General features: G+C 42.7%; 3 protein-coding genes across 5 annotated transcripts; all 3 read left to right on the forward strand.

Moving 5' to 3' along the window:
• Positions 1-9,422: 9,422 nt before the first annotated feature.
• On the forward strand, positions 9,423-34,457 carry BCL7B (BAF chromatin remodeling complex subunit BCL7B). Of its 3 annotated transcripts, none has more exons than XM_089657392.1 (6): positions 9,423-9,658; positions 12,595-12,679; positions 14,631-14,706; positions 20,802-20,885; positions 31,888-31,967; positions 33,186-34,457. In XM_089657392.1, the coding sequence occupies exons 1-6, from the start codon at positions 9,567-9,569 to the stop codon at positions 33,273-33,275; spliced, it is 507 nt and encodes a 168-aa protein (XP_089513518.1). In that variant the 5' UTR covers positions 9,423-9,566; the 3' UTR covers positions 33,276-34,457. The 3 variants fall into 3 exon arrangements, with proteins under 3 accessions (XP_089513518.1, XP_089513507.1, XP_089513511.1); XM_089657381.1 differs by having other exon boundaries at positions 9,430-9,658; positions 20,802-20,954; XM_089657385.1 differs by having other exon boundaries at positions 9,433-9,658; positions 12,595-12,670; positions 20,802-20,954.
• A 19,294-nt stretch (positions 34,458-53,751) lies between these two features.
• On the forward strand, positions 53,752-105,602 carry MKS1 (MKS transition zone complex subunit 1). The gene is made up of 18 exons (XM_089657398.1): positions 53,752-53,882; positions 53,955-54,070; positions 57,433-57,497; positions 59,584-59,739; positions 62,645-62,742; positions 62,853-62,981; positions 63,948-64,052; positions 64,320-64,428; positions 66,821-66,877; positions 68,444-68,486; positions 69,869-69,931; positions 80,011-80,081; positions 84,067-84,136; positions 84,216-84,320; positions 84,720-84,853; positions 87,257-87,339; positions 93,679-93,776; positions 105,413-105,602. The coding sequence occupies exons 1-18, from the start codon at positions 53,806-53,808 to the stop codon at positions 105,514-105,516; spliced, it is 1,683 nt and encodes a 560-aa protein (XP_089513524.1). The 5' UTR covers positions 53,752-53,805; the 3' UTR covers positions 105,517-105,602.
• Positions 105,603-140,590: 34,988 nt separating this feature from the next.
• On the forward strand, positions 140,591-234,456 carry BAZ1B (bromodomain adjacent to zinc finger domain 1B). Its single transcript, XM_089657409.1, has 19 exons — positions 140,591-141,296; positions 163,031-163,147; positions 164,164-164,308; positions 177,672-177,867; positions 183,693-183,814; positions 196,077-196,274; positions 197,707-199,360; positions 201,489-201,627; positions 211,617-211,738; positions 212,344-212,446; positions 212,658-212,756; positions 215,325-215,502; positions 215,587-215,772; positions 223,518-223,665; positions 223,858-224,005; positions 224,099-224,217; positions 230,095-230,237; positions 231,890-231,993; positions 233,170-234,456. Exons 1-19 carry the CDS (start codon positions 141,178-141,180, stop codon positions 233,498-233,500), a joined length of 4,371 nt encoding a protein of 1,456 aa, XP_089513535.1. The 5' UTR covers positions 140,591-141,177; the 3' UTR covers positions 233,501-234,456.
• The last annotated feature ends 53,902 nt before the right edge of the window (positions 234,457-288,358 follow it).

Below are 288,358 nucleotides of genomic sequence, written 5' to 3' on the forward strand. Positions count from 1 at the left end.
GTGATTAACTACTACTGTAGCTGGCGGGACCTTAGAAGGGTGTGTAATTACTAAGCTGGTCCTCAACTCTAATCAGTGCATCAGATTGTATATAAGATTTGTATCTGCCATTGTGTAGTCGACCAGCTGGATTGGAGTGGAGTAACCGTCTGGTGGTGGCCAAAGGTAGTGCGGTCTGTGAAAGTGTGTCACGGCAGATCTTATATACGATTTATATATATTCAAAGTTAAGTCCTCTTTATTCCCTCTTTACCCCCTGTCACGGCCGCACCTGCGCGCCTCGGTTAGCTAGTCACTGTGGGCGTGGCGTGTGGGGGAACCGTGACACTTGGGCGTTCCATTTCTTTCACTTTTTTTTTCAAAGAAAAAACTGATTCGTTTTTCATCAGTTTTTACAACAGCTTTTATATTCACTACCAATGCAAAAACGGATACAAAAATGGACGGTTTGTCAATTTACATACTTTTTTTAATGGAAAAAAATAGGGTTTTGATCTGTTCCAAAAAAGGATGTTGGTGGATGAGGTTGTAAATGAATGATCATCTGTTTTTCCCTAGAGGTGCATTAATGTCCGTTTTTCATCCAACAGATGGATGACAAATGGACAAATAGAATGCCCATGTGAATGGGGCCTCATGCTTATACCGGCACAATAACTGGTTTTGCTTAGTTTCAGAAATGATCTTTCTGACTTTTTTTTAACCACTTGTCCTCAGGGAGGTTTTACCCCCTTTGTGACTAGGCCTTTTTTTAACTGGCAATTGCTCAGTCATGCAACACTGTGCCCAAATGAAAGTAGTATTTTCTTTTGGTAGTATTTAACCACTTCAATCTCAGATACTTACACCCCATCCCTTTCCCAGGACAATTTTCACCTTTCAGTGCTGTCAAATTTTGAATGACAATTACTCAGTCATGCAACACTGTACCCAAATTAAATTTTTTAAATTTTTTTTATAAATAGAGCTTTCGCTTGGTGGTATTTAATCTCCACTACTTAGATTTTCCACATTATGGTAGTGTTGAGATGTCCTTATATTACATTTGCTCCTACCATAAAATATATCCTCTAAATGGGATCTACTTAAAACTAATAATGATATTCCCTCCTAGATTGTAAACTCGAAAGAGCAGGGCCCTCAATCCCCTCATGTTTTGCATTGTATTGGTATTGTTCTGTCACATGTTCTGTCCCCCTCTTTAATGTACAGCGCTGAGCGAACTATTGGCGCTTTATAAATACTGTATAATAATAATAATAATAATATTAGAGATGTAATCTTTCTTCATAAATTTAGGCCAAAATGTATACTGCTACATTTATTTGGTTAAAAAAAAAACACATATCAGTGTATATTATTTAGTCTGTGTGAAAGGTATAGAGTCCACAAACTATGGTATATATATTTGAAAATGATCACACTAGATGTTGGGACAGTACAAATACTCCCCAAATGACACCATTTTGGAAAGTAGACAGTCCAAGGTATTTAGTAAGAGGTGTGGTGAGTTTTCGAAGTTGTATTTTTTTCTGGAAAATAAAGAAATTAAATAATTTGACCAGTGTACTACAACATCACAATTTGACTGGTGTGGTGGTGATCAGGAATACTGACTGGTGACAGCATGTGAAAAAGAAAAATTTATAATTTTTTATTCAACTTTTAAAACCTTTTTTTTTGTGATTACTTGTTAGTGATGATCACTGTAACAGCAATTGTTTGAACTGACATGAATGGCTTCCATTTATGACTCATTGCTTATTGTTTTGATGCTGTGATTGGCCCACAGCTATCACATGGTACAGAGTGCTGTGATTTGCCCAGGTACCATGTAATCGCTGGTGACCAAACACAGAGCACATACAGTAGTAAACAATTATGTAATGAATGGATTCCATTCATGACTATTGTTTCCTATGTGAAATGTGATCACACAGCGGTCATGTGGTATCTGAGCCGCTCACAGCAGCCAATACCGAATACCGCAATCCACTGTGTCCAGTGGACTCAGCAGTTGCAGAGTGTGCCAATGCGTGCCTCAGGGAAACGTGCATTATGCATATCTATGGGTACATTGCAGTGCCTAGGGCGGGTGTCGACAACCCGCAGCTCCAGAGCCGCATGCAGCTCTTTTTCATCTTTGCTGCGGCTCCGGAGCACACTGCCCACCAGGTGACAGGCAATAGGGTTTCAGTGGTTGGCAAGCCGCGGATTGCAAGCCACATGCGGCTCTTCTGTGTGCCGGGCGCCCGCTCCCCTCCCTCCTCTCGGGCGGCCGCCTCAAAAGTCAGGACTCTTTTAATCCGGCCCGCGGAGCGTGGAACATTGGCTGTCAGGATGTAGGCGGGGCAGTCAGGATGTAGGCGGGGCAGCGTGACGAACTCCTCTCACAGTCCGCCCTGAAGACCGGAACACAGCGCGGGAACACAGCGAGAGGAACGCGCGGAGCAAAGGTAAGTGAATTGAGACAATATGGGGAATTAATTACTATAGGGGGGATGAATTACTATGGGGGATGAATTATTATATGGAGGATTAATTACTATGGGGGATGAATTACTATATGGGGGATGAATTACTATGGGGGATGAATTACTATGGAGGATGAATTACTAATTGGGGGATGAATTACTATAGGGGGGATGAATTACTATATGGGGGATGAATTACTATGGGGGATGAATTACTATATGGGGGATGAATTACTATGGGGGATGAATTACTATGTGGGGGATGAATTACTATATGGGGGATGAATTACTATATGGGGGATGAATTACTATATGGGGGATGAATTACTATGGGGGATGAATTACTATGGGGGATGAATTACTATATGGGGGATGAATTACTATGGGGGATGAATTACTATATGGGGGATGAATTACTATGGGGGATGAATTACTATAGGGGGGATGAATTACTATAGGGGGGATGAATTACTATGGGGGATGAATTACTATAGGGGGGATGAATTACTATATGGGGGATGAATTACTATGTGGGATGAATTACTATATGGGGGATGAATTACTATAGGGGGGATGAATTACTATATGGGGGATGAATTACTATGGGGAATGAATTACTATATGGGGGATGAATTACTATGGGGGATGAATTACTATGTGGGGGATGAATTACTATGTGGGGGATGAATTACTATATGGGGGATGAATTACTATATGGGGGATGAATTACTATGGGGGATGAATTACTATGGGGGATGAATTACTATGTGGGGGATGAATTACTATAGGGGGGATGAATTACTATAGGGGGGATGAATTACTATATGGGTGATGAATTACTATATTAGGGATGAATTACTATATGGGGGATGAATTACTATGGGGGATGAATTACTATATAGGGGATGAATTACTATGGGGGATGAATTACTATATGGGGGATGAATTACTATGGGGGATGAATTACTATATGGGGGATGAATTACTATGGGGGATGAATTACTATAGGGGGGATGAATTACTATAGGGGGGATGAATTACTATGGGGGATGAATTACTTTAGAGGGGATGAATTACTATATGGGGGATGAATTACTATGGGGGATGAATTACTATATGGGGGATGAAGCTAACTGCACGATCCTGTATATAGCATTAAGGTAAGAAACAATATATGCAGTGTCGGATTTGTTTTAAATGTTGCAATGGTTTTGCGGCTCCCAGTCTTTTTTTTCCCTTCGGAAACGGGTCCAAGTGGCTCTTTATGTCTTAAAAGTTGCAGACCCCTGGAATAGGGGAAAAGTAAATGTATTGCTGGCTGTCAACAAGCAGTTAAAGGTTACAAAGTTCTGCCACTTAACCATGCATCTCTTCTTCCTGATAGTGGGATTCTGAGTTACAGGACACTATGCAGACACACTGTATGGCTGTACTGCATAGTCTGTTCAGCCTGAGTCAAGCGGTGCTTGAGCAGTGGGCGTTTTCAAGAGGCAGGACTGTGATTGGTCAGGGGGGGTGTGGCTGAACACACTACCTATTACAGGCATGCTGTGTGTCTGCAAAGTGTCCTGTACTTCTGAACTGCCAGCCAAAGGATGTAAATTTACCGCATTAACATAGATCAGCATTGAAAGAAAGGTGACTGGCAGGATCAGCCGGGTACTTCAGATGGTACAAGATGAAAATGACAGAGACTCTCTTTTATAAAATGTAAATACGCACATAGAGAAAAATATTTAGGGCAGCATATACTTTAAAGTGCTTGTAAAGGCTCAAGGTTTTTTTACATTCATGCATTCCATGCATGAAGGTAAAAAAAGTTTCTCTGTGAAGCATCCCCCCAAATACTCAGCTAAGCCCCTCTCGATCCAGCGAATACAAATACTGTATCTGTGGACTTTTAATATTAGTGCACTTACCTGTCCAGGCATCCAGAGCTGTCCTCTCCTGAGCTGATTCTTCATTCAGCTATCGAGTGCTGGCACTGCCACCTTGACTAAGGGAAACCAGTAGTGAAGGCTTGCACCTTCACAGCCGGTTTCCAACGCTGCTCTTTGTGAATAGGCCACAGTCTTCTGGGACCTACGAAGTGTCCTAGAAAGCTGGGGGGGAGGGGAGAGGGGCAAACTTCTGGGTCAGTTTGCACGGCAAACTGAGCCAGAAGTGGGAGCGTAAGATACCAGTCAAAACCAGGTAATTGCTTTCCCCCAAAGGTGCCAAATGTGGCAGCGGAGGGGGGAGAAGGCAGACAAGTAGAGCGTTCCCTTTTGGGTGGAATTCCACTTTAACCGGTTGCCGACCAGTCACAGTACTTTTACTATGGCAGAACGGCACGGCTGTGCAAAATCACGTATATATATGTGATTCGCGCACCCGCACCAACCCGTGGGTGTCATGATATTATCCAAGAAGTATCAATCATTCGACTTCAGCCAGTGATGTCTGGGCGAAGTCAGATCATCGGTCCCTGTCCTGTGTTGACAGTTACACAGGACAGGATATAATGTCAATCTTCTCTGCCTGGGCACATTCCGTCCCAGAGAGAGAAGACGACACAGAAAAAGTGAGTACAAAGCACTACACTTACAGTTAGACACACCTAGGTCACATTTAACCCCTTGATCGCCCCCCCCCGTTTACTCCTTCACTGCCCTGTCACCAGTGTCATTATTTACAGTGTACAGATTTTTTACTGATCACTGTATTACAGTAGTGTCGCTGGCGACTTCAAATAGCATTAGTGTCAGTTAGCGCCCCTCCCAGATAGCGTCAGATTGCCTGCTAGTACACCAGTAATCACATTTAACCCCTTGATTGCCAGGAACACGCTCACTTACACACTAAACTTCCATTGCTAGTATAGTGTCTGAACGGATCAATATCTCTGATAAGCTCCGAGGAGCAGGGCCCTCCCATCCCTCTTGTATTGAACTGTATTGTTGCTGCATTGTCTCCCTTTATATTGTAAAGCGCTGAGTAAACTGTTGGCGCTATATAAATCCTGTATAATAATAATAATCAGATCAGCACTATACCAGCGTTCACATTAGTATAGCATCCCCAAAAACGCAGCGTTACCTGCCAACACCTGCATTTAGCCCCTACGCTCCCCCCCCCCCAGCAAGTGCAGTGTCAGTAGATAACTGACACTTGATACATTGCACACAAAACCACAGTGTTCACAGAATCAGGCCTGATCTCTGTTAGCACTTGTCGGTAAACTTTTTGTAGCGGTTCAGTCTCTGACAGCCAGACGCTCTTTTTCCCATGAGTCGCACTAGGTACCTATAAATTTAGTGGCCAAAATGTCCAACCAAAGGTACAATAGTGAAGAGGCCTACAGGATTCTGAACATGTCAGGTGAGAGCGAAGGAGAAGACTCATTGACAGAATCTGCCTCAGAATACGAACCTGTAGACAGCAGTGGCACCCTGACAGTTAGCTCAGACGACGGAGAAGAGATCCCTGCTAAGATCAGGCGTACCCGAGCCCATTTCCAGGTTGCTGAGGTGGTACAAACGCATGATGACTCTCAAATGCAGCAGAGTGCCAGTACTAGTGCCGTACTACCTTTTGGTGAACTGGCAAGCACCAGCGGCCTAGTATGTCCTGGTCTTATACATACCAGCACTGCAGTATCACTTGGTGATGTGGCGAGTCCCATAAATGCAGTACAAGCCGGTGGCGAGCACAAGTAGTGTCCTGTGGCCACCAAGAATTCGCAAACAGGCCCATAGAGCCCCTAGTTTCCTTCTGGATGTGCTTGCAAATCCCGATTGGCAGCCCACAAATTCTGCAGCACCGTACTTCCCCCCTTCACTGCCCAACCTGAAATTCAGGTGGAAACAGCAAGTTTAAATACTCCCCTTGATTTTTTTGGAGCTGTTTTTCACAGATGATTTGTATGCATTGATTGTAGATCAAAGCAATTTATATATACGACAATTTATCACCGCCAACCCAAATTCAAACCTTGCCAGACCATTCATATAGAAACCCATTACGGTTTCCGAATTTAAATTTTTTTTGGGCCTAACCCTCAACATGGGCATTACTAAAACAATGAATTGCGGTTGTATTGGTCCACAGACCCGATTCATTATATGCCAATGTTCTCTGCTACCATGGCCAGGCATAGATATGAGACGATATTGCGTTTTATGCACTTCAACAACAACACACTCAGTCGTCCTCGGGGTGACCCTGAATTTGACTGGCTCCACAAAATTTGGCCCCTAGTAAATCACTTTAACCAAAACTTTGCAGATGTGTATAATCCCCAACAAAACATCTGCATTGATGAGTCCCTCATTAATTTTTCTAGCCACCTTGCATTCAAACAATTTATCCCCAGCAAGCGTGCCAGATATTTCGGATTTACGAGGGAAAAGATAGTCATGCGGAGCCCCCACAATGCCCAGACTACATGGGGAGCAGTAGCAAGATAGTTTGGGACTTGGCGTCATCCTTTTTCCATATGGGGTACCACTTATATGTGGAAAATTTTTATTCAAGCGTGCCACTATTTAGACATTTGTACAATCTTGGAATTGGCACACGTGGCACTGTGTGACCTAATCACCGGGGCTTCCCCCAACGGCTTGTAAATACCCATCTTAGAAAGGGGGAAAAAGCCTGTTTGAGAAACGAAGAATTGCCTGCAGTGAAGTGGAAGGCCAAACGGGATGTTTTCGTCCTGTCTTCCATTCACGCAGATACGACCATCCAAATTACCAAAGCAGCTGGTGTTGTTGAGAAGCCCCTCTGTGTTCACAATTATAACCTTAACATGGGAGGGGTGGACTTCAACGCCTAACAGGATGAAGCCATACTTAGTTTCCCGAAAAGCCAGACTCTGGTACAAAAAAGTGTTTATTTCAATTGGCTTTATATAATGCTTTTGTTGTTTACAAAGCAACTGGACATAGTGGATCCTTCCTAAAATTCCAGGAAGAGATCATCACGGTCCTTTTGTATCCAGAAGGTGCTGTGACCCCAACCCAGATGCAGTTAGCAGGCTGCATGAGAGGCATTTTTACGATGCCATTCCTGGTACCCCAACCCAAAGGAACCCCCAAAAAAGATGTAGTGTCTGTAGAAGACATCAAATTAGGCGTGACAGACGCTTTTATTGTCCCTCCTATCCTGACCAACCTGGACTCTGCATCAAGGACTGCTTCTGTCGCTACCATACACTAGTGGAGTATTAGTATAGGGTACAGCACGGCACAGTTCAGGGCACATTTACACAGGGTTTCGAAAGATGTTAGGTAGTCAGGAAACTGGCTATCGCATTTGGAGAGACCCTACAATCTGTTTATAAAATGTTAAAGTTTGAAAAAAAAAAGTAAAAATAAAAAAGCACAAATCCCCCCCAAAAATTTAAATTTTAAAACCCAAAATAGTTTTTTTTTGTTGTCATTTTTGTTATTGTTCTACTTTTACTGTTTTATTGTTACTGTTTTATTGTTAACCATTGCTGTTTTCTTTGCGGGAATGCTTTCAGCTGCAGCACTTACCTGTTTATTCTGACAGCAACAGGAACTTGCTCTTAGAATATACATAAATCAGTGTGGGCAACGCTGTTGGGTTAGATTTTTCATCCACAGTTTAAAAAAGAGCATATATGTCGAAGCATGGGGGCCTTGGGTGGCCAGTGGGTGGATGGCCCCTATGCTTCCGCATATACAGGTGAAACTCAAAAAATTAGAATATCGTGCAAAAGTTCATTTACTTCAGTAATGCAACTTAAAAGGTGAAACTAATATATGAGATAGACTCATTACATGCAAAGCAAGATAGTTCAGGCCGTGATTTGTCAAACTGCTGTATCAAAGCACAGTTATGTGGAAGGGAAAAGTGTGGAAGAAAAAGGTTAACAAGCAGCAGGGATGACTGCAGCCTGGAGAGGATTGTCAGGAAAAGGCCATTCAAAAGTGTTGGGGACTTTCACAAGGAGTGGACAGGCGCTGGAGTCAGTGCATCAAGAGCCACCACACACAGACGGATCCTGGACATGGGCTTCAAATGTCGTATTCCTCTTGTACAGATCTCTCCCCTTTTGGTTTGTAAACAATACAGATCTCTCCCGTATTTATGTAAACAATACAGATCTCTCCCCTGTCTGTAAACAATGCAGATCTCTCCCCTGACTGTATCTGTAAACAATGCAGATCTCTGCCCTGTCTGTAAACAATACAGATCTCTCCCCTGTCTTTATGTAAACAATCTAGATCTCTCCTGTCTGTAAACAATATAGATCTCTCCCCTGTTGGTATGTAAACAATACAGATCTCTCCCCTGTCTGTCTGTAAACAATATAGATCTCTCCCGTCTGTATGTAAACAATACAGATCTCTCCCGTCAGCACCAGCGCGCAGCTATTGCTCTGCATAACAGAATACAAAACAGCGTGCTTACACAGTAAAGCACACACAGACAAAATATTATAACAACACAGAGATAACCTTTTGATCACCCCACGTTAACCCCTTCCTGCCCAGTGCCATTAGTACAGTGTCAGTGCTTTTTATTACCACTGATCACTGTATTGGTGTCACTGGGGATGTCAGTGACAGTTCCCCCAGTGTCATATTGCCCACCGAAGTCATTGATCACAGCCATTACTAAATTTTTTTTTTTAATTTCCAGTATATATACCGCAATTTGTAGATGCTTTAACTTTTGTTGCATGATCGCGCAATTGTCAAAGTAACGCAGCACCGTATCGCTAAATATGGCCTGGCCAGGAAGGGGGCAAATCCTCTGAAGGGCAAGTGGTTAATAAAACCTGTAACTATTAAAAGATTGAAAATGGCAGTAACATGATTAATGCTTATATGAGAATTTAGTGAAGTCGCTTTATGTCCCCTTTGACGTCACTCCTGTCTTTTCACAGAACTATGGCTCACGAGAACATTATGTACTGCGCATGCTCGGACACAGTTCCACTTAGCAGGAAGAGCGGACAACTTTGTGAGACTTCCCGCCCAGTCCTATCTCCAGAGGCGTGCGCCTCGTCTAGAGACGTCACTGGCGGAATGCTCTAAAGCCACGCCTATCCAGGCGTCAAGCCGCGGCGCCGAGAAGAAAATGTCAGGCCGCTCAGTTAGAGCAGAAACCCGCAGCCGGGCCAAAGATGACATCAAAAAAGTCATGGCGGCCATCGAGAAGGTCCGCAGATGGTGAGCGTTCCTCGGGACTCAGGAGAAGTGCCCTCCAACACACTCCTGGAGGGGAAGAGTCGCTCATGTAAATTGGGACTCCCCGAGCCGGCAAATAACTTAGAGAGAGGGAGGTGCTGATTGGAGGAGCAGCTGAGTGACGCGTCTAACAGCCTGTCATGAGGCTCCTCTACAAGGCTGAGCTGTCAACGTCTCATTTCAATAGGACAAAGGCGTGTCTAGGGGCAAGGATGGGATTGGTGGAACTGAGCAGCAGGAGGGGCTCAGTGATTGGACGAAGAGAGCCTTGAGAGATTGCCAAGCCTGTGAAAGGGGTCTAGTGTGGGTTACCATGGGGATGGGCGAGCGATGCAGTTGGAAGGGAAAGTTGGCTGATACTGCTGGGATGTTTACTGGTGACGTCGTGACTTGGGTGTAATACGTCACCCACCATGCCAGATAGATGAAGTATAAGACTGATTGTGTGTGGGGGTCACGTGTAGAGCCACAATGTACCAAGTAGAATGTGGTAATTTATTAGATGTAAAAGTATTTATCAGATCAATAGACCAGCCATCAGTCTTTGGAAAGGGCAGAGCAGCTCAAACTGGATACAGGTTTCCTAAAGTGGAACTCTAGCCAGTTTCTTTTTTTTTTTTTTATTGCTATGTCCCCATATGATAGATTTCCTTTTGGTTCTGGTTCCTGTTGTCATCATTGTAGAATGCTAAACTTTTATGCCTGGTTCACACTACATGTGTTTCGGTTGCATTTTTTTCTGCATCCAAAAGCACAGAAAGTAGGTAATATGGTTGTCAATGTCATAGTTCACATCAGTGCTTGCAGTTCTGGGTGCAGAATAAAAAAGTAGAATATGCTGCATTTTTTTCTTCACAGAACTGTACTGGAATGCAGTAAAACGCACCAAAAATGCACTGGAGTGCACGTTCCTATTTAAATTGAGGAAAATGAACTGGAATGCGTAAAAAATGCATCCGGAATGCATCTAGACTGCGTTTCTATAGTGTGAACCGGCTCTTAGTGCTCATCCACATCAGCTCGCACACTAAAATGCCTGTATGATGAGTAGGGGAGGTGTTGTCACAATGTACCATACGGTTTATTTTTTAGCTGGAGTGTCACAAAATGACAGTTCTTTCACATCTGTGAGCTGCAGTGTAATCCGTGCGGTGCCATGCTCTTTGATACATAAAACTCTAAATTTACTCCTTTTTTTGCAACATACTACAACGCCCATAAACATGAAACATGAGATGTAAGGTGAAGTACTCCCCTCCTCATTCCAGTGATGCGGCAGTTAATCCCTCGCTGGATGCTGTCCTCCTCTCCCTGGTTACTTCCATGTGCTGGGTTTTCAATCTTTTAATTGGCCAGTTAGGAAATAACATCATTCCACGCATGCTCAGCACAGTGTGCATTCAATAGAAGACTGCAAGTGTTTGTTATTGTAGGGACATAGCCTGTCTCTTCAGCAATACAGAGCTGCCTGTTCTCGTTTTTTTTTTTTATGAGGTTTCGTTCCACCCTGGGTTCACACTGATGCGGTGTGGAATTTGCACCGGTTTCTGTGCGGTTTCTGCACATCATAATCGCACCCCGTTCATACGAACTGCTGCAGGTGTGTATTTTAACGACACCCCAAAATCCGTTTGTAAAATGCTGTGCGATGTGCAGAATCCTATCGCATGGGTGTGCACACCTATGCAAACTGATTCTGGGGCGGACAAATAAAGGATCCTGCACTTTTTGGTGCGGATGTGCTACGATATGAGCCTTACAAAATGTATGGCTCAAATTTCACCGCACAGAAATCGCATGTGATTTGCACAGGAATGCAGTGCAGTTTCTGTGTGAATCCCATGCGATGTGCCGCACTGCACCAGTGTGAACCCGGGCTAAAAGCAGAGCTAAACTCTCCCTTTGCTAAAAACAAATCTTGACCTCAGTTTAATCTTCAACTGCCATGGTGCTGCACATGTGATCAGTTATGACTCCAGCCATTTGATTGCTTGACAGTTGGCTGACAGCACAAGCAAATGTGACAGTATTCCTGGCATGCCAGGAATGTAAATGTTCTTTGAAACCGGTAAATTGATGGGTTTAGTTCCGCTTTAAGCAATGAACCTGTTAGACATTAGTCATATGTTAAATAAAAGAAGGGACTTGTTCTGGGTTGGGATTCAGCCTGGTTGCCCTATTCAGTAGCCTGTGACTAGTACATGGAGCTGAAGTGTTTTTTGTTTTTTTTGTTTTTTTTTTAAAGATGATTTTAATTAATATTTTCATTGTAACAAGAAAAATACACCAGTAGCAGAAATTTGATTTATTTTTTTCTATGGCCCACAAATGACTTTGTGCCAGTCCGTGACCAAGTTAGAGTTCGTTGTCCCTTCCACAGTCACACATTTTGTTTGGATGATTAACTTTAAAGTGGGCCCAAGACACTCTTTAGTTATCTATAGAGTAGGGAAGGGTTAGCCCTCTCTTTACACTCACTTTTGCAGACGCCATTTTTTTGTTTTCTGTTATTTTGAAAGTGTAAATGATGGAAATAAAATCTAACTTTTGTTGACATATTATAAGAATGTCTAATCTGTAATTTGAGGCCTTTTGGAGATTTTTCCATCTTTCCATGGCTTCTTTATGCACATTAATACAAATTTTTAGCTGGGGTGCCCAAACTTTCGATCCCCACTGTATATATATAGGGAAATGTGGGGTTTTATGGGTGGCATTTCTCTACAGGCAGGCTCTTCTGATCTGCAGGTATGTAGGAAACGCTCAATAATTATATCCTCCTGAGCACATTACAAAAGTAGAGCGACATACTTTCTTGTGTGTACTTTACATGCTCCTTTAGTATACTAGAACTGATCAATAAAAGTTTTATAGTTTAAGTTTTGTACATATGACTATACTGTTTGCTCTTCCTGCAGGGAGAAGAAATGGGTGACAGTTGGGGACACCTCTCTGCGGATTTTTAAGTGGGTTCCTGTTATTGATGGAAGAGATGTACGTATGGTAAAGGCATTATAAATCTTCCTACCTGCACCTTGCGTTTTTCACCTGTATAAGATGTACATTGATCAAGTAGTTTCATGGTGTCATTTGTAGGCCTGTACACACAGTCTATAGTACAGTAAATCTTAACATTCCAGTATTCGCAATCTGTTTGTGTTCAAACATGAGGTATGTGATATAGCACGGCACGGGTTAATACATGACCTCTGTCTGTAGTCGGAGATCTGAAACTATGAAGAAACTGGGTCTCAGTCTAGTGCTGGTGAGAACTAATTAAATCTGACAGACACACGTAGGCAGAACATTCACAGACATGCAGAGAGCTGGAAGATGTTTTTATATTACATTAGCACTCCCACTTTTGTGACCTGACACAGCAGATGGCAATGCATGCACTGGATGCTGTGACCCGGAACAGGAAGTTTTCTTGTCCTTATGGCAATTGGGGACAGTCATTACAAGGTAAGACAAACAAACAACACAGGGATTATAACTATACTAATCTATATTATTATTAATATAATTATATTTGAATGCTTGGTTAGATTTGGTTTTATGCCACAATCACTCCAGTGCATGGTTTTGTCTCTTAAGATTTCTTGTGTCGTCAGTCTGCCATGGTTGTAAAGGTCGGGGCCTGATACTTCATGTAGTTAGAGGAGCAAGTGAGTTTAGTGTGGATGAAAGAGAACTGTTGTAGACAGCAGTGGCCAGGTCCGGGCAGGACAGGGGAGAGATACTGTCATAGAGGCGATCAGTTGTAGAGTGGAAAAGAGAAGGGTTAAGTTGTGAAAGTTTCTGCGGATAATTGTTTGCTGCTTGGAGGGATATGTGTTTGAAGAAGAGGACACTGTGAAGGGGATGAGATTGTGATCAGAGAGAGGAAAGAGGGTGTTTGTGAGGTTGTTATAACTACACTAATCTATAGTTAAAGTGTTACTAAGCCCAGGATCCTGCATTTACTATATCCACAGTACACAGAACATGGAAATGCAATTCTAGTAATATACTGCTAAATACCTTTTCTTTTCAGCAGTTAGAGCAGTCTTGTGACTTCTGTTAGTGTTCAGCAGAGCACTGGTTACAGCTTGTAGGAGGAGTTTACATTCTGCTCTAGGAAGATGCAAAACCCCTGACCTCTGTCTGGATAGTGCTGGTTGGCCCTGTGCTGATCACATGCACTCTCCCATAAAAAAAAAAAAAAAACCCACTCTAGCAATGCACACTAAACTGAGCTTGTGCAGAGTGAATCCACACATATATCTTATCAGGAGATAAGAGGGGGACACTGAAAGAAGGGGAGGATCAGAGAAGTCAGGATCAAACTGCATTTTTACACAATGCAGAGGATTAACCCCTTAGGTTCCACAGTGCGTGGTTTACTGCATATACAGACTGATTTTGCTGTTGTGGGTTTAGTAACACTTTAAAACAACAAAAATGTGTAAAAGTGCCTTTTAACTTCTTTCAGGGGAAGCTATCGTGAGAAAATAATACTGACTTTATTGAATGACTGTAGGTCATGTACAGAAGAGTCTCTTATCTACTGTCCTGTCACAGATAATAAAGGGACAATAATCAATCTGTGCTGTTTGATGATGCATTGTATATACCTTGTTATTTACATAAGGCTGGCTGTAGACAAGTAGATATCTCACTTGTCTGATTTTCTGGGTTTTGGGTGGACCCTCTGTGTCCTTTTGTACAGGACAGGGCCGGTTCTGCATTGTACAGGATAACAGCAGAGCTGCAACAGGTCGAGCAGCAAAAGAGATTGGGCTTGGGGGGGGGGGGACGATCAATGAGAAATATACTGGAGTGCCATTTCTTAGCTTCTTCTAAAGAAAATACTGGTTGCCTTGGCTGTTATGCTGACCCTCTGGTTTCAGTATTTCTAAGTCATGTTTGCTTTTCATATTCACAAATCAATTTAAACCTTTCTCTTCTGCAGAAAGAGAAGGTGAAAGGAAGCACAACTCTGGGCAGCTCGTCCACTGCCAACTCCTCTCTCCTGCTGGAATTTCAGGGTAAGGTTCATTTTCATGTACTTAAGACCCACAAAGGATTTCTTTAATTGCCTTGGTAATGTATTGTATATTACTTCACATCTGACTAGTCATAATGTTTGTATGACTGTAGTACAGTGGGGATCGAAAGTTTGGGCACCCCAGCTAAAAATTTGTATTAATGTGCATAAAGAAGCCAAGGAAAGATGGAAAAATCTCCAAAAGGCATCAAATTACAGATTAGACATTTTTATAATATGTCAACAAAAGTTAATTTTATTTCCATCATTTACACTTTCAAAATAACAGAAAACAAAAAAATGGCGTCTGCAAAAGTTTGGGCACCCTGCAGAGTTAATATCTTGTACTGCCCCCTTTGGCAAGTATCACAGCTTGTAAACGCTTTTTATAGCCAGCCAAGGGTCTTTCAATTCTTGTTTGAGGTATCTTTGCCCATTCTTCCTTACAAAAGTCTTCCAGTTCTTTGAGATTTCTGGGCTGTCTGTCACGCACGGCTCTTTTAAGGTCTATCCATAGATTTTCAATTATGTTGAGGTCAGGAGATTGTGAAGGCCATGGCAAAACCTTCAGTTTACGCCTCTTGATGTAATCCCCCGTGGATTTCGAGGTGTGTTTAGGATCATTATCCATTTGTAGAAGCCATCCTCTCTTTAACTTCAGCTTTTTCACAGATGGCATCAAGTTACCATCCAAAATTTGCTGAAATTTTACTGAATCCATTTTTCCTTCTACTCGTGAGATGTTCCCTGTGCCACTGGCTGCAACACAATCCCAAAGCATGATTGATCCAACCCCATGCTTAACAGTTGGACAGAGGTTCTTTTCATTAAATTCTGTGCCCCTTCTTCTCCAAACGTACCTTTGCTCATTCCGGCCAAAAAGTTCAATTTTAACCTCATGGGTCCACAGAACTTGTTTCCAAAATGCATCAGGCTTGTCTATATGTTCATTTGCAAAGTTCAAACGATGATTTTTGTGGTGAGGATGTAGAAGAGGTTTTCTTCTGATGACTCTTCCATGAAGACCATATTTGTACAAGTATCTCTTTATAATGGAATAGTGTACCACAACTCCAGTGTCTGCCAGATCTTTCTGGAGGGATCGTGCAGTCAAACGTGGGTTTTGAATTGTTTTTCTCACAATCCTGCGAGCTGTTCTGTCTGATATTTTTCTTGGTCTTCCAGATCTTACTTTAACTTGCACTGTTCCTGATGACTGCCATTTCTTAATTACATTCTGAACAGAGGATATTGACATCTGAAAACGCTTTGCTATCTTCTTATAGCCTTCTCCAGCTTTGTGAGCGTCAACTATTTTCAGTTTCAGTTTTCTAGACAACTGCTTAGAAGAACCCATGGTGCTGATTGTTGGGGCAAGGTCAGATGAGTCTGGGCATTTAAAACCTTTGAGATTGACATAACCTGGTCTTCCCAGACGATGATTGAGAACAATCCATGACACTGGCAGGTCTCAGCTTGGCAAAGGGGGCAGTGCATGCTATAAATTCTGCAGGGTGCCCAAACTTTTGCAGACGCCATTTTTTTGTTTTCTGTTATGTTGAAAGTGTAAATGATGGAAATAAAATCTAACTTTTGTTGACATATTATAAGAATGTCTAATCTGTAATTTGATGCCTTTTTGGAGATTTTTCCATCTTTCCTCGGCTTCTTTATGCACATTAATACAAATTTTTAGCTGGGGTGCCCAAACTTTCGATCCCCACTGTAGAAATGTGAGATGGCAAGCTTCCATTGAGGCAGGAACTTTTGCTGTGGTTAGCAATGGCAGTGTAGTCTGAGCCCTGACTCGTGAGTTTCTTCATTGGTGCATCATATGATGGGTGTCCTCACTGGCCAATTGGAAGGTTCCGTTTGAACTGCGCAGTTTTATTTTTTGTCAGCGTAACATTAAAAGGAACCTGTAAATTGCCTGTACTGGGCTCAGAAAACTCACTCTAAGGCTTGGTTCACATATATGCATTTTTCGTTTGATGCTTTCTCTAGTGCTTTTTGCAGTTTTTGTGTTTTTTCTACACGCGTTTTTGACACGTTTTTACTGCATGTTGCGTTTTGTTCAGCTCCTTTTTTTTGTTGTTAGTGGAATTTTTTTTTTTTTTGCTGGGCAGAATAAAAATGCAAACTGCATCAAAAAAAACACACTACCATGCATTTCAGCAGCTTTTCCATTTTAGCAAAAACTCTGCTTTTTTGCTTTCAAAAAAGTACCTGGTCCTTTCCAAAAACACAGCAGCTCAAAAAAAAAACCATAGATGTGAGCATGTTCCATAGGAAACCCTGTTAAATGGACTGTAGTGCATTTTTGCAAAAAGCACTAAAAAACGTATTGGTGTGATCGGAGCCTAAAAGAGGATTTTATACCACATTTGTGGTAGAGCGTAGTGTTTTAGGGATCATATAGTGTAAAAGTTAGAGCAGCTCTGGTCCTGTCAGTAATGTAGAAGGAAGGGATGTCCTAACCAGAAACACGAAAATAATTTTTGGGCTACAGCTCACAGAACGTTAGTGTGGTCAACAGGTTGTACATACAAGAATAATTTAAAAAAAGGATAAGAAATCATGGGAAATTTTGACTTTTTCTTTTGGTTGATCAAATAATCAATTCTGGGTTCAAATTGGAGATCGCACAAAAAAGCATGCACTGTCAACTGCGTTAGTTCAGTGGCAAGAATAAATCTGCATTGTTGTTCAGTAGAAAAATGAAATCTGCATTAGCATTCATTTTCAAGAATAAACTTGCATTGGTGTTCAGCTACAGGGTTAAATTAGTTTTGGTGTTTGCTTGGCATGTTAAAATGATTGTAAATGTTCTTTAAAAAAAAATTAAATAAAACATCTTATACTTACCTGCTCTGTGTAATAGATTTACACAGAGCAGACCCGATCCCCCCCCTCTTCTGGGGTCACACGCTGGCACTCTGGGCTCCTCCTCTCCTGTGTGTGCCACCATGTAAAGTTATGTACTTGCATGCATCATACATACAGTCATGGCCGAAATTGTTGGCACCCTTGATATTTTTCCTGAAAATCAAGTATTTCACACAAAAAAGGTATTGCATTAACACATGTTTTGCTATACACATGTTTATTCCCTTTGTATGTATTGGAACAAATATAAAACAGAGGCAGAAAAGCAAATATGACATAATGTCACACAAAACCCCAAAAATGGGCTGGACAAAAGTATTGGCACCCTTAACTTAATATTTGGTTGCACACCCTTTGGAAAACATAACTGAAATCAGTCGCTTCCTATAACCATCAATAAGCTTCTGACACCTCTCACCCGGAATTTTGGACCACTCTTCCTTTGCAAACAGCTCCAGGTCTCTCTTATTGGAAGGACACCTTTTCCCAACAGCAATTTTAAGATCTCTCCACAGGTGTTCAATGGGATTTAGATCTGGGCTCATTGCTGGCCACTTCAGAACTCTCCAGCGCTTCTTTGCCATCCATTTCTGAGTGCTTTTTGACGTATGTTTGGGGTCATTGTCCTGCTGGAAGACCCAGGATCTTGGACGCAAACCCAGCTTTCTGACACTGGGCCCTACAGTGCGACCCAAAATCCTTTGGTAATCCTCAGATTTCATGATGCCTTGCACACAGTCAAGGCACCCAGTGCCAGAGGCAGCAAAACAACCCCAAAACATCATTGAACCTCCACCATATTTTACCGTAGGTACTGTGTTTTGTTCTTTGTAGGCCTCATTCCGTTTTCGGTAAACAGTAGAATGATGTGCTTTACCGAAAAGCTCTATCTTGGTCTCATCTGTCCACAAGACGTTTTCCCAGAAGGCTTTTGGCTTACTCAAGTACATTTTGGCAAACTGTAGTCTTGCTTTTTTATGTCTCTGTGTCAGCAGTGGGGTCCTCCTGGGTCTCCTGCCATAGCGTTTCATTTCATTTAAATGTCGACGGATAGTTCGCGCTGACACTGATGCTCCCTGAGCCTGCAGGACAGCTTGAATGTCTTTGGAACATGTTTGGGGCTGCTTATCCACCATCCGGACTATTCTGCGTTGCAATCTTTCATCAATTTTCCTCATCCGTCCACGACCAGGGAGATTAGCTACAGTGCCATGGGTTGCAAACTTCTTGATAATGTTGCGCACTGTGGACAAAGGCAAATCTAGTTCTCTGGAGATGGACTTGTAACCTTGAGATTGTTGATATTTTGCCACAATTTTGGTTCTCAGGTCCTCAGACAGTTCTCGTCTCCTCTTTCTGTTGTCCATGCTTAGTGTGGCACAGACAGACACACAATGCAAAGGTTAAGTGAACGTCTCTCCTTTTTATCTGCTTTCAGGTGTGATTTCTATATTGCCCACACCTGTTACTTGCCCCAGGTGAGTTTACAGGAGCATCACATGCTTGTAACATTCTTATTTATCCGCAGTTGTGAAAGGGTGCCAATACTTTTGTCCAGCCCATTTTTGGAGGTTTGTGTGACATTATGTCGAATTTGCTTTCTTTCCTCCCTTTTTTTGTTTTGTCCCAATACACACAAAGGGAATAAACATGTGTATAGCAAAACATGTGTTAATGCAATACGTTTCGTGAGAAATACATGATTTCCTGGATAAATATCAAGGGTGCCAACAATTTCGGCCATGACTGTACTAGGGGGGGTACAACTGGGGGAATCAATGGTGGAGAAGGATCTGGGCGTTCTGGTAGATCACAAGCTTAATAATGGCATGCAATGCCAAGCTGCAGCTGAAGAGGAGATTAAGGGGGGATATGATCAACATGTATAAATACATAAGTGGTTCATATAGTGAACTGGGTGTAGAGTTATTCACCCTGAGATCAGAGGACAAGAGGGCACTCTTTATGACTGGAGGAAAAGATTTAATTTCCCAATTACGGAAAGGTTTCTTCACAGTGAGAGCTGTGAAAATGTGGAATAGACTCCTTTTAAGAGTTGGTTCTGGCCAGCTCAGTGGATTGCTTTTAAAATGGCCTGCATTGTTTCCTAGATACACAGAATATAACTAGATACTAACATTTATAGGTAAAGTTGATCCAGCGAAGATCCGATTGCCTCTCGGGAGATCAGGAAGGAATTTGTTTTCCCCTGCAGGAGCAAATTGGATTATGCTTTGCTAGGGTTTTTTTTTTTTTTTTGCCTTCTTCTGGACCAACTGTGGGTATAGGATTATAACTTTTTGGTTGAACTGGATAAACTTTGGTCTTTTTTTTTCAGCCAGACTAACTATGTAACCATAGGGTACTAGCATGCAAGCTTGATTCCCAGCCTCGCTGTGTGTGTCCATTGACACACACAGTGTCGTTCAGACCTGCCCCCTGCTCCCTTGTCACTGGATTAGCAGCAGGAGTCAATGGCTCCCACTACTCACTGAGTCCAGTGAGGTGGGAGAGAGAGCAGTGCCATTAATACTGGACACTGTGCTAGGTCGAGATCAGGCTCAGGTAAGTATTTGGGGGGGGGGGGGAGTTGCATGGAAGCTACCTTCTTAATAGGTTTTTTTGCAAGAATTCATTTAAGGTAAAAAAACTTAAAGCCCTTACAACCACTTAAACTTGCACTGGTGTTCAGTGGCTAAATTAAACCTGCACTGGTGTGCAGTGGTCAGATTAATCTTTAATTGGTTTTAAGTGACAAGGGTAAACCTGCACTGGTGCTCATTGGTAATACTGCTGCAAGTCTATGTTATGCCCCAACTCTTCATTCTTTCCTGAGAGACTAGAGCTGCTCCTCTCATTCTTCACTGCTGTCTCTTCATAGTACGAGCAGACAATGACTGACAGTGTTAAAATCATAGCAATAAACTAAACAAAAAGGAAAAATCAAAACTGTACATACAAACAAGCCACTGTCTCTTATCTCTCTCCAATTGAGAGTAATCACAACAGTGCAGGTAACACATTGAATGGTACAACTAGCACACATCTAACTTCCAACAATATCAGACATATTTAACCAGATGTGAATACAGCCTTAACAAAATAGGAAAATATAAAGTATTTGTATTCTGCAGATCTTGGATTTTTTCTGTAAGGGATAAATATACTGTATACTTTCTTTTTTACTAATGAAGTGTCATTGTATTACAGATGAGACCAGTAACCAAAGTTCCTTTTCTGATGTATACCAGCCAAAGGTAGAAAGCAGCAACTCCAGCCCAAGTCCCCCACATAGTGAGTCTCCCAGTCCAGTGCACACATCTGATTCTCAGCCCCCAACCCTGGGACAGGAGAGCTTGGCTGGTAAGAATATGTGATCCTGAGACCTTGTGTGAAGAGGCAACGTGGGGCGGCACCTGGATCACACTACTGTACTGTCATTGTGTCAGAGAGTTGGGCAGCTGTCATACACACATTAATGAACCAATTGTATACATTAACACAGAAAATCTGATTGCTGATTGGTATGTTTGATAACTGCAAAATCGTGTAATAAACTGAACCTGTAGTTGGGATAAATATGTGAACTTAGTAAAGTTGGTGCCAAATAGCAGGTGCCATAAGGTGCAAGAACATACTGTTCTACTTTTGGAGCTCCTCCTCTCTACTATGTTATGGGGAAGAATAAGCACTCTATCTCTTGCATTACACAATCCAGGGCTCTGTGCCTGACCAGTCTATGAAAATACTCAAACTTTGCCATGTTGGGGGCATACTGTATATAAACACCAGCATTAAGATGGTCTGTTTTGTATATTCACTGAAATAATCTATTGGTGCTCTAAGGTTTGCAAACTGAATAGCGTAAATATGATCTTGCACATTATGGTACATGCTTTTTTTTTTTTTTTGCCTGTAAATTTTAGTTCAAACATTTTACCTTCATTATAGGGATTTACTTGCATTGTATTATATTTTTATATATATATATATATATATATATATATATATATATATATATATAATAGGAATTTGGCAATCTATTAATAAGCGTGATTAGAACACAGAGGTGTTCTTGCATACAACACAAACACCCAGTCATAAGTTCTGCTTCACTGCTGTGCCCAGGATGAAACATGAAACACATTCCATCATGTAAAAACTGGAACTAAACCCTCATCCTTTACAGCCAAGGAAGCACCATCTTAGCTTGTTTAATCTGCAACTGCCATGGCATTGCACAGGTGATCAGCTATGATACCAGCAATTTGATGACTTGACAGTTCAGTTGAGAGATGACATAAACCCACTAGTACTGTTTAGGGAAACCCCTAAATCGATGGGTTTGTTTCTGCTTTAACATTTACAGCTACATACTGTACACTAAAGTTGCTACAGCTGAATTAGAATTTAGATATTTATCATACTGCTTTTACTTTGCTGTGCAGACTGTCATTTTATGGTAGCAACTATTGGATACGAAAGTAACAGGAAGCTAGTTTCAGTTAACAAATCTGTTTACAAGAACAAATTTAGTATTGTTAAACACTATTTACATAAAGTAGTTTATGCAAAAGTAAGTTCAATAGCCGTTTAGAAGAGAACTCCATACAAATACATTGATGTTGAGGGGGCTAAATATTACAGCCAGGGCTGCAGATGGGGGGCAGCACTGGTCCTCCTGTAGGGGGCTCAGGCACAACAGCCGAAGATGTTGGCTCGGTCATGTGATCAGCTGTGTCCAATCACAGCAGATCACATGTAAACACGGAAATGCTGGTTATCGGCATTTCTCTCCTCTCGAGCTGTCACGCTGACAGTGCTATCAGTGCCCATCACTGCAGCCTCATTAGCACACATCAGTGAAGGACAAAAATCACTTATTTACAAAATTGTATAACAAAAACTAAGAAAAATATATTTTGTTTTCAAAATTTTCAGTGGTTTTTGGTTTAAGAAAAAATAAAAATCCCAGAGGTGATTAAATACCACCAAAAGAAAGCTCTATCTGTCTTAAAAAAAAATGATAAAAATTTAATATGGGTACAATGTTGCATGACCACGCAATTGTCATTCAAAGCGTGACAGCGCTGGAAATTGGCCTGGGCAGGAAGGGGGTATAAGTGCCCTGTAGGCTAGTGGTTAAAGTGGTTGTAAACCCTTACATATATCCAGTGAAGTGACTGGCTTCAGGTGATGCACCTAATAAAACAAATCCTCCTACATAAGTTGTACCTGTCTATTTGTAGTATTATCTTCTCTACATTCTTTCAAAGTGCTGCGTTTATAAAGCTTGTCTGAGCTGTCAGAAATCTGGGGATAGAGATGAAATCACACACTGTGGGGAAAGCGGATTGGAGGGAAGGGAGACACCTCCGGCTTCACACAGGAACAGAGCTGAGGCTGTCAATCACAGGCTGGATTCCTCTCCGCTACCTTTTTTCTCATAATGTCAGGAAAACTTGTCGGAGGAATGGGGCAGCAGACAGAAATAACACTTGGTGCTCTGGATTGAGACAAGTACATAATTTTTTTTTTTTTTTAAGTCCGCAAACGTGCAACTATAACGAAAAATCCCGTAAGTGTTCACAAAAAAAGTGCAAGTGCAAAACACCACACGAAAAAGTGCACTTAGGGGTGTGCTGTGTCCTACCCCTAAAGGGGCTTGGACCGCTTACCCTGATCCCCCGGGGCACGAAGCTCCTGACGGGGACAAGGCTCCCAATTGGTCCTCCTGGCCAAAAGGCCTGGTGGACCACCGTTCCCTATGCCCAGCCAAAGCCGGACATCCAGTACTAGGCAAGGGGACTCTCCCGAAGAAGAGTCCCCTAGGGATCAGGGGAGGAAGGAACCGTATGGCCACACATCCTCCCCCTAGACTTCAGGGTAGGCCCGAGGACCCACACCCTCCATCCGTGAAAAAACACACACATAAGAGCAAAAAAGTGACAAACGTGGGAAGTGCATAATAAATAAAGAACAAGACAAGTACATAATATAGAGAGATATGCTTTGTTCATATTTTATGTCTGAGGCTTACAACCACTTCAAATCCTATCCTTTGCAGCGAAGTAAATGGTCACCTTAGTGTCTGTTTGAATTGCAATTGCCATGGTGCTAACCATGTGATCAGCTATGACACTAGCCATTTGATGGATTGACAGTTTGGTTAAACACTAAAATAAGCACACTAGTAATGGTAAAGTCAGCCATAGATGTATCAAATCTCATTCGATCCATCTATGGGCAGGCTGGTTTCACTGAAGTCAATCCACCGATCTTCTTTAGTACAACCAGCCTGTTGACTTTGTAGCATGCAATCACAGCCGGTGGCTATAGCTGCTAGCAGTGATCATTGTGGTCTGCCGGCAGAACACAATAGCACCACGGGAGGGATTCCCTCATCAACACAGTCAGCAATCAAGCAATTTTCTTTCCTTCTATCTGTGATGGAAGAAAAGAAAATTTGTATAATTTATTGCTTGATTAGCAGTTACCATTCAAGTTATGCCCTAAATGTAACTGTTTTGGGAAACTGTTCAGTTCTACTTTAAAGCTGAAATAAACAGCTTTAAAGATTTAAGGCAAAACATTTTTTTTTTACATTTTGGGGTGAGGTACAGTTATAACCCTTGTTAGGTTTTTTTGACATCTGTGTCCTATTGAGGACATTTCCTTCACTTCCTGTCCTATAGCTACAACAGGATGTGAGGGGAAATCATTCCAAAATGGGGAAAATCTGTGGTAGTCACCAGTATTGCCAGAACTAGTATCCCCATTGGTAGATTTTTCATCTATTTCTGTTCTGCCACCCACAAATGTGGGATTTTCTTTTCCAATTTTGGTGATAATGGACATCAGGACGAAATCTAACAGGTGATGTTATCACTCTCCACATCTAAAACAAAACTAAAAAAAAGTTTTGCCTTCAGTTATACTTTAATGTGACATCTGCCCCCCCCCCCCCCCCCCTTCCTTAACATGTCAAAATGTTGCAAATAAAAGCACCTGTGAGTGAAAAAAAGTCAGTAAATATACTTCCCCCACCTCTCTCATGCCCATGATGCTTAGGTAAGGGTAACATAACTATCCTAGTGAGACTTGGAATGCTACGACACTCCTGCACTGTGCTGTAGCCTCGTAGGGAAATTTGGAGTAGTTGTAATTCCCGGCATCTCTTAGGTCTACTTCTAGAGGCATCAGGCTTTTTCCTTTTTTTTTTTTTTTTATTTATTTATTTATTTTTACTGGAGCAGCAGCATTTTGGCAGAAAAAAACAATTCATGTACTTAAACATGCCTAAACGCTAGGCGCTAATTTATTTCAATGGCCAGAATAAATTTATTCTTGCCAGTGAAATTAATCAACGCTCAAACGCTTGATATGGGTAAACACGGTACACACTTTTACAAGCATCAGGCAGTTTTTTTGGGCTAAAATGCTACTGCCAGGAGACTTCTAGGGGAGATAAAAAAAAAAAAAAACAAAACAAAAAAACTGTCAGTGTGCATGAGGCCTCAGGAAAGATAGTGACGTCCACTCCTGCAGTACAAAAGTTAAGGGAAAGGTAAATAAATTAAATTTTGTTTGCAGTGGTTTAAAGTGGGGAATGAGATCTGGAAAGTTAGCTTTTATCCTGTCAGAATATTAATACCACATGGCAGCTCTTCTGGCATTATTTTTCCATTGAAACTGGTTCAGATAGTAAGTGCAGCATCAAATTCACACAAAAACCCTGCAACAACAAAGGACTTGTTAATGAGAACATATTCTTTGATTTATGGTGCACAGAGACCCTATAACAGATACAACATTAAAGGTCCTCTAGAAATAAATACATTGTACAAAGTGCTAAAAGTAACACAACCAATAAAAAAAAAAAAGACACAATGTTTATTGAATAAAATCAATATATTCAATATGAACTATACTGTATATTCTAGTCCATACAACACATATACCGTGGATATAACGTTTTCACACCCCTGTTAAAATGTCAGGTTCAGTGATGTAAAAAATGTGACAAAGATAAATCATTTCACTTTTTCCACCTTTAATGTAACTTATAAACTGTACAACTCAGTTAAACAACAAACTGAAATCTTTTAGGTGGAGGGAAGTAAAAATAAAAAACTAAAATATGGTTGCATAAGTGTTCACACCCTTAAACTAATACTTTGTTGAAGCACCTTTCAGCATGGCACATCTTGACTTGGCAATATTTGCCCACTCTTCTTTGCAAAAACGTTCCAAATCAGTCAGATTGCGAGGCCATCTCCTGTGCACAGACCGATCACCCCACATATGTTCGATTGGATTCAGGTCTGGGCTCTGGCTGGGCCATTCCAAACCTTTAATCTTCTTCTGGTGAAGCCATTCCTTTGTCGATTTGGAAGTATGCTTTGGGTCGTTGTCATGCTGAAAGATGAAGTTCCTCTTCATGTTCAGCTTTCTAGCAGAAACATGACTGTTTTGTGCCAGTATTGACTGGTATTTAGAACTGTTCATAATTCCCTCTACCTTGACTAAGGCCCCAGTTCCAGCTGAAGAAAAACAGCCCCAAAAATTATGCTGTCACCACCATGCTTCACTGTGGGTATGGTGTTCTTTTGGTGATGTGCAGTGTTGTTTTTGCGCCAAACATATCTTTTGGAATTATGGCCAAAAAGTTCAACCTTGGTTTCATCAGACCATAACACATTTTCCCACATGCTTTTGGGAGACGTCAGATGTGTTTTTACAAAATTTAACTAGGCTTGGATGGTTTTCTTCATAAGAAAAGGCTTCTGTTTTGCCACTCTACCCCATAGCACAGACATATGAAGAATACAGGAGATTGTTGTCAGGTGTACCACACAGCCAGTACTTGCCAGATATTCCTGCAGCTCCTTTAATGTTGCTCTAGGCCTCTTGGCAGACTCCCAGACCAGTTTTCTTCTCGTCTTTTCATCAATTTTGGAGGGACGTCCAGTTCTTAGTATTGTCACTGTTGCGTCATATTTTCTCCACTTGATGATGACTGTCTTCACTGTGTTCCATGGTATATGCTTTGGAAATTCTTTTGTACCCTTCTCCTGACTGATGCCTTTTAACAATGAGATCCCTCTGATGCTTTGGAATCTCTCTGCAGACCATGGCTCTTGCTGTAGGATGCAACTAAGAAAATGTCAGGAAAGACCAACCAGAACACCTGAATTTTATTAAGGGTTAATCAGAAGCACTTTAAATGATAGCAGGTGTATACTGACTCCTATTTAACATGATTTTGAATGTGATTGCTTAATTCTGAACACAGCTACATCCCCAGTTATAAGTGGGTGTGCACACTTATGCAACCACATTATTTTAGTTTTTTATGTTTACTTCCCGCCTCTAAATGATTACAGTTTGTTTTTAAATTGAGGTGTACAGTTTATAGGTCACATTAAAAGGTGGAAAAAGTTCTGAAATGATTTATCTTTGTCTAATTTTTTTACATCAACTATGGAACTAAGCCCTAATTGTAAACCATCATCTTTGGCAAATAACAAATCTATGCTGAACAATCTGGCCAATTGATGAATCTAAAATATAACCTTTATTCAGATATATATAAAATGTATGCTCAACTGTAATTAATGCCTATTGGAATGGAATGTACTGCGCACAACAATATGACTGGATACCATTGCAATTATTTACCTTACATCCAAATGGTTAATAACAACACCAAACCAAATACTATACCGGTTTAGATGAAATGACGGCATAAAAAGAGACACTGTTTGATCATAAGCCTATCAGCTTGAATATATAATTTAAAATATATCATTTTATATTAATAAGGAAATGGAGTTACCCCATGGACAAAACTAATTAGATAGTATAATCTGTTTTGCTACAGATACAGTATGTAATACGGGTACACTTATCCACTAAATGTCAGACTCTCATGAACTAGCCCCATACATCACCATATCCAATCAAAAATACCTCACTGTCTTGAGGAATGCAAATAATGCACTGTTAAACGCAGTACAGACCTCTCCAAAAAAGGGTCGAGAGGAGTAAATACCATGTGCATTCAGAAAGTGCTCATTCTGACAGCCCGCGTGCTAAAATGCTGTTTTATCATGCAGATTGCTGTCTCTTTTGTTGTGTAGTGAGGGTGCATTGCAATGTGCTGTTATAATGCATCACACTCTGCTTACATACATTTTTAACTCTATTGGAAGTGTACAAAGTATACACCCTGTTCAGGTCTCCGCAAAGTAGCGCCATATAGTGCGCTGCAAAAAATGCAGTACGTCTGCATTTTTCTGTACCACACCACATATCACACCAGTGTTAGGCCAGGGTCACAGCCATCTATTTCTGGTTTTGTCTGTTTTTAGCGTGTTCTTTAATGTTCATTGTAGTGTATTTACATGCATTTTCATTATTCTGTTGGGCATCACAGCACATGATGCTCAGAAAACCAGTCATACCTAATTTTTTAAACCACACCAAACCTCACAGATCTGAATAGTCTTATTGAATAACATTGCTTCTTATGACACATCCATTGTTTCTCTTTACAAAACACACAATATAATCCAAAGGTGTGAACAGGGCCTTGTACTGTGAATGGTGAATATAGAAAACAATTTTTTATGTGCACTAAGGGACCTTCATTTACATGTTTTCTAAAGTAAGGGCTTATTTACACGTGTTGCTCATATTGTTACCTTTTTAACAGCCTAATGGGATGGGAATGGGAATACTGCACCACAATTGCAAGTTGAGCATGTTGCTAGTGGTTGCAGTGCAGCCCTATTCACTTGGATATGTCATGTTTGGTGGTACTGCCTGGTGAAACACAAGGGGGGATAATGTTTGCTTGTGTACACACCCCCATCCAGCTGCCTTTGCAGCTTAAGGGAAGGGGTAGTAAAAGTGAGGCGCAATTGCCTATTTTTACTACCCTGCCAACCACAAGTGTAAACTTAAGCCAACCATAGATTTTTATTTATTTATTTTTATGTTCAGCGAGTAGGCTACACAAAAAAACTCCTCAAAGTTTCTTCCATCCATGCAAACTAGGGGATGAATTATTGAATTCCTCCCACCCTTTCCCCTAGCTGTGGCATTGTGTTCCAAAAGCAAAACTATCCGCTGTAGCCGCTGATCGACAAACGTTTTCCAACATTTCCATTCAACAGAAGTCAATCTAACTACTGACTTAACAAACAGGGACGGCCACATATGAATTGAAATTCAGACTGTCCTTCTATGGCCAGCTCAAGCCTGCGAGTTTGCCCACACACCGTGTGGAACATCACTGGTTATTAACACCTAACAACCAATAGTTTTAGGAACATCACTGCACTTGCAAATAAGATACTTTTAATGCTGTGCCTGTTATAGTGTCTTCGTGCACTGAGAATTGATGAACAGCCCTATTGATCTATAGTTTTTCTGTGTTAATATAGCACTGCACTTAGTCATTGATAGATCAATAAATGATTAGTGCAAGCTTAATCTGTGTGCAGTAGAATTTAACAGATTTCTAAAACGTGGGGTCTTGTGAGCTATTATGGTGAAAAAGTGTTCTTAATGTGTTAAATCAATATTGTGAATATTGCCAACAAAGTAAAATTAAAACAATTGAAATATAAGTGAAATAAAATTAAAATTAGTGGGTCGCCTACACTCTACACACTCATACCAATGTGTCATTGTGAAACCAAAAAATCATAAACAGTGTCGTGCTCCACTGACAATTGCAATAAAGAGTGAAGAAAAATTATTAAATAAATTAAATACAGTTCAACAACAAGTTATATGTAATAATTCAATCGTGTTTCGGCTGCAGAAATGTCCTTAATCAATCCGTGACTTTGACATTCCTTCTAGTGATGTGATAAGAAATGATTTGCGTGCAATCCACCAATCATAAAAATGTGTACCTTCACCAGCTGTGCTCTCACGTGGCATATATGACCAAACCGTTAAGTGAGGTCATATAAGGCTTGTGTCCCTGTAATTGGACTTACAGATGAATAGAATTATCCCTCTTCACAGTTGGGGTCTCCTCACTTCCTTAGAACTCCTCCTCCATAGGTAAAAATGCCATAAAGAGTAATAAAGAATATAGTGCTTATCTTCTTTTTAAAACATTTATTAAAGTAGTGCACTCACATGTAATACAGGTTAAAATTGCTTTAACACGTTGTAAAATGAATCCACAGTGTGCTTTTGAAAGCTACAGTATACTGTGTGTTGCCTTTGAGCGTTGTGACGTCAGCGCCCCTCCCCTACACGTTACGCCACCGGGTCACGGGGCTTCATCAGAGGGAAAAATCTTCACTATTGCAATTGTCAGTGGAGTGTGACACTGTTTGATTTTTTGGTTTCAGAATTTAACAGATTGACCATTCCACTGCAGTCCAGACTTTAAAATATACCTAAACACAAGAACAAAAACATTCCTAGTAGGGAACTTCAGACTGCCAGCCAGAAGTAAATAATGTCTAGAGCAATTTAGATGCTTCAAAAAAGTGTGGCAGAGCCATTTCCAGTTTTCCACGAGAAATTCAACTTTACAACGAAAATTCTTTCCTATAGCTGAAATGCTCAAAACATACAGTATATTAGACTAAAGATGCTTTTCCATTGAAATAAGTATAATGGTAAAGGCTTTGTTTATCATGGTAAAAAGATTAATATGAAATTAAATGAATATCCACTTAAAGGACTTGTTCACACCATGGTGCCGAGGCATGCATTTTTTTTATCTATGTGCCCTGTTCACACCACCACAGTAGTATCGCGTGCAGATTTTTTCTGCACAAGAATCTGCAACACGTATAAAACTCAATGAAACGTGCATGAAAACTGATGTGAAATTTGTATGTTTTCTCCTCAGTTTTTCTGCTCATGTGGTGGGAATGAGGCCTAAAGCAGAAATAAACCCTAAGATCCTTTACAGCCAAGGAAGCTGCCATCTTAGCCTCTGATCCACAGTTGCTATGGTGCTGCCCATGTAATCAGCTTTGACACTGGCCATTTGATGGCTTGACAGTCCAGTAGAGATCTAACATAAGAACACTAGTAACTAACAGCTAGCATTTAAAGCATGCTTTAAATTGGAACTAAACCCTTCTATCCTTTTCAGCCAAGGAAACTGGCATCTTAGCTTCAGTTTGATCTGCAATTGCCACGGTGCTGCACATATGGTTAGTTATGACTTCAGCCCTTTGATGGTTTGACAGTTTGATTGAGAGCACAAGCAGCTAGCATTCTCAGCATGTTGGGAATATAACAGTTTTTTAAAACTGTTAAATCAGTGGGTTTAGTTCCACGTTAAGGTATTAATTCAAAGGGAGATGTGGAAAATTAAAAAACAAAACAAAACAGAAATTGATACTCACCTGGTATTGCAGACATTTTCAACAATAACAGCAATTCTGCTCTTTGGTCTAGCATTCCAGGCTCCCCCAATATCAGTGTGCTTGTCTGCGATCAACTTCCAGGTTGTAGGTGCTAACCCACCACCTCCCACTCCTCACACTGTCCATTACTTTCATGGGAGTCCTCATGATAAGAGGGTGGGCCAGAGCCATCAATCAGGAAGCTGGTTATTTTTTGCAGGGGAAATGTTCACTGATCCTGGGCATTGGATAGAAGGGGACATATGGTATGCAAGTACCCGAAGATGCCAAAAGGGTGTCAATTGTTTAATTGGTCAAAGATTCATTTTATAACATTTTTTATCCAGGCTTACAAGGATAAATATTGAGCAACAACCAGCAACAGAAAGGGTGGCATACTTGACCCCTGTTCAGAAAATGCTGTTCCATATTCCCTCTGTTGCTGCTTGCATAACCCTAATCATAGCATTTTATTAAATGATCCTTGCTGAGGAAGCGGATATGCCAATCTGAATTCCAATCTTCCTCTGCAGTTGAAAGGAACACATACCTAGGCTCTTGGTTTTGTGAGCATCATCATAGCTGCATTTTATGGCCTGCATCTAATAATTCTTTATTCATCCTGCAATTGGAGTATAGGAATAGTATTTCCTCTGTGCTACAATCTTTTTGTGCCTCTTTCTGAAAGTTGGTTCAAACAATCAGTTGTCGGAGCCTTTGTGGGGATACAAATTTGTATATATAGAGTTCTATATAGTCTTTCTTCAACTTTAATGCTTTTAATCTTGTTTAAAGACAGCATAGGGATAATTTATTGGAATCTGTAGTATGGTGGAGTGGATAGGAGTGACAGTTCATGAATAATATTTGATGCACGATTTGATTCCTTGTGTATACTTTTTCAGAGCCTGCTGTTGCTGTTTCTGAGGGAGCTGATGAACCACCTACACTGACCAAGGAGGAACCTGCTCTGTCTTCAGCTCAGGTACACTTTGATGCCAGATGTTACAATAGCACATCCAATCCTACTAGTACCAGAAACATTGCAGTAAATATTTATTTCCTAACAAGGCCACTCATGTGGATCAGTCTTAATACCAATATCAGATAATTTCTAAAAAGAAGTTCTTCAGTCATCTTTTGAAAAATGAAAAGTCAGCAGCTACAAAAACTGTAGCTGCTGACTTTTAAAAATAGGACACTCACCTGTCACAGGATCCAGCACTGTGCTTACCCGGCTGATTTCTTCACCAGGCTTTGGTCCTCGGAGCTGGCACATTAACTTGGGCAGCTGGCTGTGATTGCTTGCTGCTGAGATATCCAAATGGCCCCACAGCTTTTTGTCACATGTCACAGACCTGTGTCATGTCCCAGAAGGCTGTGAGGTAGAGGAGGGGGGGGGCTGAACTTCCATTCAGATCAAACTGGAATTGGGGGAGCAGGAAACTGTCAAAACCATGTACTAGCTTCTGCTTCCCCAAAAAATAAAGTGCCGAAGGGGGGAGGAGGAGCGGAACTTCCCTTTTTGGGTGGTGTGTGTGTGTGTGCGTGTGCGTGTGCGTACACATATATACTGTACCTCACCTTCCACTTGCACCACTGATCGTTGCCTCATTAAAGATGAACCTCTTGATGACATTTCTTCTGAAACTGACACTTCCTGGAGTTTTGATCTCTTATGCTGTGTGCAGCACTCAGTGGTTCCTCCCACCGACCTTTATGTCCCTTCTGTGTTCTGCGGAGGCATATCCTATCTAATCATAAAGTCGATGCCACATCATACAGTATGTTAAGCCAAAAGCTGGCCACAGATGTTTTTTTTTCCTATTCAGCCAGCAGGCCAAATGAAAAAAAACAAAAACAAAAAAAAAACACGAATGGACTCCTCCATGCACACAAATGAAGTGGACGTAGGAATCTCCCTGCTAAGACATTGTATTCCGACAGCAGAACCATCTGAATACACTGATTAGTGGCTGCAGCTGCTAATCGACAAAAGTTTGTCAACTTGTTCATTCAACAGAACAGGGACAACCATACACTGACTGAAATTCAGGTGATCATTTTGTGGCCACCTTAAGTATGACGGTACAGATTTGTTTTTGCATCCTGCCAATTGCATGTTTTAATAAGAAGGATGTGGTTACAATGTATCTAGCAGTGTTGAATGATACTTAACTGCAAACCTTTTTTTTCCTCTTAGATAGAAGATCTGGATGAGTCTGGTGCACCACCATTGAAGAAAGCATGTCCAGATGTGCCTTCCCATCCAACAACAGCTCTAAAAAGCTAGTGCCAGTCTCAGCATGCATAAAGCAGAACTAAACCCTCTTAAGTCCTATCCTTGAGGAAGGTGCCATCCTAGCCTCTATTTAAATCTGCAGTTGTCATGGTGCTGCTCATGAGATCAGCATTTGCTCCAGCCATTTCAGGGCTTAAAGGTTTGGTTGAAAGCTGACATACGCACACTGGCAACTGTAACAGTTATCACTAGAGACATGCCTTGAATGTAACTGTTTGTGAAACAGTTAAATCAATGGGTTTAGTTCTGCTTTAATTGTCTTGCTGTAATTGTCTTTGAAAGCCTTAGCTGACAATGTTTGCACTTAAAGGGAACATGTTGGAATGGCTGTTACCTCGCACAACCAAGGCTCCTATTCAGAGCTGGAGCCTCCACTTCTGTAGGAGACCCAGGGCTGTGAACGCTAACAGCTGTCCTGACAGGTTTCATTAAAGGCTGGATGTTGTGCAATTACTGACCATATAGCTTTCAAAGGGAGGAACTTATAACCTACCTGACTGAGATGCAGTTTGGACTGCAAAGTGTGACAGTAATGTTTTGCTTTATTGTCACATATTTAAAGGCACTTTTAAAATAATGATTCATTAGTCCCCTGAAATCTGCAGATGCCAGCCATGTATGCGGTTTCCATGCAATGTCCACGTCTAGCTTCATTGCCCTAATTTATGGAGTTTATGAAGAATTATATCAAAAAGTTGATATAGTGGGTTCTTCCCTGTTTGACAGGCCTGATCATCACCTGGCCAGGAAATATGTGAACTAAACAGAATAGATTAATAGAACTGACACAATTGCACTTTGTCAGATACCTTCCAGAAGATAATGAGACTGACTTATGAGAAATGGAGCTAAAGTACATCTTTTATCCATAATAAACAGTTACATTCTTTTATTTGAAAGAGAAAATGTAATTGGTAACAACTCCCATGTAAGCTCCCTTTCTTTGCTCTACTCTTCATATTTGAGTCCCAATGTCTCATGCCTACCACTGAGAATAGTAATTTTTCCACGCATTATTAAACTATTTCATTCCTTAAATCTACAGAGATCCTATATATTGTGTTAAGCTTATTTCATAAGAGCTATAGTATTATCTGTTCTATAACATTTAGAAGTTTATGGATGTGTTTCAGCACAGCAAAAGATATTTTTAATAAATTAAGCTATTTGAAATTGGGTTCCTTGTTTATTTCTCATGCTATATATTAAAAAATATCTAACACAGATAAATAGCACACAAAGAAAAAAACTTTTTTTAAAAAAAAGTTGTAGAATGAGTGGTAAAGGATTGGAACTTCTCTCTGTGACCCTGTTGAGTGAGATTTGATCTCACTTCCTAATATGCCTCTGGGACAGAATGAGAAAAATTTTTTCCAATAAGGACACAAGACAGGAAAAAAAACAAAAAAAAAAAACCAGGAGGTACGGAGACTAGAAGGCTGCACTTCAAGACTTCCCATTTTTCATATGCCAGACGCATAGCTACAATTATAGCCCTCTTGCTTTAATACATTGAGTCATTAGGAACAAATATGAGAAAAGGACCTCTGACTGTAGTCTCACTTTTTCTTACATGTAACCTTGTTTGAGGTCAGTGACTCAGGCACTGAAACCAGTGGATCACTCTAATAGCCAAGCAACAAGCATTTTTCTAAGAAAGCCAGCAATGACAGCTCTCACATTAAGATACATTTACTTCAACCTTTTAAAGACCACAGAGGCCTGCCTTCTTGGCAACTTGACAAGATGGGCCAAATAGAACATTCATTTGCGGATTCTTTTACCACAGAGGCCATAAGCACGCTGCTACACCTTCCCCTACCAGAAACTTAGATCTGACTTGCCTCTGAGCCCTCTGCCTTCCAGACCCTGTCTGATGCTGTGTCTCTTAAGAGCTTAAAGACTTAAGGAGAGTAGAAATTGTCTACCTTCACTCCAAAGTTAAAGTGGAACTTCACACTCTCAAACAGCATTGACTATTTTTAATCCTTATGCTGCTAGGATTAGTAAATAGATAGGAAAATATATTATATTTACTTTTTTAGACTTTTTTTTTTACATTTCTTCAATTACTTCCTGGTTTCCAGGCCTAGGAAAATGATGTCATACATTTCCCCAGTAGTCTTCAGGAGGAAAGGAAGAGTTTTTTCAGCTAAGCACACCCTTATGCCTGAGCTAAGGGTGGATGGATTCCATGAAGTAAATACTACATAAATCATCTGCCCTTATTCAAGATGGCCACAGCCAGAAATGCTAGGTGTTTTTCAAAGTAATTTCTCAGCAAAATAGATCAGAGACACATCGATGGGGGTGTTTGCTTTGAGTATTAAAAATGAATGAAATAGTATTTTTGGTTTGTAATAGTATTATTGATGTTGTGTGCAGCACTTTAAAACTTGAGTCAGCCTGTAGCTTCACAAGACAGCCAGCCCAAGGCAGGCAATAGTTTGGGCTATTTACATGCCCTGAGGCATGCATGAGGAATGACGTGTCTTTGTAGCTGCCCTGTATACCCTCACCAAAGATGTCACTAGCAGTAAGAGTACTCTGATACATTTTCAGCATGAGGTGGCCACCACTTTCCAAACTGGGGGGATACCAGTTAGCCTTTCTGGACATTTGGAGACACTGCATTTCAGATGGGTGGGCGCAGGAGGTGGTTTCCAGGGGCTACAAGCTAGAATTTTGTTCTCGGATCCCTCCCCAGTTTATTACTTCCAAGCCACCTGTGTCACAGCACAGATTAGCAGATCTCCATGCTGCCCTAGGGGGTCTTCTGGACCAGGGCATCATTTTCCCAGTCCCTGTAGTGAAACAGTACCAGGGGTTTTACTCGACACTTTTCACAGTTCTTAGACTCATAGGAAGGCCCTTTTTGGATCTAAAAGTTCTAACTATCTTCATTCAAGCTCAGAAATTCTACATGAAATCCACAAAGTCTGTCATAATCTACCTCTATTATGGAGACTTTTTGGCTCCTGTGAGCATCAAGTACATGTACCTACATGACTCCATTTTTCCAGTGCATCGGCAATTCCTTCATTTTTTTTTTATACAATCTTTATTTAAGAAAAATACAAGACAGTACGAGAAAAAGAAACATGTACATCTTAATATAAAGAAATAGAAAACAATGGAATCACAGGGCAAACTCAAGTATTCCAGTGTTGCTGACACATAAACATAAAAAATGCATACGTCTCTATTACAAACTGAAGATTAGCGACAAATCAAACCAACCTGAGGCCAGCGATACAAACAAATAATAACATCCAGGATCAGCAACTTAAAACCTAAGAAACAGGGCAACCACTTCTAGGTCATTGGCTACAGGATTAGAGGAAAAACCGGGAAGTAACAATGTACAGAGAGGTCAGCAAACCCCCACAGCCGCCCAGTAAAAATTATGGCAGCATGAAGGGGAAATCAGGATTGCTGGTGCACCTAGACAAGGTGTTTGAAGGAGGGGTCCACGAGGATCAGCAGGGCCACATATAAGCTGGAGGAGAGTGCAGGCATCCTGGAAATGCATTGCCTTCAGAGAGCCCAAGTAGCATTAAAACGGTCCAGGGTACCTCTGTAGGTAGCGATCCATTCTTCAGCCTCCAATATCTCTATCACCTTCCCAATCCAATCAACCTGACTGGGAACACGAGAGCTCTTCCAATGGATGGGAACAAGGCGTTTCAATGCATTGAGGAGGTGAGGGAGAATGCTGAGCTTGTAGTGGGAGAAGGGGATGGTGGGGGTGTGAGGCAGGAAATGTTGAGGGGAACGGGGGAGGTATATATCTTGGATCTCCGCTATGCGGTCCTGGATTTCTACCCAAAAATGTAAGAGCACTGGGCATTCCCACCAGAAATGGAGGAGGGTACCCCTCTGTCTACAGCCTCTCCAACAATAGTCAAAATCAGATGGGTAGATCCAGGCAAGTGTGGTGGGCACCTGATACCATCCTGACAACAATTTATAGTCTCTTGGGTCTTGCTGTTAATAGAGCTAGAGTGTGTCAATCTGTAGAGATGTTGCAGTTGTTCATCGGTAAACTCACACTGGAGATCACGTTCCCATTCCCTAATATGTGTTGGCTTAGGAGTGGGGGCCGCCAAGGCCAGAAATTTATAAAGGACTGAAATCATATGCAGGGCAGGGTCATTGGCACCCCCTACGTTCTCAAAGTTAGTAAGGGTTCGATTTGATCTGGGTCAGGTGGGCTTGTGTAAAGAATAAGTGGCAGAGCTGACAATATCTCCAGAAATAAAAGGGGAAGCCTCCAAACCATTCCCAAAGAGAGGTTAGAGTGGCCAGGGTACTTTCCTCTAAGAAATGGAATAGACTAACATTCTCATCACTCACCCACTGTCCAAGATAGGAAAGCTGTTCCCCAGGGGGAAAACCATGGGAATCCCTCAACTGGTGCCAATGGTGAGATGTGGGGGGCTAGCAACAGCAACCTATTCAGTCATCCTAGACTGCGAGGATATGGATGGTCAATGGGGAGACCCAGTCTGAGAGGCCCCTAGCGCCCGATAGAACCCAATGTGCGTAGGACAGATTATGACCCGCCATAGTCTTTTCAAGAGATACCCATAGCTTCGTGAAAATGTGAAATCTCCAGTTGAGGATCCGCTGAAGGGCAACTGCCCTATAACAGACATGTATATCAGGTATGCCCAGACTGCCCGTCCGCTTAGAACGCTTCAGGATATGCCAGGCCAGGCGTGGTCTCTTGCCGCCCCAGACAAACAAGGCAAAAAGACGATCAAGCTCACGAAAGAAGCATTTAGGCAAGGAGACAGACACCACCTGCAGGAAAAAAGTATGCGGGGTAATACGGTCTTTTGAGGATGTTACTGTGACCGATCCACGTTAAAGTTGCCCTATCCCATGTCTTGGCGAATTTTAACTAGCAAGGAGGCATAATTAGAAGCATAAAGAGAGTCCAAGCGGTCAGTGAGGTGGATACCTAAGTACAGTAAAGAGCTGAATGGGAACGCACCCTTCCTGGCAGAAGCAAGAGAGCAAGGTATGGTGATTGGCAAAATTGCGAACTTTGTGTAATTTATCCTAAAATTGGATACTTGGCCATAGATATGTAGTTCCTCCAGCTGGTTTGTCAGTGAGACTGATGGGTCCAGAACATGAAAGAGAATATCATCCACGTAGGCCAAGAGTTTATGCTTCGTTGAGCCTACCTGGATTCCCTTGATATTCGTGTTAGCATGGATTTTCCGGAGCAAAGGTTCTAAGACCAGAGCAAACAGGAGAGGAGGTAGTGGGCACCCCTGTCTTGTGCCAGTCCTGATGGGAAATACTGTAGAAAGGAATCCACTGACTTTACTTTGCGCGGATGGAGAGGTATAAAGCGCGGAAATCCAGCTTAACATATGGGGGCCCAGGCCCAACCTCTCCAAAACACCCCTAAGAAAGCTCCAGTCTACCCTATCGAACGCCTTCTCAGCGTCAGTAGAATCAGGGAGGGAGATGATCGTGCATACGTGCTCAGTGAACAAGCTGGATTGCCCTTATGGAGTTGTCTCTGGCCTCACAGCCCACTATGAACCCAGTTGGTCTGGATGGATAATGGAAGGAAGGAGGTGTTTAAACCCGTTGCCAAGGATTTTAGTAAAAATCTTTAAATCGGTATTTAACAGGGAAATTGGGTGATAGTTCTGAGGAAGAGTGTGGTCCTTCCCCTCTTTCAGGAGGACAGTGATATGTGCCAGTACAGCACCAGAAGGGAAGTGACCCTGGGAGTCCAGGAAGTTAAAGAATTTGCACAAATAGAGTTGAAGCAAGGGTAAGACACTTCATATAGTAAGCCTTTGTAAAATCGTCTGTCCCCGGGCTTTTCCCATTGGGTAGGGACTTCAGGGTCACTAACAACTCAGCAGGGGAGATGGGCCATTCTAATTTCTCCCATTGATCAGAAGTTTGTGAACAAGCGTGGCAGCATGGCTTTTTTGTAGAGCCCTCACGAGCAGCCTACCACACTTGTTACCGTGTTCATAATATTGATGTGCAATATAGCAAAGGCGTCGACAAATATGGCAGTTCGAGAGCTTAGAGAAAAGCTCATGGAGTTCCCATAGGCGTCGCTGAGCGTCAGGGTCAGTTTTTGTAGCACAGTAAGCACACGATGAAAATCTGCCTGCCTCTCTCTTTTAAGCCTGGAGCCCTGAGAAATGAGAGCACGTCGAACAACTGCCTTATTACTTTCCCAGAGAACACCATCGCTGACCTCCCCAGTGTTATTCATTGCAAAGTAATGTGTCAGAGTATCCGTGGCTTCCGCCACATCATCATCCAGAAGGTTTTCTTTCAGCCGCCATGTCCAGGCCCTGGCCGCAGAGTGGGGTAATTGAAAAGAGGCCTTGATCGGGGCATGCTCAGAGATGGTGATCTGTTCTATGGTAGAGTCAGTTAAAAAATCCAAAGTGGTAAGATCTACATACATCAGGTCAATTCTAGTGTATGTATCGTGCACCTTGGAGTAATAGCTATAGTCCCGTTCAGATGCATGTAGGGCTCTCCAGCTATCCACCAAAGCACAGTTTTGAAGGGATTTGCAAAAGTGCTTCAAAAAAGCATAGGAATAGATTGGGCACATGGAGGAAGAATCCAAAGAGGGATCTGGGCTAATGTTGAAATCCCCACCCAGGATCATTTTTCCCTCCCTAAAATTGGCCAAAAGTTCCAGGACCGAGTCAAGGAAGGTAAGCTGCCTTTCAAAAAAACATAGCGACCCTGACGATCCGAATAGTGACCCTTCGGTTGAAAGGGGCAGCGTTTATGGATAGCAATTGCAGTACCCTGAGACTTAGCTATTGGAGAATTGCTAAGATACCAGTGGGAGAAAATATGGGTCGGAAGTTTGGGTAAGGAAGTGTGGGTGAAATGTGTCTTTTGCAAAAAATAGTACCTGTGCCCTCAACCGCAGCTGCAGCCATAACCTATTACGCTTGTTAGGTAAGCAGAGACCACGTTGTAAGATAATACCCTGAACTGTAACCATGGCGGACAAAAAAGAATGTTGTCCAGGCAACCAGACATAACGAGCCGGCCCAGACATGATTGATAACAACTGTACATCCTGGAAATACAAAAAGAAAATGAATAATAGAAACATAAAAGAACATAAAAAAACATGTGAGCTGGACCACAGGGCATACGAGCATCTTCCTGCTTGCCCGACCTGGGAGGCAGGGCCAAGAGGAACAAGCCACCAAGGTGGGAGAAGGCACTCTCTAAAGGGCAATCACCCAGAAGGGGTGTCCCTATGTGCGAACCGTGTACAGACATACAGGGTGCAAGTGCATTCACACTCCCCACAGACTATCAGGTAGAAGTCATGAGAGAAAATGCCTGATGGGGGGGTGGGGGGGGGGTACAAGCATAAAGAACCCTCCATCAGTCCCCTACCCATCTGGCACCACAACATATGCTAGCCCTACACAAGCATATTAGAAACCAAGCAGGGTGGCAGCAGAAAGGTGACACATGGGAGCCAAGAGAACCCAGGGAGGGAGAGGGATGGGGAGAGTCCCCCCACCACCCTGACAGGCAACCTCGGGAGAGACCAAGAACAGCATCCTATAGGATTGTCAGTCCAGGAGTCAGTGATGAGTAGGCAAGAGGAGGTGAAGGCACTGTTCACATATAGCAGCCCCTCAGACACTCCTGGGTGGAGCTGGAGGTGGAGTTCCAGCCGAAGGGCATTTGCAACCTCTGGATCGGCCCATGGAACTTGCAGATAGCCAGGGTGGAAGAGCCAAGGGCACAGTGATGTCGGTGGAGTAGCGCCAATCAGTAAAGTCCATATGGGCAAGGTCCAACAGAGAAAGAAAGTGTGGGAGATTGTCCTTTGTCCGTAATAATGCAGATTTGCCATCTCTTTTCACATGAAGGCTAAAGGGGAACCCCCATCTGTATGTGGCTGCACGTAGGGCATCCAGGAGAAGGGGGTGTATAGCCCTGCGTTGCATTAAGGTGCGGTGGGACAGGTCCTGATAGAAAAAGAGGCAGGCTCCGTCAAAATCAAAATAGGGTTTCTTCCTCATATGTTGCATGATGCGTTCTTTGACCATGTATTTATGCAGTTTACAGATGATGTCCCTGGGGTTTTACTCATCCTGCGATGGAGGACAGAGAGCTCTATGGGCCCTGTAAATTTCAGTAGGGAGGAGAGGCCTAAGATATCCCTGAACATGCCCTGTAGCGTGGGTATAATGTTCTGCGCCGCTGTGGCCTCTTGCAGCCCGCGAATGCGGATATTGAAACGGTGGCTGCGGTTCTCATAATCATCCAACTGGCAAAGGAGGGCCTCTATCCTCTGGTTCTGTGCCGCACATTTATCTCTAAGTGCAGGCACTGTTTACTCATATTTTTGCTCGTTTCCTGTCTTTTGCTGAGATGAGTAGTATATGACTGTAACTGTGCAATATCTTGTTTAAGGGTCTTCTGCACTCTGCAGGCAAAGCCCTCCAGATCCTCTCTGGTGGTAAGAGACCAAATGTGCTGGTTCAGGTCTCTATCCCCAGTAATGTCACAAATATCAGAGCCCTGATCCTCAGAGGTGACACCGCTGGAAGCTGTGAAGGCTGGGATGTGGACGCGGCGTCCAGCCTCTGCTCTGGTCCTGGCACCACCATGAAGGCCTCTCCCTTCGGTTGCTCGCCCTCACCGAAGAAAGAATTTATAGAGCCCCGGCTAGAAGTGGCAGTACCCCGAGGCTGGGAAGAAGCTCTGCAGTGTTGGGACATCGCAGGGTAAGATAATTTAGCCGCGGGAACCCTCATAGCAGTCTGAAAAAGCGGCAGTCTGTGAGGAGCTCAGGTACCATGCTTCTTCACTCCTCCATTTCCAAACCAAGCCCCCTACAATTTTGTTAGAATTTCATACTTGTGAGAAAATAAAAAATCTCTCCTGCTCCTTTGAATTTTCCTATCATTATGGTTCTGAAAACAAAAACTTTAGAATTAAATTCTACTAGTGTATGACCAGCTTTAGCCTTGTAGCTCTCCTAGGGCAACCCCCATTGTGGGATATGTAGAGAACCACCTGCTAAGGTGGACAATGCAGCACAGATGGTACGGACTCTGCAGAGGTTTGGCAGTGCCCTGAATCTTCAAATGTCAGTGCTGGAACCAACTCAATATTTGGAATATCTTATTTTAGGCACATACACCTTCATACTGTCCTCTTCCCATACACCTCCATACTGTCCGGTGCCCGTACACCTCCATACTGTCCCCTGGCCATCCACCTCCATACTGTCCTGTGCTCATAAACCTCCATACTGTCCCCTTCCCATACACTTCCATACTCTCCCGTGCCCACACACCTCCATATTGTCCCGTGCCCACACACCTCCATACTGTCCCCTGCCCACACACCTCCATACTGTCCCGTGCCCACACACCTCCATACTGTCCCCTGCCCACACACCTCCATACTGTCCCCTGCCCACACACCTCCATACTGTCCTTTGCCCATACACCTCCATACTGTCCTTTGCCCATACACCTCCATACTGTCCTGGGCCCATACAGCTCCATACTGTCCCCTGGTCATTCACCTCCACACTGTCCCCTGCCCACACACCTCCATACTGTCCTTTGCCCATACACCTCCATACTGTCCTGGGCCCATTCACCTCCATACTGTCCCCTAGCCATACACCTCCATACTGTCCCCTGCCCATACACCTCCATACTGCCCTCTGCCTATACACCTCCATACTGTCCTGTGTCCATACACCTCCATATTTTCTTGTGCCCACACATCTCCATACTGTCCTCTGACCATACACCCTTATACTGTCCTCTGCCCATATACCTCCGTACTGACCTTCATGTAAATGGAGAAATATCTTTTTGCCTTTTGCTGTACCTTAAACACATTGCTAATAGCACTTACTTAAATATTGATATTTGCACTGGTGTTCACTGAAAACGGTCATTTTATGTGCTTTCTTGAAGTGTCAGTAAAAAAATTCTCAGTAAATTTCATATGTTGTGTCAGTAAAAACAAATTGGTGCTGTCTGCAAATTTCGGGTATCCTGTCAGTAAATTTCACTTCGGGAGGTTGGCAACACTGCTGCATGGACACATCTGCTCCCCATCTGTTATCTGTGCAGGTGCTGATGCACGGCCCTGAAAGCAGACAGTGTGAATTCAGGGACATGCACCCGCACTCACACAGATGTCATATTGGGAGAAGTGGCTACTGTTTATGCTGCCACTGTGTCCCAATTAACATCAATATGACTGCCTTCATGGGGAAGCAAGGAACACCTGTGCATCCCCATGAAGGTATGCACAGACTAGCATGGCAGTACGCTGTAGTATGCCCTGTGTGAATGAGGCCTTACAATGTTTTTTTTTTCATTATTGTTATTTTACAATGTTATTTTTAATATTTTTTATTTTTATTTTTTTTTGGGGGGGGGGCATCAGGGATCTAAGCAGTGATGAATGAAAACAGGAGAGATCAGTACAGATTGCTCACTGTGCTCAGTCAGAAAGGGGCTGGCAAACATGACATGTTCACCAGCCCCTCCCCATTCTCTCTGATCCTGACACTGATCTTCAGCAGAAGTAGCTGTAGCTGGCAGGAAGGGGAGAAGGGGAAGCAAGCTAGCAGAGAGGGGGCACCGGGTGATCATTGGGGGGGGGGAAGTTTGAGGGGTGCAGCTTGGGGGATCTACTTGCATAGTTAAATCCCCCTGTGGCTCCCCTGGAGAGGAGGACAAACCAGCAGCTGCAGGGGAGCCACAGGGAATCAGGGCAATCAGCGGTGCTGTGGAGGTCAGGTGGATTACTCCCAGTGTGCAGTGTATGGCAGGGCACAATGGGTCCCTCTTCCCTAGGGATACGCCACTGAGGGGACTTTGATGTAGAGAATCTGAGTCATAGCACTAAAATGGGATTTGGACCTCTGTTGGAAGAAAATTGTACTGACTGCACCTTAGTGAATTTTAATTCAATACCCCTGATTTGAAGCGTATGTAAACCCTAACAATGAATTACTCTTTTTTTGCTCCTGTTTGGCCTCTTTAAGTCCAGGTTTACATTTGCGGGGGTGGTTAGAGGACAGCCTGTAAATCACACCTCTCCTTGCACCTACCTTGCAGCTAAATAGTGCTGCTCTTTTGCAGATGCACAGGACTACCATTCTTTTATGTCATTTAATACAGCACTTAGCTTTTCATTAATAGATGTACCTTGTACCCGATTCTTTACTGTTTCGAAGGTAAGTGTCAGTGTTTTCCATGACCTCGCTATCGTTTGGTGGCCATAAATATATGCGTTATCAAGGTTCATTCTCATTGTTTAATATTCTGTTCAGGCAAGTGTAGGAGAACTTCCCATGGGTTTTTCCGCAAGTTAACATGAAGAATCGTATTGACCATCACACATTCCTGAATCCATAGCCTCTTAAAAACCCTTTGAGGACTAAGAGACGTATTTGTCCCATGTTTTTAATTGCCTGTATCATCTGATTAAGAAGTTAAAATACTTTTTTTTTTTTTTATTTGAGTCAAAATATTAGGTGTTATCAGCAAATTGACAGTTATTTCATGAAATGGCTTAGTTACAGCAACTGAAGTGTATGAACTTTAAAAAAAAAAAAATTGCTTCTTTTAGCGTTCCAATTGATGACGGTAATCTTAGGGTCCTCAAAGGGTTAACCTTTTGACAGGTCCACCAAATATGTTTCATGTCACCAAGGTCTGGGCAGCCCCGAAAGCAAGTAGATGGGGAAGATCTCTTGCAATTTGTTGTGTTTTTGGTTCTATAAACTTCAATGGGAACGATGCAGAAAAGCATGTAGTGCGGTTTTGCTGCGTCTTTGATGTGTTTTGCGTTTACAATCTGCTTAGCAACAAAAAAGTTTAAAAAAAAAAGAAAATTAAAAAATGCAAAACGCATTAAAAAGTGGCAAAAACACAACGCAATGTATTGTGGAAACGCCTCAAACGCAACCTGCATAGGTGTGAACCTAGGGTGCTTTATCTGCATTAAATTTCCTCTGAACCTGTGTAACTAACCGCTTCCCCGCTGCCCTATTCTAGAACTACTGCTACAGGGCTGCACAAAATCACGTATATATATATATATATATATATATATATATATATACATGATTTGCATTTCCGGGTAGGGGGCACGCATGTGCCGCCATTGGTGGCTACAGATGTCAGTCACCGGGCCCCAGCCAGAGATTCCCTGCCAGCACCCAGCGATCCCCGAGTATCACTGACAGGGAAGAGACCAGAGTGTTAACAACACAGGTCTCTCTGCTGCCAGCCACAAAATGCTGCTGTGTATTTCTCTGCACAGCAGAGAAATACACAGCAGCATGTTTCCCATGTAAAACACAGCACATCATGTAAAACAGCACACAGTTAACCCTTTGATCGCCCCAGATAGTAACCCCTTCCTGCCCAGTGTCATTAGTACAGTGTCAGTGCTTTTAATTAGCACTGATCACTTTATTAGTGTCAGTGGAGATGTCAGTGACAGTTACAGTCCCCCCCCCCCCCGTGTCAGAATACCCACACAATAAGTTGCTGATTGCCGCCATAACTAGTAAAAATAAATAAAAATTCCAGTATATATACCACCATTTGTAGACACTATAACTTTCACATAAACCAATTAATTTACACATATTAGGATTTTTTTTTAGCAGATATGTAGCTGAATACATTTTGGCCTACATTTATGATGAAATTTGATTTTTTTAACCACTTTAAGACCAGCCACTGCAATAAAACGTTTGCAGGGTGCCACGGCTGCGCAAAAGCACGTTTTAAAAAGTGCTATTGCAAAACAGGTAGGGGACGCGCGTGAGGTGCGCGTCCGCCCTACCTGTGTTGCCAATCGTGACCACGGATGTCAGTCATTACCGGCCGTTTCCCGGCGATTAGCAGCAAACACTGACAGAGAGCAGGGCTGCATTGTTTACACACAGCTCTGCTCTTTGTCAGTTCCGTCAGCTCCCGACAAGCTGATTGGGACAGAAAAGTTTATCTGTCCCGATCAGCCTGTCTCCCTGCAGTACACACCCCCGCCCCCTAGTAAAACACTCCCCTCACACAGTTAACCCTGTCATTGAATAAAAATGTTAACCCCTTCCTCCCCAGTGCCATTAGTACAGTGTCAGTATTTTTTTTTGCACTGATCACTGTATTGGTGTCACTGGGGATGTCAGTGACCCCAAGTCAGTTCCCCCCCAGTGTCAGAATGTCCGCCGCAGTCCTGCCATAAGTCGCTGATCGCCGCCATAAGTCACTGATCACCGCCATTATTAGTATAAATAAAAATTAAAAATCCCAGTATCTTTCCCACCATTTGTACACGCTATAACTTTCCCGGAAACCAATTAATTTACACGTATTGTTTTTTTTTTTAGCAAAGACATGTCGCAGAATGCATTTTGGCCAAAATTTATGACGAAATTTTATTTTTAAATTTTTTTACTGGACATGTTTTATAGCAAAAAGTCCAAAATATTGTTTGTTTTTTTTTCAAAATTGTCAGCCTTTTTTTTTATAGCGCAAAAAATAAAAAACGCACAGGCGATCAAATACCACCAAAAGAAAGCTCAATTTGTGGGAAAAAAGGCCGTAAATTTAATTTGGGTGCAGTGTTGCATGACCGCGCAATTGTCAGTTAAAGTAACGCAGCGCCGTAACACAAACCTCTTCTGTAACCGCTTCCTGACCACCCTATAGCAGAAATACTGCTACAGGGCGGCATGGGTGCGCAAAATCACATATATATATACATGATTTGCGCTCCCATGGTTTTCACTCCCCTCCCAGATAGTGTCAGATTGCCCGTCAGTACACCAGTCATCACATTTAACCCCTTGATTGCCAGGAGCATGCTCATGTACAATAAACCTCCATTGCTAGTATAGTGTCTGAATGGGTCAATATCTTTGATCAGGTCAGCACTATACCAGCGTTCACATTAGTATAGCGTCCCCAAGAACGCAGCGTTAGCGGGATCAGCCCCGGCACCTGCCAGCACCTGTGTTTAGCCCCTATGCCTACCCCCCCTTCTCCCCCAGCAAGTGCAGTGTCAGTAGGTCACTGTCACTTGATACATTGCACACAAAACCGCAGTGTTCGCAGAATTAGGCCTGATCTCTGTTAGCACTTGCCGGTAAATTTTGATGACTCTCATATGCAGCAGAGTGCCAGTACTAGTGCCGCTCTACCTTTTGGAGAACTGGCGAGTACCAGCGGTCTAGTACATCTTGGTCTTTCACATACCTCCTTGATTTTTGGCGTTGTTTTTCACGGAATATCTGTATGCGTTGATTGTGGATCAAAGCAATTTATATGCACAACAATTTATCGCCGCCAACCCAAATTGAAACCTTGCCAGACCATTCGCATGTTAACTTATTACGGTTTTCAAATTTACATTTTTTTTGGGCCTAACCCTCAACATGGGCATGACTAAAAGATATGAATTGCGGTTGTATTGGTCTGCAGACCCGATTCATCATATGCCCGTGTTCTCTGCTGCCATGGCCAGGCATAGTATGAGAGTATAATGTGTTTTATACATTTCAGCGACAATACACTCTGTCATCCTCGGGGTAACCCTGAATTTGACCGGCTCCACAAAATTCAGCCCCTCTCAAATCACCTTAACCAAAAATTTGCAGATGTCTATACTCCCCAGCAAAACATCTGCTTGATGAGTCCCTCATTCATTTTTCTGGCTGCCTTGCATTCAAACAATATCTCTCCTGCAAGCGTGCCAGATATGGGGTCAAGATGTAGAAGACCTGTGAGAGGACAACAGGCTATACCTATAAGTTTTGGATTTATGAGGGAAAAGATAGTCACGTGGAGCCCCCTGGATGCCCAGACTACATGGGGAGCAGTGGCAAGATAGTTTGGGACTTAGTGTCATCATTTCTCCATATGGGGTACCACTTATACGTGGACAACTTTTATTCAAGCATGCCACTATTTAGACATTTGTTCAATCTTGGAACTGGCACTTGTGGCAAATTGTGACCTAATGTGTGCCCACCATTAGAAGTGGGTGGACACAGGGCGGTATATTCTAATGGTGGGCATGCCACACACTTTTTCTGGCAGAGATTTCTTCTCATTTTTGTCATTCAGTCCACAGGCTGCATACAAAAAAAAAAAAAAGAACATAGTATATATATCCAACAAGGACCAGCGATGTACTGGTACATCACTGGACTTTGAATGGTTATACCAGGATGATGCCTACAGCTGCAGGCATCATCCTGGTATCGTTTTTTTCAGCCGGCGATCGGCTTTCATGTAAGTGCAATCCTAGTGGCTAATTAGCTGCAGGATTGCTTTTACAAGCAGTGGGAGGTGATGCCCCGCTGCCTTCCACGGCCTTCTCGGGCAGTCTTGTGCCATCGGGGGAACCTGAGAATGCAGCCGGTGTTTCTGCCAGCTGACCATAGAGCTGATTGGAGACCAGAATGGTGCCAATCATCTCTATAGCCTAAGAATTCGGAAGCTACAAGCATTTCATCACTTCAGTTTCGCAGGATATAAACAGCGCCATTTGTAAATTGGGAAAGCATCTGATCACACCGATTTTGGTTTGATTAGATAATGTAAGGGCAGAGGAGATATCTAGAGTCTGATAGACCCCAGATTTCTCAAAAAAGAATATATGACAATACCCATTGAAGTTATAGGGGATATTTGCATTCCCTGTTATAGCATTAGACGTGATCAAACCAAAAAAAAAAAAATGAAAAGGTACAAATGTAAAAATAATAATAAAAAAAAAAAATTGCCCCTGCCATGCGCTTACCTGTGTGCACAAGCCTTGACCCTGTGCCGGTATGTTAACAGCGCTTGCACCATGCATGTGAGATCAGATCAAGGGCAATAATTCTAACACTAGACCTCCTCTGTAAATCTAAAATGGTAGCTTATAAAGCGTTGCCTATGAATATTTAAAATGTTTGCAGATTGTCGCCATTGCATGGGGCATGCGCAGTTTTAAAGCATGTCATGTTTGGTATCTATTTACTCGGCATACCATTATCTTTTATATTTTATGAAATAATTGACCAATATATTGTGTTTTTGTGCATTAAAAGTAAAAAAAGTGTTTGTTTTTTTTATTTGCATTTGAAAAATCGCTGCACGAGTACTATGTGCCATAAAAAATTGTAGTACCCACCATTGTATTCACTAGAGTGTCTGCTTTAAAAAAATATATAATGTTTGGGGGTTTAAATTAATTTCCTAGCAAAAAATACAGATTTGTTTCATGTGAACAAAAAGTGTCAGAAAAGGCTTGGTCTTCAGGTGGTTAGAAGAGTGAGTAATGTGTGGCGTAAACTTCTAATGCTGGGCATAAAACACCCCCACCCCCCAAAACGACCCCTTTTTGGAAAGTAGACACCCCAAACTATTTGCTGAGAGGCATGTTGAATCAATAGAAGAATTTATTTTTTTACCACAAGTTTCTGGAAAATGACAAATTGTCACTTAAATGATTTACTGCTCACACATGCTATGGTTATATGTGGAATTACTCCCCAAAATACATTCTGCTACTTCTCCTGAGTATGGGGGTACCACACGTGAGAGACATTTTGGTAGTCTAGCCAAGCACAGGACCCCAAAATCCAATAAGCAACTTCAGGCTTTTAAAGGGCTTTATCTCTTCATTACACTTCCTGACTACCTATCACAGTTTTGGAGGCCCTGAAATGCCATGATAGCACCTAACCCCCACAAATGACCCCTTTTTGGAAAGTAGACACCCCAAGGAATTTGTTAAAAAGCACGGTAAGTATTTTGAAGATCTCATTTGTTGCCACAAGTTTTTGGAAAATGAAGAAAAAAAACAAAAACATTTTTTCTATTTTTTTTTATATTTCAAAACCTTGTGAGAAAAAATGAGATCTGCAAAATACTCACTATGCCTCTTTTTACATTTCTTGGGGTGTCTACTTTCCAGAAAGGGGTCATTTGGGGGGGGGGGGGGGGGGGTTGGTGCTATCCTGGCATGTTTGGGCCTTTGAAACTGTGAGGAAGTGTAATGAGGAAGTTACGCACCTTCAGGCTTTCAAAGTGGTCATTGGATTTCAGGCTCCTGTATGTGGCTAGGCTCCCAAAAAGTCTCACACACATGGTATCCCCATACTCAGTAGAAGTAGCAGAATGTATTTTGGGCTGTAATTCCACATATACCCATGGCTTGTGCGAGAAATAAATGACAACTTTGTGTAAACAAAAAAAAAAAAAGTTTTGTCATTTTCCAGAAACTTGTAGAAAAAAAATAAATCTTCCATGTACTCAATATGCCTCTCAGCAGATAGCTTAGGGTGTCTACTTTCTGAAAAGGGGTCATTTGAGGGTGTTTGTACTATCCTGGTATTTTTGCACCTCAAGAAATGTGATGAGCAGTCAGAAAGTAAAAGCTGTGTAAATTCCATTATCTATACCATATTTTGTAGATGCTTTCACACAAAGCAATCAATTTACACCTATTGGGAATTTTTAAATCAAAAACATGTAGCAGAATACATTTTGGCCTAAATTTATGATGAAATTTTAGTTTTTTGGGATATTTTTTATGACCGAAATGAGAAAATATAGTTTTTTTCAAAAAACATTTTTTTCTTCAAAGGTTTTCTGGTTATAGCACCAAAAATAAAAAGTGCACAGGTGATCAAATACCACCAAAAGAAAGCTCTATTTATGTTAAAAAAAGGACATAAATTTCATTTATGTACCGTATTGCATGACCGCGCAATTGTCCGCTAAACTAGCACAGCGCTGTATAGCAAAAAAAAGGAGTAAATTGCAGTATCTATACCATAGTTTGTAGACGCTATAACTTTCACACAAAGCAATCAATATACACTTATTGGGATTTTTTTTACCAAAAACATGTAGCAGAATACATTTTGGCCTAAATTTATAAATAACTTTGAGTTTACTATATATTTTTTTATAGCTGAAAGTAAAAAATATTGTTTTTGTACCAAATTTTTGGTCCTTTCTTGTTTATAGCGTGAAAAATAAAAAGCGCACAGGTGATCAAATACCACCGAAAGAAAGCTCTATTTGTGTGAAAAAAAGGACGTAAATTTTGTTTGGGTGCAGCATTGCATGACCGCGCAATTATCATTTGAATTAGTGCAGCGCCAAGTAGACACAAGAGGCCTGGTCATTAAGTGGGGTAAATCCTCAGGAGCTCAAGTGGTTAATATTTTTTTTGCTGGATGTGTTTTATAGCAAAGAGTCAAAAATATATATTTTTTTTCAAAATTGTTTTTTTTTTGTTTATGGGGCAAAAAATAAAAACGCACAGGTGAGCAAATACCACTGAACGAAAGCTCTATTTGCGGGGGAAAAAGGACATAAATTTAATTTGGGTGCAGTGTTGCATGACCGTGCAATCGTCATTTAAAGTAATGCAGCACCGTATCGCAAAAAAAGGCCTGGCCAGGAAGGGGGGTACATCCTCTGGAGGGCAAGTGGTTAATATGTGTTTGGTTTTAAAAAGGATGAGGTGGCAATCCTACCAGTCACAGAAACATGCGGTGTGAATGAGCCCTTTCGTTATTTATTTATTACAGGCATTTATATAGTGCCATCAATTTACACAGCTCTCTCTCTCTCTCTATATATATATATTGTACATTCACATCAGTCCCTATTGCAGGCCATAGACGAGTCGAAAACTGGCCTTTTTTTTTAAAAAAAAACTAAAAATCGGTCGTTCAATAGGCTGACGTTACCACCAATGCTAAAAAAAAAAAAAGAAAAAAAAAATCATCAGATTTTCGTCCCGTCTACGGCCGGCATTTAATTACTTCTGTCCCTTGCAGAGAGCTCCGCTACTATATTTGACATGAAAAAGTATTGCAGTTGCAACATTGTATCCATTTCGGATACAGATGTTTTTATTCGGATACAAATAGATACATTTGTTGCAACCACAATACTTTTTCATGTCAAATATAATAGCGGACTGGAATTCTTATTTTTCTTCTTCTTGCAGGTCACGGCTCATGCGCAGATTTTTTATCGGTAAAACGATTGGCCAATTTGCCCATCATTGACAGGAATATTGACCGATCGGCAAAATCGGCCTGATTTTTTTCCAACTTTATCGATAACAAAAATGTACCAAAAGCCCGAAAACCAGCCGACCAATTAACCCACTAATGGTGCGTTTTTTTTTTTTCCGACGAAAAATCGACCAATTTTCAACCTGTCTATGGCCTGCATAATGCAGGCCATAGACGGTTCGTTTATCGGCCGAATTTTCGCTCGAAAGAATAATCGGTCGATATTTGCTCCGTTAGTGGGGCAATGTCATTGGCCGAATTTCACGGTTCCTCCTCATTTCTTTTATCGGTCATGCTGGAGAAAAACGGACGATTTTCATAATCATTGGTGGCAACAGAATTAACGATTTTTTGTTTTTCGCCCGATAAATGAACCGTCTATGGCCTGCATAATGCCAGCCATAGACAGTTTGAAAATCTGCCGATTTTTCTTTAAAAAAACGAAAAATCGGTCGTTCAAGCGGCCGATGTTACCAGCAACGGTAAAAAAAAAAAAATCGCCCGATTTTCATCTCGTTCACAGCCGGCAAAAAGTGTCCCTGCAGAGAGCTCCACTATTTCTTTGACAGTTCCTTGACATTTATAGCGGTTGCAACAATGTATTTGTATCCATTTCGGATACAGATGTTTTTATTCGGAAACAAATAGATACATTGTTGCAACCGCTATAAATGTCAAAGCACTGTCAAAGAAATAGCGGAGCTCTCTGCAGGGACACTTTTTGCCGGACTGGAATTCTTCTTCTTCATCCTCTTCTTCTCCATCCTCTTCTTCTTCTCCATCCTCTTCTTCATCTTCTTCTTCTCCATCCTCTTCTTCTTCTTCATCCCCTTCTTCCTCATCCTCTTCCTCCTCTTCTTCTTTTTTCTTCTTTTTGTCTTCCTCTTGCAGGTCACTGCTCATGTGCAGATTTTTTTATCGGTAAAAGATCGGCCGATTTGCCCATCATTGCCGTGAAAATCGGCTGATTTTTTTCCAACTTTACCGATAAAAAAAATCTGCCAAAATACCGAAAAACAGCCGAACATTTAGCCCATTAACGATCCGAAAATCGGCCGATTTTCGACCCATCTATGGTCTGCATAACTTACATTCACACATACTAGGACCAATTTAGACAGGAGCCAATTCACCTACCAGCATGAGGGATAACATGGGGAAATGTGTCTGTATGGCAGACATGTACTGTATTGTGTGTTTTGTTTTCGTTTTTACCTTGGCAAACACTTTGATGTATTCCTGGAAAACAGTCAACATGACAGGCTGCTCTCTGCTTTCTCCCTGTACAGTGCCTGCTGCCTCACAAATTCTAATTCCCGCGCTCTACTCTCAGTATGCGCACGCCTTCTCGTGAGCGCGCACGTAAAGGTTACCGTGGAGACCGGGACGCGCGGCCTGGTAATGGCGGAAGAGTGGAATCAGGACACCGGGGAGGTGGTGTACAGGTCCCGGGATCCAGTGAAGAACCTGAAGATCAGGTAACATTTGTGTTGAGCCGGAAGAACGGAGTTTATCGTTCAGCTCTCTGACTAACGTGTGTCCGTCCGCAGGGTGCTGCTGCAGCGGGTGACCCCAGTCAGTGCCCTGGTCCAGCGGGTGCAGGAAGAGGAGGAAGGGGGCAGAGGGGACATCGCACTCCGGACGCTGAGCTCCAGCATCGGCCCTGGTAATTCCTAGTCCTCCAGTCACCATCCCTCCTGTTCATGTGATATCGGGTCCCCCCATCCATTTCCCTTCTGTAGATGGGGAGGGTCTGGTTTACTAGAGTGAAGTGATCCTGAGCAAGACTGTGTGAAGCGGACCTGTCCTTTATCTTTACAGAAGAAATGTAAAGGTGAACCAAGGCCCCGGTCACATGTCGCGTAGTGGCAGCAAATGTTCCCACTTTCGATATTCGTTGTGCGATTTTCACACAATTTCAAGTGTTGGGCATAAGGCAGCCACATCTAAGGGCTGCCCTATGCACATTTGTTGCCAAAATAATCTTCTGCTCCTTTTTGGGCGAGATGCGATTTTAAAGCTCGATTTTTGCTGCATGACTCTGTTGTGCGACAATCGCTGCAGAATCGCATTCGGACACCCCCACCACGATCCTCACTGTACTTACTTCTGGGGTTGCCGAGCTGTCAGTGGTCAAGGGATTTTAAAAGATAAGTTCACCTTTCATAACATGTCACACCTACATTCAAGGTGTAACATGTTACGAAAAGGACTGGCCCCCCTCCCCCCTGATCCCCTGTTTTGAAAGCTATCGGGGGATCTCCTCCCCCCCCTCTAGCCTTCACAATTTTAAAAAAATACGGCCATGCAGGGCGGGGTCTGGGACTACAAGTCCCAACCAGCCTTTGCAGCTGTCGGCTTGTAGCTTCCATTGAGCTGCCAGGGTGCTGTGGTAGTTCATTGATTATTTTTGTCAGAGTGTATCTGCTTGCCTGTACAAGGTACGAACACACAGATACACTGACAGGTCTGCATGGCACCAGCCATCTGCTGATCGCTGGTGCAATGCTTTACAGGCTCCCAAAACAAAAACCTTTTACCTGCAAAAAAAAGTTTTATTTTTTCTTATAAGGAGAACTTATCCTTTAAAGTGTTACTAAGCCCAGGACTCTGCATTCACTATATCTGGTCTCCCACAGTACACAGAACATGGAAATGCAATTATTGTAGTAAATATAAACTGCTAAATACCTTTTCCCATCAGCAGTTAGAGCAATCTTTTGATGTCTATCAGTGTCCAGCAGAGCACTGGTTAAAGCTTGTAGGAGGAGTTTTCTGTCTGCTCTAAGAGGATGCAGAACTCCTGACCTCTGTCTGGACAGTGCTGATTGGCCCTGTGCTGATCACATGCACTCTTCCAAAAAAAAAAACCCCTCTCTAGCAATATGCACCAAACTGAGCATGTGCCCAGTGACTCTACACAGTATGTCTTATCAGGAGGTAAGAGGGGGACACTGGAAGTAGAAGGGGAGGATCAGAGAAGTCTGAATCAAACAGCATTTATGCACAATGCAGAGGATTAACTCCTTAGGTTCCACAGTGAGTATAGCAAGCATGCTTTACTGCATATATGTACTGATTTTACTGTTGTGGATTTAGTAACACTTTAAATCCCCACTCTTCTCTCTGTTCTCCATCAGTATGTCTGGGACAGACCAGATGGATTCTGATTGGTCCACACTGTCAATGTGATGGCAGTGACCTATCAGAGTCGATCTGGACCATGGTGGGAGGGTGATTGATGTGTACACAAGTTCACGTCACCTTGCTACTTTAGTAAATCTGACTACAACAAACAGCACAGTTTATGTTATCAGACAGGGCTGGATTTCATCATTAGACAAAATAAACACCAAGGGAAGGGGGGCACCACAGGGTTTTTTTGTCCCTAGTAGAACTGAGTTCAGATGTGTTCGGACTGCCATTCGTCGGTGGCAGAGGCATGCTCCACCCTGCAGATGCATGTATACAAGGTGCCTATGATTGGCTGTCCACTGACAGCTTTCTGGCAGGTTTGGACTCTTGTCGTGCCTAAGCTCATCCCTGGTCCCTAGCTGTTATACTCTTACATTTTAAAACAAGGCACACTTATCTTTTTTTCCCCTCAGCTGACTGATCCCCTTCTCCCCCTCCACAAATGTATATTTATCAAGATATGAGTGCTGCGGTCTCTGGTGTTTATATACATCCCATGCCTCTCTCTTGGCATGACCTCACAGGTGCCCCCTGGGAATGCTACATCACCATTTCCTTTGGGAACTCTCGCCTGGTCTGGTGCATATGGCAAAGGTGATCTGAGACATCTTTTTTTGTTTAATAACAAGCCATCTCTAATTTATGTACGGGACATGTTTTAGATCTCATAATGTACATACACATCTGACACAGACTGTTATTCTTCAATAATAGGCTGTCCCAGATCTCATATGGCACATATGCCAGATCAAGCGAGAAATCCTGGCAAAGGAATTAGGAACAAGAAGCTGGCTACAGATGATGTAATGTTTGTGGTAAGGTAGAATATAAAAAAAGAATGTGTGTGTACACACACACCAGCCATAATAATATGATGACCCCATATTGAGTAGGTCTCCGTTTTGCTGCAAAAAAGCTCCTACCTGTCACAGCATGGACGACACTAGACTTCTGAAGGTATACTGTGGTATGCACAGGTGCCCCTGTGCTCTATTATCCAGAGTGGTGGCACTCTAATACAGGAGGTGTGTTACTGGCTGGATCATCAGCTGAACACTGAGGGAAAAAAAAATGTAAACACCAGGTCAGTGTTGGGCAATTTATCTAAGCTTTACTGATGCACTAAAATGGGAAGTGAACCTGTTCCATCATCAAACATCCAATCATGTACAGGAAGAACTGAAAGAAAAATACAGATTCTGCTTCATATGATTGGATGTTTGTAATGGACATAGGTTCTCTACACATCCCTCAATTAAGGCCCTTCCTTCCTGTCAAAGGGGTCCCAATGACTCTTAATGTCATTCACATGTAGAAGAATTAATATAAAATTTAGAGTCACCTAGTGTCCTTCATGCATTATAACTGTCAGTGATTAGGAAAAGCACTGTTACACCTTACCTCCTACTAATGTCCGAAGAACTTAATGTGTATATAAAGTCACATAAGTATGTAAAGCTCCTCTGGTATTGCACAACCAAGTTCTGTTCTTGTTTCCTATTGAGCTCCAAATTTTGACCAGCTCTAGTGTTTGAGAACTTGTGGCTGCCTCTCATGCCTATTGCACTTCACTACTGGCACATCACAAGCCCTTGGTAAGCTGCGGCAGGGGGTGGCCAGGCTGTCCGACATAGTAGCTGGTGCTTGCCACTGAGCTGTAGGTTTCATGCCCTCTGGGATTTTCCACATACATAACCACATGGAAGAGCCTGCTATGGCATACTAGATCAATTGTTTTTAACTTGTATGTGACTTTAGCATTCATATTATATCTTTTCAACACTTATAATTTTGCTACATAAGCATGTGTTTTCATTTCCTTTAAAACAAAAGGTGGACATCAACATGGAGATGAGGAAGAAATTGTGGTTTCCTGGCAAGAGAAACTTTTTAGTGAGGTAATCTTTAAGATTCAAAAAAAAACAAAACAATAAAGTCAGTTGATATGTTAACATTTATGATGCAGAGGTGACAGTTTTTTTGCACGCATTCTGCAAGGGCACAGTGATATCAGTTGTTTTCTATGTGCCCTTTTCACACCACACTAGTATCACATACAGATTTTTTCAGGAATCTGCAACAAATATAAAACTCATTGAGGCACACATGAAAACTGATATAAACTGATGTCTCCGCAAGTGAAATCTGCACGTCAGTTTCCATCAGTTTTTCTGCATGTGTGGTGTGAACAAGCCCTAAAGTGGAAGTCCAGGCTATAACTATCCAAACTTAAAGTGGAAACAAACCTATTGATTTAAGTTTCAAAAACCGTTACATTCCTGGCATGCCGGGAATGCCAACTGTCACATTTGCTTGTGCTGTCAACCAAACTGTCAAACCATCAATTTGCTGGAGTCATAACTTATCACATGTGCAGCACTATGGCAGTTGTAGATTAAACAAAGGCTTATGCTAGCCATACACTCGTTGAAAAATTGTTCAAACAATTTTTCGAAAAATGAACACGCAGCCATGAGAGTAAGCAATATTGCCATCATGTAATGTCCAATTTTCTAACAATAAATCATTCAGTGGGCATAAATGAATCCATTTTGTTTTGTCACATGTGCGCAGTACGAACAGTTCGATTTTTAACGGGCGAGAAACACAGTAAGCTTTCAATTTATCACCCATTCGGCAGAAGTTTTCCAAACTTTTCTTTTGATTATTTTTGGCTCAAAAATGTCACTACCAACTTTCAATTTGTGCCCATTAACTGGATGAAAATCGAATGAATGACAGATCTTCAAATGATTTTTCACTAAGTGTATGGTCACCATAATAGGGCAGCTTCCTTGGCTGAACAGGATAAGAGGGTTTAGTTCCATTTTAAATCTGCTCCCACACTTCTAACTCCTATTCTAACTACTCTGTAGAAAGAAGATGCTTATTTTTACCTATACTTAGGGTGCTCCGGTCTGGTCACGTGATTGGCTCCCCGCAGCTGGTTTCACGGAAGAGGAGGGACTGCAGTCTGCGAGCTGCTAGCCTGCCAACTGACTGAGGTCAAACACTGTTACCTGCCTGCTGAGTGTTCAAGGCTGTTGGCAAGGGGGGGGGGATAAATGGGGTTAAGCTGGGCTACCAGACCTCTGCAGAGAGACCACTGGTCTTGTAGAGAATATATCAGCTTTCGTCTGCAGACTATTGCCAGGCACAGACTTTTTTGCTAGGGCTGGGTATACTTTACCAAGAAACCAAAGGGTCCATTCACACCTATACGTTCTGGTCCTTTGTGTTAATTCATGTTTGTTAACGTGTTATGTTTGATGTTAACATGCAATGCAATAGGATAGCCTACCATTACACCAGAACACACAGAAATACAGACATGCACCATTTTTCTCAGGCTTAGTGCACTGCAGAGCACAATAAGGTGTTACTGTACCTTCTGGTACATTGGGATGCCAAATGAAAGTGAATAAACTGAATGGACTGCAACACGCTAATGTGTGTATGATGCGTTGCAGTGTCATGTGCAGTAACTGATAGGTGTCATTGAACTGTAAGATAGTGAATAGTTACTATTTTGCTGCACCTTGATTTTATTTTTATAATTTGAACTAATGCTTCAATTTTGGATTTTGCTGACAGTTTGATTGGGCTGTCATGTTCTCTGACCTGATTGCAATATACCCTTCCAATGGTTGTATTAATATCCAGGGTGGGGGCATAGTTTTTAAAATAGGATTGCTTTGATTGATCTGTGTGTGCCTATTTAAGAGGACTTCATTTAGGTTCAATGGTTTAGGCTTTCAGTGGTTCATAACATATCTCTTTCTATTACTGCCGGATTAAACAATATTTTAAGCTGATTCTGTCAGGTATACTATCTCATTTGAACTGATCGAGGTAGAAGCATAAAAAGATCTGTTTGACTACAAAAAAAAGTTGGCTGTAGATTTAAAGAAGGATGAAAACAAATCCGTATTGGTTTTGGATGGGTTTACAGGTAATTTATGCATATTTTGCATGTTTTTCCAGTTCGAATATGAGCTGTACAAAAATGAAGCTGCTTGCCGGACTCCTCTGGATCGTCAGTATCACCAGGACATTCTTGCTATGGAACGCAGTGGCGGACGAAAGAACAGACGTATCTTTACCTATACAGACTATGATCGATACACCAACCTAGAAGAGGTATCGCTGGAACCCCCCGAAAAAACCCCCCTGCTAATTATGCAGTAGGAAACAGTTAATCAAAATTCTGTGCAAAAAAACCTAAAAAACTAAACATACATGATTAGTAAACGTGACCTCCACCTTCCCCTGTGAGCATGCTCTTGTCTTGATAGATGGACCTTTAAATTATACAGGCCTGCTTTCCTCATTAAGCTGGGAGCAGCTATTGGCAGACACACACCTTTGGATTCTTGCATGGAAAATTTAAAAAAAGCAGATAAACGCCATAGTAAAATAAAATAAACAAATACAAACATATATTGCATGTACATATTAAATGTTCAGACAGACTCTAAACTGGGGTACTCTGTCCAAAAGTTGCTGTGGAAAATTATCAGCACAGATCAGAGCACAACTTCAAAGGGCTTAACAAATTAACAACAGTACTACCCTGCTCTCACACAAATCCACAGCAACTTTCAGCCAATGCAGAAATCCCTCTTGCAACAGTGTTACTCCTTCCGGACTGTTGTGATCGGAATCTCTGCATTGGTTGAAACCCGATGCAAAATATGGGGATTGTCATTGCTGGTCTCAAACAAATGAGTTAACATGCCAGTCTGGTGTATGGCATTCTCAAAAGAAGAGTTTAGTAAGGGCAGCCTACATAATTCTCTGTAGAGCAGCAAACCTTAGCTAACTGGCTCCTGCACAGCCTCTTGTGCTTAGGGTTTCAAATGACAGGTCAATTGTAGGAGTATAAAGGGGAGTAGAGCAGTGTTGTCAGGTTAGGCTGCTCACCTGATTTACACTACAAACACCTCCACTCTTCTCATCCCAATTACAAAGCGTGGAGCTATTTTGTCTTCAACACAAGATAGTTGTGAAATCTTGTCTGAGCTTTCCATTCAGCATATAGGATGTTGCCAAGGACACTTGATTTATGATAGAATCATCAGGTATTTTTCTGTACTTGCACAGATCGACATAGCCTAACATAGAAAACTAATACAGCCACCACATCCAAGGACTGGTCATCTGTAATATATTACATTTCTGTTCTCGGGTTTAGATATACACTGCTCAAAAGATTGAAAGGAACACTTTGAAAACACATCAGATCTCAATGGAGAAAAATATCATGCTGGATATCTATGCTGATATTATTGTTATTATATAGGATTTATATAGCGCCAACAGTTTGCTCAGCGCTATACATTATAACAGGAGACAATACAGCAACAATACAGTTCAATACAAGAGGGTTAGGGGGGCCCTGCTCCTTGGAGCTTACAATCTAAGAGATAGACTGGGTAATGTGTAAGAAACATAAGGATGCTACAAAAAAAAACCCCAATAAAAGGATAAAGCACCTCAATAGCTTATGAGCAGAATATATTTATTATAGGACGTAACATTATAAACATAATCAGTGAATGTTACCCATCCATCCTTTCCCAAGTCCCCCCCACCTCCTCGTATAATGTTACGTCCTATAATAAATATATTCTGCTCATAAGCTATTGAGGTGCTTTATCCTTTTATTGGGGTTTTTTTGTAGTGACTTTTTGTTGGATGCGCCTCCCCCTTGATTTGATGGTGGGGGTTTAAACGTGAGAGGACGGGCTCTTGAGCCATTGGGGGTCTCTATAGAACTTAAGGATGCCCCATGATTTGATGGAAATGAAAATTATCAACCTACGGGGCTGAATTCGAAGACTCCACAAAAATCAAAGTGAAAAAATTATGCAGCAGGCTAGTCCATTTTGCAGCAACTCAAAATGGTACTCAACGAATGCTGTCCTGGGGTATTTCCTGCCAGATCTGGACCAGGGCATCACTGAGCTCCTGGACAGTCGGAGGTACAACCTGACTGCGTCCGATGGACAGAAACATGTTATCCCAGAGGTGTTCTATTGGATTTAGGTCAGAGTGCCATTGTCTAGCCTGTAGAGGTGTGTGCGTCCCTCCATGGATATGCTTCCCCAGACAATCACTGACCCACCACCAAAACGGTCATGCTGAATGATGTTATAGGCAGCATAACATTCTCCATGTTTTCTCCAGACCCTTTCATGTGTGTCACATGTGCTCAGAGTGAACCTGCTGTCATCTGTGAAAAGCACAGGGTGCCAATGGTGGACCTGCCAATTCTGGTGTTCAATGGCAAATGCCAATTGAGCTCTATGGTGCCAAGCAGTGAGCACAGGGCCCACTAGAGGATGTTGGGCCCTCAGTCCACCCCCATGAAGTCTGTTTCTGATTGTTTGGTCAGAGACATTCACAGCAGTGGCCTGCTGGAGTTCATTTTTGTAGGGCTCTGGCAGTGCTCATCCTGTTCCTCCTTGCACAAAGGAGTAGATACTGGTCCTGCTGATGGGTTGAGGACCTTCTCTGGCCCTGTCCAGCTCTCCTAGAGTAACTTCCTATCTCCTGGAATCTCCTCCATGCTCTTGAGGCTGTGCTGGGAGACACAGTAAACCTTCTGGCAATGGAATGTATTGATGTGCCATCCTGGAGGAGTTGGACTGCCTGTGCAACCTCTGTAGTGTCCAGGTATCCCCTCATGCTTCCAGTATTTACACTGACCCTAGCCAAATGCAAAACGAGTGAAAAACAGTCAGAAAAGATGAGTAGAAAAAAATATGTCAGTGGCCTCCACCTGTAAAATCATTCCTGTTTTGGGGATCATCTCATTGTTGCTCATCTAGTGCATCCGTTGTTAATTTCATTAACACAAAAGCAGCTGAAACTGATTAACAATCCCTCTGCTAATTCACTGACCAGATCAATATCCCAGGAATTTAATTGATGCTGTACTCTGATTAAAAAGTGTTCCTTTAATATTTTTGAGCAGTGTATTTTAGGCTAATTTTCTTGCCTTAACTTTATCACTTTAAAACATACCATTTTCTATATATAGCATGCTCAGTCAGTAACCACCTCTGAAAAAGAGACCCCCACATTCTTAGCAGAACGAATGGCAAATGTCCGGAGACGTCGGCAAGACAAAAGATCATTGTAAGTGATTAGAACTACAGTATATTTATACCTTAGATCTATGATAATAATTGAAATTACCTGTTTAGATTGAAATAATACCTGTAATTACCCCTTTCTTTACTTCTCAGGGATGGAGCTGGTATGCGTAATCGGCTTGTTATTTTGGATCCCTCAGAAGAGTTTGTCAAAACTAACCACATAATAAATACTCCAGTACAGACTATGTACATCATGGCAGATCTCGGTCCCCGAGGAAAGTGAGTGTCCCCAGTCATGTGTCCTTGGGACTCCCTCTCTCAGGAGTGTCCCCAGGCTCACCTGCATAGTTCAAAGGGAACAGGTGGTTAAGGGAAGAAAAGCAGCACCTAACCTGCCTGGCGAGTAAGGGCCCATTCACACTTCCCATACACAAAAAAAGCTCAATTTAAGCATGCAGGCACCTGTCAGTTTTGGGCTGCATTGAGGTGTAGCAGGGGGTGGTGTGATGCACATTTTAGCACATCACACAGTTCCTTTTTTTTTGCATTCTGATATGCGGTGCCTTCCTATGCGCTGAGATACTTGCAGCATGTCTGCATTTTATCACACCTCTCTGTACCGCGTGGGCTAACAAGGCCCATAGAAAACAAATGTTTTTTTGTGTATCCCAATGGTGATTAGTGTTCATCCAATGTGGAAAAATGTCAGGTACCGCCCTAATTTGAATGAGCCCTAAGAGACCAGGGAGGAGTGTTTAATTGGGGAGGGAAAAATAATGGATTGGGTCACATTGCTGCTTAAAACAGCTTTCAAGAGGGAAATCTAGCATTGTAGCTGCAGGATAGTGCATATGAAGTGCTGGATAAACCACTAACTTATTATATTTCTTGTGGACTCTGCTGACAGGATATGTTTTTTATGGTTCTTAACTCCAGCCTACCACTGAGCCCAATACAATGGTACCACGCTTATTTAGCTAAATTCCTTGCGTTCCTTTTTGTACAGAATACAAAATTCTTCAGTGGTAGTGCAGTAGTCACTGACTATATAATGATCACAACGTGGAGGTGGAGCTACGGACCAGCATTGTTTTCTTGAGACTTGTTTTTTTCAAGGAAAACTCAATGATAGGAATGAAGGATCACCATACTGACAGCCACACTACTAAAAATATCAGTTTTGGGTGGTTCACTTATAAAAGCTGCATTGCCATACTTACATTTGTTTTCTGCACTCATTTCCAGACTGGGATTCAAGGAAAATGAACATGTCCTTTGTACAATACGTGTAGATGGTAATGGAGTTATTACACTGAAGCCTGATGTCACTGGAACAAAAGGGCCCTACAGGTATTTGCACCCATATTGTAGTAGCTTAGGATAGGACTTGACACATCCTACTTGCCAGGTAGTTAGTGCTCCTCCAAATTGCATGTTTCACTTTTTTTTTATTGTCATTAGTTTCCTGGCTTCTTAAAATTATGTGCTGGTTTCAATAATGCATTTGCTTGCGTTTTGTATGAATTTTTGTATGCTTGGTGCAGAGGTGTTTTCTAAGGTCATTTTCATTTCATGAGATCACATTTAAGCCATTAACATTGTTTGCATTCCTCTTAGGTTGGAAGTAGAGAATCAGAAGCGTGAGCTATGGAGATATTCTCTGCACCATGTTTCAGAGTCAGTCCAGAGGGAGGAGCAAGAGCGGGAAGAAGCATTATACAAAGATGTAAGGGGCAATGGATAAAGAGTGCTTAGGGATGTATGAGCAACACAAACAATATAATAAATTGTATGAGTATGATTATATTAAGCACTCTGTGGCATGTACTGTCGTATTAATTAGGATTTGAAAGTCAAAAGTAGTTTAACCTCCCTGGTGGTATGATTATTTCAGATTTTTGGTGCTGAAAGCGGTACCATTATTTTGCATGGAAATATGTAGTTTTTTTATTGTAGGCTGTAATTTTTAGGAATAACTCACTGAAATCTGTCCGAACAAGAGTCTATTAAACATCCCGGGTATGATAAAATTTGAAACACGAAATCATAAATGATAATTTAATAAATAATCATAAAAAATAATAATATAATAATAATACATTTAATTCAATAATATAATCAAACCGAAAACACTGAAATTTGAAATAGAGCGCCAAGTTCGTACATTGCTGAGCAAAGTCGCAAAATCGTTTTCAGTGTCTGGTGAGGAATTTCCCCACAAATCATTATCACTCAATTCTGCAAGTGGTTCTGATTTACTATCGCTGTTCTCTAGCTGGTCTAAACCCGCTTTTGACCTAAAGGGACACTTTTTGGACGCCATGGATTTTTCTAAGTTTCCAGGCAGAAAGACAGACAAAATGTAGGCAGGGCACAGGACAAAGCACTAGGGACAATATGTATGTGAAATAGGTTGAAACAGCAATGTTTTACTGTGAAAAATGTGTTTTGAAAAAAATGACATTTTTTAAAATTTTCAAATTTCCCGCCGCCGCCACCGCCCGTACGTCCCGACGTCACGGGGACCGGAACACAGAAGCCGGATGCCGGCATCAGCCGGAGGAGATGGCCGGGGACGCTTCAGGGGACACATCGTGGGAGCGAAGGACAAGGTAAGTGCTGCAGGGACTCCCTATGCAGCGCCGCATGGTAAGCCCGAGTGTAGCTCGGGGTTACCGCTTTTGGTACTAAAACTCTACCCCGAGCTACACTCGGGAATACCGCCAGGGAGGTTAAAGAATAATTGCAGACTTAGACCTCATTCACTTAGGGCGTATCAATGCATGACCCATGTGAGGGCTGTGTTTACCTGCATGGGGGTGTACAGATGTTCCATGTATCCCTGTTCAGGTAGTCCCATTGATGCCATTTGAGTCGCAGCAGCTGGAGAGACACAGACGCTGCTCAGCCCTGAACGAAACCAGTGTGCGTTTGGGGCCATGCACCCACACGGAGGTCATATTGGGAGCAGCTGCTGCGTCCCAATTGACATCAATGGGACAGTATGCTGGGGATGCATGAAACACCTTTGCAGGTAAACACGGCTCTCATATGGGGAACACACTGATATGCCCATGTGAATGAGGCCATAGCAGTGTATTTCTTTAACCATGTTGCAGATATTGTGTTGAAATTGTTGGTACCTAAAGTAAAGTCCCCATGTCCTGAATATACAAATCAGCTCTTCTGCAAATATAGTAAATAGTGAAGTTGTCAAAATGTGTGGGAAGGAAAGGGCATTGTGCAAATTTCTGCATACCTAGCATCTGTTACATAGTCTTTTTTTTTTTTGATGCTACAGATCCTAACCTTGCTACATGCTCCAACACCATTTAGTGGACAAAGGTGAAAAGCAAGGTTTATTTACATTGGAAGAGAAGTAGGGTTTTTTGAATTTGTGTTTAACTCCAACCAACCAGTTCAATAATGGGTAGAGGAGAAGGGTTAGCTGTGCAGGAATGGAGGATTTTTTACTATCTTGGTGACTTTTTTCACACAGATAACATTGATTTTGCTCTGAAATGAGAATACATAGAGCTTCCAGCAGTGATCTATCCTCAGTTGTTTACATTGTTCCTCCATTTCCCTGTTATTTAGAGACCTACACTAGGAAAACGTATTGAATAATCCAAGACTTTTACCCAATTTCCACATATCAGAACTTGCAGGGTTAGGCTGTTGTTGAGAAAAAGTTAAATAAAAAAAAAAATACTAGATAAGAAAAAATATTCCCTTAACACAAATATATTGAGCATTTTAGTGAGAGCCACAGATCATTGTCTGCTTAGGAGACTGACCTGAAAGTATCTGGATTTTACTGTTTTACAAGTATTGTGTCAGATGCTGGTATCAATCCAACCATTACGATTTGAAACAAAGCTACAGTGTTGTCTATCTACAGCTCTGGTTGTGTCATATTATTTGGATTGTAGGTCACAGGATTAGGATGTGTAGGTTAGATTAAAATTCTGTAGAACAGGAGTTTTCTTCACCTAGTTAGGCAGCCATATTGCATGGGGGGATGTGTTGGTCATTTTTACTTCTTGAAAGCATTTTCTTTTTTGATTGGACGTCTGTGTTATTATTATGATTTTAATCCCCCAATGCTTCCTTTTCAGCTTTATGGCAGGCATAAAGAATATCTGAACAGTCTTGTGGGCTCAGATTTTGAAATGGTGAGATAACCGTTTTTTTTTTAACTCAGTAATTCTATGTAGTTTAAATGGATTACATCAGTATTACAGCAAATGCTATGCTTCACATGTGCAAATTACAGCTTTTTCCTGTAAAAGTCAAACTTGGTGTTACCTCAAGCCTCCATATTGCACATGTGACAGTCCATCACAAAGACCATTAATGAGTCTTGAAGGTGGGCTCAAACCTGATTTTAACAGGAAAAAAAAAAGGTCAATATTTGCACATTAGCTGCCTATATCTATGGCTTAATTGATTTTCTCTTTGAAAGATAACTTTTTTTTCTTCATAAAATGTTTATTCTGACCTGCTTATTTTGTGACATATCTACTGTTAATTTGTGTAGTTACTTTGAGTTTCATCTTAGCTATGCTTTTTATTACTTTAAAGAAAAGATGCCGTTTTGGAGCGCTCTCAGCTCCTGTATCTTTTTAGTGGCATTCCAAGAATTAAAAATATTTTAAAAGACAGATTTTTACCATCTTGCATTCTAACTGTACAAGGGTCTCCCAAAACTTTACCATTCCTTGACACACTGCAAATCACCTCACCAGTGGCCCCCTGCTGCCCTCTCCTCACTTGCAGCTGGCAACAGTATCCGTTGTTTTCATTAATAGGGGAGCATATCACCACTTTCAATGTAATTTTGACAAAGCCTGAGCTTTGTCTCATGATTGCCACCCCTCTTTGCCAATCTCTCCACTGGCTTCCCGTTGCCCAACGGATAAAATTCAAAACAATAACGTATAAAGCCATTTATAACTCTGCCCCAAATTACATCAACGATCTTGTCTCTAAATATCACCCAAACCGTACTCTCCGCTCCTCGCAAGACCTCCTACTCTCTAGGTCCCTTGTCTCCTCCTACCATGCTCGTCTCCAGGACTTCTCCAGAGCTTCCCCCATCCTCTGGAATTCTCTACCCCAATTTATCAGACTATCGCCTACTCTGATCACTTTTAGGCGATCTCTGAAAACCTATCTCTTCAGGGAAGGCTATCCTGCCCTCAGCTAATACTGGAATCTTCTACTCTTCCAACCAGTCCACCCCCCACAGTTACTACCTTTTGTACCACTAGCCCCTCCCTCCTAGATTGTAAGCTCCAAGGAGCAGGGCCATCAAATCCCTCTTGTATTTAACTGTATTGTTACTGTATTGTCTCCCGTTATATTGTAAAGCGCTGAGCAAACTGTTGGCGCTATATAAATCCTGTATTCTAATAATAGTAATGATTACGGTTGTTGTGTTACCACACTCCCTAGCCACTGACACCAGCTGACACTGGAAATTTTAGTGCTGGCTGTGGCAGAGAAAGAAGTGGTGGTGGAACACTGGCAAGATAAGTTGGGTAGTTCCCCTTTGCAAAGACAATGTCACTTTGCCCTTAGTGGGCAGGGTGAGAGTGTCTCCTAAAGCTTACGTTGTTAAAGCACATTTTACTCTTAGTACATTGTTGTATTAGTTACATTGCATTTAAATAAATCATTCTAGATCTCTGCTTTGCCATCCAGACTTTCCTGACTGGGTAGTGTTATTTATTTTCTAGCCGCCAGCTGGTACTCTGAGAGTTTTTATAAATGGGGAGATTGGTAAGTGATTTAAATTGTTTGTACATGCATGAATAATACAGGTGTACCTCGGTTTACGAATTTAATGCGTTCTCCAGGACGTTTCGTATTGTGAAAAGTTCGTAAAACAAAATGCGGTTTCCTATAGGAATGCACTGAAAATCAATTAATCCGTTCTGGAGGTCAGAAAAAAGTAAAAAAGTCACTGTCACTTTAGATCAGTGCCAGTTTTTAAATGCAATTACCAGCTTTTTTTTCTTCACTATAGCTCAGAGAATCAGCTGTCACTTTCCCTCTAGCTAAAAGAAAGAGAGTTTCCTTTTAGTTTATTTCATTGTTAAAAGAAACAATGTTTCCTTTTAATTTGTTTCCCGAGATAAGTATCCTTTAGCTCCTGGGAAAGTGACAGCTATAGTGAAGAAAAAGCTTGAAATTGCATTTAAAAATCGTGACCGACATACACTTTGTATTGTGAAAAAAATTCGTAAACCGAGGCATTATTTTCAATTAGTTTTCATAAACTGAAAATTACATTAACTGAGGCGTTCATAAACCGAGGTACACCTGTATACTGTACCTGATTCTTGTTGTTTACTGTATGATGTCATTTGGTCAACTATGCTGGTCAACTATGCTGTTAAAACAGACATTCTACCTGTGCTTGCTATGCTATTGACAGAAACAATTGCCTGGACTTTGAAGAAGGGGACATACCCCGAAAGCTCGTCCTCAAATTTGTATGTTTGTGCAAATAAAAAAGTATCACGGACAGTACTCAATTGTTTCTGTCACAAGTGCACTAATACGGCTACAATCACCTTATGCTACTGACAAAACAGACTACAGTAGAAATTAATTCATTAAGCCAAGAATGTATGATCCTAAGAAATAATTTGTACTGAAATGATAGTCTATAGAGGTGATGGAGTAATAAATGGAGAAAAGACAGAGATACGGGTTCTCTTGTCCTATTTATAGTAAAATTGTAGTCTGAAGTGTCATATTTTGTTATACATACAGGGTTAGGAGAACACAAGCTACTCTTGTGATGTGGTGGACTTGAATCTCTTTTAAAGTAATACGTTCCCATTCCCCAGTAATGTCTGCAGCGCTTGGCAACCTGAAGTGCGATGATAAAATAAGAGTGTACGGTAGTAATTTTTTCATAATTTTTCTATGGCTTGTTTGAACTCCAGTACCAAATTTTGCCAGTAGGTGGTGGCTCTTCTCTCTTCCTATCAGGTTTTATAGAACCAATGAGAGACGGAGCTAATGTCCTTACATCCTGTTACCTTAGCATGTTGTATACCTGAAACTGTTCTCACAGACAAGAGTTTGAACATTCTTTCAGTTGAAACACTGCTGCTTTTGTAAACATATGTGGGTTATTTTTTTTTATTTAGTGTCTGCCCAGGAGTATGAATGTGACAATCTTTATGTACATTTCTTCTTAGAGCTGCCTAAACGTAAGTATTTAGTACAAAACATGAGTTTGTACTTTGAAATGTGTTTCTAAATAATAAAGTGGACTTAATACTCCAAAAGTGAAGATTTGCTGTCTTATAGGAAATATTTGGTAAAGGTAATTGTGGTTAAGCAACACCTAGAAAAATCTACCTTTTTGCTCTGAGGCATAGCAGTGCATTTCCTGACGTGTGATATTGCCTAGGTTCCCCTGTTTGTGATGCCTTATAGCTGCATATCAGTAATGTGAGATCATCTAAGCCAGGGGTCTTGAATTAATATTTACAGAGGTCCGGTCAGCAAAATTTCCTTCCAGCAGAGGTCTGAATCTCATTAGCAATAAAACACATCACAGTCCCCCGGTACATTATGATTTTTAGCATACCTTTCACACTGTAGTCCCTCTACATCACAGTCTCCTCTTTAACCACTTCCCGACCAGCCGTTGTATATAAACGGCCGGACAGTGGCACTGCAGGGTCTGGTGGCCGTTTATAAACGTCCTCCTCGCACCCTGTTTGTGCACGCTCCCCGGGAGCGCGCAGCACCACGATCCGGTGCCCGCTGTGTCCTCCAGACACAGTGTAACACCAATCGTCGGACGGGACCTCTGTACGAGGTCCCGATCATGTGATCACTGATTGGCCAATCAGTAATCACATGCAAAGTAGTAAGCAAGATGTCACTTCTTGCTTACCACATGTGAAATCTGTGAATGATCACAGAGGTCACATGGTACAAGGCTATTCACAACAGCTTTGTACCAAGTGACAAGCTGTGATCAATCACAGCTCACTCAGTAGTTCTCAATGGCTGCAAGAATGCAGACAGAGAGAAAGAGAAATGATTGCTTTTACATCCTATATGGGTGTAAAAGCAATCAGTGTAAAAAAAAAAATCTTCATCACCCCCCACAAGTAGTACAGTGTCACCATGGTGACACTGTACTGCTAGGGTGACAGTATGTAAAAAAAAAAAAATTAAAATAAATAATATTAAAAAAAAAAAAAATGTAAAAAAAAATGTTTAAAAATTATAATTTTTGGTTATAAACTAATGGCTTATTTTTTTTTTACTAAAACGATAACAGAATAAATTTTGGCCAAGATTTATGATGAAATATTATTTATTTGCAAAATGTTATAAGAAAAACACTTTTTTTCAAAATTTTTGGACATTTTCGATTACATAGCAAAAAAAAATAAAAATCCCAGCGGTGAATAAATACCACCAAAATAAAGTTTTATCTGTCTCAAAAAAATGATAAAAAATTCATATGGGTACAGTGTTGCATGACCGTGCTATTGTCATTCAAAGTGTGATAGCGCTGAAAGCTGAAAATTGCCCTGGTCAGGAAGGGGGTAAAAGTGTCCGAACTGGAAGTGGCTAAAGAAGTCACACAGTGTCCTCAGTTCCCCTTCACATCACTGCCCCCCTTTACATCGCAGTGCCCCTTTAAACATAACAGTGCCCGTTAACACAAAATAGCACTCCTTAACACAACACAGTGCCCCTAACACAACATAGCACCCCTTAACACAACACAGTGCCTCCACAACACAGTGCCCCTTTTAATGCAATCCTTCCCCTGCACAGTCCTATGGTACCTTAGGCAGAGCAGAGGCACTAATCCTTCTTGGGTATCCTCTCTCCTGGTCCTCCAGTCCACTGCCGATGTCATCCTCATAGCGGGCGGGGGTAGGAGGAGCTGTAGATCGGGACTGAGCGGGGGGAGCTGCCCAAGTTATTATGTTAACAAGTGGGTGATTGCCTGGCTTGCTAATATGAAAAGACTCCCACTTACTGTCTCAAGCTGCTGAGCGGAAGTCTTTAGATGTTAACAAGCTGGGTAATCATCAGCTCCCGCCCCTCAGTCCTGGTCTGCAGCTCCTCATACCTCATCCACTGTGAGGATGACATCGTTGACTGTGTGAGAGGCCTGGAAGAGGATACCCAGCCGTGGCAGTGGTATGGCTGCGGTCCAGACAGGACTGTTCCTTAGTCACCGCGGTCTGCCATTTGGTAACCACTGATCTAAGCCATATCCAGCCAATTCCTTTCCGTGATGACTGCTGTTCTCACAAGATTTGGGCTGTTTTCTTGTGCATTGTAGTAACTAGAGTTGTCACTACTGCGTGCTCTTTGTTCTACTGAGGGCCTGCTGGAGAGGAGGCTACATCTGAGGGCCTGCAGTGCATGTAATCCCTTACTCCTACTTTCAGTAATTATGTGGATCTATGCTTCCTCCACCTCTCCTACTGTCTATTGAACTTTATTCCATTTTATGCTGCTGCTGTCTGAGGATCTATGGCTGGACCACTACTGCTTCTTATTGATTACTTCACCAATGGGTTAACCATCTATCAGTCATTGGAGCACCAGTTATTCAGGGGATTTATCCTAAGACTATTGCTACTGCTTATGTTTCTGGTATTAGTGAGACCATGAGAAAATAGTTTCTCAGCATCCATGATTACTGATCTTTTCATTGAATTGAATCACCATTTCTTTATCATACATCACGGGACACAGAGCAGGCTATTCATGACTGTGGGTTATAGGCCACCTATAGGTGAATGGACAGTGGCTGACCAATCAGAGAGGACATCCTCCCCTATATAACCCCTCTTATACTGGAAATACCTCAGTTTTTTGCCAGTAAGGTGGATGGTCACTGAAAGTGTTGCTGTGCTCTTGGAGCATACGTGAAAGTCCAGAACAGTTCCATTAGAGAATCAGGGACTTTAATTGGATCTATTCAGAAGCCTATGAGCTAAAATGGATGGTACCCGAGCCTTGATAAAGAGAAGAATCCTCGAGGTTTTGCCTGTAATGCAGCCTTACGGTACTGGACCCCGTGCAGATGGGACCTTGTGCAGTTTTAAATCTGACCAAGGCTCTTCCAATAAGGTTCTTTAAAGGTCCAAGGTGATAGCCCTTCAGCATGGGGACTAGAAGATAAGATTGCTGGGATGATTGCAGTTTCTCAGGGGACTAAGATAGATCCCCATCACTAGGACCACCAATCCTAGAGCAGGAATGGGTGGAACCTGAGGATGAGGAAGAGCTGAAGGAAGGTCAGGCAGTAGAATTTCTGTCTGAGGCATCACAGCCTGAGGAGAAGCAGGAGGTCTCTGCCTCTCAGTCTCAGAGATTTTTAGTCCAAGTCCTCATTAATATGGTCTGGATTCAGGCTACCTCCGATAGAATCCTTTGAAGTTACTTATTCTTCCCTGGTTTCTTCAGAGAGTACTCAGACCTTTCCGGTGCATTCTCTTCTGGAGCAAATTATGTATGCTGACTGGGATCACCCAGACAGGGTTTTTATTCCACCAAAGAAGTTTTCTGTTCTGTACTCCATGGAACAAACGTTTGTTAAGAAATGGGGATTACCTGTAGTGGATGCAGCTGTTTCATCCCTGAATAAATCTTTAACATGTCCTGTGGATAATGTACAGGTTTTCAAGGACCCAGAGGATAAGAAGGCCTCCTCCCTGGCAAGTTCTGCCGCACAGCCAGCTGTGGCAGCTATTGGCAGTCTTTCTAACTGTGTCCAGCAGCGGATTGGAGGACCATCAGTGCAGGGGGAATGCTCGGCCGAGGATTTGAAGCATGTTCCATGTACTTTGTGTTTCGCAGTTGATGCTCTTAAGGATTCAATTCAGCAAATTTCTCGCTTGGCCCTCCTATCAGTGCACATGCGCAGGGTTTTGTGGCTGAGGAGTTGGTCAGAAGAACTGCCATGCAAAAAAGTGTTGGCAGGTTTTCCCTTCATGGGGAATGGCTTTTCGGGGAAGATTTTGACAAATATATCCAAAAGATTTCAGGGGGTAAAAGTACTCTTCTACCCTCTAAGAGGAAATCCAAATGCCCTTCTTTTAAGGTGTCAGGGGCTTCGGTTGCTGGGCCCTCCTCTACCAGGCAGTCGTTTCGCCACACACACTGGTCCCAGCCTCCAGGGGTAGATCTCAGAATCAAAACCCAAGGACGCCCTGGGTGCAGAAGTCGTCTAAGACAGATTCAAAGTCCGCCTTCTTATGAAGGGGCACCCCACGGGGGGCCCTAATCCAAGACAAATGGGTCATTGCCATTATTTCTTTGGGTATACAGACTAGAATTTCTGGTATTTCCCTCTCCCCAGTTTCTAAGATCAAATGTACCAACAAATCCAGAGAAAAGAGCTTTATTTCAGGCACTCGATTGCCTATTGGCTCAAGGAGTAATCACGAAGGTTCCAGCTGGCGAAAGGTTTCAGGGGTTTTATTCAAACCTGTTTACAGTCCCAAAACCAAATGGGGATGTAAGCAGTGGTGTATTTTGGTTTTGTGCTGGTCTAGGCAAGACTAAAATCCGGCACCCCCCAGACCCTTATCTAAATTTGTCCCACCCCTTCCTGTTTAAGATCCACCCCTTCATCTGTAAACACTAGATGTATGGAGGGGACAGATGTATGGAGGCATGGGTGGATGGATGGATGAATGGGTGGATGGATGAATGAAGGGGCAGATGGATGGATAGAAGGAGGGCAGGGTGGATGGGGGAACAGATGGATGGTGGGAGGGGTGGATGGATGGGTGAGGTGGGATGGATAGGTGAATGGAAGTAGGGAAGGGTGGATGGGGGGACAGATGTATAGAGGGATGGGTGGATGAATGGATGGAAGGGTGGATAGAGGGGCAGATGTATGAATGGATGAATGAGAGAAAGGAAGAGTGGGTGGGGGGACAGATGTATGGAAGGATGGATGGATAGACGGATGGATGGATAGTTAGAAGGGCAGATGTATGGATGGATGAATGAGAGGCGGGAAGGGTGGATGGGGGGACAGATGTATGGAGGGATAGGTGGATGGATGGATGGAGGAACAGATGTATAGATGGATGAATGAGAGGAGGAAAGGGTAGATGGGGGAACAGATGTACGGCAGGATTTATGGAGTGAGTAGCTGTCATGCACTGACCTGGTTTTCTCCAGCCTCTTTCTCCCACTGCAGAAGCGGGCTTTCCTGAACACGCCCAGAAAATGCCTCTCACAGAGGGTCTGGCTGTCCTTGCTTGGGCTGCTGCATCTCTTGGAAGTACACACCCGGTCACTGTTGGACTCCCTGCTCTGTCTCTTCTGTCGGATGAGAGAGCTGGCTATAGTTGCAGTGTCCCTCTCCTCCAGTGTCCTGCAATCCCCCACTGTCAGACACCGCTTCACTGATTCAGGGATTTGAAATCCCCACGGCATCCTTACCTCTCAGCATGTAGCAAGCTTTCTAATTGGTCAGCACCATCACATGGATGGCGCTGCCCAATCCAAATCCATCTAGTGGCTAGCCCATCCTGTCAGCACTGCAGGCAGCCCTCTCAGCACTGGTGTGACACACACACACCAGTGGTTAGGACATGCATCTCCATATGTCCAGTCCGGGTCTGGTGTCACCCCTCTAGTGGGCCCCTGCTCCTCCATAGCGACCCTGCTGCTTATAGTATCCTGACCCCTATGCCTGGGGCTGGGGGGCGGTGCCGCCCCCCCCTGAAAAATGCTGCCCAAGGTAAACGCCTTGTTTGCCTGGCGGTAGATAAGCCCCTAGATGTAAGGCCCATTTTGGACCTCAAGGGGCTAAATCTGTTCCTAAATTTCAGATCCTTTCGTATGGAATTGGTTCGGTCAGTAATGGCCTCCCTACAGGAGGGAGATTTTTTTAGTGTCCATAGACATCAGGGTTGCATACCTGCATATACCAATATTCTTTCCTCACCAAAGATTTCTGCGGTTTGCGGTAGGGGCTCAGCATTTCCAGATCCTGGACCAGCTGGGCTGGGTGCTCAACCTCAAGATGTCGGCCCTGGAACCCATGTAGAGCCTGGAGTATTTTGGGATGGTCCTAGATACGGTTCAGGCAAAGGTATTTCTGCTTCCAGGGAAATGTTTCTCCCTGAGGAACAAGGTTTGCAGTTTGAAGGCCAAGAGGTATCCTTCAATTTGCCTCTGTATGAGGTTGCTGGGGAAGATGGTGTCCTTGTTCAAGGCTATTCCCTATTACCAATTCCACTCCAGACCTCTGCAAAGGTACATTCTGTCTGTTTGGAACAAAAAGATTCCGACCCTGGATTACTGCATATACAGAGTCTCCAGAGGTGCAGCAGAGCCTCAATTGGTGGTTGATAACTAACAATTTGGAGAAGGGAAGATCCTTTTGGCCAGTGGTGTGGAAGTTGGTAACCACCGATGCCAGCCTTTCAGGTTGGGGCGCCGTTCTAGAGTAGGCCACAGTTCAGGGAACATGGCTTCCACGGGAAAGGATTCTTCCTATCAATGTCCTGGAACTGAGCGGTGAGGCTGGCTCTGAGGTATTGAACATCCAGGCTTCAGGGTTGGCCTGTAGGGATTCAGTCCGACAATGTCACAGCAGTGGCATACATCAACCACCAGGGCGGTACCAGGAGTCGAGGTGCTCAGAAGGAGGTGAACTATATTCTGACATGGGCAAAGAGATTATGTTCCAAGTCTTGTCAGCAGTGTTCATTCCAGGTGTGTAAAATTGGCAGGCAGATTGTCTCAGTCGCGGACCATTGAATCCAGAGGAATGGGCTTTGCATCCGATGTGTTCAAGGAAGTCTGCCAGCGATGGGGTTGCCCGGATGTAGGTCTGGTACCATCCAGGTTCAACAACAAGGTCGGTCTTTTTGTGTCCAGGGTAAGGGACCCAGTTCTCACTGATTTATGCCTTTCCTCTAATCCACCTGCTGCCGTGTCTCTTACGCAGGATTCGGGAGGAGTCTATTGCAGTGATACTGATTGCTCCAGCCTGGCCCAGGAGAGCCAGGTACACGAATATAGTGAAGATGGCAGTAGACGGGCTGTGGGCCTTGCTGTATCTGCCAGACCTGTTGTCTCAAGGTCCTATATTGCACCCAGCTTTACTGTCGCTAAATTTGACGGCATGGCTATTGATACCCAGATCCTAAAGGATAGGGGAGTGTCAGATTCTTTCATCCCCATCATGTTGGGTGCTAGAAAGGAAGTTTCCAGGAATATTTATTACAGAACCTGGAAGGCTTACATTGCCTGGTATGAGGTTCACAAATGGCACCCACGAAAGTATGTGATTGGCAGGATTCTGTTGTTTCCTCAAACAGGGTTGCAGAAGAATTTAGCTGTTGGTAGGTTTCAGCATTAGCTATTTTTTTTTTCCAGAGGCCCATTGCGTCTCTTTGGTTCGCACTTTTTTTACAAGGAGTAATGCGTATGGCTCCTCCTGTCAGGTTGCCTTTGTGTCTTTGGGACCTGAACTTGGTTTTGGAGGTTTTGCAAAAGCCACCATTTGAACCTATTGGAGAGATTCCACTGGTCCTGTTGACTTCTAAGGTGTTATTTCTAGTGGAATCACTTCTGCTAGAAGGGTGTCAGAGCTGGCAGCTCTATTTTGCAGAGAACCATTTCTGGTTTTGCATCATGATAGGGTGGTGTTGCAACCTCATCCGTGCTTTTTACCAAAGGTGGTTTCTGGTTTTCATCTCAATCAGGACATAGTTCTGCCTTCATTCTTTCCTAGGCCTCAGTCAGCAAGAGAAAGATCTCTGCATACCTTGGATGTGGTTCGTGCTGTAAGGATCTTCTTGAAGGCGACAGCACAGGTCACGAGGTCAGATAATCGATTGGTGCTGCCAGAGGGGCAAGCGGCATCCAAGGTGACTGTGTTTCTTATTGGATCCACCAATTGATCATTCAAGCCTATGGTTTCAAAGGTAAAGTCCCACCCAGGAGTGTGGGGGCATCTTGGGCAATCCGCTATCAGGCGTCAGTGGCTCAGGTTTGCAAGGCCACTACATGGTCTTCAGTTCACACATTCACAAGGTTCTACCATGTGGATGTCAGAGCCGCAGAGGATTCTGCCTTCGGCTGCAGTGTTTTACGGATGGCTGAGTAGTTCTAAGGGATTGACGGTGGCTATCATGGTGTTACCCTCTCCTCAAATTTCTTATTGCTTTGGGACATCCCACATAGTCATGGATAGCCTGCTCTGTGTCCCATGATGTACGATAAAGAAAATTGGATTTTTTTTTCTACAGACTTACCTTTTAAAATCCATTTCTTAGTGTACACAACAGGACACAGAGGTCCCACCCCTTTTTCTGGAATGTCATTGCTTGCCTCCTGTATAGGAGGAGTTATATAGGAGAGGACTGCCTCTCTAAATGGTTGGCCAGTGTCCATTCACCTACAGTGCCTTGAAAAAGTATTCATACCCCTTGAAATTTTCCACATTTTGTCATGTTACAACCAAACACGTAAATGTATTTTATTGGGATTTTATATGCTAGACCAATACAAAGTGGCACATAATTGTGAAGTGGAAGGAAAATGATAAATGGTTTCAAAATTTTTTACAAATAAATATCTGAAAAATGTGGCATGCATTTGTATTCATCCCCCTTTACTCTGATACCCCTAACTAAAATCTAGTGTAAGCAATTGCCTTCAGAAGTCACCTAATTAGTAAATAGAGTCCACCTGCGTGTAATGTAATCTGAGTATAAATACAGCTGTTCTCTAAAGCCCTCAGAGGTTTGTTAAAGAACATTAGTGAACAAACCGCATCATGAACTCCAAAGAACACACCAGACAGGTCAGGGATAAAGTTGTAGAGAAATTTAAAGCAGAGTTAGGTTATAAAAAAAAAAAATATCCCAAGCTTTGAACATCTCACAGAGCACTGTTCAATCTCTCATCTAAAAATGGAGAGTATGGCACAACTGCAAACCTACCAAGACACGGCCGTCCACCTAAATGGACAGGCCTGGCAAGGAGAGCATTAATCAGAGAAGCGGCCAAGAGGCCCATTGTAGTTCTGGAGGAGCTGCAGAGATCCACAGCTCAGGTGGGAGAATCTGTCCACAGGACAACTATTAGTCATGCTCTCCACAAATCTGGTCAAAGAGTGGCAAGAAGAAAGCCATTGTTGAAAGAAAGCCATATTAAGTCCCATTTGCAGTTTGTGAGAAGCCATGTGGAGACACAGCAAACATGTGGAAGAAGGTGCTCAGGTCAGATGAAACCAAAATTGAACATTTTGACCTAAAAGCAAAATGCTATGTGTGGCGGAAAACTAACACAGCACATCACCCTGGACACACCATCCCTACCGTGAAACGTGGTGGCAGCATCATATTGTGGGGATGCTTTTCTTCAGCAGAGAGAGGGAAGCTTGTCAGAGTTGATGGGAAAATGGATGGAGCCAAATACAGGGCAATCTTAGAAGAAAACCAGTTAGTCTGCAAAAGACTTGAGACTGGGGCAGAGGTTCACCTTCCAGCAGGACAACGACCCTAAACATACAGCCAGAGCTATAATGGAATGGTTTAGATCAAAGTATATACATGTGTTAGAATGGCCCAGTCAAAGTCCAGACCTAAATCCAATTGAGAATCTGTGGCAAGACTTGAAAATTGCTGTTCACAGACGCTCTCCATCCAATCTGACAGAGCTTGAGCTATTTTGCAAGGAATAGGCAAAAATTTCACTCTCTAGCTGTGCAAAGCTGGTAGAGACATACCCAAAAAGACTTGCAGCTGTAGTTGCAGTGAATGCTGGTTCTACAAAGTATTGACTTAGGAGGGCTGAATACAAATGCATGCCACACTTTTCAGATATTTATTTGTAAAGAAATTTTGAAAACCATTTATCATTCTCCTTCCACTTCACAATTATGCACCACTTTGTGTTGGTCTATCACATAAAATCCCAATAAAATACATTTACGTTTTTGGCTGTAACATGACAAAATGTGGAAAATGTCAAGGGGTTTGAATAATTTCAAGGCACTGTATAGGTGGCCTATAAGCCACATTAGCCTGCTCTGTGTCTCGTGATGTACTCCAAGAAATGGATTTTACAGGCAAGTATAGAAAAAAAATCAAATTTTGTACACTTTTTACCAGGTCCAAAAGGTCTTACAACAAGCGGAGTTCTAGGTGTTTATATCTTGAAATTGTACCATTTTGGTGCCTAGAGGTATACTCTGAAATAATATACTGAAGTAGCATTCATCTTTATTCTTAAAGTGCTTGGTTTTTATGTCTTTGCTTTGCAGATTGGTCTTGTCCTGCCTTCCAGGATCTCTCAGGAGTGACCCAAAGCTGTACATCTAAAACCTTAGGATGGGTAAATGTCTTTTGTCACTTTTTTGCATTTTTCCCCTTGTTTTCTTCACTTAAAGCAAACTTGTATTTTTTACAGTATGTTTATTTATTGGACAGCTATTGCAAAATGACCAAAGTGCCTCCTTACTCTACCTCATTCTAACTGCAGTTAAATCTTTCATAGAATGATAAAGTACCTACTATTGTATTGGCTACTTTTTGAGGTTAAAGAGACCCTGTCACCATCTTAAATCAAATACAGATAAAAGCACAGAAAAATCATGTTTTTATATAAACACAGGCACAATTTCATCAGAACACCTCCCTCAATAAGGAGACCTCAAAACTTCTTAAAGTGTTAGTAAAGCTAAAAATGAAGAAAAAAAACATTACCAGGCAGGGTTTATATAACAGAAGAGACCCTAGTGGTCTTTTCTGTTACAAATGTCCCCCCTGCCTGGCAGTGGTAATGTGACCTGAGCAGTGCATGCACAGCTCATATCACATTTACGGCCTGCTCTGTGTGCTGCAGCGATGTGACTCCCGTGCCATGCACGGGAGTGAGGTCGCCAACTGCCCGACCATTCAAGGGGTGAAAGGTACAAAACCTAGAAGGAGGATTGGGCTAAAATGGAATTTACCGGGGACCAAAGGAGTCATAACAGCGCAGCACTGGAGGACGCTTGTGGTGCATACTAGTATATTATGTCTTAAACCCACAGGGGGACCATTTTGTAAACTTTTTACAGATGACTTTATTATTGCCTCATGCACACTGGGCACTAAAAACACCACTTTTAGGAACACTTGACTTTTTTTTCTGCCTCTAAATGCCCTTCAATGTTAACCTATGTGTCCATACACACATAGGCGGTTAGAAGAGGAAAAAAAAATAAAACACTGATATTGCATTCAGGAAAAGCAGCGTTTTGGCAGAAAAACTGCTTGATGCTCCTAAATGTGCATTAACGCTAGGCATGTTTAGGTTTGAGTGTTAATCTTAATGGCCAGAATAAATCATTATTCTGGCTAATGAAATGAATTAACGCCCCAGTGCTTGACGCAGCTAAACCCTTTTACAAGAGCACGGCTTTAGACTTAACCAATTGCCAACCTGTACATATACTGCGATGGGGCGGCACATTCAGGCACAATCATGTACATGTACGTCATTGTGCCTGTGCGGGCTAAGGGGAGCGCAGCATGCCCACCGAGGCACGCAGTTCATGTGATCACAATGTCAACAAAGCTGTTAAGAATGAATTCATTCAAAACAGCTGTGTTACCAATGCTGTGATTGGCCCACACCTATCACATGGTACCTGGCCCAATCACAGAATTCTGTACCATGTGATTAGCTGTAGCCAATCACAGATCACTAGTGATCACACCTGTCATGAATGGTTAACCCATTCATGACAGTTGAAAACCTTGCTGTTTCAATGATTTTCATTGTAACAGCAAACAAAGTATAAAAAAAAATCCCTGATCACCCCCTCAGAGTAGTACAGTGTTACTGAGGTGACTCTGAACTACTCTGATGAAAGTATTTTAAAAAATAGTAAAAAATGAAAAAAAAAATAGTTTTAAAAAAATTTATTTTTTATTTATTTATTTTTAAATATACTGTCACTAGTCAGTGCGCCTGCTCAACGCCACATGAGTCATATGATGATGCTGTACTGCACTGGTGACAATATGTTAAAAAAAAAATTGTGAAAAACAAAAATGTTATTCAATTTCTTCATTATCAAAAAAATTGTCCATGCCTCTTTCTAAATGCCTCAGACTGTCTGCATTCCAATAAGGGGTTGCTTGGGGGGAATTTGTACTGTACTGGTGTTTTAAGGGCCATTACATCAGAACTGACCACTTTTCAAATATATATACACCATAGTTTGTGGACGCTATAACTGCAACCACTTTAATCTAAACATATGCTGTAGTCACAGTTTCAAATACAGTTTTCAAAGAAATATTCTGAGGTCCTAAACGTATCCCCAAAATAAAATTATTTCTGTAACATTTCAGAAATTTCCCTTTTAGCATGCGGTAGAAAAACTAGTGCCAATCCCTCTGTAAGTTGTTCCCTCAGCTCCACCTCTGAAAAATAAATATTACCCACAAGCCTTGCAAAAGATATCCTGATTATTGAAGAAGTATTGTACTGTAAAATATTCAGTAATTTCAAGGTTATAGCATCCACCGGTCCCTGAGCCAAGGGTTCAGTGGCTAAATCTAAATAGGGGTGAAAGGGGACAATACAGCCTCACTCCTTCATAGATTCTTATCGGCTCCGAGGCTCTATTTTTATTATCAGTGTTGGTATAATCTCCTTATACAATTCACATAGCTGCCCATGAATCCAAAGTTCCCAATTGTATTGCCATATTTTTCCAATGAATATTGTCAAAATCCTTCCCGGCTTCTACTGGGAAGAACAAAGCTGACATATCTTCAGTAATATCCCCCCTTTGTTCATTTGGTTCTAAAAAGATTGGTAAGCAGTAAATAACTTACACTGTATATACTGACTGGCCAGACATAAAGCCTGGCTGGATTTTATGGACTAGACTTCCAATTACTACCTACAACCTTCTTGCCATAATCGACAGTACAATGTTCAAATCTGTGTTCAAGAGTGAGATAGGTTTATAAGAAGTCACTGCCTCAAGTTCCTTTCCATGTTTTAATAGCAAAATATTAATTGCTGACAGTAAATTCCTTTGGAAATTGATTCCCATTGCCATAGTATGTGATTAGGCACTGGGTAACAAAACAAAACAAACAAAAAAACTGCAAGTCAAGCCAGATAATATCTTCTGCTACTAAGCATGCCTTAGATTTTGCTTGTGTCCTAGGAGAATGGACATCTCTCCAGCCCTGGTGTGTTAAAAGACCCTTTTTTTTTCTAGCACTTATTATTCTTCATTTATTTTTTTCAGCCAATTCTCTTCTCTACATAGCTGCTAGAGCTTGTCTGTTTGATTGCAACTATCCGTTAGGGTTGTCCTCAGACATTGCTGGACTGGACATGGTAGGGAGATCCTGGAAATGACCTTTGGGCACTTGGTGGATGCTTTCTAGACACACTTTTAGTACAATTTAGCTACAGAACATGTTCCTGGTCCAGAGCCATTGCCATTGCTTCAGGGATTGCCTTGTCTGAAGAAGAACCTGTCTCTGAGTATGCCAGTGGGGCCATGCACCGGGAGCTACCACATGTATGTAGGTCACTGAGCACCATTATTCCCAGTTTCCTGTCTGTTATTGGCAGTAAAGGGGCTAACATGGTATAACCAAGCCCTGAAATTATCCGCTTATCGGAGTGTGATTTGTGCGTTCTGCGCTCCCTTTTCTACCATACCATACCATCTCCTTGTTGTCCCTCCAGTTTCAAAGAGCCACTTGGAACTACAGCTGATAAACAAATTATTTTGCAATTCTGAACTTTGTGTAGAAGCTGCCATCTTTTCATCTTTATTTTTGTTATTATTATGTTGGCTGTTTATACGGAGGCTGTATATTCCTATTCTAATCTACATGGTGCTCAGCATTGTACCCATCTATGTTGAAAGCCAGCACAGTTTTTTTTGTTTTTTTTTAAATGGATGCTTTTACATACTGTACAATGTAATGGACACACATGTAAGTACTGGCCATTGTCATCACATTATCATCACACGTTTAGGCTCATTTAATCGAACGTTGCAAAGAGCATCACAGAATAATCCCAACCGTGTCTAGTTGGCAATAGGCCAGAACAAAATTGGTTTTCCTTTACAGATGAAATTCGACCCTCTGAAAAAATAAAATCAGAAAAAATATCTGGATATACAAACCGCTCAGACATGACAACCTGCATTAGAACTATCAATAGCATAACTTCTCTATTTCCCTGTCCAGAACACAAGCTTGAAATTCAACTTTATATTTATTTCCTTTTCTATTAAATCTTGGCAACATTTCAGTATTAAGTCTTTATTGTTCTGATCCTTTTTTCCCAGGACAATGTGGCCTATTTCTGCTATCCATTCAGCTTTGAGATTTTCCTCTCTGAGGAGTTGGAGGCTGAAGGTGAGTAGAAGGAAAAGTACAGAAATCTAGTTGTAGGGAAAGAAAAAAAAAGAAAAAAAATGCAAATTTTTCATTTCAGAGGTGCCACAGTGGCCAGTTATTTACTTTGAAGTCCTCTCTCTGGACTTTTGGCAAAGGTATAGAGTTGAAGGCTATGGATCTGCTGTCCTGCCACATACTCCAGGCAAGTAATCAATTGCAGTGTGTTTTTTTTACCCACCAAATGTATGTTATCAACTGAGCAACAGACAATAGACCGACAAAACCAATATGTTTCATAACATATAAAAAATGTATTACAAAATCAAAAGGCACATAGCTGAAATTTAAAAATTAGTCTGGTCCTAGTCTATAATCAGTAAAAAGTTATTGAACTGAAAAATGTTTCGGGTTCATAAATGGTAAACCGCTAACCCTGAAGTGCTTTAAAATAAGGATTTGCTGAAACAGCTCCTTTAAATGTAGTATAATAGAAATATACTTGTACTGAAACAAAATAATGAGGCTGTTCTTCCACAGCTTATGGCCTCGTGAATTGTAGACACGTAGAATAAAACAGACTTCTGTTTTATCTTATCCCAAGGAATGCATGAGATTGCTGCACAAACTTGGCGACCTGTAGAGCTTGGAATAGTGTCAGAGCTCAGAAGGTTTTTTATTGGGGGATCCCCAGAACTGGAAGATATAACCTATGTTAGAACACCCGGAACTTTCCAGGTAAAGCATATTTTAGGACATATACTGTATTTGATTGACTTTGACTGTCATAAAGTATATCTGTTATCCATGGAGATGTTAGTTCTGGAGCCAACATTGAAGTTTTGTGTTTTAGGGGTGGTGTGTTTCGCTATTGTTCTTGAGTGTTGGAATGCTTGAATTAAATATCACCTCGTGTGTGCAGCAGCCCCTCTATCTAACTACTGGGGTATAAAAGGGTATATAGCAGTGTGCAGAGGGTCCTTCAGAATTTCTAGTGTTAATATGTGGTTACACCCCTTTAGCACCTGATGGATAAATGCATGCACTAGCTGTTGGGATTTGAGCACAGGTATCTCTTGTTTGTATGCAGTAAAGGTATTCACAAAAATACATGCTGTAGGATCCTTGGTTTTTTTCAGTTAGAAGGTCTTGGAAATCTGATTAGTGATGATGACAGCCTGCTTTGGGAAGACAGAGCTTGATCTCAGAGAAAACACTTCCAGTGATGCACCTCTTCACTCCCCTTCACACAATTCCACTCCAAGGAATTTTTCCTTCCCAGTCAGTTAGTGCAGAGATATCTGCATGTCAATATAGTTGCTGTCAGGGCCGCCAGTGGCTTCCCTCATTCCTCCTTTCCTTGCTGTCTTGTGCAGATGCAAGGAGGCTGGGCAGCTGGGAGATATGTGTACAGCAGGGAGTGAAGCTAATAATGATCTGAGCTGCTGGAAATATGTGTGCATTGAGGTGATATGCTGCTGGGGATCTGTATGTACAGGAATGATATGCTGTCAATTTTGTTCAGAGCTGCTGATCTTCATTCTGTCATCCAGAGTTGTTTGCTGGTGTTGCAGGCTCTGTCACAGAATCAACTATCACGTTCCTAAAACAGTGACAGTTTGTTTGCAAGTGTAGATGAGAAGTGTAGTACAGATGTGGGGACACAATGAAGTTGAAATCACCGTAAACCACGCCTGCTTGCTGGGTTTGCATGGGCTAATTTAAGAGGATTTATTACACGAAAGAAAGTATACTTAAAGGATAAGTTCACCTTTCGTAACTTGTTACACCCATATTCAAGGTGTAACATGTTGCAAAAGCACCGGCCTTGCTCCCCCCCCAATCCCCTGTTGTGACAGTAACATCATCGTGGCAATACCAGCCATCCAGACATGTCAGATGGACAGCTCTGTAATAAAAGTGTACATCGGGCAACCCCCGTCCCCCGCATAGATCTTTGGTAGGGGGTCAAGAGATGCAGGGCAAGGTGAGGTTTCCTATGTGACCATATAAAGACTCAGAACATTGTGCTGATCTTCTTAAAGAAATCCATTGGTAGCTGGATGGGTAGGGCCTGCAGCAGGTTAATATACAGGGGGGAGAATGGTCATTTTCAGAGCATTACATTGACCAAACCACGTCAATGTGAGGGAGTGCCAATGGAGAAGGTCTTATTTAATTTTGAGTAACGGAAGCAAAATTTGCATTGAATAGATGCGAGAGGTCAGGTGTAATATTGGTACCTAGGTACCATATCGAATCGGAGGCCCATTGGAAAGAAAAGAAAGGGCAGAGATGTCTGATCACGCTGGGATCAGCGGAAATATTTAACGCTGAAGATTTTGCTAGATTGATTTTACAGTACGAAAGATTACCATAGTCCTTTAGTGCCCAAAGAAGGTTAGGCAAGGAATTAAAGGGGTCTCTGAGAAAGAAGATCAGGTCGTCCGCAAAGGCAGCTACCTCATGTACCCCCGAGGGCTTGCTGTACCCGGTGATGTTGCGGTCAGTGTGGATCTTGCAGAGCAAAGGTTTCAGCATCAAGATGAAGATCAACAGAGAGAGCAGGCACCCCTGGCATGTCCCATTAGATATGGGAAAGAACTCCAATATGGTCTTGTTGACCTTGATAGCGGAAGGTCGAGAGTAAAGTGAGGTAATCCAGCGTAACATTGATGTTCCAAGTCCTATGTGGGCTATGGTCAAGTAAGTTTTGACAAAAAAAACTGGAAGCTGAATGGTTTCTATGCACAGCTGCACCAGATTTTGCACTGTCCCATTTTAGTAAATCAACCTGTTCATGTCAGCTTAGAGTAGAGATCACCCACAACTTTTTGATCGAATCCAGGATGCTTAGCTAGCATTTACCTCTACAATCCTAAATGTGTTTATTTATGCCCCTCTTCTCTTTTTTTTTTTTCTTTTACTTTGTGATTACAAACCTGTAACTACAGTATACAATGTATTGTACCAGTGTTTCTAATGTTTAACAAGGAGAGACTACAACAGTAGTTTTTTTCATTACAATAGTTTATTGCACTGTATGCAACAAAAAACTAATGTAAACATCTTTAAAAAAAAGGAGATAATTTCATAACAGAGAGAGATGTCAATGTATTTTCTAATACCATTTCCCTGTAGGGAGAGCGGCTGAGTCGCTTTGGATTCAGAACAGAGACAACTGGCAAGGTGACATTTCGCTTTCACTCTATACACCAGTCAAGGTAAGAGTAAGAAATTTATACAGGAGGTGGCTGTGTTTCAAAAGATACATACGAACTAGAGTCTGCTTGTGCTTTGCAGATCTCAGTAGTGTAATGACATAATTGCAGCTGTGGTTTGGTAGCATCATCTCACAACATGCACTGTGGGGTCATCACGAGTATCTTCAAAGCCAACTTTGGCTAGCTCCTGTAGTTTGAGGTCTTTGAAATCGCTTAAAAGCATAGAAACAAGTACAATAATACCTCGGTTTACGAATTTAATTCGTTCTGCAGGACTTTTCATATAGCGAAAAATTCATAAACCGAAACGCTGTTTCCCATAGGAATGCATTGAAAACCATTTAATCTGTTCCGAAGGTCAGAAAAAAAGTAGACGCTACTAAAATACCGCATTGGTTATTTTATCAAGTCATGCGGTATTTTAGTTCTGACAACCATGTGTTAATGTTTCAGCTGTCAGCGGGGTTCCCCACTGACAGCTGAATGTAAAAGAATTGCCGGCAATTAAAAAAATAATTTAAAAAATGACACGGTCTCCCCCCTCTCATCCATACCAAGCCCTTCGGGTCTGGTATGGATTTTGAGGGGAACTCCTATGCCATAATTTTAAAAAAATGGAGTGGCCCCCCCCCCCCCCCCCCCCGAAATCCATACCAGAGCCTTATCCGTGCATGCAGCCTGGCAGGTCAGGAAAGAAGGGGGGGGGACGAGTGAGCACCCCCCCTCCCCCTCCTGAAGCATACCAGGCCACATGCCCTCAACATGAAGGGGTACTTTGGAGCAGAGGTGCCTCCCCCGCCCCCAAAGCACCTTGACCCCATGTTGATGGGAACAAGGGCCTCCTCGTCACAAATCTGGCCAGTGGTTGTGGGGGTCTGCGAGCAGGAGGCTTATCGGCATCTGGAAGCCACCTTTAACAAGGGGGCCCCCAGATCCCACCCCCTTCTATGGCCAGGGGGTTGTGGGGAAGAGGCTGTTGTCCCCATCAACACGGGGACAAGGTGCTTTGGGGGGGGGGGGGGAACGCCCCTGCCCAAAAGCACCCCCTTGTGTTGAGAGCATGTGGCCTGGTATGGTTCAGGAGGGGGGGGGGTTCTCGGTCGTTTAGCCCCCCCCCCCCATTCCTGACCTGCCGGGCTGCTTGCTCAGATAAGGGTCTGGTATGGATTTTGGGGAGGACCCCCACACCATTTTTTTTTAAATTTTGGCGTTGGAGTTCCCCTCAAAATCCATACCAGACCCGAAGGGGGACCCCACGCCGTTTTTTAATTTATTATGGTGCTGGTTTTTAAATGTAATTACCACTTATTTTTTCTTCAGTATAGCACAGAAATTCAGCTGTCTCTTTCCCCCCAGCTAAAAGAAACAGTGTTTCCTTTTAGTTTCTTAAAAGAAAAAGTTTCCATTAACTCTAGGGAAAGTGACAGCTAATTCTGTGAGCTATAGTAAAGAAGAAAAAAAAGCTGGCAATTGCATTTAAAAATCGGCACCATCATACACTTTGTATTGCGAAAACAATTTGTAAACAGGCATTATTTTCAATGGATTTTGATTCGTAAACCGAAAATTACATTAACCGAGGCGTTTGTAAACCGAGGTATTACTGTATATTGACTCACACGTCCCTCTCAGTGATGGCAGGAAAGCATCCTAGCTCATCCAGCTTCAGGAGCCCAAGGGTGGCTGCACATTTTTGACAAATAGTTCCAGTAATGGAGAGTGGCTACAAATGTTTTAAACTACCCCAAAAATGCAGCACTAGTGACAAATTACTTTAATCTTTCACTGCTGGAGCACACGCAAGTAAAACATGCATTTTAGGCCGGATCTTACTTAAAACCCCAAAACATATATTTTCTAAAAGCAGAGAACTTGTAGTATAAAAAGGGTTTCAAGTTTTGGTGCCCACAAACACAAAACAATTCCCTTTTCGATAATTAAGGGATGCAGAATTCAGTTATTTGGAGACAATTGGGTAATAGTGCCCCCTTCAGGAGGAATGCCTCTGGTGATAGCTCTCAACCGAACTGAACTGAAGTCCTCAAATGTATGGTGTTGTAAATAGAGGCTAAGGTGGTGCCATATTCGTGTATAAAGGATAAGAGAGTCAGTTCCAATCTAAATGCTATATTACAAACTGGAGAGTTGTGCGTATGCACTGGCTTTTCAGCATAGGGTGCTGCTTCCTGCCACTTCTCCTTTTTGCAAGAGATATGCAGTTCCACCTTGGTAAGTTCTGCAGTGACCTGGTCACCTATGCCCATTTGAACCTCTCCTGCTCTGGTTTGTAAGTACCCATGTTTTTGTTGCCTGGTGTTGTCAATCAGATTGCCTCTGTTACGTAATGCAAGATGTTGCATCCGAAGCACAAGTCTTTCTAGCGCACGATCCACTAACAGTTCTAGGGTGGCCTCCTTGAGCAGTTGTCCTCTGTTTGGGTCAATACGCTCTTTTGAGTTTTCTTTAGGTATGGCTCCCTCCTCTGCCTAATTTAAAGTGGAGTTCTGTGCAGCTATGCTTGCTTTTTTATTTGGACCAAATTGCAACTATGATAGTTGTTATTATTATTATACAGGATTTATATAGCACCAGCAGATGACTCGGAGCACAGAGGCTGTAAGCATATTTCACACCTTCTTCTCCAGAAACTTTGTTAGACATACCTGCAGCTGTAGTGGTCTCTGTGCCTTCTGTTGCTGAAGCTTTCTCAGACAAAGAGTCTTACAAATCTGATGGATGAATTTGCTCCTGAGGAGTAGTAAGCACCTGCCATAGCTCCCAGGCTTAAAGGATAAGTCCACCTTTTGCTAAAAAATAATAAATGCAGATTTTTTTTTACAGGTAAAAATTGTGCATTTATTATTTTTGTTGCAGGAGCCCGTAAACCATTGCACCAGCAATCTGCAGATCACTGGTGCCATACAGGTCTCCTGCAGGCCTGTCAGCATATCTGCTTGTCTGTACTGTATGTACGGGTAAGTAGATATACTGACAGGATAAAAATCAATTAACTACCAAGTTCGTTGTGAACTAAAAGCCGACAGCCGCTAAGGCTGTCGGAACTTGTGGTCCCTCATTCACAGAGGACTGTAAATAAGTGATGTTTTAAAAAAAATTTTGACAGCTAGTGGGAGGAGAAGATCCCCGCTAGCTGTCAAAGCAAGGGAGCAGAGACCTGTCTATTCATAACATGTTACACCTTGAAGTTATCCTTTAAAGTGGTTGTTAACCCCCGAAATGAAATATGAACAAAGCATATCCCTCATCAATGTGTACTTGTCTCTTTTCAGAGCACCAAGTGTCATTTCTTTGTGCTGCTGTGTTCCTCTGCTATCACCATGAATCACTTCTGAGAAAGTTTTCCCGATACCAAGGGAAAAATGGTGACAGGGAAGGGGACCTCCAGCAGATTGACATCCTCAGCTATGTTCCTGTGAGCTGTGTAGAAGGGGTGTGTCCCTTCCCTCCAATAATCTGTCAGAACTCTCCTCACTGAGCTCTGCAGAGTGTAACTTCAGCTCCCAGCCCCCTTTTCTTCTGACAGCTCAGACAAGCTTTAAAAATTCAGCACTTTGAACGAATGTAGAGAAGAGAGGACTGCAGATACATGTACAACTTATGTAGGAGGATTTGTTTCATCTCTGTGTATCACCTGAGGCCAGTTACCTCACTGGTTATATGTAGGGGTTTACAACCACTTTAATGATACCAAATTGGTTCTTATTGATTCAAACTGTCACCCTGAAACTAGAATAGTGCTGTTACTAGTCTGGTATCCCTGAAAGGCCCCAAGAACAGCAAATATTTTCCAGTATGCTGCTTACTTGAACCTGTTCCTTATGGTGACAGGCAAACTCCTGATTATAATTATTCATCCTCTCAAATGCTTTACAGACCAATATCCAGATTGTTTCTGTTGAGGATGCACCCATAAAGATCCCATTGACAAAACATTTTTAAATCCTTTCCAAAGCGTTTCACTATAATCCAAATGGGTCTCCTGTCTGTGAATACATATGTGCAGAACTCCTTGGCTGAAATGTTAGTCTGTGGAAAAGCAATGTGAAAAATGCTTGCTGTGCATGCCTCTTGATAGTGAAAATCTTGTTGATGCCTCTTTGGACGCCCTCATAACGGATGTCACAGGGAGTAAAAGTACTAATTTGCCCCAGCAAGAGAAACCTAAGCCACAAACTGGAAAGACTGCTTCCCCCTCTGAGACCAAAAAGAGTACCTTTCGTTATTCCCACGCTTGAACCTTCAAGGCCAGACCCAAGTCAGTCAGTCACAAACCCGGGCCCTTAAATCACCCCCAAACCTTTAGAAAACTTCCCTTTAGCATGAAGGGATGCCCTGACCTTCCAAAGTTGGAGGACGTCTGTTGGCTTTAGTTGATACTTGGTCAGAAAGTATTAAAGGACATCTCAAATAGCGTGTAATGACTTTTCATTAGTGTAATTCAACCTCAGTGTTTACCTGTATTTAGGTGCAGTCAGTTTGTCTGTGTTCAGAGAAAAATGAATTCTGTATGTCCAGGATCTGATTGGAAACTTAAATGCAGGTAAATGTAGCTAAGCATGGCTTAACTCGATTTTAAGCAGAAACATCTAAACCAGGGGTGTCCAACCTGTGACCCAAGGGCTACATGCAGCCCAAGATGGTTATGAATGCGGACCAACACAAAATCGTAAACTTATATATATAAATGAGATGGTTATAGTTAGTATGTACTATATGGATATGTTTTCTTTTCTTCTGTAAGTGGTTCTTTATATCTCTTCTTCTACATGTGTGGGAGATATTATGTGAAATTGTTTGTAAGATGTATTTATATGTAATATCAATAAAATTAAATATTAATCTAAAAAAAAAAAATGAGCTGGCAGTGCACCAAAACGTCCCAAAAATTAGATGCATCACAATGCAAAGGTGTAAATGGGCCCCAAGACTCTTTGGTGTAATGCATCTGGAATGTATCCAGCTAATTTAAAAGACAAGTATGCCCCCCCCCCCCTAAATTATACCTACCTAGGTGGATGCAGCATCCAGGGCTGTGGTTAAGGGGGTACCACCAGTCCTCCTGTATGGGGCCCAGGCCAACAGAGGGGCTCAAGCAGCCGGGTGAATCGGATGTGGGCAGGGAGGGTGATCAGCACGGCGGGGGGGGGGGGGCAATTACTGGAACCAATCCCCTGTATGGCTCTCTCTGCAGCAACTGAAAGTTGGCTTCTTCTCCTTTCCTTCCTACTGGTTTTCAGCTGCTGCAGAGAGAGCCATACGGGGGATCGGTTCCAGTAATCCCCCCACTGCACCCATCACCCTCCCTGTGCATCATACGTTTCTCCCTGTTGCCCAGGCCCCCCTTGTGTGCCCCCACCCCCTCAGTGCTGTCGGCTTCCCTCCGCTCCTTCCCACCGGCAGCTGCAAGCACACAATAGGATCCTTCAGGATGAAGAGTGGGGGAAAGGTCCTGTAAATGTCACATTTACCAGCCCCTTCCTTTCATGAATGAACACAATGAGTGATCTGTACTGATTTCTCACTGTGTTCATTCATAACTGAAGCCTAGTAAACTATGTTTTTACTTGGGGGGTGGGGGCTGTCAGATTGGCTGTATGGGGTCCCATGGTCTCTAACAGCAGCCCTGGCAGCATCGGTCTCTGATGCTGCATTCGTCCCCCACCGGCTGTAAGTGTGAGAACCGGCGATCATATGACCGCTGATTGCTGAGTTCTCACCGCTGCTGTGAGCAGAGAGCTTTGGCTGTACTTCTCCTTTAAGCTGGAAATTCTGTGTTTCTTTATTTTTTTTATATCAAAGTACAGCTGCTAAAATCATGTACACCTGTGTCTATAAAAGGACCCAAACTGTGTTGCCGAAATGATTATATCTTATATTTATGAAACTTTGTTATGCAGCTCGATGCACTGCTAGAAGAAAAAAATTTCCACAACCCCCAACATCTAATAGGACATTGTCAATTCTGCTCTGTTTCTTCATGTTATGACCTTTATCCTGAAATATTTAATTAAAAATGTATTGAAAGTGAAAAAAAACAATTGCTGTTTTGCCAGATTCTTTGAAATCACTGCACTAGAAATCATCAAAGTCTTTAAAACAATAGCCTTAAATATATTGCACTGACATTTAAACAGTTGCTGTGCTGCCAATCTCCAGAAACATGTACCTGGTCTTACATGAATGTTATTAAAAACTGTTTTTACATAAATCCGAAAATAGTCTCTGTTTAACAATGCACGGTGTTGTGCATCCCTACTTTCTTTTAAGGCCTTTTTTGTGTTGTGTCTTTTTTCCATTTATGTATGTATTGCTCCTTAGGGCCTTCCTTGACAGCAGTTCTCTGAGGAAAAGAATGCAAAGTGTGTTGGATCGCCTGGGAGGCAGCAGTCAGCAAAGCTCTATTCTCAATGTCCTTGGTATGTATTTCAGTTCCTGCACTTTTATATGTTGAACTAGCCCACCTAGTGGTCATTTTTGGTATTTCAGATTTTACTTTTAAGTTCTCATGCACACTGGACGTTTTTACAGCTGCTGTTTTTGGCTTTTGACATTTTTTTCTACAGCCAGTAAACTCCCCAGCATGTTATCCTGTGTCCATGCCAGGGGTGGACTGACAACTCATGGGGCCCCCGGGCAATAGGGGATCATGGGGCCCCTGTGTCCTCTCCCAAACCCAAAAAAGCCTATGAAAAAGCCAATGAAAGGTACCAGGGGCATCTCATGGGGCCCCCTACTGAGCCTGGGCCCTCAGGCAGTGCCAGAGTGCTCAAATGGTCAGTCCGCCCCTGGTCCATGCACACATAGACTGTAATCAACGTGTTTTGGCAGGGAATTTTTTGGCTGGCAAAAAACTCCAGGACCAGTGGGTTTCTAGAGCAGTTTTTTAGCTGTAAAAATGCAAACCAGTGTTTTTGAATTTTTTTTTTACCCCCCCAAATTTTTTTTTTTGGTTTAAAAAAATGCTAAAAAACATAAAACGTGGGAAAACGCTGCTAAAAGCTAATGCAAAATTGCTGAAAACCACTGAAAAACTCACATTTTTAATGTGACTTTACACAGCTAACATTAATAGTGTTATCAAAATGCCCGGTGTGCATGGAACCTAAAATAGAAGTCTAGTCATATACTAACTGTACTGAAACCTGCTCCCACCGCCATTCTAAGCCCTATACCAGGGGTTTCCAAACTTTCTAAGCAAAGGGCCAGTTTACTGTCCTTCAGACTTTAGGGGAGGCAGACTGGCCAGTGGGAGTAAACAAAATGTCCCATTGTCAGTGGGAATAAACAATGCCCCACCATTGGTTTTAGTGGGAGGAATAGCGCCCTATTGTTGGTATCAGTAGGAATAATAGTACCCCATTGTTGATATCCGTGGGAGGAATAACACCCCATCATTGGTGTCTGTGGGAGGAATAGCACCCCATCATTGGTGTTTGTGAGAGGAATGGTGCCCCACCAATGGTGTCACTAGGAGGAATGGTGCCCCATCATTGGTGTCAGTTGTGAATGGAATAGTGCCCCAAGGGCCAGAGAGGCAAGCAAAGGGCCACATTTGGCCCCAGGGCCACTGCCCTATACAAACTGCCCTGTAAAGGAAAGATGTTTATACTTACCTATTCTGAGGACTCTCTGGTCTGGTCACATGATCTCCCCAGTGGCCGGCTTCAGTGAAGAGGAGAGATTGCCAACAAAGGTTGCAAGGACTATGCAGTGATGTCACCCATATGGTTACCTTGGGGCATCTGTTGTCGGCTCTACACTGAAGCTGGTGCTGGGAGCCAATAACATGACCAGACCAAAGAGCCCTCAGAATAGGTAAGTATAAACATCTTTCCTTTACTGCAGTGGTCTCCAAACATTTCAGACAGAAAGGCCAGTTTACTGTCCTTCAGACTTTTAAGGGGGCCAGATTGTGACCAGTGAGGGTAGAAAATGTTCCATGCAGGCCCAGCATCAGTGAGAATAACCATGGTCTCAAGGTTGGTGGTCCGTAGGACATGGAGGAGTGCCCCATTGCTGGTATTATTAGGAGGAATATTACCCCATCATTGGTATCGGTGGAAAAAATAGCTCCCCATTGTTGGTGTCAGTGGGGAGAATAGTGCCTCATATCATTGGGAGGATTAGTACCCCAAGAGCCAAATAAAGGCTAGCAAAGGGCCACATCCGGCCCTCGGGCCACTCTTTGGAGACACCTGCTCTACAGGGTAGTTAGAATGGGGGTGGGAACAACTCTAAGTATAGTTAGGGTTTGACTGGACTTCCACTTTAATGTTGCAATGTTAATTGTTAAGCTAAGAGTATGCATGTGTGCTTGAAAGTAAGACATATACAATACCCCCTTCTGTGCTTGCTATGGGTAATATAAGAACACATCAGCTGGCTGGGTTGAGAAATGATCTATTTTGCAGCATTAGCGCTCAGGAATGCAGTCGTTCTTATCTGAATTTGACAAACTCATACCTCCCGACTTTGGAACTTGAGAATGAGTGACGCTTTGGGATGGAGAAGACATGTACCGCTCTGTGACTAAAAGGGGCATAGCTAAATTGAGCTGAATATTGGGTGTAGCTTAAAGGAGGAAGATTAAATATAGTCTGAGCCTACACCGATACAATCCTTGTATTCACAAAAACTCCATAATTACTGTTGTATGAGTGAGAGTCTCACATAAAACCAAAAGGATTAATAAAGAAACACAGAGAACTAAACACTTCGAATCCCAGGGCAGCGCTACAGAATGCAGGCCAGTTGGGGGGTATGCTGTTGCTCAGACACACTGTAGATTTAAAACTTTAGTCCAGATTCCAAATTTAAGCTACAGAGCATATAACTGTACAGAACATGCCACTAATACTCATTCTCTGCGTTGTGTTCCCAGGAATTATGGATCTCTTTTATAATAACAAATAGTGTATCTGTCTCACCAGAGTAGACTATATAGATTGGTGGAGTAATCCTTGAAACACTCATATATAGTTGCAAGAAAAAGTATGTGAACCCCTTGGGATTACGTGGAGTTTTGCATGAATTGGGCATAAAATGTGCTCTGAACGTCATCTAAGTCACAACAATAGAAGAACACAGTCTGCTGAACATAATACTACACAAACATTAGATGTTGCCATGGTTTAATTGCACATAACATGTAAACATTCACAGTGCAGGGAGGAAAAAGTATGTGAGGCCCTAGCTTAATGACTTCTCCCAGAGCTAATTGGAGCCAGGAGTGAGCCAACCTTGACTCCAATCAGTGTGATGATATTGGATGTGTTGCTGACAGCTGTTCTGCCCTTAAAAAACACACACCTGTTTTGGGTTTACTGGTTCAAGAAGCACTGTCTGATGTGAACCATGCCTCGCAGAAAAGAGCTCTCAGAAGGCCTACGATCAAGAAATGTTGACTTGCATGAAGCTGGAAAGGGTTACAAAAGTATCTCCAAAAGCCTTGATGTTCATGTGTCCACGGTAAGACAGACTGTCTACAAATGGAGAAAGTTTAGCACTGTGCTACTCTCCCTAGGCGCGGTTGTCCTGTAAAAATGACTGCAAGAGCACAGCGCAGAATGCTGCATGAGGTAAAGAAGAATCCCAGAGTGTCAGCTAAAGACCTACAGAAATCTTTGGCACATGCTAACATTTTTGTTGACACATCTACAATAAGGAAAACATTAAACAAGAATGGAGTACATGGGAGGACACCACGGAGGAAGCCATTGCTGTCCAAAAAGAATATTGCAGCACGTTTGAAGTTTGCAAAAGAGCACCTGGATGTTCCACAGCACTACTGGCAAAATATACTGTGGACAGATGAAACCAAGATTGAGTTGTTTGGGAAGAACACACATAACTATGTGTGGAGAAAAAAAGGCACAGCACACCAACATCAAAACCTCATCTCCACTGTAAAACATGGCGGAGGGAGCATCATGGTTTGGGGCTGCTTTGCTGCCTCAGGGCCTGGACGGATTGTTGTCATTGATGGGAAAATGAATTCCAGAGTTTATCAAGACATTTTGCAGGAAAACGTACGACCATCTGTCCACCAACTGAAGCTCCGCAGAGGATGGGTGATGCAACAGGACAATGACCCAAAGCATACAAGTAATTCAACAAAACAATGGCTGCAACAGCACAGAATACGCCTTCTGGAGTGGCCCAGTCAGAGTCCTGACCTCAACCCGATTGAAATGCTGTGGCATGACCTTAAGAGAGCGATTCACACCAGACATCCCAAGAATATTGCTACACTGAAAAAACTGAACAGTTTTGTGAAGAGGAGTGGTCCAAAATTACTCCAGATCGTTGTGCAGGTCTGATCTGCAACTACTGGAAATGTTTGGTTGAGGTTATTGCTGCCAAAGGAGATTCAACCAGTTATTAAGTCCAAAGGTTCACATACTTTTTCCTCCCTGCACTGTGAATGTTTACATGTTATGTGCAATTAAACCATGGCAACATCAAATGTTTGTGTAGTATTATGTTCAGCAGACTGTGTTCTTCTATTGTTGTGACTTAGATGACGTTCAGAGCACATTTTATGCCCAATTCATGCAAAACTCCACGTAATCCCAAGGGGTTCACATACTTTTTCTTGCAACTGTATGAACTCTATATATACTGTATATTAAAGCTGATCTCTGGAAAAACTAACAATCTTCCCCTGCAGTAGGCCTGCATCTGCATTGCAAGAGTTAACGTGTTTATGTCTAGGAAGACCAGGTACAGCGGTTTTACTTACCTGATCCTCCGCTTCTGAAGCCTGTTTTTCCCTGCACTCTGGTGGTTGGATGCCACTGGTGTCATCAAGACCAATGTAGGGCCTATAGTCCTACATTGGACATGAGGATGCCAAGGGACATATCCATTGCCACCAGAGCATAGGTGAGTGGTGTCTGCTAGGGGAGCAGAGGATCATGTAAATCTGCTTTTTCTGCCCCCTAGGTAGAAATGAGCATTTAACGCTTGCAGTGTGGACACAGCTCCAATGCAAGGGAGGATGTGCATTAAAATAAAGTGGTTGTAAAGGTCGAGAATTTTTTTATCTTTGTGCATTACCTGCATTAAATTAAAAATGTTTTAGTATTTGTATCACCACCTTTATACTTACCTGAGCCCTCTCTCGATCCATTGCTGTGCTCAACTGTCTCTCCTCACAGGACACAGAAGGACAGGCAGTGGGAGTCATTGGCTCCTGCTGCTGTCAATCAAATCATGTGAAGAGAGAGCAGGGGGATAGGACTGAACCATGCTGTGTGTGTTTATAGATGCACACAGCCTGGCTCAGGAGCAAACCCACACATGCACCCCCATAGCAAACAGCTTGCTATGGTGGCGCACACAGAGAAGGAGGAGCCGAGAGCACCGGTGGGGGAACCCAGAAGCAAGTAAGTACAAATCTGTTCAGCCATACATTGAACATAATTGTCAACATCTTTCATAAGCACTTGAGCTATTGTTTTTTAAAAAGTTCCCCAGCCAGCAGTAAAGACAGTTCAAACTTTCTGCACAGATAATGACTTTCAATGGTGGAGTTTCTTGAAGCACCGTGGCTCTATAGAAAGCAAATTTAGTCCAGCAATTTTTCAGCAACATAGTAAAATGTACTGTAGGTATGCCAGGTATTATGTTTCTTCCCAATTACTGTAAGGGTTAAAAGCATATTGTTTCTGTAATTCCACGCCACTGCACTTACATAGAACCTGCAAGGAGACTTGTGCCTATGACGTTTCCTCCACTCTTTGCAATGTTTCACTTCCCCATTCAAAACATTCCAGGAGGGAGGTTGTGAGTGGGACTTTGTTAAAAATTCCAATAGACCCACAAAATCTGGGACTGTTGGGAGTTAAGCATACGTACCAACCACATATAAACGCTGATACGCACTAACCAAGCATACACACTACCAAACATACACACTTCTACACACTAATCACACCTACAGTATGTCACAGAAGTGAGTAAACCCCTCACATTTTTGTAAATATTTTATTATATCTTTTCATGTGACAACACTGAAGAAATGACACTTTGCTACAATGTAAAGTAGTGAGTGTACAGCTTGTATAACAGTGTAAATTTGCTGTCCCCTCAAAATAACTCAACACACAGCCATTAATGTCTAAACCACTGGCAACAAAAGTGAGTACACCCCTAAGTGAAAATGTCCAAATTGGGCCCAAAGTGTCCCAAATATTTTGTGTGGCCACCATTATTTTCCAGCACTGCCTTAACCCTCTTGGGCATGGAGTTCACCAGAGCCCCACAGATGCTCAATAGGGTTTAGGTCTGAAGACATGCTTGGCCAGTCCATCACCTTTACCCTCAGCTTCTTTAGCAAGGCAGTGGTTGTCTTGGAGGTGTGTTTGGGGTCATTATCATGTTGGAATACTGCCCTGCGGCCCAGTCTCCGAAGAGAGGGGATCATGCTCTACTTCAGTATGTCACAGTACATGTTGGCATTCATAGTTCCCTCAATGAACTGTAGCTCCCCAGTGCCGGCAGCACTCATGCAGCCCCAGACCATGACACTCCCACCACCATGCTTGACTGTAGGCAAGACACACTCATCTTTGTACTCCTCACCTGGTTGCCGCCACACACGCTTGACACAATCTGAACCAAACAAGTTTATCTTGGTCTCATCAGACCACAGCACATGGTTCCAGTAATCCATGTCCTTAGTCTGCTTGTCTTCAGCAAACTGTTTTGCGGGCTTTCTTGTGTATCATCTTTAGAAGAGGCTTCCTTCTGGGACGACAGCCATACAGACCAATTTGATGCAGTGTGCGGAATATGATCTGAGCACTGACAGGCTGACCCCCCCACCCCTTAAACCTCTGCAGCAATGCTGGCAGCACTCATGCGTCTATTTCCCAAAGACAACCTCTGGATATGACGCTGAGCATGTGCAATCAACTACTTTGTTTGACTATGGCGAAGCCTGTTCTGAGTGGAACCTGTCCTTTTAAACTGCTGTATGGTCTTGGCCACCGTGCTGCAGCTCAGTTTCAGGGTCTTGGCAATCTTCTTATAGCCTAGGCCATCTTTACGTAGAGCAGCAATTCTTTTTTTCAGATCCTCAGAGAGTTCTTTGCCATGAGCTGCCATGTTGAACTTCCAGTGACCAGTATAAGTGAAAGTGATAACACCAAATTTAACACACCTACTCCCCATTCACACCTGAGACCTTGTAACACTAACGAATCACATGACACCGGGGAGGGAAAATGGCTAATTGGGCCCAATTTGGACATTTTCACTTAGGGGTGTACTCACTTTTGTTGTCAGCAGTTTAGACATTAATGGCTGTGTGTTGTTATTTTGAAGGGACATCAGAGTTACACTGTTATACAAGCTGTACACTCACTACTTTACATTGTAGCAAAGTGTAATTTCTTCAGTGTTTTCACATGAAAAGATATAATAAAATATTTACAAAAATGTGAGGAGTGTACTCACTTCTGTGAGATACTGTATGACAGAGTAACCACACATACACACTAACGCACAATAACACACACATACAGTTAGGTCCATATATATTTGGACACAGGCACAATTTTAGCTTTTGTCAGCTATTTACCAAACCATATTCAGGCTATAGTTATATAATGGATATGGACTGAAAGTGCACACTCTCGGGTTTAATTTTAGGGTATGCACATCTAAATTGGAGGAAGGGTTTAGGAATTACAGCTCTTAAGAATAGTCATCCCCCCTTTTTCAAGGGACCAAAAGTAATTGGACAATTGAATATAATCATAAATAGAATGTTCATTTTTAATATTTTGTTGAGAATCCTTTACTGGCAATGACTGCCTGAAGTCTGGAACCCATGGAAATTACCAAAGACTGGGTTTCCTTCTTTCTGATGCTTTCTCAGGCTCTAACTGCAGCTGTCTTCAGTTGTTCTTTGTTTGTAAAGGCTTTCTGCCTTTAGTTTTGCTTTCAGAAAGGGAAATGCATGCTCAATTGGGTTGATATCAGGTGATTGACTCGGCCATTGCAGAATATTCCACTTCTTTTCCTTCAAAAGCTCCTGGGTTTTTTTCAGTGTGTTTTGAATTAATGTCCATCTGTACTGTGAAGCGCTGTGCAATCAACTTTGCTGCATTTGGCTGAATCTGGGCTGACAGTATATATCTAAACGCTACAGAATTCATCTGACTGCTTCTGTCATCAATAAACACCAATGACCCAGTGCCACTGGAAGCCATGCATGCCATCAAACTGCCTCCACCATGTTTTACAGATGATGTGTGCTTTGGATCATGAGCTGTTCCAAGCCTGCTCCACACTTTTTTTCTTCCCGTCATTCTGGTACAGATTAATCTTAGTTTCATCCGTCCAAGAAATGCTTTTCCAGAACTGGTCTGGGTTTTTTAGATGTTTTTTGGCAAAGTCTAATCTGGCTTTTCTATTCTTCAGGCTTATGAAAAAGACAAAAAAATCCCTCCCTTCCCACAGGCATAATCCTCCCCATGAGATAAACCTAACTTTTTTTTTATTTGTTTATTTATTGTAGTGCCTTAGGTGAAGGTCATGTGTGTGCATTGGACCCCCTTGGAGGGTTCTGTGGCATGGAATGGGTGAGTGGCCCTGGCTGTAGTCTTGCTGGTACCCTTTTTCGTTTTGGCCTGGTTCTTCAGAAAGGAGTAAAAATGTTCATTGTGGTCTTTACACCTTTTACACATCTTGTGTTATGTACTTTCACTGTAATGGCCACCCTGAGGGTCACATAGGAATAGCTGTGTTTAGGGGCGGTCCGAGAGGCTCTGGGTGCCAAAAATGCAGGAGGCAAAGGGAACAAAAAATAATCCACATGCATGGAATCTACTTCTGAAAGAACCCCAGGGTCAAGGTTTAACTCAAACCTAAAAAGTCCTTTGTGAGTTTTCTCATGGAAATAGTTCTGACTACTTTAAAGTTAATCAATCCTTAATGAAGTGTTGGTTAGTGGAATTACTCTGCAAAAAGCATGTGGAAGTTTATATTTCCAAGGAGAATGTTTGTTTATTTGGTCCATATTTGATTATTACATTCAGAAGGTGACTGTGGATAAGGGTTCTGTTACCACTTAAAAAGGTCAAGCCTAAGTTTCAAAAGCCTACTGCTCCTTCTACTTCTTAAGACACGTTCCTTTTGCTGGTCAGGCAATCCTAGTTCCTTACAAACCCTCTAATCTGGGGGACAAGTCCTTTTCATGATGCAGGAGTTCTCCTTCTCCCTTCGTTTGTGAGATATTTGCAGGGCTTCACTGAGGTTTGGCTGGGGGAGATTGCAGACATGTGGATCTGCAAAATGGTAGCTCGTGGCTGCAAGCTGGAATTTTAGAACCTTCCCCTTCATGCGTTTCATGCTTTCAAATGTTTCTTTGAATCCACAAAAAAAAATTAGCTCTTTTTGCAAGTTCGATATCTATATCAAAAAGTGATAATTCCTGTTTAGAGGGTGAGAGGTATTGCAGTTTTTTCTCAAACCTTTTATGGTTCTGAAACTAAATGACTATGTTTATATGTTCATCCCATCTTGGACCTCATAAGACTCAATAATTTTCTATGTGTGCAGTGATATCTCTCCAGCAGGGAGATTTTCCTGGCATCAGTGGATATCATGGATGCTTATCTACACCTTCTGATCTTTCTTTCTGCGGTTTGTGGTGGAGGATTGCCACTTTCAGTTTGTGACTGCTGTTTGATGTCCACTGCTCTGAGTGTTTGACCTGGCTTTAGTTCTGGGACTGCTGCGTCCCCTGGGTATTTCTGTATGTAGGTTACCCAGACAACCTACTTCTAAGGGAGCAATCCACTTTTCTTCTTGAGACTAATGTGTCTCATATGGTGCACACTCTGGAGAAGTTTAGATGGGTTCTGAATTTACAGAAGTTGGCCTTAATCCCAACTTAAATGTTGGAGAATTTGGGTTTGACCCTGGATACTGTCCAGGTGAGAGTGATCCTTTCTTCGGACAAGTGTCTTGCTTTGAGTGGTCTTGCTCATAAAGGTGTTCACCTTTGCATGAGGTTCTAGGTAAGAAGGTAGTCTCCTTGAGGCACTGTTCATTCCCAATTTCATTCAAGGCCCCGCCAACAGAATGTTTAATAGCATAGGAAAGGAGGACACAGACGTTGGAATCCCTGATGTCATTACTCCTCAGCACTATCTGAACTGGTGGATCTTCTCACAGATGCTGGACATATAAAAATAATTTCTTCATGTATTTGGGGGATCAGACAGCAGATGAGACCCTGCTGGGCTAGGGTTATGTTCTGAATAATCTCTTGGTCCACAAGGCTTGGTCACCGCAGAAGAAGTTGTTGCTCATCAGTACCCTGCAATTGAGGACAATTCACCTTGCCCCATTACATTGATCAGTGTAGCTTCAGGACCTCCCTTCAAGGGTTCAGTTGGACAATTCCATGGTGGTGGCGTACAGAAATCATCAAAAAGGTAACAGGCTGGGTGACCTAGGAGGAATTTGACCTCTTACGGTCTTGGTCATAACTCCATGTTCCCGCATTGTCTGTCTGCAACCCACATTCCAGGCATGGAAAATTGGCAGGCATATTTTGTATCTTTTGAATAAGATGTCAAACTTATTATTCCTCTGGTTAAAACTCTGTTGACTGTGGGACATCAGCATGGTACTGTCTGTATTGCAGAAATCTCCCTTTGATCCTATCTGGGACATTCCTTAAGCCTTCTGCATCGAAAGGTTATCTTTTTGGTTGCCATTATTTCAGCTCACAGAGTTTCAGAATTGGCTGCTCTTTCCTGTAAAGAGTCATTTCTGATGTTTCATCATGATAAAGTGGTTTTATTGCCATAGGTGGTTTCTTGTTCCATCTCAACCAGGACATTGCATTTTTCTTTTCTTTTTGTCCTAAGCCTCAGATATCAGGGGATAAGACTTCTAACACCTTTGATGTAGTTTGTGCTATCTGGTATTAGCTGACGTCTATTACTGCAATTCGTCATTCTGTTGCCCTCTGTGTGCTTCCTGAGGGCCCAAGGTAGGACCATGCAGCTTTTCATATCTACCATTTTTCGATGGATCTGTTGGCTTATGTTTAAAGCTTATGGTCTAAAGGGAAAAGTTTTTCCCATGTTCAGTGATGGCTCATTTTACCAGGAGTGTCAGTGCCTCCACCAAGTGGATATTTGAGTGGCTGAGGACACCAGTTTTGGTCGGCCAGTTTTGCAGGATGCTGTGTGAGGTTTCTAACCTTTTCTGGTTTTTCCCTAACAAAGGTGATAAAGATGCACAACAAAGTAAATGGGATTTTTGGTTTACCTGTAAATCCTTTACATCACAGGACACAGGGATCCAATCCGTCTGCTTTTGTGGTTTATGGGCTTGCTACAAAAACTAAACCAAAAATCTAGTTTTGTTTTTTATTTTTGATATGAATATTCAGTGTTTCATCCATATAATAAATATAATAAATACATATTGAAGCCTATTAAGTAGTATATAGGTAAATACAATTTTTTGAAGCTGAATTCCAAGTATGCATTTTCTTGCATAGTTACATGGATCCAGCTTGAACAAATGTGTGTATGCATATACCAAACCTCTGGGACTACTGCCGAAGCAGAGAATCACTCTAGTAGCTTCCACTACTAGAGTGATCATTACTAGCATATGGGTCTCGTGCCAAGTGGCTGTCCTGCAGCATAACAACCACAGGAGGTCACTCACTCAGCACAGACGCCCCTCTCAAAATGCTTTGCATTGTTCTCAGTGAATGCAAAGTGTTCTCTGATTGATTAAGGTGAAAATCGAGACATCGCCGCTTCCCCTCTGCACCTCAATCCAACAAAAGAATGCATTGCATTAATTGAGAAAAATGCAAGGTGCTCTGTGAATGTTCCCATGCCAAGCAAGTAAGGGCAGCCACTGCGCATGGGGCTTGTAAGACAGTGTTAATCACTGATGGGGTCAATGTACCTATGCAGTGGATTCAATTCCTGGAATTCCGCTCTAAATTTTTTTTTCTGTATTTCTACCTGAAAACCAACGATAATTCTTTTTTTTTTTCTTTTTATAGATGCTTTCCAGAGAGCACGACGACGAATGCAGCTAGCTAGAGAAAGCCTTCCGAAGGCCATTTTGACCACTTCAAAAACATCACTGGAGCAGTCAACAGCTTAAAACCACTTTGTAACAGTAGTTTTAGCCTACAGATGGGTTTTAAAAATGTGTACATATTATAAATAATAAAGTTATTGTGTCTCATATTTTGTGCTCAGCTGTCCAATAAATATATGTACACAAACACATATACATACATACATACACACACAGATCAAAATTTCAAGGTTGAGCTACTATCCAGGACTTAAGAGTTACTCACCACCAGTTGCCCCACCCTGCCCCGCCTTTAATTCCGCCCCTAAACACGCCCTTCTAAATTATCTCATGAAATGGCACTGTTAAATGTTTTATGCAGAATGAAGGAAGGGAAGAAATGAAATGGAAGGAAGGAAGGGAGGGCAGAAGGATCGGAGGGAAAGGAGGGAGGAGATGGGTGGAAGGATCGGAGAGGAGGGAGGGGGTGGGTGGAAGGATTGGGTGGAAGGATCGAACGGAAGGGAGGGGTGGTTGGAAGGACGGACATATTATAAATATTAAAATTGTGTCCTATATTTTGTGCCCAGCTGTCCAATAAATAAATTATAAATATATATATATATATATATATATATATATACATACACATACACACACACTTCACAATTTCAAGTCCTGAGCTACTAGCCAGGACTTAAGAGTTACTTGTCACCAGTTGTCCCATCCTACCCTACCCTGCCCTTAATTCCACCTCTAAACATGCCCTTGTAAATTAACTCATGAGATGGTACTGTTAAATGTTTTATGCAGAATGAAGGAAGAAAGGAAATGGAAGGGAGGAAGGGAAGGAAGTGAGGGTGGAAGGGAAGGAATGGAGGGGAGGGAAGGATGGGTGGAAGGATTGGAGGGAATAGAAGGAGGGGTGGGTGGAAGGAAGAAAGGGAGGGAAGAAAGGGGTGAGTGGAAGGAAGAAAGGGAGGGAAGAAAGGGGTGAGTGGAAGGAAGAAAGCGAGGGGTGGGTGAAAGGAAGAAAGGGAGGGGTGGGTGAAAGGGAGGGGTGGGTGAAAGGAAGAAAGGGAGGGGTGGGTGGAAGGAAGGTCAGACTCAAATGCTCAGTCAGATGCATCAGAGCTGTCGGCTGCTCTGTGTTCAATTTGCACAGGGGGAGGCAGAAGAGGGTAGAGGATATGGGGAGAGGCTGGGCACTGAGGAGCACAAAGCGGGGAGGGGGCCAAGAAAGAAACGGAACGTTCAGGGATGAACGGTGCAGAAGTGGGGGCAGTGATTTCTTCTATGTCTTTCTATGAAGCTGCTTCTCCTCTTCCTTTTAGCTGCTTCATTGAAAGACATACAGATTACTGCCCCCACCGCTGCCCCTCCCACACACACACCTCTAGTCCCGGAGCTGCTCACCCCCACCTTATTTCCACTTGCCCGATGCGAGCGGGCAAGTGGAAATTTCAAGCGCTGTATATATACACCGTATATATATTATATATAATATATATATATATATAAAAAAAATTTTTAACGTATATTTCTCTCACTTTTTTATTTGTGTGAGGCTGGGTTTTTACTTTATCTTCTGGATCCTTAAGAGAACATCACTCTTCACTTGGTTGTGGAACTAATCATGGTCTGAGAAAACATTCAACAGAACTAAAGGTTCTACAACTATAAAGCCAGCCATACATGGAGTAAAATTCAGACGATTCAGCAGGGATTTTGATCCATGTATGGACAGGTTGGAAAAGTAAAAGTGTGTTGCGACAATGTGGTGGTGTGAAGTCGGCCTTATGCTGATGGCTGTATAAAAAGTGATCTGAGCCCCACCTACATTAGGCTGCTTTTGGTTATATACATATACTTTGATATATTAAATTCATAATTATCACATTTCCAGCAATATATTAATGAATTTATGGCACAAACTAATATGATGATAATCTATGGACTGGATATATTGAAGGAAAAATGAGTGATATAACTTTTTTATGAATCTGAGGACTTTTTTTATGGTAATTAGGATTATTTTAAGGAACACATACACACACCCCACTTTGATTTTGTAATCTTCCAGTGTGGGAAGGGTTAATAGAACTAGGGCTGTTGCAGGCTCTCATCAGGACTCGACTATGCTCGCCCTTTATGCCGTTTTGCTTCATTCATAGAAGACATACTACAACTTCTATGAATAAAACGTGATCTATGAATGAAGGGGTGGGGGCAGATGATTTATTGGTGCGCCTCCTCCATTCATAGATCAGGTTTTATTCATAGAAGCTGTAGTATGGCTTCTATGAATGGAGCAGCTGGGTAGAAAGGGCGAACATAATCAGGCTTCCTTGATGAGAGAGTCCCTAAAGCCCTGTAGACGAATGATTGTCCTTTTTTTTTTTTTCTTTTTGCATGCTAGTCACATATCAAAATGGAAGAGGTTACTAAAGTTACAAAAATTCTTGCATGACAGCATAAAAATTTGGAAGTGATGTAATGTATTTGTATTGTATTTTTGGATGAAAACGGCACTGGTTAAATGAAAATTGTACGACCTGGCATCATACTACAAAATGCTTGCTTGTCCCTTCGAGTAATTTCAGACGATTGCTGTCTACTAACAATCAGATTATTCTATGATCGCTTTGAAAGAAATAGGCCTTTTTTGTACAATTTTCTGATTGTGTTTGTGATGGACGCATAGGCAGGACAGAACACACAAAGAAGATGGGGAACACACAAAGCTTTATTGAACTATGAAAGACACTCAATCAGGACGGTTCATGGCACTCCGCGACATGCGGCTTGTAGCGGGCTCACGGGGAATCAACAGGACCTTGGCGATGGGGTCTGACCTCAGCACAACCCCCACACAGCTTTCTAGGGACAACATCAGGCTCACCGGGACTCAACGGGACTTTGGCTGCGGAATCTGGTCTCAACACAGCTCCCACACAGCATACTAGGGACGACATCAGGCTCACGGGGATTCAACGGGACTTTGGCCGTGGAGTCTGGCCTCAACACAGCTCCCACACAGCGTACTAGGGACAACATCAGGCTCACAGGGACTCAGCAGGACGTTGACTAGGGGGGGGGGGCTGACCTCAGCACAGCTCCCACCCAGCTTTCTAGGGACATCGGGCTCACGGGGACTCAGCAGGACCTTGACTGGGGGGGGGGGGCTGACCTCAGCACAGCTCCCACCCAGCTTTCTAGGGACATCGGACTCATGGGGACTCAGCAGGACCTTGACTGGGGGGGGGGGCTGACCTCAGCACAGCTCCCACCCAGCTTTCTAGGGACATCAGGCTCACGGGGACTCAGCAGGACATTGACTAGGGGGGGGGGGGGGGGCTGACCTCAGTACAGCTCCCACCCAGCTTTCTAAGGACATCGGGCTCACGGGGACTCAGCAGGACCTTGACTAGGGGGCTGACCTCAGCACAGCTCCCACCCAGATTTCTAGGGACATCAGGCTCACGGGGACTCAGCAGGTAGCGATGGCTCAAGCACTCAGAGGCATCCCAGGTAGCTATACTCTGGGCATGCCATGGGGCAGTTCGAGTAAGGGTAGTCTGGGCGTGCAATAGGGGCAGCTCAGGACACGGGTGGTCTGTGTGCACAATAGGGACAGTTCATGACACAGGTGGTCTATGCACACAACAGGGACAATTCAGGACATGGGTGGTCTGTGCACGCAACAGGGACAGTTCATGACATGGGTGGTCTGTGCGCACTCTAGAGGCAGTTCATGGCTGCTAGGGACACTCACGAAAGGCGTCCTGCAGATGCTCAGCAGCAGGCGGCTTCCAGGGAGGTAGGCGACTTGCGGACGCTCAGCAGCAGGCAGCTTCCAGGGACCCAGCAATCCGTAGACAGGGCGGCTTCCCAGGGACCCTCAGCAACGGACGGCGAGCCTCACACCGGCCAGCGTTTCAGGGAACAGCAGCGATTAGCAGGCAGGGGCCCTCACCGCGGCCAGCTTCTCCAGGGGCCCAGCGATCAGCAGGCAGGGGCCCTCGCAGCAGCCAGCTTCTCCAGGGGCCCAGCGATCAGCAGGCAGGGGCCCTCGCAGCGGCCAGCTTGCCAGGAACAGCAGCGGGAGTCATGGCTGTGGGGTCTGACCTTTGAGGAGGGGGGCTCATGCAGAGCGCTCAGCGGCAGCGGGGTTGGCCCGGTTCCCACCTGGACCTCCCATGACAGCGGTGGCGGCGGGCCGAGGGAGAGCGACCGGACAGCACAGGAGGAAGGGAGAGAGCGAGCCTGGTCTCGCGCTGGCCTTTTAAAAGCCGCGTGGGGCGCTTCTGGGTTGCCCCCTCACTCCAGCCACGCGCAGGGAGCGCGGCCTTTGTCTCCTGCGGGGCGCTGAGCATGGGAAGCCCTGTGCCCGCCGGGGGCACGCAGACACCACCCAGTGGCCCCCCACCGGGATTTCCTGGTGGGGGTGGGGTCACAGCTCTTCCGGCTGAATTGCCGGGGGGAGCTGTGACCCTTGCCACAGCGGTCCCCTCATCCCGTACAGCCTGCTTCAAGGCTGTGTGTGGCAAGGGGGGGGGGGGGAAGGGAGCAGGCGGCACACGTGACAGTGTCTATGGGGCTTTAGTTGTATTAACCCCCATGCACACCTGAATATATGTGGGGGGTAGACAGAGGAGGATTTCTACTAACAGAAGAATCAGCACAAGGGACCCATCCTATTGACTGTAAGCTATGTCCCTTGTACTGATTTGTTTTTTATTTTAGCTACAGTTGTGTTCAAAATAATACCAGTGTGTGGAAAAAAGTGAATAAAGCTCAAAATCCTTCTAATAGCTTTTATTTCCATACACACAAATGCATTGGGAACACTACACATTCTATTCCAAATCAAAACATGATGAAAAATATATCAAATTTGTGTTGTTCCTCTAAAAAAATTGAAGAAAAGTGAATATTAGACTGTTCAAAAAAATAGCAGTTTTTGTATTCTTCTTTACAAACTCAAACATTCACTATATAAACTGAAAAATGTTTGAATATTTTGCTTTCCTTTGAATCACTTAATGAATATTTAGTTGTATAAGCACTGTTTCTGAGAACTGCTGTACATCTGTGTTGCATGGAGTCAACCAACTTCTGGCACCTGTGAACAGGTATTCCAGCCCAGGATGATTGGACTACATTCCACAGTTCTTCTCTATTTCTTGGTTTTGCCTCAGAAACTGCATTTTTTATGTCACCCCACAAGTTTTCTATTGGATTAAGATCCGGGGATTGGGCTGGCCACTCCATAACGTCAATCTTGTTGGTCTGGAACCAAGATGTTGCACGTTTACTGGTGTGTTTGGGGTCGTTGTCTTGTTGGAACACCCATTTCAAGGGCATTTCCTCTTCAGCATAAGGCAGCATGACCCCTTCAAGTAGTCTGATGTATTCAAACTGATCCATGATCCCTGGTATGCGATAAATAGGCCCAACACCGTAGTATGAGAAACATCCCCATATCATGATGCTTGCGCAACCATGTTTTACTGTCTTTACAGTGTACTGTGGCTTGAATTCAGTGTTTGGGGGTCATCTGACAAACTGTCTCCGGCCACTAGACCCAAAAAGAACAATCTTACTTTCATCAGTCCACAAAATGTTGCGCCATTTCTCTTTAGGCCAGTCAATGTGCTCTTTGGCAAATTGTAACCTCTTCAGCATGTCTTTTTTTCAACAGTGGGACTTTGCGGGGGCTTCTTGCAGATAGCTTGGCTTCATATAGGTGTCTTCTAATTGTAACAGTACTCACAGGTAACTTTAGACCTTCTTTGATCTTCCTGGAGCTGATTGTTGGCTGAGTCCTTGCCATTTTGGCTATTCTTCTATCCATTCGAATGGTAGTTTTTTGCTTTCTTCCACGTTTATCAGGTTTTGGTTACCATTTTAAAGCATTTGCGATCATTTTAGCTGAGCAGCCTATCATTTTCTGCACTTCTTTATATGTTTTCCCCTCTCCAATCAACGTTTTAATCAAGGTACGCTGTTCTTCTGAAGAATGTGTGGAACGACCTATTTTCCTCAGAATTTCAGAGAGAAATGCACTGTAACCAGCATGTACAACATTTGCTGCCTTCCTTCTTTAAATAAGGGCAATAATTGCCACCTGTTTTTCAAAGAATGAATGACCTCACTAATAAAACTCCACACTGCTATTATTTTGAACATGCCCCTTTCAATTAGTGATTCAATTACACAGAATCAGCAGCATGCCTGTCATGACTGTTGGGTCTGTTGGATTTCTTTTACTCTACTACACCTGCTAGTAAATTATTTGCCATGTAGAAATATAATTTCTACCAAAAACAGTGATTGATCAGGTTAGTTATGTCTGACTGCTATTATTTTGAACACAACTGTACATTTAGGCTTTAACATGATTGCACTGTATCTAGGTGTACTTTAAAATTATGCTAAAAGATGATGGCGAGTGCTTCAGTTTACTGTTGTTTTGGAAAATCTGTATGCAATGGGCCAATCTTTCACACCTCATTGTCCTGGTGCCATACATTAACATGTATTGCATTAAGGCAGGCATGTCCAAAGTCCGGCCCGCGGGCCATTTACGGCCCGAGGGTCGGTTTAATACGGCCCTCCATGTCAGTGTGTCAGTGTGTCTTATGGAGCGAATATGGAGCGGCCGGTCCGGTATTTCCACCGCGGCCATGTCAGAATACCGGGCCGGCCGCTCAGCTCTGCAGCGGGACCTTACCTGTTCCTCTATCCAGCGGCGCGCTGTCTTCCCGGCTTCTGTAGTGTGGGCGCTGGGCATGACAGCCGGGTGCCAAGTGCGCATGCGCAAGAAGCGGTGCTTTTTGTGAATGGTAAGGCGGTACCTGGGACACATGACAGATCCCAGAAGCCGCCGGACCAATCACAAAGTGCAAGTGCTTCTCGCTCATGCGCACTGGGCACCCGGCTGTCATGCCGAGCGCCATTACAGAAGCCGGGAAGACAGCGCGCGGCTGGATCGAGGAACAGGTAAGATCAAACAAAAACTCTGCGGAAGTAAGAGCGGGTACCTGTCAAATTCAGGTACCCGCTCCCCACCTCCCCAAAGGTCAGCAGTCATCTGTACTGTCCGCAGTCTCTGGTCATTCCTGTGCTGTCCGCAGTCTCTGGTCATCCCTGTGCTGTCCGCAGTCTCTGGTCATCCCTGTGCTGTCCGCAGTCTCTGGTCATCCCTGTGCTGTCCGCAGTCTCTGGTCATCCCTGTGCTGTCCGCAGTCTCTGGTCATCCCTGTGCTGTCCGCAGTCTCTGGTCATCCCTGTGCTGTCCGCAGTCTCTGGTCATCCCTGTGCTGTCCACAGTCTCTGGTCATCTCCTGTACTGTGTCTGCAGTCCATTAGTTCAGAATTTTTTTTTCCTGTTTTCTGCCTCTAAAACCTAGGTGCGTCTTATGGTCAGCTGCGTCTTATACGGCGAAAAATACGGTAACTTGGCATAAAATAATTTATTTGCATTTAATTGTAATGGTTCAAAGAATGTTTGGAAAAATGTTCGGCCCTCCACCATGTTCACTTCATCCAATCTGGCCCACTTTGAAAAAAGTTTGGACACCCCTGCATTAAGGCAACCCATTCATTTTGAATGGGCTAGCAACAAATATGTGGCAAATTTTAAGTGGTCTGCAAAGCAGGATACTGTGTTTGTGCCTTGGGGTGCCATTCATAATAAATAGCACTGCACTATGCATTAACACAAAGCTTAGGTGTGCAGGGGGCTTGGGAAAGAGAAAGCAAGGTGTTAGTTAACACTTATGCCTGTTGGGTGAGCTGCATTAGAAACATTGGTCTGTTTGAGTGCTACAAAAGACAAGCAGATGTCTCCAATTCTGTTGCAGTCAGGAAGATCCCCCGACTATATCCAATGAATCATTTCTATATCCTAGTAACAAATATCTGTGTCACAATCAAACCTTAGCTAAACGATGCTAATTATAGCTATTAAACTGACAACTACTTGGGTGTGTCTTTCCAACAAGTGCAAAGTCACTGCCAGATAACAGGTTTGACATGTGGACAGGAACAAACAATTGAATGGACAACACTGGCTAGAATGCTTGTCAAACATAGTGTCTAGAGCTGAAGAAAGTGAAGTGTAGTAGCAAGTAAGGCTGGCCATAGACAGTTCATTTTTTTTTTTCAATTGGCCACTGGGCTGATCGGAAAAAAATAACAGATTCCCCTATCAACAAATGCAAGGTGGTTTGAGGAATCCTCTCTACTGTGCCATTGTATTTCAACAGTCTCTTCGACAGACGTCAATCACTGGTTTGACTTACGTCGAGTGGGAACAGCCATGGGTGGATCTAAATCAGACTGGACGCCGCTAAACTGGCTGAAGTTCGATCTGTCTATGGGCAGCTTTAGATTTCTGTTATTTTTAAAGCAGTTTAAATAATTTGGATTGACACCTATACTTCACATTTTCTTCTCTAATTATACATGAGGCCCTATGTATAGTGTATGTATTCAAAGCTGAAATTCTTAATCTGGGTGGGCACTCATTGATCCACTTTCATGAAAACACATGGTCTAATTGAATTCAAAGTCTTGCATGCTACATCTTTGATGCACTTTCAAAAAACATCTAATTATTATCATACAGGATTTATATAGCAGTTTGCTCAGCACTTTACAATATAACGGGAGACAATACAGCAACAATACACTTCTATACAAGAGGGTTAGAAGGGCCCTGCTCCTTGGAGCTTACAATCTAAGAGGGAAGGGCTAGTGGTACAAAAAGGTAGTAACTGTGGGGGATGGAATGGTAGGAGGAGTAGAAGATTCCATTATTAGCTGAGGGCAGGATAGACTTTCCTGAAGAGAGAGGTTTTCAGAGATCGCCTAAAAGTGAGCAGAGTAGGCGATAGTCTAATAAATTGGGGTAGAGAGTTCCAGAGGATGGGGGTAGCTCTGGAGAAGTCCTGGAGATGAGCATGGGAGCAGCAGACAAGGGAGCTAGAGAGCAGGAGGTTGTTCAAGGAGCGGAGAGTACGGTTTGGGTGATATTTGGAGACAAGATGGGTGATATTTGGAGACAAGATCAGTGATGTAATTTGGGGCAGAGTTATAAATGGTTTTATAAGTTATTGTTAATATTTTGAATTTTATCCGTTGGGCAATGGGAAGCCAGTGGAGGGATTGGCAGATACAGAATGGTTAGTAAGGTGGATGAGTCTGGCAGCAGCATTCATGATAGACTGAAGAGGGGATAGCCTGCGATGAGGTAGGCCAATGAGGAGGGATAACAAGGTAGTGAATAAGTTGCTTAGTAGTTTCCGAGGTTAAGAATGGCCGTATCTTGGAGATGTTGCAGAGATGAAGTCTACAAGATTTGGACAGCGATTGGATTTGGGACTGGAAGGACAGATGGGAGTCTAGGATTACACCTAGTACCCTGGCATGAGGGGAGGAACTGATGGTTGTGTTATTGATCTTGATGGAAAAGTCAGGGGAGGGGCACGGGCTGTAGGGAATACTAAGAGCTCAGTTGTGGAAAGATTGAGTTTGAGGAAGTGGAGTGACATGCATGCAGATATGTCACTTAGTACAGGGCTTAAAATTTCGAGTCTAGACCTACTAGCCAGGCACAAACTTTACTTTCCACCAGTTGCCCCACCCAACCTTACCCAGGTCCGCCTCCAACCCCACCCCGGCCCATCCCACAACTCCAGCCCTGCCCCCAACCACGCCCCTTTAAAGCTTATGAAATTAAATTTGTTTTTAGAATAGAGTCCAAAATATAAAAAACTGCAATTATAACATAGCTTTATTATGTCAATTTAAACATAACAGCAATAGCTTAATAGCATTAGGGTGCAATCAGTATATCAGGTTTTACAGCTTTAAACCTGTAGTGAACATTTTGTATTTTTTTTGTTTATCTTATGCATCTTTAAACAGAGACTTTAGTAACTAAAGTCTCTTTTAAAAGATGTAAGTTTAGTTTACAGAAGTATAGCATAACAAAAAGTGCTTATTTTGATGGCAAAAAACATGGAATAATAGTTACTGTAAACATGTTGTATTTTTTATCTCCAGCAGAGACCTTAGAGAAATGTGGCATTAAGAAAAAATGCCTCTTTTGATGGCCAAAAAACATTGCATAAAATAAATAACAATAGTAAACATTTTGCATTTTTATCTCCAGCATCTTATTAAAAGAGAGCTTAGAGAAGTAGTGCATTAAACCCCCCCCCCCCCCATAAAAGTGCTTATTTAGATGCCAAAAATACATGGCATAACATTAGTAAACATTTTAACAATGGTATTCATACTCATCATCCTCAGTACTGCAGCAGTGCATTGCACAGTGTTTTACTATGAAGGCTGTCACTTATTTTTAACCCCATGTTTCTATGCAGCCATTAATGAGTTTGCCAACTTGCAACAATACCTGTCTGCAATTCTTATGGCATTACTTATTTGCTTAAAAAAAAAAAATTGATTACAGTAATGCTTTTTTTCCCTTGATATGAAAAACCTATCATTGATATTGGACTACAGATTAACCACATTTACCCTAATATTCTATGCATATTAGGCTGGAATCACAAAATATGCTTAGTGTTCTTTGCTAAAGTCAGCCACAGAACCTCAAACAAATGTATCAAATGTTTTCCTGTAAAAGTGCAAGCATGCTATTCCTACATATGTCCCCCGTGGCGGCAAAGAAGAAACCGGAAGTCGGCTTCACAACGAGGCTTGGAGCACAAGTGGAATGCAAATTGATCCCTGGGGCCTCAGGATCACATTGCAAGCCACCCGCTCCATCTGTGCTCGCCACAAAGGGATTTCCCCTCGCATTTGGCGAGTGGAAATTTCAAGCCCTGGCTTAGTAGGTTAGTAATGCGAGAGGAGACTGAATGGGTGAGGTGAGGAGTAGAAAGATATAAAGATGTGTCATCAGCATAGAGGTGGTACTTAAAGCCATGGGAGTTTATCAAGTGACCAAGGGAGTAGGTGTAGAAGAGAAGGGGTCCAAGGACAGAACCTTGAGGGACCCCTACAGAAAGAGGGAGTGAAGAGGAGGAGGCAGAGTTATAGGTAATGCTAAAGGAGTGCTGCAATAGGTAGGAGGAGAACCAGGAGAGAGCAGAGTCTCGGAAGCCAAGAGAGTGGAGTTTTTTGAGGAGGAGGGGATGGTCAACAGTATCAAAAGCCACGGAGAGGTCAAGTAGTAAAAGTACAGAGTAGTGGCCATTGGTTTTAGCTGTTAGTAGATCATTAGTGAGTTTAAGTAGGGCAGTTTCAGTGGAGTGTAGTGAGCAAAAGCCAGACTGTAAAGGGTCAAGAAGGTTGTTGTCAGTGAGGTAGGAGCTCAGGCGATTGTAGACTAAGCGTTCTAAGAGTTTAGAGGTAAATGGCAGCAGGGAAATGGATCTTAAGTTGTTCAGGTTGGTGGGGTCCAGGGAGGGCTTTTTAAGTATGGGAGACATGAATAGCTGTGTGTAGCAGCCATTTTTTCCAAATCACAAGTCTCCTATGCCATTTCCTCATAAAAAGGCATAGCCACAGTGACCTCCTTCCCCCCTTCCTTCAGTTTTTACAATGCATAAACTGTTAACTGATGCCAGAACCTTCTTATCGGACCAGAGTAGATACGGCCGGGCCCGAATCTACACTGCAGACTGGGAAACCCTAATATTTTCACCCTCGCAAGCTTGAGCAATCTGAAGAACTAACATATATCCGGTCGTAAATAGTTCAGCTGAAAGGAATAGCCAATATACCTCCCTGATAGACTTGTTATCAGCCAACACTCTAAAATGTCAGTATATTTCATAACTCATGAATTACAAACAGCACAGCCATAGTCAGAACATATTTACCTCCCTCAGTTAGCATTTTGAGTCTAAACACTGCTACCCTAGGAGTACTAGGAGCAGAACTAGCCCAATTCTTCTCCTAGGTGAACTGGGCATCCGAAAACTGTCAAATATAGATTGATTTAAAAGCTAAATTTAGGCTGGACAATAATCTGCATGTTAGAAGACTGTGAGATGGGGAAACAGCTCTCATTGTTTGAATACTGCTTGTGTGGAGTAAATTAAATGTTTTGACTGACATTCTGCAGTTTAGCCACAAGATGTCACTGTTTTTCTAACACAGCCTCAGACTGCATAGATATTTCTATATTCTTGTAGAGGTGGAGTTTTCACACAGAGTTGAGGGAACAGGAAGAGGAGAGAGAACAGCCATGTTTAGAGGATGGTGAATGCAGGGGCCGTGTGAGCTGAGAATCTGATGACATCCAGGTGTGAAAGCATCCCTCCGTAACCAGAGCTGCAGATAAGTGAAGCTGATGAGATTGCTGCCAGGAATGCTGATGAGAGCAGAGGAACTAAGCAACATATACTGCGAGACCGCATGCTTGTTGGAGAGACCTTTGTTCTGTTCAGAGTCATCAGCGGATGCAAAGCAGACCCGGGTCGGTAAGACCGTGCACTCACCTCATTTTAGTGTTGGTGCCTTGAGACTGAGTCCAGGCCTATAGTTAGTTAGGGTCTCTGTTTGTGTCTGGCCACAAGTGTTGTTACTGATTATTGGAAGGACTTCACAACTTAAAGTGACATTTCACATTGGAGAGCTGATAAAATCCCACAAACTCAAGCCAGACTGGCGTTTTGCTCAGAAGGAATACTCAGGCATGTGCTACAGGACCAGTTATGGGAGGGGGAATACTGTAGATTTGTGTAAGATTGTAAGCTGTTGTGCTGCACCACAGCCTAGCCCATACCATACACCCATACACTGATTCTTGCTCTTTTAGGGTAATAACAGGTAAGGTGTGGCAGCTTAGCTGTGCCCGCCAGTAGGTAAATTACTTCACTTTCTACCTTCATCCATCAGAAGGCGCTGTGCTATGCAGCACAAGGGTCTCAGCCTTTGTGCTGGGTGTATTCAAATTTATTGTATGTTTCCAGCATTTGTAGTTGTGTTTATTTTCCACATCTAAGTAAAATTCTGTTGTTGCAAAAGCTGGTGTTGAGATGGCCTTCCTCAATCGTGACTTCACTGTATCCTGGGGAGCCCACCCTGGTACACGGCTTACAAGACTGTACCAGTAGGTATTCAGAGATATGAATACCTATAGAAAACTGTTTCTGGGACATAGCCATAAACCTAGTGACTGACATCCCAAAAACCCCTCTTCAGATGCTTAATTGGGCAGATGGCCTCTGTCAACACCCCTTTGATACCACAGACTAGGGGAATACCAGGACATTTTGATAGCTCTACTTTTAACATTAAACCAAGGAACACCTTGCAGGACTTGAAAGAGCCACTGTACCAATTTTTGGGTTATCTGCTGGACTCTGCAAACCAGGACATTAAGTATTCTTCATTTTGACACCTTTTTATTTCTTTGTTTCTGTGTAACACCCTTTTTCTGTAAATATTTTATTTGCACCATTTTGACTGTTTTCATTATTAAACTCCATATTGAAAAGTGTTGAAATTGTCTCTAAGGCATTTAATGCAAACTAAAAGAATCCCTGTCTCTTGAAGAGTGCTACTGCAGTAGAAATCTCTGAACATACCTGTCTGTGGTGACAGTGCATGCTACAGACGTTTAATCTAGAATCACGGTTGTTATTGCTAAGATTGTGAGTTTCCTCCTACTCAGTAAAAAGGTGGTGGTGGCAGTTTAAAGGGTGTGGGGGTTAGCTCAGGTGGGGGATCACCTTCCCTGGGAAAAAGGTAGTCCAGATGGCAGGTCTTTCTTAACCGCTAGCTTACAGGGCACTTATACCCCCTTCCTGCCCAGGCCAATTTCCAGCTTTCAGCGCTGTTGCACTTTGAATGACGATTGTGCGGTCATGCAATACTGTACCCATATGAAATTTTTATCATTTTTTGTGACAGATAGAGCTTTATTTTGGTGGTATTTAATCACCTCTGGGTTTTTTATTTTTTCTTAAACAAACCAAAAACCAGAAAATTTTGAAAAAAGTTTTTTCTTAGTTTTTGTTATAAAATTTTGTAAATAAGTGATTTTTCTCCTTCACTGATGTGCGCTAATGAGGCTGCAGTGATGGGCACTGATAGGTTGCACTGACTGACACTGATAGGTGGCACTGGTAGGTGGCACTGATGGGCATTGACAGGCATCACTGATGGGCACTGAAAGGCGGCACTGACTGGCACTGATAGGCAGCACTGACTGGAACTGATAGGCGGCACTAATTAGCAGCACTGACTGATAGGTGGCACTGATGGGTGACACTGAAAGGCAGCTCAGATGAGCACTGATATGTGGCATTGATGTGCACTGGTAGGCACTGATATTTGGCATTGATGGGCACTAGCACGAGGCACTGATGAGCACTGACACAAGGCACTGCTGGGGCTACACTGATCATCAGGGCACACTGATCATCAGTGACCTGATGATCAGTGTACATGTGCCCTCTGCGGAAAGCCGATTACCGGCTCTCCTCTCAAGCTGTCAGCGTGACAGCTCAAGAGGAGAGAAATGCCGATAACCGGCATTTCCCTGTTTACGTGTGATCAGCTGTGATTGGACACAGCTGATCACATGACCAAGCCGACATCTTCGGCTCTTTCCGTGATCGGTGATCCGCTGTGTCCGAGGGACACAGCGCACCGCCGATCGCCGCGCATGCGCGGTGAAATGGGAGGACGTCATATGACATCCTCCCAGAACGAGAGAACCACCTTGCGTCCATCATATTACTATATGGCAGGTGGGAGGTGGTTAAAAATCTGACTTGTAGCCAGTTTTATTTAAAAGGTTGCATGCATCATAAACAAAACAACAGAAAATAAACCGTTGCCATCCAGGCACTAACTAAACAGAGAAGATTCCTATCTCACAGGTGAAGGGCTTCTCCGTCACCAACAAAACAAACCGGTGTGCAAACCTTTTTTTTCCTTGTACAAAGCAAACTCTCTCATCCACAGCTCTTTCAGGTATGGCTCCCTGAGTCCCAGGCCAAGAGCAACTTCTTGTTCCAGTCCTACTTTTATTTATACCATCTACTGGTGGTCATCAGTGGACCGCAAAATCCGGTCCGGAACTAACTCTGCCAAAGTGGCCTGGAAAACCTGGACTGGACTCCACCTTAGTCTCCCAGATATGAACGCATGCGAGGTGATACACAGTGTCCATCAATCACCTCGCCTAATATCACAAGGGTTAATTACTTAGTTAACTTAACCCAGTGACAATCGCTCTCAGGTTGTTGGCACCTAAACTGTGGTCCCTTGAGCTGAAAAATCTTTGTGCAGGGTGCAGCTGAGAGTGGCATTTTTACGTAAGTGACAACACAATGTGAGATTGGCTAGTCCTTTGTCATAAGTTGGTGAGCTGGGCAGGGGTTGGGCACCGCGTTCACAGGGTGCAGTTTGATTTACATTTCATTTTCCTTAGAAAGCATACAAAGCTGGAATAAAAAAGCCTGTCCTCTGCCAGCATGCTGTTGACATGGACCTTTGTTAGTTGTGTGGAAGTAGTGGTATTCCTACAGAGTTTTAACACCCCCCACTGCAAGTCAGACCTATAGCTCTGACTCAGCAGGGGTGTACTAGACCTGCAGGAAGAGCACTGTTTTCACACAGGGAAGCTGAGCTTGGAAGATAGCAGTAGTCACTTGTAATATTACTACGATGATTGTCAGTTTCCACTGTGGTCCTTCAAGTATGAGACCTCCTAACTGGACCAATGTAAGTATGCAGTTAAGCTCACACCTGGACTTCAGCATTAAAATATGAGCAGTGTATGGTCATCCTTACTTACAAAGAGAGAGGGCAGGTGATTAACCCCTTGATGCCAACTTAACACAAATATGCAGCCTCACAGAACTGGGCTTTTTTCTGTGGGGCCACATATTTGCATACCTGTCTTTGTGCTGGGAGCGCGCCGCACGGCGTGCTCCCAGCACAAAGACCACGGTGTCACTGAGAGCACCGGGTCCCGTTCTAACGATCGGGACCCCCAATTCTGGGTCACATGATCGCTGTGATAGTCTCTGATTGGCTATCACAGTGATCAGTCACTGTGCAGCCCGGCCCCCTTGTTTTTTTTCTCTCTCTATGGATGGAGAAGAGAGATACATTCTATCTCTCTAACTCCTGGCATAGCGAGAGAAAAAAAATGTTTGTAAAAAAAGATACATAAATAAATATTAAAAAATAAAGAAAAAACACCTAGATCAAGGTTTGATCTAGCTCAGTGCCAGGGTTAGTGTTTGGGTCAAGGTCAGGGTCAAAGGTCAGGTTTTTTTTTTTTTTTTTAATTGGTGTTAGTGTCAGTGTCATTGTTTTAGGTAAAAAAAAGACAAAAACAAAATGTGCACTATTGTTTCTGGGCTGTACTACGGGTACAAACAACAAATAACATACACATATATGGTATCGCTTCGATCGTCAAGAGCTGGAGAATTTATTTTGGGTTGTTCTTTGGTGGTAGGTTATAGTAGTAACAAGAAACACACAGCTAAATTAAAACAAAATATTTTTTTTTTACTATTTTGGGACAGTTTTCCTTTTGATAATAAAACAAAATCTGGAGATATCCATTACCATTTACCACCAAATGAAAGTCCAATTGTCCTGAAAAAAAAAACAAGGTATAATTCACCAGGATGTAAAAAGTAGTTGTGATGATATGTACGGTTTTACTAACACATGTCAACGTTGCAAAATTGTGCTTAGGTATTTAGATTTGTTTTACCCTTAGGCATGAAGGGGTTAACGCCCCCAGCCATATTAAAGATCTAAACCCATCCATTTAACAGTTAAAAACAAAACACACACACATTCCTGGCATGTTGAGAATGCTAATTGCCACATTTGCTTGTGTTCTCAAACAAACTGTCAAACAATCAAATGGCTGAACTCAAAACTGATCGCATGTACAGCACCATGGCAGTTACAGATCAAACAGAGGCTAAGATGGCAGCTTCCTTGGTTGAAATGTATAGGAGGGTTTAGTTCCACTTTAGACCCCTTGCACACGGGCGTCATAATTACTGACGTTTACTCAGGAACAAATGACTATTGTGTGCAAAGGGCCATAGACCTGAGTAATGTCGAGTATAGGCAAGTAAAGGCGTGTAAGTGTATAGACGAGAAAAATTCTTCTTCATTGTCAATATTGTAATATACTTTGTGTAAACATTATAAACAAGTAAACACACGTATGTGAGTAAATTACTGCACTCAAATGAAAAACTTTCTATTTTTGTTTTACTGCTCTGTACTCAATGCTGTATTACTAACCTTTACTCAGCTGTGTGCACTGTCCCATAGACAACAATGCATCTCAGATCAGTAAAAAGATCAGCATTTTTTACTCCCTTGTGCAACAGGAAAGTGGTTGTAAACTCTATATTTTTTAAAGATAACAAGCAGGTTTATACTTACCTGCTCTGTCCAGTAGAATTGCACAGAGCGGCCCCAAACTTCCTCTGCTCTGTCCTCAGCTGGTGCTTCTGGCTCCTCCTCTTCTTGGGGTGCTACCATAGGAAGCTGCTTCCAATGGGGGGTGCACCTCTGGGCGTGATCCCAGGCCGCACTGCCTGTCTTCACAGACACAGTGACTCAGCCCCGCCCCCTTGTCACAGGATTTGACTGACAGCAGCTGGAGCCAATGGCTCCCGATGCCTTAGTGAAGCCTGTGAGGAAGGAAGTGTGAGGAAAGAGTAAGTATAAGGGGGGTGAGGGGATATACTGCTACCTAAACATATTTTACTGCTACTGAAGTACTGATTCAGGGTGGCAGGAATGCGCAAAATCAACACACATATATATATACAGTGGGGATCGAAAGTTTGGGCACCCCAGCTAAAAATTTGTATTAATGTACATAAAGAAGCCAAGGAAAGATGGAAAAATCTCCAAAAGGCATCAAAATACAGATTAGACATTCTTATAATATGTCAACAAAAGTTAGATTTTATTTCCATTAGAGATGAGCGAATTATTCAAAAATTCGGTTCGGCTCATTCGCCGATTAAATTCGCTTCGTGCCGAATATATTCGCTGCGAATTTAACTTATAAAAAGGGTGTTTCTAGGCTTCAGAGAGCCTTTATATTAGTGCAGAACACTGTACCTTTAATTTAAATGCCCTTGGAGTCTGCTGGGGAAGAGAAATAATACTGTCAGTCAGTATGACATGCAGATGAGTGCCGTCGATCTTAGAATCACCGCACACTTCACTCATTTGGGCAGTCACGGGGCCAAAACCAGAGTGTGGAGCCACAGTGTGGCGGTGGAGGCAGCAGCAATGGAAGGCCATACAGCACCCTATGACAAAATGGAACCCACCAGCAGTGTGAGGAGACCTGAAAGTGGCACATGGCAGAGTGTGGCGATGGAGACAGCAGCAATGGGAGGCCGTACAGGGACCCATGACACACTCTGGACCTGGCAGCAGCATGAGGAGGCGGTACAGGGGCCCATGACAGATTACGGGCCTGGCAGCAGCATGAGGAGTCGGTACGGGGGCCCATGGCAGATTACGGGCCTGGCAGCAGCATGAGGAGGCGGTACAGGGGCCCATGGCAGAGTGGCGGAGCGTAAGCAGCTAAAATTGAAGGCCATACAGAGGCCTATGTTAAAAAGTCCCCCCAGCAGCAGCGTGGGGAGACGACTATCAAGAGTCCAATGGCAGAGTGGCGGAGCAGAAGCAGCTTCAATTGAAGGCCATACACAGGCCTAGGTTAAAAAGCGGAAGCCGTCAGCAGCGTGAGCAGACGACAGAGGCACATGGCGCAGGGTGGCGTTGGAGGCAGCAGTATTCGGAAGCCATACACAGGCCTAGGTTAAAAAGCGGAAGCCGTCAGCAGCGTGAGCAGACGACAGAGACACATGGCGCAGGGTGGCGGTGGATGCAGCAGTATTCGGAAGCCAAACACAGGCCTCGGTTAAAAAGCGGAAGCCGTCAGCAGCGTGAGCAGACGACAGAGGCGCATGGCGCAGGGTGGCGGTGGAGTCAGCAGCAATGGAAGGCCATACAGCACCCTATCACAAAATGGAACCCACCAACAGTGTAAGGAGACCTGAAAGTGGCACATGGCGCAGGGTGGCGGTGGAGGCAGCAGTATTCGGAAGACATACACAGGACTAGTTTAAAAAGCGGAAGCCGTCAGCAGCGTGAGCAGACGACAGAGGCGCATGGCGCAGGGTGGCGGTGGAGTCAGCAGCAATGGAAGGCCATACAGCACCCTATCACAAAATGGAACCCACCAACAGTGTAAGGAGACCTGAAAGTGGCACATGGCGCAGGGTGGCGGTGGAGGCAGCAGTATTCGGAAGACATACACAGGACTAGTTTAAAAAGCGGAAGCCGTCAGCAGCGTGAGCAGACGACAGAGGCGCATGGCGCAGGGTGGCGGTGGAGTCAGCAGCAATGGAAGGCCATACAGCACCCTATCACAAAATGGAACCCACCAACAGTGTAAGGAGACCTGAAAGTGGCACATGGCGCAGGGTGGCGGTGGAGGCAGCAGTATTCGGAAGACATACACAGGACTAGTTTAAAAAGCGGAAGCCGTCAGCAGCGTGAGCAGACGACAGAGGCACATGGCGCAGGGTGGCGGTGGAGGCAGCAGTATTCGGGAACAAAGCCATACACAGGCCTAGGTTAAAAAGCGGAAGCCGTCAGCAGCGTGAGCAGACGACAGAGGCACATGGCGCAGGGTGGCGTTGGAGGCAGCAGTATTCGGAAGCCATACACAGGCCTAGGTTAAAAAGCGGAAGCCGTCAGCAGCGTGAGCAGACGACAGAGACACATGGCGCAGGGTGGCGGTGGATGCAGCAGTATTCGGAAGCCAAACACAGGCCTAGGTTAAAAAGCGGAAGCCGTCAGCAGCGTGAGCAGACGACAGAGGCACATGGCGCAGGGTGGCGGTGGAGGCAGCAGCAATGGAAGGCCATACAGCACCCTATCACAAAATGGAACCCACCAACAGTGTAAGGAGACCTGAAAGTGGCACATGGCGCAGGGTGGCGGTGGAGGCAGCAGTATTCGGAAGACATACACAGGACTAGTTTAAAAAGCGGAAGCCGTCAGCAGCGTGAGCAGACGACAGAGGCACATGGCGCAGGGTGGCGGTGGAGGCAGCAGTATTAGGAAGCCATACACAGGCCTAGGTTAAAAAGCGGAAGCCGTCAGCAGCGTGAGCAGACGACAGAGACACATGGCGCAGGGTGGCGGTGGATGCAGCAGTATTCGGAAGCCAAACACAGGCCTCGGTTAAAAAGCGGAAGCCGTCAGCAGCGTGAGCAGACGACAGAGGCGCATGGCGCAGGGTGGCGGTGGAGTCAGCAGCAATGGAAGGCCATACAGCACCCTATCACAAAATGGAACCCACCAACAGTGTAAGGAGACCTGAAAGTGGCACATGGCGCAGGGTGGCGGTGGAGGCAGCAGTATTCGGAAGACATACACAGGACTAGTTTAAAAAGCGGAAGCCGTCAGCAGCGTGAGCAGACGACAGAGGCACATGGCGCAGGGTGGCGGCGGAGGCAGCAGTATTCGGAAGCCATACACAGGCCTAGGTTAAAAAGCGGAAGCCGTCAGCAGCGTGAGCAGACGACAGAGACACATGGCGCAGGGTGGCGGTGGAGGCAGCAGTATTCGGAAGCCAAACACAGGCCTCGGTTAAAAAGCGGAAGCCGTCAGCAGCGTGAGCAGACGACAGAGACACATGGCGCAGGGTGGCGGTGGAGGCAGCAGCAATGGAAGGCCATACAGCACCCTATCACAAAATGGAACCCACCAACAGTGTAAGGAGACCTGAAAGTGGCACATGGCGCAGGGTGGCGGTGGAGGCAGCAGTATTCGGAAGACATACACAGGACTAGTTTAAAAAGCGGAAGCCGTCAGCAGCGTGAGCAGACGACAGAGGCACATGGCGCAGGGTGGCGGTGGAGGCAGCAGTATTCGGAAGCCAAACACAGGCCTCGGTTAAAAAGCGGAAGCCGTCAGCAGCGTGAGCAGACGACAGAGGCACATGGTGCAGGGTGGCGGTGGAGGCAGCAGCAATGGAAGGCCATACAGCACCCTATCACAAAATGGAACCCACCAACAGTGTAAGGAGACCTGAAAGTGGCACATGGCGCAGGGTGGCGGTGGAGGCAGCAGTATTCGGAAGACATACACAGGACTAGTTTAAAAAGCGGAAGCCGTCAGCAGCGTGAGCAGACGACAGAGGCACATGGCGCAGGGTGGCGGTGGAGGCAGCAGTATTCGGAAGCCATACACAGGCCTAGGTTAAAAAGCGGAAGCCGTCAGCAGCGTGAGCAGACGACAGAGACACATGGCGCAGGGTGGCGGTGGAGGCAGCAGTATTCGGAAGCCATACACAGGCCTAGGTTTAAAACTGGAACCCAGCAGCGTGAGCAGACGACAAAGACGCACATGGCAGAGGATGGATCTGGCAGCAGTATGAGAAGGCGGTACAGGGGCCCGTGGCACAGTGTGGTGATGGGGGCTACAGCAACTGGATGCCAGAAAGTGGCCGATAGGGCTATATACTGCATGACTACATAGGTGGTTTTTATAGTACTTTATTTTGGCCTCCCTCTCAGCAGGTGTGAAAAAGGCCACCATTTTTGAACGGTAGCGAGGGTCCAACATGGCGCAGGGTGGCGGTGGAGGCAGCAGTATTCGGAAGCCATACACAGGCCTAGGTTAAAAAGCGGAAGCCGTCAGCAGCGTGAGCAGACGACAGAGACACATGGCGCAGGGTGGCGGTGGATGCAGCAGTATTCGGAAGCCAAACACAGGCCTCGGTTACAAAGCGGAAGCCGTCAGCAGCGTGAGCAGACGACAGAGGCACATGGCGTAGGGTGGCGGTGGAGGCAGCAGCAATGGAAGGCCATACAGCACCCTATCACAAAATGGAACCCACCAACAGTGTAAGGAGACCTGAAAGTGGCACATGGCGCAGGGTGGCGGTGGAGGCAGCAGTATTCGGAAGACATACACAGGACTAGTTTAAAAAGCGGAAGCCGTCAGCAGCGTGAGCAGACGACAGAGGCACATGGCGCAGGGTGGCGGTGGAGGCAGCAGTATTCGGAAGCCATACACAGGCCTAGGTTAAAAAGCGGAAGCCGTCAGCAGCGTGAGCAGACGACAGAGACACATGGCGCAGGATGGCGGTGGAGGCAGCAGTATTCGGAAGCCAAACACAGGCCTCGGTTAAAAAGCGGAAGCCGTCAGCAGCGTGAGCAGACGACAGAGGCACATGGCGCAGGGTGGCGGTGGAGGCAGCAGCAATGGAAGGCCATACAGCACCCTATCACAAAATGGAACCCACCAACAGTGTAAGGAGACCTGAAAGTGGCACATGGCGAAGGGTGGCGGTGGAGGCAGCAGTATTCGGAAGACATACACAGGACTAGTTTAAAAAGCGGAAGCCGTCAGCAGCGTGAGCAGACGACAGAGGCACATGGCGCAGGGTGGCGGTGGAGGCAGCAGTATTCGGGAACAAAGCCATACACAGGCCTAGGTTAAAAAGCGGAAGCCGTCAGCAGCGTGAGCAGACAACAGAGACACATGGCGCAGGGTGGCGGTGGAGGCAGCAGTATTCGGAAGCCATACACAGGCCTAGGTTTAAAACTGGAACCCAGCAGCGTGAGCAGACGACAAAGACGCACATGGCAGAGGATGGATCTGGCAGCAGTATGAGAAGGCGGTACAGGGGCCCGTGGCACAGTGTGGTGATGGGGGCTACAGCAACTGGATGCCAGAAAGTGGCCGATAGGGCTATATACTGCATGACTACATAGGTGGTTTTTATAGTACTTTATTTTGGCCTCCCTCTCAGCAGGTGTGAAAAAGGCCACCATTTTTGAACGGTAGCGAGGGTCCAACAAGGTGGACAGCCAAAAGTCATCCCTCTGTCTGATGGTTATTATTCGGCTGTCGCTACGCAAGCAACCGAGCATGCTATGGGCCATTTGTGCCAAGGAATGCGAGGGACTCCCTGCCTCCATCTCCACAGCATACTGCCACGGTGCGTCTGGGTCCTCTGTCTCCTCCTCCTCCTCTACCAGATGCTCCTGCTCCTCCACTCCTGTCCGCTGAGTGGAAAAACCACAAATTTCACTCAATAATTCCTGAGCACCAATGTCCTCCTCTACCTCCTCCTCTTCTTCCTGTCCTGCCCCCACAGGGGTCATGTGGCGTTGAGATCTGTGCGCCACGTCTACCGCACCCTGACCAGCCATTGTTAACAGCATTTGTTCCAGGACGTACAACAGAGGAATGACGTCGTTCATCCCATAGTCCTGCCGACTCACGAATAGCGTGGCCTCCTCAAAGGGCCTGAGCAAGCGGCAGGTGTCACGCATGAGCTGCCAATGGCTGACATCTAAGTTACACAGGGGAGTACCTTTATCCGCTTGTAACATCAGGAAATCGGTGATGGCCTTTCGCTGTTCGTAAAGGCGGTCTAACATATGTAGGGTTGAATTCCACCTTGTTGCAACGTCGCAGATCAGGCGATGCTGTGGAATTCCGTTCTGCCGCTGCAGCTCAAGGAGGGTGTGCTTTGCGGTGTAGGAATGGCTGAAATGCATGCAAAGTTTACGTGACATTTTAAGGATGTCTTGCAGTGGGATGGTGGATTTTAGGAACCGCTTGACAACCAGATTGAACACGTGAGCCGTGCATGGCACAACCTTCCTTGACGCAGAGCAGACACCATGTTCTTTCCGTTGTCGGTCAACATGGTTCCGATTTTCAGTTTGCGCGGAGACAGCCATCTGTCGATTTCTCTGTTCATTACACTCAGAAGTTCCTCCCCTGTGTGACTACGTTCGCCAAGGCATACCAGGTGCAGCACAGCGTGACACCGTTGCGCCCTGCACATGTGATATGCCGGTCGGGTAATGGGACTTGGCACGAGGGTGGCGGCTGAGGACACGGCGGAAGAAGAGGTGGTAGAGGCGGACATCTTTGCTGGACCAAGGACGTGCAAACGTGGAGGCAAAAGCGGCGTGACCTGTCCAAGTTGCTGGTGCGGCTGTGCCGGCACCACGTTCACCCAGTGGGCCGTAAATGACATGTACTGTCCCTGACCGTAGTTACAGCTCCACACGTCGGCGCTGCCGTGCACTTTGGCAGAGACCGACATGCTCAAAGACTGGCCCACCATCTCTTCTACATGTGAATGCAGGGCTGGCACTGCCTTTTTGGCGAAGAAATGCCGGCTTGGCACTCTCCACCGCGGCTCGGCACAAGCCATCATTTTTCGGAAAGGTGCTGAGTCCACCACTTGGAAAGGGAGGGACTGCAGCACCAGCAACTTGGACAGGAGGACGTTCAGCTTCTGCACCGTCGGGTGCGTGCTCGCAAACTGTTGTCTCTTGGAAACGGATTCCAAGAAAGACTGCTGACGGAATCCGTGAAGAGGAGTAGCAGGAGAAGGAGCATCTGAACGAGCGGAAGATGCCAACGAGCGACAACTCCCCTCAGCAGAGGTGTTGGAGCCTTGACTGGCTGATAGAGGGCGATTGACGTCGGGTGACGGAGCAAGTAACGGAGCGGGTGATGGAGCGGGGGCTGGGGCAGGCAGAACCGCCGTATCTTTATCACGGTTTTCCCAGGCCACCGAATGGCGACGCTGCATATGCTGACGCAACGCTGTAGTCCCAACATTGGCCCCCTGGCCACGCTTGACTTTCTGGCCACATAGTCGACATACGGCTACGTACTTCCTCGGGCGGCGTGACGAAAAATTGCCACACCGCCGAGTAGGAAACTTTGCCCCCGCTACTCCTCACTGGCTGACTGCTACTTCCTCCGTGCACACCGGCACCACTACTGGCCGTGGTGGTAGGCTGCAGTGGAGCTGGTGCTCTACTCCGTGGCCGTTTGGCTCCACTGACACTGCTGCGACCCTGCTGCCTCCTGGGCAACCCACCGACTGTTTTGCTCGCTGGCAAGCTGGCACCCTCTTCTCCTGATGATGCGGAAGCAATAGCCTGATGACGACGAGGCTGCCAAGTGCGATCAGCCTCATCATCATCAATTAGGGTCTCCGCGTCACTACTAGCCCCCTTGGCTGCGTGTGGGTCAGGAGACAGACCTGTCTCTAGACCGGCTACCGAGCCACTCTCCTCGCCAGTACTTCTTCGCCTGGCTGCTGAAGAGGCGGATGTCTCCCCCCGTTCCTGACCGCCCTCTGTTAGCTCTTCCTCACTGTACAGTGGGGCTGAGCCCACAGCATGCGATACTTCGCTTGGTGAGGGAACACCAAAGGACAGGGGCAGGTCGAGGACACGTGATTTCAGTGGGCTTGCTCCCGGGCCATGCCAACTAACGGTTGTGTCTAACGTACCCACCGACCGTTGGCTGTAGGTGTCAGAGGTGACCTGGGAAGAGGAAGACGACCGAGTCAACCAATCGATGACGGCAGGGTTGTCGGTGGAGACACGACCGCTGGATGACACCGGGAGCACTGGCCTCTGGCTGCGACTAGTGCTGCCTCGACCCCTTCCTCTGCTGCCATGTCTCCTCGCTCCTGAAACATTGCCTCCTCTGCCACTCCTCTGCGTGTTGTCTGACATACTCTTTAATTCAATAAGCACCCCAAAAATAAAACCGGATTTAACTCTTTGAACGTACAATAGTGGTTGTGAAGCAGAAAGTCAGTTTATTTAGCACAATCGGTCAATTGCAGCTTGCCGTTGGCTGTAAACTGTACGTTTATGTCACTGGAATGCACTAATCACCCAAAAAATATTACCGCCACCCGGCGTGTAAATGGATCTAACTCTTTGAACGTACAATAGTGGTTGTGAAGCACAAAGTCAGTTTATTTAGCACAATCGGTCAATTGCAGCTTGCCGTTGGCTGGAAACTGTACGTTTATGTCACTGGAATGCACTAATCACCCAAAAAATATTACCGCCAGCCGGCGTGTAAATGGATCTAACTCTTTGAACGTACAATAGTGGTTGTGAAGCAGAAAGTTTATTGTACACAATCGGTCAATTGCAGCTTGCCGTTGGCTGGAAACTGTACGTTTATGTCACTGGAATGCACTAATCACCCAAAAAATATTACCGCCACCCGGCGTGTATATGGATTTAACTCTTTGAACGTACAATAGTGGTTGTGAAGCAGAAAGTCAGTTTATTTAGCACAATCGGTCAATTGCAGCTTGCCGTTGGCTGGAAACTGTACGTTTATGTCACTGGAATGCACTAATCACCCAAAAAATATTACCGCCACCCGGCGTGTATATGGATTTAACTCTTTGAACGTAAAATAGTGGTTGTGAAGCAGAAAGTCAGTTTATTTAGCACAATCGGTCAATTGCAGCTTGCCGTTGGCTGGAAACTGTACGTTTATGTCACTGGAATGCACTAATCACCCAAAAAATATTACCGCCACCCGGCGTGTAAATGGATTTAACTCTTTGAACGTACAATAGTGGTTATGAAGCAGAAAGTCAGTTTATTTAGCACAATCGGTCAATTGCAGCTTGCCGTTGGCTGGAAACTGTACGTTTATGTCACTGGAATGCACTAATCACCCAAAAAATATTACCGCCACCCGGCGTGTAAATGGATCTAACTCTTTGAACGTACAATGGTGGTTGTGAAGCAGAAAGTCAGTTTATTGTACACAATCGGTCAATTGCAGCTTGCCGTTGGCTGGAAACTGTACGTTTGTGTCACTGGAATGCACTAATCACCCAAAAAATATTACCGCCAGCCGGCGTGTAAATGGATTTAACTCTTTGAACGTACAATAGTGGTTGTGAAGCAGAAAGTCAGTTTATTTAGCACAATCGGTCAATTGCAGCTTGCCGTTGGCTGGAAACTGTACGTTTATGTCACTGGAATGCACTAATCACCCAAAAAATATTACCGCCACCCGGCGTGTAAATGGATCTAACTCTTTGAACGTACAATGGTGGTTGTGAAGCAGAAAGTCAGTTTATTGTACACAATCGGTCAATTGCAGCTTGCCGTTGGCTGGAAACTGTACGTTTCTGTCACTGGAATGCACTAATCACCCAAAAAATATTACCGCCAGCCGGCGTGTAAATGGATTTAACTCTTTGAACGTACAATAGTGGTTGTGAAGCAGAAAGTCAGTTTATTTAGCACAATCGGTCAATTGCAGCTTGCCGTTGGCTGTAAACTGTACGTTTATGTCACTGGAATGCACTAATCACCCAAAAAATATTACCGCCACCCGGCGTGTAAATGGATCTAACTCTTTGAACGTACAATGGTGGTTGTGAAGCAGAAAGTCAGTTTATTGTACACAATCGGTCAATTGCAGCTTGCCGTTGGCTGGAAACTGTACGTTTCTGTCACTGGAATGCACTAATCACCCAAAAAATATTACCGCCAGCCGGCGTGTAAATGGATTTAACTCTTTGAACGTACAATAGTGGTTGTGAAGCAGAAAGTCAGTTTATTTAGCACAATCGGTCAATTGCAGCTTGCCGTTGGCTGGAAACTGTACGTTTATGTCACTGGAATGCACTAATCACCCAAAAAATATTACCGCCACCCGGCGTGTATATGGATTTAACTCTTTGAACGTAAAATAGTGGTTGTGAAGCAGAAAGTCAGTTTATTTAGCACAATCGGTCAATTGCAGCTTGCCGTTGGCTGGAAACTGTACGTTTATGTCACTGGAATGCACTAATCACCCAAAAAATATTACCGCCACCCGGCGTGTAAATGGATTTAACTCTTTGAACGTACAATAGTGGTTATGAAGCAGAAAGTCAGTTTATTTAGCACAATCGGTCAATTGCAGCTTGCCGTTGGCTGGAAACTGTACGTTTATGTCACTGGAATGCACTAATCACCCAAAAAATATTACCGCCACCCGGCGTGTAAATGGATCTAACTCTTTGAACGTACAATGGTGGTTGTGAAGCAGAAAGTCAGTTTATTGTACACAATCGGTCAATTGCAGCTTGCCGTTGGCTGGAAACTGTACGTTTGTGTCACTGGAATGCACTAATCACCCAAAAAATATTACCGCCAGCCGGCGTGTAAATGGATTTAACTCTTTGAACGTACAATAGTGGTTGTGAAGCAGAAAGTCAGTTTATTTAGCACAATCGGTCAATTGCAGCTTGCCGTTGGCTGGAAACTGTACGTTTATGTCACTGGAATGCACTAATCACCCAAAAAATATTACCGCCACCCGGCGTGTAAATGGATCTAACTCTTTGAACGTACAATGGTGGTTGTGAAGCAGAAAGTCAGTTTATTGTACACAATCGGTCAATTGCAGCTTGCCGTTGGCTGGAAACTGTACGTTTCTGTCACTGGAATGCACTAATCACCCAAAAAATATTACCGCCAGCCGGCGTGTAAATGGATTTAACTCTTTGAACGTACAATAGTGGTTGTGAAGCAGAAAGTCAGTTTATTTAGCACAATCGGTCAATTGCAGCTTGCCGTTGGCTGTAAACTGTACGTTTATGTCACTGGAATGCACTAATCACCCAAAAAATATTACCGCCACCCGGCGTGTAAATGGATCTAACTCTTTGAACGTACAATGGTGGTTGTGAAGCAGAAAGTCAGTTTATTGTACACAATCGGTCAATTGCAGCTTGCCGTTGGCTGGAAACTGTACGTTTCTGTCACTGGAATGCACTAATCACCCAAAAAATATTACCGCCAGCCGGCGTGTAAATGGATTTAACTCTTTGAACGTACAATAGTGGTTGTGAAGCAGAAAGTCAGTTTATTTAGCACAATCGGTCAATTGCAGCTTGCCGCTGGCTGGAAACTGTATGTTTATGTCACTGGAATGCACTAATCACCCAAAAAATATTACCGCCACCCGGTGTGTAAATGGATCTAACTCTTTAAACGTACAATAGTGGTTGTGAAGCAGAAAGTCAGTTTATTTAGCACAATCGGTCAATTGCAGCTTGCCGTTGGCTGGAAACTGTACGTTTATGTCACTGGAATGCACTAATCACCCAAAAAATATTACCCCCACCCGGCGTGTATATGGATTTAACTCTTTGAACGTACAATAGTGGTTGTGAAGCAGAAAGTCAGTTTATTTAGCACAATCGGTCAATTGCAGCTTGCCGTTGGCTGGAAACTGTACGTTTATGTCACTGGAATGCACTAATCACCCAAAAAATATTACCGCCACCCGGCGTGTAAATGGATCTAACTCTTTGAACGTACAATAGTGGTTGTGAAGCAGAAAGTCAGTTTATTGTACACAATCGGTCAATTGCAGCTTGCCGTTGGCTGGAAACTGTACGTTTGTGTCACTGGAATGCACTAATCACCCAAAAAATATTACCGCCAGCCGGCGTGTAAATGGATTTAACTCTTTGAACGTACAATAGTGGTTGTGAAGCAGAAAGTCAGTTTATTTTGCACAATCTGCAAACTGCAGCACCAACTGTGCACGACAGCCACCAAAAAAAAAAAGGGTGTATGTCACTTTAAATTTTCGATTCTTTGATAGCTGTGGCCCTGAGTAACGATTCTGTGTCCCTGAGTAACGATTCTGTGTCCCTGAGTAACGATTCTGTGGCCCTAACTCTGTCCCTTAATACAGACAGGTCTGTCTCTCTTGAATGACCGGAGGCTAATGGAGAATTCTAAGATGGCCGCGATTTATAGCTCCACCATTACACAGTGTTGGCTGGCTGCTGATTGGCTAATGCGATCACATGTCATGATTCATGACTCATGAATGCATTATGGGTCAGCGCGCCTTGTCTGCGCGCCTTCCCAGAGATCCCCGCCCCATCTTCTCTGTCCATTTTCTCCTGTCGCCACACATGTCGCCGCCATTTTTGGGAAAATTAGATTCGTGCATCCGAAGTTTGCTAATCTTCGGATTCGTCGCGAATCGAATTTTTCCAAATCTTCGGAACAAATTCCACTTCGTCATGTTCGATTCGCTCATCTCTAATTTCCATCATTTACACTTTCAAAATAACAGAAAACAAAAAAATGGCGTCTGCAAAAGTTTGGGCACCCTGCAGAGTTAATATCTTGTACTGCCCCCTTTGGCAAGTATCTCAGCTTGTAAACGCTTTTTGTAGCCAGCCAAGAGTCTTTCAATTCTTGTTTGAGGTATCTTTGCCCATTCTTCCTTACAAAAGTCTTCCAGTTCTTTGAGATTTCTGGGCTGTCTGTCACGCACTGCTTTTTTAAGGTCTATCCATAGATTTTCAATTATGTTGAGGTCAGGAGATTGTGAAGGCCATGGCAAAACCTTCAGTTTACGCCTCTTGATGTAATCCCCCGTGGATTTCGAGGTGTGTTTAGGATCATTATCCATTTGTAGAAGCCATCCTCTCTTTAACTTCAGCTTTTTCACAGATGGCATCAAGTTACCATCCAAAATTTGCTGAAATTTGATTGAATCCATTTTTCCTTCTACTCGTGAGATGTTCCCTGTGCCACTGGCTGCAACACAACCCCAAAGCATGATTGATCCAACCCCATGCTTAACAGTTGGACAGAGGTTCTTTTCATTAAATTCTGTGCCCCTTCTTCTCCAAACGTACCTTTGCTCATTCCGGCCAAAAAGTTCAATTTTAACCTCATGGGTCCACAGAACTTGTTTCCAAAATGCATCAGGCTTGTCTATATGTTCATTTGCAAAGTTCAAACGATGATTTTTGTGGTGAGGACGTAGAAGAGGTTTTCTTCTGATGACTCTTCCATGAAGACCATATTTGTACAAGTATCTCTTTATAGTGGAATAGTGTACCACAACTCCAGTGTCTGCCAGATCTTTCTGGAGGGATCGTGCAGTCAAACATGGGTTTTGAATTGTTTTTCTCACAATCCTGCGAGCTGTTCTGTCTGATATTTTTCTTGGTCTTCCAGATCTTGCTTTAACTTCCACTGTTCCTGATGACTGCCATTTCTTAATTACATTCCAAACAGAGGATATTGACATCTGAAAACGCTTTGCTATCTCCTTATAGCCTTCTCCAGCTTTGAGAGCGTCAACTATTTTCAGTTTCAGTTTTCTAGAAAACTGCTTAGAAGAACCCATGGTGCTGATTGTTGGGGCAAGGTCAGATGAGTCTGGGCATTTAAAACCTTTGAGATTGACATAACCTGGTCTTCCCAGACGATGATTGAGAACAATCCATGACACTGGCAGGTCTCAGCTTTGCAACGGGGGCAGTGCATACTATAAATTCTGCAGGGTGCCCAAACTTTTGCAGACGCCATTTTTTGTTTTCTGTTATTTTGAAAGTGTAAATGATGGAAATAAAATCTAACTTTTGTTGACATATTATAAGAATGTCTAATCTGTAATTTGATGCCTTTTGGAGATTTTTCCATCTTTCCTTGGCTTCTTTATGCACATTAATACAAATTTTTAGCTGGGGTGCCCAAACTTTCGATCCCCACTGTATATATATGTGTGTGATTTTGCATTTCCAGGTAGGAGTTGCGCACGCGCCCCCTACCTGTGCCGCTATTGGCTCCTCGGCATGTCAGTCACTGGATCCTGGCCGCCAATTCTCAGCCGGGACTCCGTGATTGTCGGCAGAGCTAACGGGAGAGGTCTGTATATAAACAAAACAGATCTCTCCCGTCAGAATGAACATGCTGCTTTGTATTTGCAATACAAAGAAGCGTGTCTCCCTAGTAAAACATACACAGCAAAACACACACAGCACACAGTTAACCTTTTGATTGCCCCAGATGTTAACCCCTTCCTGCCCAGTGTCATTAGTACAGTATCAGTGCTTTTTATTGACACTGATCACTGTATTAGAGTCACTAGAGATGTCAGTGACAGTTAGTCCCCCCCCCCCCATTGTCAGAATGCCTGCACAGTCCCACAATAAGTTGCTGATCGCCGCCATTACTAGTAAAAATTCCAGTATATATACCGCCATTTGTAGACACTATAACTGTCATGTAAACCAATTAATTTACACGTATTTGGATTTTTTTTAGCAAAGACATGTAGCAGAATACATTTTGGCCTAAATTTATGACGAAATTTGATTTTTTTACTGGACGTGTTTAATAGCAAAAAGTCAAAAGTATTGTTTTTTTCTCAAAATTGTCAGTCTTTTTTTTTATAGCGCAAAAAAAGAAAAATTGCACAGGCAATCAAATACCACTGAAAGAAAGAAAGCTCAATTCATGGGAAAAAAAGACATAAATTTAATTTGGGTGTAGCGTTGCACGACTGCGCAATTGTCAGTTAAAGTAATGCAAAAAATGGCCTGGTTAGGAAGGGGGATAAATCCTCAGGAGAGCAAGTGGTTAAACTACTATAAGCTTAGTGGTTATTGGTTACTATGCAGCACTATACATCATTGCTTTTTGCGCAATATTTTGATTATAAACTGATATGTTTATGTACACAAAAATCATCCTTGTTGATTTTTTTTAGCAAACATATGTAACAGAATACATTTTGGCCTAAATTTATGAAGAATTAATTTTTTTTTTTTTACTGGACTCAAACACTTGCCTACTGGGCACTGTCACCCCCTTCCTGCCCAGGCCAATTTTCAGCACTGTCACACTTTGAATGACAATTGCACGGTCATGCAACACTGTACTCATAGGACATTTTTCATCAAACTGAGATTTCTATTGGTGGTATTTAATAGCCACTGGGTGTTTTATTTTTTGCTCTATAAACAAAAAAAAGAGAAAATTTGGAAAAAAAAAAGGTTTTCTTTGTCTATTATAAAATTTTGCAAACAGGTAATTTTTCTCCTTCGCTGATGTGCATTGATGAGGCAGCACTGATAGTTGGCACTGATGAGCTGGAACTGATGGGTGGCACTGACTGATGTCACTGCTAGGCAGCACAGATGGGTGGCACTGCTGCGCACAGGTGGATGGCACTGCTAGGCACATGTGGGTGGCACTGCAGGGCACAGGTGGGTGGTACTGCAGGGCACTGATCATCATGGCAGTGATGATCAGTGTCCTGATGATCAGTGCTGTTAACTTCTCTCACAATTGCTGGTCATCAGCAGTGCTTTCCTCACGCTGTTAAGTGCAGCCGATAACTGGCAACTGTATTTACTGGTCACTGTACACAGCTGATCACGTGGTAAAAGGCCGCTGTGATTAGCCGTTGATCAGCTATCTGTAGGACACAGCGATCACCGGCGGCACGTGTTCTGGAATGACATCCATGGACGTCGTCCCACAATTAGACAACTGTGATGTGGCTGCCCTTCAGCTATAGCGAGGAAGGGAAGAAGTTAATAGCAAAAAGTCAAAAACATTTTTTTTTCAAAATTGTTGGTCTTTTTTTGTTTATAGCTCAAAAAAATGAAAAATGCACAGGCGATCAAATACCAACAAAAAAAAGCTCTATTTGTGGGGGGAAAAAAAGGATGTAAATTTAATTTGGGTGAAGTGTCGCATGACCGTGCAATTGTTAAAGTAACGCAGCGCCGTATCACAAAAAATTACCTGGTCAGGAACGAGTGCAAATCCTCTGGAGGGAAAGTGGTTAACCACATGCCACCCAGCCACTGTATAAATACGGCGGCAGGGCAGCATGGCTGGGCAAAAGCACGTTTTAAAATGTGTGTTTTGTAAACAGGTAGGGGACGTGCGCGAGGCGCGCCACCGCCCTACCTGTCCCGCCGATCACAGCTGCGGATGTCAGTCGCTGGGTCACAGCCGGTCGTTACCGGCTATGTCCCGGCGATCGGCGGCAATCGCTGACAGATAGCACAGCTGCAGTAGTTGTGCTTTCTGTCAGTTCCCTGACAGCTCCAGGACATGCCGATCGGGACAGAAGAGTTTCTCTCTCCCGATCAGCGGTGTTCCCTGCAGTACACACCCCCGCCCCCTAGTAAAACACTCCACTCACACAGTTAACCCTTTCCCTGAATAATAAACTTAACCCCTTCCTCCCCAGTGCCATTAGTACAGTGTCAGTGTTTTTTTTTTGCATTGATCACTCTATTGGTGTCACTGGGGATGTCAGTGACCCCAAGTCAGTACCCCCCAATGTCAGAATGTCCGCCGCAGTCCCGCCATAAGTCACTGATCGCCGCCATTATTAGTATTAAAAAAAACCCTAAAAATCCCAGTATCTTTTCCGCCATTTGTAAACGCTATAACTTTCACGTAAACCAATTAATTTACATGTATTGTTTTTTTTTTCAGCAAAGACATGTCGCAGAATGCATTTTGGCCAAAATTTATGACTAAATTTGATTTTTACATTGTTTTTTACTGGACATGTTTTATATCAAAAAGTCCAAAATATTGTTTTTTTCCCTCAAAATTGTCAGCCTTTTTTTTATAGCGCAAAAAATAAAAATCGCACAGGCGATCAAATACCACCGAAAGAAATCTCAATTTGTGGGGAAAAAAGGATGTAAATTTATGTACCGTATTGTATGACCGCACAATTGTCCGTTAAACTAGCGCAGCGCTGTATAGCAAAAAAATGGCGTAAATTGCAGCATCTATACCATAGTTTGTAGACGCTATAACCTTCACATAAAGCAATCAATATACACTTATTGGTATTTTTTTTACCAAAAACATGGAGCAGAATACATTTTGGCCTAAATTTATAACCAATTTTGAGTTTACTATATATTTTTTATAGCTGAAAGTAAAAAATATTGTTTTTCTTCAAAAATTTTTGGCCTTTTTTTGTTTATACCGTGAAAAATGAAAAGCGCACAGGTGATCAAATACCACTGAAAGAAAGCTCTATTTGTCTGAAAAAAAGGACGTAAATTTCGTTTGGGTGCAGCATTGCATGACCGCGCAATTATCAGTTGAATTAGTGCAGCGCTGAGTACCAAAAAGAGGCCTGGTCATTAAGGGGGGTAAATCCTCAGGAGGGCAAGTGGTTAAAGTAAAAACAATGCCTAGGCTAGTACTTGGATCCTTGGTTTGGAGGGGTAAATAACTAGGGACATAGGACAACCATGCAGATGCTGGAATACTAAAGGCAGAATGTGAAATCTCTATGTATTGGCCCATGGCACACTTCTGCTCTACTTATGAAAGGGAAAGAGATAAGCCAATGAGATGAGTGCAGCAGCCCGGCTGACCCCGCCCCACCGCCTGCCAGCCTCAGAAGCCTGGCTGGCCCCTCCCCCTGCCAGTCTCAGCAGGCTGTCATTGTTCCTGACACCGGGGCCCTTCTTCACTAATAGGCCGCTTTGGCGTGCGGGAAAGGCTTGGTAACGTCATCACGGCGGGTTTGGTTCCCCGAAAGAAAAAAGAAAAATCAACAGACAAAAGCGGCAGAACGTCCTTATCGCATTCGTATTTGTTTATCGCAATAAAGTTCCTCGTATTAAAAAACCCGTCAATATTAGTGACATCTGCGACCCCGTTGCCGCGCTACAACCAACCTTGCTAAAGAAAGGTAAAAAGGAAAGGGGCGTGTGCACGGAAAACAACAGCCAATCGGAAACGCGAACGGTAAAACCCGGCTTCGTTAAACTCCAATGGAATCGTTGGTTGTGACGGCTGAAGGCGTGACCGGGTGCTCGGCGTATTCATGGTTGTGTGCGAGACGGTGAGGAGGAGGAGGGAGCCGGCGGCGGAAGGGAATCTCCCGCCATTTTTCAATCCCTTCTTTTCTTGTGTGTGTACGGAACCAGGGCGGGAAACCGGAGGGGGCTGGCCGTGATAGACGCGCAGTTTCTGTACAGCTACGTCATCAGCAGACGCGGAGCAGGGCCGTTGTTTTCTCCGGAGCCACGCACCGACCCTTCGCGTTGCTTTCGGGATGGCGCCGCTGTTGGGCCGCAGGCCTTTCCCGCTGGTCAAGCCGTTGAGCGAGCCGCCTTCCGAGGGAGAGGAGGTGCTCATTATAGAACACACCAAGGAGGCGTTCAAGAGCCAAGAGTATCCTTCCTGACCGCTGCGGGGAGCCTGACCTCAGCATCAGCGGGGGTGGGGGAGGGAGGTGAGCGCTGTGCTGGGGATGGGGGGATCTGTATACCGGAGAGCTCGGGACTCAGCTGGAGCCGATCAGGGGGAGCCGGCTATTTGTAGGCAGTTCCGGGGAGCCGGCTATTTGTAGGCAGTTCCGGGGAGCCGGCCTTGTCCTGCCATTGTTTAGGCGCTTCCGTATGAGTGGTGTGACGTCTGTGACATATCGGACCAGTCCGATCATCAATACGCTGTTCAGAGGGTTGTCATTGTAAGTACCTGGCGTTGGCTTGGGATCAGCCTCGAGTTTCATGGAGTTCTAGAAGCCTGCTGATTGGAGGAGAGAGCAGAGTGACAGGGATGGGCTTATCAGTCAGCTGCTTCTCTCATCACTGCCAGCCTTCAAGATGTATTAAGCCCAGAAGGCACACATTGCATCTTAGATGTGCTGGTTGATTTAGTGTTTGTTTTTAGTTATTTTTCTTGTTTCATCTGGTAGTTCTGCTAGTAACAGAACCAGCTGTCATGCAGATATAGCATTTAACCCGGGTTTACATTGATGTGGTTTTGGAATGCATTTTAGACCACGGGGAATCGCATGACATGGACAATAAAATGAGTTCCTATGGAGGTCGTTCACCTGTATGCTGTGCGTTTTGAAAAAAGTTGTGTCTTTGTAGCAGTGTGTAGAGTTCTATGTAAATCGCACATGAAATGCTTGTCTGATCACATCACATATGATTCCAGTGTGACGTTTGCCAAGTCTCCTGTGTTACTGACCTGCCTTTCAGAGAGAGACCAACTCCCCCCCCCCCCCCCCCCTTACAAATCATAACTATATGAAAATCACAGGAAAATGCCTTGCCATCTAAGCTGACACACACAACCGGGGTTCTCAACAACAAGGGTGTAACTTTATTTTATGTAAAACCCTTATCCCAAAAGGAAAAATCTTCTGTTAACTGGAGTTTGGCTTCAGTCTGTTGGTGTATCTAAATCTGCTAGTACATCTAACACTTCTGTCCTCTCCCTGACTGACAATTCTGCTGTCCAGAGGTGCTCTCTGGGCTCCAGAGTGTTAGCACTCTAAGTAGGGAATAGCCAAAATTGGATCCATCTATAGGCAGGTTGGTTGTACTGAAGTCAGTCTATGGATTGACAAGTTGTATTTTTGCATGCGATCTCCGCGATAGCCGCTAGCAGTGAACATTGTGTTTTGCTGGCAGGGAGACCAAATGACCACGGGCAAACAAGCCTAAAAAAGGAAGGGGTGACAAAAAAAACTAATGCAATCACATCTGATAGGTGAGCTGTAATTTATTACTTTTTAATGCAGCCCTGTAATCATCATCAATACACTATTCAACATATTTTTATTGTGAGTTTGGCTTGGGATCAGCCTCTGGGAGTCTATAGCAGAGCTCACACAGTTTTAGGGACCTCTAGAAAAATGCTGATAGGAGGAGAGAGCATGGTGACAGGTGAACTCATCATTGTTGCTGCTTTTCCTTTCTCTGTCCAGCCTTCAAGCCGATCTAACCTTCTTCTATACTTTTTCAACCAAGGAAGCTGCCATCTTTCAACCAAGGAAGCTGCCATCTTGGCCTCTTTGATCTGCAGCTGCCATGGTGCTGCACATTTGAAGAGTTGTGACACCAGCAAGTTGATGGTCTGACCATTTGGGTTGACAGCACAAGCAAATGTGACAGTTGCATGCCGGGAATGTAACTTTTTTGAGACTGTTAAATCGGTGGGATTAGTTCCGCTTTAACTTGGCCAAAGATGTTTCCTTTTTATAAGATTCCTACATCCAAACAGTCGATGCGATTGAAGGAATCCTCCCCTCTGTGTTGTATTCTGACTCCTGCTCTGCCAGAATACATTGATCACGCTGCAGCCAATTGGCTACATGTGCTGATCAAACGCAAATTTTCCAGCATTCTGATTGAGAGGAGTCGATCACTAAATGGACTCCTCTCAAAGAGGAATGACCCTGGATGGATAAATTCAGCCAGTCCTTGCTGAACTCTTAATCCATCTATGGCCAGCTATAGACTGAGGAGGAGACCTGGGTCTTTTACATATAGTGGAGCTATACTCTCATCCCCGGCAGAGCTGCATTGTCTCAGAGCTCCCTCACTGGCTGCTGACATATTCAGACAGTCCCCCTGGGTACACATCTCAGCCCATTTTTATTGGTTAGTCTGAGATGATGGGAGTTCATTCATTTTGGCATGTGTCACCTCTGCATTTAATAAAGGAAAAAAAACAATTGTTTTGCATTTTTTTTTTAATTTCTTTTTTTAATTTAAAGTTTCACACTTGAGTGCCCCCCCCCCCCCCTTCTTTTTTTTTTTTTTTTTAACGTTTATTGCAGTGACTCCCGTTTTTCCACACTGGAAGAGTGCCAGTCACTACTAAAATGCAATGAAAAGTAGTTTTTTCTTTGTTCACACTGCAACAGAGCAGCTGTGCAGTGAGCTTGGATAAAATGCAGACATACTGGATTTTTTCACTACACAGGAAAGTACCACATGTCACTGTACAGCAGTGCAATGCACCACGTTCACCACATGAAGTGTCAATTTTGTACACTTCAAATAACGTTTTTAGAAAAGGGAGTTTTGTAAGATGGTAAAACGTGCATCTCACTGCTTGCTACTCACTGCAGCCTGGACAGAGCTCTGCCCACACACTAAACTGCTGTGTGAACTGGCCCTAACCACAACAGAGAGAGATCAGGTCCCCTCCCTTGTCAGGGCTGAGATGTGTAAATATTTGGAATGAATGGAGAGATAAACAAACATTTTGGTGCATAAAACATTGTTTTATTTATAAGATATACACACACTCCGTGTATTTAGCGGAGTGCTTGGAGTTCTGCTTTAAGACCTGGTTCACAAAGGATTGGACTTTAAACTGCACGACTTTACTTGACATTGCACAGCAGTGCGACTTGATAGACATCTGTGCAAGTCGCACCCTGAATTAGGGAAATGCAGTGCAGGAACTAGTTTTCCAATCAGTGAGACTCCGACTTCGAACAGTTCCATTGCCGATCAGTGGATGCATTGTGAACGGTCAAATCACACAAACCAGAGCTAAGCCTGTTTTTAAAAGCAATGTATGTGACCTAAAAATCCCATCCCTGTTTTAAGCTAAGTTTGCTAGAAATGTTTAAGGGTGTATGGAAATGTGCAGAGGATTTATTCAGATTTTCCTACTACTCTATGGACACAGCCAGTGGGGCTGTGCAGCAAGCTGCTTACTCGAAGTAGGGGAGTACGTATAACTTTTTTTTTTTTTTTTTTTTTTTTTCTTTATCCACTTGGCCTCCAGAGGATCCCCCCTTCCTTCCTCATCAGGCCATTTTTCTTTTTGAGCTACGGCGCTATTAGTTTAACTGAAAATTGCGCAGTCATGCTACACTGCACCCAAATGAAATATTTATTTATTCCCCCCCCCCCCCCATGAATAGTTTTTTCTTCAGTGGTATTCGCCTGTGCATTTTTTCTTTTTTTGTGCTATAGAGACCGACCATTTTGAGAACAAAACAATATTTTTGACTTTTTGCTATTAAACATGTCCAGTAAGAAAAATTTAAATCAAATTTTGTCAAATTTAGGCCAAAATGTATTCTGCTACATGTCTTTGCTTAAAAAAAAAAAAAAAAAAAAATACCAATACGTGTGAGTTAATTGGTTAATGTGAAAGTGATGGCGTCTACAAATGGCAGTATATACAGTCATGGCCGAAATTGTTGGCACCCTTGATATTTTTCCTGAAAATCAAGTATTTCACACAAAAAAGGTATTGCATTAACACATGTTTTGCTATACACATGTTTATTCCCTTTGTATGTATTGGAACAAATATAAAACAGAGGCAGAAAAGCAAATATGACATAATGTCACACAAAACCCCAAAAATGGGCTGGACAAAAGTATTGGCACCCTTAACTTAATATTTGGTTGCACACCCTTTGGAAAACATAACTGAAATCAGTCGCTTCCTATAACCATCAATAAGCTTCTGACACCTCTCACCCGGAATTTTGGACCACTCTTCCTTTGCAAACAGCTCCAGGTCTCTCTTATTGGAAGGACACCTTTTCCCAACAGCAATTTTAAGATCTCTCCACAGGTGTTCAATGGGATTTAGATCTGGGCTCATTGCTGGCCACTTCAGAACTCTCCAGCGCTTCTTTGCCATCCATTTCTGAGTGCTTTTTGACGTATGTTTGGGGTCATTGTCCTGCTGGAAGACCCAGGATCTTGGACGCAAACCCAGCTTTCTGACACTGGGCCCTACAGTGCGACCCAAAATCCTTTGGTAATCCTCAGATTTCATGATGCCTTGCACACAGTCAAGGCACCCAGTGCCAGAGGCAGCAAAACAACCCCAAAACATCATTGAACCTCCACCATATTTTACCGTAGGTACTGTGTTTTGTTCTTTGTAGGCCTCATTCCGTTTTCGGTAAACAGTAGAATGATGTGCTTTACCGAAAAGCTCTATCTTGGTCTCATCTGTCCACAAGACGTTTTCCCAGAAGGCTTTTGGCTTACTCAAGTACATTTTGGCAAACTGTAGTCTTGCTTTTTTATGTCTCTGTGTCAGCAGTGGGGTCCTCCTGGGTCTCCTGCCATAGCGTTTCATTTCATTTAAATGTCGACGGATAGTTCGCGCTGACACTGATGCTCCCTGAGCCTGCAGGACAGCTTGAATGTCTTTGGAACATGTTTGGGGCTGCTTATCCACCATCCGGACTATTCTGCGTTGCAATCTTTCATCAATTTTCCTCATCCGTCCACGACCAGGGAGATTAGCTACAGTGCCATGGGTTGCAAACTTCTTGATAATGTTGCGCACTGTGGACAAAGGCAAATCTAGTTCTCTGGAGATGGACTTGTAACCTTGAGATTGTTGATATTTTGCCACAATTTTGGTTCTCAGGTCCTCAGACAGTTCTCGTCTCCTCTTTCTGTTGTCCATGCTTAGTGTGGCACAGACAGACACACAATGCAAAGGTTAAGTGAACGTCTCCTTTTTATCTGCTTTCAGGTGTGATTTCTATATTGCCCACACCTGTTACTTGCCCCAGGTGAGTTTACAGGAGCATCACATGCTTGTAACATTCTTATTTATCCGCAGTTGTGAAAGGGTGCCAATACTTTTGTCCAGCCCATTTTTGGAGGTTTGTGTGACATTATGTCGAATTTGCTTTCTTTCCTCCCTTTTTTTGTTTTGTCCCAATACACACAAAGGGAATAAACGTGTATAGCAAAACATGTGTTAATGCAATACGTTTCGTGAGAAATACATGATTTCCTGGAGAAATATCAAGGGTGCCAACAATTTTGGCCATGACTGTATACTGGAATTTTTTTTAAATTACTTCTGCTAGTAATGGCGACAATAAGCAACTTATAGCAGGACTGTGGCGAGCATTCTGACACTGGGTGGAACTGACTTGGTGTCACTGGGGATGCCGGTGACACCAATACAGTGATCAGTACTAATAAAAAGCACTGACACTGTACTAATGGCACTGGGCAGGAAGGGGTTAACATGAGGGGCAAGAAAAGGGTTAACTGTGTGCGTTTTACAAAGTGTGCTGTTAGTGCTTCGCTGTAAGCACACTGTTTTGTATGGTTCGGCTATGCACAGCCATGCAAAGCAGTGACGGGAGAGAACTGTATTGTTTAAAACCCCCCCCTTCGGAGATGCTCAGCAATCACCAGCTGGGACCTGGTGATTGACAGCCGAGGCTGCAAATGGCGGCGTGGGTAGGACACACGTGCCCTCTACCCAGAACTTCAAAATCGTGTATATGTATATATGTGTATATGTGTGTGTGTGTGTGTGTGTGTGTGTGTGTGTGTGTATGTATATAGATAGATAGAGAGATATATATATATATATATATATATATATATATATATATATATATATATATATATATACAGTTGTGTCCAAAATTATTCAACCCCCACTGAAATTGAGTGTTTTGGCCAGTTTGACATTGCTTTTGATCATTCAGTCATCTTGCTTACATTTACATTAAAGAGGCACTTGTAGGTCAGACAAATATAACATAACAGTTATAATGAAATAACCACAAATGTCTTTTCTGTGCTCACAGCATTATCAGTTTTATTCAACCCCCAAGTGACATTCAATCTTAGTACTTAGTACAGCATCCTTTTACAGTTATAACAGCTTTTAAACGTGAAGCATAGCTTGACACAAGTGTCTTGCAGCGATCTACGGGTATCTTCGCCCATTCTTCATGGGCAAAGGCCTCCAGTTCAGTCACATTCTTAGGCTTGCGCACTGCAACTGCTTTCTTTAAGTCCCACCAGAGGTTCTCAATCGGATTTAAGTCTGGTGACTGCGATGGCCACTCCAAAATGTTCCAGCCTTTCCTCTGCAACCATGCTCTAGTGGACTTGGAGGTATGCTTGGGATCATTGTCCTGTTGAAAGGTCCAACGTCTCCCAAGCCTCAGGTGTGTGACGGACTGCATCACGTTTCCATCCAATATCTCCTGGTACTGAAGAGAATTCATGGTACCTTGCACACGCTGAAGCTTCCCTGTACCTGCAGAAGCAAAACAGCCCCAAAGCATGATTGACCCTCCACCATGCTTCACAGTAGGCAAGGTGTTCTTTTCATCATAGGCCTTGTTCTTCCTCCTCCAAACATAGCGTTGATCCATGGGCCCAAACAGTTCTAATTTTGTTTCATCAGTCCACAGAACACTATCCCACAACTTTTGTGGTTTGTCCACATGGCTTTTGGCATACTGCAGTCGACTCTTCTTATTCTTTGGAGACAGCAAGGGGGTACGCCTGGGAGTTCTGGCACGGAGGCCTTCATTACGCAGTGTGCGTCTTATTGTCTGGGCTGAAACTTCTGTACCCACATCTGACAAATCTTTTCTCAGTTCCTCAGCAGTCACACGGGGACTTCTCTCCACTCTACGCTTCAGGTAGCGCACAGCAGTCGAAGTCAGCATCTTCTTTCTGCCACGACCAGGTAGCGTTTCAACAGTGCCCTTTGCCTTGAATTTGCGAATGATGCTTCCTAAGGTGTCTCTTGGTATGTTTAACATCTTTGCAATCTTCTTATAGCCATTGCCCTTCCTGTGAAGAGAAATCACCTCTTCTCTTGTCTTCCTGGACCATTCTCTTGCCTTCACCATGTTTGTAACCACACCAGTAAATGTCTAGAAGGAGCTGAGTATCACAGTCATTTTAAAGCTGCCTAATTGGTGCTTATTATGCTTGATTGCTGCTCGGTGACATCCACAGGTGTTTTCAATACCTGATGGAAAGCACCTGTATGAACCTCTGTTCTTCAGAGTGGTAGTCTTTAAGGGGTTGAATAATTGTGGCAATGAAGAAACCACATAAGAACCATTTACTACTGTATTACATAAACAATTGATGTCATTTTAGTTGCATTTGGGTAGTTACAACGTCCTTGTAGGATTTGATTCTGAATACAATTCCAAATGTACACTATAGTCCCTAAACCCCTTTACAGCATTGGGGGTTGAATAATTTTGGACACAACTGTATATATATATCGCTCCAGTGCCGCCTTGTAGCAGTACTTCTGCTTTAGGGCAGACAGGAAACGGTTAAAAAGAGCTTAAAAATGGCAAAGGCTGTTTGCAAGGTAAGAATTCTTTCCACTAACTTCAAACGTAAAGAGAACATTCTTCCCACTGACCATCCCACTAATGTCTAGATATCATAATTATTAGCTGTGGTTCACTGAGCCCAGAAAGTTCTCCTGTGCCAAAAGGTTGAGCGAGTCTGCTTTAAGCTGGCCATAGAGGGTTTGAATTTCTGCCTGTTCAGTAGGGACTGGCTAAGATTACCACTGTCATATGAGCTGGCCAATTGTACCCAAGTCGATTGATTTGGGTACAACCAGCATTTCTGATTTTTACATGCAATTATCACCAACCGCTATAGCCACTAGCAATCCCTGTTCTTCCAGCAGGGACTGCTCCCTGTGCCCCCGGATGAGAGATCTCAATAGCTCCACAGGAGTGGATCCCCCCCCCCATCAACACCGACTGGTTGCCGGAAAGAATCGCATTATTTTTGGCCTACATTGGTTTGTCATGTTTATAAACAGTGACCTGTGATGAGAGGTATTGGCTATTACTTCTAATCAGGATTTAGATTGTCTTCAGATAAATGAGCATTTTTATTGGTTGCTGTGGGTTGTTGCAAATGTTATCAGTTATTCAATAATGCCATGGCATCTCCCTCTACACATTTGGCCCAAACATTCTGAAATGTTATACAAATTGATTTGTAGCTGTATTAGTCCACTTTCTCTTTTTTAATTCTTTATTTTGAAGAAATCGTATAACAACTTTTACAATAAAATCACATTTGAATGGAATGTAGATAAACTTGGCACAGCAATAGGCACACAGTTATGTTTCCATACATACAACATATGAAGCCCTGAAGTATGCAGTACAATTAGTACACGTGAAGCTGATCCATTTTAGCCACATCCCTGGAACATACCATCTCTTTCGTATTAGTCCACTTTCAACAAATTTTGAGTACTGTTTTAAATGTAATAGTGAGTTGTTCAGGACAAGCCTTTGGGAGGACTACCCACTCTATTCTTATCAGTATGCAAGTAGAACATAGACCAGAAAGGGGTGTTGATCTAACAAAACCCTGTCCTGAGAAATGAACTGTTCAAAGTCATTTTTAGGCATGCAAAAACATTTTTAAATATACTAAAATGATACTCCGATTATTCAAGATGTAGAACTTGTGTTCTCTTGCAGTTAACAGGCAAAGGATCTGTGTGTGACCGCTTTTCCCATCGGTGATGCTGATCCTGCTTCTGTTTTTTACTTTTATGGGAAAGGCCATTGCCTGGAATGCCATTCTATTGTTCTTACATGTGGGGTTATTAGTGGTGTGCGTCTGCTGATGGGAGCATGTGTAGTACTGTATGGAGGTTTCACTGCTTTCCACACATCATATGTAGCTGGAGTGTAAGAAAAGTTTAAAAAAAAGTTATGCAGAAAAATGTACCAAATGATACCTAGTGTTTGTATACAGGGTTTACCATCCTCTACCTGTCCAAATTTGTAGTTGAAAGAGAAAAACAGTTGTGGTTTTGCGGTCAATGTTGTGCTGCGTGTGCTTGCTTTTTTCTTAATTTGTTAAACTGCAGCAAATCCTTTAAACTTGATCAAACATTTTTTACTTATTCAACATGACTATAATACTGAAATCTGTTTAAGGTTTACATATTCTATAGTGGGCATGAACATATATAGTCTAAGGCATTAAACTGTACAATAGAGTGTATTTTACTATTTGTGACAAGCTACGTAGTGGTATTGCAGATGGAATATCCTAAATCTGGGCCATTCAGTTAGATTAAAATATTGTTTTACTTGCCTTTTTAAATGGTCCACACACATTTGGCTAAAGAGTGTTGAGATGCATGCAGAGTTCAGAAAGCAGTCAGCCTAGTCCATGAACCAGTGGACACTTCCTAGTCAATGTAGAGAACATTCTACCTCTCATAATAGAGAGGCTAAAAAAAAAAACAGCTCTTGGCTGCTAAAATTTTTCCCAGACATAAGTTTCATGTGTTCTATGATTATATCTAGTTAAAGTAAACACTACATCGATTTGTATGACACAGTGATGAGTGTTGCATATTTTATTACTGCAAGATCTTGGGCGACCTTAACCACTTCAATACCAGGCACTTTTACCCCCTTCCTGCCCAGGCCCATTTTTCAGCTTTCCAAGCTGTCACACTGACAATTATGTGGTCATGCAACGCTGTACCCAAGCTACATTTTTATCATTTTGTTCACACACCGTTTTCTTTTTGTGGTATTTAACCGGTAGCCTACAGGGCACTTATACCCCCTTCCTGCCCAGGCCAATTTCCAGCTTTCAGTGCTGTCGCAATTTGAATGACAATTGCGCGGTCATGCAACACTGTACCCATATGACATTTTTATCATTTTGTGATAGAGCTTTATTTAGGTGGTATTTAATCACCTCTGGGTTTTTTATTTTTTTTTTAAACCAAAAACCACTGAATTTTGAAAAAAAAAATTTTTTTCTTAGTTTTTGTTATAAAATTTTTGTAAATAAGTGATTTTTCTCCTTCACTGATATGCTCTAATGAGGCTTCAATGATGGGCACTGATGAGGAGGCACTGGTAGGTGGCACTGATGGGCATTGGCAGGCTACACTACTAGGTGGCACTGATACGCAGCTCAGATGGGCACTGATATGTGGCATTGATGTGCACTGGTAGGCACTGATATGTGGCATTGATGGACACTGGCACGAGGCACTGACACAAGGTACTGATGAACACTGACAGGTGGCACTGCTGGGGCTACACTGATCATCAGGGCACACTGATCATCAGTGCCCTGATGATCAGTGTACGTGTCCCCTCCACGGAAAGCTGATTACTGGCTCTCCTCTCGAGCTGTCGGCGTGACAGCTCAAGAGGAGAGAAATGCAGATAACCGGTATTTCCCTGTTTACATGTGATCAGCTGTGACTGGACACAGCTGATCACATGACCGAGCCGACATCTTCGGCTCGTACCGTGATCGGTGATCCGCTGTGTTCAAGGGACACAGTGCATTGCCACGCTGCGAGCTCCCTGAGCCGCGCATGCGCCGTGAGAATGGGAGGACGTCATATGACGTCCTCCCAGAACGAGAGAACCACCTTGCGTACGTCTTACAATATGATGGGTGGGAAGTGGTTAAGGACCACTTTCATGTAAAAAAAAAAAAAAAAAAAAAAAAGCGTTTTTTCAAAACTTTTTTTTTTTTTTTTTTAACATACTGTCACAGTACAGTGTCATCATATAACTGGTGTGGCGGTGGTCAGGGACGCTGACTGGTGACGGTACAAAACTTTAAAAAAAATTTTTTTAGAACAGTTTGACCAGAGCAATATGTTGCCATAGTAACATTCTACTACTCTGGGGAGGTGAACAATCAACCTATGAGCCAAAACTAAGAAACCTATAATAAAAATTATCATTTTTTATTTGAATTCCATTAAAGACAATGTAAGAATTATTTGATCATGGTTACATACAAAATCATACATTTAGAATTTTACAGGCAAGCATCCAACAGGTTTTGAGGTTAATGGATTTCTCTTCAGGGATGCAGTAGCTGACTATAATATATTCTATAATAAGAAACATAATGTATATGAACATGTTCACTGCTATAAGCAAACATTTTTACCGCATTAAATACATTCTTTCAATATGTATTATTGGCCACAACTAATCACATGGTACAGATGGGCTGTGATTGGCTCAGTCTGTACCATGTGATGACTGTGAGTAATCACAGCTAGCAACACAATTGTACACAATGGCATGAATCGATGCCATTGTTTATAATTGTCATGTGATCTTTTCTGGTCACAACAATCACATGGCACCGGCAGCAGGCCGGTACAGTGGTCTGCCATCAGCTGTGTCCAGTGGACACAGCGCGGTTGTGTTTTGGTAGATTGTCCTCTAGATCCACCTGGAACGACAAAAGGCCCACCCAGCTGTCATTTTGCGATAGGCTGGATGGGAAGTTGTTAAAGCAGTATTAAACCCAGTATTTTTCAGCTTACTAATTCCTAGATGTAATTGGCTGCCTTTGTGTGGTGTGTGTGTTTTTTTTTTTTTTTTTTTGTTTTTTTTTTTCTTCCCATCTGGTGATTCAGCCAGTAAGTCTGTGGTTTCAAGAGAACAAGCTCCCCTGCAAATGTAGCAGTTGGTGTGAGACAAACCTTTTACCATAGAGAGATGCCTACAATGATCAGCTTTTTATTCATGAAAAAGTCTTTATCCCTAAAAGAGAAACTGTTGCTTTAATTGCAGTATGAGCTGGAGTTTGGCTTCAGTTTGTTAGTGTATCTAAATCTGATAGTATGTCTAACACTCCACTTTCACCAGACTGACAGTGATGCTGTCTTGCTTCTTTATCCAGCGTGTAGGCATTCTAATACAGGTGTATTACCGGCCAGGTCGGTTTTCAGACAAATGGCCCATCAGTATTTAAAAAAAAAAAACAAAAAAAACACTGGTATGGAGGTACAAATGACCACCTCCTGTGTAACAGTGCTCGAGCCTAGCAGAAAATCACTAGGTTTGAGCACTGTGACATGAGGGAGTGACATCACTACTTCACCTAGCATCTAGTGCCCACTTAAGAGGAATGAACAGTGGAGGAGTACTGGCAAGTTAAATATCTTTTGGTGTTTCTTTTTTATTTTTTTTATTTCCTTTTGACAAATAATTTTGTCCAGCCATTGTGCTGACACTTCTGCTAGTCAGAGTGGTCCACTGCAAGGGCTTTTTCTTCTTTTTTTTTTTTTTTACACTTGGGTGTTTTAGCTTTGAAGATACTGTCACTAGAATGGAAAAAAAAACTTGACAAAGTCCTCCCTGCAATGAAAATAACAGATTTAATGGATATGTTCAAGTCTAATATGCTTCTTTTTAAAAGGACATTATTTTTTTTTTTTTAAATGGTTGTGCATATGCTGATAAGCTTCTGTTTGTATAGCCCCAACCTGTATTTCTAGTCTATATGGGTTTAGTCAGATGTTTACAGGTTCATGGTATAAAGCTGCATTTGAAGTGTTACTCAAGACCATGAAGGCAAAGCAGACATTTCCTGGTTCTTGCTGCACTGCTCAAATCAGTTTAGTTTGGGAAGTGAGTCAGAGGATTTTATACTGGTGAAGTAACCATGATTTGCGTTTTGATGTAGTTAATGTGACTCCTGTTTGAAACCTGTAAAAGGAGTATTATGTTTAACTGTCCCACATGGTGCCTCAGACTATAGTCTCTCTTGAAGAGGCTGAAGAACCTTCTGCATCTGTCACTGATTTCAGGGAATGTTAGTTCCCGGCCCCCCTTATACTCAGCGGTTCCATCCAGCTGGAAGATTGTACCATAATGCAGAGTAGGCAGCTGGTTTTGGCTGTCCTTAAGTGATAATGGCAACATATACACAGCATTCATACCCCTTGAAATTTTCCACATTTTGTCATGTTACAACCAAAAAATGTATTTTATTGGGATTTTGTGATCAACACAAAGTGGCAAATAATTGTGAAGTGGAAGGAAACTGATAAATGGTTCTCAACCTTCTTCTTCTTTTTTTTTTTTCTTCAAATATCTGAAAAGTGTAGCGTTTTGTATTCAGCCCCCCAGAGTCAATACTTTGTAGAGCCACCTTTTCGCTGCAACTACAGCTGCAAGTGTTTTTGGGATGTCTCTACCAGCTTTACACATTTTTTTTTTTTTTTTGCCCATTCTTCTTTGCAAAATGGCTAAAGCTCTGTCAGATTGGATGGAGAGCGTCTGTAAACAGCAGTTTTCACATCTTGCCACAGATTCTCAATTGGATTTAGGTCTGGACTTTGACTGGGTCATTCTAACACATGAATATTCTTTGATCTAAATCATTCCATTGTAGCTCTGGCTGTATGTTTAGGGTTGTTATCCTGCTGGAAGGTGAACCTCTGCCCCAGTCTCAAGCATTTTGCTGACTCAAACAGGTTTTCTTCTAAGTTCATCTTCCCATCAACTCTGACCAGCTTCCCTGTACCTACTGAAGAAAAGCATCCCCACAACATGATGCTGCCACCACCATGTTTCACGGTGGGGATGGTGTGTTCAGGGTGATGTGCAGCATTTGTTTTCCGCCACACATAGCATTTTGTTTTTAGGCTGAAAAGTTCAATTTTGGTCTCCTCTGACCAGAGCACCTTTTTCCACGTTTGCTGTGTCCCCCACATGGCTTCTCACAAACTGCAAACAGGACTTCTTATGGCTTTCTTCTTCCATAAAGGCCACATTTGTGGAGTACACGACTAATAGTTGTCCTGTTGACAGATTCTCCCACCTGAACTGTGGATCTCTGCAACTCCTCCAGAGTTACCATGGGCCTCTTAAATTGCTTCTCTAGTTAATGCTCTCCTTGCCTGGCCTGTCAGTTTAGGTGAACAGCCATGTCTTGGTAGGTTTGCAGTTGTGCCATACTTTTTTTTTTTTTTTTTCCCCATTTTTGGATGATGGATTGAACAGTGCTTCATGAGATGTTCAAAGCTTGGTGTATGTATATATGTATGTGTGTGTGTGTGTGTGTGTGTGTGTGTGTGTGTATATATATATATATATTTTATAACCTAACCCTGCTTTAAACTTCTCCAACTTTATCCCTAACCTGTGTTCCTTGGCCTTCATGATGCTGTTTGTTCACTAATGTTCTCTAACAAACCTCTGAGGGACTTCACAGAACAGCTGTATTTATACTGAGATTAAATTATACACAGGTTTAATTTCACACTATTTACTAATGAGGTGACTGGAATGACTTGGGAGGAACCAGATGAGCACTGCCAGAGGCCTACAAAATGACCCCCATCAGGCCACTGGTGTGAATGTCACTGACCAAACAAACTGACTTCATGAGGGTGGCCTGAGGGCCCCAACGTCCGCTAGTGGGCCCTGTGCTCCTGCCCGGCACCATAGAGCTCGATTGGAATTTGCCATTGAACACCAGAATTGGCAGGTCTGCCACAGACGCCCTGTGCTTTTCACAGATGAGGGCATATTTACTCTGAGCACGTGAGATGTGGCGGGGTCTGGAGAAGCTGTTGAGAATGTTATGCTGCCTATAACATCGTTCAGCATGACCGTTTTTTTTTTTTTTTTTTTTTTGGTGGTGGGTCAGTGAAGGTTTGGGATGGCATACATCTGTATGAGACCTCTACAGGCTAGACAATGGCACCCTGACTGTCATTAGGTATTGGGATGAAATCCTTGGACCCACTGTCAAACTCTACGCTGGTGCAGTGGGTCCTGGGTTCTTCCTGGTGCACGACAATGCCCGGCCTCATGTGGCAAGAGTATGCAGGCAGTTCCTGGAGGATGAAGGAATTGTATCATTAAATGGCCCCCACACTCGCTTGCCCTAAATCCAATAGAACACCTCCTGGGATATCATGTTTTTGTCCATCCAATGCTGCCAAGTTGCACCCCAGACTGTCCAGGAGCTCAGTGATCTGCCCTGGTCCAGATCTGGGAAGAAATACCCCAGGACACCATCCGTTGTCTCATTAGGAACATGCCCTGACATTGTCAGGCATGAATACACGCACGTGGGGGCCATACAAACTGCTGAGTACCATTTTGAGTTGCTGCAATGAAATTTCAGCAAAATGGACTATCCTGCTGCATAATTTTTGCAATTTGATTTTCGGGGGGTCTTTGAATTCAGTCCTCTGTAGGTTGATAATTTTCATTTCCATCAAACAATGGGGCATCCTTACATTCCTAACGCATTATGCAGTCCATATCAGTATAGATATCCATCATATTTTCACCCAGAAAATATGTTGGATCTGATGTTTTCAAAATGTGTTTTTTTTTTTTTTTTGTTTTGTTTGTTTTTTTTTTTTAATTTTTTTTGAGAAGTGCTTGTGTGCAGATAGAGATTGACTGTTCCTATGGGAGTGCACGTGCGAGTTTGATCCTTAGCTGTGCTGCCTGTGTCCATAGACAGACCAGTGGCTTGGCCCAGTCAATGTCCCCTCCTCGGTGAATTTGACAACAGCAGGAGCCATGCAGGGGCTGCTTCCTGTCATTCCCTGTGTGAAGAGGGAGAGAGTAGAGAACTCTGCAGCTGGACACAGCACTGGATCAAGTGATGACTCGGCTAAGTATAAGGGAGTGAAGGGGCGATACTACTACTACTGAAACATTTTTTTAACCTCAAAACGGGGATTGCATTAAGGTGAAAAATGTTTAGGCTTTAGCACCACTTTAAACTTCAACGGAGTAATGATCTGGGGTTATGGATGGAAGAAAAGGTACAGTGTTTGCTGTGCTATGCAGTTCTGATCTCCTCCACTAGATGATTCCTAATAGGAATGGGATTTGCTTAATTACTGAGCACTCCCAAAACGATAAAAAAAAAAAAGTTTTGCAGACTAGAATAGAGCTGTTTCAAAGATTTGTGCTCGGTAATAAAAATCTCAAGACTTGTCTCAAATCCCAGAAGACTTATATTATTCTCACTGCCCAGTGGCAACTCCTCTCTTGGAATTAAGGAGGGATCTTTTATAAATGTGTGTATTTGCAATATGTGATGACCTAATTCTGATATTAAATGAGTACATATAAGTTTCCTGGGATATGGAACACAGCGGTCTTGAGTTTTTACCTTCGGTTCATATCTGCGGGTTTGAGGAATGCATTTGTGTGGGCACAGCAGCCCATTCATTTGTTAGGTCTGCCGTGCCTGTTTCTCCTGTGGGAGGAGGAAGTCCTTGCAACTTTTAAAAAATGCAGCTGCAGGGAAATCGCATGACTTTGACCTTGCAGTTTTTTTTGTTTTTTTTTTTCCCTGCATCCGCACACACGCTGTGCTTTTAGATGCATGGGGGTGCGATTCAGAATGAATGGCATCCCCGCACATTTGCACACAGTTTTAACTGAGGGTGGTTGCAGGAGTCGCTCCGAAACCCACATAGATGTGAACCTAGCCTGAACTTGTATTGGTGATTTAAACATTAGTTTTTTTTTTTTTTGTTTTTTTTTGCACAGTTAGTTTACACAGGAGTTTGTTCAGTGTAGCCTGCAATACAGGTTTGTTTGGGAGTATTCAATAGTTACACTGGAGACTCTGGACCAGGGAAATGGTTGCAACTTTCTTACTTGCTGAGTTTTTGTTGTGTGTAAGAGAGTGAGAATATGGGTCAGTACTATATGGGATTGCCCAAGCAGGATTTGTTTGGGTCTATTGTTATTGCTAAATTTACACCAACTTGTGAATTTGCCGAAATATCAATAAGACTGGAGATTGCGGATTTCCATTTTGGCCAGCCGTTTATTTTGTTGGCTTCTAGCTTTTGCTGTTTTGGCTGCTAGATTTGTCTATACCTGCTTAAAAGTAAAACTAACGCTAATATGTATATACCCTTCTTTTTTTTTTTTTCCCCTTCTCTGCAGTTTGGATAGATTAGGATGTCGTCTGGGTCTCATTTGGGAGGTTTCCCTTGGCTTCCTGTCCTGATGATGTAAATTTAACAGGAAGTTAGAAAAAATCTTTACAAAGTGAAAACCCATTGTAGACAGTTTTCACTGAAAACAGGTTCCATACAGGTTTCTCTGTGCTGATAGTTGGAATGAAAGATCAGAGAACAGACATTCACTCATTCTCCTTCCACTCTACCTAAGTATTTTCTGGTTGTACATGCAATCTGCACTCAATTAGTGCAAAGACCCTGTCTCATTAAAGAGTCTGTCACCAAAAAGCCTCATGTAAAAAAAAAAAATGCACTAAAACACTTAAACCCCCCCAAATTTTTAATGTCCCCCACATACATGCACATATGAACGTAAACTTGTGCATCGAGGGCAATAATTGTAGGACTATTTTTATTCACATTTAATTGGTGACCTACGTAGAGGCTTTTAAAGCACCTGGAAAATTTTGAGTACCGAAGTTTGTCATAGTTTTCGTGGGTTTGGTATCAGGTTACTCAGCGCAACCTCATCTTTTATCTCTCTAACTGATCCCATTGTGGTGAGAGAGCTCAACTTAGTCTCAGTAGCTTGGCAGACAGTGGCTTAATCAAGATGATATCTTGCAGATCATAGCAGGCTTTAATCCAAAGCTTGTGAAAATCATAACAGATGAAAATCGGATCATAAAAAATCAGCGTCTAGCTCCAGTTCATGTGGTGAATGGAGGCTAAAGCATGAAGGGTGGAGCATCCCCTAGCTACAGAGTTAAGTAGGGACAAAATTAAAGGCAAACAAACAATGCATGTGTAACATAAAATAGTTCCAATTCATATAAGTTATTTTCCAGTGTCTGTTTTCATAAAATGTTTTAAGTAATCTTAAGGCCTAAAATTCTTTTTTAGGCTACGTTCACACTAGCCTTGTGTGCAGGCGGCAGAGAGGCGTTTGGGAAGCGTTTTTACCGCTTCCCAAACGCCTCTGCCAATTCTGCACATTACAGCACATGGTGCTGTTCTAACGGGAGCGTTTGCGTCGCGTTGCGTCGCGGCAAAACGGACGCCTCTGGACGAGTCAGGAGGCTTTGAAGCCTCCTATTCTCGTCTATGGTGCCGCTCCGCAATCTGACATCATTGCTTACTACGTGTGAAATCTGTGACTGATCAGAGGTCACATGGTACAAGGCTATTCACAACAGCCTTGTACCATGTGACAAGCTGTGACCAATCACAGCTCACTCAGTAGTTCTCAATGGCTGCAAGAATGCAGACAGAGAGAGAAATGATTGCTTTTACATCCTATATGGGTCAATCGGTGTAAAAAAAAAAAAAAAAAAATCATCACCCCCCAAAAGTAGTAGTGTCACCATGGTGACACTGTACTGCTAGGGTGACAGTATGTAAAAAAGTAAATAAAATATAAAAAAAAGTTTAAAATGTATAATTTTTGTTATAAACCAATTTGGCTTTTTTTTTTTTTTTTTTTTTACTAAAAAGATAACGAAATAAATTTTGGCCAAGATTTATGATGAAATATTATTTATTTGCAAAATGTTGTTAGAAAACCTTTTTTTCTTTTTTTTCAAAATTTTTGGACCTTTTCATTTACATAGCAAAAAAATAAAAATCCCAGTAGTGAATAAATACCACCAAAATAAAGTTTTAACCTGTCTCAAAAAAATGGTAAAAAATTCATATGGGTACAGTGTTGCATGACCGCGCAATTGTCATTCAAAGTGTGATAGCGCTGAAAATTGCCCTGGTCAGGAAGGGGGTAAAAGTGTCCAGACTGGAAGTGGTTAATAGCAACACTTGAACCTTCACAAACATACATAATGTTTTATCTGGTGCTTATTTTGCACTGGGGTAAGGGTGGTTTGTGGTTAGCAGAGTGCTTTGATATTTTTTTTTTTTTTTTTTACATTCAGGTTATGGTGTACTGTGACCAAGTTTGCGCTGATTACGTAAATGAGGTTTTAAGAACCTGAGCCATGCGCTAATCCTAAATCTGTGAAGGCCAGAAGGTTCTAGATAATGGCATGTTTGTCTGCGTCTCTGCATGTAGTAGGTTACGTCTGCAGCAAATATGTCACCTAGGTCTTCCTTTTGCATTGGAGATGAAGGATCGTAGGAAGACTCCTGACTGTTTTGACAGTCTGATTCTGTATGTTGTGCCTGAGAGACCATGCAAGGGTCAAACTGTTCTAAATAAAAAATTTACAGGTGGATTCTTTGGCTTAAGGGCAAGGTTCCTTCATTTTCCAGTTAAAGCTCATTCTAGGGGTGTCGGTAGTTCTGGGCCATTCAGCATCAAGCTTAATTTCAAATCTGTAAGGATGCTATCTGGTCTTCTCTTAACGTGTTTACAAAGTTCTACCGGGTTCACGTTTTTTGCCTCTGTGGATGCCCATTTGGGGTAAGGGGTCTTGCCGTCGACTTTGTAAGGGGGTCCCCTATTTTCTTTCTTGGGATTTGGGCTTGTTGCTGTGCTGCCCTCACCTCAGATCGATTCCTTTTGGAACATCCTATCTAGTAATGACTGTTAATTCCTGTGATGTATAATAAAGAAAATGGGATTTTTAGTTTACCCGTAAATTGTTTTTTTTGGAGTGCATGACAGGACACAGATCTCTGCCATCTGGCTTATGTTCCTCACTGCTTGCTACAAAACTTACTTGGCTGAATTGTGTTTATGCCTGGCTAGTTTCCATTCACCTAAGGCGGCAGGTTAACCATGGTAGCAGCATGCCTAGCCAATGCCCCTGGAAGCTGGAAATCACTGAAGTAGACACTACTTCAGTGATCTTCACTTGCTTCCAGGTTCAGTGCTGAGTGGCTGTGAATACAAGAAGTTGGCTGCTCAGAATGAGAGCCCTTCAGAGAATGCTCTGCATTTTCTTAATTGATGCAAAGCATTCTTTGGCTGGACAAGGTAGAGAGTGATGTCACCTCTCCACCTCACCCAATTAGAGCACTCTGCATTCAGTACGTTGCATTTTGTGAATGAATGCAATCGTGCTGAGCAACTGACCGCCTGTATTCATTGACTCAGGCCAGCAACATTTGGCACAGGACCCTGAAGCAATTGGAAATCACTGAAGGAGTGGTGTCTACATCAGTGATTTTACAGCTTCCATGGGCATCAGACAGTTATGGTGTATACATAGTTACATTGGTCAAAGGTATGGTATAAAAATATACCATACCTGGATTCCTCTAACTTTGTTCTGTGATGTACTCCAAGAAGTTGTAAACCAAGACTCCAGTTTATCTGTATAATGTAAAAGTAGAGAAGTCATAACTTCTGACCTATTAAATGGGGGTGGACTCCTGCGTTGCCAAATATCCTCACAAGAGTTGAAGTAGCTGCTAACACCTGAAGGAAATGAGCTGAAAAAATTTAGAACAAATGGTGTAGCGCTGTAAATACTAAAATACAGTATTATCAAATCATAATAGAATATTAAAGTGAAAGATTAATAAACCTTGAGTATCCTTATTACCTTAATTTAAAGGTGAAATACATTCCAAAGCAAATATAAAATCAAAGTGACCAATTCTAAAACCGGCGACTTTTTTTATTAACTTTATATCAATTGATATATGTCACAACAAGTGTGAGAAATTATTATACCACAAAAAAATACATAAAATATAAAAATCCCAAATTTTTCAATTCAACTTTTATATTCCCACTTTTTTTGCATGCGGTTATGGTGCCATTTATCTCCATCACCTTCTAGTGTGTGCGCTAACCTCAAAAATTCAACCCTGAAGGATGTCAGAGCAATCAATTTCCCCGGATGATCCCTGGTTGGATGGATCTCTCCCTTTTTAAATGGACACAGGAATCGCTCCCACCGAAATCATATAAACGATCAAACACATCTTTAAGGGGTCTTCTCTACCTCTGTACTGCTGAGAACAGAGTGAATGTGATTACTTATTTTATCATTTGTGGGGTTGTGGTTTTTTTTTTCTTTTTTTTTTCAAATCCACAAATGTTTTACTTTCATTTTCTATTTTAAACAGGGTCGTTTTACAGGGTGAGAGTTTACATACATACACTTTAAGTCATTACATCTGCATGATTACCAGATTTACAATATATCCAAAAAAGCAGCTGCAAACACGTGGTAACCAGTATGAGTACTGCTGTTTACTACAGTATGTTTTAGGGTTCACATTGTATCCTTTCTTTAACAGCTTGCCCTCCAGAGGATTAAAGTCAGGATCCACCCCAGAGTCTGGAGCAGTACCTGGCTCAGACTGTTGGCAATCTGCTGAGAGCCTGAGCCAGCCGCTCCCTCCTCTTCCACAGGCCAGCACACCAGTGAGCATGCGGTAGGGGCAGGCTAAGCAGACAGCAGTGACTGACAGTCAATGACATTGAGAAGTCAGCGTTCAGCAGTCATGTGATCGCTGAGTTCTCACACTTGGAGCCAGCGGAGGACAGATGCAGCTTTGGACCAATGCTGCATCAACCTAGGTAAGTATAATTTGGAGAAACAAAAACCCCATACTTCCTGTTTTAACAAAAGGTTGTTAACTTTGCCACTGTTCATGAACAATGAAATGGAAGTCTGTCAGAATTATCCTTAACCAGTTGTTTCCAGAGAATATGAAGCGCGCTTGCAGCGCTACGCAGAGCGGATCTGGACGTGTAAAAGTACAGGAAGCAATCAGTTGACTCACAAGGAGGCGTGGGATGAAGAACAGGAAGTGACAGAACTGTGAGTAGCTGTAGTTTGTACAGCAATGTTTTAGATTTTTGTGTGTGGTTTTTTGTTTTTTTTGTTTTGTTTTTTTTCCTACGTGATCTTACAAAATGCAAGATTGGATCCAGTTTTCTGCACCCCATGATATCTTCATAAATGTTAAAGGGAAAAATAGAAATTCTAGCAACAATTGCAAAAAAATGTTATCTGGACATACAAATATAACTGAATTGGTTTCTTGGTTTAAAAACAAGGTGGTGGGTTGGACGGAGCCTGATGCAGATCAGAGTAGTTCCTAATCAGGTCTGCTTGACCTTTGATAGCACATGCAGTTAGTATAATTTTCCCTTTAGGCTCTACCCACCCAGTGACCAGTCATTTCCCAAATCTGGGCTTTGCTATTTTTTTTGTTTACTTTTAGGCCTGGTTCACACCAATGCGTTTTTTTTTTTTTTTTTTGTTTTGTTTTTTTTTGTGCTTTTTGCCGAAATGCACTACAGTCAATTTAACATGGTATCCTATGGGACATTTTTTGGAAAGGGTCAGGGACTTTTTTAAATGCAAAATGGTAAGTTTTTGGTTCAATAGAGACACTGCAGAAAACACATGTAGTATATTTCTCACGCATGATGCATTTTTAATCTGCTCAGCAACAAGTTGGCCAAAAAGCATGCAAAAAATAAAAAATGCACCACAAACAAACACTGCAGAAACAGAACCAGCACAAACTGCATTGGTGGGAACCAGGCCTTCGCTTTCAGCTGGGGAATTTCCTAACTGAAAGCTGAATAGGGCCAGGGAGAGCGTACTGTGTAGGAAGCTGCACATTGACAGAATTGATTCATCCACAGCTGTTTATTTGTTGGATGAATTGCAGTGACAAATCTAGAAAAGATCCTGTTTACTGAGCTGCAAATGCAAGGATGCTCTTTATCTCTGAACAATATTGTATGAATGTACAATTTCACTTTTAACTTTAAGTGTTGTAGAATTCTGCTCATATAGTATATGGTGTGCATTTCTTGTTAAAGGCTGAAAGAAGAGTTTCCCGTGTGGTATGAGAGACAGGTCCTGGAGATGGTTCACCATAACACTCTGTCTTTAGACAAGCTGGTTGACCAGACCTGGATGGAGATAATGACAAAATATGCTATTGATGAAGAGTGCGATGTTGAGGTATATGGCGTTTACTACTAAATGAAATGTAGAAATCTCACCGCTACATGTGGGATGCTTACTGAAAGTTAAGAAGTTTAAAAAAAAAAAAAAAAAAAAGTGTGTGTATATGTAATTATCGAACTGCACTGTATGTCCTGATACCTTTCTATCGGAACCAGCATTAACCGCAATTTGAGCTCTTCTGTTGAATCGGGTTACCCAGGCCAGCTTTTGCTTCCAACTTGCACCAGTCAGTCTTGGTCGCCCATGATCCTGTTGTCAGTTTACCAGTTTTCCTTCCTTTGACCACTTTTGGTAGGTCCTAATCATTTGCAGACTGGGAACATCACACCAAAGCTCTAGTTTGGGAGTTTCTCTCTGACCCAGTCCTCTTGCCAGTACAATTTGGCTCTTGTCAAATTCCATTAAATCCTTATGCATGGAAATCCGCTTTAGGAACAACATGTTTACTTGCTTAATATATCCCACCCACTTTCAGTTGCCATTGTAAAATTATATATTTATATGATGGAATTTTTTTCCCCACCTTTTTAATGTGACCTATAATCTTTGCAATTCAATTGAATACAATTTGTGGTTGCATAAATATGTACACCCCTCAACTAATACTTTGTTGAAGCACCTTTTTTTAAATTTAAGTCGCAATTGGACAGATTTAAAGCGCTTTTTCACAGAAGAGTGGGCAAAGATTCCCAAAACAAGATGTGTTATGCTGATAGAATCCTACCCCAAAAGACAGAATACTGGCATAAATCAAAAGGCGGTTCAATAAAATAATATAAGGGTGTGCATATTCAACTACGATATTTGTAACTTTTTTTTTTTTTTTTTAGTTTTTTTTCGTAACTGTATAATTTGATTGTGGACCAAAGCAGTCTTTACTCAACACTTCATCAACACTTCAAATTCAAATCTTGCCAGAGAATTTGCGTGGAAACCTTTTTTCCGAGTTTAACTTTTTTTTTCTTTTTTTTTGGGCCTAACCCTTAACATCATGGGCATTACAAAAAATGTTGGTCTTATTGTTCCACAGACTTGATTGATTCATATGCCTATGTTCTCTCCCGCAATGGCCAGGTAAAGATATGAAAATACGTGTTTTTATGCATTTCAATGACCATGCATTGTCTTCCTCGGGGTAACCCTGAATGATTGTTTCCAAACAGTTCGACCCCCTCGTACATTACCTGTTCCAGAAATTCCTGGATGTGTATACGCTCCAACAAAACAATTGCATAGATGGGACCCTCATTAATTTTTCTGGCCGCCTTGCATTCAAGCAGTATCTCCCCAGCAAGCGTGCCTGTCCAGGAGTTAAAATGTATAAGCAATGTGAGAGGGTGACAGGCTATATAAGCTCCCCCCCCCCCCCCGAATACCCAATCTACATGTCTACATGGGGAGCAGTGACAAGATAGTATGGGACTTGGTGTCACCCTTTTTCCTTATAGGGTGCCATTTGTATGTGGACAGCTGTTATGCAAGCATACTACTTTTTAGACCCCTATTCAATCTTGGAATTGGCTGCTGTGGTACCATGAGACCTATTTGCAGGGGCTTCCCCTAACTGAATATTTTACCATCAGACTAGGGGAGTTGCGATGAGCACCACATGTGCACCCTCATATGCATGTTTGCATTTAGTTTGGAGGGAGAGAACTGTAGTTTGAGAACCCAAGATACCATGACAATGTAGCCATATCGGTCCGCTATATGGATGATGTCCTGGTGGCGTGGAAAGGGTCGTCAGAAGAATTCCAATTCTTTATAGAAGAATTAAATTGTAATGATAAAAATATCTAACATACAAAGTGGATCAATATGAAATGGAATTCTTGGCTCTGAAAATAAAAAAGGTGGGAGAAAAGTGACTGCCACCTTTCGTAAACCTACAGCGGGTAATACCCGTCTCCACGCCACCACCCCTGGTCACTCAGAGGGATTCCCTATGGACAGTTTTTAAGAAGTAGGAGAAATTGCTCTAATATAGATGACTATCATGTTGAGAGACAGGAAATAAAGGAGAGGTTTAAAGCGAGAGGATACCCTAAATCTGTATTAGAGAAAGGTAGAGTGCGAGCACTAAAACAAGATCGGATATAGCAATTACAAAATAGAAAACATAAAAAGCACCAGCAGAATACAGTTGGGCTGGTTACTAGATATGGAATACACTGGAGTCAATTAAAATCAGTCAATTAAGCACTGGCATATCCTTGCGTTAGATAAGAGAATGAGGTATAGTAGGGAAAAGGCTCTGGATTATAGCTAAAATGGCTTCTACCATAAGTGACACCCTGGTCTGCAGTGAATATAGGAGCAGAAGCGAACCTATGTACAATAATCCCTCGGTTTACGAATTTAATTTGTTGTGCAGGACTTTTCATATAGCGAAAAATTTGAAAACCGGAACGCCGTTTCACATAGGAATGTGTTGAAAACCAATTAATCTATTCCGGAGGTCAGAAAAAAGTAAACGCTACTAAAATACTGCATGAGTTATTTTATCAGTCATGCAGTATTTTTAGTAGGGACAACCATGTGTTAATGTTTCAGCTGTCAGTGGGGAACAACTGAATGTAAAAAAAAAGCCAGCAATAAAAAAAATAAATTTAAAAAAATGGCGTTGGGTCCCCCCTCCCATCCATATTTAGCCTTTTGGGTCTGGTATAGATTTTGAGGGGGAACTCTCACGCAAATACCAGGACCCCCCCCCCCCATCGCAGTAGATCCAACATCAATCACGATGCCTGCCGCCGACCCGAAAAAATAAAAAAAAAGGTTCTGTTCCTGACGATGGCTTACAGCCCTCTGCCTCTGAGCTGATTTGACCGTTCTTAAATATGTCACATGGGGTGGGGTCACATGCATGATGTCTCATAATTCATCTTTTGAAAGGTATAAAATGTGCAGCCATTTTTCAGTTGTCTGTCAGAAAGGACAGGCGATAAGGACAAGATCCTGTTAAAAAAGGAGGCTAGATGGATTTTTCTATTAAATACAACGAATCCCCATGGACTGAATAATGACTTGTCCTTACAGCCCTTCCTTTGATAACAGATTTTTAGCCTGTTTGATAGAGCGATGTTGGTGGCCATGCGGAACTAGATAGTGGTTAAGATGCATGTATGGGTTCCTATTAGGGGAATCCTGCATCCAATATGGTTGTGATTTGAGGTTTTTGCTATGATTCTTCATGCTGACCAACCAGCAGGGGGAACCCTCATGGGGTCTGAAATTTCAGATATCCCTAGTGACTGCTTTAAGAAGTGGAACATGTGTGACGATGGAGATATATAGGCAAAGTAGCCGACCAATCCATAGCTACACCCTGAAGAAGCCCCGGTTAGTGGGAAGGGCTCAACATGTAGGCAGAAGGGATCACATCCGCCTTCCACGTGCGATCCGATGCTGAGATGCCCGGAGTGCGTGCCGGCTCTCTAGATCTGCTGTGAGACCTTTTGACAGGCTGTGTGGATTGAATTCATATGTACACTTACATCTTAAAGGGCTACATACCCGGCCTTTGATAGCACTAGAATGGATTTCGTGGGGTCCACATGGTGAGATTGTTCTCCTTTTTTTTTTTTTTTTTTTTTTTTTTCTTCTTCACTGTATGAGCGCAGGACTTGTATTACGGCTCATGGATATACAGAGTCAATCGGCTACTTAGTAGGCTGGACTTTGCCAACTTAACGTCCGATTGACTAACTCCAGTGATGATCACGAGGATACAAGAAGATTAAGAGCATATTGTCACATAATTAGTCTTGAACTGAGTCATACTTCCCTGGAGGCATCCAGGTTGCCTATTTGCTAGGTGCTCTCCCCCGTGGAGGAACTATAACCTGTGAATTCATTATTCATACATCTAACTCAGCTGGGTCATGTCCTGATTATTCCTCGTCATTAGCACTATTCACAGCAGGGTCTCTTTGGGAGATTATCCATCTGCACGGGAAAGGGACTTTTGGAGAGGTGGGGGGTTAGTCCTTGTTGCATAATTAGGGCATAGGCAGTTATACCAATCCCTGAGCAGGCCATCGGCCAAAGGTGTCTTTCTGCTTCCCCTAACTGCTTGTAAACACCTGTCTTAGAAATGGGGGAGAGCGCAGGGCATCTGGTGTTTTGAGAAGCCTCCAAGTCCATGAATATAGTCTTTTTACATGGGAGGGATGAACGACCACCAGACAAAGCATTACTTTCCCACAAAGCCATATTCTGGTACTAAAGTGTCTATTTCAATTGACTGTATATAACACTTTTGTGCTTACAGAGCAACTGGAAAAAGTGGATCCTTCCTAAAATTTCAGGAAGCGATCCTTGCCCTTTCCAGAAGTTATCCAGAAAGTGCGGTGGCTCAAACCCTAACTCGATACAGTGAGCCGGCTGCATTTTTCTGGTGTCCTTCCTGGTACCCCAACCCAAAAGTCACCCCTGAAAAGTGTCTGTAGCAGACACTGAATTAGTTGCGATGCCCGTTTTTGTTTTTAAATACAAAAGTTTACAAAGTATCGCACAAAATGGCTAAAACTGTTTAAGTATTTCACAAAAGAACCATAAAACGGTCATTCAGATGTCAGGTATCTTGGTATGCACAAGCATAGATTTTAGCCAACATGGGGGAAAAAAAACACCTCAGGTGACACCTAACTTTTTCAAAAAATCTAAGAGAGAAAGCATAGAAAAGAGAAGGTTGGGGAAAAAAGGGGGGAGATAGAGGGGGTGGCAAAGGGGAGAGTTGGGGATAGGGCGGTTAGGTGATTGCAAGGTGAGCTTAAGGGGAAGGAGAGTAGGATAGTGTGTCTGACCAACAGCACAGCTAAGGGTAATCTGACTTTTAGACAATGGGCTGACTCACCTCGAGCAGGGACTTCTCAAAAATTTGAACATGTTCCATGAGGCCGAGGCCCATGTTTTGGTATACACCATGTTTTATTTCATCAGTACCAAATCTTCCTTTTAAATTTAGCTCCTCTACCCTTTGGAGCCAAAGTCCAACAGATGGAGGTTGTGTGTCCTTGCATTTAAGGGATATACAGGATTTGGCAACATACAGAAGGTGTCATAGAATTGACCGTTTTTTTGTTAACTTTAGCTGGAATATTGATAACCTGAAGAGAGAACGCAGGATCATCAAGGACCTGATGATCTAAATATTTGAACAATCAGATGGACCTCCTGCCAGTAGTGCTTCAACCTTGGGCAGGAGCAGAAGACATGGTGTCCCCCCTTTTCGAGAGGCAACGTCAGCATTTATCCGTGGTAGCCTGAAAGAGTTTCTGAAGGACAGATGGCGTACAGTACCACTGTGTACTAAGATTAAGGAAAATAAAATTTCAAGATCTTATCAAAGTGACGATTTCAAGATGACACGAACAATGTTAGTTTTTTTGGGATTCCAAAAAAGTCTCTCCCAGTTTGGATTCCCATTTCTCCAAATAGGGTAAAGAGAAGTTATCCGGAGGTGAATTCATAGGGTATTCAATTTAGAGGGCGTGAGGGAGGGCACCACTATCTGATCAGTATTCCTCAAATGTGGTCAAGCTACGCTGGAAGCTTTGATCGTTAGGGCTTGAAACAACTCATTTTAATGTTACATTGTCCAAACCAATAATGAAGGTCGCCATGCCATTTATCCAGCAGAGAATGTACCCAATTTAAAAGTGGTGGAAAGTTTTTAAGGTAAATGTATGAGAAATTCTTGGTGGGATGTTAGTACCTAGGTAGTTCAATGCCTTGTGAGTCCATTTGAATTTATAATTTGATTGTAGGGATCTAATAAGAGGCTGCGGCATTGCAACGCCTTTCGCTTCTGATTTGGGAAAGTTTGTTTTAAGATGAGCCAGAGACCCATAATGCTGTAACTCGCGAAAAAAGGTTGGGAAGTGAGATTCTGGAATTGGTTAGGGAGAATAGCATGTCGTCAGCATAAGTAGAGACTTTGTATTGAGTATCTCCTATACATAATCCCTGGATGTCAGGATTCCTTCTGACAGTGCAATGGAAAAACTCGAGAGTAAGGGCAAAGAGCAGGGGTGAAAGAACACCCCTATCTAGTTCCGTTGGAGTAGTGTAAAATATATATATATATATATATATGTGTGTGTGTATATATAAAAATAACACTGCCAGCATAAACCGCCAATTCACCTGGTCAAATGTATCTGTACCCAAAAAAAGTGGGTATTGGTCTGACTGCCTGTATGAATCAGGTTAAGATCCTTAAGTGTTCTCGTGCCTCCTGGTTTGGAATAAACCCCACTTGGTGCAGATGAATCAGCTGTGGCAAATGTATTCTGGTGGCCACTATCTTAGTGAAAAGTTTCATATCTATGTTTAAAAGGGGGATTGATTGGTCGGTAGCTACCACATGACTAAGGATCCTTCCCCTCTTTTGGTAGAACAGTGATGAGCTTTCAGGGTGTCCATAGGAAAAGACGCTGATTCTCCTAAAGCATTAAACATCTTAAGCATTTAAGGGCCAACAGTTTATAGTATTGAATAGTAAACCCATTCGGGCCTGAGGTCTTGCCCAATTTGGCTAGATTGACTAACTGCCACATGCAGCTCGTCCATTCCAACTCTTGTTGACTTATAGGGGGTAGTCTAGGCATACAGGAAGATGTCAAATAATTCACTACTTGAACTGATGAAACAGATGTAGTGTGTAGATTATATAATGAGGAGATAAATTGCTCGAACGTTTGGGCAGAGAGGCTTATTGACCATCAGCCCGCTTTTATGAGGGATGTAAGTTGCAGCTCTCTGATCATGCAAGGACTTGGTCAAGAGCTGGCCACATTTATTGCTAGACTCCTAAAAGATGTTTCAACATGTTTGAACTGCAGCTTTGGTGCTAAACCGCACTTGTGTCTGGTGGAGTAGCAGTTCCCTTTCTACAGATTGGGATGGAGCATGTTTATGGCATGATTCCAATTTATGAATGGCTGTTAGTAAGGTGTCAAATTGTTCTTCCCTGTCTTTCTTTAATCGAGCTCCATCTTTAATAAGAACCCCTCGGATAACAGCCTTATGCGCTTCCCACACTATTCCTGGGTTACAACCAGGTGTAAAATTAGTGGGAAAATATGCCTCAAGCTCACGTACGTCTGCCAGGATCAAAGTATCCTGGAGCAAACTTTCATTTTCTCCAAAAGGATCGCTTGGAGGAAGGGGCATCAGACAGGGTGTATTGTACCGTGACGGGAGCATGGTCCGACCACATGATTTTTCCCCATGGAAACGGCCGTTACTGCATGAAGATGTCTATGTGGGATCAGAAAGAAATCGATCTGCGAATATATTTTTTTGTGACACAAGTAATAGAGAGTACAGTGCTTTTTCGCCGGAGTGAAGCAATCGCCAAACTTCTATTAGCTGGGCCAATGAAGAGTTTGAGAGATGTGTTTGCAGGTACTAGGGGGGACAGAAGATGAGCCTGAAGATGTATCCAAAGTAATAATCAGTGGGACATTAAAATCTCCCCCTAGTATTAGATGGCCTTCTGAAAATTCCAGCAGTTTAGTCAGAACGTTACAGATAAAGAGGTCCTGTTGACTGTTGGGAGCATATATCGTTGCCAATGTCATCTGAACACAACCCTTCAGAAAGAGGAAGCGACCATCTGGGTCCATTAGAACATCCTGGTATGTCCAGGGGACACTTTCCGATTTCAAAATAGAAACCCCCTTTGTCTACCATGCTACTAATCAAGAGTCCAGATCAAAGGGGTAGAACCTATTTGAGAGGACAGGGAACTAGTTTATCGTCCCGAAAGCGAGTCTCTTGTATATGTGATATCAGAATAATTGTGTTTAAGTTCTCTAAGAAGCATGTGCCGCTTTTCAGTGACATTAAGCCCCTTGGCATTAATAAATGTAATGCAGAGTGTCCTATCTTCACACTGAAGAAAGAGGGGGTGAGCAAAAACGAGCTGGCAGGAGGGGTAAAGAAGGGAGAGAAATGGGCAGAAAAAGATAAAGTGAGGTGCCCTGAGTGGACCTCCGCCTGGGCACATTAATCCAGGAGTAAGGCGATTTCCCCCTCCAAGCATACCCAGTCGAAGTAAATAGTGGGTCGCCCAGTGCACCTGCCCACAAAGGCTAAATTCTGCGGAAGACCCAATCATGGGGTGTGTATAGCAGATGTTAGGTTGGCTCCATAGCCGTCAATTCCCACATGTATAGTATAAAGAGGAATGAAACTTCCAAGATTGGGGGAATGTGCTACAATTACCCCCCTCAAATCAAGTGTATTAGTCCTAGCAGGTCCCCCAGGTGGTCTCCTCCATAGAAGGCACCGGCTAAAGGAGACTCAATTACTGGTAAGCATTAGGGTAACCAGCACTCTACAGTCGGGGGGGGTAGGCACGTCTCAACGATCGCCATCACGACCTAGGGTAGGGGCAACCACAAGCGGCTCTCCCTTCCCTGGTCAAGATCCGGTGGGCCGCCCATTCTGCCCCCCAGATGTAGATGGAGGTCAGGGTGGCTAATTTCAATTAAAGGACCCCTAGGGTAGCAAATGGGGTCCCCCCCCCCCCCAAAAATGAAGGCACATAGTCTTTCATGATGCATTTTAAAAGGCAGATTACATCAGCATTGCTATCTTACTGCATAGAGTGAAATGGCCTGAACTAGTATAGAAAAAATTAAGGCACTAAGTCCTTCCGTAGATTGAAAAAGTCCAAAGCAGTTTGCACGCAAAGAAACGGCAAATCAGAACAATCAATATGGGTACACTCTGAGTATGCATGACATGAGAAGGTCCATATGCTGATGTTCAGACGTAAACATAGACTGTTAGGCAATGAAGCATAATTGATACAGGAACATACAGTGAGGTACAAAGCCTTCTGTAAGCATTGAATCAGATCCATGAGACCAAAATCCGTGGTAGCGGAAACAAACTTCGGGGTACAGACACCCGCTATCGCAGGGAAAGGGTGGAAAACGGGTCAAATGCAAGGGGGGAAAAGACCTATATAGTTGCAGTAGACATCATCCATTGGCTCCGGTTAGTCAAGACTCGTGATCCTTCAGGTGTCAGTGCGATGTCGCCTTCTCTGTCTGGGAGGCCGTAGTGGTAGACCCATGCCGGAGAGACTATTACTTGGATGCCCAATAAGGACCAGCAACTTACCAATAAATCGCTGAAATTTAAACCGTTATACCGGGATGATGCCTGCACCTTCAGGCATCATCCTGGTATATTTTTTATTCAGCCTGTGGTCCGCTTTCTTTTAAAAGCAGTTTTCTAGCGGCTAATTAGCCACTGAATTGCTTTTACATGCAGCATGGAGGGGTCACCTCCTTCCATGGCTTTCTCGGGCTCTCTCGTCACACCGAGGAACCTGCGAATGCAGCCAACAGACTGGAATGGCTTAGATCATCTTTATGGTCTGAGATACCGGAAGCAATGAGCATTTCATCACTTCTGGTTTCACCGGATGTAAACGGCGCCATTTTTAAATTAAAGCCCGAGAAAGATGCGGCAGGAGGGGGCGTCCCCACCGTGCTGCGTGTAAAAGCCATTTTTAAATTGAGGAAGGCCTCTAATCACACCCATCTTGGTGTGGTCAGATGCTATTAAGGGCAGATAAGAGTTCTGGGGTCTAATAGATTCAGTTTTCTCAGCAAAGAGTACTGGTCACTACCTAATGCTGTCACAGGGGATGTTTACAATCCCTGTGATTAAAGGGACAGTGTAAAAATAACTTTTTTTTTTTTTTTTTTTTTTTTTTTTTTTTTTTTTGGAAACTAGACACCCTTAGGTGTTTGCTAAGAGGCATGTTCAGTTCATGGAAAATTTTATTTTGGAATTGAAGAAATTATATTTTTATTTACACAAAGTTGTCCATTTTAATAACATATTTATCACACATGCCATGGATGTACAGTGGGTAAAATAATTATTGAAGGCGTCACCATTTTTCTAGATAAACATATTGCTAAAGGTGCTATTCACATGAAATTTTGCACCACGTTGGTAATAATCCTTGCAATCCATACATACAAAGAAACTAAAACCAGTTCATAAATGATGTGTAATAAAATGGAATGACATGGGGAAAAAGTATTGAACAGGTGCAAAAAGGCATGGAAAGCTAAGACACCAGCTGAAATCTATCAGTAATTGGAAAGTAATCCTCCCCCTTGTCAGTGCAAATTTAATATCAGCTGGTTCAGTCTCAACTGATGACCTATAAAAAAAGTCTCATTACCAAGGTGTCACTCAAACATCTCATGATGGGTAAAAGCAAAGAGCTCTGTCAAGACCTTTTGCATCCTTATTGTTGCAAATCCTACTGTTACCATTGGTTACAAAAGGATTTCTAAACTTCTGAATGTTCCAGTGAGCACTGGTGGGCCATAATCTGCAAGTGGAAAGAACATCATTTCATCATAAACTGGCCATGACCAGGTGCTCCTCACAGGATATCTGACAGGAGTGAAAAGAATTGTCCAAGAGCCAAGGACCACTTATGGAGAGCTTCAGAAAGCCCTGGAATTAGCAGGTACAATTGTTTCAAAGAAAACCATAAGTAATGCACACAATCACCATGGCCTGTATGCATGCTCACCACACAAGACTCTACTGCTGAGGAAAAAAAATGTTGAAGCTTGTTTAAATTTGCTGCACAACATTTAGACAAGCCTGTGAAATACTGGAAGAATATAGTCTGGTCAGATGAGACCAAACTTGAACTGTTTGGTTGCCATAATACATGCTATGTTTGGAGGTCAAATGGCACTGCAAATCACCCCCAAAACACCATACTAATAGTTAAGTTTGGAGGTGGGTATGTCATAGTGTGGGGCTGGCAAACTTCATATCATTGATGGAAGGATGAATGGAAAAATGTACCAAGACATTCTTGATAAAAATCTGGTGCCATCTGCCAGGATGATGGAGATGAAACAAGAGTGGACATTTCATCAAGACAATGATCCCAAACACAAAGCCAAGGAAACTCTGTTGTTTTCAAAGAAGGAAAATAAAGCTGCTAGAATGGCCCAGCCAATTGTCTGACTTGAATCCAATAGAAAATCTATGGAAGGAACTAAAGATCAGAGTTCATAGAAGAGGCCCCAGAACCTTCAAGATTTGAAGATTTTGTGTGAAAGAATGGTCCAGAATTGACCTGAGCAATGCATGCGACTAGTTTCTCCATACAAGAGGCGTCTTGAAGTTGTCATTACCAACAAAGGATTTTGTATGAAAAATTTAATTTCATTTAGTGTGTTCAGTACTTTTCCCTGTGTAATTCCATTTTATGCCACATAACGTAATTTCTGAACTTCTTTGTTTTGGTGTCTTTGTATGGATTGCATGGGTTGTTACCAACGTGGTGAAAATTTCATGTCAGTAGCACTTTTTAGAAATCTATTTACTGAGAAAAATGATGACTTATTCAATACTTTTTTACCCGCTGTATGTGGAATTGCATCCCAAAACACATTCTGCCACTTCTCCTGAGTATGAGGATACCACATGAGACTTTTTGGCAGCCTAACCACGTACAGGAGCCCAAAATCAAATGATTACCTTCAGACTTTCAAATGGTGTAATTTTCTCATTTTACTTCCTGGCCACCTATTGGTTTTGGAGGCCCTGAAATGCCAGGTTAGTACAAAACTTGCCAGAAATTACCCCTTTTGGGTATTTGCTAAAGGGCATGGTGAGTATTTTTTGCAGATCTCATTTGTTGCCACAAGTTTTTGGCAAATGTAGAGATAACGAAAACTTGCCCCCCCTCAATTTTCCAAAACCTTGCAACAGAAAATGAGATCTGAAAAATATCTTGCCTCTTATCAAATTCCTTGGGCTGTCTACTTTCCAAAAAGGGGGTCATTTTGTGGGGGGTGTTTGTACTACCCTGGAATTTCAGGGCCTCTGAAACTCATCGGTAGCTAGGAATCGACATGGGGAAATACGCCCTTTGAAAGCCTGAAGGTGGTCTTTGGCTTTTGGGGGCCTGTGCATGGCTAGGTTGCCAAGAAGTCCCACGTGTGCTATCCCCATACTTGGAAGAAGTAGCAGAATGTGTTTTGGGGTGTAACTCCACACATACCCGTGCAATGTGTGAGAAATAATCTCCATTTAAGTGACAGCTTTTTGTGTTTTAAAAAAAAAAAGTCGAAAAATAAAATCTTCCAGGCACTCAACATGCCTCTCAGCAAAATGCCTTGTCTGCTTTCCAAAATGGGTCATTTTGAGCAGTACCCCCTTTTCTTTTTTTGATGGACTGGATCTGAGGTAGCTGGATGTAAACTGACTGGTTTTACACCTGGCTGCCCATAGAGCAGAGCGGTGTCTGTCCGTGACCACATAAACAGAGAGGATACAGATGTGACATCCATCCCGCTCTGCTCCAGACAGCTGGAGATACTTCACAGCAAAATCCACTCTGTGTGCATGGGCCTTAACCACTTCCCCTTTGTCTGCTACCATAGCAAGCAGCTTGCTATAGGCGGAGACGTGTGGGCTCTATTCTGAGCTGGACTGTGCGTTTTATTGACAGTGTGGCACGGCCCTGCCTCCGACTCTTACTGAACTGATAGCAGCAGAAGCCAATGGTGTCGAGGGCGAGAGGAGAGAGTACTGTAGCTAGGCACAGTACTGTATCAATCCAGGAGTGTAAATGTTTAGAGGGGGGCCACAGCAAGTCCTAAAACATTTTTTACCGTAATGCTGGGAATGCATTAAGTTAAACATTTTAGCTATAGAACCACTTTACTATGGCATATATAATTGCTGGACAATTCATGTTGTAATTTTATTGCCATTAGAAAATACCTTTCCTCTTCAATCTGCTGCACTGTAACGTTGTATAAAAGCCAATGCAGTATAGAATCCTGGAAGCGTTTTTATACACAGCTGGTGTATAGAACGCCCCCACAAACGTAAAAAAAAAACAGCTTTGATTTGCTGTGAGCAGTTAAAGTGCTTTTTGGTCACCTAAAACAAAAAAAAAGTTCCCAAACAGTATCTGTACACATGTTGAATAGTCCTTCTTCTTTTTTTTTTTTTCTTTTATTATATTATATATATATATATATGTGTATGTGTGTGTATGTGTGTATATGTATATGTATATGTGTGTGTATATATATTATGTATGTGTGTGTATATATGTGTTTGTGGCTGCTCACCTTTGCTTATGTCACACTGGGACAATTGTCCTTTTGCGTTGCCATGGACTTGAATGGGCTGCCTGCCCGAAGCATCATCTGGCTAGGCACTTCTAAAACTGTCCACAGTGTACAGGCCTCCGTGCCTGTGTGAAGAAGGCGTTTATTCAATTTATATTAAGCCACGCTGTAATAGAATTGTAACTTAGAATTTCTGTTTTCAGGTTGGCCCAGAGAAATACTTGCGTGCTAAAATAGTGAAGATGCATCCTCTTGAACAAGATGAAACTGGAGCAGAAAAGAAGTCTGGGTCTTGTGATTCTCCATCCAGTGACAAAGAAAACTCCAGCCAGGTGGCACAAGATAACCAGATGAAGGAAGAAACTAACTGCAGAGATAGCTTAAGTGCTCTGAGAGAAAGTAAGGATCTCTTTTTCAAGGTTTATTACAATGTGTATAGTAACACTTGACTGTTTCCATCGTAGTTCAAAGCCTGCCACAGTCTCGCTATAAGTCACTGATCGCCGCCATTACTAGTCAAAAATTCCAGTATCTATACTGCCATTTGTAAATGTTATAACTTTCACATAAACCAATTAATTTACACGTATTGGGATTTTTTTTTAGCAAAGACTTGTAACAGAATACATTTTGGCCTAAATTTGACGAATTTGTTTTTTTTTTTTTTTTCTGGACATGTTTAATAGCAAAAAGTCAAAAATACAGGTTTTTTTTTTTTGTTTTTTTCTCAAAATTGGTGTGTGTGGTGTTGTTTGTTTTTGGTTTTTTTTGGTTTTTTTTTTTATAGCGCAAAAAATAAAAACCCGCACAGGCGATCAAATACCATCAAAAGAAAGGTCAATTGGTGGGGGGGGGAAAAAAGACTTAAATTTTAATTTGGGTGTAGCGTTGCCTGACAGCGCAGTTGTCAGTTAAAGTAACGCAGCGTCGTAATGCAAAAAAAATGGCCTGGTCAAGAAGGGGGGTAAAGCGGTAGGCTTTTTTTTTTTCTCAAAAGTGGTTATTTAATATATTTCTAACACATACGATAGGCATACTAAGAATTGCACCCCAAAACGCATTCTGCTACTCCTCCCAAGTATGGGGATATCACATGTGAGGCTTTTTCACAGCCTAGCCATATATAGGGGCCCAAAATCCAAAGAGCACCTTCAAGCGTTCTAGGGGAATAAATTGTGCATCTATTTTTCTGACTTCCTATCACAATTTTTGGGGACCCTGGAGTCCCAAGGTGTTTAAGAGGCATGGTCTTTTGAAGACTTCATGTTTTGGCCACAAGTTTTTGGAAAATTGTGAAAGGAAAATAAATTTTTTTTTTTTTTTTTTTTTTTTTACCAAACTTCTCATTTTCACAGGTAGCATAGGCTTACTTAGAATTAAAACCCAAAACAAGTTCTGCTGCTCCCGACTTTTGCCTATACCACCATTTTGAGACTTTTAATTTTCGGACAGGTTATATCCCGAATGTTATTCTTTTATTACACAAATAAACCAATGTACTTTAACCACTTCCCTGCTGCCCTATAGCAGAAGTACTGTAGTGGCAGGGCTGCGCAAAATTTGTGTGTGAGATGCCTTTCTGGGTAGGGGGTACACGCAGACATTGGTGACTACCGATGTCAATTGGTCCAGACTAGAGGTTCCCCGCTGGCGATCGCCGAGTAACACTGACAGGGGAGAGACCTGTGTGTAAACACAGGTCCCTCTCCTGGGAACATGCTGAAGAGCAGAGAAATACACAGCAGCATGTTTCCCAAGTAAAACGCACATGTTGTAAAGCACAGCACTCCGTTAACCCTTTGCCCCAGATGTTTACTCCTCCCGGCCCATTGTCAGTAGTAGTGTCATTATTAGTACTGATCACTGTTGTCATTGGGATATCAGTGGCAGTTAGTCAGTTCCCACCTGCTGTAAGTCACTGATAAGAGATTCCAGTGTATATATACCGCCATTTGTAGATACTATAACTTTCATGTAAACCAATTCATTTAACATGTATTGGGATTTTTTTTTTTTTTTTTTTAGCAAAGACATGTAGTAGAATACGTTTTGGCCTAAATTTATGATTATCCGCACAGGTGATCAACTACTAACGAAAGAAAGCTTTATGGGGGGGGGGGGGGGGAGAAAGAGGACACAAATTAAATTTATGTACAGCGTTGCATGACTGCGCGATTGTCAGCAAAAAAGGCCTGGTCAGGATGGGGGGGTAAATCCTCTGGAGGGCAAGTGGTTAATGGTCACTTCCATGCAAGTGGTCAGGGAATATAGCTTGGTGTAGCATCAGCTGTAGCAGTCCCAGTTCCTATAATCTAAGCAAGCCTAGGCTACTGGTATTTGGCTGCTCCAAGAAATGCCATGTTCACTGGCCTGGTGTCTTGCAGGAACATATTCAGTGGGATCTGTAGATGGGTAAATTCCGGCCACGGGTAGACATATGGTCAGCTAACAGGCAAAGGATTGGTCCAGGCAGCAGGTAGTCAACAGGCCAGGGTCAGCACATGCAGCAGGCACAGGGAACACTGCACTGGTGCGGTGGTGTTTGGGACACTGGGATTGGTAGCACTGGTTGGGTGACATTGTACTGCTGTGTCGGTGATCAAATAATGGCTGGTGGCACTGACAAAGTGATATCAGGGCAGCCAGCCGTTGTACATGATCACTGCCACAGCTGTAAAATGTCATAGTAAAACTGCACTTGCTTTGGAGACCGTATATAAACAAAAAGTGTATATACAGTACTGTGGGGGAAAAAAATGCTGTAAATTACGAATGTTTTCAGAAATGGTTAAAAAAAAAAAATGGAATTAACAAAAAGGAAAGTAAATTAACAAGAGGAAATTCAAATCAAATAAATGTTTTGTGTGACCAATCTTTGCAAATGTACCTAGAAGCATTGATGCTGTTTTGAAGGCAAACCGTTTTTGAGATGTCCCAAACATCTTGGAGAACTAACCACATCTTCTATGGAAGTAGGCTACCTCAAATCCTTCTCTCTTCATGTAATCCCAGACAGACTTGATATATTAGGGCTCTGTGGGGGCCAAGCCATCATTTCCAGGACTCCTTGCTCTTTACACTGAAGATGGTTCTTAATGATATTGGCTGCATGTTTTGGGTTCTTGTCCTGCTGCAGGATACATTTAGGGCCAGTCCCACGCCTCCTTGATGGTATGGCATGATGGATAAGTACAGTGGGGCAAAAAAGTATTTAGTCAGCCACCAATTGTGCAAGTTCTCCGACTTAAAAAGATGAGAGAGGCCTGTAATTGGCATCATAGGTAGACCTCAATTATGAGAGACAAAATGAGAAAAAAAAATCCAGACAATCATATTGGCTGATTTGGAAAGAATTTTATTTGCAAATTATGGTGCAGAATAAGTATTTCCTTCATTGCCCGGGTGGTATGTTTGGGATCATTGTCATGTTGGAAGACCCAGCCACATTTCATCTTCAATGCCCTTGCTGATGGAAGGAGGTTTGCACTCAAAATCTCACGATACATGGCCCCATTCATTCTGTCCTGTACATGGATCAGTCATCCTGGTCCCTTTGCGGAGAAACAGCCCCAAAGCATGATGTTGCCACCCCCATGCTTCACAGTAGGTATGGTGTTCTTTGGATGCAACTCGGCATTCTCTCTCCTCAAAACACAACTAGTTGTGTTTCTACCAAACAGTTCTATTTTGGTTTCATCTGACCATATGACCTTCTCCAATCCTCTTCTGGATAATCCAAATGCTCTCTAGCAAACTTCAGACGGGCCTGGACATGTACTGGCTTAAGCAGGGGGACACGTCTGGCACTGCAGGATCGGAGTCCCTGGTGGCGTAGTGTGTTACCGATGGTAGCCTTTGTTACGTTGGTCCCAGCTCTCTGCAGGTCATTCACTAGCTCCCCCCCGTGTGGTCCTGGGATTTTTGCTCACCGTTCTTGTGATCATTTTGACCCCACGGGGTGAGATCTTGCATGGAGCCCCAGATCGAGGGAGATTATCAGTGGTCTTGTATGTCTTCCATTTTCTAATTATTGCTCCCACAGTTGATTTGTTCACACCAAGCTGCTTGCCTATTGCAAATTCAGTCTTCCCAGCCTGGTGCAGGTCTACAATTTTTTGTTTCTGGTGTCCTTCGACAGCTCTTTGGTCTTCACCGTAGTGGAGTTCGGAGTATGACTGTTTGAACTTGGTTATCAGTATAAAAGACACCTGTCCACAACCTCAAACAGGTGCCATTGATACAGGTAATGAGTGCAGGACGGAGGAGCCTCTTAAAGAAGAAGGTACAGGTCTGTGAGAGCCAGAAATCTTGCTTGTTTGTAGGTGACCAAATACTTATTTTCCACCATAATTTGCAAATAATTTCTTTCCAAATCAGCCAATGTGATTGTCTGGATTTTTTTCTCATTGTGCCTCTCATAGTTGAGGTCTCCCTATGATGCCAATTCCAGGCCTCTCTCATATTTTTAAGTGGGAGAACTTGCACAATTGGTGGCTGACTAAATACTCTTTTGCCCCACTGTATCTGCTTGTATTTCTCAGCATTGAGGATACGATTGATCCTCACAAATCTTCAACTCCATTTGCAGAAATGCAGCCCCAATCTTGCAGGAAACCTTCACTGTTGCCTGTAGACACTCATTATTGTACCACTTTGCAGCTGTTCATGAACAGATATCTCCTGCTACAGCCAGATATTTAAAATTTTGACAGTCCAGAGCACGTATTAACATTTTTTTTTTTTTTTTTTTTTTGCACCCCAGTTCCAGTTTTTGTGTATAGTTGAGTTGCTTAGTCTAGTTTCCATGTCCGAGGTATGGCTTTTTGGCCACAGTTCTTCCATAAAAGACCACTTCTGGCCAGGCTTCTCCAGACAGTAGAAGAGTATATCTGGGTCCCACTGGTTTCCATCAATTGTGTACTGATAGCACTGCTGGACATCTTCCAAGGTTGAAGGGACGTAAGTTTGTGTCTTTCATCTGCTGCATTAAAGGATAAGTGCACCTTTTCGTAACATGTTGTTCATATTCAGGGTATAACATGTTACAGATGTAGCTTCCCCCGTGCCCTCCCGATCCCCTTTTTGACAGAAACCGGAGGATCTTCTACCACCTCTGTCACAATTTTTAAAAAGGCATCTGTGCCAGGCTCCGCCTTCAAGGGCTTCGTCATTCATTTGTAGAATCCTGTGCTTGTGAAAAGCACAAGTACCAACAGGCTATGCGGCTGTTGTCTTGTAGTTCTCAATGAAGTACCAGGGCACTGTTGAGCGCGCTAGGTGGTGCATTGAGTCTTTCACTGTGTAAGTTCCTGCTCGTACTTGGTATGAGCAGACAGCATACACATGGTCTGCAAGTGCCCTGCGTAGCACCCACGATCTGTTGATTTGTGGGTGCAATGATTTGCAGGCTCATAGAAACAAATGCAGGTATAAAAAATGTGCAGTGTTGTTGTTGTTGTTTTTTTTTTTTTTTTTTTTTTTTTGTTTTTTTTTTTTTACAAAGGTGAACTTTTCCTTTTAAGTTTCCTTGGATGACCACTGCATTTACGGTCCTCAGCATTGCCTGATCAATGCTGTACTCAGTGCTGAGAAACACTGGCAGATACTTCTCCATGCCATACCATCAGGGAGGCATATGATTGGCCCCACATTTATTCTGAAACAGAACAACCCCAAACATACAGCCAATGTCATTCAGGACTATCTTCAGTGTAGAGAACAAGGTGTCCTGCAAGTAATGGTTTGGCCCCCACAGAGCCCTATTCTCAACATCAAGTCTGTCTGGGAGTACATGAAGACAAGAGGATTTGAGACCGCCTACATCCACAGAAGATCTATGGTTAGTTCTCCAAGAAGTTTGGAACAACCTGCCTGCTGAGTTCCTTCAAATGCCATGTGTAAATATACCTAGATATGATGCCGTTTTGAAGGCAAAGGGTGGTCACGCCAAATTTTGATCTGAATTTCCCCGTTTTCTCACTTGCATTTTGCCACGAGTCACCAGTGTTGTACCTTGCACAGGGATATGGACTGTGCGGTTTTTTGTTTCCAGGTTTGAACTGGGGCGTAAGTATATGCTGCTGGGGATGGGGGATTAAAGCAGATCTGCTACTTTGCCTTGACTGAGTATTCAACAGCTTTGCTTTAATGTTCATAGTTTTAGTAATGAATTGGCATAATCCAGAAAGTTGCTGACACCTACATGAACTACATCTCTCTCTCAGGTGACAGAGCAAGACGTTCACCCCGTAAACTGCCTGCGAGCTTCAAAAAAGAAGAGAAAAAATGGATTCCACCTAAATTTCTTCCACACAAATATGATGTAAAATTGCTAAATGAAGACAAGGTGAGACAGATGTTACCCCTGGTTCTGTAGCTTATCCTCCCTTGAAAATGTTATAGTTAATCCTCCAAAATTTCACAACTTCTGGATTTAGTGATGGGTCTGCACTGGAGTGTTTTTTTGTTTTTTGTGTGTGTGTTTTGGGAAGATTGAGGTGGGCGGGGCTGAGGATAATGGATTATCCTCTCTACTAAATGGAATTATTTATTTTTTTAAGAATTCTTAAAGTGGAAGTAAAGACAAAACCTAACTATAAACCTACTCTCACATTCTAAGCCTAATCTATCTAGCTCTGTAGAAAAAAAATCACTGTACTTACCTGTTCTGCATGCGCTTGGGTTCGATCTCCAGTGGCGCCCTCTGTGTGCAGGAAACAGCCGACAAGAGCTGGGATGTGACTTCACCCATAATTGCTATGGGGATTCCGTTGTCGGCTGCCTCTCCTGCACACTCCTACACGCTGAAGCCACAGCTGACAGCTCAGTGTAGGACTGGACCTGAGTGGCTGCAGAACAGGTAACAGGTATAGTGTGGTATTGGTTTTTTTTTTTTACAGGGCTAGATAGATTTAGGATGCGGCTGACTATAGGTTTAGAGTGAATTAGGTTTAGAATTAGATTTTTGCCTTTCTCACTGCCTTACCATCACGGTAAAATCTTATGCAACTTCCAGATAAGTGCCCCACAGCAAGAGCTTCAAAGACCATACCCAGACTTTGCCAGAGATTACGCATGGCCATCCTGCAAAGTCACTTTTGGGCACTGGATCCTGTGTTAGGAACTTGACACGTAGTGCAGGATGTTGTGCTTAAAGGCTTTTTTTTTTTGCCTGCCTGGGATCTGTGGTATTTGGTAGTATGGTGGCTCAAGGGTTAACTGCTACCACTCAGGCCAACTGCATGTGCTGCTCCGTGGCCATTTTGGGACTTGCCATGTTCAGAGCAGAGCCAAGTGTCCCTGGCTATCTGCTTCTACCTCTCATCCTGGGAACAAACCTACTATTTTAACCCCCTCACAATTAGTACCCTCTACAGGGGTGTCCCACTCACTGTTAATGGCACAGCACTGGGGGAAAGGTGTTTGCAACCATGGCCACCGTTTCAGGCTGGAAGAGTTGCCTGACCCCTGCTGGGGTTCTAGCCACTGAAAGTTTGCCAAGTTGTCCCCCCTGATTCTGTACTCTCCTCAGGTTTGTCCATTGGGCTCAGGTGTTTCGCACTCCTCATACCGCTGCAGGGAGGATTTTGCGGCTTCTATATCTGCCCTCAAGGGACAAATTCTGCATCTTGCTTAGTTCGTTGGCTGTTAGGATTGTAAATGAACTTCACCCCTCTCTCCACCAGAGTTTTGTTTCTGACACACCCCTTGCCAGGATCTCTTTTTATATGAAAGAGGATAGTGAGGCTGACGGGAGGAGGGAGGGGGGTTGAACTCTGTTTTTCCATGAGCCGGAGGTCTCCTCTCAGGAGGAGCACCTTCTGCCATTTTGTTGCCTAAAATGTTAACACTAAGTATTGAGATGCAGACCTGCCTGGAACTAGATTCGCCAAAGGCCTCCCAACCTTGTTGCCCAGCAAATGAGACTAAGATTAGAGAGGGGTTCCTTTTTGTTCCTCACAGCCCATGACCTTAAACCAATTTCACTGCAGACCTTGGATACCCAAGCCAGGAAAACCGGGTTGTGAGCCTTCTGCACAGTGACAGGACATCCCCACCTAACCACCAAACCTTTGAGTTCAGTCTCACTCTCCAAAGCTACAAACTGGAGTTTGTCCCCTCCCTTTCCCCAATTCAATGCTTCTAACCTGCCCTCCTCCAACAAGCATAGGCTCTTCAGGTTCCCCTCCAACAGGTTATTCCTTGGGTATAATTGAACTAATGCAGGTTGGGGGGGGTTTAAGGTTTTAATTCCAACTTATTCACGGTCCCAAAACAGAGAGATGGAGATGTGCGGCCCTCAAGCTCCTCCACAAATACTTGAGATTTTGGAAATTCTGCAGACAATCCACTAGATCAGTCATCGCCTGCCTTCAACAAGGGGATTTCTTTGAACATCAAATGCTTATTTGCCTGTCCCCATTTATCCTCTGCTTCAACATTCTGTACAATTTGCCCCAGGCAAGCAAAATTTTCAATTTGTAGCTTCCCTTTGGCCTGTCCACAGCCTCTCCAAGTCTTCACAAAGGTTTTGGCTCCAGTTCCTTCTCTGCTTAGTTATCAGGATGTCCATGTTGTGGGTTACCTGGATGACCTACTGATTTTTGTCTAGATTTGTTTTCCCAAGTCATCTTCCAGGACAGCTTGACATGAGAGAGAGGCTCCTCCCAGGAAACACCCGATCCACCTTCTTTTCCATAAATAGCCTCTCTCCATAGGGGACCCTCAGTATTAGTGTTTCCTCCGGACCAGGAACTACTTCCCTTTTTTTTGGCATGATCGTCTGGCGGGGTACAGAGGCCTCTTGGATGGGGCTACCCCTTCCTCCTCTTCTCAAGCAAGGCAGTGTGGCCTCAACCAGGGTTCCCTAAACAGCCACCTTTCTTTCCTGGGGTTGGGGGTGATAGCACCCCTCTTTATGGTCCTGCGGTGCTCTCCAGGGGGGGGGGGGTAGGGCTCGCTCTGCCAACCTGTTGGAAAGGGACTGCTCATAGAAACGAACTCTCCTGCGCTGTAAGACCCAAAGGAGGTGGCTAGATGGAACCAGAACTTGAAAAAATTCGACCACCTTTGCATATGGGGTTGTGCAGCTCCAAACAAGGCTGGGGAAGCCCGACCAATACTGTGAAGCAAAGACAAAAAAGAAGCGCACCAATCTTGCGCATTACGTCAGTAAACCAATTCCATTGAATACAAAAATATACTCGCAAACGAAGTATTTCAAGCATGTCAGCTCTCAAAGGAACTCAGAGCTCTGATGAAGGAACATCCTTCGAAATGCGTCAGCTGATCCCTGAGTGTCCACCCCTATGATGGGACTCGTGCAGGTCTTACCATTCCATAGTTCCTTTGAAGTCTTCCTGAAGGTAATCTACGATACTCTGGACTTAGAAGAGGAACAACCGGATTTCTCTCTGCACAACCAGCTATATGTGGGGCTACAAAAGAGAAGCGGTTGCACGTTCCCGGTCCATTCCACTTTATGGTCTACCATAAAGAGGGAATGGGAAGAGCCGGAAAGAAAAAAAGAAAAGCTGTTTTTTTGTGGTACTTTTTTTTTTTTTTTTTTTTTCCTTTTCCCTAAAAACCTTAAAAGGCGATTTCTATTTAAAGAGGAAGATGCGTCTAGGTGGGATTCCTGCCCGAAACCTGATGCCCCCCCTTTCGAAGATCTTGAAATCCACGGATCTATCTTTCGAAGACGGAGGTTCCTTAAAGGACCCAATGGACTGCAAGGCCGACGCATTTCTTAGAGCGTGGGGAAGGGTCCGCGGTAAACTTTAAACCAGGACTGGGACACTTCCACACGCAATGGCTACTAACTACCCAGAACGCATTCATTCTAGACACAATTCATAATAGCTACAGGATAGAATTTTCACAACTCTTCCCTCACAGGTTCTTTGCGACCCTACTACCAAGGGATGAGGGAAAGGCGGACACACTCGTGAACCTCCTGGAAGAGATGCTCCAACAGAACGTGGTCAGTCAGCTGTAGGAGAAGAGATGGGAAGAGGATTCTACTCCTACTCCCTTTTTTTTTTTTTTTTTTTTTTTTTTTCTGAGGAGGAAGATGTCTCGGAAATACAGAATGAAACTCAACCTAAAGAAGGTGAACAAATTCGTAAAACCCAAAAAACTCCACATGCAGACGATCTACACAAAGCAAACTCCTTCCGCCCAGGGCATTCATGGCATCAATAGAGCTCTGAAGAAGGGGGTTCGTCTCCCGAAACGCGTCCTATTATCCCTAAATAGGGCACAGCATTGTATTGACTGCCATTGCGGATTTCATATTCTGCTTTTTATTTTTCCTTTGGTTTGTGAGTATACATCTTTGTTTACACAATAAATACGTGGTGTACCACGGTAATGCACGATGAGAGTGCGCTCTTGTTTGCTTTTGTTTCAGACCTAAAGGACGCATGCCTTCACATCCCGATAAGGGAAGAATCAAGAAAGTTCCTAAGGTTCATGCTAAAGGGCAAGAACAGAACGATCTTGTTCCAATTCAATGCACTTCCTTTCGGTCTATCTTCCACACCAATCCTAGTGGAACCTCTGCAAGCCTTGAGGTTAGAAGAGATAAACATCATCCCCTACTTGGACGACTTACTCTGGTTCGCGGACATGGAAAGAACACTGAAATGCCATGTGGAGCATACAGTATCCTTCCTGGAAAACCTAGGGCGGCTAATACGGAGAAATCAGTTAGTCCCTTCCAACAGAATCACTTATTTGGGATACATTCTGGATTCCAGAAATACCTGTTTATACCTGACTCCAGAAAAAGCGCTTAAACTACAAGACATGAGGACCCTCCGGGGGATGGCGACTTGCACAATCAGAAACACCATGAAGCTCGTCGGCCACATGACAGCAGCCATACCGGGGGGTACAGTGGGCACAATTACACTCCAGAACATTCAAGAACCACATCTTTTCCCATTGGGATGGCAGCCAAGTGTCCCTGGATTCCAGCAACCACCTCTCACACAGTGAGAGAGTCAATGGAGTGGTGGGCGAACAGCCACACGCTGAAAGCTGGAAGAAGGAAGCAATGCAGCCCAACAAAAATCACCACAGACGCAAGTATGTAGGGGTGGGGCGCACACATGGAGGGTTGCCTGACGCAGGCCAAGTGGGACCCGGAAACTGCAAAAAGGTGGCCAAACTTCAGGGACTTACTGGCCATTTTCAGAGCGTTTACAGCTTTTCATTAGACAATAGAAGGGAAAGAGATTCAGATCCTGTCTGACAACATGATGGCTGTTGCATACTTAAACAGGCAAGAAGGCACAAGGTCCCCCAAAACTAATGGAACTGGCGGAAACCCTCCTGAGCTGGGCAGAAAGGAACCTAAAATCTATCGCGGCGGACCACCTGAAGGGATACCTAAATCTGCTAGTGGACCAGCTGAGCAGAGAGGAAGTCAACCTGTCAGAATGGTGCCTCAGCCACACAGCGTTTGCCCAAATCTGCAGCAGATGGGGCACTTGACCCTCAAAACCACCCTCCTGATAGCCCTGGTCTCAGCTTGCAGTTCGCTGACTCTGCGAGTGCTGTCAGTAATAGAGCCTTACTGCACAATCCTGTTGGGCAAAATTATCCTCCGTATGTATCCTGCATTACTACTAAAGGTCTCATCGCATTTTCATAGATCACAAGAAATTGTAATACCATCATTTTTGCGGGAGCCCGAGCAACGCCAAAGAAGGATACTACAACAAAATTGATGTAAGAAGATGCCTAATTGTGTACATCAAGCGCAATAAAGCATGGAGACGCTCATTCAGTCTCCATCTCATTCCAAGGACCAAGGAAGGAATACAGTGCCTAAAGGCACCATTGCAAGATGGATAAAAGAAGCCATCTCAGAAGGATACAAAACGATGTCACTGGCGCCTCCACCTGACTTGAAAGAGCACTTGACCAGGGCCACCGCAGCTGCATGGGCAGAGAGAGCTGGCACCTCCCCCCGGACAGATCTGCAGGGCCGCAACATGGTCCAGCTTTAGCACCTTTGCCAGGCACTACTGGTTGGACCTGATCGGCAACAAGAACCAGGTGTTAGGCAGGAAAGTCCTGGAAGCGACAGCACCGCCCTAATGTACGTATTCCTACTCAATCTTCTCACGTGAAGCTGTCCTGGAAGATGACTCTGGAAAACGCAGTTATTTACCTGTTAACTGTATTTCCAGGAATCTTCCAGGACAGCGTAGCTCCCTCCCAGTTACTGTATAATTATACGCTGGCGCTTTGTCATTCAATGGACTGGTCATATATTGTTCCTACTGTTATCTTTATGCTTTATCCTAGGCCTTTGGTTATATTCCTGTACTGAGGGTCCCCTATGGAGAGAGGCTATTTATGGAAAAGAAGGTGGATCGGGTGTTTCCTGGGAGGAGCCCGTCTCTCATCTGAAGCTGTCCTGAAAGATTCCTGGAAATACAGTTAACAGGTAAATAACTGCAGGGTTTTTTTTTTTTTTTGTCCTGCAACATTCAGTGGATGGTTTAACTGTTGCAAGCCTTCAGTTGGATCCTCATTCCCCAAAAATCTGCATTGTCTACTTCTCACAGTTTGAACTAGCTCTGCCTTGCCCTGGGTACAACTGTCTCGAGTGTTTTTCTTTCCGTAGCAAAACTCCTATTGAGGTTAGGCACAGACTCTCCTATTCTGTTTACCCTCGGTGCAGATTTGCAAGAGGGTCCTGATTTTTATGGTGAGCTCCTTCGAGGCAGTGCCATATGCTCACTCTAGGCAGTTACAAAAGCACATATTGGCTGTGTGGGAAAAGCAGACTTCTTTAGATAGACCCATGCTTCAGTCAGCGGAGGCCAGACACACTGACATGGTGGGTGTTCAGTCTGGTTCTGAAATCAGGAAAGTCCTTTTTCCCATTGACTTGTAAAGTGCTAATGACAGACACCATCAGGGTGGACTGGGGAGATGTTGACATTGCAGGGACCTGGTCGGCAAAGGAATCATGACTTCTCATCAACGTTTTGGAACTCTGAACTATTCACTTTGCCCTTGTAGACAAGTTGCCTTCAAGGATTTCCGAGGCGGGTTCAGTCAGGCAACACCATAACTTTGCCTTACATCAGTCACCAGGCTGAGCCAGAAGTCAAACAGCTCAGAGAAGTGGGACCTGATTCTGCTCTGGGCAGAACATCTTGTTCTGGCCTTGTTGACTATACACATTCCAGGTTTGGAAAATTGGCAAGTGGACTTTCTTGGCCTCTATCAGCTGAAATTGGGAGGGTGGTCTCTATACCAGAAGGTGTTCCCTGACATTTGTCAGGTGGACACCGAATGTGAACCTTTTTGAATGCCATGCTTTAAACACAAGGTAAAGGCTTGTCTTGATTGCAGGATCCAAGAACCCTCTGCAGAGAATGTTTTGGTGATCCTGTGGGATCAGTGCTCCCTGATATATGCCTTTCCTCCCTTGCCTGCGCTGCTGTATGAAGTTTGGGGGTGTCCCAGTGGTTCTTGTGGCCTCAAATTAGCCAAAAATACCATGGTGCGCACACATTCTCAGGTTTCTCATAAGCGTTCCATGGTCATTGCTAGACTGCTTGGATCTACTGTCTCAGGCTTCAGTGTTCCATCCTGGTTTCAGTTGCATGCTTTGACAGCCTCAGAGGACGGTCTGGCTGAATTGGTCATCCCTATGCTTTTGAGTGTGGATCACAAGGATTAGGTTGTCATTTGGCCTACGATCTCTTTATAAGGTGGTGTCTTCCTTTTACCTTTTTAATCAAGACATCATTCTGTCCTGCTCCAAAACACCCTTGAGAGGTGGCCCTTCGCTCTGTATATGGTTTAAGCTGCTAGAGTCTTTCAGTCTTTTGCATCTTTGTGCTCTGAGGGATATCGCAGGCTGTTACCCCATGTCTTTGCTAGGTGGATGTGTCGGGTTGTGGTTTATGACTGACTGTTTATTATACAACCCCACTTCCAAAAAAATGCAATGAGTTGGAAATCTAATAAACTATATACAGTCATGGCCGAAATTGTTGGCACCCTTGATATTTTTCCTGAAAATCAAGTATTTCACACAAAAAAGGTATTGCATTAACACATGTTTTGCTATACACATGTTTATTCCCTTTGTATGTATTGGAACAAATATAAAACAGAGGCAGAAAAGCAAATATGACATAATGTCACACAAAACCCCAAAAATGGGCTGGACAAAAGTATTGGCACCCTTAACTTAATATTTGGTTGCACACCCTTTGGAAAACATAACTGAAATCAGTCGCTTCCTATAACCATCAATAAGCTTCTGACACCTCTCACCCGGAATTTTGGACCACTCTTCCTTTGCAAACAGCTCCAGGTCTCTCTTATTGGAAGGACACCTTTTCCCAACAGCAATTTTAAGATCTCTCCACAGGTGTTCAATGGGATTTAGATCTGGGCTCATTGCTGGCCACTTCAGAACTCTCCAGCGCTTCTTTGCCATCCATTTCTGAGTGCTTTTTGACGTATGTTTGGGGTCATTGTCCTGCTGGAAGACCCAGGATCTTGGACGCAAACCCAGCTTTCTGACACTGGGCCCTACAGTGCGACCCAAAATCCTTTGGTAATCCTCAGATTTCATGATGCCTTGCACACAGTCAAGGCACCCAGTGCCAGAGGCAGCAAAACAACCCCAAAACATCATTGAACCTCCACCATATTTTACCGTAGGTACTGTGTTTTGTTCTTTGTAGGCCTCATTCCGTTTTCGGTAAACAGTAGAATGATGTGCTTTACCGAAAAGCTCTATCTTGGTCTCATCTGTCCACAAGACGTTTTCCCAGAAGGCTTTTGGCTTACTCAAGTACATTTTGGCAAACTGTAGTCTTGCTTTTTTATGTCTCTGTGTCAGCAGTGGGGTCCTCCTGGGTCTCCTGCCATAGCGTTTCATTTCATTTAAATGTCGACGGATAGTTCGCGCTGACACTGATGCTCCCTGAGCCTGCAGGACAGCTTGAATGTCTTTGGAACATGTTTGGGGCTGCTTATCCACCATCCGGACTATTCTGCGTTGCAATCTTTCATCAATTTTCCTCATCCGTCCACGACCAGGGAGATTAGCTACAGTGCCATGGGTTGCAAACTTCTTGATAATGTTGCGCACTGTGGACAAAGGCAAATCTAGTTCTCTGGAGATGGACTTGTAACCTTGAGATTGTTGATATTTTGCCACAATTTTGGTTCTCAGGTCCTCAGACAGTTCTCGTCTCCTCTTTCTGTTGTCCATGCTTAGTGTGGCACAGACAGACACACAATGCAAAGGTTAAGTGAACGTCTCTCCTTTTTATCTGCTTTCAGGTGTGATTTCTATATTGCCCACACCTGTTACTTGCCCCAGGTGAGTTTACAGGAGCATCACATGCTTGTAACATTCTTATTTATCCGCAGTTGTGAAAGGGTGCCAATACTTTTGTCCAGCCCATTTTTGGAGGTTTGTGTGACATTATGTCGAATTTGCTTTCTTTCCTCCCTTTTTTTGTTTTGTCCCAATACACACAAAGGGAATAAACATGTGTATAGCAAAACATGTGTTAATGCAATACGTTTCGTGAGAAATACATGATTTCCTGGAGAAATATCAAGGGTGCCAACAATTTCGGCCATGACTGTATATTTTATTCACAATAGAAAACATCAAATGTTTAAACTGAGATGTGCCATTTTTTAAGAAAAAATATTTTGCAGGGGCCGGGGACAGGGCAACAAAAACTGGCAGAGTAGGACCAACAAGGAAGAGCTGTAAAAACTTTTTGCAACTAATTGGGTTAATTGGCAACAGGTCAGTAACATGACTGGGTATTAAAAAAAGCATCTTAGAGTCAGTGGGGGAGATTTACTAAAATTGGAGCACTCGGAATCTGGTGAAGCTGTGCATGGTAGCAAATCTGCTTCTAACTTCACTTTGTTCAATTAAGCTTTGACAATAAAACCTGAAAGCTGATTGGTTTCTATGCAATCCTATGAGAATCCTACACAGCAGGGCGCATTAAAACAAACCACAATAACACATAAAAGTCCATATGAAACCTTCAAACTGCTGCATGGTCACTCCAGCCGTGCGTTTTCATGCGTGCTCCTGTGTTTGGTGAGAATCCTACGTTTTTAATGCGCCTTGCTGTGTAGGATTCTCACTTCACTGTCTCACCAAACGCAGGAGCACGCATGAAAACGCATGGCTGGAGTGACCATGCAGCAGTTTGAAGGTTTCATATGGACTTTTATGTGTTGTGGTTTGTTTTAATACGGGTCATAGCACGTATCACCTATGTGGTAGTTTTTATCCCTGTATAGGGATTCACTGTGGTTGTAATCACATTCATTTCTGCTATAATCCCTCGACGGGAAGGAAATTTATACCACCTGTATAGGTTCTATAGAACCTCTTACTCTGCACTGATTATCACTTGTGTATCACCGAATCAGGTCCGATTAGATCTAACACCATATATAGAAAATTGTATGGTTTATGTTACTTACTACTATCCAATATATAGGGTGGTTATATCCACCAGCCAGCTGTATATTTAGCGCTGCTTCTGGCTTATCGGCATGCTGTTCAGAGCCTGCATCTCTGATGGTATGGCGGTGTATTAGTGCCTATGGAAAGCCACCATCAGTGCTGAAAGATGTATCCATGCTTCCATCCAGACAATGTATTTTCCATGGAAAAGAAAAAAAGCAGTTGTAAAGAACAAACTGTGAATAGTCAGTATTATTATTATTATTATTATCCCAAGCACAGTAACAAAATTCATCAAATAGAATGCAAAAATATATTTGTGTGATCACAAAACAGTCAATAGACCGTGTGATTAAAAACCTGAAGTATGCGATGATTGGCGGATGAAGCTCCTCGAGGATCCATATTGCAGTGTTCATGCTTCATTTTCCTGTGGAGAGCTATTAAGCATAGCCAACTTTTACTTGTTCGCTGTCGCTATTGCATCATTGGCTATTGGATGAAGATTCTCAAAAGACCTAGTGCTGCATGCTTTGATTTCCAGTCTGCCGTGTTTCCAGCACGGAGGCATAAACATGCGTCATCCTGAGCATGGAGGCTGCGGCATACGTCATGCGAGGGTGTGATGACATCATACTGATGCGTTTCGTCCACCAATCATCATGGACTTCATGTTTTTAATTACATGGTCTTTTAATATTGTTTGGCTGTATGTATGTTCACTTTGTGAAGAGCATATTCTTCAAACGATCTTTGTGATCACACATAATAAATATATTTTTGCATTCTATTGGATGCATTTTGGTTACTCTGCTTGGGATATAAGAATACCGACTTTCCAGTTTATTCTTTACAACTGCTTTTTTTCTTTACCTAATTTATGTTCGGTTTAAATCCACACCAGTACTGTTGGTGAGTCAGAAGCCTAACTATAGGCTTTGTACCTAATTTTTGTGGTGTATATTTTTAGTTCTATTTTCCATGGAAAGCCTTGCATATTTCAGAAGGACAATGCTAAACCGCTTACTGCATTGATGGCTACAACATGGCTTCATAGTGGAAGAGTCCGGGTGCTTAACTGGCCTGCGTTCCAAACCTTTCATCAGTTGTATATTTCGTTTCAAAATGCACCAAATATTTTCAACAGACGACCTAGGACAAGTCAGTAGTCAGAATCCATTGTCAGGCAAGAATGGGACAACATTCCTCTTCTAAAACGCCAAAAGCTGATCGCTTCTGTTCCCAGATGTTTTACGGAGTGTTTGCTTTTTTTTAAAAGCGGGCATGCTACACCATAGTAAACATGGCCCTGTACTAACTTTTTTTTTTTTTTTTTTTTTTTTGTTTTACATTTTTCAAAATTACAGATTTTCTTAGTGGTAGGTTTTCTTGGTTCAAACATTTGATGTGTTTTCTGTTGTCCATAAAATAAAGCTTTGAGAGTTGCAAATCCTTGTGTTCTGTTTTTACTCGACGTCCCAACCTTTTTGGAATTGGGGTTGTACTAGATCCCATCAATGCATTCTAGGCTTTCAGCATCAGGCTTCAACATTGCAGATTTGTAAGGCTGCCATCTAGTCTCCAATTCATACTTATACTGAGCTTCACCAGGCAGATGTTCAGGCCTTGGCTGATGCTGCTTTTTGTTTGCAAGGTCATCAGGCTGTGGTTTGGAATACTGGCTGTGGTTTGGCTGTTCAGAGTCTGTTGTCTGGTTGCCTTGTTACATTCTCATTCATATTGCTTTGCCATGGCCTAGTCTGCCTATGTCCTGTACTAGGTGCCAAGAAATGGATTTTACAGGCAAGTCAAAAACTTGGTACACTTCAATAATGCAGTCATGTAAAAAGCAAAATTCCCAAAGAATTGTTCTGTTAGCACATGGTTGAATATTCAAAGTGAGCAGAAATTTGATTTTCACTATTGCTCAAATTGAGTGAATATTCATGTTAATTATCCAAAGGTTTTGCCATTTTAGTAAATCAGCCTTTGTGTGAAAGACCTTACTCTTGTCCTTTGCTCACCAAACTTCATAGTTTTGCCAAACTGCTTTAATATAAATAATTGTGCTTAAAACTGTTAACCTACTTTCCCCATTTTTTTTTTTTTTATTCAGGTCATCAGCATGGTTCCTGTAGAAAGTCTGTATCGCTCGGAGCGCCCTCCCAATAAAGAGATACTTCGCTACTTCATCCGTCATAATTCTTTGCGGATAGGCACAGGGGAAAATGCTCCATGGGTTGTTGAGGATGACTTGGTTAAGAAGTACTCCTTGCCCAGCAAGTTCAGTGACTTTTTACTGGATCCACATAAAGTAAGTTGCTAAATTACATTTACTCTTGTTGAGGAGGACAGCTCTTATCCCTCAACCCCAAACCGTTAAAAGGTTATGTCATGTGGTGTACAATGCTGTATGTGTGAGTGACCAGTGTGTAACTCTTGACAGACTGAAATTACCGTATTTTTCACTCCATAAGACGCATCTGACCATAAGACGCGCCTAGGTTTTAGAGGAGGAAAACAAAAAAAATATTCTGAACCAATGGACAGCACACACGGTGCAGGAGATGACCGGAGACTGCGGACACGGTACAGGAGATGACCGGAGACTGCAGGCACGGTACAGGGGATGACCGGAGACTGCGGGCGCGGTACAGGGGATGACCGGAGACTGCGGGCGCGATACAGGGAATGACCCGGAGACTGCGGACCTTTAGGGAGGAAGAGCGGGTACCTGAATTTGACAGGTACCAGCTCCCACTTCTGCGGAGTTGTTCTCCCTTTAGTGAGGGCACCCGGCTGATAGCCGGGTGCCCACTGTGCATGCTCGAGAAGCGCTGTGCTTTGTGATTGGTCCCAGAAGACGCCGTACCATTCACAAAGCGCAGCGCTTCTCGCACATGCGTAGTGGGCACCCAGCTGTCACAGCCGGGTGCCCACACTAAAGATGCCGGCGCCGGAAGACTGTACAGCGCTGGATCGAGGAACAGGAAAGGTTCTGCTGCAGAGAAGAGACGAGCGGCCGGCCCGGTATTCTGACGCGGCAGTGGGAATACCGGACCGACCGCTCCATATTTGCTCCATAAGACGCACTGACATTTCCCCCCTTTTTACATTGTTCAACTATTCATAACAGAATGACTCCGCATTGCTGAAATCGGGAATGATGGGGCAGTTTCTGGTTTCAGCAGTGCGTTTAGGAACTGTTGCATACTATTTCTGGTCATCTGTTGATTGTGCAGCATACTTTATAATGATCATTGTAGAAGGGCCTTTTTATATGGTAGGTCCGATCAGGTCTGTGTGTCAGTTTTTAAGGTGGACCTGATTGGATGGTCCATGCATTCCTATGGACCGGTGGATGGGGTACAAACGGACCTCTGGGTCTGATCAGGACTGCTAAAATTGGATGACAACTGTCCTCTTCCGTTTTGGGCGGACCAGATTGGCTGCAGTTGGGTGTAAATGGACAGAGTCTTTTACTCCCGGCCGCCAATAGAGCAGAGTTGAGGTCTGTCCTTGTCAGTTCTGCTGAAACTGCATGACACATACCTGTCATTCACACTGCTCTGCGCTGATCAGCTGGAGATCTGTGAGCTGATCCTCTGATTGTAATGTAAGCCACCCACGTGAAAGGGCCCTAAATCACAATATAGTGCCTTGCTAAATTGTATTAAAAAATTCCTCAATGTATTGCTATTATGTAAGACCTGTTAATTTTTTTTTTTTTTTTTTTTTTTTTGTAGTACATGACTTCAAATCCAACACCAGCAACAAAAAGGAAGAGTGTAGGATCTCCAGATCAGAAACCAAAAAAATCCAAGACTGATGGTGACAAATCTGTTCAAAAAGGCAAGAAATATCCTCTCAGCCCTAGTGTGTTTGGCCAGCTAAACCTCAAAAAAGTGGTACAAGGTTCACCTTTCAAACTGAAAGACTTGGAAGGAAAATATTCACCAGAGGATCTGCAAAAATTAATGAAACTCATGAGTTCTAAACTTAAGAGAGGCACTTCAACAGGAAAAAAGAAAAATGGCAAGTCTCAGGTCATCAATGGGCAGAAAGTGTCTGGTAAAGTTCGCTCCCCTAAAAAGGTTCTAAAAAATTCAAAACTAAAGCAGATGACGTTGCTGGATATGGCTAAGGCTTCTAAAGCATCTCGACCTAAGAGTGCGTCGGCTGCTCTAAAATCAGCTAGCAAGCCAAATAAAAGGCTTCCTGCTGCTGCATTGCACTTGATTTCTTACTACCGTGACAACAAGAACCGTGAAGACCGCAAGAGCCCTTTATCTGCTCTTATCTCTAAAGTGGCAAGGCTTCTTACTGATGAAGAACGCAGTAGACTGCCTGATGAGATAAAAGAACTGGTACAGAAGCGTTATGAGCATTTGGAGGAGCGTAAGCGCTGGGCTATGATGACCGAAGCAGAGAAGGAGGAGCACATGAGGAAGAAGAGGGAGGTGTTAAGAGAACGACTTAAAGAAAAGGCTCGGGAACGAAAGCAGAAAGAGAAAGAGGAACGATTAGAGAAGCAAAAGAGATTTGAGGACCAGGATTTGGCCGGGAAGCATTTGCCAACTTTCAAGTTGGTAGACACTCCAGAGGGGCTGCCAAATGCTTTGTTTGGTGATGTAGCAATGGTTGTAGAGTTTCTCAGTTGTTACTCTGACCTGCTACTTCCGGATGGTCAGTACCCAGTCACTGCAATTTCTCTTATGGATGCCCTTGCTGCTGAAAGGGGTGGCTTTCTCTACCTTAACAGAGTGCTTGTTGTGCTACTACAAACGCTCTTGCAGGATGAGATTGCAGAGGATTATGGTGAGCTTGGGATGAAGCTGTCAGAGATTCCACTCACAATGCATTCTGCTTCAGAGCTTGTTCGTTTGTGCCTCAGAAAATCTGATGCTCCTGGAGAAAGTGACAGTACAGAGAAGGGGGATGACGAAAGTGAGGGTTCTGCTGTTTTCCAGGATGATGAGGTGGAGGATGAATTTCTGGAGAAATTGGAAACCTCAGAGTTTTTTGAATTGATGACAGAGGAAAAGCTTCACATCCTCACTGCTCTCTGTCACCGCATCCTCATGACGTACTCTGTACAGGACCACGTGGACGAGAAGCAGCAGAAATCAGGTGAACTCTGGAAGGAGAGGTTAGCCATGCTGAAAGAAGAAAATGATAAAAAGCGGGCAGCGAAACAAAAAAGGAAGGAATTGGAGGCCAAGGGTAAAGAGGAAGGAGTAGTTCCCAAGCAACTTTCTAAGAAAGGTGAAAAAGTAAATAAAACGGATCCAGCCCCAGGGGAGCAGGAACCCGAGGACATGATCAGTGCCGTGAAAAGTAGGAGGCTGCAGGCTATACAAGCAAAAAAGGAAAAGGAGGAAAATGAAAAACTTACTAAAGGTAAAACTTTTGGCTTCAGTATATAACATCGTTTTCTGAATTCTGTTTTTAGATGTTAAAATCCACATTTAAAGGGTAACTCCACTTTCGTGGAAAAATAGCAAAAAAATTAAATATACATATAATTGTGACACATGTCGTAGTATGTTATTAAAAATTACCTTTCCTTTTCAATTTGCGGTGCTGTGATTTTCTGGAAAATGCAGTTCAATATGACTATCTGGAGGCATTCTGTACACACATGGTGTGCAAAACACCTCAGATGTCATTTCCTCCTTGTGTGATTGATTTGTATTTTATTGCAGACTTTGAGACAGATTTTTTGCATCCCCTGCAACAAAATGTAATTTTAGTGTTCTACTCCCAGAGGGAAATCATGCCTAAGGCCTGGTTCACGCCTATGAAGGTTGCGGTTGATGCTTTTTCTCACATGCGTTTGACTCATTTTTAATGTGTTCTGTTGCGTTGTGTTTTTGGGAAGTGTAAAGTCCCTGACCAGTTCCAAAAAACTCACCAGTGGAAATGACTGAGGTATGAACGTGACCCATAGGAAATCATGTTAAATGAACTGTACTGCGTTTCTGCAAACCTAAAAACGCATAGGTGTGAACCAGGCCTAAAGGAAAATGTACCCTGCAGTTTTTCTCATTAGAGCCCTTCAGGTGCAGCAGCTGATTGAGAAACCACTCCCATGCAGATTCACTCTACACATGGACACACGCAGCTATATCTTCAGAATAACAAAAGTTAGTACTCTGCAACAAAGTTTTGTTAAAATCTTTGCCTTGTACGTTGCTTACCTAGAGAGGGATGTGTTTTGGGTTTGTTTTTTGGGGGTTTTTTTTCTCAACAAAAGTGGAGTTACTCTTTAAGGTCTGGCAGATCTTTGCACATTGCCTTTAGTTGGAAAAAAATTTAAGATTTGATCTGTTTTTTTTTTTTTTTTACTTTTTGTGTATGTGTGAAATTACAACCTAAAGTTGTTAGCAATGCACTTACGTTATTGCTAATTTTCTTTTTGACGTGCACAGGCAGTATAAGCAAAGTATGACTCTATGGCTTTTGCTTACTAATGGCCAGTTCATACTATAAAAACACATTCCGGATACGTTTTTGCTTACAGTTCACACGACACGCAGTTTCGGTTCAGTTTTGATGCAGTTTGCCATGTTCCAGTATGCAGCATGTTCTACTTTTTTTGTTTTTCTGCACTGGAAACTGACTGGAGCTGTCTGCACTAGTGTTAACTAGGGCCTTTGGAATACATGAAAAACACTGTGCATGCATTTTTTTTGATGCAGGAAAAAAGCACACTGATCTGCATCTAGTGTGAACTAGCCATAAGGGCCAGTTCACACTACATGCGTTTCAGTAGCTTTTTTTCTGCGTCCAAAACACACAGAAAGTAGGGTATATGGTTGACAATGTCATAGTTAACATTCTTGCAGTTCTAGTGCATTCCAGTTGCTGAAAAAAAATGCTGCATCTTTTCTGCACAACTGTACTAGAACGCAGTAAAATGCATCAAAATTGTACCGGAATGCACCAAAACACACTGGAATGTACATGTCCCTATTTATATTGGAAGAAAAAGAGGGGAAAAATTAACTGGAATGCTTAAACGCCCTGGAACGTGCAAAAAAACGGATCTGGACTGTTTCTATAGTGTGAACCGGCCCTAAGGACAAGTTCTCACTAGATGCAGTTCAGTGCGCTTTTTTTTTTCTGCATCAAAAATGCATGCACAGTGTTTTCCATGTATTCCCTAGTTCACACCAGTTCCAGTCAGTTTCCGGTGCAGAAAAAATAGAACAGGCTGCATTTTTTTTTTCTGCACAGAACCATACTGGAACATAGCAAACTGCACCGGAACTGCGTGTGGTGTGAACTGTAAGCAAAAAAGTATCCGGAATGCATTTTTGTAGTGTGAACTGGCCCTTAAAGTGATGACTAGCAGGTGCCTTTTTGGGGCGGAAAATAACTAAAGTGAGATAATGCCTCATGTAGTCTCACTTCTTGAAGTTGGTTTTCTAGTGTGTGTTTTTTGTTTTTTTATTTTTTATTTTTTTTTGTCTCACGACGATTGTATATTACATTAACAACCTGTTATCTCACATTTCAATTACAGAAAGATTTCAAAAAGAGGCAGAAGAGGAGAGAGTGCGGAAGCAAAAAGCTTCTGCAGAGAAAGCTTTCCATGAAGGGATTGCAAAAGCAAAGCAAGTGCTGAGAAGATCGCCCCTTGGCACAGACCGAAATCACAATAGGTACTTGGCAAGATTTGTATGGAAAGCTAATCAAAACAAGTGTTTTTTTTTTTTTGTACAGAATGGTGAAGGTTTAGAACCCCAGGCAAGCATACCCATTGGGGATATTTTAACTTTTTTTTTTTTTTTCTTGGTTACTATTGTCACTAGAACAAAAAGTGGATATGAGGATGAGAGCATATCTTCTAGTGGGGGCTACCTATTTTTATGGTATTTTTTTGTAGGGGAGAAATTTCCCCCCATTTCCTGTTCTCTGTGTAACAGGAAGTGATCGGCAATTTCACCAATGGGATATGGACTGCATGAAGGAACACTTAAGTTTTGACTAGAGTATAGGTAAAAATAATTTTGCACTTTAATACTAAAGTGCTACACACTGAAGGTTTAACATCACAACTGATTGTCCTTCCGTGCCATGAGTACATCCTTAAACGTTAATAGCCACACAGGGAGTGCAATGTTTTCAAATGTCTGGTTGAAACTGCTAATAAATGCAATAAAGCATAACCCTTGTTTAGCAGAAAGTAGAATATAGTGTAACCTCCATCTTTAACTTGACTTGCAGTCTTTGCTTCTGCCCCCTCCTCTGTGCCCTTTGATATACAATTAAGCTATTTATTGCAGAGGATTTAAATATTCATGGCTACCTGGGTTATGCTGCCACCTTTTAGGTGAGTGAACACTGGCTCAAAACAGGAGAAATTCCTGGTCAGGCATAATCCCTTCCAGCTCACCCATGCCTCAAGTGGGGTGGGCTCCTAAATCAGGTAAAGAGGACACCTTGCAATGGCTTACCAGAGGGTCAGCTTGGTTCTAAAATACCTGCCCTTATCTGGTACTTTTGTGTCAAGGATGGAATTTTATGCAGTAATATCTGGGTGCTGTGTACAGCTCTCAGGGGGTTCTCACTGACTTGGCACATGTTAGACACAACTGTGGGTGCTCTACTACTTCTTCCCCCCTCCTTTTTAAGGGAGGATGGTGCATTGGAGGAAATTCATAAGGAAATTCATTGTCTCAGACCCCGAAGACCATGGTTGGCTTTCTGGCATATGTGGTATACACGAACCTTTAAATTACTGCTGGAATCCTCTTCCATTAAAGTCTCACTGGTTCTGGGTCATGGTATCTGCCAAAAAACACTTTCCAGTGCACCTCGCTTACAAGAGTTAATGTATTTTATTGGGCCAACCTGGAGAAGGTGCTTTCACCACTCAAGTGTTTTGCTCACCAGTACCCCATGTGGTCTACAAGCAGTGGGGTTTTTCCGCAGTTGACCCAGCTATTTATACTTGGATACCAAACCTGACATGCTTTAAAACTACGCATGCCCCGTGCAATGGCGACAAACTGCATACATTTTTAATATCCATAGGCAATGTTTTAAAAGCCATTACAAGCTACCATTTTAGATTTTTAGCGGTGGTCTAGTGCTAGAATTACTGCCCTTGATCTGATGTTTGTGGCAATACCTCACATGCATGGTGCAACCGCTGTTTACATACTGGCACAGGGTCAAGTTATTTTTGATTTTTGTTGTTTTGTTTGTGTTTTTTTGTTTGTGTTTTTTTGTTTGTGTTTTTTTGTTTGTGTTTTTTTGTTTGTGTTTTTTTGTTTGTGTTTTTTTGTTTGTGTTTTTTTGTTTGTGTTTTTTTGTTTGTGTTTTTTTTGTTTGTGTGTTTTTTTGCTTTTTGATCAATTTTAATGCTATGACAGGGAATGCAAATATCCCCTATAACTTCATTGGGCATTGTCCTATATTTTTTGAGAAATCTTGGGTCTATCAGACTCTAGATATCTCCTCTGCCCTTGCATTATCTAATCTCACCAAGTTCGGTGTGATCAGATATTTTCCCAATTTACAAATGGCGCTGTTTATGTCCTGCAAAACTGAAGTGATGAAATGCTCATAGCTTCCTATTTCTTAGACTATAGAGATGATTGGCACCATTCCGGTCTCCAATCAGCAATATGGTCAGCTGGCAGAAACATCGGCTCCGTTCTCAGGTTCCACCGATGGGATGGGACTGCCCGAGAAGGCAGCGGGGGAGGGGGGTCATCTTCTCCCGCTGCTTGTTAAAGCAATCCTGCAGCTAATTAGCCACTAGGATTGCTTTTACATGAAAGCCAATCGCCTGATAAAAACGCTAGCAGGAAGATGCCTGCAGCTGCAGGCATCCTCCAGGTATAACCACTCAAATTCCAGTGATGTACCAGTATGTTGCTGGTCCAAGATTGTACAAATGTCTAAATAGTGGCACGCATGAATAAACATTGTCCACGTATAAGTGGTACCCCATATGGAAAAAAGATGACACCAAGTCCCAAACTATCTTGCCACTGCTCTCCATGTAGTCTGGGCATCTGGGAAGTTCCACGTGACTATCTTTTCCCTCGTAAATCAGAAGCTTCTATGTATAGCCTGTTTCCCTCTCACAGGTCTTATATACCTTGACCCCATATCTGGCACGCTTGCTGGGGAGAAATTGTTTGAATGCAAGGCAGCCAGAAAAATGAATGAGGGACTCCTCAACGTAGATGGTTTGCTGGGGAGTATAGACCTCTACAAATTTTTGGTTAAGGTGATTTACAAGGGAATGAATTTTGTGGAGCCGGTCAAATTCAGGGTCACCCCGAGGACAACCGAGTGTCGTTGAAATGCATAAAACACATTATACTCTCATATCTGTCTGGCCATGGCAGCAGAGAACACGGGCATATGATGAATCGGGTCTGTGGACCAATACAACTGCAATTCGTTTTTTTTAGTAATGCCCATGTTGAGGGTTAGGCCCAAAAGAACTTTAAATTCAGAAACCGTAATGGGTTTCTATGTAAATAGTCTTGCAAGGTTTGAATTTGGGTTGGCAGCGATAAACTGTTGTGCATATATATTGCTTTGATCCACAATCGATGCATACAGATCTTGTGTGAAAAACCGCTCCCAAAAATCCAGAAGAGTATTTTAAGTTTGCTGTTTCCACCTGAATTCTGGGGTTGGGCAGTGAATGGGGGAAGTACAGGTGCTGCAGAATTTGTGGGCTGCCAATCGGGATTTGCAAGCACATCCAGAAGGATACCAGGGGCTCTATGGGCCTGTGTGTGAATTCTTGGTGGTTGCGGGACACTACTTGTGCTCGCCACTGCACCAGCTTGTACTGCACTTATGGGACTCACCACATCTCCAAGTGATACTGCAGTGCTGGTATGTGAAAGACCAGGATGTACTAGGCAGCTGGTGCTTACCAGTTCACCAAAAGGTAGTGCGACACTAGTACTGGAACTCTGCCGCATATGAGAGTTCTCATGCGTTTTGGAACATCCCGGCAGCCTGGGAATGGGGTCAGGGTACGCCTGATCTTAGCAGGGACCTCTTTTCCATCGTCTGAGCTATCTGTCAGGGACTGCTTGAACCACTACAAAAAAATTTAACGGCAGGTGCTAGCAAAGATCAGGCCTGATTCTGCAAACACTGCGGTTTTGTGTGCAATGTATCAAGTGACAGTGATCTACTGACCCTGCACTTGCTGGGGGGGGGGGGGGGGGGTTAAGCGTAGGGGCTAAACGCAGGTGCCGGGGCTAATCCTGCTAACGCAGCGTTTTTGGGGACACTATACTAATGTGAACGCTGGTATAGTGCTGATCTGATCAAAGATCTCTTCAGACACTATACTAGTAATCGAGGTTTGTGTATGAGCGTGTTCCTGGCAATCAAGGGGTTAAATGTGATTACTGGTGTACGGACGGGCAATCTGATGCTATTGGGGAGAGGCGCGAATCCCGTGTGTATGTATGTATATGTGATTTTGCACACCTGTAGCAGTATTTCTACTATAGGGCGGCACAGAAGCGGTTCAACATGTCCAGTAAAAAAAAATTGCCAGTAACACCAGTACAGTGATCAGTGCTGAAAAAAAAAAAAAAGCACTGACACTGTACTAATGGCACTGGGCAGGAAGGGGCTAACATTTGGGGCGATCAAAGGGGGGTATGCTGGGAGTGTTTTTACTAGGGGTTGGCGGGGGGGTGTGCTTCACCATAAAGCACACTGCTCCAGAGCAGTGTACCCAAGCTGACGGAGGAGGGCTGTTGGTAAACAAAGCAGCCCTCCTCCCCGTCAGTCATCTTAGGCAATCACCGGGCGCCGGCAGGTAATCAGTTGGGGCCCGGTGATTGACACCCAGGGCCGCGATCGGCGGTGCGGGTAGGGCTTGCGCACTTTTCCCTATCGGGGAATACAAAATCGTGTGTGTGAGTATGTATGTATGTACGTGTATAAGTATGTATGTGTTAATATATATGTGATTTTGCACACCCGAACCGCTGTGTAGCAATGTATCTGCTATATGGCAACGGGTAAGTGGTTAAAAAAAATTGATAGACCCCCCCGGGTTTTTTTTTTTTTGTTTTGCCTGAAAAAAAAAAAAAACATTGCATCAGTGATCCTGCAAACCTGTCAGTGTATCTGTGTGCTCGTACCTTGTACAATGTTTCAAATCTGGCACTGGACCCTGTGAAATGATATATTACCTTGCGGACCGGTAGAGTGCTATATAAGTCTAGGGCACTGATCCTCAGCTAGGTGAGGATTTTGGAGGTGTTGGACCGCACATACCTTTTTAGGTATGGTGGAACCTGAACATGGCCCCACTAGCAGTGTATCCCTGGGGGCGAGGCGTTGTTCAGGTCCAGGTTTTTTTACAAGCTTTCGATTTTATCTACCTTAGGGAATGATCATTCCAGTTCCAGAGGGAAAAAGGTGTCCCATCTTGTATCTCAAGAGACTCAGTTTGAATAGGTGCTGAAGTTCCTGATGCAATTGGTGCAGTCTGTTGAGGCCTCTCTGCAGCTGGGAAATTTCCTTGCATCAGAGGTTACCTGAATGTTCCAATCTTTCCACCTCACTAAAGGTTTCTGCAGTTTTTGTTGGAGGGCCGCCAATTTTAGTGTTTTGGCCCTGCCGTCTCGCTTGTTTGCAGATGCCATAATGTTTACCAAGGTCCTGGTATGGGGCTTCTGCATACACTGGGGTATCCCTGTAATAGGGTACCTGGACATCTTCTGAGTGAGCGATCTGTTCCACTACTGGAGTCCAATATGTCTTCCAACGATGCACATTCTAGAGAGGTGTAGTTGGGCTCTGAATTTACAGAAGTAGTCTGCAACACCGATGTTTGAATTTTTAGGTCTGACCCTGGATCCTGTCTAGGTGAAAGTGATCATTCTTGCTCTGAGGTGGACTTGCTGAAGATGCTGACAGATCTCTCAATTCATATTTGTATTGATGGTTCTGGGAAAGATGGTAGCCTTCTTTGTGACACAGTGTAGCATAGCCTCTCTGTTTAGGTATTTGCTGCTCACCAACATCCCTGGAGGCAGATGGCTATGGTCCAAGTGACCTCGAGGTGCTGCTACCCATGCGTCTCAGCCTTCAGTGTAAGCAGGGTTAGTCTCGCTGATTTATATCTTCCTGTCGGTACAGCTTTTACCACATTTTATTTTACAGGATTAGTGTGGAAGGCATTCTACTGATTCTAATCTCCCTGCCTTGGCCCAGTGGAAGTGACACTTTGACGACATTACCTTGCTGGAAAACCATGGTCCCTTCCAGATCAACCCAACCTTCTGTCACAGTGACCAATGTTCTGTCCATTACAGCTGCTGGCTTTAACAGCATGTCTGTTGAAGCCAGGGTTCCAAGACGTGGGGTTGTCTGTTTTGGGTCATTCCTACCATGTTTAAGGCTAGGAAAGTGTCTCTAACCACTTCCTGACCGCCCTATAGCAGAACTGCTGCTGCAGGGCTGCATAAAATTGTGTGTGTATATACCAGATTTTTGCATTTTTGGGTATGAAGGGACCCGGGCCACCATTGGCGGCTACAGATGTCGATCACCGGTTCCTGGTGTGAACAACCTGTGTGTAAACACAGGTCTCTCTCCTGCCAGCAGTAACATGCTGCTTTGTACTTCTCCACACAGCAGAGAAATACACAGTAGCATGTTTACTTTGTAAAACACACACCGCACATACAGTAAAGCATAGCACATAGTTAACCCTTTGATCACCCCAGATGTAAACCCTTCCTGCCCAGTATCATTAGTACAGTGTCAGTGCTTTTTATTAGCATCTATCACTATATTAGTGTTATTGAGATGTCGGTGGCAGTTAGTTCCTCCCCAGTGTCAGAATTCGTCCTGCTAGAAGTCACTGACTCTTAAGTAAACCCATTAATGTACATGCATTGAGATTATTTATTTATTTTTTTAAGCATTCATGTTGCCGAATACATTTTAGCCTAAATGTATGAAGACTTTTTTTTTTTTTTTTTTTATTTACTGGATGTTTTTATAGCAAAAATTCAAAAATGTATTTTTTTTTTTTAATTCTTTCTTTTAGAACGAAAAAAAAAAACAGAGGTGATCAAATACAATCAAACTCTATTTATGGGGATAAAAATAGGACATAAATTTCATTTTGGAGCAGCGTTGCATGACAGCGCAATTCTCGATTAAAGTGACGCAGAGCCGTATCGCAAAAAATTACCTGGTTAGGAATGGGGGTAAATCCTCTGGAGGGCAATTGGTTAAGGAAGATTTATCATAGGACTTGGGAAGTTTTATTTTGCCTGGACTTGATCTTTGTAGTTGTCTTAGGCTGCATTCTGGAATTTCTCCAACCTTGGGTCAACCAATTATTGATCTTGAGTACAAACAAAGGTCAGATTTCTGCCTTGGTGGTTCTTGCAGAGGCCTGTTGCTTCACATCTTTGTGGATGCATTTGTACAAGGGGTCACGTATATTCGTTCCACTGGTTAAGACTCAATTGACTCCATGGGACCTCAATTTAGTATTATATTTTACAGAAGTCTCATTTGAATACTTTGGGACATTCCCTTCGTCCTGACTCAGGTTATTTGCTTTGGATGAGTTTTGGAATTGACTGCCTTCAATTGTAAAGACCCGTTCTTGACACTGGGGCAAGGTTCTTCACAATTTGGATGTGGCTCTTCCACACGCACCTAGTATCAACAACTGCAATTATTGATCTAATTCTTTTGTGGTTCCTGATGAACCCAAAAAAAGGGTAATGCAGCTTCAAAATCTACCGTTTCTCTTTGGATTTGTCTTCTTATTTCTCAAATGTTTGGTCTAAAGGGCAAAGATCCACCATTTCCATCGATTGCTCATTCTACCAGGAGTGTTGGTGCTTCCTCTGCTATTCAGCCTGCTTCAGTAGCTGAAGCTTGTAAAGCTGCTACCTGGTATTCAGTTCTTACTTTTATGAAGTTTTTCTGTGTGGATGTTCAAGCCCCTGAGAATGCCTTTTGGTTGAGTTTTGTGAGCAGCTGCTTGGGCTTCTCCCCCATCTGGTTTAGTATGGGGTCTATTGGCTTGCTACCACCCCTCATATTATTGTGCTGACTAGGCTTGTATCCACTCTGGAAGAAAGAACATGGTCCAGTTTATTCCTAGGGTGTCTATTCTTTTCAAGCTCTGATGAAGGGGGGTATCTTTGGACCCAGTGAGATGTCGGATACTTTTTTGGATTGTTCTTCTGAAAGTTGTATCTGAACCTCTTGGTGGTGTGGTGCTTTATAATTTCCAATTTTGTTACAATCACCTGAAGGTGGCAGTAAAATCTTTCGTCATGAATATGAAAACGATCTATGTCCCAAGATGTGCTCCCAAGAAAAGGATTTTACGGATTTATTTTTTTTTTTTGTCATTTGAAAATGACATAGATGGAATGGTAGCTAAAACCAGAGGTGTTTAGGGAGACTGGTCAATGCTGGGACTCTGTCCAGTACAAGCAGTATCTGGAATCAACTTTGTGCCTCCCCCACCCACTCTTCCGTTGCTACCAGGTCATCTGTGCAGGTGGGAGGTAGACCTCCAATGATTCTGGTAGCCCCAAATTGGCCAATAGTTATTTTATGGACCTTCTTCCCATTATAGTGGAGCCCCCTGGCCTTTGCCAGATTGTTGAATGTTCCACTCCTAAAAAAAAATTCAAAGGAGGCAGCTCTCCACTGCTTGGACTTGTTTTGGTCTTTGTCTTGCCTGAAGGAGCTAAAAAGGATACTTCATCTTCCACAAATGCCAGGTAAGGTCACAAGATCATTTTCTTGAGCCTATTCTCTCAAGCTTAGGGGGTTGCCTCGTCCCAATATTGCTTTCTATCAGGTCTGTTGGTTCATCTTCAAGCTTCGGCTGATGCCAGTTTCAGTTGTGAGGTTTTGCTGGCTATTTGATCTTGGTTTGCCTAGTTTGAGCTTGAGGGTGTGTTGGCTATAAAATTGTTGTTGCATATTAGTTGATCTCCCCTCCAATACATATCTTATATTAGTGCCGCGCATATATTTCCATATACTATATGCAATCTACTAGGTGCATCAAACGTGATTTAAACATGAATAAAATGACCACAATTTATAGTCTTTCATATGTGATTGTATCCGTGCATATATAACTTTTGTGCCAAGCAGGTGCTCCTTTTTCCTTGTGTCCACATATATTCTTAGAGGTGCTCCTCCACCAGAGACATAAATATATACTCTCACCTCCTTCTTCTCTTTTTTTTTTTTTTTTTTTTTTTTTTATGACCCAAATAGCATAGGTCAAATAGCATCTTTCACTTTTAAGCCGGGTAGGTATGTGTTAGCTCCACTCTCCTCCTCACTTTGCTGCAGGTGATCTCGTCTCCTCTTTGTTTACATATGCGGAGGATATGCGGGATAAACGCTTGCTATAGTGTAGCCATGTTGTATAATTTATTTTAAAAAACTAAGTTCACTCACAGTTAAGTGTCCTGCTGGGACACCACAGTAAAAACTGCTGTCACAATAAACTCCAATGCATTCAGGAAATTCCAAGATGGTGAGTTGTAAACTTCTGGTTTAGCGGCTTGACGTCATCGGCCCACCCTACGTGTCATATCACATGACTTCCTCAGGAGAACCCTCCAATACTGCTTTGGGATGTCCCATCTCTTATTAAAGATCTGTGTCCTGTACTGTAGAGAAAAGAAATGCCTGCAAAAATCAATTTTTGTTGGAATACAGGGCACGGGAGTCTGTGCCTTTTTTTGGTTGGTGGGAGTGGTTGTGAAGAAATGTTTAAAGCTTTGAGTGGTGTCGAGTGACCTGAAGGTGCAGCATATATTCTAATCCATTATGATGAACCCCTTGCCCTCCGCCCTATAGCAGAAGTACTGCTACAGGGCTGCGCAAAATCGTGTGCGTGCGTATTGCATTTCCGGGTAGGGTGCATGAACACCGCCCTACCTGTGCCACTAATGTCAGAGGGAACACAGGCCTAGTGCATTACCATAAAAAATGTTTAATAAAAAATAAAGTAGGTGTTGTACTCAATGATAATGACTCAAATGACAATATAGTCAAGGCACATCATAAAGAACAGCTGGGTCAACACCGCGCTGAGTAACAGTCCGCAATAGGGAGTGTAGACATCCAATAGGCTGACTCGTTTCGAGGACTTGCCTCTTCCTCAGAGCCCTCAAAACGCGTCAGCCTATTGGATGTCTACACTCCCTATTGCGGACTGTTACTCAGCGGTGTTGACCCAGCTGTTCTTTATGTGCCTTGACTATATTGTTGTTTGTGAGTACAACACCTACTTAAAAAAATTCCAGTGTATACATGTATCGTCATTTGTAGATGCTATAACTTTCACGTAAACCAATTAGTTTACACATATTGAGTTGTGTGTTTTGTTTTTTTTGTTTTTTTGTTGTTTTTTTTAGCAAAGACATGTAGCAGAATACATTGTGGCCTTTTTTTTTTTCTTCCACCTTCAAAAGGTCTTTGATTCTTTTTCCTTTTATTATTTTATATATGTAGATATACCCAAACTTTCTTGTTCAAATGTGGGTTTTTTTACCATCTAATATCTTGTCCTGTAAGTCTAGGGTCAAAGTCTTCTGTATGCTTCACAGTTTTAACATTGAAAAATCTTGCTTATTAATAGATATTGGCTGTTCTCGGATGGTGTTCCTGGACTGTTCATTGAGAAGGGCTGGGTACATGACAGTATAAATTATAGCTTCAGTCTTCCTAAGGAGGAAGAGGAGGAAGAGGAACCTGATGACGGTAAGCATTTTCCCTTGTATATGGCTACCACAGTCAAGATGCTACAGTTCATATCTTCAGAAAAATCTAATATCCCTTGTCTTTTATCAGCAGTTGACAAAGGTGGTATATCTTGTGGTCAAGTCTGTAAGGCAGGCCATATTTGATGTGATTTTTTTTTTTTTTTTTTTTTTCCGCTTTCCTGCAACCAAAGTCAGTGTTGACGGGGGTATCCCTCCCTCTGAGCTTTTGTGTGCTCTCTGTGGGGGTCTCAGGGAGACATCTCTGCTTGGAGATAGTGATTACTGCTGGTGGCTATAGCCACTGGGCAATAATGGCATACTAGACATCGCATGCTTGGCAGCCACAGCTAGCTGCTCACACCTGTCAAAAAGCAGGAATCAGGAGATACTGTACCTGTTGCTGCCATTTGTACAGTGGCAAAAACTTGTGTGTGAATGTAGCCCAATATTATGTATAGATCTCTACTGAATGATTTCCAGCACTGCATTGTGTTAACTTAATGCTGTTTTTCTCTTTATCAGTATCATGTGTCCATGGTATGTATATCTGCAGCAATTTTTGACCTGAATTTTTTTATATTTTAAACTGTATGGGTAACATAGAGAGTGAAGATGCAGACAGCAGTGTTGATGGCCCAGAGGATTCCATTCAGAAAGAGGAGAAAGTAGTGGAGAGCACAGTGCCTAAACAAGGGCAGAATCTCTGGTGAGTCCTATTACTTCTGTTGATCTATGAACTTCAGTGTTAGGTTGTATAACAATATACCATCTACCTACTATGGCTGCTGGTTCACTTCTCCAGAGGTGTGTTTTGCTGCCCAAACTACAAGGGTGTTGGGCAGAGTTTATATGTGCATTGGACAAAGAAGAGCACGCAATATCTGTGATTTGCTGAGCTTTGTTCTCGATTTACTTAGGTTTGTATGTGATGCACAGAAGGAGTTGGATGAGCTTCTGGACTCTCTTCATCCTCAAGGCTTTCGAGAGAACCAACTAAAGGAGAGACTACAGAAAAGGTTTGGCATCAAAATAATTACTTTGTGTGCTGCCATTTAATATAAAACAGAATAACCCATTAGTACGATCTGCATAGTCACAGATCCCCTTAAGCAAATGTAGCCATGCAGTCTCGTTTTGTATACCCTAGACCGGGTGTCGGCAACCCGCGGCTCTTTTTCACCTTGGCTGCGGCTCCGGAGCACACTGCCCACCAGGTGACAGGCAATAGGGCAGCAATGGGCAAACTACGGCCCGGCTGACCTTTTAATCCGGCCCACGGAGCTAGGCTCCCGCTAGGCTCCTCTCACAGTCCGCCCTGAAGACCGGTGTAGCATGTCTCCTATGAGGATCTGTCCCCCTCGACGTATCTGCGCATGTGCCGGAGATCGCCGAGCGGCTGCTAATGCTTGAAACTGGCACATGCGCAGATACGTCGAGGGGGACAGATCCTCATAGGAGACAGATTTTCATGCTACACCGGAACGGCGCGGGAACACGGCGAGAGGAACGCGCGGAGCAAAGGTAAGTGAATGGACACGGGGGACTTGGGGACTTAATATGGGGGATGAATTACTATAGGGGGGGATGAATTACTATAGGGGGGGATGAATTACTATAGGGGGGATGAATTACTATATGCGGGATGTATTTTCAGTTTTAAAAATAAATAAATTTCAATCGTGGTTTTGGCGAGATTTGGCTCAGTTGAAAAAAAAGGTTGCCCACCACTGACCTAAGGCTATGATTGTGATTATGACGATACACTGTGGCCCTGATTAACCCTTTGCTTACTGGGCCCTTAAACCCCCTTCATGACCAGAGCGCTTTTTGCAGTATATGCAGTGTCGGATTTGTTTTAAATGTTGCAATGGTTTTGCGGCTCCCAGTCTTTTTTTCCCTCTCGGAAACGGGTCCAAGTGGCTCTTTATGTCTTAAAGGTTGCAGACCCCTGCCCTAGACAGTGCTTAATTTGTTCTCCAGACCAGCGCTTGCACAAAAGTGTACTTTCCCTTGCTCCTGAATATAAAGGTCCCATTCACACGTGTTGGGGTGTAAAGCGTAAGTTTTATTGCATGTTACCACAATGCACCTGAAATGCAGCATACACAACACACCGTACGTGCTGCATCAGAAAACATGGTGCATGTGTGACATGGCTCAGCTGTGGCTTGTCGGCCCATTCAATAAATAGGTAATTTTAATGCAACATAAAAATATGTATGGGCCTTTAAAATGAATATTTGTTTTTATTATCGAATACTATTGATATAAACACTATTAAAAAGCTTTATTAATCGTCTTGTGCTCCCATAGAACCACGGAATCTACATTGCTGGATTAATTGATTTTTAGCTAGGAAGTTGACCAATACTCAAGTTCAAGGCTGTGTCAATAATTTTTGACTCGCATTGCTGACCTTTCCTTCTGGAAATACTGTTTCCTTGGCTGCCACTGGGCTGCTGTGATGCCTGTAGTATTTTTTCAGTTGGGAGCAGATCAGTGGCTCTGTTCTATGTTAGCGACAGTAAAGCAAATGGGCAGATCTGAAAGTGTTGAAACCGTAGGCAGCAAGGCACTAGCATTTTCAGAGAAGCCTGCTATAGAAGCTCGATGTGTTCAGGAGGGTTCTTCCGTAGCCTCCCTGGCGGTGTTCCCGAGTGTAGCTCGGGGTAAAGTTTCAGTACCACAAGCGGCAACCCCGAGTTATACTCGGGCTTACCATGCGGCGCTGCTCCACGATCCCTCGATCATTTACCTTGTCCTGCGCTCCTGCGATGTCCCTCCTGCAGTGTCCCCAGCAATGTAATCCGGTGGATGCCGGCATCTGTTGTCTGGGTTCCGTCCCCTGCGAGCGTTGGGACGTACGGGGGACGGAACGGCGGGAAAGTTGAAAATGACAAAAAGTGACTTTCATTAAAATCACATAGTAAAACATTACTGTATCAAAGCATTTCACATACATTTTGTCCCTAGTGCTTTGTCCTGTGCCCTGCCTGCATTTGTACTGTTCTTTCTGTCCATGGCGTCCAAAAAGCGTCCCTTTAGGTCAAAAGCGGTTTTAGACCAGCTAGAGAACAGCGATAGTAAATTAGATCCACTTGCAGAATTGAGTGATAATGATTTGTGGAGAAATTCGTCATCACACTGAAAACTATTTTGCGACTTTGCTCAGTGATGTGCAAACTTGGTGCTATATTTCAGATTTCACTGTTTTTGGTTTGATTATATTATTGAATTAAATTTATTATATTATTTTTTATAATTATTAAATTTATAATTTGATTTCGTGTTTCAAGTTTTATCCTACCCGGGATGTTTACTAGACTCTTGTTCGGACAGATTTAAGTAAGTTATTCCTAAAAATTTCAGGCCTACAATAAAAAAAATACATATTACCATGCAAAAAATGTACTGCTTTGAGCTCAGAAATATGGACATAATCAGACCGCTAGGGAGGTTAATTGCATCACTAGACCAATCTTGATATATTTTTATTATGTACAGCTCAGTGTATATTTCCCCATTATGTGCTGATTGAGTTCCTTCGTTTTTTTTTTTTTTTTGTTTTTTTTTTTTATGTGCAGATATCAAGACATCTTACATTCCGTTCATCTCGCTCGCAAGCAGAACTTGGGTCTTAAGACATGTGATGGACACCAGGAGTTGCTGAATTTCTTGAGGAGTGATGTTGTTGAGGTTGCCACACGACTGCAGAAGGGAGGCTTGGGTTATCTGGATGATGCAACAGAATTTGAAGCCAGGGTATGAAACAGGGATGGTATTGTCTGTTCTTAATCTGTGACGGTGTGATGTTGCTTCTGTTTTTAACTTCTAGTATTTTGACAGGTTCGTTCCTTGGAGAATCTAAAAGATTTTGGAGAGTGCATTATATTTCTCCAAGCTGCTGTCATTAAGAAGTTTTTGCAAGGTTTTATGGCTCCAAAGCAGAAAAAGCGTAAGCCTCAATCAGAGGAGGCAGCAGCCAAAGCAGAGGAACAGGATGAGGAGAAGAGGATGGCAGAGGAAGCCAAGGTATGCTGACCTCTGTTTTTAGGACGTCCTTGATAAACACTTGTAATATAAAGTTATTATAAGGGTTCGCTATACATTTTCTTCAGTGCCTCAATAGAAAATGCTGCTACAGGCTCCCCTCAGCACTGTGCACATGTCTGAAAGGCAGTCTACAAAATATTGGAACTGATGTGGTTGTTGAATTAAAGTGCATTTTCACTTTTTAACCACTTCCCGTCCGGCCCATGTACATAAACAGCTGGACGGGAGCAGTGAAGCAGCGGGTTGCTGTTCATAAACGGCGCCTGCATTTACAGCATGTGCGCACTCCCTGGTAGTACGCGGCACCGTGATCCGGACACAGTGGAACACAGATCACTGTACGGGACCTCTGTGTGAGGTCCTGATCATGTGATCACTGGCCAATCAGTGGTCATATGAATAGTAGTAAGCAAGATGTCACTTCCTGATATTGCTTACTACTAATGAAATGTGTGAATGATTAGAGGTCACATGGTACAAGGCTATTCACAACAGCCTTGTGCCATGTGACAAGCTGTGACCAATCTCAGCTCACACAGTATTTCTCAATTATTGCAAGAATGCAACCAGAGAGAAGGAGAAATTATTGCTTTTACAGCCTTTATGCGTGTAAAAGCTATCGGTGTAAAAAAAAAAAAAAATCTTCATCACCCCTCACTAGTACAGTGTCACTATTGTGACACTGTACTGCTAGGGTTACAGTATGTTAAAACAAATGTAAAAAAAAAATTTGAAAAATTATAATTTTTGTTTTTTTGTTTTTTTTTTACTAAAAAGTTAACTGAATTAATTTTGGCCAAGATTTATGAAGAAATTATTTTATTTGCAAAATTTTATAAGAAAAATACTTTAAAAAATTTTGGACTTTCATTTATATAGCAAAAAAAAACAAATCCCAGTGGTGCATAAATACCACCAAAATAAAGTTTTATCTGTCTCAAAAAAAAAAAGCTAAAATATTCATATGGGTACAGTGTTGCATGACCACGCAATTGTCATTCAAAGTGTGATAACGCTGAAAATTGGCCTGGACAGGAAGGGGGTAAAAGTGTTTTGGACTTGGAAGTGGTTAATCTTTCTAGCAAGCTTCTCAACATAGTATGGTATAGGGGTAGATCAAGATGTAGCGCTGAGTGTGCCAGCATCTCTGCTGGAGAACAGAGTCACCAAATGTTGACCCAACGGAGTAATTTCCACTGAATGGAGCAATACTGGCTAATTAATTAATTTTAAAACAAACTTCTGACCATTGTAGTTGAGAATTGCTTTTGACTGCCCTTCTGTTATTTTGTGGCTTTGACAGTTAAAGAAAATTCCACCAAACCATGTTGTGGACACTTAGCAAATGTATTCAATACAGTCTAGAATGGTTGTTTTTATGTATAGATTTCTCCAAATGCTCCTTGCTAAAGACCCTTCTGAGGCACATATTTTCCTTTTTGCTCTGGGCTCCCACTGCTGTTTTGCCTTTGATAGGAACTGTGTATGTTGCATAGCAACAGCTCTCATCTATGTGAAATGTTGGAATTTCATACTAATTTTTGCCCCCAGTATTTTATATTGTAATTGTGTTTATTTTTTTTTTTTTGCTTTTTAATATCTTTCATTTCTTATTAACTGAGAATTTTAGAATGTGTTTTCTGTTGAGCTTTTTTAAATGTACTGTGCAGTGTTATACCCCTGCATGAAATATTTGTGCTCTTGAATGCTGTGATGTGGTGCCAGCTCACTGCTGCCAGGTTTTCCATTTTTTTGTCAGGATGCCTTTTGTCTTATCCCCACACAGCTTAAATTGTGTATGGTCATTTTTAGAGGCCTTTGATTTTGCGCCAGACATTTTATTAATTTTGACATCTGTGTCATTTTACAAAGTGCAAATAGTATTAATGTTTGGATGGGAGTTCCCCTTTTATGGCCATCGCTTGGGCATGTTTTATTGGCAGGAATGTTTAGACTTGTGGCACTAAATTGAATGTCCACATGGTGGCAGCAGTGTATCAATCAACTTTGGTTGGCGCACGTAGGTCACTCAAGTTTTCCCTTTGTTTATTTTTCAATTTTTTTCCCTTAACCTGGTTTATGAAGTTAATTTTTAAAATATTTCTTATGAAAGTTTTAATTCATTAAAAAGGACTGCTGTAAAAATTAGACCGCATAAGGATTGAGCAATGCTGAAAGAAAAGTGATTAAAGTTGATGCTTAAACACATTGTTTCAGTAGCAGACATTTAATCAGCTAGAAATGATTTGCTTCCATTTTACAGGAAAGGTTTAAGCAGTGGAACACGGGTTTTCTCTCGAGTATTTGTTGTTTTAGTACAGTGTCCATGTTCATTGCTTGCATGGTTGAAGTTGACTGAATGTGACAGGATAAGTCTTCCTATTTTTTGCTAGCATTTCACTTTTCATTGTTTTCATATGATTTTTATATTAAAATAAAATGTATAATTATGATGAATTTTGAACAGTCCTTGACCTAATTGTTGTATAGTATGTCTTAATGTTTTTTTCTTAAGTTATTGATTTTTTTTTTTTTTTGTGGATTCATTTCAGGTTTTCATGGGCAGCAAATCTTAACCACTTGCTACAGGGCACGTATACCCCCTTCCTGCCCAAGCCAATTTTCAGCTTTCTTGCGCTGTCACACTTTGAATGACAGTTGTGCGGTCATGAAACACTGTACCCATATGACATTTTTATCACTTTTTTTTGAGGCAGAGCTTTCTTTTGAGACAGAGCTTTCTTTTGGTGGTATTTAATCACCTCTGAGTTTTTTTTATTTTTTGCTAAACAAACCAAAAACTGAATTTTTGAAAAAAAAACTTTTTTTTTTTTTTTAGTTATAAAATTTTATAAATAAGTGATTTTTCTCCTTGTGCGCTGAGGCTGCAGTGATGGGCACTGATGGGCTGCACAAATAGGTGGCACAAATTGGCACTGATGGGCATTGACAGGTATCACTGATGGACACTGAAAGGCAGCACTCATATTTGGCACTGATAGGTGGCACTGAAAGGCAGCTCAGATGGGCACTGATATGTGGCACTGATGGGCACTGACAGGTGGCATTGATGGGGCTACACTGATCATCAGTGCCCTGATGATCTGTGTACATGTCCCCTCTGAGGGATGCCGATTACCGGCTCTCCACTCCTCCCGAGCTGTCGGCGTGACAGCTCGTGAGGATAGAAATGCTGATAACCGGCATTTCCCTGTTTACATGTGATCAGCTGTGATTGGACACAGCTGATCACATGACCAAGCTGACATCTTCGGCTCTTTCCGTTGATCTGCTGTGTCCGAGGGACACAGCGCACCAACGATCGCTGCACGCCCCTGAAGCCGTGTATGCGCGGTTAGAGTGGGAGGAGGTCATATGACATCCTCCCAGAACGAGAGAACCGCCTTGCGCCCATCATTACCTTATATGGCGGGCAGGAGGCGATTAAATAAAGAATATCAATAGTTAAATATGATACATGTAACTGGATAATGTAATCCCTTCACTTCACCTCATTCCTGTAATACCCCCTATGGATCCAAAATGTTTACATTAGTACTAGTACATTTATAGACCTGTTTAGCAATGATGTTATTTAAAACAGAGTAATACAAAGTAAGGACAAACCAGGACTTTTCAGGTTGTTTTTTGGTTTATGCAGTTAGACAATATATCACGATTTTCCTTTTGGACACTGGGCTGGAAGGGGTTAACATCTCGGGGAAATGAAAGGGTTGCCTGTGTGCTGTTTCTAGTGTAGTTGTACTAGGGGACGTGCTACGTTCTCTCTGCTTTGCATAGAGCTAGAAAGCAGCATATCCCCGCTGACAGAGATCTATGTTTACACACAGACCTCTCCCCTGTTAGTTGCTCCACTGATCAGAGTCCTGACCATGAATCACTGGCTGGGACCTGTTGATTTACATCTTCAGGAACGTAGGGCGACACGTGCGTGCCCCCTACCAGGTAATGCAAAATCATATGTATGTGTGTGTATATGTATGTATGTGTATATATGTGTGTGTGTGTGTGTGTGTGTGTGTGCGTGTGTGTGTGTGTATATTCATAAAGTGGAGGGAAGATGATAAATGGTTTTAAACATTTTTTTACGAATCTGAAAAGTTTGGCGTGTGTTTTTCTATTCAGCCCCCTTTTACGCTGATACCCCTAACTAAAATCCTTGTGGAACCAATTGCCTTCAGAAATCACCTAATTAGAAAATAAAATAGTCCACCTATGTGTAATGTAATCTCAGTATGAATACAGCTGTTCTGTGGAGCCCTCAGAGGTTTGTTAGAGAACATTAGTGAACAAACCGCATCATGAAGGCCAAGGAACACACCAGACAGGGATAAAGTTGTGGATAAGTATAAAGCAGGGTTAGGTTATAAAAACAAATATCCCAAGCTTTGAACATCTCACAGAGCACTGTTCAATCCATCATTCGAAAATGGAAAGAGTGTGGCACAACTTCAAACCTACCAAGACATGGCCGTCCACCTAAACTGACAGGCTGAGCAAGGAGTGTATTAGAGAAGCAGCCAAGAGGCCCATGGTAACTCTGGAGGAGCTGCAGAGATCCACAGCTCGGGTGGGAGAATCTGTCCACAGGACAACTATTAGTCGTGCACTCCACAAATGTGGCCTTTATGGAAGAGTGGCAAGAAGAAAGCCATTGTCGAAAGAAACCTGTAAGAAGTTCTGTTTGCAGTTTATGTGAAGCCATGTGGGGGACACAGCATTTTGCTTTTAGGCCAAAAAGTTCAATTTTGGTCTCCTGACTAGTGCACCTTCTTCCACATGTTTGCTATGTGTGGCAGCATCATGTTTTGGGAATGTTTTTCTTCAGCAGGGACAGGGAAGCTGGTCAGAGTTGATGGGAAGATGGATGGAGCCAAATACAGGGCAATCTTAGAAGAAAACCTGTTAGTCTGCCAGAGACTTGAGACTGGGGCGGAGGTTCACCTTCCAGCAGGACAACGACCCTAAACATACAGCCAGAGCTACAATGGAATGGTTTAGATCAAAGCATATTCATTTGTTCGAATGGCCCAGTCAAAGTCCAGACCTAAATCCAATTGAGAATCTGTGGCAAGACTTGAAAACTGTTCTCAGATGCTCTCCATCCAAAACGACAGAGCTTGAGCTATTTTACAAAGAGGAATGGGCAAAAATGTCACTCTCTAGATTGTAAAGCTGGTGGACATACCCAAAAAGACTTGTAGTTGTAATTGCAGCAAAAGGTGGTTCTACAAAGTATTGACTCGGGGGGGGGGGGGGGCGCGCAATACAAATGCACGCCACACTTTTCAGATATTTATTTGGAAAACATTTTGAAAACAGTTTTATCATTTTCCTTCCACTTCTCAATTATGTGCCACTTTGTGTCGGTCTATCACATAAAATCCCAATAAAATACATTTACGTTAATGGTTGCAACATGACAAAATGTGAAAAATTTAAAAGGTTATGAATACTTTTTCAAGTGTGTGTGTTAGTTAAATATATATGGTGTGTATTCACTTCTCAAAAAAAAGAGGAATGATTTGAAAACACATCAGATTTAAATGGCGAAAAATATCATGGTGGATATCTATCTATACTGATATGGACTGGGTAATGTGTAAGGATGCCCCATCTTGTGATGGAAATGAAAATTCTCAACCTACAGAGGACTGAATTCAATGACACCCTGAAAATCAAAGTGAAAAAATGATGCAGCAGGCTAGTCCACTTTGCTGAAATTTAATTGCAGCAGCTCAAAATGGTACTCAGTAGTTTGGGCCCCATGTGCTTGTATGCATGCCTGACAACATCAGGGCATGCTCCTAATGAGACGACGGATGGTGTCCTGGGGTATTCCCTCCCAGATCTGGACCAGGGCATCACTGAGCTCCTGGACAGTCTGAGGGAGCAACCTGGCGGCATTGGAAGGACTAAAACTTGATATCCTGAAAGGTATACTACTGGATTTCAGGTGAGAGTGGGGGGCCATTCAATGGTATCAATTGCTTAATTTTCCAGGAACTGCCTGCATTCTCTTGCCATATGAAGCCAGGCATTGTCGTGCACCAGGAGGAACCCAGGACCCACTGCACCAGCTTAAGGTCTGACAATAGGTCCACGGATTTCATCCTGATACCTAATGGCAGTCAGGGTGCCATTGTCCAGCCTGTAGAGGTCTGTGTGTCCCTCCATGGATATGCCTCCCCAGACCATCACTGACCCACCACCAAAAATGGTCATGCTGAACGATGTTACAGGCAGCATAACATGCTTCATGGCTTCTCCAGACCCTTTCATGTCTGTCCCATGCTCAGGGTGAACCTGCTCTCATCTATGAAAAGCACAGGGCGCCAGTGGTGGACCTGCCAATTCTGGTGTTCACTGGCTCTGATGCCAGGCAGTGAGCACAGGGCCCACTAGAGGATGTCAGGCCCTTGGGCCTCCTTCATGAAGTCTGTTTCTGATTGTTTGGCCAAAGACATTCACACCAGTGGCCTGCTGGAGGTCATTTTGTATGGCTCTGGCAGTGCTCATCCTGTTTCTGCTTGCACAAAGGAGCAGATACTCGTCCTTCTAATGGGTTAAGGACCTTCAACAGCCCTATCCAGCTCTCCTATAGTAACTGCCTGTGTCCTGGAATCTCCTCCATGCTATTGAGACTGCTGGGAGACACAGCAAACCTTCTGGCAATGGCACGTATTGATGTGCCATCCTGGAGGAGTTGGATTGCCTGTGCAACCTCTGTGGGGTCCAGGTATCGCTTTTTACCAGTAGTGACACTGACCCTAGCCAAATGCAAAACTAGTGAAAAACAGAAAAGATGAGTCAGTTGCTTCCACCTATAAAATCATTCCGGTTTTGAGGGTCGTCTCATTGTTGCCCATCTAGTGTACCTGTTTCAAGAACACCAAAGCAGCTGAAACTGATTAACACTCCCCTCCTGTAAGTAACTGACTAGACCAATATCCCAGGAGTTTAACTGACTTGGTGCTATACTCTGATTAAAAAGTGTTCCGTTATTTTTTTTTTTTTGTGGTGTGTGTGTGTGTGTGTAATTTTGCACAGCGAAGATGTACTGCTGCAGGATGGTCAGCAACTGGTTAAAGTGGCACTAAACTCTAGTTCAAATAGTATATTTTTTTCAACTATTAACCTTGTGATCTCTGCCCCCTCCAAATCCCCAAAACTTGTGCCTTTAAGTAGTGAATGTGTACTTTTTTTGCTATCTATCTCTTTGTGTTTTAAATTGCATTATCTGCAGATCGAAGCTCATACCTTTGCAACAAGTCTATCTGCAAATCAGATCCTGGAGGGTATTACCAGAGATCGTTTTTTTTTTTTTTTTTTTCCTCTAAAATGTCAGAGGGCACTTGGCATACATTGCTTTTGCTTGACTTACTATACACACTGCAACATATTGACAGCCTTGTGGCATTGAGGCTGCATCTGACACTGCTAGTAGACAATCTTGCCAGGAAACCATCAGAGTTGGGTCAGTCATAAATCGGAGTCTTGTAGAAGGTAGATGGGCTTCTCCATTTAGCATCTATGCCAAAGACTTCAATTAGGTTGTTTAGGCACACATGCCAGAATAGCATGCATGCATTCAGTTGGAATTCAAATGCGCATATAAACTGTAAACTGGTGTCATGGTATATCTTCCAGCTATGTATGGTTCATATACTTATCCAGGCTCATTACACACTTTCCTTTTGCAGATTGCCTCAGCAGTAGAGAAATGGAAGACCGCCATCAGAGAGGCGCAGACATTCTCTCGTATGCATGTGCTTTTGGGTATGCTAGATGCCTGCATTAAGTGGGATATGTCTTCAGAAAATGCCCGTTGCAAAGTATGTCGCAAGAAAGGTATGCATAGAAAACATTTTGATTCTTTTTTTAAATTTAGTTTGTAATTTTTTTTTTTTTTCCTCCAAATGCTATAAACCTCTTTGCAACCATTTTGACTAACTTGGTAACATGGTTGTGGCTGTAGGTATTATTGCAATAAGCTTGTCTTACAAAGTCATTTGTGTGGGGGGTTTTTTATTCACTCTGCAGGTGAGGATGACAAGCTGATCCTCTGTGATGAGTGTAACAAGGCATTCCATCTCTTCTGTCTGCGGCCAGTACTTTTAAACATACCAGATGGTGAATGGCTATGTCCTGCTTGTCAGCCAGCAACTCTTCGGCGCAGTTCACGGGGCAGGTAAGGATATAAAAACCTAATAAATAGTTCAACTAAAATTATTCAAACAATTTGTGAATATAAACATTTTTAAAAATGTTATGTTCTTTAAAGGAGTTATGCTGAAGAATCAAGTCATGATGATGAAGAGGAGGAGGAAGAGGAAGAAGAGGAGGAGGATGAAAATGACGATGAGTCAGGAAGTGACAATGATTATGGAGGAAGGATCAGATGTAAGTAAACATCCTCTTTAAATAAGTACATTTACAAGTATGTAAAAGATTATTGAAATTTGCATCGTTTAAACGTCAAAAGGTGCAGGACTTTTTTGTACTTAACATCTACTCATGAAAGGCATCCCAGAATACAGGTAGCAGAACAAAGCTTGAAAGATGCCGTTCCAGTTTGAAAATTTAGAAACCAAGTTCATGCCCACCATGTTGAGCGAGGCTTGGACTTTTACATACAGTCCAGTGTGGTGGGCAGATAAGACAGGGTCACATTGTAGCTCTGACCATTACTTTGAAAACCCGGGCTAGGTTTGCAATTTTTTCACTTTTACAGCATACATTTTACAAACTTGGTGCTAAAGTTCAACTGCTTAGTCTCTGGTGGATGACCAGGTATCACATCACACCACTATTCACACACCACAACTTCACCTAGAGCCCTTATACTCTCGTGCTTCCTCATTCCCTTTTTGCCATGGGGATTCATTATAGGATGGTTTACACCTGGGTTGCTGCATATCCTTTCTGAACATGCTTGCCTTTATATTCCACACCTCATTCCATGAGTTTCCCCACAGAGGAATATCCTCACCTGTAGTAGTGACTCTGAATGGGAATGACTCTCACTATGAATCAGCTGATGCACTTGTGTTTTAATGAGGGTAATGCAGGATCTGCATCCTTTTAAAAGTGATTAACCACTTACCCTCCTGAGGATTTACCCCCCTTCCTGACCAGGCTATTTTTTGCGTTACGACGCTGTTACTTTAACTGACAATTGTGCGGTCATGCTACGCTGCACCCAAATGAAATTTACGTCCTCTTTACCACTAATTGAGCTTTCTTTCGGTGGTATTTGATAGCCTGTGCAGTTTTTTTAATTCTTTGTGCTATAATGAAAAAAATGACAATGTTGAGAAAAACCTTATTTTGGACTTTTTGCTATTAAATATGTCCAGTAAAATTTTTTTTTTATCAAATTTCATTATAAATTTAGGCCAAAATGTATTCTGTGACATGTCTCTGCTAAAAAAAAAAACAAAAAACAAAAAAAAAACCAATACGTGTAAATTAATTGGTCTACGTGAACGTTTTATAGCGTTTACAAATGGCGGTATAGATACTGGGATTTTTCTTTTTTTCTACTAGTAGTGGCGGGGATCAGCGACTTTTAGCGGGACTGCAGATGATATTCTGACACTGGGGGAGTACTAACTTGGTGTCACTGACATTCCCAGTGACACCAATATAGTGATCAGTGCTAAAAAAAAAAAAAAAAAAAAACCCACTGACACTGTACTAATGACACTGTGCTAGAAGGGGTTAACATGAGAGGTGATCAAAGGGTTAACTATATGTAGGGAGTGTTTTACTAGGGGGTGGGGGCTGTGTGCTTCACTGTAAACACACTGATCAGGATGGCTATGCACAGCCATCCCGAGCAGTGTGCTTGAGCTGACCAGGGAGGAAGACTGTAAACAAAACTGTTTTCCTACCCGTCGGAGATGCTCGGGTAATTACCAGCTGGGGCCTGGTGATTGACAGCTGAGAATGGCGGCGCAGGTAGGGCGCCAGCGTGCCCCCCTACCCGGAAATGCAAAATCGTGTGTGTGTGTGTGTGTGTGTGTGTGTGTGTGTGTATATATATATATATATATATATATATATAATCACACACACATGTATATGATTTTGCACACCCGTGCCTCCTTGTAGCAATATTTCTGCTATAGGGCGGTCGGGAAGCAGTTAAGTTTGGGGTATATAAAAACAAACATTGATACTCACCTCCTATGCTGCAGCTGTCCCATGTTGGCTCAAAGACTAAGAACAGAGTCTAAATTGATCACATGACCACTGATCGCTCAGTTCTCAGTCTGCTCGGAATAGTGAGCAATGACTATCAGTCACTGTTCTCCACTCTGCACCTCAAACACTCAGCGGAGCACTGAGCTTAAGAGGAGATGTAACTGTCCTCTTCGTTCTTTTCATATATTTTTCTTTTTTTTTCCCCATGAAAGCACAGTTACCCTTTTTAAATTCCAAAATTTTGCTTGGAATCCGCAAGGTTGGCAGTTGCCTTCCTGAGACGGAGGGGATACTTGGCATCCATTAAATTCCAGATGCCTATCTGCATGTTTCCATTTATCCAGTGCTTTCTCCGCTTTGTGGCAGACGGTCCAGTTTGTTGCACTTCCTTTTGGCTTCTCCTCTGCTCCCAGATTTGCAAATGTCTTGCACCTTTTCTTGCCCTTCTCAAAACTAGGGCATCTAGTTCACAGGTTATACAAGTGACATTCTCCTGAAGGACTCATCTCCCTTCCAGCTATCTGCAAACATCCAGAGGACAATCCAGATGCTCCAAGCTTTCAGTAGGTTGATAATTTCCAAAAATCTGTAATCCAGCCTTCCCTTAACCTGAAATACTTCAGTCTTGTCCAGGACACATCCATTGAAAAGGTTTTTCTTCCAGAAATTAAAATAATTTTTCTCAGAGCACAAGCTTGAGATTTGAGATCAAAGAAATCCCACAGTGGGATTTCCCATGGTAATTTTATGGCCTCATGGTAAACTTTTGAGGCTGTGCCATTTGCCCAGTTTTATTCCTGTCCAGCTAAGCAAGGAATTCTCTATTTTTATGTGTCTCAACCTTTAACAGTAGGCTAGTCTTTCCTGATCACTGAAAGGTGATGACATTCTTTCAGGTTTCAACTCTTCGTGGTCCAGGGAACATGGTCACCCATAAAGAGCCTTAACATCCTGGAGCTCACAGTAATTAAGAATTGTTCTGCAATACTGGACCCCCCCTTCTGTGAGGACAACCAATTCGGGTGCAGTTAGACAATGCCACAAACATGTGCCTATATTATTATTATTATTATACAGTATTTATAAAGCGCCAATAGTTCGCTCAGCGCTGTACATTACAAAGGGGGACAGAACATGTGACAGAACAATACCAATACAATGCAAAACATGAGGGGATTGAGGGCCCTGCTCTTTTGAGCTTACATTCTATATCAACCATTTGGGCGCCAGGAGTCATATAGCCTTGATGGAAACAAAACTGATATTCTCATGGATGGTAACTCTGTCCAGCGATCTCTGCATTCCATGTCCCAAGATTTTTTTTTTTTTTTGGTCTGGGTCAGTGTTTTGGACCTTCAAAGCCTTGTGTACATCACAAGGTACAAAGCCCTAAAAAAAGGATCAATTTTAATTCCAGCTTGTAATACAAAAACACAGGAAATACACAAAGGTGATGAAATCAGTAACAGTGCCCTGCTAAAGTATTCAATGTATTGCTGTAGATATTCCAAAATGGGCGCACTCATAGATTAGAGCTGAAGGACCATACTACACAGAGGGGCCCTGATGAGTCAGGGTGGCTTCCACATTTGTGAAAGTATTCAACTTTCTCATCAACACATCATTGAAACATTGAAAAGGTTTACTTTTCTGTGTTTTGGCCATTTTGTCCCTGAATGCAGGTACCACTTGGTACAGCAACAGCCTGCTATTACACAATAACTATAGCACAGAGAAGGATGCTCTACAGCTAGACAGGCCTAAGTGAAAGTGTCCTTTTAAAAAGTGAATTGTAGATGTATCAGGGCCGTTGCTTTGTTTTTAATTTTGTTAGCTTTCGCAGTTGAGGCTGCTTTACAGTAGTGGGAGATGCTGTTAACTAATAGCCATAGGAAACTGTAGTTTCTGGGTAGGCCACCACTGTGTGATCTGTTTAAAAATGAACACGTCTTCCTGGAGTTGGATGTTGGAAAAGACATTTTGGTTGGGACATTAAACCACCATTGTGACAGATTACCTTTTTAATGGACTGTCAGAATTTAGAGAAATTTATTATGGCGTTAACTTAGTTGCTTTTTATATCCATTATTTATGTTCCTAATGATGGTCAGCACTTTTGGTAGTATTGCCAGTGTGCCATGATTGTAGTGGGCAACTTGGATCATTTTTTTGCCTGATTGTTTTTTGTTTTTTTTTAATAGCTAAGCCATTGCTTGATTATCCGTTTGCAGCATCAAATAGCATATTTAGTATTTGCAATGAATGCAGTTTATTATAAATGGATTAAATGTTTTTACCGTTTGATTACACTAAAGCTTTTTCCTCTGAGGACAACTCCGCCAACTAACTTGGTACATCCTGGTTTGTACTATTTGATTTGCTTTTCAAGACTTGTAGTAGTTTTTAATGGTGAAGGAGTTAACGCTGCCAATAAGCCATGCAATCCCCTGGGACTTCAGAGAATGGGGGATTGTTGGCCCTAGCACGCAGAAACTGCTTGCATGACATGCTGTCGGCCACAGTTTCATTTACAAGAGACACGTTTGTGTGTGAGTGTGGGACATAAAGATGAAAGCATAGGGATCGAACAGGATCATCGTTTCAGGGCCAGTGACAGCCGCCTCTTTGGAGTATGCAGTTACAGAGAGGCAACAGGCATTAAAGTTCAGTGTTTAGCCCATATAGTAGTAACACGACACGTGTTTGCCTCCTACCTCGTGTTGGTTAAGTTCCTACTGATTAACTTGGCAACTGCGAGATCCTGCTGTGTGGCCCTCTTTTTGTTCTCTGCTCATCTCTCACCGACAGCAGCTGTATCACAGCCATTAAGTCAGGAGGGGGATGAAGTAGAGAACAAATGTGTTTTTTTTTTTTTTTTTTCTTTTTTTTTTTTTTTTTTTTTTTCCCTCTCCAGTTGTCCACTCCAGAGAAGTCTTAATTTTATGGAAGCTTTGTACCTCCCCTATAACTAAAATGTGTGGCTTTGAGGAGGTTTGCTTTACATGATCTTTATTAAAAAAATAAAATAAAATATATATATATATATATATATTCATAAAGACTTCACGAGCCTTTAATTTTTCTTAATTATGTGTACTAGGGTTATGGGGCGATGATGGTGAATACTTAAAGTATGAGCATGTTCACCTTCTTAGTCTTCGCTGTGACTTATAAATACTGAAATACAGACAAGAATCCTCCTGCGCTGAAAGGAAGTCTACCTACTGAAGGCTGCCAGCACTTAAACTGATACCCAAACAGTGATCATTTTGAGTGGCACTTTATATTTAAGATACATTTATTTAATGATTTAACATATTTTAATATTTATATTTAATATTGACACATTTGTATGTGAGCACAGTTTCTGTATTGCACGTAGTATTGCTTCAAGCGCTGCACTATTTTTGATTATTGTACACACGACTTATAAATACTAACGTCTGGGTATTATGTGAGGGACTCACAAGCAGTGTTAATTGACATCAAATTTAGTTTTAGTCAGTCTTTTGCCTAAAATAGCATTTTAGTTGTGTTTTAGACAACTAAAATTATTTTAGCAGACTAAAATGTACTGCAGATTTTAGGTAACTAAAATCTAATGGGTTTAGTTAAATTGTAATGCATTATTTAAGCATTTCTCAAAAATGTCCATACTCCTTTTTATACTCCTGGAGTACAAAGTGTAAAAACATGTTGTTTATGGTATTAAGGTTTGAACAAACTACGCAGACAGATTTAGCTGTTGAATAACATCTTTTAAAAGTAAAACATTCCTCCCTCACATTTTTGTTCCATTGTTTGTTGATGAAAGTTTTATTTGATTTATGTCAATTGACGAAAATTCAGAGTAATTTTCATTTTAGTTTTTCGTCAATGGGAACATGCAGCTGACGAAAATTATGCCCTTTTTTTTTCGATTGCTCATGAACACACCTGAAACATCCCCTGACATGTTCTAAATTTGACATTTCTGGTCTTCCCCACTTTTGCTATTAAGCATTATAGCAATTAATTGTACCAAAATAATGACCTGCTTTTACCACTTTTTTTTTTTTTTTTTTTGTTTAGTGCGTTCTTCTAAAGCAGTTAAAGGAAAAGCAGGAAAACTTCGGACAGGTACACGTGGGCGCCCACCAGGCAGGAATCAACAATCTTCGCGGCAGTCTCGTCGGCAAGCTTCACCAGAAAATGAAGCGGATGTAGAGGAGGTGGTAAGTAACTTCCATTTTATTTCAGTTTGTGTGCATAGAGGTATAAGAACTTTTATTCCATTTGAAAGCTGTGTTTAGATTTTAATATGGGAAAACGCTGAAACTGGATTTTCAGCAAATAAGTGCGTTCAGTCGCTGTTACTATGCATAAAGCAAGGAAGAGATGGGTGCAGGAACAATTAGGCCTTTGAAATGCATTGCCTTCCTCTCGTTACACAGCACATTTCTGGAAACCTCCCTTGCAGCCTCTGCAGTCGGTTTCCAATATACCTGTCAGCTCCACAGTGTGCCGGAGTGGCACACACTGCTGATGAAGGTGCTCACAGGCTCTGTCAGCACTTACGCTGCAGATGATCATTTACTGGAAATTATTTTTAACAGATGTAATTATGCCTATGTTTGAATAGATTTGTACCCTTCCTAATCGCTCCGGTGCCCTTCTCATTCTTGTTTTTGAGATTTCAAGATCAGATCTCCCGAGGTCTCAAGGAGCAGCAGGAGGATTATGTCATGTGTTTATGGACCTTAAAGTGGAACTTCACTCTATCAACATTGGCTATTTTGAATCCTTATGCTACCAGTATTAGTAAATGAATAGGAAAGGAATATTTACTTGTGTTAAACTATGCACATTTCTTTAGTCACTTAATTTCCATGCCTAGGCAAATGTCATACATCCCAGATGTCTTCTGAAGATGAGGTTTTCTCAGCTAAGCACACCCTACTGCTTGTATATCTTGATGAACGGCAGATGGATTCCAAGAAATAAGTGCTACATGAATCCTCTGCCCTTACTCAAGATGGGCACAGCCAGAAATGCTAGGGGGTGGGGGGTGGGTTTTTTTTTTTTTTTTTAAGTTATTTTTCAGCAAAATAAATCATGGAGACGTGGATGGGTGAGTTTTTTTTTTTATTAAATGGCGCTTTTGGTTTGTGGTGCTCAGATACAATGTAGTTCCACTTTAATTCCGACTGTGTGCCTACACCTAGGACAAAGTTCATGTTTTGAGGATCTTTTCCATGTTGATACATGATCTAAATGAACTAGATTGCGCGTAATGATTATATTCTCTGCTTGCACCTTGATACTGTTAGGGATTTAATTGGTTAGGGTAAAGCTTTTACAGTTTTTATTTAAAAAACAAAAATACTGCCTGACGGTCTTTAATTTTATATCTTGGAAATGTCTGTCAGTCAGAATCTGGTGACAGTCCTATTAGGTTGCCAGTACAGACCTTAGACAAGCAGCAAACTGTGTCTGGGGGCCACAGGCTATACTGAGTCCTGCTACTCTTCCATGGTTTCTGTTTCAGATCAGGATGTGACCTTTTACATGCACAACTTTTTTTTTTTTTTTCTCCCTAGCACCCAATGAAGAAATTTTCTACTTGCAAATTAAAACTCCTAGTAGATGAATGAGAGAAACGTGTGTGTGTGTGTGTGTGTGTGTGTGTGTGTGTGTGTGTGTGTGTATATAAATTTTACACATGTATGTTCTGAGTTACTGATTTCCAAAAGTAAATCCAAGGATATGGATGACTATCTCAGGCATTTAATCCTCATAAACAAGTCAGAAATTGCAGTTCCCATATTCCTTTCCTGATATTTCCTTTTAAAAGTTTATATCCAATAATTTGGTCTTCATCTTCCAGATACGTCGGAGTAAGCCAGCTTCTCGGCGTCAGAACCAGGAGCTCCAAAAGTGTGAAGAGATTTTATGTAAACTCATAAAGTACCGTTTCAGCTGGCCTTTCAGGTGAGTGTACAAACTGTAACCTGGTCTTAAAAAAAAACAGGTGGAATAGGGGGAAACTCGGCATGCTAAGATTTGTATTGTATGAGACTTAGAGGCGCTCCAGTCAGTCTTCTGAAAATTGTCAGCAGCTACAAAAACAGTAGCTGCTGACTTTTAATAATCAAACACTTGTCTGTACCAGGATCCAGTAATGTGCTCATCCGAGGGCACCAGGGAATGTGTTTGGTCTTCTGCGTGGCATCTTAACTGTGGGGCACCTGGCTATGACAGCTTGTGGCTTCACAGCCGAGTGCCCACTGCCCATGCGCTGCGCATTGTGAATGGTCCCACAGTTTTCTGTGACCTGTACCAGAAGACTGTGTGATGATCCAAGCGGAAGTGGGAGCCTGTCAAAAACAGGTGCCTGCTCGAACAACACACAACTACCACTCCCCACCCCCCTTCCTCTAGTTACACAGCACATTTCTGGAAACCTCCCTTGCAGTCTTTGTAGCCTCTGCAGTCGGTCTCCAATATACCTGTCAGCTCCACAGAGTGCCAGGAGTGGCACACACTGCAGCTACACTGCTGATGAAGGTGCTCACAGGGTCTGTCAGCACATACACTGCAGATGATCATTTACTGGAAATTCTTTTTAACAGATGTAATTCTGCCTGTTTGATTATATTTGTGCCCTTCCTAATCTCTCCTTTGCCCTGCTCATCCTTATTTTTATGAGAATTCAAGATCAGATCTCCCGAGGTCTCAAGGGGCAGCAGGAGGATTAAAAGCTGCTGACTTTTAATAATCAAACACTTTCCTGTACCAGGATCCAGCAATGTGCTCACCCGAGGGCACCAGAGAATGTGTTCGGGCTTCTGCGTGGCATCTTAACTGTGGGCACCTGGCTATGACAGCTTGTGGCTTCACAGTCAAGTGCCCACTTCCCATGTAAATGGTCCCAAGCGGAAGTGGGAGCCTGTCAAAAACCGGTGCCTGCTCAAACACCACCATACCCCCCCCACCACCACCACCCTTACGGTGAAACTTCCCCTTTTGGGGGGAGTTCTGCTATAAAGTGCATATGTGAACTTCTCTAGGTGTTTATAGCAGACCAGACCTAACTCAGAGCACTCGGACACACATTTTAGAATGCCCCCTAAAATTTACATTGACTATATATTTGTTACTTTTCAGGGAGCCAGTCAATACGGATGAGGATGAAAACTATTTGAAAGTGGTAACAACCCCTATGGACTTCCAGACAATGCAAAGCAAGTGTTCCTGTGGCAACTATCAGACAGTTCAAGAATTCGTAAATGACCTGAAGCTTGTATTTGGAAATGCTGAGCTGTACTACGAGCCAGAGTCCCAGCAATTATCCTGTTTAGAGAAAACAGAGCAGTGTGCACGGGACCTCCTCACCAAACACCTTCCAGGACACCTGTACCAGAGAAGACATCGTAAGCGTCAGGCTCCTGAACAAGAACCAGAAAGCAATGGCCGGGGGCGCAAACGAAAGAAATGAGGACTGAACTAAAAAGGAGGGAGGATGGGAGACGGGTTTGAGAGAGGATCATGGGGACAGAACTGGAAGTTTACCCTTATTTTAGAGACCAAACATGCTTTATCAGGATTATATCAACCTTGATTGAGAGGCCCCTTAAATATTTGGATGTGTGTTCCTGTACCCCCTCCCCCTCCTAATTCCGTGTTTTTTTTTTTTTGTTTGTTTTTTTCCCACATTGGATGTGTGCTGCAGCCAAGAGAACTTTGATTTAGTGTAGTATTTATTAAAATAGTGCTATCCTACTACACTCTTCAACTGCTGCTGCCTAATGATGTATTGGTGGCAATGCTGCACACACTCCTGTCAAGGCACTTATTAGTGTTCAGCCAGAGGAGGACTTAAAATGAACTTCAGTGTTGTGGGTTCTGCAAAAAGTGACCTCTGAAACTCCTGCACCACTGGCAGAGTTTATAATGTCCACTCTCCAGGACCTTGAAAAATTTATATTTTAAGGGATGTTAAATCCCGCACCCTACTGTGTTTAGAAGGTATATTTCAATTGCTCCTTTTAAATGTGCCCCAAATGCATAAACACAATAGGGAGGTACCTCTGTAGCTGGAATAAAACCCTTAAAAGGAAAAAAAAAAAAAAAAAAACCACCAGCACCTCCAACTTTGCCTGCCTCTATACAAATGCTACCAGCAAGGACTGACAGAATGGAAGATGACCTATGATCCCCTCCCTCAAAGAAGGATTTTCCTTTTTATTTTTAAAATCTTCCTCTGCCGACACAGGTATCCAACCGTCACTTTTTTGTGCATTTTTTTGTACTGACTTTCCCTTTTTCTAGTTATTAAATGTTTGCTTGTGATCTTGTATAAAGGGAGACTTTGTCTGGGTTTGGCACATGTACAGTACAATTTATATGAAACAAGTGTTTGCCTTTATTATTATTAAAACAGAAGGAACCACACAGCTTGTATGTTTTAATTTTGATAATTTTCTTGTTTAAAAAAGAAAAAAAGCAAAAAAAAGCTGTGTGTGTATATATAGATAGATATCTATCTGATATGATTGTGCAAAAACAGTTCAGTAGTCATAGATGTATACCTCTCAGAAAATGTCACAGTAATACTGAGCAGCAAAAAAGGTTGCCACTGCAAACAAGCCAAAAATAAACCACTCGTGAAAGTAAAGGGCTTTGAGGATAGGTACCCTGTCAGCTGTTTTTAAACTCTTAAAGTGCTGCCTGAGACCAATGCTACAATTTTGCCTGTTCCAATTTTAGCTAGAAGAGCCTTTTTCCATGCAACAATATGCATTGGTTTTCCTTTTTAACATAGATTTGGTTTCTCTAACTATGGAATGAAGCCCTTAGTCTGTGTGCCTCAGTGGGCATGAGCAAGATCTTATTGGTCAGGGATTGTCGCTGGGGTTTATCCTAAAGTCATAAAGCAAGCTCTTGGTTTTTAACTGAAGTCAGTTTGAGAGATGCAGATTGAAATGAACAAATTTAATGTCCATTTGAGGGGTACAGGATGTTTTTAGACTTCAGTTTTTACTGCTACAGGAGGATTAGACACTCATAAACAAACTGTAGGCCAGCCCATGATAACCCTTTCTACTACCAGAATGCCTCAGTTTTGCATCAAATATTAGAGCAGGGGTCCCGTGTTCTTCCATTGCAAGTTGCAGGTAAGCCTGTCAGGACATTGAAAAGTACACTAAATTGCGGACACCCTCCCCTCCAAATCATTGAATTCAGGTTTTCCAATCGCCTCCATGGCCACAGGTGTATAAAATCAAGCACCTAGGCATGCAGACTGCTTCTACAAACATTTTGTGAAAGAATGGGTCGCTGTCAGGAGCTCAGTGAATTCAATCATGGTACCGAGATAGACTTATTGCATAGGTGGCAACCTATCTGTGAAATTTCCTCGCTACTAACTATTCCACGGTCAACTGAAGTGCGCAGAAGTCACCAACTGTCTGCAGTGTCAAAAGCTAAAGACCTCCAAACTTCATGTGATCTTAAGATTAGCACAAAACAGTGCCTAGAGAGCATCATGGAATGGGTTTCAATCGCTGAGCAGCTGCATCCAAGCCTTACATCACCAAGTGCAAAGCGTTGGATACAGGATGTAAAGCATGCCGCCACTGGACTCGAGCAGTAGAGACTCATTCTCTGGAGTGATTAATCACGCTTCTGATTGCATTGTGCCAAGTGTAAAGTTTGGTGGAGGGGGATTATGGTGCGGGGTTGTTTTTCAGGGGTTGGGCTTGGCCCCTTAGTTCCAGTGAAGGGAACTCTTAAGGCATCGGCATACTAAAACATTTTGGGCAATTTTATGCTCCCAACTTTGTGGAAACAGTTTGGGGATGGCCCCCTTCCTGTTCCAACATGACTGTACATCAGTGCACAAAGCAAGGTCCATAAAGACATGGATGAGCAAGTTTGGGGGAAGAACTTGACTGGCTTGCACAGCCATGACCTCAACCTGATTTAGAACAAAGGATGAATTAGAGCAGAGACTGCAAGCCAGGCCTTCTCATCCAACATCTGTGCCTGACCTCACAAATGCATTTCTGGAAGAATGGTCAAACATTCCCATAGACACACTCCTAAACCTTGTGAACAGCCTTCCCAGAAGAGTTGGAGCTGTTATAGCTGCATAGGGTGAGCCAACTCAATATTGAACCCTATGGACTAAGACTGGGAGGCCATTAAAGTTCATGTGCGTGTAAAGGCAGGTACTCCAATAGTTTGGGCAATATAGTGTAATCAAGCTGAATTGTTAAACATTAAGCTACAGGCAATACCCAGTGCTGTTCTTGCTTGGGCCTGTTAAAGAGCCGCATGAAGGACCCTACACCAGAAGCCGGCATTAAATGAGGCCAAAACGTCCATCTGGTAGAACTTGGAGAACATGTGAAAAGAAAACCAGGTAACAGCCTTGCAAATCTGAGAAACCATGACATGATGCTGAAAAACCTAAGCCCTTGCAGATCTGGTAGACTGTACCTTAATGGGTAGTTATAGGTTTGTACCCTCAAGTGATTGGACATGCCCCATGAGTGTCTACCCTATAGCCCTACCCCACTCTGAGTTCAGTTTTTTGCGAGTGATAAACCACATTTTTTTTTTTCCCTTTTTGACTCCTTTGATTTTTCAGTTGACTCCTTGCTGCTTTCTAATGTCACAAATAGAAGCAGTGCATCTGGATCAGCTTGACTTTAGTCAATCTTGGGAGCTGTATCCGGACCCTGTGATGTTGCTTCATGCACTGGATTGTGCATGGGTGTGGTCACCTTGCACTTGGGGCAATGTGTGTAGTCAGCTGTAGGCTGCTCTACAGGTCCATAGCTGTGGTCCATTCCTATGGAACAAAGCCCCTGTAGAAGTTCGGTGGGTATGTCCACCATGATGGGCGAAGCAAGAACTTTACAGTTCAGAGTTGTAGACAGGTAAGATGAGTCACCTTGTATGATTCCGATTTTTGCTGTTAGTGATATTTGAATTATATTCACAATGGAGAAATGTTTTCAGGTTTAAAAATTCTACCACTCAGAGCTTCGTCTCGGGTAGATGACCAGCTAGGACATCACACCACAGGTGTAAATCCAAGCAAAAAAAAAAAAACAAAAAATCTGTGCTTTGGGCAGCATGCCATCTTTTTTTGTATATGGATCACACCTTGCACATTTTACTGCCATTTTCACCTAGAGATCTTATGTGGTACTCAGGTGCTTCCTCTCACCTTTTCACCACAAGGATTTGCTACAGGACAGTCTCTGTATGCAAGTTACTGCATTCTTCAGGACCTGCTTAGTCTATATTTCACACCCTACTCTGTGAGTATCCCAGAGGGGAATACCTTCAAACATAGCTATGGCGGTGGTCCAATCGAAAGGGAACCATTGCAAAACCGCATATGAACCTTTGCACTGCCGATCTTTGCATCTGATTCTAGGTATTTCAGGCATGTGACAAGCGGCCTTTTTTTTTTCTGCATTTTTCTCAATTTGTTAGACAAATAGCCTTAATATAGCCATTGCTGCCCAGGGCTCAAAGAGCGTGTCTTTTCTCTTACTTTTGATTTCTGAGATCCTGATATGGTGCCCTAAACCAGGGAGACACTGAAGGGAATGATTGTGACCTTGAGACCTCATTGGAGGAAGCTGCCAAATATTTTTATCTCCAGGATGTGGCTATATTGAAAAGGGAGCTTCATCCAACAAGCTTGAGAACGTAAAAAGGCTCATTGCTGCAGTCTGCTAGAGCTTGGCATTGTGCAGCTTGATTTTCCTCCATTTTGGGATGCTGCTTTTGGGGTAGACCTGCAAAGTCTTTCAAAACCCTCCCTGTTGATGAACACAATATGCAGTCTAGGACAATTGGATCACTCCAGTCAGGAATTTGTTTTTTTTCCCCTCAAATTTTTTTGCCAAGCTCTATGCAGTGGAAAGTTTACAAAGTAGTGGTCTATCACTGTGGTTCTTTCCAACTCAGCCTTCAATATCTCTCTGTACCTCCTTTCAAATATTCTACAGACAGATGTTCCTCCTTTCAAAGATTCTACAGTCAGGCTCTTTAATCCTGCAGGTGCAGCCCTGCAACCAGCTCTTGCAGTATGCCAAACTGCTACTAACTGGACCAGGATCCTGCTTTTTAACTAAGCAACTACCTTCCACTCTGGTTTTTTTTTTTTTTTTTGTTTTTTTTTGTGTGGATGCCCTAGACCTGTCAGACAGATTTGCATAACAGCTGTAATCTCCATTCATATGCACAGAATCTAATGGCTAAAAAAAAAACTGTACAGCTGAAGCTGTTTGCAAAAAGTGCCTCATACATATGCCTGTTAAAGGAAAACATCCATTTTAAGAGGCACTTGACCAGCTCCTCGGATATCACAGTAAGGAAGGTTTTACCACAGCAAAGGAACCCAAAACTCCCCTCCAGGAACCTCTATATCCTCAAAACACAGAGCACCTAACCACTCTACCCAGGCTTCAAGTTCAGCCCTTCCTTTGAGAGCAAGGATTGGGCCACAGAGCCCAGATGTCTTCCCCAAGACTTCTTTCCAATGGAGTACTCAATGTGGGGGGAGGGGATGTCTTACAGTTTTACCTTTTTTACTGCTTTCTTCTCTCAAATCAATCAAAAACTGCCCAAGAACATATTTGCAGAATTCCCTGAGCCATCTCATGTGCACGGGAGTAGTTGTGTATTGGTTAAACAATTCTTTGCAAATCTGCTTACAGCATCAAAGCTCAATGAGGGTATTTGTCCTCCAATTCTACCCCTACCCCTCCCCCCCAAAATAAATACCTTCAAATTCTGAAATTTTACATCTAATCCACAAGCTTTGTAATTGCCTCTCTGGGATAAGGGAAATATGTGGCATCAATAGACATCCCGGATGCCTATCTACCTGTTCGCATTTATCCACCTCATCAATGCTTTCTGCGCTTTGCAGTGCAGGCAATCACAGCTGTTTGCACAACCCTTTGGCCCATCCTCTGCACCTAGAAAATTCCCAAAGGTCCTAGTGCCGCCTCTTGCCCTCCTGTGAACTCAGGGCATCCAGGTAACAGGATATCTGTATAATCATCTGTCAACAGCTGGAAGAGATGAGTCCGTCGGGAGATGTTCACAGGACAATTATGGAGCTCCTGGGTTTTGGTTTTGAGATCAATTTCCAAAAGTCTGATCTCCAGTCTTTTCTTCCTCTGGAATAGTTTGGTCTGGTCCTAGACAAATTTCAAGCATAGTTCTTCCTCCAGAAAAGGAGAATTCTTCCTCTCAGAATTGAGGTCAGACATCTCACAATTTGATTTTTTCCATAAGAGTTCTAGGCCTTATGGTGGCCTCCTCTGAGTCTGTACCATTTGCCCGAAATTATTCTAGAGCTCTCCAACACATCTTATTGACCTGGAACACACATGTTCTCTCTCTTAACATACCCATTCCCCGTCCAGTTATGCAAGGAATTCCCTATATTGGTGGATTAAAATCCTAGCCCTAACAATAGGGATGTCTTCCCTGTCACTGGAAAGTAAATAACATGCCAGTCTCGTAGGCTGGGGAGGAGTGTTCCTCATGGTCACATGTTAAAGCCAAGCTCCCCATCAATATCCTGTAGCTCAGAGCAGGTTTAGATGGCTCTACAACTTTGGACCCCCTTTTTGCGAGGACACTCGATTGCAGTTAGACATTGCCATGGCTGTGGCCTACATCAATCATCTAGGAGGCACCAGGAGTCATCCAGCCTTGAAGCAAGTAAGCCAGATAATCCTTGGTACAGAAACTCGCTGTCCACTTATCTGGTTTTCCCACTCCTGGGATGTGGCAGGGATCACTGGATTACCTCAACTCCCACTTCCTGAAACAAGGGATATGAGCCCTTCACCAAGACATCTTCAGTCTGATTTGTTAGACATGGGGGACTCTGGATATAGACTTCCTGGCCTTCAGATTCAGCAACAAACTTCTGTTTGTACCCAAGACCAAGGATCCTTAGCCCTAGCCTTTGAAGCCTTGATAATTTTCTGGTCTCAGTTCACGCTAATCTATACCATTCCTGCAGTGCAAATTCTGCCTCACTGTTACAAAAAAAAAAGCAAGAGAAAAATGGTAACTGGAATGGCACCAAAATAGCCCAGAAGAACCTGATACACAGCAAAATTTAGACTGCTAGCAGATCTCTGGCGTATTCTCAATAGGTAAGTTCTGCTCTCTCAAGGCCCTCAAAGCCAGAGACTGTGAAGCAGGATGGAATAAACGGCATGGCTGCTGAAGCTCAGGTCTTAGGGATAGAGGGGTCTCTGAGCCTTATTCCTACCTTTTACAGCAAGAAAACCCACTTCCAGAAATATCCACAGCCCCACTCGGGAACATGCCTGCACGTTTGCCCCCATAGCACACAGCTTGCTATGGGGACACATGCAGGAGAGGAGGAGCCAAGAGTGTCAGCAGGAGATCCCAGAAGAGGCGGTAGGGGGCCACTCTGCAACACCATGGTAAGTATAAAATGTTTGATATTTTAATTTAAAAAAACTTGGAGATTTACAATCACTTTAGCCATTTTTTGCCAAATCTCAGAAATGCCCTACCTCTTCTACTCTTGTTTCTCAACTGCAGATGGACCCTAATATGCCAATCCTAGAGAATGAGTCAGACCTGAAAGAATAGGATGTGGAGGAAGTTGCAGATTTCTCTCCTGAATGTTGTCAATACATTGAAGAGGGAGCTTCAGGCAACATGCTTGCTAAGGTTGAAAAGTTATTTGCCTGTCTGCAAAAGCCTTAGAATAATACAGGTCCACTCTCTGTCTCCCCACGCCCCCTTGGGCACTAAGAGAGCTGCCAAAACATTCCCTGTTCATGAATGGAGAGAATGTGCAGTCTATAACAATTGGGTCATTCCTGAAAGGCTTTTCACTCTGGCCTTCCAACAGGTCTTGAGCAGAATCTAGCTCTCAGCTCCTTGAATGGGGGCAGGTTTTGGCTTTATACATCTTTTTTTCAAAAGCCTTTATGACATAGTGTTTCTCTTATCAGGCCCCCTTTGCAGCACCCCATGGTTCCCTGGGATCTTAATTTGGTTCTCTGACTTGCAGAATCCACACTTTGAACCCAACAGTGATATTCCTGTAAAAGTCTGTTCCACTTTCTGACCTTTGCATATCTCCACTGTAGGTAAGCGGTTTACTCAAGGGTGACTCTTTTATTCAAAGAAAAATGTTCCTTAACACAAGGCTTCCCTTGCAAGGGTTTCAGCATCACTCAGAACATGAAACAAAACACAGCTTTCTCTGTCTGTTTCAGCACAGACACCAACTTATCTTCTGTGTTTGTACATACCTCTGCTGTTCTTTTGCAGCACGATTTGTCTCCTGCAGCACAGAAAGGAGCTTTGAGCTTCAGTTATTTCACACAAGAAAGGACTCGTGCACAATCACTGGTTACCATTGTAAAATGTAGATCTAGTACTAGAGGTATTATCCCACCCAAAACTTTAGAAATGCCCCAAGACTTGAACTTACCAAACTGAGAAAACAAAAAAATGTGTTTTATCCTTAGGAGGCATACCCTAGAGGTGAGAGGCCTGGGTGACATAACTACCTGCCAGCTTGTCTCCCACCTGATTAGGGATTTTAACAGCCAAACGACATTCACCAGAATCTGGGGTTTTGATTTACCAAATCCATTGCTTGATTTGAGGCTGCAGCAGTCTGAAAAAACAAGGTGGGTCTTGTATCAGGAGGGCTTTAAAGGGAGGAAATATTAAATATGGCCTATGCAACCATTAGAGATTTCAGTGTAGTTAAAATAGGGTAGTTGGCTGCACAAAATAAGTCATACAAGGTAAAGCGATTTCCAGTGGGCTACCCAAGCTCCCAGATCTGGACAACCAAAGTTTTGTTGAAGTAGTTATACTGTAGGGGATGGAAAGGAAGTAATAAGTTGGGCAAATTTGTGGAGGGTGTTGAAAAGGTTCTGAAACGTTGAAAAATGTTTGGCAATAAAAAGGACAGCATCTGCAACTAGCCAGAGTTTGAGCTGTCTCCAATTCAAGGCCAGAGGTGTTGGGGTTTAGTGCATATCATTTTGGCCAGTGGTTTGATCAAAAGAACAAAGACAGGATAGTGGACAGCTCTGTCTTGTTCCTCTCATGATAGGGAAATGGACAGACTTAAATAGTCAATATGTGACAAAGGCTGTAGAAGTGAAATACAGGAGGGAAAACCCAGTTGATAAAATGTAGACCAAAACCCCTTTTTCGCAGGATGTAAAATGGCTTAGATCAAGGCAAAGAATCAAAAGCTTTTGAGATGTTGAGGGAAGAAGCATGGTGGGGATTTCAGGCTGGTGTGCAATCTGAGTCAGTAATGTGATTCTCCATAGCCACTGGCTTGGTGCTCAGAAATGAATCCCATCAGGTCTTTTCCAATAAGGCTACCCATCACAGAATCATGCATATACTGTAAATGTCTGCAAGGAGTCTGGACCATCGGAGTCATCTTTTATAACTACATTGAAGACCTCCAGCAGAAGAAGTTAAGTGATCAGAGAATTTAAGTGTGACACTTCAAAGCCATTCTGTCCAGGTTTCTTGTTTGTCTTAAGGGCCTGAATGGCCTGTTGGATCTTTGGGAACATGATGGGATTCTTTGAGTTTATTTCTAATTAAATTACAAAGTGACCTGCAGAAATTTTACATTATTTGCAGTAAAGTTGTGGTAACCATAAATATCACTGGTCTGTAATGCTTGTGCTTGCAGCAGAATCCAAGTCAATAGCCTGTAATCTGCACCTGAACCTGAAGGCACTGCTCCAAAATCGGACGTGACTTTTTTTTTTCTCAAACCGCACTGAATCTGCACTGCCAGTGCACTAGACATATATGAATAGGCACCATAGGAAGCAATGTTTTTTCACATGTCATGCGTATTGTATGTGGTTCCAACCGCATCCAATCCACATATACACTGCTCAAAAAAAAAATTAAAAGGTACACTTTGAAAACACATCAGATCTCAATGGGGAAAAAATATCATGCTGGATATCTATACTGATATGGTAATGTGTTAGGAATGTAAGGATGCGCCATCGTTTGTTGGAAATGAAAATTATCAACCTACAGAGGACTGAATTCAAAGACACCCCAAAATTCAAAATGAAAAAATTATGCAGCAAGCTAGTCTATTTTGTTGAAATTTCATTGCAGCAACTCAAATTGGTAGTTTGTATGGCCCCCCATGTGCTTTTATGCATGCCTGACAACGTCGGGGCATGCTCCTAATGAGACTATCGATGGTGCCCTGGGATATTTCCTACAAGATCTGGATCAGGGCATCACTCTGCTCCTGGACAGTCTAAGGTGCAACCTGGTGGTGTCAGATGGATCGAAAAATGATATCCCAGAGGTGTTCTATTAGATTTAGGTCAGCCGAGCGTGGGGGCCATTCACTGGTATCAATTCCTTCATCCTCCAGGAACTGCCTGCATACTCTCACCACATAAGGCCGGGCATTATCGTGTACCAGGAAGAACCCAGGACCCACTGCACCAGCGTAGAGTCTGACAATGGGTCCAAGAATTTCATCCCGATACCTAATGGCAGTCAGGGTTCCATTGTCTAGCCTGTAGAGGTCTGTGTGTCCCTCCATGGATATGCCTCCCCAGCCCATCACTGACCCACCACCAAAACGGTCATGCTGATCGATGTTACAGGCAGCATTACGTTCTCCACATTTCACGTCTGTCATGTGCTCAGGGTGAACCTGCTCTCATCTGTGAAAAGCACAGGGTACCAGTAGCGGACCTGCCAATACTATTGTTCAATGGCAAATTCCAATCGAGCTCTATGGTGCTGGGCAGTGAGTAGAAGGTCCACTAGAGGGCATTGGGCCCTCAGGCCACCCTCATGAAGTCTGTTTCTGATTGCTTGGTCAGAGACATTCACACCAGTGGCCTGCTGAAGGTAATTTTGTAGGGCTCTGGCAATGCTCATCCTGTTCCTCCTTGCACAAAAGAGCAGATACTGGTCCTGCTAATGGGTTAAGGACCTTCTACAGCCCTGTCCAGCTCCCCTAGAGTAACTGCCTGTCTCCTGGAATCTCCTCCATGCTCTGGAGACTGTGCTGGGAGACACAGCAAACCTTCTGGCAATGGCATGTATTGATGCTCCATCCTGGAGGAGTTGGACTGCCTGTGCAAGCTCTGTAGGGTCCAGGTATCGCCTCATGCTACCAGTAGTTACACTGACCCTAGCCAAATGCAAAACTAGTGAAAAACAGTCAGAAAAGATGAGTAGGGAAAAAGAATATCAGTGGCCTTCACTTGTACAACCATTCCTGTTTTGGGGGTCATCTCATTGTTGCCCATCTAGAACAACTGTTGTTAATTTCATTAACACCAAAGCAGCTGAAACTGATTAACAACCCCCTCTTCTACTTAACTGACTAGATCAATATCCCAGGAGTTTAATTAACTTGATGCTATATTCTGATTAAAAAGTGTTCCTTTAATTTTTTTGAGCAGTGTATGTGAACCAGATGTCAATCACCGGGTCCTGACCAGAACTTGGAGATCGTGGGCAAAGATGAAAGGGGAGAGATCTGTGTGTAAACAACACAGATCTCTCTCCTGTCATCATGGACCTGCTGCTTTCTGTCTCTCTGCACAGCTTAGAGATAGAAAGCAGCAGGTCTCCTTAGTAAAACAGCAGACACTTCACAGTAAAACACAAACGGTACACTGTTAACTACTTCCTGCCCAGTGTCATTAGTGCAGTGTCAGTGCTTTTTATTAGCACTAATCACTGTATTAGTGTCACTGAAGATGTCAGTGGCAGTTAGTTCCCCCCAGTGTCATAATGCCCGCCACAGTCCCGCTATAAGTCACTGATCGCTGCCATTACTAGTATTAAAAAAAAAAATTCTAGTATATATACCACCATTTGAAGATGCTATAACTTTCATGTAAACCAATTAATATACACTTATTGGGGATTTTTTTTTAAGCAAAGACATGTATCAGAATACATTTTGAACTATATTTAGACATTGTATTTTTTTTATTGGATATGTTTTATAGCAAAAAGTAAAAAATATATATATTTTGTTTTTCAAAATTGTCAGTCTTTTTTTGCTTATAGAGGAAAAAAATAAAAAAAATGTAGAGGTGATCAAATACCACTGAAAGAAACCTCTATTTGTGAGAAAAAAAATGGCATAAATTTAATTTACGTACAGCGTTGCATGACCGTGCAATTGTAAGTTAAAGTAACGCAGCACCGTATCACAAAAAATGGCCTAGTCAGGAAGGGGGGTAAATCTTCTGGAGGGCAAGTGGTTAATAAGAACATTTTTTTTTTTCTATTTGATATGAAAGTGTTGACGTCTTTGACCACATGGCACATTTTTGGCTGTTTCTCCAATATTTGTTAAATGGTTTGATATAATGCTGCATTTAAAATCCTCTATTTTATCTTCCCCATGTGCGATTTTCTTTGTATACATTGTTCAGGATTACTTCAAAGTCTTTACCATTGTAAGCTGTCTTTTGAAGTGAATCCTATTTGAAGATGGAACAATTTCCTTTTTTATGCCTAGGACATTCAGGCATATTTAAAGTTAAGTCTGTGACTGCTGTGTAAACAACTCCTGAAATAGAACTGGGCATATTGGGAATCATGACATGCTACAATGCCCCATAAATTGTCATTGTCTTGCTCCCTTCTGTAATTAAGTGTTCTGATCATGCTATTACAGCAGCACAATAAAGAATGTTTCTACCAGTGGTATAGCTGAGTAAAACTGGTAATTTGTCTAAAACGAAATCTGCACCAAGCCCCTTCAAGCATGGAAGTGATTGTGGGGCAAGACATTGAAAAGCTAGATTCGTATATTATTCTTATATTGGGTACTTCTGTTATAATTTTCTTTCCCCTTTTATCTTACAGCTAGAATGCGTATGTTGCTCATGTTTGGCACTTCTGTACCACAGTACAAAACAGAGCATAATCCTGGTATTCACAGGTCTGATTGTCTGCTTTCAGTTCAGGAAATAATCAGCATAAAATGTGGCAATTTCACATTGCCACTAAGAACATTGTGCAAGTTATTTTTTTCTTAATATTATATGCCATTGGTGTTAGGTGTTGAATCTTGCTTGGTTAATCAGACCTGGGCAGGATAACCATAGACAAAAGCTGTTTGCCTGATATTCAGCTGACAGAGAGCATGGTGTATAGAAGAAGTACAGATTAGAGCTGTTTAACATCACCAAATGTGGATTTTATTTACTGGTTTTGTCAATAAAGCCTATGCAGGCCAGGCAGCTGAAACTTTCATTTTAATTTTGCGAACTCTAGCACTTATTTATCTGCCTGCTCCCAAATAAAAAATAAATAAATAAAAAATCCTTCTCTGCTTCTGCCTCATGGGCCCCTCTGCTGAACTGATGGGGCTCAGGAAAATTATTTGTTGGTGGTGCTGGGAGTTGCAGTCATTGTTATGAAACTGCTTGTACTATAATGCACCATAAAGCTGCCCAGGCCCCCCCCCCCCTTGAACTGATCAGACCTGGGCCGGTTCTACCTCCTTATTTACAGCCCTGGTCCCCCATTGTGAGAAATACCCTCTAATCCTGTTCTGGCAACATTGCAAAGCTTTGTGTTTCCTTCATTTTTAGTCCCAGAGGGAGGCAATGGTCACCAGGACAGACAGAGTAAATCTTCCTAATGGGAACACAGACAGCAGTAAACCCAGCAAGGGGTTTAACCCATTGCCATGCTCTCCAAAAATGTGAAAAAAATGTTTTGCTGTTAGATACACTTCACTTTTGGGCTCAAAACCTTCTAAATAGAGCCCCCCATGTTGTACTTTCTTCCAGTTTACATTAAGAAATGTAGGAGTAATGATTGGAAAATATATTGTGATTTTTTTCTTTTCTTGCGTGGCCAGGTGGAATGTAATATTTCTCTTGCCTATAATTACATTTACAGGCATCTGTCCACTGTGATCACATTTTTGCGCTCACTGTGCTTATACACAAAGACCTACTTAACTGATATGTGCTGGATGGGCAGCATAGATCAGGAACAAAAGACCGACCAGTCTGCTTGTGTATATCATAAGTGTCCGTCTTTGTCCACTTGAACTGTCAGGAGTTATGTGATATGAATACTGTCTCGTAGCTCAGCTGATTTCTCTTTAGGTGTTAATATGATACCACTTGAGAAAGATGGGCCATGGAGTTCACACAGCCTCTTGCAGAACCACTTCAAATCACAACTATAGTGACAAGAGAACTCCATCTGCCCAAACTGCACATAGGCCCTCTTAATGGAAACCGATCTGAATCCCAGAACAATTGGTGCCTCTGTTAAGCATACCTCATAATAATGGAAGATAAAGGGGCACCATGCAGTATCTCTCTGTCTTTATGCTTCATGGCTTCCGCTAATATTATCCATGTCCGTTAGTGGCTGATATGGGTATTGTGTAGAATAAAAAGAATGAAGACTTCAATTCAATTACCTAGAAAAATAAGAAACAGGAAGCGGCTACAGATAAGAAACACTCATCATTTTGTCATTTCGGTTTGTTTGGTGGTATGTTTAAAATTCAGAAATATCGTGGTGCCGCATACTTTTCTTTCAGCCAAGGCAAAGCAATGCTCAGCATTTGAGAATTCAGGTGAAACTGAAATCGGAGTCTCAGTCTTCAGTCAGACTAAGCCAAAAGACAATTTAAGGTGCACTTGTCTCCAGAACAAGCACCCCAAACAAAATAAATGTGTCCATAGACCTAATCTTTCATTTCATTTTTTGTAATATGTTATCAAAAGGTGTGGTAGTCAACCCCAGATTTTTAATGCAGCAACTAACTTTACCTTTGCAGTTGGTAGCTCATACTTACTGTCACATCATCCAGGTGTGCACATCCTCCTCACAATATCATCATGGGAGGAGAGGTGCTTGCAAGGTTAAGTAGCCTCAGGTATGCACCTGTCATAGCTAAAGAAATACCAGCCAATAGCCAAAAAATGTTTTCAAGTTTTCTCTCTCTTCACTTTTAGTAATCTTTTGTGAAGAGCATTGAGAGGCATGTGACAGAGGAAATGAAAACCAACATGATTTTTCTGGACATAGGTGCACTTAACCACTTCAAGCCTGGACCATTTTCACTCCCTTCCTGCCCAGGCTGTTTTTCAGATTTTAGCACTGTTACCCTTTGAATGACAATTGCTCAGTCAGTTTGTTGATGGGTGCCCTTCTTCTCTCATTTGTGGCAGACCAGAAGAGGACCAGGCTGCAAGGTTGCTATCTCGCAGGTGCCATAGGACCGCTGACCATGAATCGTGCAGCGGGCAGGGTGGCATTGTGGAGTCCGCCCTTAGCTCTGCTAAGTCCGGATGGCAGGCAGGCAGAGAACCCAGGGTCCCTGGGCACAGGACCAGAAACGCGAGTGAGACTGGGTACCAAGCCTTGTTCTCAGTCGGATTTCCGGTCAGGGTGGGACTTCGCCTTAAAGATGGTGGTGCCGGTCAGCATTCTCTTCCTCATGAGGCCGGTGAGGAGCCTCCAGGAATCACCTCTGGGAGTGTTGACCCAGGAGCCTGGCGAAGGTGTCACAGTCCCAAGGGGCCCTGCTGAGATGGAAAGCAAGGCAGTGGCTGCAGCCAGGGAGAAGACCACGGGTTGGGAGTCTGAATCGGTTGTGTAAGGGAAAATGGAGCAGCCATTTATTGAATTAGATGGCCTAACAACCTATTTATTTTATTTCCTTGTTTCTGTATGAGAAACAACAGTTTCACACCTCATGTTCTCTCCTGCTGGCTCAACATTTTCTACTTCCAGTTCACACCACCTATTGTCTACAAGACTATTGTCACAGCCTTTGAAGATCTGTTAAACAACAAAGGACAATGGAAGTAACAATAACATGTGTTAACTATTCGCATCTCAATGAGTTACACCAAAGATACAGATGACTCTTCAAAGAAAGATCAGATAGCTAGTTACCACCCACTGTAGAGCATATAAATTGTATTAGAAAACCTTAGTAAGATAGAGCATTTTCTTTGAATCCAACACCATGTATTGTTCTGCTCTCCCTGCATGGAGGTCTAGCTACATGCTTGTATAATAAACATCTACTTTTCAATCCGGCTTCAGCAGTCAAAATGTTACTGAAACCCATGAGTTTTGGGTTTCCCCGTCAATTTGGTCCTTCGAGCCGGAAAGGGAAACTCTACAGACATCGTTTAGACACAGAAGGACAGCACAACCTGGGAAGTCATCTCTGCTGGCATTGGTAAGCTAACTTTCTGCTTACTATGATTTCCCCTTGTGCTGTGCCTTTGTATGTAAAGTCGATGTTGTGGAAAAGTACCCTTTCCAAGAACCTTGACTGTTGAATTTTTTTGTTTTCTTTTTACTTTCTATACTATCTGTTACTTATTACTGTCCTTTTGCATGAATGTGTTCTGCTGAATGATTTGCCCTATTTCAGGTGCAATGTGTGGTTAAGTAGGATCTCTGCAGTTCCTGTTACCGGGCGACTGGGCAGGTCAGGGATCGGGTCTTCTGACTCAAAATATCTTAAGGTGTGATTGATAAGGTACTAAGTGTGGTGGGGCCATGTGGTCCATTACCATGGGTGACAGGCTGCTTAAAAAACAGCACTGCTTGAAACATTATTACCAGTTTTGATTGATGAAGTTTTTTTCTTTTTTCTCTTCTGCGTGGCTCTCCATAAAGTCACACCATAAGTAGAGGAACTGTCTTTTCTATTCTACAGCAGTGTCTATAAACTGATGTGGAAGACTTTTTAGGGAAATAGAGCTGTCAGATACTATACTTTCTCTAAAAAGTTCTATAATCTTTTCCTATTGAAATTTTGGTTGCTTTGGTTGTACTGTATTGATCTCTTTATGCGCTGCCATGTGTTATACATATAAGTGGACTGTCTCTCTTTTTGTAGAAAGAAGTATTTTTTTTTTTTTTTTTTTTACATTCTTGAATTGTTTTACTCTGTATAACTGAATCCCCTCAGCCTATGTGACTGAGGTGTCCCTGTTCAGTCTGTGTGGCTAATTTTTGCATAGTATAGTCTGGTATATATCCTTGGCCAGGATTGGGGGCCAGATATACGGTTCCTGCTATTATCTAGGTATATCGTATCTTTGCATATGATCGTGGGGGCCTAGTAATAGATGAATTCTGACATTATCTAGGTATATCGTATCTTGCATTTGATCGTGGGGGCTTAGTAATAGATTAATTCTTGAGGAAGTCTCACCACTGTGTGAGATGGGGAATTGTACCACCGTGTACACCCCAAATGGGTATCTGTGTGATACCACTGGGAGCTCCTCCTGGATTGCCAAAGTACATGATATATAACTTTGGAACAGGAGTGGCTGAATCCCTCAAGGAATGGAACCAAGGCACACGGGTTTAGTACCCCTAGAAGGGAAATTTCACCTTAAACTCTTGAAAGAATGTAAAAAAAAAAAAAAAAAAAAAAAAAAAAAGGGGAAATAATGAGATCTATATATAGATTTGAGGTACAGTGCAGAAAAAATAAAAAAATAAGAGAGAATGCAGCCTTATTAGAGAAATGTGCTCATATTTTTGTCTAGAATTTAAGCAAGTTAATTGTGAGAGTATGTTGTTGTGATCAGATGTGTGAGATCCATGGATTGTATGTTGTATTGTCTGGGTTGACTGTATTAATGTGCCTAAAGTGTCGTGTCAGCAAAATATTTGACAATACTGATTCAATATCAGTGGCATAATGATTTGTTTTGTGTTTGTTACTTATGTTTTAAGGTGATGTGATGTTGCACGTAAAGGTAACGAGTCAATACCATGTTGGTCATGGCAACATCTAGAAGATAAACACATTTTGATCTTAAAATTACTAAATTTTGATTTTTGACTTTTAGAAGTTTAAACAAATTGAGACATGATTGGGGTAACTAATCACTTAAAATCGTAAAGCTATAAGTGTAATATGCAGAAGTTTTGCACTTTCCAATTTAGGAATGTGATAAATTTAATGTAGGAAAAACAAAACAAAAAACATGTAAAATTGGTTTGGACATTTAAGCCACACCCATTGCCGTTATTAAAATTGATAAAAAGTCAAGGGGAATATTAAAAGAATTAGTGACATGTAAAAAGCATTTTCACTGATCTTATTTAAAGTTTAAAAATCAGGAGTGCTGTCTCATATGTTTAAGGTGCTGACAGCCCACCGAGTGCTGACCCCCCTTTTTCTTTAACACAGGTTAATTGCATGGTTTGTGAATGAGAACAGCTGTATGGTCATGCAAATTTACTGAGCCAAGTGAACTCTAAAAGGAAATCAGATGTTAATAGGGAATTGTTATGTGTATTCACTATCTTGTGTTTGTTTTTTAGAAGATACAGTTTTGGAAGTTTCCAAGTGTTCAGTATGGTGAAGTATAACTCTTGCACACGAATGGTAGCTTACTAAAAGGTTTACATTGAGCTGCTCATTTTTAACCATGGTGTATAATAATAATTTTTTTCTTAATGGTATACCATAAACAAAATCCACGTGGTAATAATTAATTTGACGTCAATAATTTTTGGTATTAGAAAAGTGCACTGTTAGAACAACTAAAAGAGAAAAATTTTAAAAGTATGTACTGTATGTTTTGTTGTTAGATCTTTAACCATTGGTTTATTAGAAGGAAAGTGTCATGTTTGTTACTAAATGTAATTGATGCTTATTCATCAGATTAGATCAATGCCTTGGTTGGACTTCTTTCAGGCTTTCAGAACGGAAGATCACAACCTTCATAAAAAAAAAAAAAAAAAAAAAAAAAATCAACCAATGGAAGTATTGTTCCAAATTGTTTTCTTCCTTGTTTTATTACTCTGTTTTCTTTTGTAAATACTTAAATGTTTCACCCCCATTAGCTGATATCGGTGTAGTTGGTTAAGTTTGTACCTTCTTTGGAAGTTCCTATTTTCCTATTTATTGGGTGTTAGATCTTCTTTGTTGTGTGTTCTGATCTAACATGTATGGGCTCTGGTATTAACGAGTTCAACACTCTAAGAGAGGTCCCCAAACGAACCAAAGCCAGAAATCCCCTGATACCAGTGACAATAGAACTGAGCGTTTTCTATCTTATAAAGTTTTTATATTATTGTGAAAGTTTGACTATTGAGTTGAATAATTGTTTCTCTATTTTAACACCTATAATATCCTAAGAAATATAATTAATGTATGTTAGTGTTACTATATTGATTGCTGAGCTCAGTTAGATATTGTCAAGATTTTAAATTAAATCTATGTCGGGGTCTTCAGCTTTTCTTCAGATCTGTCTCCTCTATTTCCAAAGAGCAGCAGGGGTATGCTGGTACATGTAGTTCCATGACTTTAAATTATAAGGTTCTGCTGTTGCCTATTGTCCCACAAGACGTGTGTTTAAGGCTGCTTAACCTCCTGCTGATTTAATGAGCCCAGCCAGGCCATCTCTTCTCATTCTAATGTGGCTCATTGCCTCAGGCTTTACACCTTAAAGGTCCTAGCAGATTGTCTCTGTGTCTCCCAATGTGTTTCAATCCTGTTTCCTGTTTGGTGTCACCGTACATCTCTATCTGCTCTTAGAGACTCCTGTTTGTTTGCTTGCTTTACTACCTACTCCTAGTTTTCTGTTCCCAGTGTCTGTGTGTTTCTATGCATGTCAGCTTGAACTGAGCTCCCTACTGTCCAGTGATCCCTGTGCCTCATCACTGCAAGGGGTTCTTATTTATCAGTTAGTAATTCCCAGTAGCTTCCTGCCTGGGTGAGTACGAGGACCGCAACCTGGGGACTGTCTGCAGCAAACCCATCTCTACCTTCAAGAGCTCTGGAGAAGACAAGGCAGTTCCTTAGACTCTGCGCCTCGGCCCTTACAAGGGCCCTCGCCCTTGTTGCATGTGCGGACATGCTGTGTTCTCCCCAGATGATACTGTTGGGTATCCTTCCGGTCTTAGAATCCTTGATATATCAGCTGTATCCTGTGTGCCTGCATTCCCTGTGAGCCCTGATCCCCAGTGCTACAAGTGTTTCTTACTAGCATTTTGTGTCCTGCTTGACTTTAAAACCAGTACCCCAGTGCTGAACTGTCCTCCTGCCATCCTTCTAAGTCCTGTATTCTGTGCTCTCCAAGTCTCCTGTCTCTGTATTTACATGTTCCTGGTCAACTGTAAGGTCACTGATCCCAGCCATACATGATAGGCCCTTTTTAAGATGACGACTGAGTAACACATTATACAAAGTGAGAGTGGTTTCTCCTCATATTAAGATGTATTTCTTTTTTTTCTAGGTCTTATTGTCTCTATAACACAGATTTACTTCGGCAGAAAAATAAAAACGCCATGGCTTCATGGGCATTTTTGTTAAATACCTAATGTTGGACTAGCAATCTGAATGACGCCATCTTCAAAAATATCCTCCCTTATTCCTGGACTTCTTGACATCAGCCACAAACAACAGTGATGGAGAAAAGTGGTTTCAAAACTTTTGAGTATCTGAAGAACATTTCCACTTATCATTTCAGCTGTCCATGAATAGAAGTCAAAGCTCAATTTGCTATAATTGCAGCAGATCTGCACACCTACCTGAAGTTTCTTGTCATGTGGACTGCGATGGTCCTGAAGAAAATATTATGTATGAACATTGTACGAGTTCTTAGGTGTTGCAGTACAGTCTTATGGAGGACTAGCTGTCAGGGATACATTGGAGGAATCAACTGCAGACTTGGCGTTCATAAACAGTTAGCCCAACACACAGTTTTTTTTTTAGACTTTTTGATTTTTAATTTTTGTTTAATGTTTTGCATTTTTCAGCCTTTGTGAAGCAAAATTAGATTTTTCTGCAGAAGTAAATTGGATATATATATATCAGGAGAAATATGAACTAGAAAGAAATATTAGGCAAACAAAGTGAGATGTATGAGAATTTAAAGGAGGGGAGGAATTGTAAAGTAAAAATGTTTCTCAAATTTCTTTTTATGAAGGGATAATTGTTTGGACAATATGATGTCCAAGAGGAGGGATTGTAAGGGAAAATGGAGCAGCCATTTATTGAATTAGATGGCCTAACAACCTATTTATTTTATTTCCTTGTTTCTGTATGAGAAACAACAGTTTCACACCTCATGTTCTCTCCTGCTGGCTCAACATTTTCTACTTCCAGTTCACACCACCTATTGTCTACAAGACTATTGTCACAGCCTTTGAAGATCTGTTAAACAACAAAGGACAATGGAAGTAACAATAACATGTGTTAACTATTCGCATCTCAATGAGTTACACCAAAGATACAGATGACTCTTCAAAGAAAGATCAGATAGCTAGTTACCACCCACTGTAGAGCATATAAATTGTATTAGAAAACCTTAGTAAGATAGAGCATTTTCTTTGAATCCAACACCATGTATTGTTCTGCTCTCCCTGCATGGAGGTCTAGCTACATGCTTGTATAATAAACATCTACTTTTCAATCCGGCTTCAGCAGTCAAAATGTTACTGAAACCCATGAGTTTTGGGTTTCCCCGTCAGTTGGTGGGGGAGAGGAGGGTTGTAGAGTCCTTACCCACTCTTCTAGAGGTGTGCCTAGGGGTAAGGAATACCATGCAAACTGGGGGACCTTGTTTGTTTCTCCTTAGAGCCGTGTGGAACCGCCCAGGAGTGTGCCCACAAGACACCTAAGGATAAAGCCCCCCCACTCCAAATTGCAATGATAAAGTCCCACAAGACCATGCCAGACCCTTTTGTTACAAATGTATCCACAAGTTATCCGGGAAAGAAACCTCTGCAGTTATGAAGGATTTTTTATTCTCATCTGACCAGAGCACCTTCTTCCACATGTTTGCTGTGTCCCCCACACGGCTTCTTGCAAACTGCAAATGGGACTTCTTATGGCTTTCTTTCAACAATGGCTTTCATCTTGCCACTCTTCCATAAAGGCCAGATTTGTGGAGTGCACAACTAATAGTTGTCCTGTGGACAGATTCTCCCACCTGAGCTGTGGATCTCTGCAGTTCCTCCAGGGTTACCATGGGCCTCTTGGCTGCATCTCTGATTAATGGGCTTCACAGAACAGCTATATTATACTGAGATTAAATTACACACAGGTGGACTCTATTTACTAATTAAGTGACTTCTGAAGGCAATTGATTCCACTAGATTTTAGTTATTTTGAAAATAATTTATCATTTTTCTTCCATTTCACAATTATGTGCCACTTTGTGTTGGTCTATCACATAAAAACCCAATAAAATACATTTACGCTTTTGGTTGTAACATGAGAAAATGTGGAAAATTTCAAGGGGTATGAAGTCTTTTTCACGGCATGGTATACTTTAATTGATCTTGGAGACAGATTGGGTATCAGAGAATCCAAAAAATTTAAAACAAACATGCTAAGAGAACTGTAGATGCTGCCATTCTTGATATTGTCTTGTGAAAATCTTAGCTGCATGCTTGTTTTGCTATTGCAATGACTCCAATGATCTTGAACAAGAATGGAGATGAGAATTTATTAATTCACTTGGGCTTATATTGCTGCATGTTTTTCTAGGTCAGTGACTTAGAAAGCCTTCTATGTAATGGCAATGCAACCAAGAAACTAGCACTGGAAGAACCCTTAATTTTGTTTCAATCTTTTTATTGAGTTTTCAAATGGCAATAGAACAGTGCAGGATTACTAAATTGCATCAAAGTCTACATACTCGAGATGTATACATTGGCGACAATAACAAGAGAACATCAAAAATGAGTGATATGAGAAAGAAAGGGTTCACTCAAGAACCCAGTCAGAGTCCTTATACATATATGAGGAACTACATCAAAGTTGTCAACCACAACACTGTATAGACCAGGGTTTCTCAACCAGGGTTCCGTGGAACCCTAGGGTTCCTCCACAGGTTGCCAGGGGTTCCTTGAGCAATGAGCAATGTTTGCCTTTCAGGTAAGTTCCCACTAACACTATTGCTCTTTTTAGGAATCTGTAAGGAGGTAATTCTTTCCAAACAGCAGACTTGTATGTCTGAGAACCCCCCCCAAAAAAACAGTTTGGTAGGTTCAAATGCATCACCCTCATATCCTCATGGGGGATGTGTCACCTATACAGTCTAGACTAGAATCTGTAACCTTGAGCAAAGGCCCAAAAAGCGGACCAAAATTGCACCAAAATAATTAAAACAAACAATACAAATGAAGAAATAGAGGGGAGCAGAGAGGGGAAAAAGAAAAAAAAAAAGGGAGGAGAATAAAGGAGTGAGAATATGTCCATCTGGGAAATCCGCCACACCTCCAGTCCGATGTCATCCTTAAAGTGTTACTAAACCCACAACAGTAAAATTAGTCTGTATATGCAGTAAAGCATGCTTGTTATACTCACTGTGTAACCTAAGGGGTTAATCTTCTGCATTGTGTAAAAACACGGTTTAATCCTGACTTCTCTGATCCTCCCCTTCTGCCAGTGTCTCCCTCTTATCTCCTAATAAGAGATATTGTGTGGAGTCACTCAGCACTTGCTCAGTTTGGTGTGTATTGCTAGAGAGGTTTTTTTTTCCTTGGGAGAGTGCATGTAATCAGCACAGGGCCAGTCAGCACTGTTCAGAGGTCAGGGGTTTTGCATCCTCCTAGAGCACAATGAAAACTCCTCCTACAAGCTTTAACGTGCTCAGCTGGACACTGATAGAAGTCACAAGACTTCTGTAACTGCTGATGAGAAAAGGTATTTAGCAGTTTATATTTACTAAAATAATTGCATTTCCGTGTACTGTGGGAGACCAAATAAAGTGAAGGCAGGGTCCTGGGTTTAGTTACACTTTAAGTGTCCAGTACCTGCAGGTAGGATAACCAGGGATGCCATATTTTTTCAGACGGGGTTGTTTATCCCACAGAACACTAACAAGTTTTTTTTGTGTAGCATGATCCAAGTTAGCTTCCGTTTCATTAAGGCTAAGTCAATCATGGGGCTTTTCCAAGCCGTAGCAATGACTATTTTGGCTGCCAGAAACACATAATAAATCAAATTCTGCGTGGACCTCAGGATATTGTCTACAGGTTCATTGAGCAATGCAATCTGAAGATCTTTCATAATGTTAACCACAGTTACTGAGTAGATTAATGAATGAACCCGTATCTAGAAATGCCAGACCTTGGGGCAGATCCACCGTGTATGGAGAGTGGAGCTAATTTGGCTACAGCCCATAAAAGCAGGAGGGTGATGAACCCAGATACATTTTAGAAAGATGCTCAGGTACTAAGTACCATTTTGTGAGCACCTTATACCTGGCTTCGGTCAGGGCAACATTCATTATGCCCTTTTGTGTGCGTGTAGACCAAGTCCGCCAGTCCTCCACATCAGGGGAAATGTCTAAATCCCTCTCCTAAGTAATTTCATAGGGACGTTTTGACGGAGGGGAGAGGCGATGCAACCTCTCTGGAGGGTCTCCTGTACACATCGGTTTTCGAATTGTGTTTGGACTGTGAGGGCAGAACTTTTCTTCTGTAGAGAATAGAGAAAATGGTTATTTGTTGTAGGTGAAAGCTCTCAGAGGGGGGCATCTCCAGATCCTGTATATAATATGAGGGGGGCATCTCCAGATCCTGTAAATAATATGAGGAGGGACGTACCCCCTATGGTCAATAAATTGTCCTATACAGAAGAGGCCTTTGTCCACCAACATAAACAGGCAGATGGCATGCCTGATGGAAATAGAGGGTTACTATAGATGGGTGCTATGGGGTGTGTGGGGAACTGAGAGGCCACCATCTGCTGGTCGATCCCCATAAGCCAATAAATCGGGAAAGTGTAGGGCACAAAATGACACTTCGGTAGTTTGATGGGAGCCAAAGAACCTCTACTGGCACTGGGAAGCAAGCTTGAGTCTCTATAGATACCCAATCTGCTCTATATTGTTTGTGATGGAATTGGCATAAATTGTGTGAGTTGAGCTGCAATGTAGGATTTCCAGAAATCTGGGACCCCCCAGATCCTTAGGAGCATACATTGTTTTCCGAGCCAGCCTACTGCCCTGAAGATTTTGTTTGGAACTGTCTTGAGGCCTCTATTGGCACTGAATAAAGTGAGGTTCTAAAATGATGTAATATCTTGGGCAATACTGTCATTTTCACAGATGCAATTCTACCCATCCAAGACAAGGTTGCATCAGAACAGGCCCTCACGTCCTCCAACAATTTTGTGAAAAGTTCTGGGTAATTTGCATTTATACAGCGCCACAATTTGAGTGGTCAATTTAACCCCAAGATAGGGGAGTGAAGCCATTTGCCACATGAATGGATACTGAGCCTGAAGGCTTTTGTGCACAGCATTCGGTAAGTTAACATTCATGGCCTCTGATTTGGTACAGGTGACCAGCAGACCCGAGATCCAACCAAATAGATCCAATAAGGAAAATAAGTGTGGTAAAGTAGTATGTGGGGAGATGACAAATATCAGCAGGTCATCTGCCTATGGGGTAGGAAACCAACCTGGTCAGAATGTACATAGTTTAGAAAGATCAAAAATCGATTTGCGTAGATTTCAGTAAACAATTTCAGGTCATGGTTGATTAAGGAAATTGGCCTATAGTTAGCCACCTCACTCAGGTCTTTATGAGGCTTCGGAATAAGCATTATGAATGCTCTATTGGAATCAAGATCTATGGATCCCCCCTCTTGGATGACAAAGTAGTATCCTCAAAGGGGTGGCCAATAAGGGCATAACCTTTTTACAGTACAGTGGATTAAAGCCAGGAGCCTTACCCACCAGAGCCTGTTTGATAGCCGACAGGACTTCGGTAACTGTAATAGCTATTCCATAAGTTCCCTGTGTTGTCAGCAAAGCCGGGATAGGAAGGTTAGCTGTAAAGCTATCGAAGTCCTGTGGGCTAGACGTGTTTGCATCCATACATAAGTCCTGGAAGAAAAGCATAAAATTCTTGCTATACTAGTTTGGGATTTTGTGTGAAGGAACCATCCCCGTTACTAAGGTTAGGGATGTAAGAAGCAGGCCACCTAGGTGCTAATTTATCCACCAACAGCTAGTGGGCTTTGGAGTAAAAATTGGCTTTAGACCATGGCAGGTTTCAAAGAACCCTTAATTCTATGAGTACAGAAATATACATGTTGATCCTGGCATAAATGCACTCTGGACTTCCTGTTTGACCCAACAATTTACTGCTTCTGTTGCACTGAAATCCCAAGCAGCTTTATCAGCCCTGCCCAAATCTATAGAACACATCCCTCTCTTCTCATCTCCATAACAATGTGGGAGGTGTTATATAGTCTACAGAAGATAACTGGGCAGAGCTGATATCTTTTTCTTTTTCTGTACTTGCAACATTTGTAAAGGTATCTTAGGCCGTAAAACAACAAGAGGAAAAGACTCAGGTTCAGAGTGCCGCTGCAAAAATCCTGCTGCCGAAAGCTGCAATAGCAGAAGATTGGACATCCACCTACTTTGAAAAAGTATGATCCCAACCACGTCACCACCTGCCGGGAGTCTGCATGTTCTCCAAAGACATGCTGGTAGGTTGATTGGATTCTGTCTAAATTGGCCCTAGTATGTGTATGTATGAATGTAAGTTAGGGACTTTAGCTTGTACGCCCCTTGAGGGTTAGGGACTGATGTGAATGTACAATATATGTAAATTGATGGCACTATATAAGTACCTGTAATAAATAAATAAAAGAGAAGACCAGGTGGCAGCCTTACAGAGTTGTGTGAACAGGAGCCAGGCCGTTCTTCCAGCCTCACAGAGTTGGGCTACAAAGGCTTGGTGCCTGAAGACCCAAGATACTCCAACAGATCAGGTGGTGTTTGCATGTAAGAGCTCAGGCAGAAACTTTTTGTTTTAGAGAATAGGCTCTAGCAATCTTATCCCTTATCCATCTTGCAATGGTGGAATTTGAAGTGGGGTGCCCTTTGTAAGTACCCAAGGAAAGGACAATTAGGGAATCTGTTTGTCTGATGGAAGCAGTACCTTTTAGGTACACTCTAATGGCTCTGACTATGTCCAGGCAATGTAGAGAGATTTCCATTGGGTGCTTAGCAGCAGGGCACAAGGATGGTAAAACAATGTCCCCACTAAGATGGAATGCTGAAACCAACTTTCGAAGAAAGCTATTGGCTGCCAGCACTGATTGAATGACGATTGGATGCTGGTTTTCCAGCATGCCCATTCTACAGGCAATGTACACACGGGCCGAATGTCAGACGGTTTCTATTGAACCGGCCAATTACAAGCCAATATTTGGCCCATGTGTATGGGGCTTAAGGTTAGCTGATGAGCAGAGAGAGTTGGTCAGATCACTGATATAGATAAATGTTCCTAATAAAACTTAATTTTTTTGTAATTTCTTTTATTATTTAAGTAAAAAAGGGCAACATAAAATTAGTGTGATATTTTGATCAACTAACACATCAATATCTGATTTGATGGATGTACAGCCATGGCCAAAACTTTTGAGAATGGCATAAATATTAATTTTCACAAAATCTGCTGCTTCAGTGTTTTTAGATCCTTTTGTCCGATGTTACTATGGTATATGGAAGTATAATGACAAGCATTTCATAAGTGTCAAAGGCTTTTATTGAGAATTACATTAAGTTTATGCAAAGAGTCAATATTTGCAGTATTGACCCTTCTTTTTCAAGGCCTCTGCAATTCGCCCTGGCATGCTCTCAATCAATGCTGGAAAAGGCATTTTTCATCACCAAACTGTTCTTGGATGGTTGGGAGAAGTTGCTCTCAGAGGATATGTTGTGCTATTCTTTATTCATGGCTGTGTTCTTAGGCAAAATTGTGAGTAAGCCCACTCCCTTGGCCGAGAAGCAACCCCACACATGAATGGTTTCAGGATGCTTTACTGTGGGCATGACACAGGACAGATGGTAGTGCTCACCTTTTCTTCTCCGGAAAAGGTTTTCTTTCAGATGCCCCAAACAATCAGAAACGGGATTCATCAGAGAAAAGGACTTTACTCCAGTCATCAGCAGTCCAATCCCTGTACCTTTTGTAGAATATCAGTCTGGCCCTGATGTTTTTCCTGGAGAGAAGTGGCTTCTTTGCTGCCCTTCCTGACACCAGGCCATCCTCCAAAAGTCTTCACCTCACTGTGTGTGCAGATGCACTCACACCTGCCTGCTGCCATTCCTGAGCAAGCTGCGCACTGGTGGTGCCCTGATCCCACAGCTGAATCAACTTTAGCAAACGGTGCTAGTGCTTGCTGGACTTTCTTGGGCACCCTGAAGCCTTCTTCACAACAATTGAACTTCTCCTCTTGAAGATTCATTAAATGGTTGATTTAGGTGCAATCTTAGTAGCAGCAATATCCTTGTTTGTGAATCCCTTTTTGTGCAAAGCAATGATGACTACACGTGTTTCCATGCAGGTAACCATGGTTAACAGAGGAAGAACAATGAATTCAAGCACCACCCTCCTTTTAAAGCTTCCAGTCTGTTATTTTAACTCAATCAGCATGACAGAGTAGTCTCCAGCCTTGTTCTTGTCAACACTGACACCTGTATTAATGAGAGAATCACTGACATGATGTCAACTGGTCCTTTTGTGGCAGGGCTGAAATGCAGTAGAAATGTTTTTTGGGGGGGATTAAGCTCATTTTCATGGCAAAGAGGGACTTTGCAATTCATCTGATCACTCTACATAACATTCTGTAGTATATGCAAATTGCCATCATAAAAACTGATGCAGCAGACTTTGTGAAAATTAATATTTGTGCCATTCTCAAACCTTTTGGCCACAGCTGTAGTAGCAATTCTCAATGAAGTCTCAAAGTACTCATGTGAGTAGTGATCTCAAAGCGAATGTGAAAGAGGACCTAGTTGATGGAGAGTGTGATGAGGCTGAAGCATTATGGGTGGAACTGCACATGGGGGTGCATACTACAATGGTAATCGATGGAGTTTGTTATAGGCCACCCAGTGTTAGTGTGCCGGTGGAATCTCATCTTATTGCACAGATCAAAAGGGCTGCAAGGGCTAGGACAGTGATAATAATGGGGGATTTTAACTATCCAGAAAATAAGTGGAGTAATGGCACTGCAGAAACAGTTAAAGGGCAACAATTTATAAACCATCTACAGGACAATTTTATGGTACAGTTCATAGAGGCCCCAACTAGGAATGATGCTCTGCTGGACCTGGTAATCTCAAACCATGCAGAGCTTATTACGAATGTTCATATAAAAACATCTGGGTAGCAGTGACCATAACATGATTTCATTTATTGTTAACTGTAAACAAGCATATACGGGAAAAATAAAAACACTCAACTTTAACAGAGCTAATTTTCCAAGGCTGAGAGCTGCTCTCCAAGACTTAGACTGGGAGGGAATATTGGCATCAATGAACACAACACAGAAATGGGATTTCTGCAGAAAAGACTGTATGTGAATACGCTGCAAAATATATTCCCAACAAGTTTAAAAGGCTAAAGATGAAACCTATGTGGCTTATGGCCAAAGTTAAAAAAGCTATAAATAATAAGAAAAGAGCTTTTATAAAATATAAAAATGAAGGAGCGCTATCATCGTTCAAACATTACAAAGAATATAACAAAATATGTAAAAAGGAAATCAAGGCCACAAAAATTGAAAACGAATGACAGATTGCAAAAGATAGCAGGACAAACCCCCAAAAATTCTACAAATAATTTAATAGTAAAAAAGGTAAGGTCCGAGCAAGTAGGCACTTTACAAAATAATCTACAGTGGGTGATTGGGCACAAAGAGAAGGCAAATTTATTAAATACCTCCTTCAGCTCTGTGTATAATGGACATGGTATTGACACAGCCCCAAATGATCCACGATGGCTCACAATTGACATGATCCAGAAATATTTAGACAGAATAAAGGTGAATAAAGCACCTGGACCATATGGCATACACCCACGGGTCCTTAAAGAATTAAGCTCTGTCATTTCAAAGCCATTGTTTCAAATTTTTAGGGACTCTTTAATGACTGGCATAGTACCACTGGATTGGCGTAAGGCCAATGTTGTGCCTATATTTAAGGATCAAAATCTTTGCCAAGTAATTATAGATCTGTTTGTTTAACTTCTCTAGTTGGGAAGGTACTGGAGAGCTTAATAAAAGACCACATGGATGAGTTCTTGCTTGAAAAAAATATTTTAAGCAACGGACAGCATGGATTGTCAATCAAATCTGACTTCTTTTTATGAGGAGGTGAGCAAAACATTGGAAACAGGGGTGGCTGTGGATGTGGTATACTTGGATTTTGCAAAACCGTTAGACACAGTTCCCCACACATGGCTAATTTGTAAGGTAAAGTCTACAGGCTTGGAAAAATCCGTATGTAAATGGATAGAAAACTGGCTAAAAGACCAAATTCAGAGAGTAGTGGTTACTGATTCATACTCTGAAAGGTCGAGGGTTGTCAGTGGTGTACCCCAAGGTTCAGTGTTGGGACCCTTACTTTTTAATATATTTATAAACGATAAAGGGTCTGGGATTATAAATACCGTTTCAGTCTTTGCAGATGACACCAAGCTATGCAGTGGAATAACATCCTTGCAGGATGTCTCCAATTTACAAGCCAACCTCAGTGCACTGTTTAACTGGGCAACTATGTGGCAAATGAGGTTTAATGTTGATAAATGTAAGGTTATGCACTTGGGGGGTAAGAATATGCATGCATCATACATACTAGGGGGGGTACAACTGGGGGAATCAATGGTGGAGAAGGATCTGGGAGTTCTGGTAGATCACAAGCTTAATAATGGCATGCAATGCCAAGCTGCGGTATCTAAAGCGAGCAAAATCCTCTCTTGTATTAAAAGAGGTATAGACTCCAGAGAGAGAGAGAGAGATATCATATTACCCCGGTACAAAACATTAGTAAGATTTCATCTGGAATATGCAGTTCAGTTTTGGGCACCAATGCACAAAAAGAATATTGGGAAACTGGAGAAAGTGCAGAGAAGGGAAACCAAACTGATAAGAGGCATGGAGGAGCTCAGCTATGAGCAAAGATTAAAGGAATTGAATTTATTCTCTCTTGAGAAGAGGAGATTAAGAGGAGATGTGATCAACATGTATAAATGCATCAGTGGTTCACATAGTGAACTTGATGTAGAGTTATTCACCCTGAGGCCATCACAAAGGACAAGGGGGCACTCTTTACGTCTGGAGGAAAAGAGATTTAATCCCCAAATACAGAAAGGTTTCTTCACAGTAAGAGTTGTGAAAATGTGGAATAGAGTCCCTCAAGAGTTGGTTCTGGCCAGCTCAGTAGATTGCTTTAAAAAAGGCCTGGATTCTTTCCTAGATACACAGAATATAACTGGATACTAACATTTATAGGTAAAGTTGATCCCCTCTCAGGGGATCAGGAAGGAATTATTTCCCCTGCAGGAGCAAATTGGATCATGCTTTGCTAGTTTTTTTGCCTTCCTCTGGATCAACTGTGGGTATAGGATTATAACTTTTTTTTTTTTTTTTTTTATAGTTGAACTAGATGGACCTTTGACTTTTTTCAGCCAGACTAGCTATCTAACTCATCAGATATTTTAGTTTTAATTTTGCCCTTCGTGTCCTTGAAAATAGTTGCTCACAAATATAGGTGCTGCTCTCTCATGGCAAATTTCACTGTGAGATTTCTTTTGGATCTCCATTGTGGAGCATAAACTCTTAGAGAAATAAATTTCTTTTCTCAAAGAAAGACCTTTGTCTGGGTTGTATCCAGGACCAGACCTAGATACTCTGGGCGCATGGAGGGCTAGAAAGCAGATTTTGTTTTCTTAAGTTCATCACCTAGCCAAAGCCCTCAAGCAGTCTGTATTGTCTTTTGAATATTCACTGAGAGTTGTAAGGGAAATTAATTCTTCAGAATAATGCCATCTAGATAGCCTGTCACCTGGATGCCCTAGGTTCTAAGAAAAGGAAGCAAGGATGCTAGAATATTTAGGATGAACGAAGGTTCACTTGCTGATTAGATTTGGCTCCCTTTCACCTGGTCTTTGCCATAGCTATACGAATTCCCCTGTGTGGTACTCATGGAGTAGAGTTTGGGAAATAGGGTAAACATGTTAAGTAGAAGTACATGGTAACCCAGGTGTAGACCATCCTGCAACTAATCCTCGTAGCAAAAGGGCGATGTGATGCAACACCTGGTCATTCACCTGAGACTGAGTTCTGAATGGTTGAATTTCAATGCTAAGTTTGAAAAGTTTAGACTTTGAAGTGAATATATTCCAAACAAAACTCCATTTACACAGTAACAGTCAGAGATACAAGGTGACCCTCTCTACCTGTTCATGATGTTGGATTGTATATAAAAGCCCAGGTTTCACCTATCACTGTGGGTATTCCTCAGAAGCGGTCTACAGGGATTGGGTTCCATAGTAATGGACCACAGCCCCAGACCTGTATAGTGCCCTGTGGGTAACTCGACACGTTGCACCAAGTGCCAAAGTGAGTGCCCTACGCAAGATCCACTGCCTAAAGCAACATTACAGGCACCCCCCTACAGCGTGCAGTCTGGGTTCAAATCCAAAGGCAGCACCAATCTGGATACACTGCCTCTGCATTAGAAGACAGTGAGGTTGATTGAAGAAGTCTTGGGAAAATTAAAAAGAAAAACAATAATCTAGTGACGTTGATTTCTCTGGGAAGGAGAAGTGGTCCATCACCTACAGACATTAGCAAAAAGGACTGTAGGTCAAAGTAGGTAGGGTTGTATAAAAGCCTGCCAGTGTCCAATCACCTGAAGATGCGAGCCTATAAGTCATGGTGTATGCTTGTGTCCAGTACTGAACAATTAAGATAAGGGGTTAGGCTAGGAATGATTTCCCCATAAAGGGGAAGAGATCCATCACCTTAGGACATTAGCACAAAAATGAGAACATGAGGCGTGGGGTAGGGTTATAAGAGAGGTGCCCAGTGGATATGTCCTCAAAAGCTTGCTAGTGACCAATCACCTGAAGCTGCGAGCCTATAACCCATGGTCTATGAATACTTTGCCTTTGCGCTATTCTGTTCTATTAAGAAAAGCTATTTGTGTGAATCGGCTACTTTAGTAATTTCTCTTTGCCTGTGCATTTCTTTCACACAAACATACAGCTGAGCAAGAGAACTATATGGTTTTATAACTGTGGATGTGTGCTTATATGTCTGCTCCAGGCAAGGTCTGCAATCTAAAATTCTCTGGGCTTTGGGGTATGTAGTGCTCCCTTGCAGGCTTTAGGGTATGTATGGCTCTGTTAGCAACAAGGACCTTATTGTGTATTTAACAGGTGTGGAGGTTGGTGTGTCCATTGATGGCATACCAGCCATTTCCAGCTTAATAGAAAAACAATGGGAGTTATAGTGATATATTGTTCTTTTCTTTCATGTACAGAAGCACCATTACCTGCAGAAGCTGCCAGGTACAACAATCTAACAAGTCAAGCCCAAAGCTTTCTGCTTTTGTCATAAACCACTGGTGCATTAAGCATAGCTCACAGCAGTTCAGCTATTTATGTTTGTTGAATTAAAGTCAATTGCTGGACTTCTTTCTTTAAATTGGAAGTCTTTGCAGTTTTAGGTATGGTGGTCAGGCACGTAGATTAAACTGTGTAGGTTTCATTCACTCATGGGCTTTGTATTTTCATTTTCCATGATCTAGAGCAGCCTCTGTCAACCTTTTTTTTTTATCCCGGAGGAACCCTTGAAATTATTTTTAGATCTCCGGAAACTTGCTAACAATTATTATATCTGCAACTCAAGGTACATTAATGCGATCAAGAAGTATAAAGTTTTAACAAAAACAGAATGTGGCAAATATAGATACTTTTTTTTAACTCTCTTCTGGATGACAACATTATTTTCAGCAATTATCATGAAATGAAACAAATAATAGTCATCATAATTATAATAATGGACAGAAAATAGAGACAACGAAAATTGTTGTGTTCTACATTAGTGAACAGTAGAGAAAGCCCCCCTCCCCCTTATTGGTGGTCAGTGAAGAAGTGCCTCTTTAAATTAGGGATTTGTGAAAATGTGTTCCCTTGCATTGGTGAAACTTTACTGCTGCGCTTGCATTGCGGTTAGTGTAAAATTGACCCATTGAATTGGATATGAAAATCCTGCCCCTAGGGGTATAAGTGGCTATTAAATCTGGCACTGCTTGGAGAACCCCCGATCAACCTTTGGAGTAACAGTAGGGTTACAGAGAACCCTGGTTAAGCCATGCTGATTTCCAGTTTGTGGCCTGCCCCCAGGTTTAGGCCCTGCTTCTTACCACATCTATATAGCATGGTTCTTCCTCTTGCCTTCATTTCTCATCATCCCACTGTGATTCAGGAATTACTTCTAAGAAGGATGAAAGCAGGAGCCAAGCCACTGAATAGAATATGTTTATATGGGAAGGAGGATAATTCTGTGAATAGGTAGCTATTTAGTTTTCTGCATCCTCTGGACATCCCTACAGGTTTGTCAACCTCTTAGGACTTATTTTTACTGAAAAAGCATGGGACATTTATTGACAGAGCACATTTTATTTTACTGAAAACCAGGACTCCTTTTAGAAACAAAGACAATCGATATTTAAAAACAGTATAAATACAATATGTAAACACTGACAATACCCATAACAAGTAATGCATTCATTCATTCAAGGTGGATGGGGAAATCCTCTCGCTGTGCTGTTGTATTCTGACAGACTCCCGTGCTGTCAGAATACACAGACCAGAGCAACTTTTATCTGACAGGGCAGTTGATCATAAAGAGTAGGTAGATAGACATCAGATCAACTGCAGTGGTCACACATGGATTGAAATGTTGCCAGCCCTTGCTGAAATGGCTTAATTTGATCCATGTATGGCCTGCTTTAGATGAGAAACCAGCAAAACTCAGAGAACCCTAACACACTACTTGCCATATCATCCTCCAGAATAGGTTTATAAATTAATTCAAATTAAAGGGACAAAGCCAGAAAATAGTATATGCTCATACTGAAAGGCACTTTCTATTAGCACTTGATATTCTCAGTTCCTAAGCTCACTCAATTGCACAATTACAAGTTTGGAAATTGCAAGCAAGCTGAGGAATTCCCAAGAGTTTCCATCACTCATTAGAGGTGGGCCTGGTTACTTTGTTACCTAGTGTTAGGTTACACATAGTACAGTTTTCCTCCCCCTGATGTAAAACATTTGATATAGTATAAGCAGACGGTTAACTGATCTATCTTCTAACCTGCTAAAATATGCAAAAGCAGATGGTGAACTGCCGAGCTTGGGTTTGGGCGTCAGGCAGGTCCGGGTGCACACCTGCATTGGGTTTGTGGAATAAAAGCCAAACCTGATGTAAACATAGATGTAGCATGCTCCCACGACAGGATGTTAGGTAAATTACATGTTTGGCTCTTTCTGAAATCAAGGGAGCAGTGATTGTTTGTCCAGGTCTGTTCAGGGTTTCACAGGCTGAATGTTTTATTGCTTCCCCTGCCTCTAGCAGAAACTTCCAGAGTTAGGGAGGGGAACGCAAATAACCAGCCTGAATATTTATCATGCTGCAGCCAATCCATGGAGAGGAATGTCCAGAAGGATGCTGGAAAGGTGATAAATATTCGGAAGCACTGGAGAGTGTGGTTCCTTCTGCCCAGGAGGGTTCCAAAGTCTGAGGGGCTGCTGCCCTCAGGCAGCCCATAGACTGTGCAGCAGAGGCCTCACAGTGTCAAGGCTGAGGGCCTGGATGGATCTGCTTAGAAGCTCATTGCAGGACCTCACCACAAGAGATCTGGTCTTGAGAAGGCCTGTCTCATTCACTGGACCATGTCCAGAGGAAATTCATGCCTGTTACTGTGCAATGGCTTGGAAGTTGCACTGGGTATCAGTAGTTGTACATAGGTGAAAGATAACCAGATGCCAAAGAGATTTGCCTCATGGCCTACAGCTGTGAGGCCTTAGGTTATTCAGAAACTTGCCTAATGGTCCCCTCTGTGCGATCTTAGCCTGTTCAGAAAGTTACCTCAGAGTCTTCAGCTGTGAGGGTTCAGACTGTGCAACTTAAAGAAGAATTCCAGCTTTTCCTCCCCAAAACAACAGATGCATTGTGCATGTAAATGAATCACAACCCCAATGTCCGTTTGTGTGCAACTCACCTCCTTTAGCTGTATACAGCAGGTTTCTGTGTCTGAGATGTCACTTCTCCTCCTGGCTGAATTTCTAAGTTCTCGGACTTCCTGTTTTCCTCCTTTTCCAGTCCTGATACTACATCTCCCATGATTCTTTGAGCCTCTGTAGTTTCAGGGTGGGCTATGGGGGTCACTTGTACCAGATGTGGGAGTTGATGTGGGCGTTTCTGGGCCTTCATGTGGGTGGTGAAAGAAGAATGGAATTACGTTATCACCGCCCACACTTCATTCCTCTCTGTACTCAATAGGAAACAAGCAGAAAATTAAAGTGATTCTAAGGGTTCATGTACACTGCAGCTGCTAAACTCACGTTTAGGAGCTGTTCAGCGTTTTTTTCATCATCGGAAATGCATGCAAAGCGCAGTCAGATCCAGGTTTCGTGTGAAGGAAAAAATGGTAGAACATGCTGCATTATGCTCATGATGGGATCCATAGTGAATACAACCAGAAAAGACAGGTCATCTCAACACATACTACACCCTCTGCTTCTGCTCTCTCGATTTCTCTCAAAATGTCTGAAATAGTTAATTATTTACTATTTTTCAGTGCATTCTGGGCATTTGGGAAGGTCTCTTGAGGTTATCTTTAAAAACGCTTCTAAATGCAAACGCTCATAAACATGGTATGCAAATGTGGCTAAACTGACATTTTTAACCTACATTCTCCAGCAGTCAGTTTCCATCGTTCAGCAGAGTTTTCCAAACGCCCCGTGTACATGAGCCCTAAGAGGGCACTCATGCATGCTTGCTCACGGAATCTGCACAGAAAATGGATGGTAACACCCACCAAACACCTGTCACTCTCACAGTGCCATTTAGGCTGGGCTCACATCTCTGTGTTTCTGAATGCATGGCAACCCGCTTCGCTGTGCGTTTCTAAAATGCGTGGGAGTTCACATCACACTTTCATTACCATTTAGCCTGTGCTCTCATCTGCGCATTTCCGAATGCATGGCAACCCGCAAGAAAACTCATACTCTGCCATGTGTTTTGAAAAATGGGTGGCAGTGAGCATCACATTTGCATTACCATTTGTTCGCATCTGCCTGTTTCCAAACGCATGGCAACCCGCAACAAAATGCATGCTTTGCCGTGTGTTCTGAAAACGCATGGCAATGTGCATCATGTTTGCGTTACCATTTGTTCGCATCTGCCTGTTTCCAAACACACTGCAACCTGCAATTAAAAAACACTTGCTTTGCTGTGTGTTTTGAAAATGCACAGCACTGTATGTTCACTTGCGTTTAGGCAGCGTTCTCATTTACGCCTTTCTGAATGAAACCAGCACAGAAAACACGCACTTTTTGTCGTGTTTCAGAAACACACAGCAACGTGCAACATGCCAGGCAACCCGCACAAAAAAACGATCACTTTGCTGCGCATTTTGAAAACGCATGGCAATGCGCATCACACTTGGGTTACCATTCTTTCACATCTGCTCATTTCCGAATGCACAGCAACTCGGAAAAAATGGCATGCTTTGGTGGCTGTTTCAAAAACGTGCGGCAACTTGTGGCTTGCTTGCATTACCATTCATTTGAATCTGCATGTTTCCGAGCTTACAGCAATCTGCAATAAAAAAAACACGCGCTTTGCCATCAGTTTCAAAAATATTTCACATTTGCGTTACCATTCATTCACATCTGTGCATTTACAAACGCACAGCAATCCACAAGAAAATGCATGCATTACCATTCGCTTGCATCTGCGTGTTTCTTAACGCACAGCAACCTGCACAAAAAACTCGTGCTTTGCCATGTGTTTCAAAAATGCGCAGCAACATGCATCATGCTTGTGTTACTATTCGTTTGCAGCTGCGCCTTTCCAAACACATGGCAACCCGCACAAAAAAATTCTCCTTACTACGTTTTGCAGACGCATGTCAATGCGCAACACGATTGCGTTACCATTTGTTCACATCTGCAAGTTTCCAAACGCATAGTAACCCACAAGATAATGTGCAGCACACTTGCATTACCATTCCTGTGAAACTGCGCATTTCAGAACCACCACAAAAAAACACACACTTGCCATCTGTTTTGAAAACCTGTGATAACACGCATTGCACTTGCCTTATTATTTGTTTGCATCTGTACATTTCTGAATGTACAGCAACCCACAAGAAAATGCACACCATGCCATGCTTTTCACAAACACATGGCAACGCGTGTATATATTGTACATTTACATCAGTCCCTAACCCTCAAGGGGCGTACAATCTAGGGTCACTAACTTACATTCATACTGTACATATACATACTAGGACCAATTTAGACAGGAGACAATTAACCTACCAGCATTTCTTTGGAGTGTGGGAGGAAACTGGAGTACCCGGAGGAAACCCACGCAGGCACAGGGAGAACATGCAAACTCCAGGCAAGTGGTGCTGTGGTTGGGATTCAGAACCAATGACCCTAGTACTGCCAGGTGGAAGTACTAAGCATTTAGCCACTGTGCTGCATTTGAAAGTTTCCAAATGCACTGCAGCCCACAAGAAAATGTATGCTTTGTCATGCGTTTAGAAAATGCACAGCAATGTGCAGTACACTTGCATTACCAATCGTTCGCATCTGCTTGTCTCCAAACGTTCAGCTAGCCCCAGGAAAACGCATGCTTTGCCATGTATTTTGAAAAGACAAAGTAATGTGCATCATGCTTTTGTTACCGTTTAGGCTGCATTCGCATCTGTGCATCTCTGAATGAGCGGCAACCTGCACAGAGTCTGAAAGACTACAGAAGGGTCTGTTTTATGCTTTAGCTGCTGCAGGAAGTGGCTGTGGAAGGGACAGAGTCCATCAGCAGGATATGCAGTGTCTCATTGTACAAAGCCACAAGTAACCCAGAATTATTAAGTGTTCTTGCATGGCAAGACCACTTACTGTTATCTCACATATATATTATTATAGCCAAATTTACCACCCTAACTCCTCCCACAGTTTTTACACTAATATACCGAAACGTGCGGATTGTTCCCGATTGGTGTGCTATTGCTTTGAGGAACGTTTCGCCGAATGGTTCACGAAATATCGGCATTTTTGTGGTGAAATTGGTCCCATAGGAATGAATGGTGGAATGTTCAAAACTAGAGTGTGAGCTGAAAAATCAGGACATGATATCTAAACTGCCATCACTCCCTCATTTTCAAGCCCACCTACACAAATCTTATATCAAAACGTTCAGCTATCCCTGCGGCCACTAAAAATGTCCATGGCTAAGCCATAGTCCCGATAGTTTTCACAATATGACCATTTGTTTGCAACTCAAGCCGCCCATTGACATTCATTGAAACTCCACTCTAGCCACCTCAAATTTGAAGGGCAATTTCTAAACTACGACTGTGCCTTCATTTTTCATATTTCAGAGACATACTATGCATCAAAATGTAGGTCTAGGTCTTGTGATTCTCACAATATAAAGCTCTTCGGTGTAGGATTTATACTTTTTAAACTTCAACCGTTTGAAAATGGCAACCGCCAGTGAAGTGAGCAAGTTGGAGCAGTTTGTTTTTAACCGCTCTTCTTTGCCCTTGCTGTAGAGTGGGTTGCCATAGGAACCCAGGTGTGTGAGCAGGCAGCAGAGTGACAAAAGCTAGAGTGTGAGCTGAAAAATCAGGACATGATTTCTAACCTGCCACCACTCCCTCCTACTGGTGGAGGCAAGAACACTTCACACAATTTCCCCAGATATTGTAGCTTTTCTAGTTATTATTATTATACAGTATTTATATAGCGCCAGAAAGGTTTGCTCAGCGCTGTACATTATAGTGGGGGACAGAACATGAGGCAATACAGTAATAAAACAATACACGAGGGGTTCGAGGGCCCTGCTCTTTCGAGCTTACAATCTAGGAATATCAGGGGATCTGCAGGCAACAGGTACAAAGGTATGATCTATTCTGGATAATAACTGTGTGTCTCTGGCTAAAGTTGAATAATTCTCTTGCTATATGTGTAGGCCATTTATGTACCTCCTGAAGCCTGACTGGAATACTCCCAGGATGTTGCTAAGTGAGGCCTAGTCAGTACTGTTCACCTCCACCATCACAGGAGTGAGCTTTTTCTGTGAATCAAAGCCCCTCACATGCTCTTTCTCTCCCCTGATGCAGTAGCTCTGAGCGCTTGAGAGCTCACTCCTGTGATGGAGGAGGTGAGCAGTAACTTGTAGGACTCACTCAACAACATCTTAGGAGTATTCCAGTCAGGCTTCATGAGGTATGTAAATGGCCTACACCCATAGCAAAGGCATTATTCACTTTTAGTCAGAGCTGCCCAGTTTGTTTTTATATACAAACACCCCTTATCTGCATAGGCAGCTTTTTGGTAAAGGTGAACTAACACTTTAACAATCAGGATGTGCTCTCACCTTAAATTATTCATCTGTACATTATAGAGGTCATCATAATAATAATAGTTCACCAATTGGCTGGCTTTGGAGCTGCTCAACGCACAGTTCATAGTCTGAAACAAGCAGATTTTTTATGGGCACTTTTTTCCTGTTCACACACAATTGCCTGTTTTTTTTTACAAATGATGGTTGGCAACGCAAAATCCATGACTGTTATGGGTCCCCTATTTCCTTGTCACAAGCATGAGATGCCATATATAAGTCATTGTCCCTCATGGAATTTATGAGTTAAACTTGGCTAACACATATTCAGGCTTATCAAATGTGCCTTACAGCGGAGTTCCACTCAAAAGCCTCCTCCCCCCCTCCACTGCCATATTTGGCACTTTTTGGGGGGAGGAGGGAGTGGGTACCTGGTTTTCACAGGTACCCGCTCCCACTTCTGGCTCAATTCGCCACGGTGAAGTGAGATGGAAGTTCGGCCCCCTATTTGCTCCCGCAACTTTCACAGGTCCCAGGACACTGCTGGACCAATCAAGAAACGTGGTGCGACACGCGCATGCGCAGTGGGCACCAGGCTGTGAAGCCGTAAGCTGTCACAGCCTGGTGCCCACAGTAGAGATGCCGGCGTCGTGGAAGAGAGAAGGGGGAAAAAGGGACGGTGCAGGTGAGTACATCGCTGGACCCCGGGACAGGTACAGTAAGTGTGTGTTTATTAACTACTTGCCAACCGCAGATAGCCGAATGACGGCTACACTGCAGCCGGCCAGTTCTGGGAGGGCATCATATGACGTCCTCCCAGAACACGCTCTTCTGCGCGCCCGGGCGATCTCCGTGATCACTGTGTCCTATGGACACAGCTGATCAAGTGATGTGGTAAAAGACCAATCACAGTCCAATGACACACTGATCACCGGGGAATGCAATTACCGGTTCTCGGTGGCACTTTCCTCACACTGTCAGAGTGTGAGGAAAGTACTGCCGAGAACCGGCAGTTGTCAGAGCAGGGATCGGCACCGATCATCAGGGCACTGATGATCAGTGCCCTGATGATCGGTGCCCAGCAGTGCCACCCACCAGTTCCGCCCACCTGTGCCCAGCAGTGCACCCACCTGTGCCACCCAGCAGTGCCACACACCTATGCCCAGAAGTGCCACCTACCTGTGCCCAGCAGTGCCACCCACCTGTGCCCACCAGTGCCACCCACCTGTGCCCACCAGTACCACCCACCAGTGCCCATCAGTGCAGCCCAGCAGTGCTGCCAGTCAGTTCCACCAGTCAGTGCCCAGCGGTTGTGCCAGTCAGTGCCCAGAAGTTGCGCCAGTCAGTGGCCAGCAGTGATGCCAGTCAGTGCCACCTATCAATACTGTCTATCAGTGCCACCTATCCGTGACACCTCATTAGTGCTGCCTATCAGTGCCGCCTATTAGTGCCCATCAGTGCTGCCTCATCAACGCACATCAGTGAAGAAGAAAAATTTTATAGTAGAAACAAAGAAACTTTTTTTTTCAAATTTTTTGCATTTTTTTGTTTATAGCGCAAAAAGAAAAGTGCCCAGCGGTGATTAAATACCACCAAAAGAAAGCTCTATTTGTGAGAAAAAAATAATAAAATTTCATATGGGTACAATCTTGCATGACCGCGCAATTGGCAATCAAAGTGCGACAGCGCTGAAAGCTGAAAATTGGCCTGGTAAAGAAGGGGGTATAAGTGCCCGGTAGGCAAGTGGTTAAAAGTCAGCAGCTACAGTTTTTTAGCTGCTGACTTTTAATAAACACAAAAACGGCTGGAACTCCACTTTAAGAAATGGTAGTCATGTAACTGCTATGACACCATTCAACACATGAGTTGGAAGAATCTGGTTAACCCCTTGGTGCTGGTGCCTCCCGGTCCTTTAAGGGGTTTGTGATGCTGGAAGGCGGGGTGTGGTTTAGGTTCATGTGACCACCGTGATTGGCTGTCACAGCGGTCACATGATTGGAAAGGTTCCGATCGCAAGTAGTGATTGGAACCTTTCCGTGAGGCGTGGGTAAATGTGCCAAGGGCATGCACTCTCGGCACGTTTGTTTACTTTTGGAACGCAAATATGCGTCGAGGCCCTAGGCCTATTTGTGTACTGTCGGCTTGAACAGGTTAATAATTTATATTTATCACATTATATATATATATGTGGGTTGAGAGGTCACATTTGAAGCATAGTTCCTTCCCTTCAAGGGTAATAGTGCCTCTGTTATTTCATGTTTACTGGCCTATTATAAATAGATTTTGATTCAGTCATTGAGTGAAATAGGCCATGCATTGTATAGCCAGCCTGGCTAGTTGGTAGACAAGAAATATAATCCCAGGTTCTTACTGCATTTTAACACTCCCAGAGCTAATGAGGAGCCACTAATACACATGCATTGTATGCTGGTAACTGGAGCCCTTCCATAATGATACAGCCATTGTCTCCAGCTTCTTCACAGGCACATAATTAAGCTGGAGTCCTTGCTGCTACACTACCAGAACCGTCTAGCAATAATATTTATGTTGAGATGAGCAGAGGATGACGTAAGAATTCCTCACAATGGTCCTTCGTTATTATTTTCTAGTAATTTGTTAGCACTCTCACGTTTCGGCTGGCCTGGCATTGCACTGGCAGGATTTTATGAATAAACTGTGACATGGGAGACAGAGGCAAGTTCCAGTGACCCAGCCAGTCATCCCTGAGTAGATTTATCAGACAATCAGCAGCTGTTCTGTGCACAGAGCCATGACCTTCTATATACATGGAGGCCTCTTTAAGAGGAAGCTGCTCAAGTCTAAATTGATATTGTGTATGTGTCCAAAAAGCACACTAGTAACTCATGGGAGAGGAATGTGTGCAACTAGGGAGGCTGCAAGCTGCATTAGGCAGCTGGGATTACAAACATACATAATACAGATAAAAGAGGAACAGAAATTCCAATAAAATATCAGCTTGATACATTCTAGGTATAAAAAAAAATGGATATTATTTATTTGACATTTAATACATTAGGAATCAACATGTACAGTGGGGATCGAAAGTTTGGGCACCCCAGCTAAAAATTTGTATTACTGTGCATAAAGAAGCCAAGGAAAGATGGAAAAATCTCCAAAAGGCATCAAATTACAGATTAGACATTCTTATAATATGTCAACAAAAGTTAGATTTTATTTCCATCATTTACACTTTCAAAATAACAGAAAACAAAAAAATGGCGTCTGCAAAAGTTTGGGCACCCTGCAGAATTTATAGCATGTACTGCCCCCTTTGCAAAGCTGAGACCTGCCAGTGTCATGGATTGTTCTCAATCATCATCTGGGAAGACCAGGTTATGTCAATCTCAAAGGTTTTAAATGCCCAGACTCATCTGACCTTGCCCCAACAATCAGCACCATGGGTTCTTCTAAGCAGTTGTCTAGAAAACTGAAACTGAAAATAGTTGATGCTCACAAAGCTGGAGAAGGCTATAAGAAGATAGCAAAGCATTTTCAGATGTCAATATCCTCTGTTAGGAATGTAATTAAGACATGGCAGTCATCAGGAACAGTGGAAGTTAAAGCAAGATCTGGAAGACCAAGAAAAATATCAGACAGAACAGCTTGCAGGATTGTGAGAAAAACAATTCAAAACCCACGTTTGACTGCACGATCCCTCCAGAAAGATCTGGCAGACACTGGAGTTGTGGTACACTATTCCACTATAAGGAGATATTTGTACAAATATGGTCTTCATGGAAGAGTCATCAGAAGAAAACCTCTTCTACGTCCTCACCACAAAAATCATCGTTTGAACTTTGCAAATGAACATATAGACAAGCCTGATGCATTTTGGAAACAAGTTCTGTGGACCGATGAAGTTAAAATTGAACTTTTTGGCCGGAATAAGCAAAGGTACGTTTGGAGAAGAAGGGGCACAGAATTTAATGAAAAGAACCTCTGTCCAACTGTTAAGCATGGGGTTGGATCAGTCATGCTTTGGGGTTGTGTTGCAGCCAGTGGCACAGGGAACATCTCACGAGCAGAAGGAAAAATGGATTCAATCAAATTTCAGCAAATTTTGGATGGTAACTTGATGCCATCTGTGAAAAAGCTGAAGTTAAAGAGAGGATGGCTTCTACAAATGGATAATGATCCTAAACACACCTCGAAATCCACGGGGGATTACATCAAGAGGCGTAAACTGAAGGTTTTGCCATGGCCTTCACAATCTCCTGACCTCAACATAATTGAAAATCTATGGATAGACCTTAAAAGAGAAGTGCGTGACAGACAGCCCAGAAATCTCAAAGAACTGGAAGACTTTTGTAAGGAAGAATGGGCAAAGATACCTCAAACAAGAATTGAAAGACTCTTGGCTGGCTACAAAAAGCGTTTACAAGTTGTGATACTTGCCAAAGGGGGCAGTACAAGATATTAACTCTGCAGGGTGTCCAAACTTTTGCAGACGCCATTTTTTTGTTTTCTGTTATTTTGAAAGTGTAAATGATGGAAATAAAATCTAACTTTTGTTGACATATTATAAGAATGTCTAATCTGTAATTTGATGCCTTTTGGAGATTTTTCCATCTTTCCTTGGCTTCTTTATGCACATTAATACAAATTTTTAGCTGGGGTGCCCAAACTTTTGATCCCCACTGTATATTTAGATTTAAACAGTAGATCAGGAAAAACTAACGATGAAAAACAGGCACATATAAAAGTAATGCAGCTCTGTATTAATTTACAAATCAGTAATTTTTTTATATGCACGCAGTGTAAGGACATGAAAAACACTTGCTATCCGCCCTTCACAGTCCCTGTACAACGGAGCTTGGACAAGGAGAGGGAGAAGCAGCACAAGGTGCCTATCAGGTGTGCTGTTGTGTATAAACCAAACCGCACAGCCACATCAATCAGCACAGCCACTACGTAATTACCCTTTACACTACAAAAATCATCAAACATATAAACATAAGTATAACATTACATATAAACATATGAGTAACTGTTTCAGGGATAGTTAATATCGTTGGGTTTTGTTCTGCTTCAAAGATGTTTAGCAATGCAAGCAAGAGTCTAACCATATGCACAGAGTGATTCACTCAATAATATCATGGCAGATGATCCGACTAAGTGCTCCCTGTACATTTCTGAGTTACTAAAAGTTATCCAACCTGTCCAGATGGAGTAAAAGGTCTAAAAGTCATGTTGTTTGGCAATTCTAATTTCCTACATCGATCAGATTTTGGAAGCCGGCAACAGCCATTCGCCTACTTAGTTTAGGTTCACATCTGTGCGGGTGGTACTGCTGCGGATCCGCGCAAAAATCCGTGCAGCCACATCACCCACACAGAGAAATGTGGACCCGCTGGTGGGTGCCATTACTTCTAATGGCACACCGCCCGCACTGGAAAACACAGCTGTACTAGGAACCGAGGTTCCCGAGCGGGCTGCATTTTCGGAAGAAGTGCAGAGACTTCTCTGCGTTTCACGGGGTACAGGAGTCCATTCAAATGAATGGGCTCTCGTGGCCATGCAAAAAGTGGCCCACATGGCCGCATATATGTGAACCAGGGCTAATGGCGGTATTCCCAGTATTTTACAATGAAACTTTTAGCCATAACAGAAAAAAAAAAAAAAAATTCCAGTATGTCGTAGTTTGTAGACACTATAACGTTTGCGCTAAGCAATCAATATATGCTTATTGGGATTTCATTTACCTAAAATATGTAGCAGAATAAATTTTGGCCTAAATTTATGAAGACGTGATTTTTAAAAAAATTGTTAGTGTATATGTTTTATAGCAGAAATTTGAAAAAAAAATATTTTTTTTTTAAATGGTCTTTTTTTGTTTATAGTACAAAAAAATAAAAATCCCAGAGGTGATTAAATACCACCAAAAGAAAGCTCTACATAATTACATAAATTTAATTGCATGACAGCAAAATGGTCAGTTAAAGTAACACAGCACCGTATCACAAAAAACGGCCTGGTTATGAATCTTCCGGAGCTGAAGTGGTAATCAGACATGGCCATGTTTCTGAACTGTCTCTGTCAGGGGCGGACTGACCATTTGGAAACTCGGGCACTGCCCGAGGGCCCGGTGTCAGTTGGGGGCCCCATGAGATGCCCCTGGTACCTTTATCATAGGCTTTTTTGAGTTTGGGCAAGGACACGGGGGCCCCATGAACCCCTATTGCCAGAGGGCCCCATGAGTTGCCAGTCCGCCCCTGGTCTCTGTACTCAAAGCATATTTCCCAGGTCTGAACCTATAGGAGACTCTTCAATTTCTACCCACTGCCTTGTGGTTTTCCCAAGCTGCCAATTAAGCATTCTGGATAATATTGCTGCCTGGTAGTATTTAGAAACATCTGGCAAGCACAACCCACCAAAAGGCTTTTGTCTGATCAATAATTGATAGCATAATCAGGGTTTTGTTATTGTAATAAATATAGAGATTTGCAGATTAGCCACTGGAAGGAGTTGTATAATTGTATTAAACCCAAAACCGAAAATATAATATATATTACAGTGCACTAATATAATTGTAGTTTACCAATCCTTACATATGTTAGCTGCATTAGTTTTCTTTTTGTTCACCTTATTTAAAATGTTTTTTCACCTGGTGAGGCAATCTGACCAGTAATACATTTCTTGTCTTAGGGTGTCTCCACTGGACAGCAACATTGTCAAAATAGGGAGAGGGTAGTGTTAAATGCATTAGCAGACTAACAAATTAACCTCTTCTATACAGGGCACTTTTAACCCCTTCCTGCCCAGGCCATTTTTCAGGTTTCAGCGCTCTCACACTTTGAATGACAATTGCGCGGTCATACAACACTGTACCCAAACTAAAATGTTTTCATTTTCTTCACACAACTAGAGCTTTCTTTTGGTGGTATTTAATCATCGCTGGGGTTTTTATTTTTTGCTAAATTAACAAAAATAGACCGAAAATTTTGAAAAAAAAACCCACGTTTTTCTTTGTTTCTGTTATAAAAGTTTGCAAATAAATAATTGTTCTTCATAAATTTAGGCCAAGATGTATTCTGCTACATTTCTTTGGTGAAAATAACCCAAATTAGGATGTATTTTTTAGTTTGTAGGAAAGTTATAGAGTTCACAAACTATGGTATAGATCTGAATATTGATCAGTCCTGACGTACTGACAGCCAATCTAATTTCTTGAGGTCCAAGAATGTCAGAACAGTACAGATATCCCCCAAATGACCCCTTTTTGCAAAGTAGACAGTCCGACGTACTTCATAAGAGGCATGGCGAGTTTTTTGAAGTTGTATTTTTTTTGTCATACTTTTTCGAAAAATGAAAAAATAAAAAAAATTATTTTCACAATTTTTTTTTACATACTGTCATCAGTGCAGTACAGTGTCATCATATAACTGGCATGGCGGTGATCAAGGACACTGACTGGTGACAGTATGAAAAACAAAATAATATATATATATTTTTTTTAATTTTTTTAATATTTTAAAAACATTTTTAAGATTTTCTTTCATATTTCACTATGACCAAAGTAGTACAATGTTACTATTGTAACTACTTTGGGGAAGTGATCAGTATTTTTTTTTTTTTTTTTTTTTTTTTAAAAGCAAGCATTTACCTGAATGACATAGATTTTTTTGTGCTTAGCTGTGATTTGGCCATGGCTAATCACATGACACAGCTGGGCTGTGATTGGCCCAGCTTGTGCATGCGATCGCTGTGACCATTCACAGCTAGGAACACTAGTATAAAATGAATGGCACGAATGAAGCCATCCATTGTATACAACTGTCATGTGACCTGCTGTGATTGGTCACAGCAGGTCACATGGTATCAGCAACGGGGCCGGTACTCAGATCTGTCATCGGCCGTGTACCTCGGAACCTCCGTGTACCTCCATTTTGTGTTCCGTTTCATCCACTGAATGCCTCGTTTTCAGTGGGTCGCCAGACCCATAGACATGCTTTGTGAAAAAGAACACTGCAAAGCAGGGAGCAGATGAAAATGTTGCTGCCTTTGTTGACATATGTACATTTCTAATTAAAAAATACACATAGATGCATAGATTTGAACGCATTAGTGTAATAGAAAGATTATTTAGATGAATCTGATGTATTTTACCTCTACATCTAGAAAAAAATGAAAAAACTATATATATTCCCTTTGATCTTGACTGACTGAACAGTGAATCTAGAGAATAAAGTAAAATAGAATTGGTATTTGTTATGGCTGTTGGGCCAAGGGGCGTCCATACTTGCCAACATTCCAGAAGCAGATCTTGCTATTAAAAAGAAAAGCTACTTCAACATTATGCCCTTTTTGGGCTTATCCTTGTCCCAGTGGCGTCTCAAATCCATGACAGTTATTGTGAAATGAACCACTGTCCTCAAATATGGGGCAATGTTTTAAGCAAAGAGAAGGGATTTGGCTGGAATTTTGCTTGGCGTCAGTGACTTGGTTCCTAAAACCTGTGGTAATAACCATCCTCCCAGGTCCAAGGGGGATTTCACATATGATTCCAGGTTAGTTGCTAGTTTACGTCAATAACACAGTTGCCTAGGAAACAGCATGTTTAGTTTATCCTTTTAGTAGTATAGATGGATTGTAATAAATATTACAAATACATAAGAAAAAAATTCAAGACAGTGGGAATGTGACCAAGTGTTTACAAAACACAGTGCTGTACTCACCAACTGTCTGCATAAGTTTATACTCACAAAACAAATGTATTCTTAAGAACTACATATGACAGAATTAGACATTTCCTTCTATAACAATTATAAACTCCACTTTTAACTCCATCACACCCTGATACACTTTTTATGGTCTATTCACCCCAGCTGGGATGTGGTAGGATAACTGCAGTGCTGCACCGCACTGTTCACTTTTATGCAACAGACTTTATTGAAATTGAACACAGTGACAATTCATTATGTTTTATTGGACGCCTCAAGGAGGGAGCGGATAACATTTTTACGTAGATAGTGCAGCGCTAAAAAAAAGTGGATAAAGTAAATAAACATAAATCACACATATAACCCACAATTAAAGTGACTGTGATAACGTATGTCAATAAATCTTAAAGTGTCCAAAATTCTGAAATTAGTATTGAGGTATATGGTGATAAGCAAGTCTGTAGAATCAATATATAGAAAAGTTCAAATCAATGAGTATTTCTCCTTTATGAGCATTTAGGTTATCCAAGTATTTTTCCACAAATTCCCACCATGAGAACCACCACCAGCACACCACACTCACCAGAATGTATGGCTGCATAAGTTATAGGAAGCATACAGGCTATATGTAAATATTCAACACCACAGCTCCATAGTCTCAGACGTAGTCTTCCGTTTAAGGAAACATATTAAGGACATCAGATTCAGAGCCGCATAGTCAGCAACTTTGGCTGAACTCCCAGGTAGGTCAAGAAGTGTGGCAATTTTTGAAAAAAACTACTTGTCTAGGGACTAAATTGGTGTCCCAGTCTACTTATCCCTCATGACAATCTACTTGTCCAGATAAAAAAAATAAATACATTTTAACCAAAACTGTATTTAAATTGGAGGTGATATTAGGAATGTCTGGGGGTTTTAAAAACAAAATGGGATTTATGGCGACTTAAACGTTTAATATTTTTAACATTGCGCTGTTTATCTCCTCCTCCCCTCCCTGCTTATCTTCAGCACCGCATCCGGGACTAGTGGGGAGGGGAGAGACCTTGCAGTGTAATAAGCACTGATTGGCTGCTCTTCAGGAAAGGGTGGGTCAGGGCTTATCCTTAATCCCTTTCGCAGTCGTTTTTGCATTTTTTGCACAAGTTTAAAAAAATGATTTTAGGCCTGAAGATTACATAAAACCCCCTAACATGATATATTTTCTGAAAGCAGAGATGCTAGAAAATAGTGGTAGCTCCAATTTTTTATGTCGCATGATATTACCACAAAGTTTCAGTAAAAAATATAAGTTTATTTTAGGGCACAAAAAAGCAATAAATTACCCTATTTTTTGGTAAAATATACCAGATGAGGTTGCACCGAGTAAATAAATATCCAATATGTTAAACCTTAAATTTGTGTATGTTCGTGAAATCGCAACGAACTTCAGTACCCCATATTTTATATAAGTCGCCACTTTTACATCTCCTTATAGGTCATCAGTTTAGCTTTATGGAGGAGGTCTGGTGCTAGAATTATTGCTCTCATTTTGGCGTGTGCGGCAATATGTGACGTGTATCGCAATCGACATTTTAATGTGTAGGCGCTCCAGTGTGTGCTTTTACATTTGTACGTGTGTATATGTGGTTGTGGGGGGCCTCAATTTTTTTGGGGGGTGGTGGGATGGTATGTGCTTGGGTGTAACTTTAATTTTTGCAATTAAAAAAAAAAATTGTTTTAACTTTTGTTTTCTTCATCACGTGATGATTTTTTGGTGACAGGTTCTCTTTATTGAGGCATCCAGGCCTACATGTCTCCCCTGTGCCCCACTGAATGTAATGCAGTGCACATCGCACCACATTACATTCTTTTCCGACCTCCATGGCCGGGTATCTCTCAACGGGGACCTGGACGTTACATCATAACATCACTTCAAGGTCAGGACAAGAAGGGGAGGGGATCGGACGTGTCTGCTCTGCTCCATCCCCTCTAGCTGACGGCAGTGAGCCAGTCCTGGGCCCTCCCGGGGGGGGGGGGGAGAGGCTGGCACTGTGTGGAAGCACACAGACTCTGTCTCTCTGCTGCCCGAATGCTTTAACCTGGCAGGTGCCCGCAGCAGGGCTAAAAGTAGAACAAAAACTACCTGCCCGATGCCAGGAACTACATGTCCCAAGCGTCGGGCAATAGGAATCGAACATCCCTGAGAGAGACTCAAAGTAGAGGCAAGTTTAAGTCTGCCATCGCCCCCGGATCTCAGTCTAAAGGTAGGATGTAAGACTTGGACCAGTTGACTCTAAGGTCAGAGAAGACTGCAAACTCATCTAGAATGCGCAAAACCAGGGTCTCTGATGAAAAGGCGCACGTAATCTGCGTATAACGTCAGGCATTCTCGAGTACCACCCACCTCCAACGCTGTCACTTCAGAGGAGGATTGGAGAGCTGTTGCCAGTGGTTCCATCATCAAAGAGGAATGGTGAAATAGGACTGCCCTTCCTGGTTCCCCTACTGCTGGGTAAAAAGGGGGAGGGAGAGTACTCAATTTTAAGTGCCGCCCTAGGTTAGCTATACAGAAGAGATACGCATTGTCGAAATTTAGGCCCGGAATCCATCACCTCTAGCAATACCAACATATAGCCACAGTTTACAGAATCAAAGCCTTTTTCTTAGTCTAATGATACCACAGCCCTATTACCCAGGCCGTCATGTGTAATTTGTAGGTGAGCAAAAAGCCTGCATAGGTTAGTGCCAGTGGACTTTCCAGGCATGAAGCCAGTTTGATCAATATAATGTATCAGTGTTTGAGAGTGCCATAGGCCTATAGGAAGAGCATTAGGCAGTAGGATCCTAACCGGGTTTGTACAAAAAGACCACATGGGCTTCAAGCATTGACCTAGGTATAGTATTGGGTTCCAAGCAGTGTGCATAAAGAGACTGGAGTCTAGGAATGAGGGGCTCGGCATAAAGTTTATTCCTTTCAATTGGAAATCCATCAGGGCCTGGGGATTTATGTGGGGGAAGGAACTCATAGCTGCTTCTGTTTCTATAGGGGTTATGTCTGAATCAAGAAGGGTTTGTTCTCAGAGAGAGAGGGGAAAGACAGACTGGAGAGCAGGGTCTGAAACACTGGCTTGTCATTAGTGGGGATAGGGGAGTATTGGGAGGTGTAGTACTGTATGAATGTGTCTAGTATGATAGCAGAATTGGAAACTAGGGTATCATTACCAATTTTAATGGCAGATATATTAGCATAAATTATCCTGTCAGCCACCAATATAGCGAGGAGTTTGACATTTTTATTGCCCTGCACAAACAGAGACACGGCCTTGCAGACATATTCATAATCATTTGCAATATTTGTATATTCTGGAGGGAAGAAGACATGTTCCTCTTCACATCTTCTTTCCCTTTCCTGCAGTTCTTGGATTTCAGAATTATGACCCTGGCAGGCTGCCTGTATGGCTAATATGCTCTCCCCCTGATCACAGCCTTGAACATATTCCAGACCATAGGTGGCTCTGTCATATCTACATTGGAAGTCTCCACCTCTCACAGGGAACCCCACCACTAACGAGGTGTGGTCAGAGAAACCTAGATAGGTGCCCCCCTGGAAAAGGAACATAAATTGGGCAGTGTCAAAGGCCAAATTGATTCTACAAGAAGATTTCTCAGTCCTAGATGGATGAAAGTAACATCTTGTCATTGGATGTTCCCAGCGCCACAGCTCCACTGTTTGCTACAGAGGCACAGGAGGAGAGATCAGTTGAGCTGAGTCTGGAAGAGTTCGAAGATTCTAAGGCGGCATCCAAGACAGCATTGTAGTAGAACTAGAAGAAGGTGCATTTACGGTGACAACTTTGTCAGTAGTTCATAGAGTACCTGAGGTTGAAATGGGGGAGGTAAATGCACATTAGCAATTACCATATAGATAGCAATTATCTTGTAATGTAGTAGATCAAGTACCACAGCCACATCTCATCCCCCCCCCCCCTATTGAATCCAGAGCCAAAACCCTGCTCCCATCCAAGTGAGTCTCCTTCAGGAGGACAACATGTGGCGTAGACTGTTTACGATATTAGAATACTAAGGCCCTCTTGATATTGTTTATCAGGTTCCTGACCTTCCAAGAAACCAACTTAATTGTAGTAGTCATGGTACATGCAAAAAAAGGCATATTGCGACCAGCCAGACCATCCTCATAGCTGCAATCTAATAAATATTTGCTTTTGGGTTTATTATCACACAGGATTTATATAGCGGCAACAGTTTGCACAGCGCTTTACAACGTGAGGGCAGACAGCACGATTACAATGCAATTTAATACAGTAGGAAACAGAAGGCCCTGCTCAGTAGAGCATACAATGCTGCTTTAAGTGATTTTATTTCAGAAAGATATACGAGCAGTAAAAACATCTCTTTATCTTTTTATGTAAAAGACATGGCAGTCCAGATTCCCTACTCTCTAATATAGTAGTGAGAAGGTAGGATCAAGAAGCAAGTTTCAGGTAGTACAGATGTCTGCCTATCTCTGTGAGTGTCAGATGGCTTCTAGAGGAGAGTTGGGCTGCAGCCATGTGATTTTTTTTTTCTCTGGGCTGTTCCTGGTACTCAGACCTGCTCACACCCCGCATTGTTCTAAGGAGGCTTACCATCTGTGACCTGTCTGTGTAGAGACAGCAAAGCAGCCTGTGTCTAAACCTGTACTATTAACTCTTACATTGCTGATGGCAGGCTTGTACGATTCTCCACACTTTTCAAAACACATATCAGGATTATGAGAAGGTAGTGGAATTAAAAGACAAATAGGTTAGGGTCAGGATGTACTTGGATTTATGCACGCTGCTGCTGTGAGTGAGCCCACTGACTCTAAATGTGACGCCAAAGAATAGATTTGTCACACTACTATACACAGCAGTCTAAGATGCCTGAGAAAACATAGCTACTACTTTTTATATTATATTATTATGAAAATGTTATAACATAATTCATTTTTTTCAAAAAAGGTGATGCTATGCAGCTGAGAGTATAGGGTGCCAACATGCAGGGTTCTGCATCAGCAAATTCTGTGGACTGCAGCAATTATAGCTTCAGATTTGATATTCATAATGGGAAGTGTCCAAAATGACCAAACGTTATCCATAGCATCACTGTTAAAATGCCTGTAATTGCTAAAAGGGCTTTTGATCTTTGTTGCCACAGTGAACACTACCATAGTGAATTTTGCCTAGACAGCAGCAAGGTTGGGAGATGCAATATTTTTGGCTTATTTGGAAAGATGTCACAATTGGTTTTCAGCTGGTATATTATTTATTACTCTCGGGTGAGAGTAGTAGTAAGCACTGCACCTGACATTAGACTACTACTTTTCAGTAAGGGCGTGTGTGAACAGGCTTTGGGCTTGTGTGAAATGCAACATTTTGACAGCTTGAGGTGCTTATAAGATCATTCAGAATTAAATGATGGGTATATTTGACTTCTTCAAGAGAACTTGTTGCTTTGCCCTGTATAGGCAAAGCATAGGTCCACTTTAAGAGTAGGGTGATTTAGGCAATTGGCAAAGGATACCTATCGGATCATAATAAAGGTACAGTATATGCAACTATACACCTGCTGTTCTTGCCAAAATATTGGCTCCCATTGCATTCTACCTACATGATCATCTGTGTATTATTTCCAATAATTTCTCATAGGTAAAAATAATAAGGTGTCTCTTTATCCTGACCCATATGCTTATGTAGCACCCAGGGGCGGACTGACAACTCATGGGGCCCCTGGGCAATAGGGGATCATGGGGCCCCTGTGTCCTTGCCCAAACTCAAAAAAGCCTATGAAAAAAGGTACCAGGGGCATCTCATGGGGCCCCCTACTGACCCCGGGCCCTCGGGCAGTGCCCAAGTTTCCAAATGGTCAGTCCGCCCCTGGTAGCACCCTGTTTACATAATGACAGTGATCAAAGTGGTCCTCTGTACAGCGGGCAAAGTACAGGTTCACTTTAAGTGCAGAATGTATATTAAGGATTAATGAAGGCATTTTTTCATAAAACTATAAAATTTCAGTAAACTTAAAGTGTTACCAAACCCAGGACTTTGTAATCACTATATCTGGTCTCCCACAGTACACACAACATGGAAATGCAATTACACTATATTGCCAAAAGTATTGGGACACCCCTCCAAATCATTGGA

This window comes from Staurois parvus, unplaced genomic scaffold, assembly GCF_062004578.1.
Source record: "Staurois parvus isolate SC_StPar_1 unplaced genomic scaffold, SC_StPar_1.0 ptg000029l, whole genome shotgun sequence".
Taxonomy (NCBI): Eukaryota; Metazoa; Chordata; class Amphibia; order Anura; family Ranidae; genus Staurois; species Staurois parvus.

What these genes read in the sequence shown, in the direction of transcription:
- BCL7B (XM_089657381.1), top strand. Translation starts at nt 9,567, where the DNA reads ATGTCAGGCCGCTCAGTTAGAGCAGAAACCCGCAGCCGGGCCAAAGAT. An exon ending in ATCGAGAAGGTCCGCAGATG is followed by an intron (nt 9,659 to 12,594) that starts GTGAGCGTTCCT and finishes CTCTTCCTGCAG; the next exon opens with GGAGAAGAAATGGGTGACAG. An exon ending in GGGACAGGAGAGCTTGGCTG is followed by an intron (nt 20,955 to 31,887) that starts GTAAGAATATGT and finishes ATACTTTTTCAG; the next exon opens with AGCCTGCTGTTGCTGTTTCT.
- MKS1 (XM_089657398.1), top strand. Translation starts at nt 53,806, where the DNA reads ATGGCGGAAGAGTGGAATCAGGACACCGGGGAGGTGGTGTACAGGTCC. An exon ending in GAGCTCCAGCATCGGCCCTG is followed by an intron (nt 54,071 to 57,432) that starts GTAATTCCTAGT and finishes TTAAAACAAAAG; the next exon opens with GTGGACATCAACATGGAGAT. An exon ending in TGGGCTCAGATTTTGAAATG is followed by an intron (nt 66,878 to 68,443) that starts GTGAGATAACCG and finishes TTTATTTTCTAG; the next exon opens with CCGCCAGCTGGTACTCTGAG.
- BAZ1B (XM_089657409.1), top strand. Translation starts at nt 141,178, where the DNA reads ATGGCGCCGCTGTTGGGCCGCAGGCCTTTCCCGCTGGTCAAGCCGTTG. An exon ending in GAGGCGTTCAAGAGCCAAGA is followed by an intron (nt 141,297 to 163,030) that starts GTATCCTTCCTG and finishes AGTTGTTTCCAG; the next exon opens with AGAATATGAAGCGCGCTTGC. An exon ending in CGGCGCAGTTCACGGGGCAG is followed by an intron (nt 224,006 to 224,098) that starts GTAAGGATATAA and finishes TGTTCTTTAAAG; the next exon opens with GAGTTATGCTGAAGAATCAA.